A 288,358-nucleotide genomic window follows, 5' to 3' on the forward strand; every position below is an offset into this window, starting at 1 on the left:
AGTGTGGGCAGGATAGGAAGTAATAAGCTTATCAAGGAAGATTTAACTTTGGCACTGCCTCTAAATGTCTCAGCTAATGAGCACATTTTAAGCACTGAAATGATTGCTTGAGAGACTGTGGAATCTGGAGCCTAGCGCTGCTTTCAAAAACAGAAGAGAAGCAAACATCTGCTGGGACTAATTTGGGTCCAGTTGGGCCCATCAGGTTGGATGTTAGGAAAAAAATCTCTGCAAGAGTGGTGAGGCAGTGGCACAGGCTGCCGGTGGGGAAGGCAAGGTCACCGTCCCTGGAGGTGTTTAAGAAACGTGGAGATGTGGCACTGAGGAATGTGGTCTTGTGGGCAATACTGGTGGTAGGAGGATGGTTGAACCAGATGATCCCAGAGGTCTTTCCCAACCTCAGTGATTCTATGATCCAGTGGCAGGGCACGGGACAGATAACTTCTCACTACGTATTGACCTTTCCCATCCTGATTCCCAGGTGTGAGCTGGTTCAACTTTCCATTGCCACACATTGTCCCCTCCCTGCGTGTTCACAAGAAGTGGGCACACTTGTTGGACTTGGTGCTGAGCCAAGCTGGCTCGGCTTACAGAGCCATTTTTTCCTTCAACGTAAGATATGTTTTGAGATATACATAAATGTATAGAATACCAGAGAATATTTATTAGGGTTGAAATTAACATTGATTGGTTTGATTTTTGCTGATTAGGTAATTATGAGAACTAAAGGGGTAATTTTCAATGAGGAAATGAAACAATCATCCAAGCTAGACAAGTCCTGAGTTTCTAATTTGAGCAGGAGGAAAAAAAAAAAGCTATGAGTAAAGATCAAAGAGCCATTCCTATGCCACTTTGTCTCCCTCTAGGCAAGCAGCCACAGGGCTGAGAGTTTTTCTAGCATGCCATCTCAGCTTTCTGCATATGTACAGCACCTTCTAAGAGTGTGTGAGGAGAAAGAAAAGGGTTAGCCCATGCACTCAACACAAGGAGCAGTTCTTGGCTTACTTCATGCCCAGAGGAGGAAGAAGGCTTCCCTGCCTCTCTCCACCTCACCAGAAGCAGGGCCAGACCTGTCAGGTCACTGACAGCTGAACACAGCTCTCACAGGCGAGCCCTGCCCCGCTCCCTCCCAAGTTTCCTCTCCCTGGAGCTGTCTCAGAACACATCTGCAGCCCATCAGGGCCTCTCCCCCCCAAGGTGACCCCATGTGCCAGACCTGTTTGGGACAACTCCAGGGCTCACATCTCAGCACTCCAGGATTTCTTTCTCAACACGTGAACAGACTGCCAAATGCAAACCTCAGCTTGACACTTTGTGCTCTGCAACTGCAACTCCTTGCTGGGTTTTTATATGGCTTGGGCATCCCTACAAGTGCTCTGTTCCCCTGTTCCCACCTGTGTTATAAGCCTCATAATGGAAACCAGGATGAAGGGAGGCTCTGGAAAGTCAGCTACTATCAATCCCTTAAAAATAAAACAAACAAAGGTCTGTTTTCAGCTGCTGTGGCATGAAGGGAGCTTAGTCCCCCTGGCCCCTACAGGATGTGGCTGAGATATATCAGGGAAGAGCAGCTGTAAGCATGGACGTACCTAAAATTAGCTCAAAGAGAAGGTTTCCTCCGTTTATTTATTTATTTGTTCGTTAAAAGGGCCCTTCTTATTAGATGCAAATTCAGCACATAAGCTTCAAGCCAGTACAAAAGCGCTGCTAATGTTGTTCAATTACACCGAGGTGGAAATCACAGCGCTTTGTGTTTGAACTTCTGCTTATTTTCTAGGTGCACTTGGGATGGAGGCTGTAAAGATGTGGTGATTCTTTGAATGCCTGGTGCAGGAATGTCTTTGGAAGAGTCATAATAAATGCAGCAGCTTCAGCTGAAGACTGGTGCATCTTTTATTTAGTGTTATAGGCTATTCAGGAAGGAATAATGGAAAATGGGACTGTGACAAACTTATTTCCTTTCAGATATACACCACTCCCTCCAACATGTTTGGCATTATACATAATAGCATTACCTGCTTTCATCTGATTGCCAGTTCTTTCCTGCCATCCATCTTTCCAGCCCTCTGGAAGCTTTGGGACCCCCTTGCCAACTTCATCCAAACTGGAAGGCAAGGGAGAGGTATTAAAGATATGAGTTTCTTGCACATTTTGTCAGAGTAAAATAGTAGGGTCTTCTGCAGGCAAAGGACAGCAGAGTGAATTCATTCCTTCTTAGACAGCAAAGAATCCACATATGGCACAAATTCGGAGGAAAGCAGGCTTGATTGCTTCTGCTGCTCAGGGGACCAGTTGTTAATTATAGAGCTCTCAAAAAAACCCTTGGTTTCATCTCCTCTGTTTGGCTTATGCTACAGGGATTGAAATGGGAGTACCTATACAGACATTTGAAGTAATGAAAAAACCCACAACAACCCTTTGTGGAAAGACAAAGCAACACTTCTTGTAATGTACCTACTCTGTGCCACATATCCGTCTCAAAAAAAGTATCCTTGTATTTCTTTGTGTTTATTCCTGGAATAGCCCTAAAAGGACAACAGTATCTGCCTTCAAATCCTTCCTGACATCTCACTTTGTAGTGACCCCCAGCCACTTGAGAGCCAGTTTCCTGAGGCTGCTGCTTTGCGCTGACTTGTTGCTCTCACAGCTGCCTTCTCCTGCTGTCTTTTATTTCCTATTGTGCTTATCATTTTTCTTTGAGGTGTGGATTTGTCCTCACCATTGCCATAAAGTTCTGGGCAAGGCTGGGGCAGCTGGCTTCTACTGCGGCATGAAGAGACAATTGATGAAGCAGGCAGTTAAGCAGAAACAACAGTTAGTGTGGCTTCATAGCTGGAAATCAGCCCTACACCCAGCCATGCAGCTGTGTAATATAGCATGGTGTAGTCTAGCAGAATCATGCAGTAGTCTTTGTCTACTGAGACTAGAGTGATTCGGACCCAAATTTTGATTAGTACAAGCATGAGAGGCTATGGACTATGGCTGTGTGCTACCAAAGCATAAATAATGTGTGGGCTGAAGCACTGACTCTGGCTGCTCTCTTCTACCTAGAGCCAATCTTGATACTCAGGGTCCAGGAGCAAAGTTTCCAGGCTGCAGCTTCAATTACTTTCTGAGCTGCCAAGTCAATGGGATGTACATGAAAGTGGGACCCTAAGGACAGTCCTCTGTTGAGAGTGGGAACTGTTTATACTCCGCAGAAGTCCTTCCCTTGAGACAGCAACCCTGGCCAGGACTAAAGCCTGCTGGAGCTACCTGTCTGCTGTACCTTTATCCTCTTTGCCAGGAAAGTACATCAGAGAGCAGGAACTCAAGCAGCTCACAGTACCACTGGCTTCAAAAAAAAAAGCATCCCTCTGCCCCATATTGCTCATCCTTCTGCTCTGATGGCATCAGTGCTGCTTTGAACAGCGCTGCGAATAGTGCTGATTGCGGAGCAGCAGCAGGAAGATGGGAATCATTACCGAGACTCAGCCAAAGCCCTCTAATTAATTAGTTAGAAAAGCATCTCGGTGTTATTAGAGAGGCCTCAGCAGAGGAAGCGACACCTCCGTTCTTGCAGACTCACCTTCCGCCAGAGCTGCTGCTATGATGTTTGACATTGGGCTGGTGTAAACAGAAACTGGAAGTCGGTGCAGCAGGGAAAGGAGCAGCTTGCACACTCTGCCCTTGGCCAGTGCTGTACTGCATGCCGGGAGGGTTCCGTGCGGACATCAGATCCTGGAAATGACTCAGGTAGGGAGCATTGCTACTCGACCGTGAAGTCCCTGATTAAAAGCAAGCAGTTTTCCCAGAAATCCGGTTATCCAGGTGTTTGTGATTGTGAACAGCCAAGCATACACAAAAATGTCACCTAAGGCATTAGGAACTGGTGTCTCCTGGGATCCTGAAATATGCAGGATGCTGCCGTCCCTTGTAAACGTGTACAGGATGGCTGCACAGAGAACTGGGCCATGCTCAGAGCTGCATATTCATGGCATGCAAATGTTAAGCTACTTGCAAACTCCCACAGCTGTCATCAGCACACACTATCATGGCCACAAGCCCCAGAGATGGAATAATATCCTATGGGGAACAGGAGGATGCTGCGAAATGTACATGGTGCCGAAAATAAGAGCATCAAAAGGAAGATGGAAACACAAGACTAAAATAGCTAGGACTGCTTTAAGGCCTCTTAGTTTCCTTTGGGGAAGGAGGCCAGGCAATGTGGCTAGTACTTGGGGCAAGGAGGCAGGAGGCCTGGCTCTCCCACTGACCTGCTCTCATACCTTTGGCAACCCTCTTTCTTCCCATGTGCTAATTTTGCCCTTTTCCCACTTGGTACTGTCAGCCTCTAGGAATTCATAAGACTTGAGTTGGGCCTCCAAACATCATTATTTCGGCTTAAAAATCAAGAGTTATAAGGCTATACATACGAATTATGAGCCTTTTTGAATGACCTTGTGGTTTCCGTCTCTTTAAGGGATCATATTTCCGACTGAGTGGGTCAGATTTTTTTATGGTGATGATGATTATTTTACATGAAAGCCAAGATTTCCACATAAACACAGTGCTCTGGCAGCTTGCACTGGCAGCACTGCCCACTCTCCATGTGTCCTACCTACTTCAACGGGGGGTATGGGCTGCCACTGACCATATCTGCACAGCATCAAGCAAAACTGCCCCACTCTTAACTGGCTTCCACAACATCACTGGGACAACTGGGAACACGCTGCCATTCCCCCAGGAGCATCCAGTGGGGATCGTAGGTGGGATAGCTTAGGCTGCGTTAGATCACAGGTGGCTAAGAGGTTGGAAATGACCCAGGAATAAGTTCTTGGGGGAGGGAGGTTTATGGTACATCATATTTTGGCCCTGTTGTTGCAGTCTTGCTGATGTGATTCAAGTGCTCTTCAAGGTAGCAGAGAAAAAATAAATAAATAAGTGCACACAATTGCTGTTTTTTTTCTGCTGAGTTGCAGGCAAGTTCCCAGTCCTTCTCTGGGCAGAGGTTCGAGTGGGAGATGGTGCTTGGCTGAACCGCCTTGCTCATCCCACGGTACTGAATGGCTTAAATCCCCCATGTTTTACCTCGCACATATGTGGATGTATCACAGGAAGCTCCCTGTCTGAGCAGCTGTCACCAGCTTTGCAGTGACAAGAAGCATGTCTTCAGCTTTCGGCTCTGAAGCTTGTCTCTTTGCAGTGCCTGTCAATGAAGATGTTCTCTGAATAAATGAACAAAGTGAAATCTTTGAATGAACAGCACATTCTTCCTCAGGTCAACTTTGCAGAGAAAGCAAATATTTCAAGAGAATATGGTTACTGCTCATAGCTCTCTGGAGCCAGCCTGCTAACTCTTCTGCGGCGGCTGTAAATCTGATAGCGGTTCAGTTTAAGGACCTTACAGAGGCTATTTTAGACTGATATAATGTACCATAAATGGGATTGAAAACTGCCATCTATAGCAGACAAAGCCTTTCTGGTTCATTCAAATACTCAAGGAACAGACGATCATGTATATGAGCATTTGGGCTCCATCCAAAAGTGAATGATAGCCGAAAGAGTTTACATGTTCCTTGGCTGGGGAACATGTTGATTTCAGAAGGCAGCAAAGGTAACACAAGGATACTGAGGGACTGCCTGGCTTCGTGTTTATTATTTGAATCTTGCCCTCTGACTCACCTCAGGCTCTCTGCAAAAGGGAACAGTCCCAGAAGGACCGAGGAGCGCTCCCATATATGAAGGTTTAGAAGCAGCTCTAAACCTCCTGGTTTAGAGGCAACAAATCATTTGGTCTCCGAGGGATGGCAGCAAATAGAAGCTGCTCCCACAGCCTCCGGTTGAATTTTAGGGGGTGCCACCTGTCAAACTAAAGAGATACATCAACATATGTAATACACCGCTCAACTTGTTGATGCATTTATATAAAACCCCGTACTGAACCAGGTGGCTCCAGAAAGGCTTAGGCAGTGAGATTCATCAGTTCTCAATGCGGGAAATAGCCATCAGACCATCCTATAACAGTAAAGGTTAAAAGCAAACAAGTACACCCAAATGCACACAATGGCGAGGGGAGTTTGCCTTCAAAGCACGAGACCATCTCTAATTAACAGGGGTCAGGGGAACGTGCCCTGTGGCAGATCCTAACAACACAGGGTACAGCGGGGCTCCCTGGGAAGCCACAGTCTTGGCATCGGCCCCGTGTAGGCCATAGAATGAGAGGGATCCTTGGTCTGATCTGTCTGGCAGTTTCTGTGCAGAATGGGGCCAATTTGCTGGGAAGCTTCCCACCCCCAAGGAGGGAAGAGGTGGGCCGTGAGTTTAACAAACATTTTGGTATTTGGAAGCTATTCCCAGCTCTCGTTTAACACACAGACTGCATTTCCCATTGCTAACTGGCAGCAAAGAGCTCATCAACATTTAAATAAGAGGCTTGTTAGTGCCAGCGTGAGGCAGGTTTGCATGCCAAGGCTGGCTAAGGTTTCTTGCCAAGGATTTTCTAAGAGAATTTCTCTAGGAAACTCCTTCAAAAAGAAGAATTCATTTCTGGTTAAAGAGAGCAAGGCCTTAATTTGAAGAGGTGCTGAGCTGGTTAAGTCAAATGGATAGTGTGAGAGCTCAAAGCCTATGAAAATCAGACTCTAGATTTTAAATCAATTCAATGAAGAATGGCATGTGGTGTTTTGCAACTGACCATGATTTCTGCAATTCAAAAACTGAACAAAAAAAAAAAAGGCTGCGCATGACCTCTTCCACCAGTGCCCCTGGTTTGCTCATTGATGCTATATATGCTAAGGTGAGGCTTGAACTATACCTGCTACCTCAGTATGGGATTATTATTTCCTACACAATATGCACCTAAGTCAAATGCACCTAAGTACAGGGAGGAACCTCAGTATTTGGCTGTTTCTAGATCCCAAATGAGTCATACAAATTGTGAACAGTTTTCACTCTGTGACCGTCGTTTGAGCTTCCCCATGGAGCTCAAGACCCCATCCTAGAAAGAGGGGCGCAGGTCCCAGAGTCCTGTACTATATGTCACTACAGCATAGTTTATTGCCTTTGCTTGTTCTGTCATATAACAGGAATAATGTCCGCGGTGTTGGAATATGAGCATGGTAATTGGCTTTTGCAGTAATTAAATGCCTCGGTGCCAGCATTTAATCAGCCGCCAAAGCCGTCTATTGCCTCATATACTGCTGCACCAGGAGCATTACCCCTTAATTAGTTGCTGAAATAGTGATGATTTAGCAGCGTCTTTATGTTTATACTTTAAGACAGCAGATCCAGTCCAACATCAACAATATTGCAAGATAAAAAAGCAGCCCATTCTGCTATGCAGGGATATTTGGCCTTACGTATTTTTCCTTACCTTGTGGAAAATAGAGTCATGTGCATCTCCCGATGACACCGTGCTGGAGGTGCAGACAGCACACTGCAAGCAGTTGCTATGGCTCTGCTCCGCTCCAGCACTGACCTTGTGTATATTAACTAGCTTCAGTATCGATAAAACATTGCCTTTGTCCCAGAACTGTCAGCACCAAAGAGGTGTAGGCTTCCCCTGCTTTGACTCACCATTACCAGCAACATCTGGATTTGGTCCAGCAGACCAGGAGCAGAGAGCCCCTATGGTTTCCTCCCTATGCTCCTTGGGAAGGGAGACTCTCTGTGTCACTGGGGGAACAGCACTTTGTCTTGCACAGTCCTGGCAGGTTGTGATGGGTCACAGTGACAGCAGTAACTCTGCCTGATCCCAACTCCTCTTCCCCCCTTTCCCTGCCTGCTTTTTGCAGTGGAGGTGGTGCTGTGCTGTAACAGCAACTGGCTGTTTTCTGAGGAACTGATGGTGGTGAAAGAGCCTGCTCATTGCATCCACCCGTCCACTTCAATTGCAGCTGTCTGAAAGCAAGAAGTCTGGCTCATGTTGGTCTTTTGCCAGCAAGAAAGGCATCTCCAGTTTACCCCACTATAAGGAGATGTCTAAGAGACATCGGAGGAATGGCCCATTTGTCACAGAGGGAGTCCTACACTCGCACTGGACTCTTCCAGACTATTAGAGATAACAGACATGAACTCCAGCCAGAATGGCAATACCGCTTGCTAAGACACTCACGATAGACATATTCCCTTGGCTTTCCAAGTTTAATCCTGCTTTTGAAACCCTGAGACGTTTACAGAGCCCCTGCAGCCTCTTCAGAATTCACTACGAAGGAGAAGTCATCCTTGCTCAGTAATGAAACTCCATTTGTGACACAGAGGAAGTCATAGAGCACGTCAGCCTAGATATCCTTGAGATAAACATACAAGGCCCATCTTTGTTTAAATCCAGGTGGTTAAATCTGCAATAGTTGGAAGCAGGCATTGTGTTGAGAAAAAGCAGCTGTAGGATTGCTTCATCATTTGACCAGAATATCACGAACAAGAGCAATATGTGGGGCTGCCAAATAGTCCGCACCACCTTCATCCTGCCCTGGACCCCTCGTACAGCCGGCCTTGGCACCTGGGCTTTAGATATGCTTCACTCCCAAGGCTTTCTTTGTCTTCAAAGGATTCTCTTTGCCTTTGATTGCAAGAAAAGCAGTGCCAAACGATCAAATTAATAGCTCTCCACCCTTGGCCTTCGCCTCTGGCCCTTGGCCTACTAGTGCATTTTGATTTGTGTGTGGACAACGCATCCCTGGAACTTTTCCATCCTAACAAGTTTAGGAAAAAATACCTTGTGCTATAAAGGAAGTAATAATATTGAGTTTGAAAAAGCTATACAGTAGTTTGAACTGACTTGAAAGCCTACAACATCACGCTCCCTTTACTGCCAAGACAAAGCCTTCTGGACTCCTGTGTCCTGTAGGAACAGCCTGCAGACTTCGTCCCTTCCTGAGGGAGAACACAGGCCCTTCCTAAGGTCCCCTGGGAAGGGGGAGGAGGAGGAGCTGGGAGTGATGCTGCTGCTGCTTCCAGAGCTAACAAAGCATCCCCTGACAAAACATAACCTACTAAACAAGGCCTTCACGTGCACTGGAGGTAGGAAAGGAAGCACGGGATTTAATTTGCAACCAAGAATATTTAGCCTGGACGTGAAGAAAAGCTGTCCAGCAGTGAAGATAATGCAGCTATGGAACAGGCTGCTAAAGGAGGTTGTGGGATCTTCAGCTGCGGATGTCTTGAAGGAGACACTAATTAAATTTTGTCAGGAGCGACAAAGGGGAATGGATTTAGCTGCATTGTATGTCTTGGGATCTTTCTACAACTCCGTGAAAAACTGCCTTAAGAAAACTACTTTTTCTGATATGAATGGAGGACTCACCTCAGTTGACCCTTAAAGACAGAACAACACAGTCCCTTCCACAGAGAGACTGATCAAACCCCAGACTCTCACTCAAAGAAAGAATGGCAGAACTCCTCCACAAGCTACAGAAGGCTGCAGGGCCACCTCAGACATCAAATTCTTGGCTGTTGGAGTTCATAGAGACAAATCCCACCTGAAGATAGCCCTGTATAGGAAAAGAATTTCTGAGAGCAAAAGGGCTTTATAAAAAGGTGCAGGAATAGAGAGTGGAGAGACACAGCAGCTAAAAGCAGGTTGCAGATATTTAGTGGGTAAGAATCAGCTTACCTGGAGACACGCTGGATTCCCCATTGCCTGAAATGTTTTGGTCATGGAAAGCGTTCGGTGAGGGTTTGGTGCTGTGCCAGATGCTTTCATTGGAGATATGAAGGTCAGGCTCTGTGATGAGCAGCAGAATTTTTGAAGCAGATTGGGCAGGACCAGAAACAATTCAAGTTATTTATTGCAGCGACGGCCTAGAAACAACATCCTTTACAGAGATACACATTGCAAGCCATGCTTTTTTGCACCCAACAGTGAACGAGGCTCTCAGATTAAGTATGTTAAGGAGCTACACAGTGAGTTTTTGAATGCAAAAGGGAGAGAGATGGAAGATATGAAGCATAATTGCAGGTGGAGTTTGAGAGAAAGTAAATACCATTCGACTTGAAAAAATAATTTCACACGCTAGCAAACAAAAATGAAATTTATAAGGATTTTATTGGATTGGTAAAACGTAATAAAAAAGCATTTGTGATACTTTTTCTGCAAAGAAAAAAAGGCATCTGGCGATTTTGCATATTTATTTTCCCTTACAAAACATTAGAAAAGCATAACTGATAAAATAAGGATAACAACTGAAAGAGCAGAGCAAAGAGGAAAATACATCTCAATATAATTGGATAATGCATAATAAAAATACAGAAAACACATGCTTAAAACAGCTTTCATTCTCTTACAGTAAAAAGTCATTTTATGTGTTGAATAAAAAATATACGCTGGTTGCTCTGAAAATTGCAGTTTAGAAGAGGTAACTAGCTGAGAACAAAATATATATATCTATATATATTTATAAATATAGAAAATGTGTATATGCTGTATCTGTTCTCAGAACAAACTGGAATACATGGTTTTCAATTCATGCACACAAGTTACCAGAGGAAAAACTTCATATATTACCTAGCAGACCGATCCTGTAAGGTGCTGATTGCATTTCCTGAGTGCCCTCAAAGCCCTGCTGAAGTAGTCAGTGAAGGAGACGAGTGGCCTGAAGGGTTCAGTGAGAAGGGAGGGTGCTCAGCATCTTATAGGACATGCACTCAGCAACCTGCAGGATTTGTGAAAACTCCCACGACAGAAGGATTGGGCCCCTCATGGGCTGGGGGGGATGCTTGTGCTCAGCAAGGGGGAAAAAACTCTGTTTCCCCCGTGCTCTGACAGATAGGAGACCAGTCCTAAAAGCTCAAGTAATGTTACTTCATTAGGGTCTGAGGGCATGGAGTTTGCAGCAAGAAGGCACCCCTCACGTCTAGGGAATGTCCCTCTCTTGCCCAGATACCCAGGCTAGTGATTCACATTTCAAAGGAAGATGCTTCCCATACCTCTGAGAGCCTCTGCCAATGCAGAACAAGAAGTGTGACCAGCCACGCTCCCCTCCCAGCTGCAACAACGGAAATGACACAAAACCTGCTCTGCCTCCAGGGCTAGACCAACTGCTACCATAGAGCTGAAATATCACCTTGCACCTGGTCTAATCATCTCCTATGAATTAATACACAGCCAATAAACAACATCACTGGTGAACCCCAGGGCAGACAGGTCTGCAGTTAGCAGGGACAGCCAAAGCACAGAAGCAACACAGGGCAAAGACGTTCCTAGGGCATGCCTTCCTTGCAGTCTGGGAGAGCTAAACAGATCTGCATGGGCCATTTAGCCAAGGGAATCAGGACTCCCGGTCTCAGTTGACCGACTGGAAGATAGGCACCTGGAAGCTGCTCTCCAGACTTTCTGACAGTCCAAAATACAAGCTGTGGCTGGGGAAATCACAGGACCTTTAAGGAAGCTGAATTCTCATGGAGGCACATCATGTCTAGCAAGATCAAGAGAAAGTCCAAGCATAACTTTGCTCTGCCTGTATCTCTACCAAAACTTAGTTCAAATTCTCCAGAGGGAGAGCAGATAAGACAATCTGGTAAGATTGAGACCTATAAGGAGATACACCCATGTACCTCCGTACTGAGCAGCTATCTACCAGACAAGGTGGTGTGTTAACCAAGAGGATAAGCTTTACTTATCCCAATGGAGAACAGATGCTCAAAATTAACCACTTCTGTTCTATATTGTTCCCATAATTTCCATCTCTGCTTGGTAACAGGGTTATTTCTCTGCAGGCAATTAGAAAGGCACATAGTGAAGAAAGAGGAATATACTTTTTGTAAACGAAACTGTTAACAGCCTTCTCCTCATCTTTCTGGTTGTGCTACTTAGGTGCTTGTCAAGTGCTTTGCTACTTGGTCATTGGGCACATTAGCAATACTACATTTTAGATGGGTCGAACAAAGAACTAACTCAGGCTCAGAGGACAAGGCAGAAAATGTTCCTTTGCCAGTAGGAATAGGTTTCCTATCCATACAGAGCTGTCACTGACATATTGGCAGATGTAAAGAAGTGCCTCAGTTCCGTGTTTTCATTGGGTACCATCTCAACAAAGCTGAAATACAAACCACAACCTTTGGCTATGCTCTTATCTCATATAATCTTGAATGAAACATCAGCACAAAGACAGCCTACTCAGAGCAGGGCTTCATCTCCTTCCCTGCAGATCTTCATCACTGCACAGAAACCAATGGCTAGTGGCAGACAGAAACACCTGTTTCTGGTGAAATACTCGCACTGCAGAGACAGAATCAAGCCCTCAGCTGGATGCACACCACTGGGTATGGAGAGGAAAAGGTGGGCCTGGATTCAAGTTCACTGGGAGGATTTCCTCACCCTAGGGCTGCAGTAAAAAAAACACATGCTACAGCAGCATGGCAAGCAGAGCAAACGTTTGCAGAGGACATGCTGGGCTCTAGCTGAGGTGACTCTTTAAGATGGCTTTTCCTTATTGTTGATAAAGCAGCTGCCACCAAGGAAGAATAGAAAAGCAATAAGAAACAGTGACTGTCTGTCTCCCTTTTATTTTGAAAACGAAGCACTTTCCTAAATGCAGGTCTTCTTCCCACCTTGAATTCATACTTGGAAAACTTCCCAGTATCAGAACTGGAAGATACCATGATTGTATTTGCTAGTCCTAAAGCCTGTATGTGCCTTACAAGAGTCTCTTACTTTGTTTGAATTCAGTGCCTAAAACAAAACAACTCTGGATCATAGAAAGACATCATGGAAGAGCACATGGTTCTGGCCATCAGAAATGCTGAAAAAGCAAAGCTTCTGTACAACAAAATTAGCACAAAATGCAGAAATGTAGCCACTGGAAAAAAAAAAAAAAAAAAAAACTAAATTTGAGCAACTATGCCCTTAAGTTTCTACCATGTTCATTGTTTCCACCTCTCTTCTATCAGATGAAATAGGGCTGGCCAGTTCTTTTCCTATCCAAGCTGGCTTTGCTCACTGGGCTGTCACAGTTCTGGCACAGACCCATGGAGACAGGACTTCCCGCACCTCAGGGGAATACCCAAGTGGGGATACTTTTCAAATATCAAACTATTCCTGTCCACCATACGCTCTGCTTCCAAAAATACAACAAGCATCTGAGCCTTTAAACAAGTGGACTGAGCCTTTCAAGTTTCCTAACAATGTTTTAAACCCAGGGTAAGGAGGGATGGGAATACATTTTCCTGCTTAGAGGAGACAACGAGGAAGCCAACATTCCTGGATGTGGCATGCTGTGTAATCACAAAGCTGAGGTCTGTTGCTGAGCCCGTTCTGCCAGCCAGCCCCTGTGAGACAGAAATGGCAAGAAGGGTATTTCTGCACTGACGAACTTGGAATGGGACTAGGGGCAATGGATGGGAAGGAAAGACAGGTACACAGCATGGAAATGACTTGCCTGGAGCAAGCACACAAGTAGGTTATATTTGCCATTTTTCTACCTATCTCCTCATTCCTTCAGCCTTGTTCCCAAAAACTAGTTTGGGAACTGACTGAGGGAAGGGGAGGGGGAACAGCAATTTGAACAGGGCAGATGCTCCAGTTTAAACCACATCTTCCTAAAAGGAACTGAGGGTGGGGGCAGGGAAGATGGCTATTATTAATGTCCTTCCGTATATAGCAAAGCAGACATCCTGCATAATGGCAACACAATACATCAATAATAGCCCAAGAATAGCTTCCTACCGTTTTTTTCCCCTGACAGTTAGAAACATAAAGAGAAAAATCAAGCTGCTGAGATAAATAGCTGAGTCTCCACCCCCACCTCAAATTGCCTTGGCATATTTTAAGAGATAAATGGTTCTATGAGAAATTTAAATAGCTTTCTCTTTTCTTTTTTGGCAGCTGCAAGAACTGGGTCAGGTGTAGAAATTATTAATTTTGAAGCCTGAGAAACCCATGTTTGAAAGTAAGGGTTTTTTTTTTTTTTTTTTTTTTCCTTTAAAGCATCAACTTTCTTAGAAGCAGTTAGAAAAAAATAAAAAAAATTGAGTTTTTTTTTTTTTTTTTTTTTTTTTTTTTTAAATGAAGTCAAACCCAAGATAATTAAGTAACGGTGCTAGCTGCAGGAAAGGGACAATCTGCATTACAGCATAATGGACATTGAAAATAACCATAGTAGATTGTTAATTTTTTTTATGCACTGTGTACAGGGTTTGCACAATGGCTTTCATTCCTCATGATCAAACGCAGCACTGGGAATAGTGCCTGAAGAAGAAGGTTAGGGGGCACCATTCTGTAGTTTAACTCTAGAAGGCATCTGTTAAAGAAGAGGAGTACTGTGGGGTGACCAGCACTGAGGCCCCCCCGGTGCCAGTTCATTCAGCACCAGGTCTCAGGATCAGGAGCTGGGCTGCCCAGGGCTGTGTCACTGCCAGAGCTCAGTGCTGGGGAATCTGGTACTGAACAAATCACTGCTGCCCCATTCCCACTCCTGCTTTATGCTGATAGCAGCAGTTACAGTATCATACAGAGAAGCAGAGCTAAAAGCCATCTTTTTCCTCCTGCCATATCTGGAAGGTGCTTTGCAACCATAAAACCTCGAATCTTAGAGAAGAGAATGCTGAAATCCTGTAGAAACTGCTCAGAGCGAGGAAATACTGATATGTGAACTCCCTCACAGGATGGCACACTAGTTAAGACCTGTAAAAGGTTTGATTTTCCATTCCTACAAAGACTCTGAGATGCTGAAAGATACAAAGCTGGCATGCAGCCTGCTCCCTTTGCTGGTCAAAATCTCTTCTGTGTCCCAAATCAGGCAGATACATGAGAAGGTAGAGGACTCCCTTGGTCAGAGCTGCTGCACCTCTGCAGGGCTCACGGCTTGTGCTGTTCTTCCCTCAGTGACCAATCAAAAATGTAAAAGGTGACAAAGACACAGATGTAAATAGAACTGCGATGCCTAGAAAGCCAGAGCACAGATAGGATCAGAGACAGACTGTAATTACAGGCCCTGCTACTTATTACATAGGCCAGCAGTGTTACATGAGCCTTCTGTGGAAACTTCCTGTGTAATTAATAAAGGAGAAACAAAATACTTTCGCAATCACTTTTCTAGATTTCACTGCGGGGGTCCAATCCTGCCATCCTGGATTAGCTCTAATCATAGTCAATCTTTCACTGCATAAACTGAAAGCATCTGTTCTGTCAAAGGTAAAAAAAAAAGAAAAAAGAACAAACAAAACAAGCACCAAACCTCAATGCAAACCTACACCGTTGCAATCAAGGAGGAAAGGAAATCGATCCTGAAAACTCCCGCCCAGATCGTAATCTGACAGTGTTTTCAAGGCATCTGGCAAAAAAAGGAGAAGAAAGAAGAATGCTATGAAATATTTAAAACCCTGCTTCTGTCAGGAATACGTGAGATGGGAAAGGTGAATCTGAAAAAGCGACATTATTTGTAAGCTGAATCACCTTTTGCATAGAGATGCCCTTGGCCCAACCAGAGCTGTCCTGAGGAAAAGCACCTGGCACTGATTGAACTTGGAAAAGTCAAGGCTGCACACGAGCAGGGCCAAGGAGGTTGCCCTGCACCATGGTTTGCAGCATGGGATGTCAAGGAGAAGGCAAACGAGAATGTTGATAATATAGGAAAATAGCTGAGCGTATGCAGACCTAACTGATCCTAATCTAAAGCTTCAGTGAGATTTTCAGCAGAGATGGGAAACAGGGCATCCCCAAGGAAGGATTTCTCCAAACATCACTCCTCTTAATACTGAGCTTCTCACAAAAGAGGACAGCCAAGGATGCAAAGCTGCCCTGTGTGCTCCGAGATGCCGCATCCACACCTGCATGCAGCACAGCTCCTGTGGAAACCATAGGAGACTCCAGGACCAGTGCTGGGCATACAAATGGGAACGGAGCGGTCCTGATAAGCTGAAACAAAAGGCACTTTGGAACAAAAGTGGCACGGCCACAATCCCCACAGCGCTTGTGTAAGATAGCAAGGAAGAACCCATAGAACGTATTTATCAAAAGCCATTTTATGCAGATTTTTTTTCTTCTCTTGAATATTTAAAACGTGGCGAATATTAAACTTCAGAGATTCTTAATACGTTCCAAAGCCCCACGGACCTTTGAAATGCTAGCTCATCAATATGCAACATCTAATCTTGTCAAAAAAAAAAAAAAAAAAGGGAAAAAGAAAAGCTATTCATCCTTTGCTTATAGAGGTTACAGAAAGAATTGCAAAGAAAAAAAAGAAAAAGAAAAAAACCCAAACAATCAAACTTCCAGCTTCTTATGCAATAGGTTAAATTTGCACTGGTTGGGAAAGTTTCACTTTCTGCAAGGAAGAGGGAAAGTGCCTGTACGTGCACTCTGCTGGAAGCTGCTTCTCAAGTGTGAGGCTGAAACTGCGTAGCTGGATTACAGTAAGTAGTTTATTAAGAAACCAAGGCTTGTGGCTTTGCATCCTGTTTCAGGCAAATATACCCTCAGGATCCCCCCCCTCCAAAAGCCAGCAGACAGCACGCCACCTAAAAACCCATTCTTGTCCAAAACGCTGTGGTTAAAATGGCTTTGCTTGTTTATAAAGTTTAGTGTTTCGTATCGCTTGCATCTGACCTTCAGCAGAAAGAAAAGCTCAGTTAAATTGTGCAAATATGTACCAAATGGGAGCAAGGGAAAGCGGCCAAAAATGCTGCATGAGCTTTTGCAGGGCTGCAGCCTTTTAGGAGCACCAGCGAGATGAACTGGATGAGAGGCCAAATTGATTTAGGCTCCAGGCGGGGGCTTAAAACACCACGACATCCAAATTCACAAAGAAAATGTTCTGTTACTGCAACCCCAAATTTCCTGCGCACGAAAACACTGCTTTCTTTCATCTTTGCGAGATGCTCGTTCTGTAATCCGACATTTAAAAACGAACAAACAAACAGCAGTCAGCTGACAAAGGCTTCTTGCTGGTGAATGGAAGTAGGTCACTGAGTATTTTGCCTTTACAGTCTGGCTTAATATCGGTGTTGTACGCAAAACAGGAATAAAACTGCACTGGAGACGGAGAGAGACTCTAATTTTGCCTTTTCTATGAAAATGAGCATTAGCATTCTGCATTAATGTGCAATGCCTCCCCAGCACCCGATATCTGGATAATTAAAAAAGCAGAATAAAGCGCAGAGCAAAGCACACTCTAAATTAAACAACAAAAAGCCCTCACTGGTCAGCCTGAGTTTAAAGACATCTAAGTATGAGTAATCGGGCAAAGAGGAATTTTCCTGAAGGAACATAAAAGAAAATGAAAGCTCCGCATACAAGACCAAATAAAATCTTCTGTCTCTCGCAAATGCAAATGCTGGCTGCCCTTTTTACACAAACATATTAAAGGAATAAAATTGGAGGAAAATTAAAAAAAAAAAAAAAAAAAAGAAAAGAAACGTCAGTAAAAGAAGAAAAAAACTTAATAAATTCATTTTGAAGAAAAAAATCTTTAAAAACAAACAAACTATCCTTCAAACAAATTTCTTCATGATACGATCCCTGCAATCATGTGGTTCTAAATTAGACGGTTAAATACGACTGAAAAAGGAAGGCACAATTTCACAATCATTTTAAAACCAATAATTATAATCATTTTCTTTGATATCCATGTGGCAGGCCACTGATACTGTGGATGCATAAAACTACTTGACTAAAGATCTGGAAAAGTTTTTCCAACTCCCATCTAAGCCTTGCAATACCTCCGTGCAGTAAGTAACAAACCATGCCCACTGCAAGGAGTGCACATGGAGCAAATGGAAAAAGAGGGTAAGATTGCCACTTCTGGCAAAGAGAGGGCAGAGGCAAAAAAGGGACCCCACGTGTCATCTTCCCAGCAGAAGATGCTGACCCCTGGAAAGCAGTACCTAAAGGGGGGCTGTAAGAAAGAAGGGGACGGACTCATTGGCAGGGTCTGTTGTGACAGGACATGGGGAAATAGTTTCAAACTGTAAGAGGGGAGATTTAGACTGGATGTAAGGAAACAGTGTTCTACACTGAGGGGTGGTGAGGCACTGGCACAGGTTGCCCAGAGAAGTGTTGGTGTCTGCTCCTGGAGACACTCAAGGTCAGGCTGGACGGAGCTCTGAGCACCTGATGGAGCTGTGGGTGTCCCCGTTCAGTGCAGGGAGTTGGGCCAGGTGGCCTTTGAGGGTCCCTTCCAACTCAAACGGTTCTATGAGTCTATGAAATGTAAAGGTAACGCCACCCTGGGGCTTCTGTTTCCTTCCTCATTTTCTAAAAGATCATCTAGTCATGATGAGAAATGTGGACAAGCAGTAAACCAGAAAGAAAGTTTGAGCTGACCACTGTCAATACCAGTGATCAATTCATGGGTAGTTGCCTATACACGTAACATGAAGCCAAAAGAATCGTATCATGGAATCATGGAGTGTCTTGGATTGGAAGGGACCCCAAAGATCACCTCATTCCAACCCCTTGCCATGCACAAGGCTGCCAGCTGCTGGATCAAACAGACAGAATCACAGAACGGCTCGGAGACCAGGAACACACAGCCAGGAGAAAAGCCCAGTGGTATGAGCAGCAGTGCTTAATAATACAGTCTAAACAATTATGCTCAGTTGTCGCACCACAAACACGTTGCGTGTGCATGTGAGTGCACACACCAGAGTGGTCTGCAAGTGTTTGAGTGTAGTGTTTGCACATCCCAGCAGAGAACTTGCAGGATGAAAGGAGAGCCGTTCCCTACTGTCCACCGGGAAACCTACTGAGGTTATGGTTTTCTCTCGGCCTTCTAGATGCCAATCAAACATTATAATTTCACGAGCTTTAAGTCTTTTCTCTCTCGCAGTGCTCAGAAGCACCCAATGCCAGATAGGCAACCGACTGCTGCAAATTCAGACTTGAAGTGTTGAGGAAGACAGGTAATGTTTCTAGAAATGTCTAAGGAGAAATGCCATCCCCAAACCCAGAAGGGTGACAAAGTTCAGTAAGTATCTTTTGATCTTCATGGTGGTTGCCATAATGTGCTTTTTTCCCCCCAGTAATTATAAAGAAAAAAACTGCAGTTGCCACAGCAAAGTCCCAGGCAGCTCCCGCAGCCACACTACGGCTTTAAGAGGAGAAAGAAAAACGAACCCAACAGAACTAACACTGTTATTTTAAGAAGAGTCACATTATTTGGATTGTTCTGGCAAAGGAAACAGTGACTTCAAAGTTAGCAAAGCTAGTCAAAAACAGGGGAAAAATATCTTGTGAGAAGTTTAAAAGCTTTTTTTTTTTAAAAATTTCACCAGGACTAACATTGAACCATTTTCCAAGAACATGTGCTTTTTTTTTTTTTTTTTTTTAAATGAATTTTTATCCAAAAAAGTTTTCAAAATCATCACAGAAACTTTAATTGACCAGCAGAAGAAACCCAAGAAGGAAAAAAAGAATTGAGAAAGGAGACCAAGATTTTTGAGAAATGAAAATATTTGTCAACAATTCTGAAATCCATTTAGATAAAAACTGATGAAGGTTTTAATTACAACAGCAAGAAATACTGTTGTGGATAACACTGCAAAGAGAGAATTTCTCATTAAAAAGAAGGCCCTTCCAACATCACATGATTTAGTGTAAAAATTGGGACCAGGACAAACTGGAAATAGTGTTCTCCAGCTTCCTCAGCTGGTGCCTTACCAGCCTCCAGTTAGTACTGAGTAGTTCCTGCCATCCTTTGGCAACAAGCCCTCTATTACCATCACTAGTGTTTTCGATTGGGAATTCCACCACCATGAGATTCTTCCCCACATCTCTGCTAGCTCTAATTTACAGGACTGAAATGTATGTCAAGTGTAGGCAACACAGCTCTGTGAAGAGATATCAAATCAATGTGATGAACCAACTGCAGGAATCAGACATCAATAACAAAACAGTTCAAAATTCAATTCCTGTCTGAGCTGTTCATCCAAGGCACTAAGTGTCTACCATGATTACCAAAGAAAGGCAACCGTGGCCCTTCTCTGGACCTTCTCTGGACTCTGTTATCCCTTATCTGCTGGACTACTTCAAAATCAAAAGCAACGTTACCCTAAAACCAGCATTTATCGGACCTAGGCTAGGTTTTGCTGACCACAGTCTGGCAGGAGCTGGACCAGATTCAAAGAGATTTCAGCATGACTTGCTGCATATTCCCTTCAACCACCACTGATTCTTCAAAACACAACTTCTCCTCATTCTTCTCAGGCACACTTTGCTGACAGGCAGGAAATCAATGTAAAGCCCATATCCCAGGGAAGTTTTGCAAACCTGCCATCAGGCTGAACACCTTATGTAGCGTCCACTCTGATTAATACTTTGCTACTTTCACACCTCTATGATTAAGTCATTACCCAAGTGTTTTGCAGTTGTGATAAAAATCCAAGAATGAATACATTTAAAAAACCCAACAAAATCAAAGGTGCATTATCTGATAAGCTAAAGCAATGGTGTTGCTTTCTGTTTTTAAAAGGAACGCTCAGGCAACGATTAAAATAAGTGACAATAAAACCATCACATTCATAAAATTGTAGTGTTAGCCTTGGGGATGTGCATAAGGATTGGGCTGTAACCAAGGCAACCCAAGCTTTGGGAGAAACTTTAAGCAGACATTTAAAGCCATGGTTCAAAGACAGAGTAAATCTGGCTGTGGGGCTACTTGTGACATATGGAAAGTGCCACAGCCACCCCATGCCAAGCACTGATCTTGTAACAGCTCAACCTCCTGATGTCCAGACGTTACTTTCGACCTCCTGCTGTTTGCATTCCTGAATAAAGGTGACACAGGAGCTGTACCACACGTTCAAGTGAGTTTAGCATAAATTCGACTGTGGCCCCATCCTACCCAGTTCCAATTTGTCGGATGGGGTGATGCAGAGTCAGTCTGGCATTAACGACTGCAGACCCATAGCTTATAACACACCACGCAATGGCTTTAAGCCTATGCTTAAACAATCCCCACGGGCTTAAGTATTTTGCTAAATTAGAACCTGATTCCTGGACCCTTCTGTGCCCTGTCTGGCCACACAAATCACAGGATCAGGCCCTACTTGCCAACAAATGCTCAAAGAGGCCAAAGCAGCACAAGCAAAAACTCTGCAGACTCAAACAGAGGTGTCTGTGTGATCTTCCAATTCTTTCTGAAAAGAACAGTCTAGACTTTACCACAGGCAAAAATGAAGTGATATGTATATATATATATGTATGTACTTTTTTTTTTATGGCTAACATGTGCACCTTAAAAAGGTAAGGTCTCTTTGGCAAAAACCTCCTTCTTGGAACAGATAAATGAGCTTGTATTGCAAAATGTGATAAATATTATGATGTAGGAATATCCCAGTGGTTCTTAAGTGCAGTGCAACTAAGATAAATCCACCAGCATTATCTAGTCAAATCCTGAAGCATCAGAGGGGAGCTTTCCATGAACAGGTGGCTGATGAGAGCCTCTGTGTTACTTACATACATATATATGTACATATACATATATGCACTGTCTTCCAAATATATTTACAGCAATTTTAGAAGCCAAAACAACTTGCATAACAAAAAACAAAGAGAATTGTTTTGAATGCTTAATCTTTCCAACAGGCAGATGGCTTTGGTGTTCCAGGGGTGAAAACAAAAGCACGATAGTACCTTTGCCCAGATACATCAGGTCCAGAAATTAGCCACAGTACCTCAAACAATAACACGACTCAATCTTTGACAACCACTTTTCATCCATTGGGTATTTAATGTGTGAAAAGTTTGGCTCTCACCTCGCTGCCCACCAGCCCAGCTCACCACAGCACCCTAAATAACACAGATTGAGATCTACACCTCCTGGCTGGCCCTTAGCTTTGAAATGGGCTGGCATCCCAAACCTACATACCAGCAAACTTTTCTGGAAGGAGAAAACAAAACTCCAAAATCAGGAGTTTAGGCCAATCTTTGACTAGTTTAATTCTCACAGCATCTCTGGGAAGTTGTAAAGAAGCTTTCTCGTACAAAGGACAAGAAGCCATACGACTTTCCCAATTCCAGCCTACACCATGACCATGAAAAGCCCAAGGGATCTGGACTTCAGTCCTCCTGAGTCTAGGCCACATCTGCAGGCAGATACATAAGCTAGTTTCCATCACTTACCCCAGTGGTATTAATGAGAGTCTCATCAGCCACCTGATTTAACACTAACGAGAACAAAGTTCAGAGCTGCCTGATGAATGGCTTCTTGTATGCTGGGACGCATCAGGTCCTCCCCTGTGATTGCAGAGATGTAAAACCAGCAGTATTAGCAACCCTAGCTCTGAACTCCGGTGTTCCTGCAGGGTTAATTCAAACTGGATTCACTCACTAGTTGCAAGAGTTTTTGACTGCCGTGTGAAGGGGCTGCCTGTAAAAAGCGAGCTCAGAAGAATCTTACGTGCCACGGTTCAGGGAGCAGGAGCCCAGATGGAATCTGGCAGGAGTCGCCCTGCAAAAAAGTCTGTTTATGTCTGAGGCAGTAAAATTGTTGAAGGCCAGGGCAGAAATCTAGTATTAAAAGGCAAACGGCTTCAGTACAGCCGCTATGGTGGAGAACGATTTCTTTTGCTTAATGATGCCACCCTTCTACAAAGAAGGATTCATTTTGAGCTGTGAATTTTGGGAATCTTCCCTGACACCGAAGGAGTCTGCAAACATACAAACCATGTGAGGAACAGAGGTTTCAGATTGGTATTTCTGTGTTTGAATTTACTGTATACAGCTAAAGCTATTACAGTTCACAGGGCTCTTCCATAGAGGTTAGTGCTAAACTGGAAACAAATGCACCATTTGCAGGAGCTGCGGTGACTATTTCAGTTTTTCTTTGTTTCCTATCAGTCCAACTCATCTAACTTCTTTTTTCTTTTCCCCCAGCATTAGGATTATTGTATCAGGTTTCTGTTATAGAGACTGAAGATGAAAGCACTACATTTTCATTGTTTTTCAGTGGGCACATGAAAAAATTCTCCTAATACTGTTGAAAAGTCCCAGTTTGTCACTAATATGGTCAATCAGCCTGCAACTGTTTCAGTTCTGCTTCTTAATTTGTTAAGTGCAAAGAAAGGTATTCTCTTTGATTACATCTGCAAATAAGATATTAATGTCAATTCAGTGATACGAAAATTACTCCCTCACTATGTAATTTGCACCTTAGTTATTATGGGTTTCATGAACAAGAATATTATAGCTGCTCAGAGTGAGCCATGAATTTATAATTTATTTTTTTAATTAGCAAAGTGAAAAAAAAATAAATTAAAAAAAGCCCACGAACACCAACATGACAAAAAGAAAGGTTATCTCTGCCCAGCTTTTTATTTACCTTGGCACATGTATTACCTCTGGACAGAAGATGAAAGTACTGCTCCTGGCCCAGCACTCTTCTGCAATGACATTTCACCAGAGAGGAGTAATAAGTGGCTGGGATGAAAATGAAAGAAAAAGAAAATCATTTGCTTTTTGGGATGGCACAGAGAAGGGTTTAACACCTTCTTCAGCTTTAAGACAAAAACTGAACAACTGCACGGCTCTTTGGCCGTTGTTGGAATAAGATTCCTTTTCCAATGGGAGCTCCAGACCATGCGTGTTAACTTCACAGAGACGTCTATCCCTGCTTCAGTTCCTGTTACAGCTGAAGGAAAATCCTCCCATTTCAATAAACAACAGAACAAGACTCCAGTGCTTAAATATCTACCCAGAAGCCAGCACAGCCATTGGTCCCACTACAGTGAGTGGCACAAGATTTTTTTGAGCATCGCTTTGCACTGCAGTTCTGTGTAGTCTATCTTTGTTTAAATTTAACCACTGGGATTTTTAAAGAGTGTTTCAGACCCAGATCCTTGAAAGACCTTCTCAGCAGACATGATTGGCTTATACCTCTAGTAAATCAAAAGCACATTGTGTGTGTGTGTGTGTGTGTGTGTGCGTGTGTGCAAGCTCACATCTTTCTGTGGTTGCTCATATATTGTGAATTGGAAGCATCACTACTGAATAAGTTTATGTAATAGCAAAAATATAATTCCATAAGAAAAAGAAAAAAAAAAACAACTATAGAACTGGAAGGGAATGGAGACAAGTAAGGACCTAAGAAGAAACACACAGACAACAAATCTGTGTCCCAAAAAGCTCAAGGTCACATCTACACCCTTAGGTGCAGTACTGCCAAAGTTGTGTTGTTTGAGTTGCAATGAGGAGTGCTAGTTCTGCTCTCACACTGGCTTCACATCCTCTGTGACAGTAGAGCTACTTCTGCTGGTGATCCATTAAAATCAAAGAAGATCCCCATACCTGATCAGATTTCCAAAATAACTTGGAAAAAGGAACTAGCTCAGCCACATTTCACCAGTTCAGACCTTCTTCCACAGGCAGATAACTTAGCAGCTGGTGGTCAGACTTGCCACCCTTTGGAAGACTCACGCCTAAGTTAGGTGCCTGTTGCTGGCAGTCTGAACATGGCCACAGAACCGCCCTCTTGCTCCAAGGCCTTCCAGTTTTACTTTTTTTTAAAACAAACACACAAACAAACAAACAAAGATTCAGGCCCTAGGCTGGAAAGAAATCATGCAAAGCTTGTGCAATTCCCCCAGCAGGCATCCTGGGGAGGGTCACAGTTGGTACTCAGAGATCAGTGCTGGCCTTGGCGGTCAGAGCCTGGATCCGAGCTGAGTTGCAGGTCTTGCAGAGGATGTGCCCGTCCAGAGGGTAACAGCCCTGATTGTCCCCCTCAGACAGGAGGCCGCCACAGTCCTAGGAAACCAGAAAACAGCAAAATAAGAAATATGAACGTTACCTGAAGAATCTATGAGGCACAGAAGCTCTCTTTACTCTCCACCTTGTAACAGGATCCACCCTGAGTCAGCGCAAAGCACGAAGCTGAGGCATGTGATGACTTTCACGATTAAGACATTTCTTGATAAGAGACAATGCTGCAGAGAAGATGGGTTCCCAAGCTGTCTGCTGAATTTAATCCAATTGAAAATAAAAGGAGATTACTCCCTTCACATTTCTGAGGAAGGAAAGGTATTTAGCACTGCAGAAAGCATCAAGCTTAACCACATATTTATTATTGCAAAAAAAGATAAAAAAGAAGCATCCCTGGAAAGGAAGTTTGGTACTAATATCTGACTACAGGTAATCTCCTTTGGATGAGTTGATGCCACAAAGCTGCAATACCCTTTTCTCAGGGGTGACCGCTAAGCAAACTCCCTGCCTGTCACCCATAACCAGAATTGTATGTTTGTATTGCAGTTGGTGCAAAAGGCTGAGGCTGAAAGGAGGATATCACTGAGATAGGAAGAGTGGAAATCTCACTATAAGGCCCCAAATCTGCCCCTGACACTTCAGCCTCATATAGAGCCAAGTATAGCTGCTAGAACACTGGGAATTACTCCTCTCTATGTGATCAGACAATCATTTGGGAACAAACTGCTGATGGAACTGCAATGAGAAGATTACAGCTTGCTTAGTGGCCATGTCTCTTTATCATAAATCTCTCTTTGTAAATACACCTGGCAAGGAAATGGTAGGGAAAAAAAAGACTGCTATTGCTCCACTTGAGATAGGTGAGACACATGGTGGTGAGTGCCAAAACACAGAAGGATTTTCAGACATTGGAAAAAGAACTGCTGTACTTTACCAGCTCATCTGTTGTCTTACTAACATGCAGCGCCTTTCAGAGTCGCATTATGCAGAGATGATAGCTTAGCAATCTTTGGACCAGCAAATCCACATGAGCATTTAAGGTCAAATCTGCAGCTGTTCAGTTGCCCATGAGATGATGCTCTAAGCTAACAACGTACTGATGCAGGACCTATGTTGGACTTCAAGGAGCTACGTGCCTGTGTCCTCTGACATCCATGTGCATGAAGCCTAGGTATCTCAACAGCCAGCATGGGGACATCCTGTATGATGAATTAGGCTCTGCAAAATTTAGTGTACGAATACCTAAATGCCTTACAAAAACTAGGCCTAAGTAATGAGTTGAACCTTGGAAACCAATGACAGACTGAAGTGAACCAGATGCCTCAAGTCTCAGCCTAGACCTTTAAGCCTCAGTCCATCCTTCTTTCCAGTTGGTTATTAAAACCTGCAACTGCGACAAGAAATACGTTTGGTCTCATTTTCTTACTCTGCCATCTGCCTGATATATTATCCAGCAAGTAACACTTGCATTGAAGAATTCTTGAAGGTTCCCTAACACAGCTGTTCCCACATGTTAATTGCTTTAAGGTGATTTTTCTTCTGTCTTCAGATTCTTACCATCAAAATTATATGAAGTGTGTAATGAAACTGAAAAGGAAAGTACCACAAAAAGCACTGCACAAAACAAGAATGATCATGTTTATGCGTCCATTAAAATTCTTCAACCCAGAGCCATATGTTGAGTTTCCTGTACAATCTTGCTCAAATTCTAACATGCATAGCTTTCATTTTAAGAATATAAACATGAGCAACATTTGTATCCAAGCTATAATTTATGATGTTCTCAAATATTAAGCTCTAATTAACTGAGTCACATTCTCTTGCTCTCCTAATGAACCTGTTATAAACAAGGGACCTGATTTTCTTCTAATTTGCACTGATATAAATGAGGAAAAATTCCTTGCATGCTGAAGTCAGTGAAGTAATTTGACAGTAGAGACAGTGTTACAACAGAGTTCGCCTGTCGTGCACATAACATAAGGTGCTGATGAAATGATACCAACCTTTGATTTCTCTCCTTCGTGCAATCAGAATACTAACCTCACACCGGTAGCACTGGACATGGAAGTCACGATCCAGGGCGACAATGCGTACAGTCTCCTCTTGTCCTGGGGCTGGCATGATGGGCTCCTTACACACTGAACATCTTGGTGCAAATTTCCTGAAGAAGGAAGAGACACAGACTGTGGTGTCTTCACTATGCGATAGGACTGGCTTGACTCAGGGTCACTTTGGAGATCGAGAGGAGCACAGGCCTTTTCTTTCTATCTCATGTTGTCCACCATACAACCTTCTCCCTAATTTGCTATGTTCTGGTTTTGTACTCTGCAGCTGCCCATGAGAAGTGGTGATCTCTGCTCCCAGCTAAGTGGGCATCCATGGGAACATTTAGCCTGTGACGAGTCATTATTCGCTGTTTTGGTTCAAAACCTATGGGTACCAATTCCCTGGCAGCAGTTTCTCCTCACAAAAAAATAGAAACTTATACCTACAGAATCTGCTGCTGTTTAATGAGAGCTGGGGTCACGGGCTACGCAGTGACAGAGGGCAAATGCTCATGGCAAACATCAGAACACAAGGAGATCAAAGACCGTTCTCCTATGCAATGCCTAGGAAAGATTGACTCTGCCACCCAGTCTGTGACAGAAACCACCCCAGAATTAACTAGCTTAGAAAAAAAATTAAAATCTATCTGTATTAGGAATAAAGAAAAATATTAATTTCTCTGGCAGCAGATGAAAGATGCCTGTGCAGCTGCGATCTAACAAAAAAATGAATTAAACAGTGGCTATAGCGGGCGCTCTGAAAAATAACTTACATGGATCATGATATGACCGGAGCTGTAATGGCAGTTAATTATATGCTGCTTCATGCAGGCGCTTCCTTGTGCCATTTAGCTCAACTGTGGTGTTTAAAAATACTTCACCATTTCTCTGTCCAGGCTGCTGTGGGGAATTCATTATAAGCCAAATATTAAGTCCAGCGACCCAGAAATGACTCTTGCAGATTTCAAGGGATGTGGATGCGCTTCTGTGGGCCCCAAGCTAAAGAGGTAGCTAAGAGACAGTGTGGACCTCAGGTACAGTGCTGTTATCAAAACAATGCACAAGATGTCGAGCACTCAACTTCCAGACCAGGAGGAGGGCATCACTGACCACTTAAAACGGGACTGGCCAAAGTGCTGCTAAATACATGGAAGCCTTAAGACGTTTTGAACGTTCCATTAGCTCTTCTGCTGCTCCCATTATCTTCCCCCCTCAATCTTTCACTCAGCAATTTCACGTCCTTTGCCTGGACTGACAGCCTCCTACTTCCTGCTCTCAGGGCTGTAAGATCCAGATTTATTCACAGCCAAAGGACTTCAGGATGGGACAGCAGCTCTTGCTCCCACTCTTTCTCCTGAAGGCTCCAGGACTTGGGGAAGAAGCAGTCTCCAAATCATAAGTGGGTTGGAAGGAAATCTTTCAGGAGCATGACTGATGCTTTAGCCTCACACTGGGCCTCTGTTCAGGACCAAATTTTATGTTACACATGACTGCTGGCACAGAAAAGCAAGACAGCACACAGCCGCCTCAGCACCTGTCAATTAACCCAACTTATCTGAGCTACAGGGAATGTCCTTATATTGGATTTTAGCATGCAAGTTGACTGTGGCTGCTTTCCATTCTGTCAAGTCAGTCTGCTTCTCTGAGCTTTCAGGCCCACACACTGATGTCACGAGGCTCAAATTAAGTCTACCCTCTTAGAAATTAAGAGATAAATGGTTGAGATGTAAACTCACATTTGTCAGTATTGATTTCCTCTTTTAATTGAGGGGTGTAACGTGTCTGTCTTTTCCATACAGTGGAAACATTTGTGCTCTGATTATATCTACATGTCTTCCTTAGATGTGATGATGGGGGTGGTAGCATGGCAGCAACAGAACTGCCTTGCAACTATATCTTTCAACTTGCTTTAAATGGCAGTTTCACCATAAATTATTAGCAGGGCTGTATTTTTAGCAGCTTTTAAAAGCTAATTAGCAACCAGAAACAAGAGAAACGATGAGTGTCCTGTGGCCACCTAGATCCCTCTAAATGGTAAGCAAACACCTGCTGAGCGCAACAGCACAGGACCTCTCTTAATTGCTCAGGTGGAAGAAAGGGAGAGACACTGATGTGGAAGCACAGGTACAGCCAAGGAGAAACGTGCACATGCTGAGCTCGGGGAAGGCAGGGAGGATTGCAGAGCATTTTAAATAGATGAGCACAGAGGTTACCCATAAATTCGGATCTACACAAGACAAAGATCAAGCATTACCAGCCACTAACCAGTTAATCTTGTATGCCACACTATGCCTGATGGAAGTAAAGCTCTAACTACTTCGTAGAGTCTTCAGAGGAAGTGGCAGAGGGTTCATATCTTTCTGGACAGTCAGAGAGAATAAGGAATACTTTTAGGGACAAGAGAGACAGACAAGAAACAAAGCAAGTGAGAGCAGCTTGGGTCGTACTTATGGAAATCCTCGATGCAGTGGATGTTCCCACCAGCATCCACGGTGAAGGGAATCCCATCCAGGCTGCGATGGCACATGACACAGGTGAAGCAGTGGGGATGGTAGGCCTTCCCGGTAGCTCGGAGGATCCTTTCCATGATGGGCTTTGCGCATACACTGCATTGCTCCAGTGTTTTCTGCAAACAAAACAAACACACGCAGGCGTCAGCTCCATCTCAGCAGGATGTTTATAAAGGTCAGCCGGGCTGGAGGCTACTGCTACTCAGCAGCTTTAGGTGCTTTCATTTCTTCTAGATAACTGCAATACAATCAACAAAGAGCATGTTAACAGCATGGGGCCTGGATCAGGTCTTTAGTATTACGTGAAAATGCAAAGCTGTGTAATCCCTGAGAGAAAAATCACAGCCTTCACTCAACAGCTCTGAGAAATGATCAGGGATGACCTAACAGGTGGATGTATCTGAGATACTGAAGTTCTCTAGCCAAGAACACATGAGGAAGTTGTGCAGCTGGAGTTTCTGCATGTTTGCCTCCATATTGCCCAGTCTAAATTACTTTTAGCAGCTGAGTTATCAGACAAAACCTCCATGAAGCACAGTGCAAAGCTAGAGCTCACGCTCCTGGGGCTCTACAGAGACACCCTAACTACTCCACCCTAAGAAATCCTTATCTGTCTGGTAAGTAAGCCTTAATCTTCTTCTCCTACCAGGAAAACTTCTGTCAAATTCTAGGAGTAAACAAGACAGTGCCAGGAACAACAGCATTGCATGGGCACGAGTTCAGGATGACTTCATGTGATCATTTATCTCTATCTCCCAATGTCTGAGATGATGACTAAAATGCTATTTCCAAAGCCATCCTCCTGGCCTTACAGGTATGCCAACCTCGTAGCTGTGCCAGCCTGCTCCTAAAGCACTGGAGCCAGTAAAACACCCTTCAAGTGGGCTACACTGAGCAATTCGTCTCATTTCAACTCTCACTCATCCCTGTAGTCGGTTATAGAAGCACCAGAGTAGTTTTGCTCCAAACAGCTGCCCAAGAGACACTTCTGACCCCAGCTGTGCAAGTTGCTATTTCAAACCAAGCACCCAAAACACATGTGCCATGAATCAAAGGTGCAAAACAGATAAACACTATCAATAAATCTATGGCAATGATTTGGGTCATTTCAGTGGAGCTTAGAAGAATGAATTTCACTCACTATCCTTGCTTGATGCACCTGAAGATATCAAATGTTATCAGTTAATGTTTGAATCTTGGATAAGGCAGAATATCTATGGTTATAATACTGATTTTGGCTGAGATACACAGATATGAGGACAGGAAAAAAAGAACACATTTAATGGGACAGAAACAGAAAAAGCTGCTGAAAGGCAGATCATGTTGACAAACAAAGGAAGGCTGAAGTTATTCTTTTTCCTCATGCAACAAAACTCCAAGGGAAAATAGTACTTTGACTGACCACACTGCTATTGCTTCTTCGAGCCAATATTCTCAGGGGCAATATCCAGTTCTTACATGTACAGCCAAAATGTACTGTCAGGAGATGAATCACCCTCAGAAAGGTTACTTCTACACTCACACATATGTATTGGATGTTATCTCTGGGCTGCAAATCACTGGTAAGATACAAACGTATACACACAGCTTCATATCAGAAGATCAAAAAGGTTGGTTCTGGAAAGCTTGATATGAAAAGTCCTGAATTGAAACCCATATGAGAACCGCCTAACATTTACATTTGTAAAGAGAACGCAGCCAGACTAGCACTGGTTTCAGCCTGGATTTTGCTTCATGATTTGTAATAGTGGGCAGGAAAGAATAATTGCTGGCCTTTCTGTCTGGTTGCTGTCACCATCATCATCACTGTAACAGTAGCTGGTATGCCAGAAAAAGCAAGGTCAATAATTTTGCACTTGGAGGAATAACCTGGCAAATATACCATTTTGCTTTGCATAAGCAGATCACATCATCTCAGTCCATATCCCTGCTGCTTTCTCTGTACCACCATGGAAGGAGTGCTGAATACCTGCAGATGCAGACTGCATCACTCATAAAGCATCATCTATGACAACTTGCAGGTATGGAGCATTTGCCTCACCAAGTCATTGCTTGCTTTGTTTCCAAGAGCTGTCAACAACAGAGGCCAAGGGTAAATGAGAACGGGACAAACAGAGCAAAGCAATTCCTCAGGACATGCTCCCAGCCTCCAGCAATTTCTGGCTTAGGGCTTCCTGATCCGCAGCTCGACCTCTCTGCTTAATAGTCTTGAGTGGATGCTCCCCCCATGAACTTGCCTAATAGTCTTCTGAATTCCAATAAACACTAAGCACCCACAACACAACCAGGAATTTCACAGCTTACTTGCATATGGAGAGCTGCTCTGCTGACAGCAAAGCTGAGCACAACCACCCTGGTACCATGAGCAGAGCAGAAACCAGCAGCTGCGATCCATCCCCAAGCAGCACGGCCTGGAAATGCTCTCACTACAGATCCAGTGCAACTCCTACTCACATATCTCAGAGAGACAGAGTTCAGGCTGCAAGGGATCATCCCAGCCATCTTGTCTGACATCTCGTGTGATGCTGGCTTCGGTGGGAGTTTTGCAGTGACCATAACAGCAGGTAATCATGTTTCTGGGTTATGCCTTCAGAAAACACAAGTCTTTGCTCCCAAATCGCTGCTCAGTTGCACCATTTGACATTTTCACAGCATGTCAAGCGGTTTAAATTAACCAACTCTTGATTAAACCTTCTGTACAATCCAAAAATCAGACCTGAGAAATTAATTCTTTTCATCCTTCCAAGTCTGTACCAGTGAGGAAAAACAAAGTCATTAGATTCAGACTCTGGTTCACTCCCTGTCTGGGAGTGTATTTGCTTAAGCCTCATTCCCTGCTATATCCTTGGCTCAAACCCTTCTCTTCAAGGTGTTACCACACGATGCCAAAGGGAAAGCTTCCTCGACTCACACCCATTTGACATCAGGTTGCTGTAAGGCAGGATTTGGCCTGCGGAGCTAACAGGGTTTTCTCTGATTCTGTAATCAGGTTATCCCACATGCCTAAATGCAGCCCCAGCAGCTAACAATCTGCACAAAGGTATTTCTGCACATGATGAGAATGCCATCACTCTAGGATTTTGCTCTCGATTTTGCTCTCTTTCACAGTTTAGCTAACTCTCCTAGCACCTCCTGGAAGTTCCAGGCCTTCACAAAGCCAAAAAAGATGAAGAAAAATAAAACGACGGCACTGATTTTTACCTTTTCTCCTGAGCTGCCACTATCAGCCCCAGGGTGCATCTGATGAGCTTACACAGAACAGCATAGTAAGGCATAGAGAAGAAAGGTAAGAACCAGCTATGGAACACCAGACCTAGGCACTGTGGTCAATTCATGTCATAAGAGTACAGCCCACAAGTCCAGGATGGGCTGAGGCGGAAGTTTACCACATTTTCCCAATGTTTTGGCTAAGAGGCAGGCAGTAGCCTTCCTTATTGAGACACTCCAGTCTCCAAATCTAATTTCTGGAGGCTGGAAAAGAACAATTGAAATAATGCATTTCAAAGTGGAAAGCTGGTCCCACATTGAAGACTGAGTGTGGGTCTAGGCCTCTTGTGAGCACAACATCCACAGCAAAGATGTCACCTGGGGAGAATAATGAATCATGGAGTTATAATGGGTGAAGGAGACCTCTAAGATCAACGAGTCCAACCCCAATTCATCCCACCATGCCCACTCACCACATCCCTCAGTGCCTCCCTCCACGGCTCTTGAACACTTCCAGGGACAGTGACTCCCCCACCTCCCTAGGCAGCCTGTGCCAGTGCATCAACACTCTTTCTGCAAATAAACTTTTCCTAATATCCAATCTGAATGCACCCTAATGTATCTGTAAAGAGAAATGAATCCAAGCAAAGATACACTAAAACGCAGGCAAAGAACAACTGAGGAAGATGCCCATGAGCAGCTTGTGGGTAAAAACTTGCAGGCTTAAATGCAGCCCTATCAACAACAGAGTGAACACATATTTGACATTAAGTGGTGAGGAAACTGTTGAAGAGACTCCCTACAGCAATACTTGGCCTCTCTGAAATAGCAGACACCAAAGGGAGTTGCTCTGCAGATGGTGGGTTTAAACGTGGGAAACAAAGTGAGATTTCAGTCTGCTGGGAAACACTTCTGGGGTGCAAAAGCCATCAGAGACTGAAAGTGGGAAGTGGCTGAATCCCCTCTTGAAAACTTAACATCCCAGATGGAGAGCTGGCAAACAGCTTCAGGAACTGAGCTGTGGTGACAGGCAGGCAGCGTGCAGAGCATCCTGCTTTCCTAATGCTCTAGGTAATAACCCCCAGGACCAAATGTTGGGTGACAGCAGTAACTCACAATATGGTGCAGCAGAAGGACCCTCCCACAATGACCTAGCAATGGATACAGAAGAAAAAACACAGAGATTACTCATTGCTTCTGATGTACTGGCAATTCATCTGGAGCGCTAATGAACATAACCTCTCCTGCACCGCGAGCAGCAGACAGAGCAGAGCTCACACACAAAGACATGAGGATGGGCTAGCCTGTTTTGCTGGGAAAAGGGAGGTAAGTTGCTGGAATAAATTATATTGGCAACTCATGCACAGGGACATGAACTTGCTTTGTGAGCACTACAGAAGAAACGTTTTTGGAGGGACTGCACAGAGGAGATGGTATTGGCTGCGGGAACCAAAAGTGACTGTTGAGCTAAAAACAGGCACACGGTCAACTGCTGTAGTTGAACTGTAACTTAGTAAAGTGTGGTAAGAGAATTGCTTTAAATCTTGTGACTCCATCCTTCATTTCCTCCAACTGTGAGGAGAGAGGAGCGGGAGACATTTTCCCCATCGTGGGATGAATTTTGAGGCTTGAAAATATTTCCATACTTAAACGAAGACGGTTAAGTGAAGACAGAACACTTTAATCTCAAAACGTCTGCTGAACGTATAAACCCCAAATTAGATCAGGTCAGTTGAAACACTGCACTTCAAATGGTTTCATTTAGGTTTTGAGTCTGCAACTATAGAGCTGGATTATAAGTTAAATACAAAGCAGACATCGGTGGAGGGGTTAAGTGTCAAGATGCCATTTCAACACTTTCAAGACCTTTTTTTTTTTTTTTTTTTCTCCCCATTTTTTTTCTAGAAAACAAACATTCAAAACCAAGGCCCCCATTTCTCTTCCCAGAGGTCCCAGCCATCCCCAGTGATTATCTGCCCATCTTTTTCCACAAATGGGTAGATCTTTGGTATAAATAAACAAAATTAATTCCCTAACGGCTGGCATGAAGTTCCTTCCTCCACATTTGAGAACACCTGGGTGTGTGTGGGTTAACTTTTCCCCTTACCTTACCAGCTGGATACACGACGAGCAGTACCTGAGCTCTCCTGACCTTCCCCAGCTCTCAGAGCTGAAGGTGCTGCAAGCAGAAGCCCTGGAAGCATCTTGACTGAATCTGATATTTAGGCCATATTGCCCAGAACTGCATCAGTGGAGGGTGGGGGGGGAGGGGGGGGGGGCAAAGAGCCAGAAATACCCTGAAAAAAAGCCCCTAATTCAGCCAAAGTGGAGAGCAGTGAGGGTACTCTTTAGGTAGTATAGTTTGTTTTGCTGGGAGAGGGGAGGGAAGATGCTGGAATAAATTACATTGGCAATGCTGTAACACTACCAGTATGATGTGGGTCTGAGCCCAGCACACAGCTACCAACAACTACACAGTGTAGACTCAGGCCCTGCAGGCTGCTGTTTTCAGTGGCTTTCAAATAGTTCTTCCATTCGGCTCAGTTTTCAGTGGCTTTCCCAGCACAGTAGCAATACCACGGCTGGCACGCTTCCCCCTCTCCTGGAATCTGCTTTTCTTGTCAGGATCAACCCAATTCAGCTCTGTGTTTTTGGACACAGAGCAGTTGGAGGTGAATCTGGCACAGAGTTCTCTCAGCATACAGGGTGAAGGAGTCCCCTCTCCTTGCCCTGCAACTGTTAGAATAACACTGGATGTGTTTTTGTGGCTTGCATTATTAGTAAAAATGACAACAAGAAGCAATCAACTCCACAAACGTGTAATAATATCAAGGCCACGATGAAAATGGAACAGGGTTTAAGAAGAGCTCCGCAACAGATTAGCAGATGTCAAAATATGCTCTACAATTGGTGGAAGAAGGACCTTCATTTGCTCTTGAAGAACACTGTCTTACCAAACATAGGTTGGTGGATAGATTTGTCACCATCTGAGCAAACCCAAGGGTGGAGAGGAGACCTAGGAAAGGCAGCTGCTGGATGCAGCGGGCTCACAGGCTGGCCACACTAACTGGGGTGAGATAGATCTCGAACAGCTCAGCCACGGACAGGCTGATCTGTCTGTTGTTCAACACTGTTTTACAGAAGTCCCGCAGCCATTTCCAATACCAACAAATCGAGTCTGATGAAGGAACACCGGGGTTAACTGATCTGCTCTGCATTAGGCTCGATGTCCGACCACAGCCACACTGACTCCTTCCAGCTAAAAATCCACAAGAAGCCTCATGTTGGAAATTACTTAACAACTTTCTGGCGCGCAAAGCTACTCATCTTCTCTACATTCCTTGCCTTGACAACATTGAGATCTTTGTCACTTTAAAATGGCAGCATTTATAAACATAACAAATTAGGAACTCCTACTCTAAACTGGTGGGCTGGAAGATAAAATGCCTGATTTTTCTACTGCCTTTTCAACCAAGTAACTGTCAGAGGCAAGATGCTTCCAAGCACTTGAAAGCAACCTTAACAACAAGGATTTTGTTACATATCCCGGTTAATCAGCTCTTGTCCCTTCAGTAATTTTCCATCTGGTGAAGCCATGTTTCCAAACCTTCTCACATCAAAAACGAGGATACACACATTCTTCATAAAACCAGAGCAGTGGATCACGTTAAGTATGATCACATGTAGGTACTCAGGTTACACCAGGACTGCACCAGGTTCAGTGTACACCAACCAGTGTGCTGGAGTGGGCTTTTGGGGTCCTGGAGAGATGAGCAGTGAGGCAACTGAAGCTGAGTCTCCTTGGCAGGGCGGGATGATCTGATAAGGTTATTACTATCTCACATTTCTTCAGTCCAAGGAGATCCCGAGCTTACGACCAGACCTCTGGCCCTTGTTACAACCTGTTGCGTAACGCAATGCCTGGAGAAAGATGCTGATTTTCAAAGATTTCTAATTTGAAGGAAATCCCTCACAATCCCTCCCACAATGCCAGAGGTAAACAGTTTATTCAAAGATTCAGCAGCTCAGGAGAACTGGCACAGCGCTGCCACCGAAATCCCTGGACTTGGCGGCAGCAGCAGCAATGCCTTGGGGGATTAGGATGGCTTCAGACCACCAGGGTCACAACCTAGAGATGAATCATCTGCTGGCTTTGCCCATTTCAAAGCCTGTCTGCAGCTAGTTTGAGAATCCACTGGAATTCTTTTTGAAGCTACCCAAGGTTCACTCTACTGTAAAAAATGGTACCACTCTATTAGCTCTGTTCCTCAGGGACAGGAAAAACACATTGCACATTTTGACAGCGTGCACTTTTACCTATTATTAACAACATGTCAGGTGACAGCACCTACAAGCCATAATCGCAGTACAGGACTCCATTGTACAAAGTGCTCCAAGGGATAAAGCAAAGCTGTTCCCTACGCCCAAGCGCTTACAGACTTTGCACTACAGATGTTACGCTGCTTGCCTCCCATGTTCTCACCATCAAACCCATCTATTCCCTCACAACATGATGTGTGTGACCTTGCTTGCCACCCTGGGAGTTCTGCCTAAATAAGGACTGAAGGATCTGTCCCATTGTGATTGCTTTCTGTGCAGGCAACAGAATTGCATGCAGCTGGGAGATGTGGCAAACAGTGAGCAGATACACTCTGCTCCTTGTTTAGATACAATTGTGGACAACACAGAGATTTAAAGCTTAATTAGCAGCGCTGAGGAAGCTGTTAGAGAGGCATTTCAAACCACTTGCAGTTTAAACTGATTAGAACTTTGTGAAAACAAAACAAAACAAAAACAGTGTAGCAAATCGTTAGGCCAAAATCCAAGACAAACTGAACCGCATCAAAGGAAATACAAAGAGGTTGCTATCAGCAAGAAATGGGCTCTTTTCTTCTTCCTTTTTTTTTTTTTTGGTAGAGAATTTAATTTCATAGCCTTTAATAAACCTGACTCTCCAATCCAAGCTTGCCACTCTGGCAAAGAGCTTAACCAAAATAACACTGGAACTCATAGCTGGCAGACTGAAGAGACTATAAATTGGTCAAATCTGGGTGGAATACAAAAAAAATCCAAAATTCCACTCAATCTTCCTGTTTTAGAATTTTGATGTAACTGACCATTGACATGGAAATGTTATCTTGACCTTAACTGCTAAAGCTGACTTACAGAGGAAAAAATGACTGACTCTGTGACATTTTGGTGGTTATTTATAGTTCCCCTCACTCTCCTCGTTCTTGATATTTTTACATTAGAAATGAGTTCTTGCCTGCCATGCTTTTCCTGAAGGACTGAATTTGTGACATAAAAACCATCAAGAAAACAGAATCTTGTTAACATAGAAATCAAATTTTAGTTGAACCTGTTTCTCTCAGTAAGCCATCATCCAGCAAGGATTAGCTTTTTTTCGGTTATAGATTGAACACCATCAGCCTTTTAACTACAGCCTACTTAAAGCTGGCATTTTATGCCTCCCCTGCTCTCCAGAAGAGATTTCCTGGGAAAAAAAAAAACACAAAACAAAACAAAAAAAACACACCATATAACCAAAAGAAAAAGAGGAGTACTGCTGGACAGGCTAGATATTTCTAAAGTAGTTAAAAATCATAAATTAAGACAAGAAAAAAAAAAGGCAGAATCCTCTTCACTCCTCCTGCCCCATCCCTGGAGGTGCCCGAGGCCACGTTGGTTGGGCGCTGGGCATCTTGATCTGGTGGAAGGCAGCCAAGCCCATGCCAGGGGTTGGAGCTCAATGATCATTAAGGTCCTTTCCAACTCAAGCCATTCTATGATTCCTTTCTATGATTCTAAAAAAAGTCACCTTCTTCAGCTACAAAGAAAGGCAGACAAGCCATTTTCTCCTGCTTACTTCAAGTCATAAAGAAGAGCAAGTCTAAAAGGCTTGTAATAACTACCAAAAGGTCAATGTTTCAGCTGAATATCCATTTCAAGCTACTTCCACAAAGAGAATGCAAACCTTCTTGTGCTCCTCCTCTTCCCAGTCATGAAGTCATGTTTTCTAGCATCATGAAAAGAGCAGTGGGAAGTAAGGATGGCTGGCTTCTGTCCTTGGGTTCACCAGTGATTGCTTCATCTCATTATTTTCCATCTTTACACCTCACATAATCTGCAGAGCGGGCTTAGTCTGACACTGGAAAGCTTGTGATGCTCTGACAGAAGTACTGTCACTATTATGAATTTTAAAGCTGGCACTTAGAACTACCAAGAAGTAAACAAGTCTCTAAACCAAGCCAACCTAAAAATAAGCCAAAAGGTAATGAGATTTGCACAAAATTGCAGAGAACTTTCAATGAAACGCTTTCTGAGTGCAAGATATTTTTTTCAGCGCATACATGTGAGTTGTGAAATACAGGTCACGGCAACAGTTCAGCATAAAAATAGCTGCTTTTAATAGATAACATAATTCAATATAAAGCTTGGGAAAAGAACCAACAGAACTCTCTACGCACTTGGATGCTGCAGCTACCTGGTCCAACAGAGGGAATATGATTCTCCCAAATCCCTAATGGGTTTCTTAAAGAGCAGCCAAATGCATTTAAGTCCCTGATGTGAAGAGAGAACATGCTGGAGCCTGTAGGGCAACGGGAGACTTACTCGTGCCTGGAAGGCAAGGGCTGAAACTTTAGAAGGTCCTCTGAGGTCCGAGGAGAAGGAAAAGGTAGTTACTTAATTCCTAAAGAAACTGTCAGTGAAATGCATATTTTAAAGACTTTGGCAGAACACTGGGCAGGGATCACTGGCAACTAGCATTGAACACTGCCGAGGATGAGAACAAGAAGAAACTCTTCGGACTGTGAACTGAGTGTCTGCATTCTCTCCCCCATGTGCTAAAGGGACCAGGAACCTTTTTTTGGCCAGGATTTCTTCAGAGGCTTGAACTGTCCTATCCCCTGGAGCGACACCCATTCTTCTGTCTAGAGTCAGACTCTAATTAGAAATAAATACAGGTGCTGAGTAAGTCCAGGGTCAAATATATTCCCTAGCAGGTACTGGGATTATTTTTAGATGTAATGACATCCCTAATTCTCTTCATTCGGGTGACCTGGATGCTTGCTTCAGTTCCTGGTCTGGAGAAGCAAGTTTGAGCTGCCTGCTGAGATAAGAGAAATAGAGGAGGAAGGGATACAAAAAGGGAAATGGAGACAACTGTATAAGTAGAATCCAGACAAGGGATGAAACACAAAAGAGAACTTCCAACAGAAGTCTACAGTGAGATGTGAGAAAAGTGAAAGTCTGCCTGGCTTCTAGCTGGAGACTGATGTGTATTCATCCATTCCCTCCTTCCTCCCCATTACAAAATGTTCTCAATCAGAGAAAGATACAGAGATATAGACATCAGCTCCTCTGCAACTCCAGCCCATTTCTGCCATTACTTAACTGCTGTGGCCATCACTGACAAATAACTAGACACAGGATTGGGAGAAAAAGGATGATGAATAATTCCTTCCAACCTTCAAACTGATACCTTCACTACAGGGCAGATCCTCTGCGTCATCTCTGGAATGACACGTGAAAAGTAAGTTGGAGGCTTTGGGTACTCCTCTGTTGAAGATATGGGGGTGGCACTGCTGGGCAGAAACTTTCTTGTAGCACGATTGCTAACCTAGTTTATCTGTCCTCTTGGTACTGTTCTTTTACTCTCTAACTGGAAAAAATTAAGGTTTCTTGTGGAAAAAAAAAAAAAAAAAGCTGCTGCCTTTTTTTGGACAGACAACATGGAGACTTGGACACAAACCCTGGATGGCAAAACCGTCGGAATGCAAATAAAAACGGGCTCTGTGATTTGCCATCGAGAGCAGATGGACACGTCTGAGTAGGTGGTAATTCTCTGGTGTCAGCAGGGTTAGTCAAGGATGTTCACTCTAAAGTCATTTCTTTCCCTTTCATCACCACAAGAAATTCTGGATTAATTTGGAATATGAAGGACATTGGTCTGAGCTGTCGGTAAGGTTTATGTCAGAGCAAAGCAGACTGGAAATCAAGCTGACAGCTGGCATTTCTTTACCAGGTCTTTTACATCACTTGAGGAGGCTGCCCTGTGTATTATTTAAAGTTGAAAAGCACAGCCACTGAACACTGTGCCAGTCAGCTAACTGTCAGCTCCTAATAGATACTAACCAGATTACTCTTTAGTTTGTGAAAGCAACACCATGAAAGGCTTTCAGCCAAGTATTACATTAAGAAAAGAAACAACAGTTGAGAAAATGCAGTAAACCCCAAAGGTGAATGAAGCTTTTGAAAAGAAGAGATTCACTTGGGCACAGGCAGCAGTAACACAAACTCCAGTCTTGTGACAGTGCTCGAGCATCAACAAGCAAAACACAGCAACAGAAGAAACCAACTTGTTCTGCCTCACTATTTTCCTAGTGACACACTTACATAAGGAACGTACATTTATATAAACACACCGGATGTATAATAAATATTATATAATGTGCCCATTCTCCAGTCAATAGCATCTTCTCAGCGTAAGGACTTTTGTGCTACAATCACAGTGCCTATGGAACATAGGGGGAAAAATAATATTATTCTGGGATCATCCTGTTCTGTAACCATTCTGTTCTGTTATGGGGATATTCTTTCCACAACAGTGGAAAATAAAGTGCTCTGGTACTTCATACATTGTTTTAAAGGTCTGAGATCTTCCACAGTCACCTGCACCAGTAGTTGTTTCTTATTAACTGCTGAATTGCTCATTTCCATCCTAAATTATGTTACTTCCAACTTTCCTTTCAGAAGGCCAGATATTGCTTTTTTTCCCTGCAAGAACTTCTGAACACCCAAAACAATCTGCTCCTTGACTTCTGCCAAGCATCTGTATGGGCCGTATCTTTCCACTGCTGATGGTTTAATGAATCTGCTAGGAACAACAGAAGGGGCCATTCTTCACCATGTTCTGTGGATCAGGTCCATGTGCAAGACAGGATGGCAGTAACACGTAGCTCATGTATCTGAGCAACCCAGTTACCAGCTCACACAAGCAATACAAATGAGCACTGGTGATCTCTTAATGAAATAAACATTTTGTTGTTGGTACCACACTAACCTTACTGGGCAAAAAGATCCCTCCCTGCCTGCACTACCATGCATCTTCCAAAGAGATGAGTGAAAAGGACAGAAGGGCTAGGAGTGCTGATGAAGGGAGAGAGCTAGGAAGTGATCCAAGACTTTACGAGCCATCCACTTTTTCCGGGTTTGCTGTTAGGGCAGCTTAGCCCAATTCTGCCCTACCTGTAAGCTTTCCTATGGAAAACTTCACGTTGGCTTCCTCATATGCAACATCAGTCCAGCAAGCATCTTCCTGCCAGCTCTGCAAGGGCAGCTAAGGAGTCTTGCTGGAAATCTGGCCCCAGAGAGAAACAGCAATGGAAAGCAGCCATTTCAGAAGCACATTATTAAGCCATCAGACCAGTAGCTACAGGATCCCCACGGAAAAGTTGATCCAGGCACTTTGTATAATTACTTGAGCCCTCCCAGAGTCATTTATTCCCCTTTGTGGTTGGCAGGGAAAGTCAATATCTTCTCAAGCTGCAAAGTCATAGGGTTTTTTTTTTTAAGAAGCCCAGTTTGTAGGTGAAGACATTCCTCTTAGCAAAATCTTTGGTTGAGTACACTGCTTAGGACTGTTCCAGGCTTTTCACAGAGCTAATGCTGTGAGCTCAGATGAGCGTGGCATGCAGGCAGGTTTATGCTTTCCATTTCCTTTCCCGACTTATGTTTTAACACTCACATTTTAGATGAAGAAGAATAAAAATAGCTTAATTGTACATATTGCCTACAGTACTGCTGGACTCCACCTGTGGGAAGGAACTGGAGTTTAGATTTTATTAAAGTTGCACATGTTTCCAGGAGGTTGCTAATTATCCTGCGTGTTTTATACAGTATTTCTGGCTCCAGGGTCTCTCTGTACTCTTCTGAAAGAAACCCAACACAAAAATATTTGAGCTAAGATCTGGAATGTGTGACTGAAAACCAGGCACTCACTCCAGGGTTCATCTGACCCCACATATCCTTGTTCTTACCAAGCTTTGGAAATCGCTTTGAGATGTGCTGTTGAGAAAATACTGCCTGGATACCAAAGACCTGTCTTTCCAATTTAATTCTCCTGCTTCCATGCACTTTGAACTCCACTGTTTGTCTGGCATCCCTAGGATTACAGCTGAGTGTAGAGCTGATCTTTTCAAGGCCTTAATGTGTGAAGTAATTCACGTTGGATACAACTTCCATTTTAACTACCAATCGCTCACAGTCACACAAAGCAAAGTGTCCTCAGGGATGGGGTGTTCTACATTTCAGGATGGTTAATTTGAGCAGTCTTGTCTTAAAGACGTTTTATGCCTCTAGCTCCAGTTCGTGTATGTTCAGCATCTTAGAAAAAAATAAAAACAAAGCAGTCTCTCATGGACAAGACAAACCACAACATGGCCAGAAAGAAAGCCTATTTATGAAACCATCAGCCTTTACCTCTTCTGACCTAGATGGCTGACCACTCCAAGCACCTCCTCTATAAGCATCTCTCTTGGGCTTCTCAAACAAAGGCAGGCAAATCCCCAGTGGCCATAAATCACCATTATTCAGTGGTATCAGCTGGATTTACTAACATCTGGCCCTGCCGTGGCAAAGGTCTAACAGGAGGAACGTGTTAGTACCACACGCGGGACACAGGGACTCTGCCAGCATACAATATGCATGCTTCCCATCTTCCAACCATGCCTGGGTTTCTCTGCTCTCTTCCGAGAAGATGACTAAAAGAAATCAAAACAAGACATTGCCTCTTCTACCCCCAAACTAACAGTTTGTGAGGTCCTTGGCACCCTCACAGCATTGTTTCTGTGCAGAACCCCTGGCAACTGGTCCTCTTAGAACTTCTAGTGCTTTACAGGTTTAGCACCAGCAATCTGAGCTTCTTGACAGAAATCATCTCATGTGAGATCCTGTGACCAGAACCATCAGTCCAACTCCAGCAAAAATTCAGTTAGGGCTGTTGAACTACATCAGGACTTCCATGACAGCACCCAGACCTAATCTAAAGACATCAAGAGATGGAGACTTATCACTTACCACTCTATTGTACCACTAGTAATTAGTCAGACTGTTAAAACTATCGGTCTCATTTCTACTATGAGTTGGCTACTGTTTCCACCATTGTTCTGCCTTTCACCACTATAAAAAGTTTATTAGCCAGTACTTTATTCTCCTTATACATCACACCGCCTCTGGAAATTTAAATAGTCAGAATTCACTTTAAAATACTTTTTTCTCCCATCTTTGACTCCTTCTTTCACTTTCTCTAGTTTTCCGTATCCTTGGGAGGAATGGACAGCAGACTAGATAGGGAGTTCCACTTCTCTCTTTCCCCAATTCTGAACCTGGATGTAAAACCATTCATCCATTTACTCTTTCACAGCCTTTTCAAGCAGCCCTTTTACAAGGGTTGATATCAGGAATGCTTCCTTAGGTGGCTGTAGAGAGAGCTCTGCTCCTTCCTCAGGAAGGCAGGCACTTTGCAGGATGAATCTCACCTGTAGATAGAGCTGGTGTACTAGAAGATGATGGCTTAGCCCCTGGATGAATAGATGGCCTCACAGTTGGGTGCATTAAACCATTATCTGAGTCCACGATGTTCACCGATCCGTGCCTGTTTATTCCACTATTCTGACATCTTACAAACCCACTATTTTTTTCTTTTAAATTAGCAGGGTTTTTTTTCCCTCCTTCTTTGTTGTCACCAACAGATAAGTCTGATAGTACTCAATGCTTATCAGCTCTGCAGCACAGCACTAGAAAGCTGTTTGTCATGTTCTTTCACAGGGGCTCTTTAGTAGGAGCACTGCCTGGGGCCCCAAAAACATGGCTGGGGGACAGATGCCTGGCTACTGCCCAGGCTGCCTGCCTACTGTTGTGGGGAGTCACATGCAGAAGCCATTTAAAAGCTGCATGATTTAATGGCATTTCAAGGTTTGTATAAATTGAGGTAGTTACTTCTCACATGAAATAAAAACTTCAGTGCATAAAAAGTTTTGCAGAAAGATTTAAGAATTGCTTCAACAGGAAAGAAAAGAGTTCCCTCCTGAAAAAGCCCCTGAAAAACATCAAAAAAGTACATTTCTTACTATTATGCAGTAACTTTCATGAACTCGTAGGTCAGCTTGCCCGAGTGACAGCATTTTCAGAGCTACTGGTCAAACTTACTTCTGCAACAAAGAAAAGACTCAAAACCACCAGGCAGATGATGCTAGGGCTGGAAGATTGAGAGCACTTGGAGACTGATTATCCAATACAAAAGAAAAGTACATTCCCAAGGCTAGAACTTTCTCAAACAGAACTAGAATGAGAGAAAAAGATAGGAAGATCCCCAGGGAGAGAGATGGGAAGCATCTGTCACAGCTGATACAGAGGAATGGGAACCACTGAAATTAATCTAAGTCTAAGGGAGTTTCAAGCATATGCAACTCCATTTCTGTATGCTGCTGTGTTATAAGCCCTTTTAATTATTCAGTGTCTTTCAGACGTTAGACTTATAAGCTCTAACTGTAACTCAGTTTGAGTTAATGGTGATGATACCATACAAAAGTACTTAAAACTGGAGTACCAAGAGACCAGAGATGCCCTCTGTCAGTAATACTCCAGAGATGAGAATGTTTCCCCAAGCCACTCTGACTAGATTAGAGGAGAGCAAAGTGTAGAACATAAGTCCAGCTAGGAGAAGCTCCCAGCACCTCAGGATCATGGCCATCATCAGCTCTAAAGTAACTCCAAGCACACCTCAATGAATAAATCATTAACACCAAATCATTTCTCACAGAGGAGAAACTGAGGCACTGTGAAACAACTGAAACTAGGTAAAAATCAGACATAAGGAACAGGCTGCCCAGAGGGGCTGCAGATGCACCATCCCTGGAGGTGCTCAAGGCCAGGCTGGACGGTGCCCTGGGCAACCTGATCTGGTGGAAGGCAGCCAGCCCACGGCAGGGGGTTGGAGCTTGACAATCTTTGAAGTCTCTTCCAACTTAAGCCATCCTATGATGCTATAAGACAGTAGCAGAATTCAAAGTAGGAGAATGGGCTGTGAGATACGGACTCAGAATCACATTCAAATAGCTTAGCTTCAGCTACTTTAAGTCAACCAGCATTTCCAACTCCTTCTTCTTTGTCCAGGAAGCTCTCAAGCAGCACTGGCAGGCTTAAGGTTGGCCAAAGACTTACTCAATCACAGACCTGGGAGCTGAGGGAAGCACCAAGAGGGAGGACTGGTGGGCACATGAATGGATGTAATAATGCTCACGGCTAGGCGGAATACAGAGCAGAAGGAAAAAAAAGTCATTTCCCAGCTGCTCCCCAGAGTGCAGACATTACAGAGTACTTGAGACGACTTGAGCACCAGGAAGGCACATTCCATCAATATGGACAGAAAACCTCACTTGAATACAGCTCCAGCAGCCTGACCACACCTTCCAAAGAACTGGTGCTCACAGAGAGGCAGCTTGCCTCCTCCGCATCCACCCTGCACAAGATAAAAGCAGCAACACTTACCCGGGCTGGGACCTGTGCTCCAATTCTGCCCATGAGGCACAAGGAATTCCTTCTTCTGACAGCCTTATGAATGGCTGGTTACATTACATTTTCCTCCCCCTCCCCACCCCCCCTTCCCACAGGAGCTGCCATTTGGCACATACAGGTGGCACATACTGGCTGCATGTGCAACTGGGCTCTGTGAACCCCATGTAGGAACGTGTTAGTTTAGAATGACAGAGTTGGACCCCCTATTTTTCAAGTCTTTGACAAGGATTTCAGAGAGCAGGGCAGCCTCCACCCTTTGTTTTCATATGCCATATGAAAACATTCATATTTTCCAAAACAGCTTGTGCTTTAGATCCTGTAAAGCTTTTTTTTTTTTAAAAAAAAAAAGAAAAAAGAAAAAGACATTTTTCACCTAAAGCTGGCTGGAAAAGAAATCTATTTACAGAAAGGGCAGCTGCACCTTGCACATATGCACAGCTGAAGATCTTTTATGCAAGATCCCCCCGACCATGTGGAGAGCTGTTAAGATGTCAGATCATGGTTTGTTGCTCTCAGGGAAGCTGCTGCAGCACTCAGTCAGAACAAGTTTACGTCTTGGAGGAATTAATTTGTCTGAATAATGTCATCCTGGTTAAACAAAATGTTAGGGAAAATATTGCAGCGTTTTGGTGCATCTCCTTGAACTGATGCCTATATATGGGGATTAGCCAGCGTGAAAGGGATCCTGCTGAGTCAAAATGGATTATAGCAGCATTATTTTATAGAGGCAGACAAAAAGAGCAGGGAGGGAGGAGCTAGGGAAGCCTTGCAAAAATATCAGCTGTTTGACATGTTAAAGCAAACAGCACGGGTATGAAAATGCTACGCACTTACACAGGCACATTAGAGCCAGGGCAGCTGAAAGCAGCAACCAAAAATAGTTTTTTACCCCTTTTTAGCCCTGCAGGCAACACTTCTCAGAAAGCAAGGCAGACCCAGTACTATCCAGGGCATCAGGAGATGGGTTGGCCGAGTTGCCACTGGGTACCAGCACTGCAGATCCCAGTGGTGAAAATGCTCTTTCCATGGGGTGGACACCCCAGAGAGCCCCTCAAGGCCTGCCCAGCTGCAAAAGCAGCACAAAAGGACTGAGCAGCAGACTGAGCTCAGAGCCTTGGGGAGCTGGTACAGATGGCAGGGGGGAAAACATGCAGACTTTCAATGAAGTCCCTGAGGTGCCTCCATCTTTTATCACCATGCAACTCACATGACCATTTACACACTGATGGTTCAATGCTGGCTGGGTACGTGGGGTTGGTGGCGAGTCATAAATGGAGCACGCCCTTGTGTGCCTTATTTTCAGATCTGGAGCTGCTGCGTGCTCTTAGAGCGTGCCTCAAGGGTTGGCATCCTCTCTCAGGCACAGCTTAATCTTACAACCATAGCATCACTTCTGCCTGTCTCCCTTTGGCCAGCAAATATTTACCTACACAGTGTAGAAGTGCTTGCCCAGGAGACAAGAGATGCTTCCATCAGACATCTGTATTCCTTCCGGGGGAAGACTGGGAGATGTCTTCCAGATTTCATTCAAAGCTTGCCCTAAATATCCTCTGTTCAGGTCAGCACTCTAAACAAAATGACTGTGAGAAGAGTCTGTTGGTAGGTAAAGACCACCTCCCCACTCTCACTGCATCATTCAAAGGACAGACCCCACCTAACCACATAAGAAATGCTCCAGTGGGGAGAAGGCCAGAGGGAGGTGTCAGTGTAAGCCTTGTCTCTTGTACTTCTTGTAATTGTTCTATTCAGCAGTGCCAGCCTCAGTGACACAGTCCCTGTGTCTGGTCCTCCTGGGGAGTGACAGAACAACTAAGCACGCTGAGTGCCCCATCTTTGGAGATATCCAAGGTCAGGCTGGACGGGGCTCTGAGCACCTGATGGATCTGTAGGTGTCCCTGTTCATTGCAGGGGAGTTGGATGAGATGACTTTTAACGGTCCCTTCCAACTCAAACGATTCTGTGATTCTACAGTGGGTTATGCTAAGAGTTGGAGTTTGCAATGCTAAGTTGAAGAGCACTGTGGTAGCAGTGGAAAAACACTTCTCTATCCTCCACTGTCCAATGCCAGAATATCAAATGCAATGCTAGGCTAGCCAGGGCATACAAACACATGGTTCAAAGGGAAAAATTCAAATGGATTTGAGTCACAGGAGTACAACAACAACAGCAAAATGATTCTCAAAAATACAAGTAGAAGGTATCAGTCATGTTGTAACTTAGAAAGCCAAAACTTCCTCCCAAAGCCAGCAGTGAAACAGAAGGTTTCCATGATCCCAGGGTTCATCTCTGTCTGGAGCTAACACAGACATTTTTTCATTCCAAAATTTTTTAACCCAGTTAACTTCAAGTCTGACGGTAAGTCTCCCTTCTGACCAGCTCCCTAAAGCATACTCACCATTCCTTTCCAGCCCTGCTCTCCCCCACAGGTAGCACTGCAGCCTGTAGAGCTGTATCTCTCCAGCACTGCTGCACCCATCATGGTGTCGGACCCACGTCCACCTTTTTTGCAGCGTTAGCCCTGTGCTTCTGCAGGCAGAGAGCTGGAGCAGGCTGGGAGCCTGTGGTGGGGATGAGAGCCAGGCATGCCGCTGACCCACATCTTCCAGAGGAGCCTTCCCACCTTGGGGTATATTTTGTGCATGCTGGCTACAGCCAGAGCTGCACTAAGGCCTCTCCCCAGCAGCTGCAGCTCCCCTCCCCCCCACCTCAAAGAAAAGGCAATTTTGGGGTGGTTTTGCCCTCCAGTTGAAGAGGTTTCAAGGCCGGGTCAGCCACCTCTAGGGAGAATTTCCTAACCACACATATCTCATAAAACGTTCTGGGCGTACCACACCTCTACTTTCTTTTCCTGGCTGTGTCTTCAAAGAAAGTGGTCAGCGCTGCCTTTTGGTGGAGTCAGCCCTGAACGAGGGTGAATTAGAGCATGACTAAACAACTCTGCCACTCGGGAGCTATAGGTGGAAGAAAGCCTACTTTCTAGGTACTCAGATGGGGCTTGCCTTACATATACCAAGCAAAGGTGACCTCAACACTGAGGTGACTGCAAGAAGGTTGTAGGTGGGGCTGGTTAAAGTACCAGACCTGAAAGTCTCCACCCTTAATCCTAAGAGTTGAACACGTTAGACCAAGCGTGCGTCTTCCAGCCAGATGAAGTTATCTGGGAGGAATTCCATCACCAGCATCAGACCCATTTAATAGAAACCCACTCGTCTCTCCATAACAGACAAAAAATGTGCTCCCTTAAAGAAATAACAACAGTAAAAGACAAAACAGCCCTTCTCAACTCCCTGCATGTAAACAACAACAAAAAACAAGTCAGTTAATACACTTACAAAAGTAAAACCAGAATAAATGCTCTGCCTCCAACACATAAGGAACATATTATTACCACATTGTCTTCAGTGATTATTCAAGCAATGCACTTAAATGTTCAGGGAGAAGAATGTTTGCTCAAATATTGTTATGTAACATGGGGAAAATGACTAATTCAGCCCTTGATCTTTTTGTATTTTGCTCCAAGTAAGAGTCACTAGATCTTCTTCTCTGGTCAAAGTAGCAGCATAGCCGAAATCTGACTCAATTCCCCCAGTGGCTTTTACAGTGGGCTGATCCTATCCTCCCTCAGCAGTTACTCCATACTTACTGAGCAGAACTGATTTCTGAATCAGTCCTTTAGCTCTGCACATTTCCAAAGACAGGTGGAATAGACAGCGCACACTTCTCTCAGCTCCCTGGTGACAGAGGTCAGAGACCATTTACTTCCAGCTCCTCGTGACTTGCATGGAGTCAGGAGCCTTACATGAAAGTCAAGCACTGCCAACTCTGCAAAGCAGACGTAAGCATACTTCCCATCTGCTGATTCACAGAGTGGGTTTGCTCTCCTGATAGCAGGCAGAAGTTATTGACGAGCTGTCCTGTGGGTATCCTCATTTCCCGTTCATTTGCATCAATCGTATATACAAAAGACAAACAGACCTGCCTGATCCTACAGATACCTGCTAGAAATTTTCATATTTCTACACCATAGAAGGGAAAGGGAGTGGTTTGAAATGTATCTGGTAGTTTATAAGCCTTGAAATTAATACCTCTTTCAGGAAAAGCAAACAAACAAAAAAACCTAATACTTTTTTTTTTTTTTTTTTTTTTTTGTGGTCCAATACAACTTGCTTCAGAATGAAACCTGCTCCTCACTGCAGAACAAAGGTGATACTGACCCTGGGGGGGGGCTGCAGTTAGGGCTGGTGAAGGTATTTTGATTATAGCTTCAGAAACGTCCCAAACTTCCTAACCCAAACAGAGATTTCCATGGGAAATGTCTTGATTCTGACACAGTTCTGAGAAGCATCCTTTCAGTAGCAGGGAGAAAGAAAACAGCACCTGTTCTCAGGGATTTCTTTTCAAGCTTTTAAGACTCCATCCTTCAAAACGTGGTTTTTCTTCCTTTCCTTTCCTTTCTTCTTTTTTTGGGGGGGAGGGCGAAGGGGGGGGAGAAAAAACAGCCATTTCTGGGCAGCTTTAGTTGTAATCCATTTTTCTCTTGCAATTCTGAGCATATGTCCCTAAGTGACTGGAGAGATTTTAACCGCCGTGTTCATCAACACTGGCTCTGAAGCCCCATCAAGTGATGCAGACACAGCTCAGGTATCTGCAGTCCTCATCAGACTGGGATTGTGTTTATCCTTTCTACAACCTCGAAATAGGAGCATAATGCTACGCACAAAGAGATGGGCTAGATAAGACAAGATTTTGTATAACTTGGAGTGAAGAGGTTGGAAAAAGTTATTGAAATCAAATGTTTGGGATTCATCCAGCTATTCCCACAGCCAGAATCCTGGCCCTGAGGGCCAACCCTATAAAACATTTTCCCTCTTTTCCTACAGGCTTCCTCACATCAAGGTTCAACAGCACTCATAAGGCTCTGTCATTGTATTAACCTGTACCAATGTGATTCGCCCAATTTGCCAGAGGGGCCCTAATCATTACCCGCTGAACACCTGTTACAGCACTTTTGTTATTTTTAATTAATAACAATCAAAGTAAAATCATCTCAGTCCTCCGTGAATCTGACTTGAATCTGCGTCCCCTCCGTGACAGCTATGCCTCCTGTCAGCAAAGGAAACTGCAGGAATCTGCCAGCAGATAGCAAGGTAGAAAGCCCCCAACCGTATCAAAAAAGCTTCAGAAGACAAACCAGGTTCCTTCCCCAGCCACAGAACTAGGGCTCATTTTGCAATTAGGAAAGAGAAGATAAAGGGATGAGTGAATTTCCTGCTGTGATGGGGCATTGCAATAGAGCCCCTATAACTACATCTTGTTCCTAGCAGTACCAATCTACACAGCGCTGGGTTATTATGTAGTGTCTTGGACTGCTTGGAGGTAATAAGCATTCACCGAAAATGGACTGCTATTAGCCACCGGCAAAAGCTGATTATAATAGTGCCAGCACTGGAATATGTTTTCCACCCATTTACAAGAAGAGTAAAATAACAGGAGGAGAAAAAAAAATCGCATTTGCCAGTGTTTGGAGCGTAGTGTGCTCTACATACAATTATCGAGAGAATGACAGGAAATTGACCCATTTACTCAGAAAAGTTCCTATCATGTTCTGCACTATTTCATTTCATGCCCATTTGAGAACAAGTCATTTCTCTTCAGGGCAGAAGATAAATTGTCAGCTCGTACACACATCTCTTTTCATTGCCAAGCACAAAAATATCACAAAGAAACATTTCCCTGCCCTCTGCTTAATTTTCTTCTTCGTCTTCTTCATCTTCTCTAATAAATGATGCTAACTATAAAAGTCAACGGACTGTAAATAAACTCAGTCCTATTCCTACCTCACCTTATGATTGATTTTTGGACATAATGTATTCCACCCACAAGGTCTCTCGTCTGATTCAACCACTCTTCTCAGTACCAGAGAAAAAAATCAGATAACAGCCTTGCTGGAATAGCTTTATATAAAAACAGAAACATTTGGCAACTACGGTTTTCTTAACAGCACACTGCAATACATGCTACGTTACATTACAGCCCAGTGGACAGGCTTTGTGTTAGAATCCGGAACGTTTGTGCTGCTGCAGGAGGCCTCTGTACAATGCCTTTTGTGTGTGTTTTGGCAGAGGTGCTGTCAGCATCGTCACGACCAAAGAGACAGCATGAGGTAGTGCTCAGCGCCTCTGGGTATGTGCAACAGATCTAGCACACAGCCATCTTCCCAGCTCTGCCTTTGGACTTAAGCTGCTGTTTGTGCCAACCTCTTCTCTCGCTACGTGCTTGACAGGGAGCAAAAGCAGCAAAGGGGTCACCATAATAGGCAGAAAAACCATATCAAAAGCAGGAATTGGTGACCTGAAGCCAACAAGATCCAGAGGGAGAAAGCAGTCCATGTGGATGACAAGAAAGCAGGACAACATGGAAACATCTACATCCTGGACTCAGCTTTCTACAGAACTGAAAGCTTGCTCTCCCCCTGCCTTCAAGTGACAATGCTCAGTCCTGGATAAATCCAAGGACATAGATGAATGCAAAACAAAATGACACCTCGATGGAGGTGCCAGCAGCCCAGGTCTGCAAGCAGAACGCAGGTGTCTCCTGGAGAACTGCTAATGTAAGGATGAGACTCAGGCACAGAAAAGCCAGCATGGCAGTAATTTTGTACTCCCCAACTCCAGCCACATCCTTCAAACACCCTTCCATTCCTCAGCTGTTTTTCCAGTTTCCTGAGGTTTAAGTTAAAGCAGCCCAGCATGCCTTGTGCTCACACAACCCCTCCTGCAGCTGCTGTGCTAGCTAACACACCTCATCTTATTCCCCCCAGCCTCTCCTCTTTTTTTCATGTCCACAGCAAATCCAGTGTTGAACACACTGTTCATTCACTCTACAACTTCATATGCAGTGAAATCAATTTCATCACTTGCCACAATTCCTTCACCTGGATATTAGCCCCCCTGTGCTCTTCCATCCTGGTGCATGGTTGCCAGGAGTGAAAGTTACTGACCATTTGGAGCAGGAAGTGAGATGGGGAAGGGAGCCCAGACTCAGCGTTACCATCAATAGTTGCAGCACTTCAGTCCTAAACTGAAAGCAGCAAAATTTGTGTTCTGCATAGGTGACAGTCATGGGAAATGCTATTCTGATCACAGTTTTGAATATAACGAAGCTACACAGTATACGAGGTTGGGAAGGAAGGAAGGGTCGTTCTTCACAAACAAGCAAAATGTTCAAAGTACTAATAATTCACACCCAAACTGCTTTTCTTTCCAAAGACTGTTCCCTGGTTAGGACAAGGGATCAGCACTGTAACAAAAGGAGGAGTTCCCAGGTCAAGAATCATTTGGAAATCACGGCCAAAACTAAATAATTGGGGTCTGCTCTTTGTCCCAGGGAGAAGCTGATTGCTGCAGCTTAGCACAGAATACAGCCTCCTCCGAAACCCAAAGTCTGTGTATGCCTACAGGGAATGTGGAAAAGGAAGGCGGAAAAAGAAAACGTGGCTCTGCCTTTTAGCAAGAGGGCTTTGGCCCTCCCTGGCAGTCAGCACAGACCTTTGGACATGTGAGAGCGCAGCAGAGAGCATTACCTGCTTGGAAGCAGTATGCTGTTCCCTTTGGTGAGGGCAGCCAGATTTGCTCAACCCCCCCCCAGAAAAATATTGAAAGAATTAAGAGACATTTTTACCTTCCTGTCTTCATCAGCTGAAGAAAGAATTTCCTGTGGCTAATTACACATTTTAGCATTAAGTTAGGGATTGTCCTTTAACTGCAATCATCAGCCTCCAGCCCAGGGTAGAGCCCAGCTCTGACTGCAGGGCCTCAGGCACCAACACGGGATGGTGGTCCCTCACCCTCTGCTCTACAATGCAGACGCAGTTATGGGAACAGGAACCTTGCTGAAATGGGATACAGCACTGGAGGTGCCAGCTGCTGACTCTGCAGCCTCCTGCTATGTGCCAGCCTCATCCAATCCTCAACCCAGCCACACTCCCTGCCTGCTCAAAGCTCACGCGTGAGGCCTCCAGGGCTGCTAGCTACCAGGAAAAGTTGAGCAGTTTCCTTAGGGTCAGACCCAGAGCCCACCAAGCCACATACTGATGGCAGTTTTCCCACTGGTGGGATTTGGCTCACGCTTATCTTGGGTAATTGCTTCCTGCTTACCCACGAGCTGGGTTCATTGGGCTCACTCTTGGTCCTTTAGAAGATAACAAAACTCTTCCTAACATAGAGGGAAAGGCAACAGGGCCTTCCAAACGCATGCCCTACTTCCTCCCATTGCTTCCTATTGACATAAGGGTTGAAGTTCAAGCCAAACCTTGACAGCTGTCACAGCCCTGAAGTCACAGATTCTCATGCAAAGGTCTGAGCTGGGCTGGGTCCCACTCACCATCTGTGCAGGAGCAAAATCCCTTCAACACAAAGAAATTCGCTTCCCAGTTCCCTGTCACAATTTAGACATCAATACCTACCTCTCAACACACACAGGGGAAAAAAAGAAAAAAAAAAAAGAAAAAAAAAGGGGAAGAAAGGTAATGAACATCTTCCTCTGCCAACCACTGCATGCACACACACGCAGAAATATTTTGGAAAATTTGAAGAATCTGTAGATGGAGGGGTTAGTGCCAGATTTTAAAAATTATTAAACATTATGTACAAAGAAAACATAATTAGCTCCTACGGGATGTAAAAAAAAAAAACAAGCCCATGAATGAAGGGAAAATGGATAACCACTCCTGGGTTTGCCACTTGTGAATTATTTAATAATCACTCCCCAGCAGATGGAATACATTTATCCACCCCATTGGAGCACATTTTGCAATTTATTTACACTGCTTTAAAATATGATTATTTATTTAAAAAATAAACAAGGTATCCATGAGGGAAAAGGGAAGTAAATACAAGCTAAAAAATGCTTTATTTTTAAAGATTTTTTTCAGTTTGTTTTAGGAAATTTCCACAAAAATTCACCCGAATCCTCCTTACTCATCTTACTCTCTCAAAAATGAAAAATGTTAATGTAGCCAGTCTAGACTGCCTACAAGATGGCTATTTTATGCAATAGGGTCTGTGCCTCTTACCCTGCCATTAGCTGTGAAGTGTTGGGCACCAAAGTTTGATCCAGCTCCCACCAAGTAACCAAAGCACATTCAAATCAACAGCGGTGCAAGCAGGTCGATGTCTTAGACTACTCTGATTTACAGGATCAGGTCCTTTGTCTAACCTAGAGTGATTCTACACCTGTGACCCACCAAACAGCACTTTATCTTGCCATTTAATTAGCTACTGATTTGAAAAAGCAAAGGGTGCTATTTAGCAAAAATCGAAAATGCAAAAGCTATCATTTAGTGCTGTATAAGTGCATGAGCATACTGACTGCTTCTGAAATTAAAATAGCAATTGTGAGCAAAAGGCCTTAGACACCCAGCAGCAAAATGTGCCACTGATAACTGCTGAGTGATTTGGACAAACCTGAGAGCAAGTTCACAAGAGAAAGGCAGACCTGTTCCAGGCAGATAGCAAATCATTTCAGACTGAACTCAGACTTTGGATTCAATCTGTGCAAGTCTGTGCATACATACTGGTATATATTAGCTTTGGAACGGTGCACAGAAACTCTACTACCCAACTGGGCACAAATGGGTTAGGGGACAGAAGTCATCTGGGAGAAGAGAGGTCAAGAGACTGCAAAATCGATCCCCTGCCCCTAAATTGAAGGGAGGAAGGGGAAGGAAAGAAAGAAAGAAAAGAGGAGAACTGTTGCTGTTGGTGAAACGTTTTCAAAGTTATTTGTTCAAGAATCTTCAGTCTCTGTTGGAACACTTTGAAGGGAACACTTTCAGAAGTGACTGAAGAACAAGATGATTTAGCTGCCAGGAGTTCAAGTCTCATTGTCAAGAATGAGTTGGCAGACCAAGAAGAATCTAGTTCTTCAGTCACTTATGTGCTTTTGAAATATGTTTCTCTGGGTCCCAAAGATAACTGCTTTTCTCATATCTTGTTTCCCCTTCTCCAGACCAAGAAAATCTGCAACTAATTTGGATCAAAATACACACTTTTGAAAAGATAAAATCATAGAAAGATAGAGATCTGACAGACTAAAACCCGATGGCAGACAGGGATGTCAGTGCTTTGCCAGCTGACTAGTTCACAAGAACGGCTGTTCTCCTTACAGTAAGCTGGTTCAGTTAATGCTATTCATTTCTACGTTGAACTACCAGGATATCAGTCGAAGAGCTGTGATTGGGAAGAGCAAACTGATGTGCTCTCCATGCTAGGAAAGGGCTCAGACATGAACACATCCTCTCTTGAACTTGGGCCTCTACATTTTCCAACAAGAAAGCCACACTGACCTCTAAAACTTCAACATTCTGGAACAGCAGAAGCGAATTCGTGGCACGTTATTTCTGGCAAGACAGCAATAAAATTTTAAACATTACTTCCATCACAACAATCTAACACTGGATTACGGACACAAGTCGAGATGCGCGCTTCTCAGTCTCTGTCGGGATGCAGATGCTGCAGGCAAGGGAGTGCAATGCTTCTCTGCCCCCTCCTGAGAATGCCAAATGGAAGCGTCAGGCGCTTCATGTGGAGTTATGCACTCATTTATTTTAAAGACAGAAAGGATTAAATACATCTACATAAAGGAAAGAAAAAGTGTTTAAACAACAATAAAAGAAGATTTAGTGGTATTAATAAAGAACTCCCTTAAACCAGCATGTCACCATTAAAGTAATTAATAGGGCATGCAAGACACTTCAACAGAAAGTGAGCAGTGCTCAGATTAGAGCCTTTAAAGTTTTCACATGACCTCAAAACAGAGTATGGCATTTCTGTGCAAAAGTACCCTCTAAAACAGAGATGGGGGCATTCAAGTCCATAAAAAAAGAGATTTTAAAATTTAACCGATATGGTTCAAGTCTAAAATGCAAAGGTTAAGGGAATATTAGAAGGGCAATAATTCTATCTGATTAAACTTTTATCTGAAGTGACAATAAAATGTTCAGAATGAATTAAGGATTTTATTAACAGATGCAGTGGCTCTATAAAAGAGTTTGAAATCCAAGCGGCGGCGAAGAGAGGTTTTATGCCTCTTTTTTTTTTTTTGGGGTCTGGATGGAGGTAATATTACCATAAAACTTTAATCTTATTGCCATGCCACAGTGAAAGTAAACCTGTCAGAGGTAATAGAGCGAATCTGGACTGCTTTCTCTTCCTTCTCTATGCTGTATGGGCCTCTTCCCAGCACGTAAGTAAGAGTACATCCATTCTACGCATGGCTTTGCTACTACAGGCAATAGGCACGTAGATAGGTGATGCGCAGTGATTCATCCAGACTTCTCAGGCTGCAATAGTCCCAGGGTGGTAAGTACAGGTAAGTTATATGGACCATTCCAAAAGAGCACTGAGCAAAAATTGGTGCTAGGCCACCAGGGACTCCTTCAGCATGCTTCAGCCTTTCCAAAATGGAATTAACTCTTTCAGGACTACCTCAAGGACTGGCATTATTAGCACGTCTGTGTAATAAAATGATCACACCGATTTCTGAGCCCTTGAACAAATGCATTTCACTACATCAGAGTGATTAAGTTTAAGCCAGCCATAAATCTGTGGAGCAGGATAAAACACAAGCTTTCTGTGAAAATCATTACTGAAAGCAAGTCATGTATTACTTAGAGCAGACCTCAGCCCCATCAACGTGCTTTAGGCTCAGCACTATCTGCCAGCCATAATTTAGGCCATCACTAATTTTTCCCCTGCCTTCCTGCCGTTAAATTCTGGCAACTGGGTTGCCTTGGTGATGGCTGCAGTGTCTGTGGTAGGCGTGCTGCAAAACGCCGCACAACATTTCGCTTCTCTGGGAAACCCTGAGCTTTTTGCACATTGGCAGGAATGTGGGATGGCCACCTGGGCTGCGGTGGCTCTTCTGCCACCTCTGCACCCATCAGTGTGCACAACATGGTGCTCAACCTGCCCTCTCTCACACCACAGCCTGCTGGTGAAGACTGAAGGCTCAACCTCTGTTTTGTTTCCTGCAAAGCCCCATCACATGCTGCAGTGCTACAGACTGCTGAGGAGTGAGGCCAGAGGGCATCTTCAGGGCTGCCCACAGAACCATTAAGATGACAGAGGACCTCCAAGATCATCTAGTCCAACTGTCCACCTATCACCAACATCACCCACTAACCCATGTCCCTAAGTACAACATCTACCCTTTCCTTAGACACCCCGTGGGATGGTGACTCCACCACCTCCCTGGGCAGCCTGTGCCAATACCTCACCACTCTTTCTGAGAAGAATTTTTCTTCCTAATATCCAAGCTGAACTTCCCCTGTAGGTGTGCACCCTTCCTTTTACCTTACTCTACCCACGAGGAAACAAAAAAAGTAGCTCCTAAGAGGAGCAACTGACTGCAAACTGCCAGGGAGATTGGGATGTCAAACAAATATTTTTCTTTTCACAACAGAACATAAATATTTGGCAGCACATTTAATTTAAAAAGTCTAAAAGTTACTCAAATAGAGCGAGAAACATTGCTGTGATGTTCACTTGCTTCCTAAAATATGACCAGTCACAGATGGCTTGCTGTAGGAAATATTAAATAATTTTTTAAAAGTGTTGTCTGGCTTTAACACAGATTGCATTTACACAGATACCTCTGTTGGTGGAACGCCAAAATGGTTTATTGGTTCAAACATGTCCTTAAACAAAAAGCTACATTGTCAAGAGCTAATGGAATATCCATCCTTAAAATCTCAATTCCTGATAACATCTGAAAGTTAATTTACATTTCAACACTGTTTTTAAACTCGCTGTGTATTTCCCTTAACAAGCGAGGGAAAGTATCCAGGTTTGGTTGGCTTTGGGCACCACAACCATTATTTGTTTAGATTTTTGGAGTAGTTTGAAAATACCTATATAAAGAGCATTAGGTAACACTAGAATCGTGGAACAACACAAGGCCCAGCCAGCAGCCTTAGGGAGTCCAACAGCATGGATGTAAAGACGATGAGCCACAGCGCTGAACTATCAAATGTTAGCAGCCAGCTTCAGCCAAGACAATAAAACCAAAACAAAGCAACACAAAGATCTTTTCCAGTCCCCAGCGTCTGCAGCCGCTTGTTTCTGGGGTGCCTGAAGAAGCCTCTCGAATCTCTGTTTTATACTTGATTGCTGCTCTAAAATCACACACGTTACAAAAGTTTTTGTACAGAACATTTCACAAAACTCAATTTTTGATGACTGTGAAAGTCTTCAGAGAGACAGGCACGTTGCATGGCATTTGCCACTGGTTCCATGTCTGCACTTCTTGCACTGCCTCAGAGCTGTTGGTAAGCCTGCCCGGAGGGTCACAGATTGCTGTGAGAAACCCATGCAGTGCTCTTATGTCACGCGTTTGCCAGGAAAAAGCAGGGGCAATGCTGTGCACATCTCGGCACACACTACAAACCAGCCAGATGCCTGCCTGCTCCCTGCAGCACAACGCCATCGCTGCCTCGACACAGCAGATGGTCCCCAAGTGATGGTTGCAGGCACACGGACTGCAGGTCTCATGGCCTACGTTAACCAACGCCATGCAAGCTGCCAGTGCAAAACTGCCGCTTGTCCCCAGCAAATGCAACAGCTAAGCAGTACCAGAGTCAAGCTATAATCTGCTCCTCTTCTGCCCAAAATACCCCAGTGGATGATTTACCTTTTCTGTCAATATTGCTCTTGGCCCACAGCTTTATGATCAGCACAGCTGTGAGAGAAAACACTTGCAATTTGCTTTTACCCTCCACGAGCACCAAACGCTCACGATACTCTTAGAATCAATAAACTTTTTCTCTTGTCATCATTCATGCTTGTTGTGCTTTCCCTAAATTGGCACAATTTTGTTTTTCTAACCAGAAATCTACCAAGCCCATTGGGGTTTGTGTGTGTGCGATGGCAAGTAAAACAGTTTCCTCTCCTGCAAATAAACACTGCACGCAGGCAAACTGATGTCCTGGAGTGAAGAAACGGAGGCAGGACGCTAGAGGGAGGATCGCCTCACAGACTGAGCTTCTGCCAGAGCAAATTCCTCAGAGTGTGGCTTCACCAAGGAGACGGGGCTGAAGTGGCGAGCTGCAAACGCCCGCTCGCCTCCCTGGCAGCTGGGCTTGCAAATTGCTGTCTGGACCAAAGTAAGAGGGCAGGACAAGGCTTTCTGTTCTCTGAAAGGCTTCTATGGGTAAATCATACCTGCTAAATCCACACACACCCAGGGACAGATTCAGCTTTATTGCTGGCGGCTGTCACAGCCTGGCTGCAAGGCCAGGGCTTTACCAGCAGCTCTGCAAGCATAACACCAGTGGTGCAAAACAACCAAAAGATTTTGCTTAGTGTGTTAACTCGGTACTTTCTTAGATGAGTTCTGTCTTATGTCTGGACACTACAGCATTTTGTCACGACTACACTGACCAGGTCAGAGCAAGCTCAATAATACATGGATCTGATGGCAATGCACACTTATATTGCAGGACCTCTTCCAAACAAATCACCGTCTTTCCAAAACAACTGCCTTCAGCAGTTTAAAGCAATAACTAACTATGCAGGGCTGTAAGCAAGCGGTAAAACTCATGGAAGAGAGCTGTCATGGTACCTCCCACCCTCCTTGTTTCCCAAGAGACCCCACTCAGTTTCCAGCTGCTTGCTCCCATTCATTTAACAGCAACAGTCACATCCCCTGACTGCAGGATGATTTGAGAAGGGGAAGAAAAGAAAGGTAACATCTTCTCTGGAAGATCTCTGCAGGCTGAACTGCAACTAGGCTGGACATTAGGACATGGGAGGCCCATGCTGCACACTGCAGGCTGTGTCTGTGGTCCTGGACAAGTTGCTTGAGCTCAGAAGCAGAGGCCAGGAAAGACCACTGGATCTGTCCTTACCCAGAAAAAGCTCAATTAATTAGTTCTTAACCATTCTTTACAGATGTCTGCACCATCTGTCCTTGAAGGTGCCTCAGCAACAGAGATCCATGCCTTATCTTAAACAGCATTAATGTTCCTTGCACAGTTCTTTACTTGCAACAAGTGGGCAACACCGCCACTCTCTCCACCCACCCGCTGCTGTTTACCAGGAAGGTATTTTTGAAATGAGACTGTTTTGCCTGTTGTTCACTGGCTTATCGTAAGGATAGTTTATTAGAGTGGGATATCTAGATGCTATTCAGGTAGCAAAAAGGGTGAAAACAGCAATAGTGTTGAGAAGGCAACAAACTACAACCAAAAGAAAAGCAGAGATGAATGCTATAAGCACTAGACATAGCTTGCTTTATAATATCCATCTATGCTTAACTGCAAATGAGGAAGATTTTCCCATTACTACAAGGATGCTCATGCGTGAGTCTTTTTTATTGTCTTATAAGCTGCTTCTGTTAGCTCTAAAAGGCATACACAAGCATTAGATACTTCTAAAGGGAAATCTCAACACAACTCGAAGTCATTGCTAAATCACGTCACTGTTCCCTCCACTATAGTATAATCCATAAGCAGATGTATAGCCAGGAGCCATAAAACTCCTATGGTCCTACAGAGAGTCTATTTTTTTCCTAAGAATACGTAAGTAGTAGAATTCACCCTGTGAGGTGAGAAATTTACTGAGTGGCAGCAGCCAGTCCTTCACAGTGTCATCTCATTTCAGTCATACCAACAACTCTCTTCACTAAGTTTCCCACTGTACACTTTTTCTAGATTGCAGATGTCAAATAAATGTTTATATAATCGAATATGAAAAATGTCCGTAATTACAGAAACTTGAGGCAGAGACAGGAAGACAACTGAAGTTTCTGGAGCTGCCAGCATACACAGGAGAAAAGACCCGGATTCTACCAAACCACCAAAGAATACTTAAGCAAACCCAAGCGTAGAAGAGGAATCTTCACCTGATACAGACATATTCTTGCAGATATCACGCACGTCTCCATAGTCTATAGCCCATCCATCACCAGCACAACTGTGACCAGCCAAGAGATCTCTGACCTAGTGAATCAGCCCTCCCTCACGGTCGATCTTACAACACACCTCTACGTGCTGTCCAGCACTGTGGTAACTTTCAGAAACATCTCCCAGCTAATGCTGTTATCATCAAGTTGTTTTACCCTGCAACCCAAAGCCAGTCTTCCTCTTAAGCAACACTTCACTCAATTCTCTGGAAAGTCAATTACACCAAGGTGGGGCCTCATCCTCCCATTACCTGTTTCAATCAGTTGCCTTTATTAACTGAACAACATGATGGCAAACAGTGACCATAGGCTGAAAATAGGGTATACAGCACCCTTAAACCCATGAAGTGATTCAGACTGGTTAGCCAAGCAGATCCTGCTGCGCTAAGAATAATTTTATTGTCTTTATGTCATCCTCTGCAGACAGGTGTCTGATCCAGCTCAGAGAACCTGCTGCCAAGGTGAGACCGGTGCAATTCTTGATAGGGCTGATGCTTCGGTATCTTCTAAGAGACCCCTAGAGTTTCCCCTCAGTTCATAGACTTCTTGCCCTGCCCTTGTTAGACAGTGAGATGAATTGGCCCTACCTTCTTTGATATGACCCTCTGAGTCTCCAGAGAGCTGCTACACAGTATACCTCATCATCTCATGGTATGCTTTCTCCCCTTCATAATTTTGTTTTAGAAAGGAGATTACTGAAAAAGCCTGTCTATTCCCTCTGAAAGAAACCTTTTCCTTCTGTGCAGTGACAAAACAAGAGGCATGACCCAACCCCTGTAACAGCTTTCAGGCCACTGAGAAGAAAAAAAATAATGCATGCTTCACGGGTCAGCTAAGTTCAGCATCTACCTCAGTTTTGATAGAAGTTGCTTCACTGACATTCTCTCACACAGATTTTTGTATCTCCCAGACTTGGACTCTTAGAAGCTCCAAGGACAGTTTCTGTAATAGCACCCCGTTCTCCTCTATTTTACGCTCTAGTTGCAAAAGACCATTTACCACTCAAAGTAGCAGCACCAAGCTTATGCCTACCTAACCTCCCCCAGCTTCCATTTGTTTTTTGGTTTTTTTTTGTGTTTTTTTTTTTTTTTAAATACATCCATTTACTAATAGTAAGAGCTATTAAAGTCTTCTGGATTCGTTTTCAGTTTTATAACACTGACCAGTTACACAGGAGCTTTTCCAAAGAAAAAGGACAGACACTATAGCAGGACCTGCTCTGATAGGACAAGGAGAAATGGTTCCAAACTACAAGAAGGGACATTTAGACTGGACGTAAAGAAGCTTTGTTTCCTCAGTAAAGGTAGTGCAGCAATGGCACAGGTTGCCCAAGGAGCTGGAGACACCCAAGGTTAGATTGTATGCAGCTCTGAGCACCTGATGGAACCGTGGATGTTCACTGCAGGAGGTTGGATCAGATGGCCTTTAAGGGTCCTCTCCAACTCAACTGATTTTATGATTCTAAGAAATTACCAGTTGGGTCTATACTAACAAAATCATCATGTCTAATAACCAATAGGATCCAAATGTGCCTGTAAGCAAACCAACACTCTGGGCCAGCCTTGTGCCTGCAATGCCCACAGACCTCCTCCACTGAGGGTACAAAATCCAGGGCAGCAGCCCACTGCTGCCAAGCTGCATCCCAGTTCCAGCAGCCGAGACGAAATGCTTTTAGATCCACAGGTCACAGGTTCAGCTTCCCTGCTGCTGATGACTCACGCAGGAACGCAGCACTAAAACTAGCAACACCAGCTCTTTTCCAGGAGGAGACTGAAGAAGAGCATTGATCTCAATGAAATATTTCGAGGGCAGAAAAATTCCACCACGTAAAGAGTGCATGACTTCTTTTTAGTTTATTTTATATTTTTGTTCCAGTTGTCATTTTGAATTCAAACTCTTTGGAAAGCAGGCATAATAGTCTTAATGATCCCATTGAGCAGTTTAAATTCAAATTGTGGAGCACTCGCAATACCATGCTGGCAGCACTTTCCATAAATTACTCTCAAATTCAATACGTTGCTTGACAAAAACAAGAATAAAAGGCTTTTTACTTTAAAAAGAAGAAAACTTGTATCATGGAAAAAAATCTTTAAATTATAGTTTGTCTTTTCTGGTCCAATTTAAATTGTTACATGGTTGCTAAATTAGTGCTATAATCTCAGCTTACAAATTGCAGAATTATTTTTAAAAATAGATATGATTTTACTGCAGGGATCAACCTCTCTTTAAATCACACGCACAGAAGGTACCTGCTTTGGCACAGCCACACTCGTGTGCACACTGGGTGAGGTTTACAGCACCAGATGTGCACTAAAGCCAGTAGCAGTATTTACCAAAGATTTCCACGAGCACAAATTGATTTAACACTGAAATTGCCCAATGATCAGCAAATTTAAGCTTTTCCAGCATGCTCCGTGGTTCCACTGGCTCTAGCTGTCCTATTTCCTGAAATATCAGCATTTCATACAATCATGAAAGTTGGAAAAGACCACTAAGATCATCTAAGCCCAACCCCAAGCCACCCCCACTGACCACGTCCCTCAGTGCCGCACCTCCACGGCTCTTGAACACCTTCAGGAACAGCGACTCCACCTCTCTGGGCAGCCTGTGCCAGTGCCCAACTGCTCTTTTGGAGAAGTTCCCCCTAATATCCACTCTTCTACTGAACTACACCTCTGATAGGCCAGAAAGCTGAAGTTAATATTTTCAAAGTTTCTGCCTCTTATTACTTCTTTTGTGTGCAAAAATACACAACTAATGAAAGAAGTGGAGTGCTACAATCTTGTGTTTAAAGCTGGGGAACAGCAGTGGTCAGGGTGCTCGGTCATGCAAAATTCTGGCCCTTTCAAGCACTCCCACCATTTCACTGCCATGGAAAGATGAACCTCATACAGTGATCTCCGGGGCTGGTGTAAGGTTATACTCTCAGTATCTCTCACTGTGCCACAGAAACGGTGGATCTCCTTCCCTGGGTTTCCAAATGAAATTGCAGAGCACACCCTCTGTCTTCTCCTGCTTTAGGCAGACAGGCATGAGTCACGGTTTCTCCCTTCTTCAATCGCTCCTCATTTTCAGCCCACAACTTCTCTGAACTCCTTTTCATCTGACCACGGCTATTTCTGCTTCCTCATCTCCTTCACACTGTGACACTTCCCTCAGGTCCAGCAGTGGGTTGCATTGACTCAGACATGGCAGAAGAAATAAGTCACCAAGAACATCTGCCAGATCTTGCTGCTTTCTGTGCTAAGCGCAGGTGCTCAGCACCTCTCAGCCTTCAACCTCATAGAGAGTTTATCTCCCACTGTCAAACACCAAACCGCCAGGAAAGGGGAGAAAGAACAGAAGGAAATTTCCATGTCCTGGAGAAAGTCAGCAGGACATCAGAGAACACCCCATTCACAAAACAGCAGCATCACCCTTGCCAAACTGGTGTGTCTGGTTAACCTTGTGTTCAGTCCTTATGATAACACTGTATTTGGAAAGTGGACAGCTGGCATTGCTCTAACATTGTGCTCTTCAATCTTTCATAACAACAGTTCCACTGATGTTACTCTTAACCTTTTCTCTACACTGAAACCAGTGCTAAAATCTCTTCAGCTTTTTAGAGGAAGCAAACCAAATGTGTTTTCTTTTTTTGGTCAGTAATTTGTCCTGTAAGGGAGGGGAAAAGTATACTGATAACACATTACAGACACTGTATTCATCACATGTACAGCAGTGAGCTGGTTACAATGGAAACCCCATTGTGATATTTCAGATGTTGCTTGACTGTCGTAATGACTAGGAGACATCTGCTTCCTATTAACACTTTATTTTTTTTACAGTTGCTTTTAGTTGAGCAGGAGCAGAAGTGTTTTAATGGAGAAGACTGGTACTCTTTTAGAAATAACATTAATAATGAAAGAATCCTTGGATGTAGAGCAAAACCAGCAAACACACTGGCAGCAGATCTCACAGCATTCATAAGGAAATGATAGTGACCAGCCTTTGGGTAGGGGAAATTTTTTTATGAAAGAAATGAACTCTGGTATTGAAATTCCAGTCAGTAAACATCTTCAGACAGGTGACTGACTTCCTTTGATATTAATCCACAGACTTCTGCAGAATTTCTTCTTTAATGGATCACTAATGACATCAGAAACAAAAGCAAGAAACAACACTTCTGCAGGCTATTTAAGCCTGGTATTGACTAAATACTAATTAAACACAGCTCTTCACAGTAATCTTAATTATGTCTTCACTCCACCACATCTAAGGAGAGTCATGTAACAAACTAAGAAGATTAGCCAATTCTAATTGTTGAAAAAAAGTGTATTTTTATTTTTGCATTGTTTTTCAATGTGCGTATGGCCATGAGTCACACAAGGGAATTATTAAAAACAAGAATTCATGAATTTATACACCAAGACCAGGCAAATTAATTGGAGCTGACTTCTCTTAATATTAATGCAGCAGCTTGGCCTAGCGGTCTGCACAACAGGTCAAAAGTTTTGAACATGTGGAGGTAGAGATGAGAGGCAGAAATTGGTCTGAATTAGGCAGACCAGTAAATAAGCATCATCAATTAACTCACATGTATACCAGTACAGAATCCTGTTTCCAGAGCTGGCCACAGCCACTGGCTCACTGCACTGTCTCAAGGCAGTCATGCGTTTCCTATGTTCCATGGGGATTCAGGCCCACAGGAACCTGAGTCTGGGATCTTCAACCCCATTATTTTATTCAGAACTCTACATTTCCAGGTTATTTTCTGAGAGTGAGATTTGAGAAAACTCAAAAAACCGAATTAGAGGCAAAATCCTTAAACGCAAGTTACATTCTGGGCAGGTGATTAATTCTAATTGGCTTCAGTATGACAGCATCACACATCTGAAAACAACAGCATTCAGACCATGCCCCAGCAATTTAAGGGCCCCACGTCCATTTGCAAGTGCAACCTGCAAACTCAGTCTGGGCCCTCAGTGCACTCAGGCACTCGCCATCCCACTGAAGCCAACACAGACATCGTTTCATTGAAAAATCCATCAGACAGAGCTCCAACACAGATTTCTTTGAGCCTAAGTAGGCAGGGCCCAAACCCTTCACAAATCTGACCTTCAGCAGAGCAAAGCACCAAGCTGTCTGAGGGGTAACAAGACAGTCACCCAACACTTGCTTCTTCCAGGAGTAATAGTCTGGTGTTTGCTTGGGTTAGTTATTCTTGTTCCACCAGATTGCCAGATTCCTCCTTTCCTTTCCCCACTCACAGTACTAGCTGTCAAGCTACACATATGTAGCAACTTATCAGTAGGGCCACCCTTTCCCCTACATGTGCAGCAGCAGATGGATTCAGAAGTGTTTTGGGTGAAGTCCATAACCTTTTTTTTTTTCTTTGTGGATTGCATTGGTAAGCATTTAAAGGCCTCCTCTGATTATATAAGAGAAAGCTATTAAACGTTTACTCATTGCTCTGTACTCAGAGCTGCAAAGCCGTATCGCGGAACATACAAACACAGATGCAACCAGGCAATTATCATTCCTTTATCCCCTAAATAGATAGAAGATAAATTTGAAAGAAAATGAGGAACAGAATCCTTCTTCCTTTCCTTTTTTTTTATTTATCCTTTTATCTCCCAATGTAGGAAGTTTACTGAATCCTTGCCAACAATTCACTCAGGCTAATGAAGTGTATAAGTAATGGGATTAAATAATCTTAAACCATTACTACAGTGGCTAATGCAGATGTTTTCCCAAACTAACGCAGATGAGTAGTGAAGAATGCCTGCTTGATTTAAAAAAGAGGAAAAGCATCAATCAGCAAGCAGATGAAGTCAATTCCATCCTGAAGTGAGTGAGATGTTTAACTTGTTGTATGAAGATGCTCCCCTCGCATTATGAACACACCTTCCTGAAATCTGCAGTGCTTTGCACATGGGCACTAGCTTCCTAAGATATCAGAATTTTTATCATACAGTCATTATAGTGCTAACAAAAAAAAAAAAAAGAAAAAAAAAGAAAATAATGTTTAAGGGGTATATTTTTCAATCAAAAAATCATTTAGGTTTTAAAAGTCAATTACCATGACTCACTTATCACTGCTACAAAAAGACAAATTCTGCCCCTTTTTATATTCAGTATTTCAGCAATAATCCCACTGAAAAGCCTTCACCAAAATAGAATGAAACAGTTAGATAGCAGTAGCATTTTCAGAAATATCTATTCTTTCTTTAATTATCAGCATACCAGAAATTTCTGCTTTCAAAAATAAGGTCTAATTATGGAAGGGCCTCAAGTCCATTTCATCCCCCCAAAAACAAACAAATGAAACTCCACCATCTGGGTAAATAAAAGATGCTATGCAGCATACTGGTGGTACACTGGCTTTCACAAAATCTTGCAGGAAAATACATAGAGGAAGAACGTGCATGCTATAGTTACCAACTTTAAACTAGATTGCAGTTTCAAATAAGCTTCATTTAACAGTGGGCAAGAAAATCAATAGTTTATGAAAAGGACTCTAACTCCGAGGTTTAAAGGAAGATCCATCAATGTGTTAAGAATGTTCTGGAACTTTTCTTATTCTAGATTATTATGTTTTCCCAACATACTGTATGTTAAGGTCACAGCAAGGTAAGGCCTCAGGCACACTATGTGATGTTTCTTTAATTTACAACTGTACAACAGGTTTTAACTGTCTCTTATGGGAGCCTCTTAAAAGGTGCAGCCTCTTAAAAGGTGCAGTTAATTGTTTGATTTAGGAGCTCGTTGGAGGCATAAAGTGAAATTTTAGGATAAGGTAAGCTTCAAAAGATACTCAATCCAACTGCTGTTAAATCAGTAGAAAGACATCCATCAGCTTCATTAAGAAACACAGAAGTCGCTATTTCAGAAGTTTAAGTGCCACCTTGAATTTCATCTTCTACATTTTAGTGGGCACCAACATTTCTAAGGGTTTTGATAACAGATTTCTGAACACAAAAAACCTTATCAGAATAACACCTTCCCTTAAAAATCACTGCGTTGCCTGCTCCTTTCAGAGCTCACATCATCACCAAAAGCACCTATTTCTCTTGCTTTGGCCACTTCATTTAACAGCTTGGACAGAACAGAAAATGAAGTTAACAAAGGAAGCTGAAGTGATCTGAATGCCTCTGAAGACCACAGAAAACTAGTGCCCATCAGCTTACCATGAGATTGCCTGGTTTTGGCTATAAGGCAACAGTTCAACAGTGAAGAAAACAAATATTTGTGATGTCTGCATGTAAAAAAAGAGCGGACAAAAACCCCGCAAGTACTTACAATATAGCAGGGTTCACAGTAGGCTTTCTTCTCTACTGCGTAGAAAGGCTGCCCCCTCAGCTTGTTCTTGCACATCATACAGGTGAAGCACTCCACGTGGAAGACCTGGTCCATGGCTGTGCAGCCAGTGCCTTCCCCAACAACATTCTCCCCACAGCGAGCACAGCGGCCTGTCACCAGAAGGAAGGAACATGGGTCAGTGCAAGCTCCCATCTTTCGTGGAGAAAGTACTCCTGTATGCTTCCATCGCACAGTAGGCAGCAGGAACACGGCAGCTCAGCCAGCACAGGGGCAACTGATGCCATTGCTGGCAATGATCCAGCACATTGAAACACACTCCAGTGCTACCCCTCATGGAATGATCTAGAGAAGCTTGAAACTGGCCCCCAAAACTACACTGAAATCCTTACTGCTGGTGCCTCAGGCTGGCAACTATCATAAGGAGCCTAAGTCTCCCAGATGCAAAGCATTCACTTACCATCTAACATAACTATATAGTCATTCACAGCTACTCAGCTAGATGGCATGAACCTGTGCTGAAAGCCTTGCCTCCACATGAAAGGATTTTGTGGTAGGATGCCTCATCAAGCTGCCTGGTGGCAGTACAATTTTTACCATTTAAAGAGTTCTTTTTGCTTGTTCAGCTTAAACCAGTTGTCTCAATAGAGCCAATTATACTGGCAAAAGGATTTCACTTTTTATGCTTTTACCAGTATAGCAGTATCAATCCTTATGCTCTTGTTAATGTGCTGGTGCTGAGCTAGTTTGTATTTTAAACAAGTAGTAGCCAGTCTTAGTGATGACAAAAAGTGTAATACCATCTTTTATGTGGAAAGTGACTTTTTTGTGTTTGAAGATCAATATTGACTAACATGCTATCCATTCAAAGACTAAAGCAATTTCTCCAAAACTGATGTGCAAATACTTGATTCTTATCGTAATTCAAGAAAAGCATATCAGAAGCTACTAACAAGGGTAAAGGCAAGTCCTAAGAACTCCAGTTGTTTCTGAGGAAGGTCCCTAGTGCAACATGGAAACAAAAACATAACAGAAGAAACCTGCAGGAGCACACATAGGAGGCTTGCTGTCTTGTTTACCTTGTTGCTGAAAGCATTATGTAGCAGAGCCTCCAGCCATGGGACCCTGCATCCCTCCTCAGTGGGTGGGGTAGAGGGGATGATGAAAAGCAAGAAGGAGGGAAGGAAGACCAGAGCTCATCTGAGAGCAGGCAGACAGAATTACTCATAAAAACACACACGAGTAATATGTACCTAGTAATGATTAAGTAATCCAGCAATGATACAATGCTCTTTCACACTACAGCCTGTGCTTACTGACTATTCCAAACAAATACTGCAAAACTTCCTAAAAGGTCTTGCACCAGTCCTATTGTTCCAACCACAGGGCTTCTGAGCAGTGGGACATCTTCCAGCACACGTCCTCACACCTTCTTCCCTGCCTGCCCCAGCCTTCAGCAGGCTATACCCAGGGAACAACATATGAGCTTCTTTCCTACGTGGCAAGATCCTATACATACTTTGTCTGAGCAATGTGGAGAGAGCTACCAGGCAAATGAAGACAAGCCTGGAACCTCCTCCAAATAGGAATTAATAGATGTTGTTTTTAAGCTTTAATTTATTTAGCATTTGTTATTAGTGTTTTGACAGTGTTGTGCTTTAATCACTCCACTGTAATGCTTCTTGTGAGGGCTCCTCTTTTACAAGCGGAGAAGGAATGCAGGCTTCCCAGCATGGTGATGAGGCTACAGACCATGGGGGAAGAATGGAAAAAAACACGAGAACTAGGAAAAATAAAAATAAAAATAAAAATCCCACTGGAGAGAACCATCAGAGCAGTACTTCTGTGGGAAAGAGGCAGAAGAAACAGGAGTTGCATGTACAAGAGAGCACTGCTCGGTCCTCTGCGTGGACAAGACCAAGTCGCTCCAGGGCCTTCTCCAAACTGCTCGTGTAGCGGGGCTGTAATATGAACAGACGTCTGGGGAGCAGTTAATATCTCCATATATAAAACATGAAATTGAAAGCTATTAGTGTATTACTTTACACAGTGTTTTTCCAGCGGGAATATTCCGCTGAAGAATTTATTTTCCCTGGTGTGCCATTCTGTGATCATCCGGTATTATTTTTATGAGGCATTTGGACACAGAATAATGCAGTGTCTATGCAAACACTTCTCAGCTTTCTTTGTTAACATCTGAGCAGAACATGTGGGAATCTTTTCTTCCCTCCTCCTCACATTCATAATTTAGCCACTCTCACATACTTCAATGTTTACGTCCCCTTCGACCAAGGCGCTCGCTGCAGAAGCTGTCTATACGTAGATCATACTTCTGGCTGCACTTCTCACATCAGGCAATCATGGTCTGTTTCTTTCCTAGCTTAGGCATGTACTCCTGTAATCCCTGGCAAACCGCTCAGCACCTTTGCACCTCTGTCCTCCCTTTGAGTGAAGGGCATAAAGACATCTTCTCTGCCTCAGAAAGGTGCCCTGAGGCTACATTCCTGCACACCTCTCAGGCATTCCCCAGCTTCACTGCTGGTGGCCAGGTACAAACCAAAGAGCAGCACAACACACATCTCAGCCAACTTCTCCCCTTGAAGTTGGTATTTCCTTAGGCTTTCCTTCCTCTTTCTGGGTTTTTCCACAGAAGATTCCCATTCAGGCAGCGACAGACTTAACCCATCTACATTTATGAGAAGTCCAGCTTCTGCTGTTATGTACACGGACAGAAATGCTACTGTAAACCCTCACACAGGAAAGCTTAAAGAAAGCTTCCTTTTTCATAAGTTTATATGCAAATTGTAGTGCTGTGGCCTGGAGCAAACAATGTTTTTCATGAGACATGGCCACTCCAATGAGAATCAAAACACAAACTCTGTGCCTAGCAACACCACCAACTGACTCACTCGCCCGAAGGATGAGAGCAAGTAAACCAAAATATTCAAATCTGGGAGCTTACAGTTGGGCTTCTGGATCCATGCAAAGGCACACGCGTGAATACATAACTGATGGTTTGCAGCAGTGCAGCTGTTAAAGACAGCAACTTCTGCAGACTTTGGTGCAACCTGTGAACTCAAAAGTCTTCTATAAAGCCTGGTTGCTTCTCCCGACTCCCATGTCTTACTCAAGTTTGGCTGAAAATGGCTATTAGTTTCAAGAGTTGTTGGTGAGGGAGGAACTGACAAACAAGATAGGCACATGCACACAGGCAGTGTGATTGCACAAGCCTCATTTCCTTAGAAAACCAGAAAAACCCCACCAGAAACAATGCATCTATCATTACGTCTGATAAAAACAAAACAAAGGTCTGCTTTTCCTGTGTGCCAGTTACCAACGGCAAAGGTATTTGTGGTTGGATTCACCACAATTAAGTGCCCACATATGTTTCCCATTTTAATATTTTCACACTGGATGAAATAACCCAGCCCGTTGTGTGCAGAATACCCATGAGTGGATACAGAACAAGTTGCACTGCTTATTGAGAAAGAGGTAGCAAAGGCAAAGCTTGCAAGACTCAAGAACAAACAGATTGCATAAAAAAAGATTACACAAATAATCTAAAAGAAAAATAGCAGGCAGCGTATTACAGTAGAAACACAGAACAACGTGACCCATTTGCTTCCCACAGAGACAAATAGCACTTAAAAGGCACCTTAAAGACAAAGGACAAAAGTAGTACTAAACTGCATGAAGATGAGACTATGTCATTTCAGCATTCTTCTTTGGCCCCTTCAGGCCTTTTCAGGTCCTGGTTCAAGATAATTTCGGCAAAACTAAAGGTGATGCATTGGCAGCATGCCTGGGAGACTGGAGTCCTCCCATGTTGCATGAAAGAGCTTCATAACCTTGGCTGTGACCTTCCTTCATCACAGCCTTGTTGCCACATGTTGGTTTTACCTTGGGGGGACAGTTAGAGGTGCCCACAGAGGCTTCCCTGCTGAAACCACTGGAAATGCCATCATTACTCAGTGGGTCACAGGGAAAACTTCAGTAGCTAGCTGAAAGGGAACATCAGCTCCTACACTGCATTCAGAAACCTCATTTACTGTCCTCTGAAGCATAAGCAATACAGCAAATTCAAATTGAGGGGGGAAATTTACATGATGCCATGTTCTAACTTCTTGTTATTTTATTTCTATTATTATTATTATTATTATTGCTTATACTGTCACTCTGATGCTCTGATTGTGGAAAAGCCTGGTCAGCAAGGAAAATTGTGGTCTCAGCACTCTAAATGTTTTACTATTGACAAGTAAGCTGCAGACAGCCCAGCCAAGGAAAAGGTTAAGGAAGAATTTGAAAGAGGATCTGGAGGGAGTTTTGAGAGAAGTTTAATGGGATGCTTCTGAGGAAAGGACAAAGACAGCACAAAAAGGAAACATAAGTGCTTGAAGATTGAACATAGATACCTGCAGACGGAAAGGATGAGCTGATATGTCACTGGAGAATAAGAGAGGAAAAACAGAGGGAATAGGTCACTATAGGCCACGCAAGTAAAGACAAGAAGCTTCTGTTTGATCTGATGCAGAAATGAAACCAGAGGGATAATTAAAGAGGCAGGGACAATCTGGCCTAAGTGACAAGCCAGAGAGTGATCTCTGCAGCTGCATTCCAGTTGAGCATGACCAGAGAGAAATTGCATTTTTAGAAAAGAATACTGCAGAGATTCAAGGTCACTAGAGCCTGGATGCAGGTTTTATCTACAAAGACAAATACGAGAGGCCCTAATTTGAGCTCTTATTCAGCAAGATTCTTAAGATTTGGCCGGAGTCTGGGTGTGACCTGAAGATGAAGAATTAGGTACAGGGTGTCCCAACTTATCTTGGACATGAGTCACTTCTAAATGTCAGATTAAGAATGTGAGCCAATCAGACAAACAAACACCACTAAGGATGGATGATGGAGTAGGTACATGCCATACTAATGCTTATGGCATAATATTCTGATAGCAAGCACACTGGAGCCCAGTACAGAGGCAATGTAATGCATGCAGCTAGCTTGGAATGGTTCTGTTTGGACATCCAAGGACTGCATTAACCTTTTTTAGGCTACAGCATTACATGTCTGTCATACCCATTTAGACACTAAGCTGTTGGGAGTATAACCATCCCTTGCTATGTGATTTACACTGCCTAACACAGATAATTTATGCAGTAACAAGAGAGTGAAGAGAGCAGAGAGAAAATGTGCTAGCCTTCTCTCTACAAAGGTTTAAATTCATGAATTCAAAGCATGCATTCAATATAGACAGGAGATAGGAGATAATTTTCTGATAAAAGCATCGATGTAGGAAGGTTTTGCATTTACTGAGATGTGGGGGAAAATGTTGATATCTCAAAAACTTCTGCATGATGGAAAAAATCTCTTCCCACCTAACTTTACTGTGGGAATATAGCACAAGGTCATATCCTCACTGCCTATCAATTACACAATTTCCCTTGATCAGCTAAGTGTATTCCCTGGTTCTCACTTCAGTCCTGATACAATATGCAAGAAAGAACTGAAGAAATATTGCATTCTGCTTTTACAAAAGCGTACTAAGAACATTTTTAAAATATGTAAATACATTGGACAAAATATCTCACTAAAAGTTCCCCTGGCAGCCTCAAGACACCCAGTATTTCCGCTGTGTTATTTTTCTAATCATCTCTGTTTAGAGTTTGCCAGTGAATGCATTTTAGAGATTCATGACACATTCTGCTTTTGGACAGCTTTGAATCAGCTGGCAGTAAATGTGGAAAAATCATTACTCCTAATGAAGAAATATTGATGACAAAACAGCATTTCGAGGACAACGTTGACCATAAGTCAACAATGTAACACGATTTTCCCCTCTCTCCCTCCTCTTTCCTAGTGACTTTTATCCAAGGGTTTTCAAGAATTTCCCAAGCACATGGGATTCCTCAGGGTACCTAGGCCAGACAGCACAATTATTCCATTTTAAAGGGATACAGGAGCAGAGGTTAATCCATCAGGCTAACAGTGTAACAGCAGACTTTAGCTGCCAGTATACCTTAACTGGATTAAGTCTCAATGGCAGAGATCCTGCAACTCATAAGCACTCAACACGTTCCTTGATTTGTCCAAAGGGAACAAAATAGGAATCTCTGATCCACAAGAGAGTGTTTATTCCATTCCTGTGGAGCATGGAAAGTATGTGTCTAATCGTGATTGTATTTAGCAAAGATGCCTTGGTTGTATCTGTCCTACAGGTACTCCGATATTTTGGCACCCAGGACCTTGCAATATTAGGATGAAGGCAAGCTTCGATATTTTTTGTGCATTTTGTAGGAAATTTTGATAGTCTTCTCAGCTTATCTTTGCCTTCCTCACCTGTCCTTTTTTTTTGTTGTTGCTTTTGAACTCAGACTTCTTACTGATCAGGAAGCCCTTGGCAATGGTTTGTTGTGCCAGGATCCCAGTTCAAAGTTTCTCCATTTGTCAGTAGCAGGCTGTATGCATCAGTTGTCTTACACAGCCTTTGGACATGAGACAGATTAATCTTAATTCCCTCTTCTTCAGCAGACGTCAGAAACACAATCTTTCACAGTAAACAGAACTTTATGCTACAGCGTCTGCCTGTAACACTTCATAAATTAAATCCAAGGCCGTGATTTAATTACCGTGTCCCGGTTATTCTGCTTTAACTGTGTTGCACAGTTGTACAGGTCCCTGCAGTGACCTCCTTGTCATTTGTTCTCTGCTTGGCCAGTAGTAGCTGCACTCTCCTGTTGTTTGCATCCCTTTCCTTCAATGACAATACAACTTCGTATTCTCACTTCGCTTGGCTGCAAAGGTGACACATTCTCTGTATGGCCCAGAGGTCTCATTCTACTCCACACAGCAAAAGCACTGCAACTGCGTCAGCTCACACTACTAACACTTCACTGTGCCATTCTGAATGCTTCTTCATGCTGCTCACCACAAGGCTATTATCAGAGCCAGTCACTAGCCCTAATGATGAATCCCTTCCAATATCCCATGAAGGTAGAAGACTTTTAGGACATCCAATATGCAGATGGGAAAGTGAGGCCCACAGAAGTTATGTTACTTGTTGAGGGTCACAAAAAATTTGTTACAGAGCCAGGAACTGAAACCACATCTTCTCAATCCCAGTCTAGTTTCTTTAACCACAAGATGATCTCTAAAAGGCCTGGCAGCGAGACAGGCTTACAGCACAAAAACTCCTGCAATTCAGAGGGAGCTCCCAGCACCAGCCCTGCTGGACAATCCTGCCTGGGATGTGGTCAATGGGCAGGCTGTGCAATCACTGTCAGCAGAGTGACTGAGCAATAGTGACCAGCACAAGGAAGCTCGTGTCTCTCCCACTTCCTCCATGCAGCACCCACACGGTGATGGTCCCTATCCCTTATCCATCTGCATCACTCTCTCCTCATCTCCCTGAGACACCAGAGACAATTTCACCTGCTTCTGATATAAAACAGATTACAGCAAATGCTTGCCAATATGGTAGAAGTTCCTTCCTAAATTGTCACAGCTGCAGTGCATCACTGCCACAAAACAAAGGTTCAGATAGGAGTACTCCTGATTTTCCCACAAATCAACAAAGCCTCTAGTTGAACAGGATCTTGAAAGGTCATGGAAACTGTCTTATTGCCTCAAAGGCAGGATCAACCTTCTCTACAACATTCTTGACAAGTACTTGTTTAATGTGTTCCTAAGAACTTCCAGCAGTGGAGATTAAGCAAAGAACTTCTGTGAGCATCTGACCTTACTACTAGCAAGTCTGTCTTTCCACTGAACCAAAATGTCCTTCACAGTAACATAAGCCAATGCTTTCTTACTCTACTCGCAGTGGACATGCAGGACATGTGTTGGCTTGGTTTGGTCCAACCAGTTTTATAGGAAACTTTTGATGTATGGATCTGCACGAACCATTAAAAGATGCTGACTTCTTCTCCAACCCTGGGAGGGACCTTTTCCATGCTCTTTAGTGAAGGTAAACATGGACCTGACAGTGCGCCCAGCTCACTAGTGAGGGACCAGGGGCCCAACTCGAGCGATCTGCAGTGAGTGTCCCAGCCCAGTGGGGGTCAGTGATGCTCTACCATATTTAAGGTCCTAGATATCTTTTTTTTTTTTTTTTTTTTTTTTTAAAGCATGTTCTGCTTTAAAAAAAAATAAATAAGAAATTGTTATTTCTTACATTGTGACAACTTTTTGGCACATAGTTTAGCATTTGCAGAGGGGTTGAAATAGAGCTTCAGTAACATCTGGAGACAAAAGAAAGAGGAGGAAAAAAAGAGTGCAAGACAGGAAACATCCCTCCCTTTGCTGATCGATCAAGGAAATGCAAGGCAGCAAGTAAAATGTAGTGTATTTCCTTTATAAATGTTTCTTTTAATGTTGATGAAAGTTACCAGATGACAGAGACTACAGTTGTCTATCCACTCAACAGCCCCACAAGCAAGTTCTTTGCAGAGGTTTGCCAGGCACTGGATGTTGTCTCTGGAAGCCACAGCAGCACCAGCTGGCTCCAGGGCATCCAGGACTGCAAGAGGGTGACATGTCCCATGCTGCCTCCTGTGTACTCCTTGCTACCTGCTTGTCTTCTGGGTTTAGCAGTAGGCATAGGAATCACAAAGAAAAGGAGTTTTAAGTTGCAAACTGTATGGAAAGAAGAAGCACTCCACAAATACTTTTTAAAATGAAAAAGATATTTCTGTTCAGGGGTAAGTTTCAAAGCACTGATTTCCACCAAAAAAACCTGCCAATAAACACGTAACTAAATAAGGAGTGCAATCAGTTCATTTGGTAAAAAGATATTAAAAAAAAAAATTTGACTTTCAGAGAAATCCCCCACCTCTCTGTGCCCACCACTCTTCTCCTTCAGGGGAAACTAATTGCATATAGGAACTTAAAAAAGGAAGAGATGTAAAAAAAAATTGCTTCTCATTTCCCTCCTTACTTTATTTCCAAAATAAAAATGGGGCAAAATCTTTTAAAGCTGTGAAAAATCGGGGTTTTCCACACTTTCAAAAGCTGAGAAAGCTCTTCTGTATTTTACTTCTACAGGAAAATGAGAGATTTTAAAACAAAGATGACTCTTCTTCTGGAACACATTGCTAACATTGAAATATATATATATAATTTTTTTTAATGATACTTTACCCGACATGGTAGCCAGAGAACAGTCTCAATAGCCCTTCACTAAAGTCTAGGTGACCTGTAAGTGTGTCAGACAGTTCCTAGCAAGGCTGGCATGAAACCTCTATACAGCTTACCCCAAAGCTGATAGTGCAGGGTTTCATTCCTCCTGGGAAGGACCTTAGCAAGGGAAACTGTCACTGGTAGAGCTGTGGATTAGGCAGATTTTGGCAGTTTTGGTGATTCTAATAGCAGCCACTGGGCCAGTTCCCTTATTACACACACCTGCTAACCTGCAGGACCAAATATATGGCAGCATGCAAGCTGTGCAACCACACCTGTCTGCAGCTCCCATGGCAAAAAAATGGCGAGAGAGGTGACAGAAATCCCTCTTCCTCCACCCTCATCTTGTGATTATGGACAAAGGGACTTCCTGGACAACCCTCTGGCCCACTCTGTAATTCTGTACCAGATTTTGGGGTCCTCTTTTGGAAAAAACACCTTGCAATCATAGGGAGTGGCAGTGGCAGGAAACCCTAGGCTGTCTGGTCCCCTCACAGCTGTCTCTCTGAGCATGCCACCCCAGCCTGCTCGCCCTCTGACGTGCTGGTAGAGCAGCAGAGGGTATTTTCAGGGGCTGCTGCACTCAACCCTGTATGTAAGCAGTGACTGCAGAACTGAGCAGATCTGGAGGACAGATGAACTGATCCCCTTCTCAGATGCTTCATGTTCGTTTTCACGCTTTGTGCTCCTTCTGCAGCCCACTCTTCCAGGTGTGGAGGACCAATGACCAGCAGCCTGTGGGATCACGCCACTGCTCAGCACAAGCCTGTCTTGAATCCTCCTCAGCAATTGCCTTTGTAAGAGCTGAACTGAGGGTGCAGGTGACGCCCACACTGATACGGGTAGCAGCCTTTTTGTCTAGGTCAAAAATTAGAAGCAGTCTACAGCAGCCCAAGGACGGGTTGAGGACCTGTGGTGTTAGGTGCAGGACAAAGAGCAAACAATGTCTCATTTCCCAAGGACTTTCACCTCCAACTGTTTCCACGTTGCGCAAGGGCACTTCAAACCTCTTCTGTCCCCCGGCTCAGCCAGCCCATTTCATAAGCTCCAGACGGGCGCCATCAGTACATTCACTAGACTCCAGCGCAGCCAAAAATCACATCCGCTGCTGGGCCCGAATGACTCAACTCACTCTTCCATAGCCTGGCTCTGCTCCAGATGGTGTTCGGCAGCTTGTCTGCCTTGCTGCATTGCCGCGAGGGTGGTGGCACGAAGTGATTTTTACCAAAGACTCTGTTCAGCAGAGAAGGTGAAAACGCCTGAGTAATGGCAAAGTTTTGAGTCAGAGATGTTTCCTGTGCCAATGACTCTGGCCTACCAACCTGGCACACCTTATGCATGCCTGCCTGGGGAAAAACATCTGACAAAAAAAACAAGAAACAGGGAGGGAACTTGTCTTCCCTTTGCCAAAAGTGAAAAGAAGAAGAAAAAAAAAAAAAAGAGGAAAGGCTGGATCTCATAAATAGTGAGTCTTGACCAAATGGTAGCTCTCATATTCCCAACAGCTTTGAGGCTTGAGGTTTTCAAAGGTGTCTGACTACATTGGAAGAAGACGTCCCACCAAATTTCAGCTGGCACCTCATTTATTTAAAGTCTTTTGATTATCCTGCTTTCACAATCCGGCACCAGCCCAAAGCTTCCTTGTTGTTTTGAAACATGCACTGTCTGCATGTCGACAGCAGTCTCGCTGTAAATCATATCCATCAGGCACTGGAAACAGCCTCACCTGTACGTCAACCAGCTGCCCCCTGTGCTCAATTCCATCAGTCCAAATTTCTCAGCAGCTGGAACCAACAAACTCTGTTTTTTCTCATTAAACCAAGCTACTGGACAGAGGTTTCCTTCTTCGCCCAAAAATCTGGGACCTTTCCAACCAGGTGCAAGGTCCAATATTTGTTTACTCTCTTGGACGAGTAACAGGAGCTTTATAAGCTGGGATGCAGAGGCACTCCCATTCTGGTGGGAATGTGCAGCACTGGTTTCTACTCAGGATGATCAGACACGTCATATCCCTAAAATATAACATTGCTACTGAGAGCAAAAGTCCTTTGAAAATACTGTGTGATGTCAGTGATACCATATTATTTCTACTCACGTAATAATGCAATGCTTGCAATCCTGCTCATCCTCTGGTCACAGGATCTGTTTTTGCTGGCTGAGGCAAATGGGAAGTAACACTGATAACTTGTCCAACTCTTTCTGAAATGTCTGCTCTATATCACATGATGCATATCTGCAGTCCATGATAGAGCAGTTTGATTATTCACACCTGATTGTTGCATTCTCCAAGCCTGATCAAAAAGAAGACAGAACTTTTCTTTCCTGGCCTTCAGTCGCACCAAATTAGTGCAAAGTATGGGATACATATTTATAAAAACTATTATTTTATTTAAAGAAAGTATGTGCAAACCCCATCTGCATAATTGCATGTGTCACTCTCACACATCCCACAGATTTTGATTCATAATTAGAACGGCTTCAAAAATAATAAGACTTTAAAAAAAAAAAAAAAAAAAAACAAATCAAAACAAACCCATAATTCTGAGCTCTTTAGTGTCCCTAAGACTGCTCTGTTTGAGATAATGCTTTGGAGTCTAGCGCCCACTGACTACCAGTAGGATACATAAGAAAGGTGGGTTAGGATCTGAGTTTATTGTGATCCTGAGAAGGCTAAATAAAATCAATGCTCAGTGAGCTATACAGGTTGTCCTGACATTCAGCCTCCACAAGGACAACATCTGATGTTGATCAGTATCTATGAAGATGAGTTCAAAACATTACTCTTATCACATTTCTAAGATGGAAGGTTCTTCTAAATTGGCTACTGCATTAAAGGTGCCAATACTTGTCTCCTGAATTATTCACACAATTCTTGACCCGGGAATTCTGCACTGATGGAAATTGAAACCCCAAAAGCTTTTGCTCTTTGTGACAGGGCCGAACCAGTGCAAAAGGATTGATCTGATATCCAGAGGTCATGGTGAGTCCTGCCAGTCCAATGTCCTTGAGCGGGCATTAGAAAAGACTAACATCAGCAGGGGTTGCAAGCATTTGCCAAAAACTCTGCATTTACAACACTTATGAATATCCTGAACCAGTCACATCAACTGCTATGTGGAGAAAGCTTGCAAATCATTGTGCTCTGAAATTTCAGGGTGCTCCTAACTGGTTTCTTATCAAATGAGTTCACTCTGAAGATGGTAACTAACTTTAGCCCTCATTAAGCACATAGGTATGACAGCAGGGAAAACTTACAGATTTGTTTACTTGTGATAACAGAATCATTTGAAAACCACTAGACTTCCAAATTTAGATCTGAGGTATGTATAGAGACACCCATTTCTGTTTAGCCCAAGACGGATTTTAACTGATGTCAACTTAGACAACTTCAGGCCGTTCTGAATGTATCTGACCAATCCCAGAAAACCAATGCTGGTTTAAATGAGTTGGTTTCCATCTGCAGCAAAAATGATACGATTTTGTTATGTTGACAAAGTCAGATGTGATGGGTATACTGGGGAAGCGATTATTCATACCCTGACGCAGAAAACCGTGTGGGAGACTTTCACCCCAGTTAAAGGTTAGTTTGCAGAAGCCAGCAGCCAAAACAGAGAATTGCAGCAACATCAGGTGAGACCCAATGCAAATGCAAAATGTTTAAGTCTCCAAACATTTTGGAAATATCCCTCATTGTTTTGCACAGCTCTGAGTGTGCCCTTTGCAGCCCCTAAACACGACAATGTAAATTAACATGTATAATGCAGCTCCTGGGAAGTCTCCAACCCATACTCTAGATCAGATGGCAGTAGAAGTGTTTGAGTTAAGCTTCAGATACATATTTGAACATTACAACATCTGGAAAAAGTCTGAATTTAACAATCCCAGTGCTCATCACTTTCTTGCTGCTTCAGAAGAACTCCAAACCAATCCCAGTATAACTAGGAAGAGATAGGCTGGCATTTTGGAGGCCACGGCGTAAAGACCTAGCAAATACCTTTTCCTGCAATACAGTAAAAGCTTTTTCCAGGGAACAGCTGTGTCTGAGGTTCTAAGGGTCACTGTGGAACATTCCTAGCTAAGGGGGTGACAAAACCAGCAAAACACTTGCCCAGGGGAAAAAAAAGACTCTCTCACTTTATAGCATTATTTCTGCTGCATATTGTTTTGCTCTCTCCTGTCCCCAGAGCCACTGCACACACTAATCTCCTGAGAGCTCAGGCTATATTTAATCAACCAGAACTCTATCCAAGCTGATGCCAGTTTGAACATCTTCTAGTCAACACACATCTACTGAGATATGACCCACCGTGTGTCATGATTAGACCATGCTCCAAAATATGGTCCTGTAAAACCTCACTCATTCTTCTCAACAGCAGCAATTTCCTGGGCCAGAAGAGCTCTCACAATCAGACATTTGCTGGATGCTCACCATTCCTGATAGCTGCTAGGACTTTGGCCATTTACATGAGGTACAGATCACTCCTACTAAATGAAATTATTTGTTCTGCTAAGGGCAATAGGTGAGACTGTCTGAACACCCTGCAACTCTGCAAAACATAAGGAAGCCAAGGTTGGCACACCTAGGACAGTTTAGTTACAGATCCTCACCCAAACGCCTGCTACAGTCAGAACAGGCTTTCTAAGAAGTATTGTTTTGTTAGAAAGACCTAGCCACACTTAGAGCAATGGGCCTCATGAACATCACATTACCAGGGCTGGCTCAGGACACAAATCTGTGACCACAGGAGAGCAATGTCCCTCTGCTCCAGGCTTCATAGAAGCCTCTTTTCCGACCCTCTTGAAACCGGTATATGTGTTTCTCCCTTGCATGAGCAAAGCGCAGTTTTATTCTCCCATCAGCATAGAGACTGAAAGTTTATGTGACCAGCTTTCCCTAGGAGCTGGCTGTATGACTGACGCAGCCCTTCTGGCACTCTTCAGCTACCCTTCCAAAGGAGGGATGCCACAGAGGTAGCAATGCACCAGCTGTGCACATCTGCAGTGCACATGCTCCTCTTTCTTCATTTTCTCAATTATGCCTGTGAAAAAATGGAAAATAATTCTGACCATAAGCAACCTCCCTGTTTTGCTCACATCCTCTCCTGTCCTGCATGGAAATCAAGAACACATAGTCTAAGAGGTTTTGGCTGTTTCAGCATCAGTAGTGGCCATTTAGGAATTACAGAAGCAATGTGCACTGAAGTCTTTGTTTTGGCATTCTATCTTCAGTAGAAGCCACTGTTTTGACATATACATCCACATGATAGAATGTTTTAAAGTGAGTTTCACTCACTTCCATATCTACTCTTATTGCAGCCATACCCTCCCTACTCCCGGCCCTCTCTCCACACCTCCCTCTCTTCTTCATACACACAAGTCAGACTTGCCAGCGTTGGAAGTATTCACACTTCATGAGATTGTACAGGCACCAAAAGCAGGATCTGTTGATGTGAGATGTTGGGATGGTAAATGGGAAAGGAGGGAATGTCATTAGAATTCATGGTCCATGCAGCAACCTGCCCTATACATACATGCTTATGTATACATGTATTTTAGGATTCCCACATAATTTCAGCCATGGGACAGAAATGAAAACCAGCTGCCTGGCTTGTGGGGATGACCATGAGGATACACGACCAGAATTAGCTCCACACTGGCAGTGATGATCACTGGGACCTTCAGTCCAAGAGAGCTGACTGCACGTGACAGTGCTCTGCAGAGCACTAATGACCTACACTGGCATCCTTTCCAAATGTCTCCCTCTACGAAAGCTTAGCCAGACACAATTCCTTAGCTCACGTGATGACATACAATCCCTGAGTTAAAAAGAGGTGGAAATTCAGTATTGTCTTGCCCTAATCATTCATCAAAACAAGAGAAAACTCAAGGTAAATACCGTCTAGCTTCCTACAGATTTTTTGGATGCCCGTAGATGAATTCACCTGGCTTCCAGAGCAAGCAGAAAATGAGGAAATAATGGCATTTTAAAACCTGTTCATTTTTTTTTCAGAGTATAATTTTAAGTGACAAAAAAGACTCCAACTCCCAACAAAAACTTTCCCCATTCCCTCCCCACCCCCATAAAAAAAGGCTTTACATCATCTGTTCAGTCTGCTCCAACAGTGCAGACAGAAATCAGAACGTACGCTTAGAAGATAGTAAGTTATTAACCTCTCAAGATACTGTCTGGAACCAGAATTTGTTGAGTAAATTGCATATTAAAGCTGAATACTGCTGCTAACTGAATACAGCCTGATTCACAGCTCTGAACAAATAGCTACGCATGGCTGGGATGGTAACTTGAAAGGACTTGGAGAGAAAATCATTTACATCCCAAGTCCAGCTGCCTGTCTTCAGCTATGGAGAGTGTCTTACACTTTGGAAGATGGGTCTCTAAAATCTCTAAATCTCCACACCTCTAAAATTTCCACAAATGTGTGCTATTGCCAGTGTGTTTTACTGAACCACGGTGCTCAATGGGGAGATTAATTTTAAAACCCATACACTAAGTCACGCTGACTCCTCCTTATTCTGGTGCAGTGATGATACTTCTTAAGAAGTTAAGCTCCCATTTTTAGCTTATACTACCAGATGCAGCTCTTTCTGTATCTATGATAACAAGAAAACAAGAAAAATCAATGCAAGTGAGCAAGTTAATAAAACAAAGCTGGTGACGAGGTATCAGACATGGTCACCTGACTCCCATTTACACTGACAGCAATTGACTCCCATTGAAGTTTTCCATTTCCCTCAATAGCCCTGGCACAACTGGGCCATGGGACAGGCACGGTGCTTAGCTGCGCTGACAAAAACTGTGCTGGCACAGTCCAAGCAGGTGACATTTGACAGCAAGTTTCACAAGTCAAAATGGGTTTACTCTTGGCTGCTGGTAGCATCCCAAATGTCTGGCAGGGCTGGCTGCTCGTGATTTGCTGTCAGTTTGGGATGACAGTCTCCTGACTTTTGAGCAGACTGTGACCTTGGGCTGCAGCCAGAGACACAGAAACGGTGTTCATGTCCAAGACGACACGCTGAACATTGAGGTGCATTTGCAGACATGAAAACAGGGGAGCCCACTAAAAGCAGCAGGACAGTTTGACTACTTTTGATTCTTTTTGTTCTTTCAACACTCTCCTACCTCTTTGCACACTGAGAAACACTCTGTATTGATTATGCTGACATTGACAGCAGAGCTGGAATTTTTTTCTTTTTTTTTTTTTCTTTTCACATCTGAGATGAGAAAGTGGGTTATGATTCATCTCACACAATCTGAGTCAAAGCGATTCCTTAAAAAATAAAGAAAAAGAAAAAAACCAAACAGTTTTGATGCATTTCCATCAGAAGAGAACAGGCTGGAGAAGAACATTCGGCACATGAGAGAGCCCCGTTTAATTCCTTTTCACCACTTTTCACTCTCAGATAAAATCTGGCCTTCCCCCCACAACTACACTTCAAGTGAAACTCAAAATGCCCCCAAAAACTTACTGGCAGGAGACAAACCACCATATCAAAAATGACAGCATGAGACAAATGCCATCAGAAGGAGAAATAATAAATGGCACACCATGCTCTCACCCACCCCCATGGAACGCTGGTTGCTAGACTGGAAAGTAACAGATTACTATGGCGAGTTATCAATTTTCATAATAGCCATAAATAATCTAAATGCTGAAGTCCGATAGCATTAGTGGGTACACTATATTAACAACAGTTAAGATTACCAAGTGTGGTCCTGGAGTGCTTTCCTTCCCCCTTCTTATTTTCACAGCTATGTTATTAGCCCTGGAAAATAGGGCTTGTGATCTAAATGCTGGGAAGAGCCTTCAGAGCAGTTGTGATTTCTCATCAGACAAGGCTCACAATCCCATTTGGTTGATTTTCACATAAAATAAGAGTGAGGCCGTGGCTGTGGGTAAGGCACGGGACTTGAAGGAATTCTAGGCTCAATTCCCACTTTGCTACTGATTCTCTGCATGATGCTGGGTGAGTCATCTAAACTCTGCTAGTCAGCCCCTTATTTGTAAATTAAGGACAATAATAATTTCCCGGTCTTGCTGTATTTTCAGTTTGGAAGCTCAGAGGGATGCACACTGTTTCCTACTTGATGTTAAATTTGTACATAGTGCACTGTGACTGCAGCCTCGCTAGCAGGCCTTAGATGTTACTTCAGCACAAATAAGCCAGAAAGTAACATGGAAGCAATAGCGAATTTGCCACAATAGCTTCAAACAATAGGTGAGCTGTTTTCAGTTGTAAAAAAAGCAGAAAAAAAAGTTCATTTATGTTAGGTCATGTGCATAACTATTTTCATGTTGGTGGGACAAAGATTTGACCGGCGCTGTGTGGCTACAAGTGTGGTTTCTAATCCCAGCTCCAAAACTAGCTGCCTGACTAACTGAGAAATTCAGCCCTACACTGTGATCAAAAAAAAGGAAGAATGTTATGCCTTAAAACACTCTGAAGCATTATCTGAAGTGAAAATTATTTCTAGGAAACTAAGTCCAGGAAAACGTTCTCACGCTTTGTCAGACACACAAATACGCAACTCCTCTTAAAATACCTGGGAGTGAGCATTTAGTGCTTATGAAATCCAGGATGGAAAATACTGTCTTGTGTCCAAAATGTCACTTAAGATGAGAGGGAAGACAAACCTTCGCCATCCCACATGGCCCTAGACTAAGTCTTCCTCCAGCCCCGGCCTCCTTGAGGAGATTCCCAACCAGAGGTCCTCTGGGAGCCACTATTTATGGTTTTAACAAGATGATGATACATCCACAAAGAACCCCCCTGAGACGAGCCAAGTCTTTCATGTGGGGCAGGTCACACTTTCAATTCTAAACGACCTGAGTTAGCTATGGACTGATCATAGAATGACTTGTGTTGGAAGAGACCTCAGAGATCATCCAGTTCCACCCCCCTGCCACGGGAAGGGTTGTCAAAGTCCTGATGGCTCATTATCAATACTTCATCCATTCCAGTCCACAGAGAGTTTGGTTTGGGCACATAAATTTGCTATGAATGAGCTGGATTCTCTTTGAACTGCTTCTCAATTAAAAAGATTTACTTCACATGCAATCATGAGCTATTAACTTTTGTGGGCTTGACTATTAGTCTCACCATTGTCCAAAGTCTTTTCAGAAGGCGGCAGAGCTGCGCTATCCATTTGTACAACGTCTACCACAGGAAGGGCCCTGTTGCAACATAAGAAATGACTACCAACTTCACGGAATAATTTTTTCATGGATACATTCATTTTTAAACATGTAGAAGAAAGCTTGAAGAATACCACTGTACTTTAGAAAGACATTTCATTGTCACGTTTCACCCCTCTTCGAAGACACCGGGAAACTGTCAGCTTTCATTTTCTGACTGTTGCTTCAAAAATAATTCCATTCACGACCCAAAGCCCACGTTTGTTTCACAGCACATAGGCGATCACTGAAATACCTTTGCAAAAGTGCTAGCTTGCTACTCTGCACTTATTCTCCATTAAATGACTTCTGCATCAAATCAGTTCTATTTAAAAGTAAAAAAATATGTCCAGATTGACTGCCAGCAATTCAAGCTAAATGAGGGACTTAAAAACACCAAGGTAGTCATGCTGCTTTTTACCTGCATCAGTTTGCATTTTATCACCTACAGCAACAATGGGTAATTTTATTTTTAACGTAAGCTTCAGACCACATCTGTGAAGCAGCGCTGGTCTCTCTGTACTTCAGGAACACTCACAATGCAAAGTCTTGTCCACTTCTACGTGGATATGAAAAGTAAAGAAGGAAGACAAGCCTCCTGCCTCCTGGCACATGTGGGTAGCAGGTGCTCAAGGCATACAGGAGTGCAGCCTTCCCTCATTCCTGATGGCTACGCCTGCTTGATCTTCACTAAGAGATGAATGCTCTAGACTTTGTAAGACTAAGATCTCTGGCATAAAAAGATACGGGTGCTTGGCTTTCCAAAACATTTTCCTCACAATTACTGCAGGGTTGGACATGGATGACATCAACAGCAGGAAGAACCAAACTTTTGCACCCACTTTTCTCTTTTAAATGCTGAAAAGCAACTTAAATCAGCTCACAGCCACTGTACAACACTGTTTTCTTGTGCCTTTGCACGCAGACATGGTATGTTTCGCTCTCCTGCCATTCACAGGTTTCCTCTTTTGTACTCTCCACGTAGAAATATTGGGCAGCTTTAGGTTGCATTAAGACTGTCTGTGTACATTAACTGCCCAAACCCTACCTGCAGTTGCTGTGCAAGGATGCTGGCAACCACAGGACTCCCTGAAAGCAAATTAGATGGATGTGGCAAGCACTGACAGAAGTGAGACTGAAGAAACAGGCTCTGAAAGCCATTTACCAGGGTAATTAAAGCCCCTGGGGAGCAGAGGGAGGGAGTCTTCCCCTGCGGCATGCCACAAGAGGGCAGCTGGGTGCTGATGGTGCTGCAACACGACCTCCCAGCACAGGCTGCTCCCCGCTGCTGTACCCCGAGCACAAATGCTAGCATGTGGCTTGAGCACAAAAGATGGTAACCTGAACTACAGTGCAGAAAAAGGTCCGCATTGTATGTTTGTTCTTTCTGTTTTTGTGAGTGGTTACATAACAGAAAATGACTGCTGGATCATCCGTTGTTGAAAATCTAACCTGCTATTTTCTGATCCAGATGTTGTGCGGTCCAGATGAGAATGCCTGCTATCTTGCACCAGAAACCCTGTCTTTAAACAAAAGGCATGACGATGCATCACATTACATGGCAAAATCACAATGCAGTTATGCTCGTTTAATAATAAGTTGCATCTTTTAACAGTAACCTTTTCAAAGAACCAAGTTACACCGACTTTCATTTTCCTTTTCTAGTGGCAATTCAGAGAACTAAGAGGCTACCTGAGCAGAGAGGAAGGGGATGCCTCGTACAGAAATGCCAGGTGAAAACACAAACGCAATGCAGAACGCATTCATTTCATAGACAGTAGAACTGTTTAGCCCACAGAGCTATGCCAACAGACAGAGATGACACAAATGGAAGGCAGCCATTCCTGCACAACGTAGTGAACAGTCTCATCCCCACACAGAATCATACGATCATAGAATCACCTTAATTGTGACACTGCATCTTAAAAAATTGTAGGAGATGAAGGCTTCTCTGTAGGATGCACTCCTACAACCACTGCTCGTATCTGAAGGACCATGAACACTGAATGCACTGCAAAAAGAGTGAAAGGGGAAAAAAAGGAGTCTGCAGAGGTGAAATATCTACCAAAGGTCTCACTAAGATTCAGGATGAGAAGGAAAAAAAGACAAGCATCCTGTCTGTTGGCCTTGCTCTTCACACTACTGAGCACCATCATTTCCAGTGTCAAAGCTGGAACATATGACAAACACATAAAAGAAAAATACATCTCCTGAACTGTTAGCTCCGAGACAAATCAAGGCCCCTTTATTGTACAAGAGCATCATTCTTGTACCTCTCTTCTCCCTATGTGCATTCCTACATTACAAGAGGAAACTGCTATGCTATCATGGACGTAAAACTCCTTTGGTAGATCTAAGTGCCTTCAGTAAAATGCCAGAAAATGCTTCTTCCCTCCAGTTAGGAAAACTCCCAGCTGTAGGGAGTGACTCATAATCCAGAAAGCAAGAGGAGATGGGGGGCCCTGATGGCACTTTTCCAGTCTTAATCAGCACTGACTGCATGGCGATAGAGACTGATAAGCTGCCAGAAGTTCTTTCTTTCTAAGATACTTGAAATTGTGGTCCAGAACAGTAGTGACCTTTGTGTGGTCTGCGTTCCATTAAAAAAAATGCAAAATCAGAGGCCGTAGCTTCCCATGGTGGCCAACAAAATATTTTGATAGATTTATCCTAATCTCCTGCAAATCTCCGTTTCTCCTTCCCCATCCTTAATCAATTTCCACTCCAATAAATATTTTCTTCCAACTTGCCTATCTGTGATCACACATTTAGCAATACAGAGGGCTGTGACAGGGAGAAAGCATCCTTAACGGACACTGCATAACACATGTGGGAATCCTTTCTAATAAAAAGGGATTAGATTAAAGACAGCCAGCTACCACAGATCAGCAACTGAATCAGCAGTAAAGAGTAACCTAGACTTAGGAGACTTCAATTTGCTGATCTGTCAAGGACTTCCAGAGAGAAATCACTCTGTATGTCATTCCATAACCTACAGGAGGGTAGGAGGTGATACGCACAAAGACTGGGGTACTTAGATGCAGTATGATAGAGTGGGCTTTCAACAAAACTGAGAAAGTAGAATTACCAGAATTATATGTTTAACTCCTAAAAATGCACTCTTTTTGTTCATCTGTTTAAGTACGATGCTCTCTGATTATAATTCTGTGATTAATCACTGCCTTGCCACTGCCAGCTAGAGGATTTCCCAGTGACAGATCGTGCCGCTGTAGTGAGTCTAGGCAATAACTGATCTTGCTCCTTCAAAGTGTGCTTCCAGCATGCTGTTTCTTGGCTTACCATGTTCCCTGGTTCCTCAGGAATGCAGCATGAGACATAATATGCTACCAGCTGTGTGTGCCTTGGTGAGTAGTCATTGGCTACAGCAGTTTCTCCCCTCTCTGAAACCACCTCCAGTAACCTGAACTCAGGGAAGCTGCAGAGAAGTGTTGTGGTGAGCAGAGACCTGATGGAAGTGCTGCCTGGCTGGCTCCCAAACTCAGCTCACCCAGTCTCCCAGCAGCACCAGCTGGCATGGCCAGGGCAAAGAGGCTTCAGGCTCTTGCTCCTCCTCCCTCTCCAGGAACATCTGCCTATGCTGAAACAAGATGGCTCGTTGGTAAACCAGAGATGAGGAAAGTGGAACTGCAGCAGGAAGATGGTTATGGAAAAGATCTTAGTGTGCTGACAGGGCAAGTAAAATGACCTTTCTCCAGTCTGACAGTTCAAATGTAATTATTCCAACAAATTATTTCCATGACTTAATATAACGCCTTGCAGCTTTCTAGCAAGGTTAATTAGATTCCTCAATTCAAAACCTATCTGTTCTTAACCAACTTTTAATATGCTGAAATCCAGTTTTCTAAATTCAAACTAATAAAAGTGATTAGCTGACAGCTATCTGGTATGCTACAATTACCATGGCATTTAGACCCCAGGCAGAAGATATTTAATGCAAATCAGAGTCAATGTCTCTGCCCATTTGTCCTTTTTCTGATTATTGGATCAATGTGCCATATGAATCTTGTACAATCCATGTTACTATGCTAAACAAATAAAGAACGGAGAATAAAGGCAGAGATACTGGTTCAGACGGTTAACCAAAGTTGAAAGACTCCTTTTTTCCTCCTACACTTAATTTCTTCTTTCCACATGAGCATGAAGTTGTGGGGAGGCACCAGGCTGACAGCTCAGTAGATGGGTATTCAGCTCTGACAAAGCCAGAATTAGTATAAAACTCCCAAGCCTGCACTGCCATATCTGAAATCCTCAACCACTGTGATCCCAGAGACCATTTTCCTCTGAGAGTAGGTTGGGCTGGAATAAACCTAAAGGGATGAGGGCAGACCACCTCTTTGATTTTATCCCACCATAAAAAGCAGTTGTGTCCCAGGACTGCTAGTTTTGTTTTGTATTTTTCTTGGAAGGTATATAATTAGTTGTGGCTATGTTTCCCAAATTGCCGCATGGGGCACAGCATGCTTAAAGCTGAGGAGTTCAGCTCAACACACAGTTTATCTGCACATCAAGAATGCCAAGGCTGGAGACTCAGAGATGATCTTCAGTGGTATAGACTGAGTGCAATTAGAAGATCCATCAGGTGCAGCTTGTAATTAAGCATCATCTGTCCAAGGACGACCAGTGTTGTTGTTTGATTTTCACCAAGCAGTTTTCATCATGCACAATCACTCTATCTTTGATCATGCTGTTGCTTATAACAACATTGGCAACATTTCCAAACGATCTGGATGCTCCTTTCCATCTCCTGTTCTCCTGCTGAATTAAGAGCTACTGGCAAGGCATTGGTCTGACCTTCCATCCGATAGCCAAATTTGATGACCTAACATTGAGAGACCTTATGTTCCAATCCTCTGAGCCATGCATCCCTTTTAGATGAATAAGCTTTTGATGTACCACGCTCGCAAACAGAGCAGAACCATCTCAGTGATACATTATTAGCCTGCAAAACCCTAGCATTTCAGCTCCATAAATACAAGTGCTAAACAAAACTAAAGCTTCACTTCAGGAAGCAATTTCTGAGCTGTGAGGAAAATTAATCACTAGAACAGCTTACCAGGGTAGGTGGTTGACTCACCATTGCTTCAAGTCTTTAAGATAAAAAGATTAGATTTTTTTAAAATTTTTTTGTTTTTTAAAGTCCTGATTCAATCAAGCTTTTTGGGAGAAATTGACAGTAGGACCAGTAGGACAACGGGCTGTATAGTAGCAAGGTCTCTTCTGAACTTAGATCCTGTGAGTTTCCAAATATTCTGCTCACCCAACTAACTTACGGAGCTTATGGAAAGAATGGAGTGGGCTTCAGTCCCTGAACTGGCTCTTGCCACTTACAGTTCTGCATTAAGAAAATGACTGTAATCAAATCTCATGCTTCAGGGCTTCAGCCGTGTGCCTGAAGGGAGCAGGAAAAAGGCTTCTCCTTCTTGCCCGCCCACACTAATAGCTAAGTACATGTTATGTTTGTTTGGCTTGTTGTTGCTTCTCTTTTAAAACATTAGAGAGTGAACTCAAATGAGTATGGGGCAGAGACAAAGTCAAATGCAGCAACACAGAAAATGCTCTCTGGTTATCCCGTCTTCAGAAAGTCATTCTTGCTTACAGTTAAATCTGTGCCAGTCATCAGCTTTGATGACCGTCACCATTTACAAAGAAGACATTTTGGCTGTAAGGATGGACACCATGGAAGGCAGAGGATACTGATGGAGAATGGGGATTGATATCTACCCAATGTCACAGAATTAAGTTTATCTGATGAGAACATCTTGACCTTCTCATGTAATCAGATTCTTTTCACTGAAAAATCCTTGTTTATTAGGACCTTGGTTCCTCCTGCTTTCCAATTAAATAAAACGACTGAAGTTTCTTTAAGTCAGACATGCTTTTGTCCAACCAAAATCTATAACCAGCAGACCTACAGGGCAATCTAAATGACATTTTTAAGAAATGATGAAATAAAGGAAGGCGAAAAATGACAAAATGAATAGCTTAATCCAGCTGTTAACTATATCAATTAAAGCAGTTTGTTTCCTAACAACAGGACACTGACACTTAGTAAGAAACTAAACACACAGGTAGGATGTATCAAATATGCCCAAATCTCTTGACCTTAATGAAGGATTCACAGTCTGCAACACTTGTTTTACGTAGAGGTAAGACACATATTTTATATGTGTAGAAATCTAAGGTAATTCAGTTATATGCTCTTTCCAAAGAAATCAGCGATTATCTTTTTGCAGGTGAGGAAGACAACATAGATATAATGACTCAATCAGCTCAGATTTATCTTCCTCATATTTGTTGGACCCAGTTCTGGGCTAATGGGTGTCCATATAAAACCAACCCGATTGATTCAAAATGGGTTTCTTTTTAATCTATGCCAGCACACAGGAGCAGAATGCATTTACATTGTCAGGTTCCCTGCAGATGCAATGAGAAGACAGGGATGGGGCAGATGGGCAAGAAAGTGCATGAAACCTGAATTCACCCTGGTAAATCTACAGGCTGGGGACAGACGGTGTCAAAAAGAACCAAAAACTGAAAAATTCCACTTTGTAACCAGAAAGACTGTAAACATACAGCAAGTGAGTATGAGATTTATGCTGAAATTACAGAGGAATTCCTACGGATGATTACGCTTCCAGCCCAAGCATGGAAAGCAAATCTATCAGTACGAATGTCACTGTATTAACACTGCAGATGTCATGCCTCCCTCCCCATTACCAAACCTGGTATATACAGAAAGGGGCTATGGAAAGACTGATTCAACGTGACATGGCACTGCTCACCAAAGTAGTCATCAGAGGGAGGATTCTCCATGTCATACAGCATTTTCTTTGTCAGATGTTCCAGCTCATCTTCAGGCCTGAAGGCAGGAGTGCTTGATGTGGGTCCAGAGCTTGGATACCCACTCTAAAAAAAAAGAAAAAGAGAACAAACAGTTTGTGATGTGGTATAAAAGCATTCCCCTACAGTAAAAGAGTCTATTGACTGCTCAGTGCTGAACTTCATTGTCTTTTTGCTTTTTTTAAAACCCAAGAGATTCACACAAGTAAACATCCCATTTAATGTAATGAAAATGGACTCCTAAAAACGTCCAGCAAAGTGCTACATATCCTATTAGAATGAGAAGAACTCTGTGCCTCATAATTAGGTGTCCACTGGGTAGCACACAGTAATAAATAAAGGAGAAATATTATTCCAAGGATAACTTGATACAAACATTTTCCAACACCGAAAAAAGACTTTGGAAGCATTTCAGTTTGGATTTGGCAAAAGCTTCCATCATTTAACAATGCAATAAAAGAGAGGCTAGAACAATCATTCCTACAGTGGCGGAGTGTATAGACAAAGACAGATAATTCCAAGCTGCTACTTTTGTTCTCTTCTTGTTTGTTTTGACACAAATTCTGCTGTTAACACTTGCAAGAGCAGGAGCTAACCCACAGATTTTTAGTGCTAGGGATACAAAGGTTTTAGTATGCACTTAAGAACTGAGACCTCTTGGCCTTCATGTGCTAACAGCTAGCATAAAATATTTAAAGTCCATCTCAGTGAGCTTTCTCCCTGGAAAACAGCAGAACTACAGGCGTATTTTGAGAAGCACAGAAATAGTCACATGCCTAAGAGTTTCTTAGAAGAAGCTAAGTTTGGTGTCTGCAGTGAGAAACTCGGTCATTTCAGGATTAAAAACATGCTGACATCAGTTTTCCTTCTGTGCACTGCTTTCTTGAAAGACCCGCACGTGAAAACTAACTTATTTATGAAATGAAGTATTTGAATAAAGGAAGAATTGATTAATCTCTACCTTCATCAAAGATCGGACCTCACATAAGAAACTTCTGAGTGATAGTCTACAAGTAAGCACTTTTTCATGCTCTTTCCCTACTTAAAAGGGAAGAAAAAGTAAGATCATTGGAAAAACAATACACCTCTATCCAGCTTATATGGAATACACCTGACACAACGAATTCTTATAGAGCCAGTCACATTCAACAGAGAACAGCAGCTTTAAAACACTGCAAGAGAATTAACTAAATACTTTTATTCTTTTTTCCTTTCAGGCAAGAGAGAATTTCAAATGAGACATCAATCAATGTAGAGAAGGTCTCCAAACACTGCTTAGCAATAATACTTCAATCATCCACTCCGAGAAACCAAACACTTGCATGTTCCTGACCTCGTCATATTTATTTTTCTAGGGCCTGTGCTAAGCTGTGTTCCATCACCTCTCTTTCCTGTTGACCTGACCTCCCTCACACATGCAGCACCCATGAGTGCAGTAGCACGACGGCGCTTCTTGGAAGTGCTGGATTTGCTGTGCACTCACAATAGGACAGATAGGACACAGTTGTACAGGCTGCTGCCTATCTCTTGCTCTCTAATGGAGCAGCAGTGCACAAATGAATTGGGTGGCATGGTTCTCCTGGAACCTCCTAGTTTATGCACTTGTCCAGGATTTCTATATGCCCAGCAGTCGTTCTGAGTAAGCTGCTGAGCATCTGCTAATCTTGAATGTCTACACATAGCTCAACAAATGCTCTTGCACAAAAGCAACCACACTGTGTTTGGGTTACCACAACTTATTTTTTCAAATGGAGAGACAGACTTGTATGGTGCACAGGACTTACATTTGCTTTCAAAGACAAATAAGTGCCACCTCTGTGGGATATTTCGTTTTGGTATGGGTAAGGTCATTCACTTAACAAATCTCAGAGCCAGGTACTTAACCCAACAGCACCAGATGCCCTTGGTGTTTTGTGGCTGTTCTTAGAAGGCTAATTGACAATTGCTTCACTAGAAATAATAAATAACGTAGCCCTGAAAAAAAAAGTTTCATTAATAAAGCAATTAAGGCTGCCAAATACAAAGCATTTAATCTTGGAAGAACCACATATTTTCCTTTGCTCTCTTGTTCCTGTGAGCTGACCATGAATCTTGCCTGAACATACATTTTAACACAGCAAGAGCAGCCAAGGATTTATTAGCTAGAAAAATCAGTTTAGCATCTGGGCATCTTAAAATATCATTTCATCCTCTTTCAGTTTCCAGGCAGAATGGAATGAATGACCAGTGCTGTCCTGTGAAGGAATCACAAAGGATGGCATGGCTGTGGGGTCTGTGCCTCTCCTTCACGCCAGTCTCCACATCTCTGGAGCAGGAGGCTGCTCGTGTCTGTTTCAGGAAGGGCTCTGGCTGTGCCATTTAAAATGAAATATCAATATCTGCAGACTTTCTCTAGTTTGGGAAACCATGTATCCTCACACGCAATAAAAAGGCTGCTCTCATATTTTATCTACGTTGCACTTTTCCAGATTGGGCAGATTTCTTATCCAGTATTCAACATCAGCAAAAACAACACACACCAACCACAATGTTAGGAGACATTTTAACTTATTTTGACTAAAATGCTACGCTTTTTTGACCAGCATTTAAGCAATGCTAGGCACATATTTTTTCTCCTTGCATGGCACATGCTGACTGTGTGCCTCCAGGAAAATGCAGTTCATACATATGAACATGCTGTTGAGTTTGCCGGGGCACGCGCACACACAAACGTAGAGAAGTGTATCTTTAGTGGATCTAGAATGCTTGTTTCAGCAAAACAGTTTCCTTCCTCCTCCTTTGTTAGGCCAGGGTAAAAATACAATTCTGGCTTTCCTTACAGAACAGTTGTGTTGTTGTTTATTAAACTTCCTCTGTTTTCTCCCGATCTGTACCATGATCAAGGCTGTCTAGAAATACAATTTACTGCCTAATCTGCCACAATCATCTTCATGCATTCTCTTTTCTCTACAATGCTTCAGTGTACACTGTGCCTGGGACACAGAGAGCTCAAAGCTGTGCTCTGTGCTGAGCGGCCTCCCAGATCCTCCGAGCATCCCAGCAACATCAGAGATCATAAAGTGGCCCGTGAAAATGGAAAAGGGCTCTGCTCTGCAAAGAGGGACCACGCTTCAGAAGCACTTGAATACTATTTTTCACTATTCCCATCAAATATGGAGCAGCTTTGGGTAAAGCATGACGAACGCAGTTGTGTTTGCAGATGTGTATGCATTTACAAATAGGTGGACTAGGAACTGCCAGCATTCCTAGGGTTAAACTCCATGGCAGAAAATATCTTCATGTTACAAACAAAAGGAAGTGAGTTAATCGCTAGTGCCACTCCAAGCAGTGCAACAACATCTGATTCATCTTCCTCATTAAAGTTCAGTTCCTAAAAAGCCAGGTCAAAAGAAGCAGTCACGTGGAATTGCTGCACAATTATTTTGGTACATGGAGTTGAAACTTTCTTCAGCGCTCCTCTGGTATGTGCTCTGTACTCCAGACCTCATTGGTAAGCAGCTGCCTCTGGAGCTCTGGCTGCCCAGACAGAAGGAGCTCTGGAGGGAGTGGGCTGCATTCTCCAGCATGAACTTTCCCCGTCCACATACAAATTTTCACCCAAATGGGTAAAAATCCCAGTACAAAATCTGCAAAGACATCTGAAGATGATGCTACCATGAATGTACCATCATTCAGAGTACACTGTATGCGGTCATTTTTTCTTGTCCATTTGCAAATGCTGCACAAGTTTCTTCTCTCGGAGAGAAAATCACTTCAATTATGTGTTCCCAATTACAGAAACGTGGAAATTATCTTCTTTTCAGAAGGTAGAATTAGCCCAATTTGGAATTGAAAAGCAGCCAGAAACATCTCACACTGATACTTACTTTCCATTTCATTTTTTTCTACTTGTTCATCTGCATGAAGTTAGCACTTTCCTTTCACTTCGCTCACCAGAACTCGTCGTCAGTTAAATAAACAGTTAAAGAACATCTTTGCTCATTTCTTATTCAGTGGCCTGACAAAGACCATGCTTTTTCATTTAAGTTATTGACTGTCCAAAACAATCGCAAACTTTGAGACCAAAAAATTCAGCATGGTGCCGCATCTCTCCAACGAGTTGAGCTCCCAAAGAAATAACGATTGCCTGCAGCTGTAATTCAGTCTATAATTAAGGCCAACTGAACCCTCTTACAGAGGAGATGCGCTGGAAAAAAAATATTTTAATTCTTGATTTATTTTCCCAGTGAAAAGTCACAGCTGCCTGAGTACATACAGATTCCTGAAAAGACGATGCTGCCTAGATTCCTGCCACATGCACATTCCTGGGTTCACTCCTGCTAGGAGAATAATTCAAGTCCCTCCAAAGAAGCTGCCCTGAAAGAGGGGATGTCCACCATCCTCTGCAACCCACGAATGGCCTGAAATTACAAGTTTTTGGGCAGCTGGGAGAGTGGCCTCCCCTGGGATGGGCCAGAGTGGGGCAAACCATCAGCGCCCCCACAGCCACCACTTCCCAGAGCAAACCAGTAATCCAGAGCGGGCAGCTCTGGCAGCAGAGCCCTCATTTATTAAACAGTGGCATGCTTTGAAATAGGGTAGTTTTGTAACTACTCCAAAGCTCTAGAGGATATTTTTCTTTATTTTTAAACTTCATTATTGTAACTCTATCCTCACTTGGTTATCCACGCACATTCCCAGTCTTATTCAAATCCTGCTAAGCTCCGATTTTCAACAATCTCTTGTGACAGAGTTACACAAAATATGTGCAATAATAATAATAGTAAATTAAATATTTCTGTTTTAAACTCACAGCCTGCAATTTTGGTAAAAAGTCCCTTTTAGGGATGCAGACAGGTGGAAGGGGAGATATCTTGCCTGTAAAATCAAGAGAATAGAACCAGAATGAGTATCTGGAAGCCAGCTTTTAGCTTGTAGTCATGAAAACAAAGTGTTGGCTTCTGTATATTGACAATGAATTAAATAGAATCACCATATATACACACACACACTAAGCACTCAGAAAAACGGGCTTAATGATATTTCTCTGTCAATTATTCAGTGCTTACAAAGTTCTCCAAGCTTCTGTGATGTCTTTTAGTAATGTTCAAGCACACTAATAAACAAGCATGACTGTTTCGTCCTTGGATTGTTTGCATTCTCTTATATGCAAATATACTAAATAGCTTTTCTTGCTGTTCTTCACATTATCACTTATGATTTGAACCTGGAAGAGCTGGTTGTCTCTGCTAGGTGTTGCAGAAGTTGGATGAGCTGTAAACAACACGAGCTGGCGCGCTGAGCATGACTGTGTTAAATGACAGCTTCCACTTCTATTGCGGGCAGCCACTGTTTCTGCTGGACACTCTGGCTTGTTTACAATACTCAGGGTTAACAGGAGATGAGCTAGACTTTTATGGAGCAACACTGGCTATTTCTAATTAGAAAATGCAAAACAAACAGATCTCCAAGTAATACGTATTTGACATGTTATCTCAGGAAACAGCAGATTTAAACTACATTTCAAATAAGAACGCCTATAAAATGCTACATTTTAATGTCCCATTGCTGCTGAAATGTATATAAGGAAACAATTGCAGCAGTGCCTGATCTTGCTTGGGGCCTCTTGGCTCTATCATTACGTAAATACTCTTTACTTGTCAAGGCTTATCTCGTACAAAAAGAATAGTGGGTTGTTTTTGTTGTTGCTTTTTTGTTTTGTTTTGTTTCTCCTGTTAACCCCACTTACTTTGGTAGGGCACATTTCAGCCACGAATTCAAGGTGCAAGCTGGATGGTATTGTTGAGAAGGGGTATGAAGCATCACCACTATATGAATATGTGGATAAGGAGAATGCATTGTGTTAGCCCTAAGTTTTTGGTTGTAAGACCTTGTAAGACCACGTGCACTAAAGACATGGCACACTTATCAACTCCCCTTGTTTTTATGCCATTATAAGGTGGGCTTCCACTGGCTGCCTTCAAAATATTAATTAGTTAAACATTGTATTTACTGCTATCAGCAGGTCAAAATCTGCATTTTAGAGTAGGAACCGTAAGAATCCATAGAAGAAGAGAGTCTCAAAGCCTCAGCTATAAGCATGGGGAAGTGCTGGGGATGGGCTTGAATTCACTTCTTGGTGGCTATACACCTCAGGATATTTAGTGCCATGTAGGGCTTCTTGCCTGAGGACATGACGTACAGAACTCTCTTCTGTAAATCCAGGTGGCTACTACTGAAAGATGTGGGCAACTCTGGTCACAGTGAGCGGCTCCTCTAAGAGGGCTCATGAGCTTCCAAACCAACCAAGCCACATTCCTATCTCAATGGACAAGTACCAAAGCAGCCAGTGAAAGTGAGAACACTCCAAAATTCATAACAATAAAAAAGAGATGTTTGCTCACACAGTACTTAACTTGCTTGGACACTTAACTGCCACAATAAAAACACTGAGACTCACTACATGCCTTCAAACACGTCCCTTTCCAGAAGCAACCCTACAACACAAGGAGTTAAGTGAGATTGGCTCCGTCTTCACTTTTTCATTTGCAAAGCATTTCACAAAGGCCGAGCTCAACCATTCCTACAGACAATGAAGAACGACACCAGACCACAGGCGGGCACAACCCCATGGTGCGCTGCCTTCCTTCCCCGGTGCACCGCAGCGACGAGGGAGCTCACCGCCATTCCGCATGCGGTGACGGGGGTTTGACGGGCTGCCTGGGCCGTGAGCACCACCTGCTCTGCGGTTCAGGTTCGTCGCCTCCTGAAAAAAATTGGCCGTCCCAGCTGCAGTGCTTTATCAGGTAACAAAAACAGAAGTGCTGGGGCATCGCTTGTTTCAAAAGAAAAATAAATCTCACCATTTTAATGGGACTAATTTTGCATGTGAAACTTGCATTCATACTGTATTAACAGTTTAAATATAGCTTTCTTGCCAGATGCCTGAATATGCTAGAAAAGATACTTAAAATATGCAAATGGGTTTCTGTTTTAATACACAAAGAAAGTTAAAATCACATCACTTTCCATCATCAAGACAGGTTTCAATCTAAGTTTTTTTCATGTGAAAACTATAACAGCAAACAAATGGTTAACCAAATGCATTTAACCCACTATCTGTAGTCTCAGTTTTAGTCAATTGTGACATGGGCCATTACACTTCCCAGGGCAGCAGTGACTTAAATGAAGACTACATATTTTGCTTAACATTGAAAGATTATATATACGTATAAATTACAGTAAAAAAAAAAAAAAAAAAAAGATTCTTAGGCTGGAGCAGGCACTTGGTTCATCATCTACAGGATTGGAGGGCAGGATTCCTGAAATTTATCCTCAGCAATATTCTTAACCAGTCTGATCCTGCACCCTGCTGTTTTAAATGCTCTTCATAACGTTTGGCTGTCTCAAGAGAGCTTGAGAGTCTCAATGAACTCATGATTACAAAATGCTTTGAGATCCTTGAATGAAAGATGCTGAATGAGTACAAATTATGACTATTGTTAATTATCTTAGGTTGCCAAGTTGTGTCCTCTTCCACTCACATGTGCCTACGTTTTGTCTTGTAAGATTATGTCTTCAAAAGAAACACAGCTCTCCCAACATGCCCCATTGCCCAGGAGGTGTTTTGTTATATAAATAAAAGCTATAAGAATAATATTAGCTAAAACAATACTGTGGCAAAAGCAAATTATATTCCTGCTGGTCTCAGAAATGACTTTCTTTTGTCAGAACAAGAAAATTTTTCTATTTTACTCATGTTCTGATCCCAGATACTTGTCCTCTTTTCCTCCTGTGCAGCTGCTTTCTTTTTAAGAGAGTTTACTTTTTTTCTTTTAGGTCTGCAAGACTCTGTTTCTTGAAATAACTATTGTATGATACCAAGCCCTTCAGCAGTATGAGTAGAATGCATCTGCTTTGGAAAGCAGATGGGGAGCTCCAAAGAAATCATTCACTTGACTTTCAGCCTCTCATGTGACTGAATGAAGGGAGAGGAGGCTGAAACCTGACAGACAGTCCAAACATCTGGATGCTGCCCAGGCCACACAACTGTCTCACCCCTCAGCTGAACCGTGCTTCAAGTGTGATCAAACCTATCCAAAATGACACTGTTTCTAGCGATGGAGAAGAGAATTTGCAAGTAATAATGAGAAGACTGCTATTCTAAAATCAATAATAATAATGAGAAGACTTATTCTTCAAAATCAAAGGAGAACTCATTTGCTTGCACTTCAAGATGCTGTGGTGAAAGATTGTAGAGAAGAGTATTAAAAGGGTAGAGATAGGGCTCAAGACAATAAGTAACACAGAAAAGAACAGAATTCATTCTCTAATTTCTACCTCAATTACAGCATCTCTGCATTTCATACCATCCACGGGGATGGTTTTGTTGCTGAATGGCATTATACTACAGCTTTATGGCATTTAAATTTATTAATTCTCCACATGAAGAGCCCTCTCCAGGTACCTCGAGTTTGCCTGAATCCCAGTCATCGTGTCAAGCACCATTTGCAATGACCATTTCCAATTTAATTCATGAAGAACAATCTCAATGTACATGATCAGTAGCTCTCAGTGGTTCACTGACACCACCAGCCAGCAAGCCCCGGCCTCTCTGCGTCTCTGGACCAACGTATGACAAAATTACCTGACTGCAGTTGATAATAATGACTGGCAATTAAAAGCTTTTCAAAGATCCCCCTCACTTTTGGTGAAACAGAGATGTCTATCAGAAGTGGACAGGTTGCTGGCAGATATAATGCTTTTTGCTCATGTTAGGGACAGGGAAAGTGTATAGCAGCAAGGCATTAGATGTACTTGCATATGCCCTGTCAGGCAGAAGCTATGACACATTGGAAGCAAGGAAAAAGGTGAGACTGAACATCCTCACTGGGAGCAGAGGGAGTAATAGAGGAGAAAAGAAGCAGGAGAGAGCAAAAGACTGCAGCCCCTCGTGAATATCAATAGCCCGAGTGCTGCTCTAGAAGGGACCTGTGTATGCTTTAGTATCAATTAGCCCAGGATAATCAGAAATAACATTTTCAGAACAAAGCAGTGCCAAATTCCATACTGCTCTTGGGGAAAAAGGCCAGGGCAAATGCCTGTCATCTAGATTATCATTTATTTCGCCCAATGTACTTGTGAAAATGATCTTTCATTTGGCTCACAGCAGTAGAAATTTCTCAACAAAGTCATAATTCTCTGTAGTACAGTCCAGGGCAGTTAAGTATTACTCAGATAAAAGCCTCAAGTCACCCTTGAAACACTGTCCGTGCTCAGGAATTTCCCACAGTTGGTGGGAGGTGGGAACCAAGGATCAATTTGCCCTTGGACAGAACCACAGGCTGAGGACCCTGCATGTCCCATGTGGTGGTCAAATTATGCCAGGGAGGCAAAGAAGAAGGGCCTATGGGCTATTGGAAAATGCTGCAGGGTGTTTCACCGCGAGTATTAAATATTCAAAAGGTCTCAAGCTTGTCCTTGCAACCTGCAGGCACAGGAGTGAAGATGTGAGCTGGCGGTGCTGTTGTGATCCTGCTGGCAGAGGGAGAAGAGGGTCATTGGAGCAGAGCATCGGGAGCTGTGAGGTCAAGGTCAGAGCTAGAGTGAGGACTTTCACAATGTGAGGAAGGAGCCAGGGGAAAAAAATAACTTTTTCCAACACCAAAATAACAGTTTTAAAAGGCAGAACTTCAAAGGCAAGAGAGACGTGTTGACAAAAAGCAGAAAGATAATCAGAAAGCAGAGTGCAGTAGGGGACTTGACACAGACCCTAGTGTTGGAGGAGAGGAAGAAAGTGCAAGCTGGCTAGGAATTCCAGGGCTAGGAAAAGCCCACACAGAGCGAGTTGCAGGCAGTCAGTCCATGAAGGGAGAGTGTTTTATGGAGGACAAACGTGCAGTAGAGCAGGATGAAATGGAAGGATGGACTAACAGCATCCTCAGAACAGGGAACAAGCAGGAAAGCAAGAGCAAATGTGAGATATCAGCTTCAGCTTGATTTTACTGAACCAGTTTGCCCATACAAGAACTATCCAATGCTAACCAAAACCCCTTATAGTTTCAGCCTATGGGATGCTTCTGGACATACACACACATGGTTTTGCTGGAGTAGCAGGGAACACTCGGATCACAGCAGTGCACCTCAGCCTCACCTGGCTCCCACAAAGAAGGTCTATTTGGGGTTCAAATGGCACACATTCCCCTTGGCTTCCCCTGCTGCATCTACCACGTGATCCCATATCCACCATGTGTCCAGCAAAACTACTCTGTGATCAAAGTACTCCCAAAGGTAAGCTCATACATACTTTTATGTGGTGATTATGCTCTGCACTGCACAAGTACCTATGGCCTCCAAGCCAGATTCAGAATGAATGAAGAGCAAGGAGTTCAGAATGAAGAGCAAGGAGAAGAAATTCACAGCTCAGTGCTGGAGCCAGAAGGGGATACAGGGCTCCTTGGATTCAGACCATTTTGTCTGGTCCCCTGCTTTGCCATTGGCCTCTTAAATAACCCCAAGATCTTGGCAGCCAAACAGGCTGTGCACTAAGGGAAGGAATCTGAATTTTCCCAGCTGCAGCCTCTAAGACTGCTGTCAGCCTGAGGGCACAGCCGTTGCACTGAGTTACAGACCTAATGATCTGCGCTGTTCAAGGCATCAAATGCTTGAAGAAACTCGCCCTGCTCAGAAGGCCATGCTCTAGCTGTATTTCTGCACTGTCTTTCGTGCCAGGCTGGGGTTGACTTTGAGGAGGTCAGGAAGAGCCTGATGACTCAATAAATAAGAGACACTTGAGAGAGTTAGCAGAACTGACAGCTCAACAAGATCCATGTTTAGCTGTCAAAACATTCCTCCATGTACAGAGATGCAGCGAAGAAGGCTGTCCACATCCCTCCTGGGCTAGAGACGAACTTATCTCGCTAATTGGTCAAGCAGTACTTTGAGCAGACTGGAGTGAACTGAAAGAGGCGGTGGCGTGTGCAATTAGAGCTGAGGAGGCCGACGGCTGTGGCAGGACACAGCATCATGTCTGGACCACTTTGATGCATTAAAAAGATCGCTTTGTCCGTGAAACGTTTTCATGTCCTGTTCAACCACAACAACAGCAGCAGGCCCCTTCTGTTTGTTAATGATTAAGCAGCTCGCAGGTTGACTGAGCAAAGGCTGAAGGGGAAAAACAAAGAGATATATATAATTCTGCTTACAGAATTTACTTGTAAAGGATGGGCTAGACTTTCAGACAGTGCAAATCAGAGCCGCTCTAGGGAACTCGCTGATTTACACAGCAGCAGAGGGTCTGGCTCAGGGTGCCAAAGTGAGCAACGTACTCAGGTGTACATCGGCTGAGAGGCACTGTTTGAGTCAACAAGGGCAACACAGGGAGAAAACCTGTTCCCAGGCTCCCAGACCAAAAGCAAGCCCTACAGGCTGAGACCCCGCTCTCTCTGGGGATATGGGTGATTGAAACCTGCTTCCTTGCAGGTGACAGATACTCTAATGCTTACTTAGTTCATGTCTCTTTTGCTAACCATGGTGCCCCCCTCTCATGTGGGCTTTCATGAACTCCTGCTACTATTTCTCAGCTCAGACTAACCTGGGCTTCAGGGCTTCCTCCTGCTCCTTTTGAGGGGTTGGTTTCCCCTTGGAGCAAAAGTGAGGACAGCAAAGTGCTGGAAGAGACTGTAGAGAAGCTGTAATTTCCATCACAGAGGTTTTTCTGAGTAGGAGCAAATATTTCTGAAGAATGGCTCAGGCAGAGCTGATCCTGTCTCTGAACAGCAGACAAATCTTCATGTGAGCTCTAGCCTTATTGTTTATGCTTCTCTGACTGTGATAACAGTTGTGACAGGTTCTGCATGGAGTTGAGCAAAGCCAGCTGAAGGTCCTATGGATCATCTTCAGGGCTGAAGTTGCTTACCAGAAAGGAAGCTCATGTGTGAAGTTGTTTTATAGCTTTGTTCCAGACTCTAAATCAAAGAAGTTTTGCTCAGAACTTGCAAGACAAAGAAGCTGGGCCATAAACGGGCACAGTGCCTGTCCTTTTACCAGTTCCAAAATGTTCCATCTCCACCTTAAATTCCAAGTACACTAGGTAGCTCACATCCAGAGGACCCAACCTCGTGGGCTGTAAGCTTGTGTTACGCAAATGGAGGGTTTTGTCCAGGTTCCTAGGAATGCTCATCTGGCACTCAGTGATGAATCCCCATTGGAATGTCACAGGGCGCAGCAAGCCTGTCCAGGAGCAGAGAAACAGCAAGCAGAGAAGCATTTGGTAAATCAACAGAGGTGCCCCAGACAGCAAAAAAGTACCACGTGTCTGTTATGCAAAGACCCACATGTGTCTGCAGTGGCTGGCAAGGCATGAAGTTACTCCAGAAGCATCCATGTAAGCCCATCCCTGCAATGCTGCCTTACGGGGAAAACGCATGGTGAGGGAGCTCTCTGATCGACGTCTTTAAGCCACAAGGTGCTATTTACTAGCCAGTACCAGACAACATTCAAGCAAGAACAGAAAGTCACTTTCCCAGCCCTCCCTGTGAATTGCTCCCATCTGTGCAAGAGAGCAATCCAAAGTCCTTATGCCTATGACAGCACTGCAATCACACGCTTCGGTTTTTAAACCCAAAATAGCGCGAGGCAGACCGTGGCGAGGCTAGTACATGGCATGCAGCTGCGCTGATAAAGAGGAGACATCGCAAGAGACTCTCCAGGGCGCGAGTTGCTAGGGAACGTGGCGAAGCCGTGGCAGATTTCTTTGCCACTTGCTGGCTCCTTCCTCTCTTCCCACCTCGCTTGCGCTCTGCCAGTTTCTTCGCCCCACGAGTGCCGTTCTTCCTGTCTGAAGTGCGCAAAAACAAATCTGCCGGCAACAATGGAGCACGATTGCTTCGCACGTGTTGCTGAGGGAAGAAATCTCTCCAGCCTTTGATTTTCAAAGGCAGCCAGATGATGGGCTGGGGAAAAAACACTCCTGCCATTTTCTTGATGTCTGCGTGTCGTTTCATTCAACCTGTGGGTGGCAAGCCCAGGTGGTGCTAGTCTGACTTCATGGGAACTGTGCCCTCCGGACCCCTCCTCTTGCCCAGATGTGCTCTTCACTGAGAAGTAATTCTCTGCAGCTTTGTAGCAAAGGTGCACAAGCATGGGGTGGGCTGCTAGAGAACCCAGACAGAAAGAAAGGAAAACCTCTGCCTTCCCAAGAAAGTGCCAGGGGAAGAAGGCACTGGTGACCAAGGTGGAAACAAAAAGCTTTCCAGTATTAATCAATCTTTAGACAATTTGACTGAATGATTAGGAAATGCGATGCTCCCCACTGAGGCATTACAGATTTATATTTAGATGTTGCTTTTTTTTTTTTCTGACGCCGCATTATTTTTAGCTCCCAGTTGATGCTAGGCTGGCGGTGGCTGCTCGATCGAAGTGGCTCTCTGGCAGTGGCAGCTGGGTGAGGTGGTGATAGGAAGTGAGATCTCACTCTGCATCTGGGATGCTGCCCGTGCTGGAGCACCTCGATGCACAAGAAGGCAGACAAAAGCGAGGTGGAGGCTGGTCAAAGCCCTACCTGCACCCTGAGGCTGTGGGTCTTGTCAAATGCCCTTCAGCATCAACAGGGCCTTAATCAAACTCAAGAAGCAGCAGGGAGGAAATACTTAGCAAGCCTGTACAGCTCCAAGAGAGAACAAATCTGGAAGTGACTTTGAGAGAGCGCGGAACAGACATCTTTGTCCCAAGACAGAGGAAAACAGCATGCGTTTGAAGACCTATTAAAATGCAATTAATTCTGGAGAATGAGGAAGAAGCATTTCATTTTCCTGGCAACAACACTAATCCTGTGTGTCCAGAGTGCTTGTACTCACAATACCCTCTAGAGAACAGGAAACTCACGCCATTTCCAGGGCAAAGCAGCCCTGTGGTTCTCACCTGCTCCAGGGTCCCACCTTTAAGAGGGACCATGACTTCAATGATGCCACCTTCATAGTGCTAAAAACCACACGTAGCACAAAGCAATACCAAATAGTGCATCAAAAGCCTAATTCCTCCTCGACTCTGGGTAACAGCAACTAGGCTGCTTTGAGGTAGGAAGATTTCTAAAACCCAGAGAATCTTACAGAATGTGACAGCATGTGTTCTTCCATGACAAGGCAGGCAAGGATGGTCAAGGTCTCATCTTGATCTTTGCTCAGCAGCACAGCAGCAGCACGCCAATATGCAAATACGCCGCACAGATTCATGTTCTGTATCACGTGCTGAGCTCTATACATACAAGAACGATTATGATTCTGATTTTATGAGGGAATATAAAGAGTTGAATGCACGTGGACATCAGTACATCAACATTCCTATAGAAACTTACTGTACAGTACTGCATCATCCCCCAGCAACCCTGTGGCATGACCTTAAAAACGTAAGGCAGTGCCAGCATCTCCTCAAATATTTGTGTGAACAACACTAAGCCACCTTCATTTCCCCTTTAGTCTACACTTAAAAAATGATCTTCATTTATGGAGACATGGTAGGTTGATACATGCCAGGTGCAATTTATTCCTCAGTTTAAGCCATATGGTTCTCATAATAGTGGCTAATAAAGGAAGAGTATGTTTTCACCTGTAATTTTTCAAATCCCATCAAAAAGTGGTGCAACACAGAACACTGCAGACTGCAGCAGAGCACATGTGCTCAGTCACATTTTGCACCGCTCTGCACTTGCTCTTCCAATTGGCCCTTAATTAATATGCACAACCAACTCAGCATCAAGGGCAAAGAGAGAGCAATGCAGCTTTGTGTTTGCAGAAAATGTACCTTAAATTAAAACAAACAAACAAAGCAACTGCAAGTTTATTATAAGTGATTTTTGGGATCTGAGCCCTGCAGCAGACTTCGCAAATAACCAGCAACAAAAGACATCAAGTTATCTAATGGGTTTTTGGCAGTTGTTTTACTTGAGAAATAAATTTTCCAACAGTACAGAGACAGAAGCTTAAGGCCAACCTTGACATCTTGGTCCTGGCATGTCTCAATAACCTCTGTAGTTAAAATCACCCAGTGGGCACTTTCAAGAAAAACAGCCAGTACGTTTCTCCCAGAGAAAAGTCAGCAAGAAGCAACCTTAACTAACTCAATAAAGCTTAATGGAAAGGAAGTAAGAGATATGGTTGGCATTAACACCCCAATTTAGAGCTAGGGGATTTCCGCCTAATATATTGTGGAAAAAAGTATCATTCACAAAGTCATCCTCAGCGTACAGACTACAACGCAGCATTCAGTATAATAGCCTGGCATCATCTGACTCCAGATGAAAGGGTGAGAGGATATATTTATACTGCACATGACTCCAGCCTCCAAGAATGCACCTCAAGGCAGAGCAACGTGGTGTTTTTTACCCAGCGACGTCCTTACTCTGCCACAACTGATGGCTAATCTGCCAGGGAAGCATAGGTGTGTGAAGCCTGGATTGCAGGGTCTGGTCAGCAAGCCAGCAAGCTTTGTTCCATTGCTAGGGCACCTACTGTCCTTCAGCTGCTCGCAGAGCTCCCTGAATGAGCCCAAGGACCAAAGCCTTCTACAAGGCATTTAGTTGAAGGATTTTTCCTCTTGTTCTATGGCTCCAGATTACTACTGTACACACACATTCCTTCAAATCCAGAAAGCTTCCCTCTATAGCATGGAGATTTTCACAGACCCACTAAGGTGTAAAACCAGTAAGATCCACCAGTACAACCATCAACCTATGTCTGTGACTGCTCTAGACCACGTCACTCAATGCCACATCTCCACTGTTCTCGAATGCCTCCAGGGATGATGACTCCCCCACCTTCCTGGGCAGCCTGTGTCAATACCTCACTTTTGTACAGAAAGTGAATGTCAGAAGCTTATGTCCCTCTTAAGGGTCGTACCCCCTGATTCACGTGACCCCTGCTGAAGTGCATGCAGCTAGGACACTTTCTTGTTCATATCACATATAGAATTATCACTAAAAAGTCAAGCTCGGTGGACAAGAACAACAACAACACAAAGTCATATTCCCGATAATCAAAGCCACTCATTTCAAGTGCATATTTAGTCCAAGATCTATTTTTCTCCTATCAGCAACTTTTGGGTTCTGAGATCAGATTCCTGCAAACACCTGCTCTCCCTACTCTGCGAGTAGCAGTGCTTACACACCAGTACTAGCGCTAGTACAAGAACTAGCTGGCACACAGTCTGCTGCTGCCTCCACTTTGCATCCCATGCACTTTCCCAAAGCTAGCTGCTGTGTTTTCAGCGACCTGAGAAGAAATACTTGCTCCCTTAGTAATTAGATTCACAGTAAATGCGGGAAGCGAAGCAAAAAGAACACAATGTTCAGAGCTGCCACTCACGGTTAAATAATTAGTCAATATTACGCTCAAATGCTGCCTCCAGTGTTCATGCCAATCTGTACGAGGAGGCATTTGTCCTTACATTACTTTGGCGCCTCGTTTCAGTAATTTCTATAAGCTGGCAGTCTGGCCTCTGCAGAGAATGGGTCACACCACTGCTAATTCAGACAGATTACTAAATACAAGTAAGAACAGAGACGGATTAAAGGTGGTGAGATGTTAACAAAGCTTTGGTAAGTAATATATGCCAGAAATCCCTTCACCTGATTTTTATAAAGTAGGCCTTGTCTAAAAACAAGGGGGCTAATTGGTTTATAATTAATGCACAACCATAATCCTATTTGCTCTACATGCCTGTTATTGTTTTCTTCTACACACAGAGCCCTATCAGTTCCCAGTGGGAGGGACTCAGTTGCTTTAACACCCTGCATAGGAGCTCACTCATATGGTTTAATGGTCAATAATCCTGTGGTCCTGGTAGGATCCCGAAACTCCTCCCAGGCTGGAAGCAATAGTTCACTGAGGTACTGCTGCATTCAGGTATTTAAGTTGCTCCTCCCAGAGCAGCATTTATCACGGCTGTACTTCCCCTCACGTTTGTGTGCACTAGAAGGATTTCATGACTGAAGGAGTCAGGATGGCTTTTGGCTGATGCAGAAATGAACTTGATTCTCTTTGAGTGTCTGTTGATGCTTGAATTGATGTTGTTACTTGTCTAAATACATTAGCTTAGAAAGAAAGTACCGAACACTTGATGAGCAAGGGTTACAGACTAACTCCTGGAACTCTTCTTATCATCTGCACAGCATCTCTAAAACACTACTATGAAAGGAATGGAGACTATGTCAACACTCACCTCAATCACATAGCAGCTGCGTGGCTGCCTAGCTAATACGTGGTTAGGTGGAAGTTTCACTTCCACCTCGTGCCACCCAACAGCAGAACTACAGACATGAATGAACTTACCCTGTTGTAAAACAGAGGTAGGAAGAAAACCCAGTTTCAGCGCCCCGTGCATTTCTGCTGGATGAAGAAGTCCCTTTCCAGAAGCTGTTCACTAGGGACAATATGATGATCTTGGAAAAAATTTGCTTCCAATGCATTTCACCAACACTGAACTCAACAAGGGTCAACAAATCAGCCATGCACCACAGATGTGGCAACAAATGGTACTCTGCAGCACAAAGCAGCCAAGCCAAATACCAGCTCCTTTTCATAATGCTGCTTGCTCCTGGCAATGAGCCTGTTCCCTGATCTTCGCCTGATGCAGAGGCTACTGGGACTTGGGCAAGTCAGAATACCATCGCTAAAAACAAGAGCGTGTCTTGAAGCAGGTCCTGCGACCAAATGAGACCAGCTAAGTTCCATTCTAATTCACAGCATCTGCTGGATATAGAGACTAACGAGCACTGAGATGGTGTGCGTGTGTCCCTGAGCAACCTGCAAAACCTTTCAGCATAAGAAAGAAAAGGGAGAGGAGAAACACCAACAGGAGAACTCCGAGATGATTCATTTTGTCTGAGTTTTACTATGCATGCCCGAGAGTTACTTCATTAAGCAGACAGCTCGCATCTGAGTTGCCACCTCCCCTGGCTGCTTCATCCATCCACGCAGCTCGCTGGAGGAAGAGGGAGTAAGGCAGCATCCAAATTAGAAACTATTTATTATTGTTGAAGTAGAAAACTGATTGCTTTTCTTCCCCTTCTTCCTCCGTTCCGAAACACTCCTCCTAGGGAAACTTGTGCTGAGAAGTCCTTGCGAACAAACACATGGAGAGTAACAGAACATGGTCCATATGTACTAGCAACCAAAAATAAACTGAAGTCTGAAATGCGTACAGTCAAGTGGATTCATAATGTCTCTCTTTATGCCACAGTAACAGATGGTCAGTGAACTGTTACAAGACAGACCAAGACTAGTTAAACAGATGGGGAGTGTTATTTTTATACTGGTTTATAAGCGAATATTTAAATTTCCACTGGGTTATCTGAATTACCATCAAAGGAACGCACAACTGAAGCCCCCATCCAGCCAAAACTAAATTCTATGGAATCTTATACCCACAGAAGCTATTGCAATTCCTTCTTACAGCCTTTCACTGATGCTGCACATGACAAAACTCTCCCAGACCTTAGCAAGGCCTGGCCCAATGCTTCACACCTCTCCTCAGCAAGTGGCTGTGTGCAAGCCACGAGGCCCCCAGCCTCCTCTCCTCACCCCTCTGCAGTCAGCAGCTTGTGTCCTTACTGTTAATCCCCAAAGCAGGAAGGATCCAAACAGTTGGAGCACAGCTCAGGGGCAGAGTGGATGGTGGTGACTAGGAACCTGAGCCATGATAGAGGCAGAAAGGGAAAGGGTATTTCAGAAAAGACATTTATTTAAAGACTGGCCTGTGTTGAAGGAATGCATTAGAAAGACCAAAGACACAGCGGACTTTTCTCCATTTCTGCAGTCTGTGTTTCTTTTTTTGCCAGTCTCTCACCTACAGATGCACTGGTCGAGTTCACTTTCCCCTTCTCAGAGCTGAAGAACATCTGGGTTCACAAGAGGGCAGGACAGACTCAAGAATAAGTTAATTAACACCTCACAGTGCTTTAAATCACATTCAGAAACCTAAACCAACATTTGCTGAAGACAGTGATAAGTCTTGCTGCTTTATCTCTCAAAGGAAATTGGCTTTTCAAAAACCACTAAACACCTGTTGACAATCAGAGTGGTTCTCTGTTTTCAAAGTGGGCAGAAAAGGACTGGAGACATTCACTTAATTGTAAAAGGGAAAAAATAAAAGCGAACCAAAATCCCTGTGTTCTGCAGATACTCCAGAAGCTAAAAAAAAATCTGCTGATAACATGCCTGGTTCAGATCTGCCCAGCATCTTTTTAGCAAGTCCTCCTGGTAGCAGTTGGAGATTAATTATTCCCCTCTTTAAAAACCTTTTTTACAATCAGTGGGATGCACAAAGGCTTTAAATGTGACCATGACCCAGACCTCCCTTCTTCACAGTACTCCTGCAGCCAGAAACGGTTGCAATTGTTGGAACAGTATTTGGCTTTGAAATCCCACCATCCAAATCCAATTCTCACCTTTCAGAGTGACCGTTATCTTCTCATCATTTGAAATACTTCTGACTACTGATCTGAAGCTGTAGGGTTCTGCCTGCAAGCCTCAGAGGAGCTTCAACTTGCACTTCTGTATAAAGGAGCTTCATGTTGTGGCTGCGTTATCTGTCCAGCTGCCATCAGACAATAGCACTAAAGAAAAATGAAACTCTCTTTTCAAGTATTTATTCCTAATTTACTAAGGGCTAACAGTAACCAGTGACAAAACCCCAAAAGTTCTCATTGAAATATTTCATTTACCTAACAGCTTGAAATCTCCAGGCTGAAGATTATGTGCTCACACATGTCTGCGTGCTAAGTCTTCAATTAAAGAAAATAGAAAAGCCTTGCAGTTAAACCACTGGGAGACCTCTAAGCATTCACAGCCTCATCTCTTTGCACATGAAACGTTAATGGGGCAACCACGCACCGCTGGCTCCACAGATAATGGTTCAGATACCAGTGGATTTGTGATACCTATCACTGGGCTTCAGAGGTGAGAGGGCCTGTTTTGCTTCTTAGGTGATGACATCTTGTCAACATGCCACGTTCCTCATGTCAGTTCAGGAGTTCATTACATCTAGATAACACCCTTTTTGCTCTCCGGCTCATGTTTTTTAATGCCACGAACAACCTGGTGATTCATCAGAGGAAATGGATGGTGATCTGCGGCAGGCAGACAGCCTCCAGTTGATCTACTGCCCTGTTTGGAGCTCACCACAGGGCCTTTAATTTCATGTGGGGTGTTTACTGCAGTTCCTGAAAGTCCAGTGCTGTTATAGAACAAGCTCGTAACCGCACCTGACAAAGGTTCAGGGCTTGTCAAAATTGGTCTAATTTGTATGCTGTGTAAACAACATTAAGTCTTTGGAAGTTTACTATTAAGTCTTCAGTTACTAAAATTGCATTTCAAAATATGCATGACAAGGGAGATATTTGCAGAACATGTTATGGTTAGCATGGATGATAGCTAGCACACAGCAGTAGTCTGCATTGTGCTGCTCCATGTACAGGACCACAATCTACTATTGCTTAGGCCAAGAGTCATAGTTCAGTGCACTCTGATAAGGAAAAAAGTTTTCTGATATCCTCTAGAGCTTACACAGAAAAAACTTTTTGGGTTTGCTTGGCAGTTTAAAATAAATTCAACTGAGCACCTGGTTGTAGCGTAGGCCACCCCACAAGAAATGTCTTCTGTGGTAACTACAACAGATACAAAGAGCACAACAATATTACAGTAGAGTAAATTCTCAACATAGTCACTACCATAAGCTGTGCATTTTCACCAGTGATGAAGAAGAGCCTGCATGTTGTGCTAGTAAAAATCTTCACCAGTGGAGGTGACCCACTGTTTTACAGCTACTATGATAGCTTCAGTGCTGAGACAATGCTCCCCATGCAATCCATCTTCCACTGGCTGAAAAGACGGAAGTCAAAAGCTGCCAAATCTGGACTATACAGTGGGTGTGGAAGGACAGCCCAGTCAAGATCGACAGTGTGCTCTACAGTCTTCAAACTAGTATGAGACCTGGAGTTAATGTGTTGCAAGAGAAAGGTTGTCATCTTCTCTGGCCTGACTCTGGAAGTTCAAGTCTTCAGCATAGTCAGTTCTTTCTGATCCTGTATAAGCATTTGTGGGACCCACCTGGCACAAATGGCAATATTTCAAGGTTACCACTATTTGTTTCCAACACACTGAAGCTGGTATTCAGCTCCATACACAGTTCCATGGTCATAATTTGCTGCTTCATGATTGAGTCACTTGTCTTGGTGCCCAGCACAGGTGCAGGAAATTATATCTTGGGATCTTTGTATTTATCCTCATCTCAGAGGACAAGAGCACCCAGCTTCTAGAGCTGCGATCCATTGAAATGTTAAGGCAAAAAGGAAAAAAATGGCTCCACGCTCCATACCAAGACTTAAGACAATTCTTTGAGTTCATTTTTGGTTTAAGTTCATGCACGTTTTATAAGGGCTCTGAGTATGAGAACGTAATTTTCAGAAAGAATGAAAAAGACAAGGACACTTAAAAGGCCTTTGATTGAACTAAATTTCATTTAAGGGAAAAAAATGATGCTTACTCTACCATAGGTAAAATTTTGCCTCATGCAGAGTCAAGAGGAGTTTAGCCAAGGGCCAAGTTTTCAAACCGTAATTTATTTTCAGAGGCTAGCACAGTCTAGTACTGGGTTTATCCAATGGTCTGATTTTATTCCTGGAGACTGGGTGGGTCTTTTTGGAGAACAAGAGTTAATGTTACACTAAAGAAATACACAAGATACACAAGATAATTATTGTTCTAACTGAAGATACTAACACAATATTTTACTTTATTTTGACTGATGAATATACTGAACTACCAGATCACAGTTCTCAGAAACAGCAGCAAATCCCCACTTTTTCTTAAAAAGAGAATGACATGCAAAATAAATTCAGAAGCTAAAAGCAGCCAAATAAAAACACTCTTGTCTGTTAAATAGAGGTTAATTCCTGAAGCATACTTCTAAAACACTTTGTTTTCAATCCAATTTGGAGTTTTATGAACCAAAATGCCGTTATGGTGGTTGCTAAAACAGTTGTATTAGTTGTTACAATTATATCCGCATCTACCCAGGGCCATAAACCTTCCCACTTGTTACATAATGCTGCAATTACTCCATAAACTGTTAGTCAGTTAGTTGCCCGCAGAATAAATAAGTGTCAATGAGAGCCACTGGCCTGCACAAAGGATGAGAATGCAAACGGAAACCAGGGAATTCTCCAGATTTATGAAAGTGGTTTTATTGACTATTATCAAAATGTCCAAAAGAATCAAACTTTCCTCAGCATATAAAATTTGTAATTGTAAACCAACAATATTGCAATGGAACGTTCCACTGCAGGATGCGAAGAGGAGAAAGAACGGCTGCTGCACTCGTGTGGTTGAGCCCACTCCTGTCCTCCAAGGCCTGCATCTCTTCCTTCAGCCCCCAGAGATAAACATGCCCTTGTTTGAGGGGCTGGAAATTGCTCAGACTCTATTAGGAGACAAGGGGAAGCTCTTACTTTGAGTAGGATGGAAAAACATGGACAAAATGCCAGCAAGCTGCTTTTTATCTTCAATTTCTTGGACTGCTGCACACTACCAAAAGTCTTTTGCTTCCCCAAACCCTACGGTACCTCTTCAGCTGAGCTGTGAAGTTGTTTCATCAACAAACACAACATAAACTCTCAATGACAAGACTGGAAGATTTATGATTTTTGTCATCTTTAAACAGCTATCGTAAAAAAAGAAATATATATATATATATATATATATATAGTGGCAAGCTGCTGAATTCATTTGCTAGAAATTGACACTTATTGATGGCTGCTGCTCAGGGATAACATGGTGACCTGCTATAGTAATGACAAGATAAGAGCTTGCAATAAAACGATAGGGGAAAAGAACTTTAGGTCAAACATTTTCAAAGATCACATGCGTGAAGTCAAGCTTTGAATGCATCTGTAAACACCAAATCCCAGGTCATCTTTTCAGAACTGCTGTGTCCCTACAGTCCCTAGTGAAGTCAAATGCATTGTGCTATGGAAAAGCATACCTCGGGCTGCTTCTTCAGTAGCCTAAATATAGATGTATACATCTAATGCTGAGAAAAAAAAATTGGCCTCAAAGGAGAGAAAAAAAGAGAAATTACAAACATGCTACAGCTGTGTCACTGCTGCAGTATCAATCCCTAATGAGAAAGATCTGCTTGCAACTTGTGTTTTCAAAACCAGGGTTCAAGGCCAGGATTTTATATCATAGAAAGGAATTCACCATTTGGCAACCAAACTGCAGATTTCCTTCTTTATAAGAACAGAGGAAACAAAGCATCACTGGTCTCAAACCCTCCCAACTCTACTTTCTAGCTCCCTGCATCCCATACAGGTCTGCATATCTCGATATCAATCTTGGCATGGGTCAAACACCTTGCTAGTGCTGGCTGAACAGTGTGTGCCAGAAGAGCCTTGGCTTCCTCATAGCATGACACCAATAGGAACCCAGATGGGAGTCCAGCAAGTGTTCAGCAGCACCAGGCCTCCCCGAATACAAATGGCCTTTGCCAGTAGCAGAGCTGCTCCTGGAGAATACTTAGATCTGGTTCACCAACAAGAGTGGGGTGAGATAGTTAAAAGTTCCTTGAGGCCTTTACATTTCTAACATCCAATGAACTGAGTTCTCCTTAAGAATATATGTTTTTGGCAGACGAACACCCAAATTGATCCTCTATGCCAACAGGAAAGACTCTTGGCTTATCCTACTGCTCTCCACACTGGACATCAACACAAAGTGCAGCCAGAAAGGCAGACAGCTGTATGGACCCATTAGTTATATTCCACTGTCACCAGGGAGTTCCCTTATTCCCCCACCCCACTTCTTTGCACAGTCATTGGGTGCCCCCCCACTTTTCCTACAACTATTGGCCAACGTTGCCCCATTTTTTCCACTCTCCTCACTGCTGCAGGACAGGGCATGAAGGAAATGATGTCCCATCTCTGATGAAAGTCACAGATGAACAGAGCTGGGCTAACGTGGCTGTCCATTTCCAAAGCAGCCTCCTTGTAACACCACCACAAAGCATGCAGGACAGAGGCCGCTTGGCTTGAATGCTGTCCTTTGATAGAGAGGAGTTAAGGCTGCTAAAATTTTGTCTTTAGCAGCCTGGTGGCATTTTGGGTACTAAATGCTTCAGTCTGCCCCTAGAACATGACCCAAAGCCCAACAAAAGGCATTGAGTATAAGCCTTGCTGCTTCACTGGCTTGGTCTTTCACCAAACCCTAGAAGCATAACTACCAGTACGTAACAGCAGCAACATGGAAGGAGCATCTATGTCTGAGCCAGTTTGGAAAAGACAAAGACTGGTATGCCTGAGGTACTGGGAAACAGGTGTCAACAACAGTTAGTAGCTGAGGGAGAGCCCAGCCATGTCTATGCTTGGGGCAGATGGCAACGGGATGTTACCAGTACTCACAGATGGATCACAAGGCTCTGCAAGGCACAGCACTTGCGTGCTCCGCTATGAGGTCTCTGGCCAGCTGCAAATCCTACAGGACTTGAATAATAAATAAATAATTAAAAAATAATAATAATAAATAAAATAATAAATAATAATAAAACTTGGCTCTTAATCAACAGATTGAATGTTGAGAACCTGAGTGTGAGGCAGGTGCCAGAACCCACAGCCAGTGAAAGTTGTTATGCACCAGAACATATGGCCAGACCAGGCTTACAGCCTGAAATGACTGTGATGGGAGCAGCAAGTTTTCTCTTTTTATGCACTGCTGTTTCCTGCGCCATGTGGTTACAGCAGTGCAGGTGACTGTGCAGCCGAATGGTGACATCAGACGCCACAAAGTATAGCTTCTCATGGCTCTTCTCAGAGCCATATAGGTAGAATCTGACCATGGCTTTTGTCATTCTTAATTATCAGCCTCAATTTTAAAGAGGATTGCTAAATAAATAAGGTGCAAAAGTAGCAGTAGGACCACCTCTTGCTTCAAGATGTTTCAGACTCTCAAGTTAAGGTCTAGGCTCTAGAACCCAAACCCAAAGTGCAAGTCCTGTGCCTGCAAAAACCAGTCTGTAGGCAATAAGGAACAGTGCTTCATTAAATAGCAACTCTGCAGCTTGCACTTGTGCTGCGTTTTATAGTATATGGGATTTAGGAACAGTGATAGCTCAGGCTGACATAACCAGTTTTGAAAAGGCAAAAACTGGAAGGTTTTTCAGAGCTTTGACAAAAGAGTTTGCAGTCATTTCCCTGTGGTTTTTCATTTCTCAAACACTTAGCAGAGGAGTTGCATGCTAGAGCTCTGTCAAACCCCCTCAGAGTCACTCTACCCTAGTTCCTAACACTGAGCTACCTGAAGTGCTGTGCTATGTAACAATCATTTCCAAGCTTCTTTTGTTTGTGGTAGACACGAAGCCTCAGCATCCTGCTGTCTCTGTGTCTTTCATTCTCCAGCTTCTTTGCACAACAGGGCTTCTGTGCATTTTCAGCCACGCAGGCGCTTGATCTTCTACATTGGCCAGAGTTTCTGCTTTTTTTCCTGCTAACACCTTCTGCATTCTTTTCTTCAAATGGGAACTCGTGTCAGTGGTTCAGAGAGCAACACAGTCACCTCTAGAATGATTACTGAACCAAGACCTTGCTGTCCTACTAATATCGCTACGTTTTATTTCTGACTGTAGCCAAGGATGGCATAAAACTAGAAATGTACAGGCTCTTTTAAAATGCTAGATCTCTCTGCCTTTTACATGCATTTTAGGTGCTAGAAGGTAGAAAATAGGCAATATTGTTCTTGTTCTTCTAAATGTTGCAAGTTCTGTGGACTCTCTCCCATAGCCAGCCCCACAAACAGCAGAAAGGGCTGTTCATGTATGTAGTCAGCTCTGGATGAACTCTGTCTAGTCATGCATTTCTCAGGGTGAATTTTTCAAAGGAGATGCAGAACAAAGTACTTGACCCCCTTGTGAACACGTGCCAGTACTAATGCTGCCTTCCAGCCCAAATTGCAGTCATTACCATCCATTACAGGACACCATCTCCTAAGCCCTGAGCACCTCAAAACAGCCAAGAGTGGCTTTGGTGCGCTCTTATTGAAACATACGTGCATGGGTACATCTTCTGAACATTGCAAGTAGGCCAGAGAAAAATAACATTCCCTTTCTTGGAACTTGTTTTCAGCAGTTGAACATTTCACAAAGAGAAACTGTTAGAGCAAACACTCAAAAGGTCAAGCTCTAAATAAACAGAGAGACAGAGTGATGAAAAGGGTTAGTTGTTATTAATGAAGCTGAGATGATCACAAGTCAAAAAAAAAGCAAAGCAGTTATGAAGACAGAGTGCTAGGAGCATGCAAGATCACATGTGAAGATACAAAAAGCAGAAGTTACATTCCCCAGCCTGAGATGTAACACGACTCAAAGAATCCTCCTTCACTACTCCCTGGGATTCCCAGCTACTTTACAACTACAGTCACTGACTTGAGGAAGATCAACAAACTGGTTGTGTACCAGGAGTGTGCACACCAATCTCCACATGAGTATTATACTCACCTACGGTGAGAACAAATCCAATTTGCACCTACTACATAAACCTTATTTTATTTTCATGCATGAACAGGATTTCCCTCCAAATCAGGTGCATGTTTCTGACACGTTATGCCCATAAGATGTGGCATGCAGCTCACAGTGGAAGAAATCTCTACAGTCAACCACCACCGCCAAGAAGACGACGATGAAAACATTAGGAAAAAGAGATAAAAAATAATGGAAATGTTGATGAGCTAAATTCTGCTTAAAGCTTTCCTGTTTTATTGGTGTTTACTTTTGGGACTTGCTTGTTTACCAGTAACATGCCAGCGTTACACTGGATATAGTGTGTACTTTACAGAAAGTACAGAACCATAGAAGCCACAGATCTTGGCTCTGAAGTGAAATTCAGATCTGATTATGTATCCTGCTTTAGGACTGGCTCTCCTTATAATGAGCTGAGCCCCAAGCACAAGCATAGTCAAAGTTTGGCTCTATAGTTTGTATCTTGACCCTAGGTAAACCTCAAACAGGATCATTTGTGGTTCAGAACAAACAAACAAAAAAATCCCTTGATGTTTCTGAGTCATCACATTGCCTTAGTTCAATTTTCAAAGGTGGATTTGCCTCAGTCGATCAGAGAGCTTTAGGTGGGCTCCCTAAAGTGCTGCTTGGCTCAAAGGCAACTTGGCATCCTCAACACCATTCGTCCAGAGGGAAGACCTATCAGAGAAGAGCCGCATGTCTGTACCATGCAGGACCTCATATGCAAGGCTACGAGCAGCTATTTGCAACTGTTCACAACCAGGCCCCCGCTCACTAAGAGCAAGGAGAGCACTTTGGACATTCCTGTGAATGTTAAACATTTGCTTAAATGGTAGGACGAACTCCTCCCTCACACTGTGCCATCTCACATTGTGCAGTACAAGTTGTCCTCCTCCTGCTGGCTCCCATCCACAGCAGTGTAATTAGAGGAGAACTGGTGAGACAAGAGCAAACAATAAAGTAAACACACATAGATCAACTGTTCCAGCTTCACAAGTGCCAGTCCCAGAACTAGAGAACAAAAGTGCTCAGGAAAGCAGTTCCTTAGGCACTCAAAAGGAAGACTGGGACCTAAACAGCTCATGCACTGATGAGAAAATGAGCAGGTCACTAGAGGTGCCAACCTGCATACGTGGCTCCAGTAGATTTCCAAATAACCCAGATAAAGTGAGCCAAGCATCTGTGGATACCCGCGATGGCCTCCCATAGCACAGGGGACCGCAGGCGCTGCTGAGGAGAACAGGCTGTTGACTTGGGGAGAAAAACATAAAAATAAAAAAGCAAGGACTGTTGGTATTACAGAACAGTGTGCTGAGGAAACAGGAAAGGAAACAGTAATAAACTGCTGGGACCCACTGCTGCAAGAAATAAGTAGGACAAACTGCTGGGTCAACAGAGCATCAAACATGGCAAAGGCCTGGCCCCGTTACCTTGCTGAAACATGAATGGCTGAACGCCAATCCTGTGAGGAGCCCACTGCTTACAACAGAACAAATTATTAATTAGATGCTAACAGAGACGGAGATGTAGAGTGAGGAGGAGTGGACAGGTACATTTATGAACAACGTGCATGTGTGTGTGGTGCTGGCGGCAAGAGACGGAGAACAGGGAGCAACTGCACCACGGTTGACTGTGCCTTGAGCTACACGCAAAGCCTTTCTGTAGACTGGCTCTTACAGTGCTGTCCACAGTAGCAACATGGGGCATGCTCAGCTGCCAGGCATCCCTAGTCATTGGGTTACGACTGTACAGAAATTGCTGCATCCTAATAAACAGTATCTTTTGCTAGAGAATGCTGGTGACCTCCAATGTCCTTCTCCTTGTGTTCTGAAATGAATTGACAAGGCCAATATGCTCTGGCATGCAAACACATGCGCAGACACAGTGTTTGCTTTGCTTATTGCCCCATACCTGCACATCCCAGTCAGAGGCAACTGTCATTCTGTGGCATCACATGAAAGACATTGTGAGTGCAGCTTCTTGCCCAGCCTCAGCACCCTGAAGCTCCCAGGATAACACCCTGATATGCTCTTTCCCACAGAGCCTCTGACCATCTAGCACACCAGGGACACAAAGGAAAACCAAAAGACTCACTGAAACTTGGAGCTGTCAGTTCGGATGGCCCCACACAACCACACCCAGACCTGACAAGTGCCTTCAAGACTTCTCCTTTTAAGAGGAAGCACAGATGACTGCACGTCAAAACCCCGGGCTTCACTTCCCCGCTTCAACACAACTCAGTCTCTGGACCTGGGCATGTTAATTAACACAAGCATTGTTTGATTCCCCCATCTGTCAGCTATTCTATAGAAGCATTCTCACTCCCAGTCCTTCACTGCTTGCAGACAGAAGCCTTCTTCCCTGCAACCCCACCAGTCACAATGAAGAAAGAACGAGTGCAGATAGATGAAGACCAGAGTGGAACAGCTCATCTGTGGTAACTCCAAGGGAGAGGGAAGGGAATATAAGATTCAAGCAGTCTAACTTAACTGTACTGGTGAATTCTTTGTTCAGTGCACCAAAGACTGACATTAAGCCATTTGCACTAAATTACAGTTTGGATGAACATTTCTTTTCGCCCATGTTCAGCTGAAGGCTGAATACTGAAGTCCTCAACTTTACAGTACCGTGAACTCCCTGAAGAGCAGAAATCACAGGTGAACAGCCAACTTTGAGAACAGGGACAGAGCTCTACAAGTGCATTACCTAGCCAGTATGTGCCTAAATATGCAGGAATGCATGTGGGTGTTTGAAACCTCGCATGAAAACCCAGGCTCAAAGCATGTCAGGCAGTTAATGGAATCACAGAACCATTTGAGTTGGAAGAGACCCTTAAAGGCCATCTGGTTCAATTCCCTGCAACAAACATGGACACCTACAGCTCCATCAGGCGCTCAGGGCCCCATCCAGCCTGACCTTGGGTGTCTCCAAGGCTGGGGCATCCATCTGGACAACCTGTGCCAGCACATTATTGCCCTTACTGTGAAAGACTTCCTCCTTATATCCAATCTAAATCTCTTCTCTTTTAGTTTGAAACTATTTCTCCTTGTCCTATCACAACAGGCCCCACTAAAGAGTCAGTCTCCTTCTTTCTTATAGCCCCAATCTAGGTAATGAGAGGCCGCTATCAGGTCATCCCAGAGCCTTCTCTTCTTTGCTATACAGAAAGTAAAATTCAGTTTGCTCAGAATTTCTACTGTAGCCAACGTTTTGTCCATTCCCATAAAAGAACTTACCAAGAAGTGTTAAGCATACAAAAGTCCAAAAGCTCCCACGTACCAGTATGAATAAGGTATAGATTCCCCTGAAGGTAAGCATAAAGTCACTGTAACACCAGAAATAGATGCAATGTGTTACATCTTCTGGAAAGGCAGGGAGCCACCAAGTAAAAAGGCTACACTGTGATTTACTCAACCTCCTAGTTGTTGTCTGAGCACCTCAGATGATAGAACCTCTGGTCCGTACTCCCGGCTTCATTAAATCAACACAGTTGCTTCAAAGTTAATACAACTATGCTGACATTGCTCTGGCCCAATATATGCGTCACAAAACGGTAAACTACATTGCGTTTCCAAGTGCCTTCTTAGGATAGATCAAACTCACCCATGCATGCAATGTATATGGGTTTTGCATATATCACGTTGTATCTACTAAGGCATCTTTTTTTCATCTTTGTATGTTTCTCTTTCTGGCTTCTTGTCTCAAATTTCCAAAAGCTGGAAATAATCATAGGATCATGAAGGTTGGAAAAGACCTCTAAAATCATCTAGTTCGACCGTCCACCTAACACCACCATTACCCACTAACCATGCCCCTAAGTACTACATCTACCTTCTTCCTTAAACACCACCAGTGATGGCGATTCCACAGCCTCCCTGTGCAGCCTGCGCCAGCGTATTATCACTCCTTCTATGCACCCTGAACCTCCTCTGGCACAACTTGAGGCCATCACCTCTTGTCCTATCACTGTTGCCTGAGAGCAGAGGCTAACTCCCACTTCGCCACAACCTCTTTTTAAGAACAGAGTGACGAAGTCTCTCCTGAGCCACCTCTTCCCCAGACTAAACAATCGCAGCTCCCTCAGTTGTTCCCCATAAGATTTGTGGCTCCAGACTTCACACTCACATGAACAGAGATAGCTCGATTTCGGCTGCAAAACAGCTCTTTCTCATAAATGTGTTTATTTTACAGCCTTCTAAAACAGAGTGGGGCACAACACAGCCACCAAACGTCAGATGAGCCATATAAGAGTGGCTGAACAATCCTGAACACCAGGGCAACAACATTTATCTTCCTCCTCGCTTCCCACATTCCTTGTACCTAGTTTGCATTAAACACATGGATGTGTCAGTAACAGAGAAGCCCAGGAGGCCGGCAGCAGTGCCTGATTTCACTGGCCTTTCCTCCTGCCTGACAACAAAACAAAACTGGCACTTAGGCCATGATACTGTCTCTTCACCACAGTCTTCATTCTCAGACAAGGTCAGAATGCTGTTCCTCTAGGCTAGCATGTATATATCACACGGTCCAAGAGCTAATTCATCCTTAAAACTCTATGGCTTGGTTAATTAAATCATTCTCAATCTCTGAGATGACCGTTTTATCTTCCCAGCACAGGTACCTCGCTGTCCCTGTGACACTGCATTGGGACACAGACCAGTGGAGGAGAAAACCACGTGGCCACTGCCCATGTGAGCCTGGCACAGCTACTTTCCCTCTGTAAGTATGGGGAAGTGACTATAAAAATCGGGATACAGCCTTATGCCTTTCAGAGGCTTTGTGAAAAATTTAGTTAAGATTCATAAGAGGGCTCTGAAAGTATAAAAAAAACCTACATAAATGATAAATTTTAACTGTTTTTAATGATGAATAGCCACAGTTTTGAGAAATCTTTTCCTAGTTTCCATACAAAGGTGCAAAAATATCCTTCACTGCAAATAACCACTCCGCCTGCTGTGAGAGGCTATGCACATGATTCCAATTGCCTTTCACAAAGAAAACAAGAATAACATTTTGCATTTATAGACTTTAAAACTACTTTGCAGACAATTGAGTCTCAAAACCCCCACTGTGATACAGGAGGCAAACATTATACCTGTTTTACACAGGAAACTAAGAGGCAAAAATATTGAACTGCCTTGCCTAAAGCCAGAAATGAGACATTTGAGAATTCAGACACACTAGCGAGGTCTATCCAGACCCACAATTGCTCACTTGCTCTTCTTAACAAACTGTTTACTATTCCACTTCCATACAGCAAATGCACAAAACAAGTGGCACCATCACTTATCTGCATTCCCTACACATTTAACTTTCTGTAGGTACCTCTACTGACCACAGAATGTGCCTGGGATTGCGTTAGGCCACTTATTCAATTTCCTAGCATGTGTGACAGTAGAAAAGTTGTTGACAACTAAAAGTTAACCAAACATGTATTTTTAGAACCTAAGCCCGACGTTCTAGTGTCTGGACTCATAACTACCCATTTCTCTGACATTAAGCTGAGCCACCACATGAGAAAATTGCTAGAATGATAGTATTTCCAGGGCACACTGAGTCACTGTCCGACATCTAAAATGGGAAATAAAATAATTTCTCAGAAATTGTCAGCACAGTGGGAGGCAAAGTTTGCAGGAACTCAGCTTGTAGAGAAAAATTCAGGTTTCTACTCTAAAACAGGTCCCTCGGCACTAAGCACACTTTTTTTTTAATTACCAGATGATAGAAAAACAATTAGGTCCCATGGCGTTATTTCCTGACATTATCTCATATTTAGAACAATTATTAAGCAACACTAGCAAAATGATAATGGTGATAACCAGGGAGCAGCAGCAGAAGGACCATGCAGACTCAGAAACACACATCCTTTTTCGCTTTGATCTGATCCATCCCAGTGAGGAGCTGAGGTCCCCGCCTGGAGACACTTCTTGCCCTGTCCCATGAAGAAGGGTGCTCATGAACCTCATCCACCTCCACAGCAGGAATTCCCAACCCTGGCCAGACCACCTTGGCTTGCCTCCTCACTGGCACATGGGGAATGCTAATGTTACAGAGTAAGAAAGTCCCTAGAGCAATAGTTCTCTTCCTCTTCATTTGCATACCATTTTTTTCTTCCCTTTGCAAGTGCAGGCCTCCGCATAATGAATTTAAGCTTCTGACAACAGGCTCTCATAGACTGGGAACTACAGCTCTGAAGTAATTTGCTGGCACTGAGGGTTTTCAAGGTGAAAGCCACCGATCTCCTGTGCAGGTATGGGAGAGCCTGTCCTCAGGAGAAGCCTCTGCAGTCCCAATGTTAATGATTAGCTCCTAAATGGAAGCAGAAGGGTTGATGAGGGTTTATATGGCTGCATATCCTTCGTATCCCTTTTGAAAGGAGAAACAGATGTTTCCAAAGACCACAAACTTCCACTCTACAAATCTCAGCCTATTACCTTGAGGCAGACAGTTCCAAAAACTGAATTAAAAAACAAATTAATTGTTTTGCTGGAAGGTTAAGAAAAGAGCACCAAGTGGAGATTCAGAGGTTGGACGCATTCCCTTAGACAGCAGTACATCTGTCTGCTCGGAAGGCAGCAGAAGGCACGGGAAAACCCTGTCCTGTCACCAATTTCAGCTGGTAATCAGGGGCTTCAAGACTGCTAACACAACTGCAGAGGAGCACTGGAAAGCTTTCCCCTCTGTCACTCATGCTCTCAAGTTTAACCCTCCTCTCATCTGTCTGTACGTGCTCTGGACTTCTCCACTAGCATTCATTTACATTTATAAACAAACAACAGATACTACCTGCTTGTGTAATGCCAAAGAAGTTCATTTATCTGGGATGTCTGGTTCTCCCCCACCTTTTCTCACTCATTTTAAATTGATACCATCTTGATTTACAAAAAAGTGGCACTTTTGAGTGCTGCCTTCAGATAGTCATTTGTATGCATTTCTCATCTTTTAACTAACAAAAAACAGAGGAAAAAGTTAATTTTGCTGTAGCAGCCCGTTGTGATATAAATAAAAATAATAGGTGCGTTCACAGATTTTGAACTTTTTACAGCCACTGCTGCAAGAAGCAATTTTAATTTATAACCACGGAGACTTGCAAAACATATAACGAAGACATAATAAAATGGAATGTTTATCCTGTGGCTCCCATTAGACCTCTTCCGTTCGATGGTTGTAACTAATGACTTGTTTTTCCACTTTTGTATTGGAAGCCTTATTATTGGGCTGCACAGAGCATACCTTATTTGATTTCCCTAGCAATGCCTGCACCTCTCACTGAAGCCTGCAATTAGATGTTTATGAAATAATATTGAAAAGCTGCATAATCTTGTCTGTGGTCAAAAATTAAAACAAAACAAAAAAAAGCCAGCGACAAAACAGCCCTGTTGGTATAATATTATACTGAGTACAATAGACTAATGTTCACTCCAGTGCATGTGTCCTTTTGAGTAACCACTTCTATCTGACAACCTTTTTTTGGCAGCAGAACACACTGTACTTTTTGGATAATTGACTGTGGAATATAGTGCTGTTTACTCAAAAGCAGGTCACACAGAACTGAGCTTCCAGTTGTCTTTATCCCTTTACCTTTCTTATCTTCGTGCCTGAACACTGAACTTCTTTTAATTACATGTGGTTTTAATTGCTGTGCTGTACTTATTCATCAGAAGGTGGTCTGGTGGTGAAAGAGAAAAGAAAGGTGGGAAGCTGAATTCAGATTTGAAAACTCGATGTGGAGATATTATTGGTGAGCTATCTGACACAGATACAACCCCAAACATTCATTTCCAACACCCTCTGTTACCTGCAGGGTCACGTTTGCATGCAGCATAACTGCGCAGTTTCTCTACTCTTAAAATCGACAGGATGGTTTCACCCACCACTTGCTCACTCATCTGGAAATTCAATAGTGGCAAAGCCCCCATTTGAAGCCCCTCAAGCCTTGGGGGATGGACACTCTTAGGGAAACGATGTGGAAACGTAAAAGTTGTGAAAAATCTAGAGCAGGGTAAGTGCAGTTAAGGAAATGAGTTCAGGAGAAAGTTTCATCTGAAGTGTTCAAATGAGGCAGTGAAAGAACTGATGTGTTTCTAAAGATTTTCTTGGGATGCAGCCTAAGGGAAAAGAGGTCACAAGCGTTGCTTAACAGGAGAGAGAATGGGCTTTGATGGTGCAAAGGGAACAGAAGAGCCTTCTAACACAGGCTGAAGAAGGCAGTGCAAGCACCACTCTGATGCAGATCTTCAGACAGAGAACCACAGGAGTCACCCAAGACCTGGAGCTCGCAAAGTTCTCATGTAACTTGGCTTTGCAAGAGTACAGATGTCGCTGGGTACTAACTCATAAGAGGCTTCTTCTGTAGTCTAAGACTGGAAAATAACCCCTCAGGCTTCCCGGTGACAGCCTAGATGGAATCTGTCAGTGGCAAACACACAGCAGGAGCTTCCCTGGTCATTTATGCAGTTTTTCCTCTGAAAAAGTCGTGAGTTTTCACTTCAAGCTCTCAGAGCAACAACAGAAAAGGAGGTGATTCACTTAATGAGTGAGCAGTTCTCACAAAGCTGGAGGAAACCCCTGAAAGGAAACATCCTTCAGGTGTTCTAAAATACACTAACTAGGAATTAATGGGATGAATGCGATTTTATCTCATCTGCTCTATTAGAGCCCAGGTGTGGTTCCATTTTACTGATGACTCAAGTAATCCTAATACGTCAGTTTAAGTTACTGCCGATTCATTTGAGGAAATTTTATTTGTTTAGAAAAGAACTTTAACTGGCGGGGATGAATGATACTGATGATAATAATTCATCTGTCTGTGCTGGTGCTAAAACACACAGTGGAAAATCCTGCTAATGCTAGATTGATCAGCTAACACACAGCAGATCCGCTCTTCTAATTTGTTTCACATAGCTGACTTCAGACAGCACATTGCACTCTGCACTATTTTGAGGTTCCATGTAAAACAAAGTCTACTAGCACGGATAAAGAGCAATATGAGTACTATTCTACTACAAGAAAGAGTTTGCCTGATGGCTTTTTTTTTCCCCCAAGCAGAGAGAATACACTTTTTGGAACAAAGGAAAAAATGTGATTGGAAAGTTTAGAGCCCTTAAATTAATTCCCTAGACAAAAAGTTGAGGCATCATATTCATAACATCATGTTATGTAACTTGCACTGGAGCCAGGCAGCTACTAAGTGAAATAGTATGAGTTATAAAAGCAAAATATTATTGTGAAAACAATTTTACAACTTCATAATTCACTATTACTTTCATTTAAGAACAAAGCTGTCAGTACAACTGCAAATTCTGCTTTCCGTGCAGGAGTCCTTTCAGCTGGTGATAGGAAACTTTTTTTTCCCTCCAGAGGCTGCTATTCCACTTAATATACTGCATTTCGTTACAGTTATACAGAGGTAAATCTTAACAGGAAGTCTGTTATGTGGGTGCCTAAGCAAGTTTAATATCAGAACATTTATGATCAATAAATGTAAACATATATTATCAATGATTTCCTACTACTCCTGGAGGAAGAAATACCAAATCAGCACCCAAAATAGACTACTTTCTACTCTTTATAACCAAGAATTTATTTTAAGTGGGAACCCACACGGCTTGCACTTCCCACTAGGCACCATGATCAGCTCACAGAGGTATTTGGCTCAAGGTTGTGGTTGCCCACAACCACACCTACCAATGGAAAAGTGAATCACCTTTTCAACTGCGCACAGCTCCCTACACAAAGTTGATGCCTTGTAACAGACCATTGCTATGATATGTGTGCACATTCCATTAAGAACTGGATTAAGACCACAAATACGTTTTGCAGAGCTCAGTAGGAAAATGACATCGGCATGGACCAATCCGTTCCAAATGACATAACCAAAAATACTCCATTAGCCAAAGCAACACTATGAACAGAGTAGTTCCTTGTCAGGAACCAGCAACACTGTCAGGTCATTAGTCCTCAGTTTCACACCAATAAAGCAGGCAGGGCTCTTCTTGCCTCAAGCAGAGAAGCTTCCCAGAGACACCGAGATGCTCCCTGTCTACTTCTTCTCCCCAGCTCTCTTACTGATTTAGTGCCTAAACTTGGGCAAATTTTCTTGCTCATTCATGTCCTAGCAATCAACTTGGCAATAACAGAAATTATTTGATAGGAGAACGTCACCATGCATTTCAGCATTCTGGCTTTGGAAGAATTGCAATGCAGTTGGACACGAACACACTTTAAAACACCAAAAATCAGCTCCTCCAATAATCAGCAGCACCATCACACACAACAGCCAGAGTATGCCTGTGAATTAATTAAACTGCACTCACTTTCATGGGTTCTGCTTTTAGAATTGAAAGCTGTAAACTGAAAGCAAGCCCAACTGTCCTTGCCTCATCAGCTGCAGAGCATGCTGCCCACCAGAGACCAGAGCTCAGATGGCCCCAGGGCTCTAGCAATTACTGCTGCCCAGAAACCAGACAGCCTCCTCAACAGATGTTTCTTCTCACCCATAGGTAAGTATCTGCTGACTATATTTTATGGCCACAGATAAAATATCCTTACCCGTTAGACTGTGATACAACCTGACAGCATCTGTCAATGCAGACACTTGGCTATCAAGAGTTAAACAGCACAGGAACAGAGCCCGTAATTAACTTCAAGGCTGCCCCTGCTCCTTATCATATATGGAGGCATTGTCCTCAGCTTATTTTAAGAAGGAGCAAGAAAGAACATCCACGTATTATGTCAAAAGCCTCTTTCTCAATTATTCCTCCTTTATTACAAACCCAATGTGGCTGAACAAAGGCTAAAACTCAAAAACCTGCAAAAAAAAAAAAAAAAAAAAAAAAAAAAAAAAAAAAAGACAGCTGTAAATTTAAGTTGGTTTCTCAGTGTATGCTGACCTGACTTACTCCCATAACTACTGGATTCCTGTTATCTTTAACTTCAAGGTAACTGTTTGGCGATTCTGAGTTTCTCTGTAATTCCCAAGAGACAAATCGGATGAAGTCGTATCATCAGCTAGTTTTGCTAATAAAAGAAGTGTTTAAATAATACCAATATAAAGAACCAACTGTGAAGTTCTGAAACAAGAATGGTAAGCTTTTTTTTTTTTTTTTTAAGTGAGAATTGGGTTCTTTCAAAAGTTTAGGCTGTAAGAGAGACTGTGCTAGATTCCTGTAGTAAAGATGAGCAAGCCATTACAAAATCATCTCTTCGCAACTCTTCCCAACCCGAATATTCTGAAGAAACTCACAAAGATTCTGGTGCAGAGATTTGTATTATCTTTGAGTGAAAAACACTGTTCTCAATGCCACAGAGTGCCAACAAGTCCCAACTCTGATCTGCTTCTCTCAGTGTGAGACACCGTCTTCTTCCCCTCCTCCTCATTTGAACAGAAGCAACACAACATTTAATTTAAGCCACCCAGAAGCAATGACAGAGTCAGCAGCTGATATACAGCTAGTGCTGGTTAGAACTCAGAAATACTGTTTTATGAAGAATGTCAACATTTTGACATTTGTTGCTATTCTCAGGGTAGAACTGCATATTCATCTGGGAAATTTAAAATGTCACATTGAAATCGCAAATTCAATCCTGAATTTTGGAATTTCACCTTTTATTTCACTTTACATTATCATTCTGTCTTTTTTTAATGTATTCAGTACCAGACTGCAACATTTTAAATAACTTTTTAATTTGATATGGTTTTGTTTTAACATTGTAAAACTATGGGCAATTACTGGCTTGCATTGACAGAAAACCAGCTTGAACCATCATTTCACACTGTCCCCCTGAATCCTATCCAGTGGAAAGCCATTGCCTTGGGCGCAGAGATGAGATTTTGAGGGAGAAGATACTTGGGGGGAGGGAGATGGCAAACACTAAGCCGCCTGCCTTTGTGCACAAGCAAAAAGCTAAGCTAAGAAAGGCTATATCCTGTGACAGCAGGAGGATATCTGGCAGATAGCATTTACTCATCTGCAGAGAACAAAAAATTCCTAGCCACTAGATTAACAGCAAACAGCAAGAGCATTAGTCTCAGTTCAAACACAAGAGCTGGAGGTATTACTTTATGTGAGTGATGGCAGACGCAAAAATTATTAAACCAGTGCAAGAGGAGTGCATCAGTCATAGCAAAGGACACTGTTGAGCAGATGTTTCTGAGGCAAAGATGAAACTTCCAAGCAAATGTCTCCATCACAGGTATTAAATCAGTGGAAAAACTGACAAAAGCTGTGTAAAATGAGAAAACAGCGAGCCGTCACAGCCCTCTTTTGGGTATTGCAAGTTTCATGAGACCTGTTAATGCTGGTTGCAGTAGGCAGCAAAGAAACACCACCTCCAGCAGCACGGAAAGGATGAGGTGGTCAAGGTCTGCTAATCACAGGTGACCACCATCACCTAAGCCATGCCAAAACTGTAAGCTGCCTCATTAGCCTTACCTCCCCCCCCCCCCCCCCCCCCACCATAGTTTCTCCTTTTAATTTCCATAGTGCTCACTGAAAATCCTGCACAGGGCTGAAAGGCCATTTGAAGCAGCTGTCCTGCTCCTCATGCACTACTAGTGCATTAGTCCCTTTGGGAGGGAACATGGTTCCTCAGGACAATTAGTAGATTCAGAAATAGGAATGAGAATTCATGGGATCCAAGATCTAAGAAGGTCAGACCTCCTGGATGTCTGCAGTGGCCACTCCTCAAATACACCAGGAAATACACCAGGGAGGTCCACCAAACATTGAGAATTTTTCCATTTCCCATTAAAATCATAAATATCAAAGTCTGAATGCAGAAAAAAGCACTTTCAAGTACAAAAATACCCACCAAAGCCAATCACTCTGTCTGAGATGTTATTAGACAAAAATAGCAAAGGGTAGGGTTACAAGGGGCTGAGCCTTCATAGACTCGCATGAATGAGCTAGAATGCAAGCTGCAGTGGATGCTAATGAATTCAGCACCCATAGAGTGCTTTCTCCTGGTCCACAAAGATATGCAGTAGTATCTCAGAAACACTCCAGCATAACATTCAAGTTGGGTAATGGGAAAAGCTTCTTCCCAGAAGAGTGGATGGGCATTGGGCTCAGGCTGCCCAGGGAGGCAGTGGAGTCACCGTCCAAGAACTGTGGAGATGTGGCACTGAGGGATGCGGTTTAATGGGAAATAGTGATGGTATGTGGACAGTTGGACTAAATGATCTTAGAGGTCTTTTCCAATCTTAACAATTCTATGATAACCAAAACCAGTGAAAGGACCTAGAGTTATTGGAAGATATGAAGGGTATTTGGTGATTTGGCCAGATGCACTGGTTAATGGCAGGAGCTTCTTCAACTGTTTTGGCCACTAGGCAAACCTGCAAAAATCCTCTATCCATGGCTTTGCCATTTTTATCCCCAGCTGTGGACATCTTTGTGCCAAAAATCATTATACCTAATGAGTCACTCTGGTCTACTGCTTGCTGACTTCTGCCAGCTGAGAAGTTAAGAAAGAGCCTTCACACTTCAATCTGGAAGGACACAGTACCACTGCAAACAGCATGAAACCAGCCCACTGTATCACAAGTTTCTGTGATGGTTTTGTAACAACTCTCGTACCGTTCAGAGATCACTATCAGCAACCAAGAAATCTACTGAGATTTCTGGCCAGGAATGCCTTCAAAGTGTATGAAGGTTTGAATGAGGACATGCACTTCACTTGTTCATTTCCTAAATAGAACTTGGGCATTAATGCTAAGTGCAGTGCAACAAAGAACTAAATGCAGAGAGGTTTCACATGCACAACTCTCACTCCCAAAAGTGGCCCAAGGACAGAACCCACCAGAGACGTCTGTGACTAAAGCACATTATTCTCAGTGGGCCTTAAGAACCCACAGAGATTATTTGCTGTTCCCATACCAGTCCAGATTTATTTGGGACCAGCAGGGACATCAACATAATTAGTGCACAGTAGACAGCACAGAGCCACAGTATTGTTGATCTTTTTCTACACAGAATGCAAAATATAAATCAAGGTGTTTTTTGATCATTACAAATCCTAAATGAATTGAATGAAAAAAATCCTACTCAGTGACAGGTTCATGATTGATGTTAGAATTAAGGCTCATGAATTTCTAATCTGAGATGGATTTGTTAAGATTTCTTTAATATTTTCTGCACAAAATGTGTTCAAAATTAAGAATGCATTTTTCTGAATACATTTGGAAACAATTCAGTATTTTAAGATGACTCCATTGCAAGAGGAAAAATATCTAAAAGGTACTCTTGTATTTTAAACAATAACACCTGCTTTTTAAATCATTCTGGCTTCTCAGTTCATTCCCCTTAACTGAGAGACCTCAAACCAACCCTGAAAAGGCAGAACACAACATATTTTCATGTAGAAAACCGATTCCGATTTCTATTGTGCTGTAGCCAACAAGTAGATTTATAGCAATTATTCTCCCTATCAGAACTAACAAAGCCTTCCATTTTTTCTTCCTTTTAAGTAAGTCCAAAAGTTGATTTTATGAATGAGACTGCAAAGGAAGAGAAGAACACTCAGTAAAACTGGACAATACAGCTTCACTGGCAAAGTCCACACTGCTTTACTGCTGAGCATGTCCTACCAGACTGCAAGATCTTCAATTCTTTACCAATTAAACTGTGCATTTTACAAAGCAGCAATCAAGAAATTTGCACCACCATATTAGAGAACCATTGTAAGTTCAAAGGTGAAACAGGCAGTAATGCTGATTTCAGCAGGTTAGAAGAGAACTAAGTTCTGGAGAAATTTATCACCAAGCCGATCATAGTCTGTTTTGCAGAAATACTTCAGTTATTTTTATAGAGATACGCACTTACAATTTTATATGTGTATTTGCAAATGTCACGTGCACACAAACATGTATGTAAATATATATCTATCTATGTGTACATGAAACCCCAAACTTGAACTAAATTAAATTGTCCCTCCAGCTTTGTAATGCAAATGAGACTTGTGCTGTTTGTGGTTCAAGATGATTTGCGTTTCCATAGAGATGCCGACTGAACTAAAGTTTTTAATTTTTTATATGTATAAGCCTATTTGTATCTACACAAGTCTAAATACGTATCTGCTATAGCTCAGCATTTCTCCAGTGACTCCACTGGAAGCACACCAATTTACACCAGTTAAGGCTACGTACAAATTTCATACCTCTCACTAGTTTTCAATCTAAGCTCTGTACCAGGCACCTGCAGAGTTGACTTTATTGCTTTTCTCCTCGCTACTTGGTAAGGAAAGGGGAAAAACTCATAGACAGAATTTCAAGGAGTTTTCATTTATTATCCTGCCCTGGCCAGCACTGCGTTCACCACCTCCCCACATGGGCTTGGTGTCTTGGCCCTCAGGTGCAGCCAAACCCCGTCATACAGAAGGATCACACAAAGCTGAGGCCCTACAAGCCCCCAGAGCCACATTTGAGGTGGCCACCCAAAGTGACATGGGCCGGCCCATGCTGACATCTGGGCAGAGAAGCCAAGCAATTTAACTTTGGTTGGTATCTTCTTTGGTTTATAAGGCCCAAACACACATAGAAGTGATTGGATGCCACTTGCCTTGCTGCCACCTGAGAGGGAAATCAGAGCACCCACAGCACTGTGTAAGAACTCATTTCCATGTGGTTTTTCAGTGATAAGTGATTTTTAAACAGTGACGCACAAGAGGTCAACCTCCGGAATTGCTCTGAACCACAACCAAAAACAGTGCCTTGTGTATCTCCTATCTACATAAGATGAACAAATTCTCCAGTGAGCCAAAGATGCCCATGAGCACTCAGAGGAAACGTTGACTCCCATTTGATCCTGGGAGAGCCCTGAAGGAAAGACCCAAGCGCACACAGACATACTGCTGACGATTATATCGTGTGAGGGCATGTTGCAGGGATGGAGCTGCTCCCACCCCACAGGGTGAGCTCCTGCAATAACACCAACACTGCTGCCTTGCCCTCTGAGGCTGACGTAAGTTGTAAGCCCCCAAAAGCTTATTTCCAAGCCACAGGAGAGCTCCCCGTTTCTGAAAGCCACATGGAGGGAGGCTACTTTCTGTATTCTTCTCCATTTGCTTCCCTTTGTCAAACAAAGGTGTGGCTTACGCACCTATCATCCCACTGATTTCCCCAGCAAGCAGTGAAAGAGCCAACCAGCAAGGTCTGAAAACCTTGGCCAGCCTCCCGATGTAGGCATGGAGACATGGGGCAGAAGACATGAGTCGCAGTGACCCCGCTGCTCACGTGCCCTCAGCCCTGACCCTACTGGAAAAAAAGCTGTAGCTGCTTGGGATCCACGCAGTGCCATCTAATCCCACGTGTTGCCTTTGAAGAAGGCTCTTGCACTGCCCCCAGGAACCACAGAATGGCTAGGGTTGGAAGAAACCTCAAAGATCATCAAGTTTCAACTCCATGCTGTGGGCAGAGTCGCCAACTGCTAGATCAAGAACCAGCTCAGGCTGCCCATGGTCCCATCCAGCCTAGCCTTGAGCACCTCCAGGGATGGGGCATCCACAGCTTCCCCGGACAGCCTGTGCCAGCACCGCACCAATCTCTCTGTGTAAGGGTGACCAACGAGCGCTGACATCTCCTACCTTTTGCTGCAGCGGCTGCGGGGCCAGCACTGGGTCCGTGATGTAGGTCTTCTTTGTGCCAGGAGGCTGGTACAGCCCAGAAGGAGCCTGGCCCACGGTGTTACCGCTAGGATACGCTGGCTCAACCTTCCAGGTGCTCTGTGGCACGTAGGGTGCTTCAGAGCCATTCCTCCCTCCATATCCGCCGTAATACGGGTCCTGGTAGCGGCTTTGCTGAGGTGCATAGCCATAGCTGGGCTCTGAAGGACGGGCAGGCGGTGGGGCATAACCGTAGTCGGGCCCACGGTGCTGTGGTGAGCCATACTGCTGGGCACCGGGCGGGCGGGCCGGTGGGGCTGCATAGGGCTGGCCGGGCCCCAGGCTGCCATAGTGCGTGGGCTGCGGGCCGGGCGGCTGGTAGTGAGGGCTGGGCTGCGCCGTCCTCACCTGGACGTTGAAGGTCGGGCGGCTGGGTGTGGAGGCTGTGGTGTAAGAGGCCGGAACCGGTTGAGGCTTCAGGGTGCCAATGGGCGTGACTGGGATGGGTGCCGGCTGGCCAGGCCCTTTGGCAGTGGACTTCTTGGTGGCGGTGAGGGGAGGTTGGTTGGGAATGATCATCCGCTTGTGGCCGGTGACAGGGGTGGACACAGACGGAGTGGTGGCAGCAGAGCTGGAGGTCCCGGAGCCCTAAGAGTGAACAAAGAGCCGCAGCATCAGCAGGATGGTTCATTCAGCTTTAAGTCTAAAGAAGAAGGGTTAAGAGGGAACAGGGTCTTACAGTAACATCTGCACAGCAACTCAAACTGCTTAGGGAAGCAGGAACGCACCTTAAACTATGCATTATAAAATGGTAATAACAACCTTTTCCTGCTCTGACAGAACAGGGACAGCGCTGCTGCAGTCGAGCAGAACTGCCAGCCAGCGCGGCGTCTCTCCTTGGGGTTTCTTCCTGCACCTCAGAACAAACAAACTCAAAAGCAATAAATGTAGGAGGAAAAAGGAGATTTGCAGGAGAATATTTAGCATGGCTAAATACGCGTTTGTGTGGAAATGAGAGCACTCAAGAAGAAGAAAAATGCGATTTAAGTCTCTATGGAGACATGCAATTCTCCAGAGTGTACAGCCGCTGATACAGTGCTGCTTCTGACAGCATAGGACAGCAAAACAGGATGGCCTGAAACCTCTGCTTGGAGAGAAGTGTAACACAGAAGTGTCCCTGGCACTGCTCTCAAGCCCTGAAAGTCTCAAGTGACCCCAGCAAAATGTTACACGTGGCACATGGAAGGGCAGAAAGCAGGTTGAGATTCCCAAGGGCTTCAGAAATCTGATCCTGTGTAACCCTGCACCAGCATCCAGGCCTCACAGCAAGCGCTGCCACATCTTGGGACTTGGCAACTAAGTGAAGATGTAGCACAGCAACACCATCCTAATAAGTATCTTACGTCTTCCTGTCTAACGTACTTGTTTTTCTCACTCAACTTTATTGTTCAGCCCCATATCCAAAAATACTGGTATGAAAATACAGCTTTGTTTAAGAGTTAACAATATGAAATGGTTTCTGAAGATCATCATTAAATCTTTTCACTAAATCAAAGAAGAACAAAATTCTACTCCTAGACTTCGGGATTTGGTAAAATATCTGGCCTCTCTTTATTTTGTTGTGTCCTTAAAAGGGTCCTAGAGTTCCATCTCTTCCCATACACTTAAGAATTAAAAGCAACATGAACAGTCTGACGGAATTCCTTTGCTGTTGCACTTAGCATGATGGTTATATCTTATGTAAGCTTTCTGCAGTGGACTCAATCTCACCCAATCCTCTCAGTAACCTGCAAGTTCAAGGGAGCCCTAAATCAGACGAGCTCATCTCATGCTCATGGCAGTGCTCAAATTAAAGCACACATCTCTTTTCCTTAAATGATCAGTTCCTGTATCTGTCCCAAGGTATTCTTGCTCTATGCAGACACTCTGCAAGCTCTGTCTCATCTCCCTCTTGCTGGACCTGCTAGGCAGGGAACTGAGTGGTGGGGGCTCAGCAGGGGCATCAGAGAAATCCTCTGCCTGGTCAGCAGGTGGCGGCAAGAAATTGCTGCCAAACCAGCTCAGGCCAGTGGCTGGAGAGGACCTTCAAACACCCAACAGACTGAGCCTCCCAGGTTAGCAAATCACCACCCAGGTGGCAGCCACCACATGTGAAGGGAGATGAGAGCAAACCACTCAGCTTCTCCTCCACAGCCCACAAAAATGCCTATCAAGTAATAAGGAAGTTCTACTACACAACTGGTAGCTCTTCCCTGGTGACAGGTGCTAAGATGTTTTTGCTGATGCGCTGGTGAAGAACTTACTCCTGCAATCACACCTTCAGGGCAAACCTCCCACAAAGAATGAAGAAAACAACAGGCAAATAAGAGCATCAAGCTTGCTTTAGAGATGTAAAAGGTATGCATGCAGAGGTGGGGAAAAACAGGCAGCATAGTTCTGCTAGAGAAAAAAAATCTTAATGTAGTCAAACCCTGACTTCACAAACAGATCCATGACAAGGCAATAGAAGATAGAAGAGATTTTGAAACTGAGAAGAATGAAGAGCTGAAGTGTATCTAGGCTTAACTGCAAGGGCAAAGGCAAGTTAAGGGTCTGTAACCCTTCATTAGTATTGCCCAATTCTTCTGTTCCTGAAACACCTGGTGTGGAGCTGGCATCACTCTACCTCTTCAGAGCACAACTGCACCAGTGCTCAGTGCTAGCAAGAAAATTTACTTCTCGAAGCAATTATTCCCTCATGTCAGCTTGGCATTTAGTCCAGGAGTGCTAGAAACTTTCCCATTTCCTCACCTAGTTCATTCTTGTAAATGACAGTAGTTTGTCCACTTACTGTAATGGGATGAAAGGTCCACAAAGCAGCACAGTGTAATTACCACCAGAAAAGCTTTTTTTTTTTTTTTTCCTCCAGTGTGAACAGGGAGAAGGTAGATAATGTTTTAATGACAAGGGCACATCAGTGGGGAACAGGAAAGCCCAAAACAAAACATAATTCAGCTCTGTTTATCACATCTTATGTTTCTGAATGCAGACTCTGAAAGCAGATTATGACAGATTCCCAGTAAAACTCTCACTATAGAAGTCTGTTCCACCAAGAACTGGTGGATTTCATTCTTGCATTGTTAGCATCCAGATAAAATGTTGGTGTCATTCTCCTGACAGAACTGGAACACACCTTAGGAGTGATAACCCCTTCCTCCAAAATAACCTTTGATGCCTATAGAACAGTACTCTGAGGGGATCTGAGCAACTTTCACACCCCACACCAACAAGATGTGCTGAGTCTCCCATCTTGCACAGGAGCCCAAATGATAGAAGGCACCAAGGTGGTCCTTGGGCCAGAGACCCAGCACTGCCAACAACATCATGGCAAAGGTTGGAGCTCAAAAGCACCGGCTGCATTGTGGCATTCAAACCGCAGTCAGCCTTGAGGAGGAGGAAGTTTGCATCAGTAGGAGTCCCCAGAGGCACCATGACTGACTCATTCTGAATTCCTCTGAGGGTGCTGGGCAAGTTTGTAATGAAAGCCTGGCTTGAGGGGGAGGAGGAGGGTGCAATGCTAGTTAACGTGGTGTAGAATTCAACACCTCTGGAACACTAATGATCTAGGGGGACACAAAGAGTAACATTGGCTGTAAGTCTTGAATAAGGGCACAGGTGAGGTATCACCATAAACCTCTGCTCTTTTGCCTGGGAGACAAGGGTGGCCACAGTCCAGCCTTCTGTATGGACTCAAATATCATCCTATGCTTACACTTCTAGATTGTAAATTGATTAAGACACTACAAATGCACATGAGCTATGGACAAGGCACGTGCAGAAGAATGAGAAAATGGCACTCAGACCCCACAAGGAAGAGCGATTTCAACAGTTGTCTGTTAGGTGCCAGGATAGGAGAGACTGATGAGGCTATAAGGATACCTGGTAGATGGAGAGGGAGTAATGAACAGAAAGCTGGAAAGGACTACCTATGTCACTGGGTACAGTCCCAGCAATGACTGTCACAAACATTTCATCCAAACGAGTCCACAGAACAACTACTAGTGCAACAAAGTAGACTCATCCGAAAGCACATCGAAGTGACAGTTCAGAGGCATAAAAGCAAGGAGAAAAAGCATGAAGGAAAAGCAGGAAGAGAGGATTCACAGGAGTTCAGGCATCCCTTCCTTCAGCAGCTCCTGGACAGCTCATTTCAAAGCTGCGCTGCATTTGCAAATGACTAACACACAGCCAAACACGCTCCCTGACATCCTCTAAGGACTGTTCTCAAAGGAAGACAGGCTTTCCTCTGCTCGCCGTGCATTAGGTGAAACTGTCTGACACACTTCGCAAGTGCAAATTAGAACCACGCCACTTACCATCAGCCCATTCTTGCAAATTCATATTTGCAAAGAGAGCAAACTAGAAACCCCAGGTGCTGATCAGGCAGAGTTGCTAAGAGAAACCAGAGTAGGAAGGAGTTAAATTCAGAACCTCAACTACCACAAGTATTATACTACAAAATCTTTTTTTTTTTTTTTTTTTTTTTTTTTAAATGGGGAAAGCACAAGAGCCTTGTTTAAATACAGATGGAAGTACCTAAATGCACTGCCTCTTCTACAAATGAATTACCCAGCAGTTCAAATAAAGGTGAACTAACACTAACTGACAAAATCAAGTAGAACTCAATGAATGCGGGAGGAAAAACCCCCGATAACGCTTCTCCTAAATAAAGTTACCATGCGTAACTGTGAGGGGAATCACTTTGCTTGGTGACTCTTGCCCCATCTACGTGAATGCAGTGACAGTTTATAAACAACTTGCAGGACTTTCTCGTACCAACCACCGTATGAGAAAGTCTGCGCCACTATCACAAACTCAAGCTTTTCAAGGGACCTGGCTGTCAAAGTTGGAGATCTGAATTCAAAGCTGCCTTGGTGGAGAAACCTAAAGTTCAGATTATCTGTATGAATCTTCATTCCGTGGAAATTATTTAAATAGATCTTAAATCTCATTCAGGATATATATACAACAAAAAAGTTATTAAACAGGTACTAGAAATGAAACATTGTTCTACCACAATTAGTCTTTAATTCTATACCATTTGTCAGGGTTAAATCTTAAAGAGAACAAAGTAACTGCAGTCTACATTAGGAGCATGACTCTGTATGATCAGCTGGAAGCCTTATGAAAAGGACTCTCCCTTTATTTTGTGTATTAGTATTTTCTATAGTCCCTTCAGTTACTCAGTTTCACAGATCCGTTCCAAAATGCCTACACAAAGTTTATCACATTCTATTCAATTCTCCAGGCACTTTTCATAAAGGTACAGTTGAATAGCTCTAGCTCTTTAGCTGTCAAATTATCACTTATAAAGATACATTACTCCAGCTCAGTGGTTTTCAACCTTTATGCTCTGCAGCCCCCAAATGTCTTTCAGGAGGGACGAGCTCCTTCACACAGAGAGTTAATCTACTGACAATAAACACAGGTTTTTTTAAAGTTACCTTTCACAGAATTCTTCTTAGCTCCCTTAGGAGTGATCCACGGACCCCCAGGGTTTGCGAGCACAAGTTGAGAACCAGTGCTCTAAGCTAAGGCTGCCTTTTTCAAGCATTTCAGCCACAATTTACTCCATGAGAGACAACCCCCCTTCCTCAAAAGGCAGAAACCTGGCAGCTACAGGCGGGCTGAACGCAGGATACAGCGATCCCAGGAGGCTGCCAGCTAGCAGTGCCTGCGCAGCATCTCTCCAAATTAGCCATTCATCTGCATGGTCCATAGCACTGCGGGACCGCAAGCCCAGGACCAACTGAAATCTTCCAGGTGTGGCTTTGACCCATCTCCACAGGGTCATTTATCCCTTTCTAATACTGAAGCCCAAAACAGAACAGATGAATCATCCACTGGGGGAGAATCTACTTCACTGATTGTAAAAGAAGCATACAAACAGCCAAGACAAGTCACTGAATATTTAGACAGCACAAGTTAGTTGAGATGATTCTCAATAAGGAGGTAATTTTGACACGACTGTTACAAGCACAGACACCTTTTCCCTACATTAAGTGCACTGTCACTCAAGCTCAGTCTCGCACCAAAGGGATTTATCACAGAATCGTTTGAGTTGTACAGGATCCTGAAAGGCCATCTGGTCCAATTCCCTGCAGTGAACAGGGACTCCTACAGCTCCACCAGGTACTCAGAGCCCCATCCAGGCTGACCCTGGGTATCTGCAGGGACAGTTTGGAGAGGAAAGCGCCATGGAAACATCAAATACCCTGCTTTGAAACCTGGGCCTCTAGATACCTAAAAACACGACCAGGCATTTTATGGGGTTTCCTTATGTGCACAGACACATCTAACAGCTTCTGACTTCAAATTCTGCATTTCGACAAGCTGCTTTGCTAGCAAAAACGTACGGGCAGGTTCCCCCAACATACTATTTTTTTCAGTCTCAATATCAATATTAATAATATAATTAATAATATCAATAGGTGAAAAAGAGAAATCTAGCCTTTCATTTGGGACCTGCAGATGCTTGGCATTCTGATAGAGCTCCAGCTGGATTGATGAGCGTCCAGAGACTGTGGCAGATGCACTATGCATACCCTATATAGCATATCCAGTGCATTTTCGATGTAAGAGTTTTCCCGGCCTTCTTTATAACATCCGAATGGTAGACTGAGCACACAGAGGACATGCTGGTCCTCTTTGCACCGATGCCACATGATACACATGGCTCAGCTGCTAGTACAGATCTCCATAGGTGTCAAAATGCCCTTAGACTCTCATCCAAAATTTTGAAGTCTGGTCCAAAATCATAAAATCCTCAGCCAAAATATGCTTATAATCAAATGAAGCTTTTCTTTACAGTTTCATCACTCTCTCGTTTCCAGTTCACAGCTGCCATGTGAGCATCACGGAGGGCTGTGCATGATCAGCAGCCACATTTGTACTTCCTAGCAGTGTTTATATGGATTCATCTTGTTGGCTTGATCACCAGAAGCTATCAAGGTATTCAAACAGATTGCTCCTCGGCATTATACCAAAAGAAAAAGAGAAGAAATCTAATAAAGTGTTCATCTCTGGATCTCAAATGAAGAGAATACCTTACAGATGCCACAAAGTGTTGCAAGAACACAACTGCTTCTGAGCTTTGATCTGTTTTTCAGCTGCTACTAAGGGTGGAGAAGGAGTCATAGTTGTTAACGTATCCGTTCACAGCCCCTTTTGCACTCCTCGTGGCAGCCCAACTTGAAACACAAGGGAGAAGAGGGTGTACAAAAGGAAAGGTGATAATAAGTTGAGCTCCAACATTATATCATGGAAAAAAAATCTTTCACAACTAGTGTGTGCAGTTACAGACAAACACCTTGGTTCAGTTTTCAGTATGGGCGTCAAGTTTTCTAGGCAAGCTGGGTTTCCACTTCGCAGCACTCCATTAATTCCACAGAACCTGAGCACATCTGAAAAGTTCGGTCTCTGAAATACAAATGTTATGCCAGGGAGTAATTTTGCTTGTCCCTCTCAGTTTAATATTTACTTTTTTGTTTATCCCACTACTATCACTATGATAACTACTATGAACTCTTTATTTGTTTTTCCCTTTCTGACAAGTGATCATCTGGTATTTATGAGGAGTAGTACGTGAAAGACTAGCTTTAAAAAGATGTGCAAACAATTGACCTAAATACTTCTAGCTCTGGTAGACAGACAAGGGCCAAAATTTGAGTTTAATTCATTCAAAGGACAGATTCGGATTAAAAATCTCCTATTTTAGCAGTTTCTCTTGATCAACTGAAGTGCAGTAGCCACTTCACCTACAAGGACATCTGATATCCGCATAAGAAATATCCTTGTCAAGTTACAGATAAAGTCTGGTGTGAGAAGCTAGATGTTTTCTGAGCGAATTTCATGATGTTTCCGTGATTTCCCACTCTAGAGACTAGAATGACAAATCTGTGCTGATCAGGACCTCAGGAACACGGGATGTCAGCCCCCTGTGCTGGCTGAATCAGTGGCATGACGACTTCACCATAAATTACATAAAGATCCGCATGTCACAGAACTTTGGTTACAACAAAACTCAAAACTACTAAATGCAATCCCAAAACAGAAGGCCACAAAGAGGGTAACACGGCACCCTGGGAATACAACATAAGCGAACGGAGCAGAGAAGCCTGGCTTCTTAAGCAGCACCTTTTCTAGGGCTTAGCAACGTAGGAATGTCCAAAGGATCCCCACTAAGCTAGCTGGGTCCTTCTAATGGGTTGAATGAGTCTTTCTGCTTAAGTCAGGCAAAATGTGCTGCCTTACAATGGGGAAAGCCCCCACCCTCCCCATCTGAATAAGAATTTTGGGTAAGTAAAGTATTTTCTTGACTTTTGCTATTACTAAGCTAGTGAAAGTATCGTAATTACACCATCCACAGACTCAAAAACCATTTTTCTTTCTTTTATAACTCACTATTTGTAATGGAAAAGCAGCTCGTATGCCTGATAAATATGGGCAGGGTGCAGGGTTACACAGATTATGCAGCTATCCATGGATGTTTATCATCATTATAAATAACAAATTAAAAAGTTATAATGGAAGATGCAGCACTGAGTGACAGAATGAAATACACGTATTCACAAAACCTTCTGGAGAAGTCTACAACTAGATGGAAAAGTTAGCATTTTCTATTGTGTGCTGAACAACAGATTTAAAGAATAGTCCAAAACCCCTATAAAAGGTTCTCATTTCCTACTAAATTGCAAAGAATTTTTAGAGTGTTTATAGAGTGCATAAGCTTTCTTCCTTTATTAATTCTAGAGGATATTAAAGGAGTGCATATGTACACATAAAATGATATGAAGTACATATGCACTCAGACTCTACTTGGTTTACTTTGTGTTACTTGTTTGTTTACGATTTCATTTAAGAGTTGCATTGCTTGCATTTATGACCTATTTATCTTCTCAAATTCCGAAAGTCTATTAAACTAGATTTAAAAAATTATCCTACCACAGGGCATAAGCATTTTCAAATGTTAGTATTGTCTCTATTTCCTGTGAAAAACATGTGTTTTTATTCTTCCCCACATTTTAAAGCCTGCGTGAATAGTAGTACAGAAGAGCAGAAGCATCACTGAACAATTCTGTGTTCATACAACATCTGCTTTCTTATAGTTCATTTGAGGTCCAGAACCCACCATTATTTTTAGTAGGATACAAAACGATTCGAGCTAGTACCTTGAGTGGTTAGCAGCAGAGAAAAACCATACAGCCTCACCAGAAAAGTAACAGCTCAAGCAAAAAAAAAAAAAAACAAAAAACACCATAAAAGACAGGCAGATATGACAGCGAGGTTATTTTCCTATTAGGTCCAACATACACCTTTCCAAGAGGCTGACGGGCTTGAACAACAGGTCAAATTTAACTGTTTTCCCAGATGGCTTCTTCTGGGAAGTGGAGTGGAACGTTCCCTCATTTATCCGTCTGCCTGGGTTATCACCACTGCCCAAAATACCTACGCCTTTCCAGAGCATCTCAGCCTCCAAGTACCATGTTGGGAAATGCATGCGATTGATAAGGCTTTCCTTCACCTGCTGTGACTTTTTAAGTTGCTCTGCACACAGATGTATGCATGCACCACGCATACATGGAATTTACCCACTGCAGTGAGTCTAGTCAAAACACCAGGGCAATACTGCAACAAGCCAGAAAGTGAAAGAGAGTATTAATAAATAGCAAAAGAAGAGTTGTTATCTGAAACTCAGCAATACTCATGTAAAAAGCAATACAGAAAGTTGGAGACAGTATTTTTAAATTAAGGTGCAAACTCAGAACTGCCAGCTTCCCCACTATTTGCTTCTCTCCATAGAGGAAATAAAACTACATAAACCATATGGATAATATGGCATTTACTTAAAACACACGCTGACAAAAATTTGGAATAAAAATTAAAAATAACAATTTCGGACTGGTATTTTCCACGCTTAACATCACAACAATATCACTCTAAAAAGCCCGTGGAAGGCTGTGTCAAACCCACTGCCTCAGCAGGCTTGATTCTGTTGCAAATGGCATTATAAATCAATTCAGTTTTCCCAAATATGCCTTGAGGAAACAAAGCCACAAATAGCCATTGTAATTTTTTATATAAAAAAAAAAAAGACAAAAATAAAAACCAAAGAACAAAAACATCTCTTCATTCTTAACCAAAACATAAGAGCTGTGTTTTTTTTAACAACTCATACTGCTGAATAGAAAATATTATAGGATCATAGAATGGCTTGGGTTCGAAGGGACCCTAAAGATCAGCCCCAACCCCAGCCATGAGCTGGTTGCCCCCCACCAAAGCAGATTGCCCAGGGCCCATCCAACCTGGCCTTGGGCACCTCCTGGGATGGGGCATCAGCAGTTCTAGGGGAAAAAAAATAAAGTTGTTAAGCTTCATCAAGGGCGACCTATCGAGCTCTATTAAGTAATGATTAAGTTATATGAAGTTATAATTTTCCTCACTTACACTGTTCTTGGATCAAAATAACATCTTAGCCATTTGCTGTGAGGCTGCTGATTGAGTTAAGTTTATCACAGTCACAGCTAAGAACCAGAATATTCTCTCATACCTCGTTCTGCCCGAGTTATATTTTTAAAAAGTGCTTGATACGAAGCCAGACTCTGATCTCAGTGACACTAGTGCCAGCTCCAGCAGTCTGTTGACTCCAGTCGATTTGCTTCAGTCCTCTGGCTGAGGCAGATGAGGATCTGGCCTGCTGAATTCGCAGGGGTTTTTCTCAGTGCTGGGAACACACTGGAGGTTTCTACACAAACCGTAACAACTCTCACAGTTATAACCTCCTCTGGGTAAAAATTGTCCTGCTTTGCTTAAAAATGAACATGTCGGGAGGTCTTGGCAAGTCATACAGCTACATACAGCTGAATGAAAGCAAGCAAGATTTCTAATCCAGGCTAAACAGAGCCTGGGTCAAACCTGCTGAAGCCGCTTTGGTGACAACACTTGGGAGCAAGCTGGCAATTCCAAACTAACAGAACTCTCCTGCCCTCCTCACTTCTCCCCTTACGGTGGATGTATAAATGCATACTGATGGCTACTGGGATTTGTAGCCTAACTGATTTTGACATTTTTAACTTCAGAATTTGCAACATGACTTTCGAGCCCCGGGGCAGGAGCGCTAAATGCTAAAAACTTTGGGACTAGGGAGTATTAATTTAGTCCTTCTGAGCAGCTTGGCTTCAACAATGTTCTAACGAGATCTCAGCGCTATCCAAAACTCAGCAGTGGACGCTCAAAAACTACAAGGAATTTTGGATCCAAAGCAGAGTTTTGTGGCTTTGGTTCTTGTTTGTCACAGGACAAATGAAGCTCCAGACCTTAACTCAAGGGAACAGAGGAAACTCAGGTCTGGGTCTGAATTTACAGTTAGATTCACCTCATTTTAGCTGGCACTGCACTTATTTTGCAGTTCATGACATATTTGTATTTTAAGAAGAAAAAAATTATGCGTGGAGCAAGCATCCTGGCATCATAAGTCATCAATAAATCTCTTTTCCATAACAACCCACAAGAATTCACTGCAGGACCCAATTGTTAAAACACAAAGCAATGACACTCTGTAAGCTTTCAGAAACATCATTTGAGCCCTTGTGGACTCTCTGAATGAGTCACTGGTCCTTCAACAGAATCGTCAAAGCTTATGTTAAGCCAGGTTAATTCCCTCCCCCCTTTAATTTAGAAGTCCAGCTGCAGCTTGAGGCTTTCCAGTGAAGAAACCTAAATGCAGCACCCGTTCACCCTGAACATGAAACCTCCTGGGGCCTGAAGCTCATCTCTTCCTAAAAACCAGACATAAGCCACGCTAAAGGGAAAAATGAGATTTTCAAAGCCTCATGGGGCATGTGATGTACAAATCAATATTCCACTTACACAGCACAAGGCATTCGCTGCTGAAGGCCAAAGGATCACAGCTGAAGCTGTTATGGTTGGGAAGGGGTCATCTGTAAGAACTTACCAAAGCTACCTGTGACAAGGGCAGCTTGCAGCACAGCATCCCACTTCATCTACTTTACCCTAATTTTTCACACTGTATCAGCCATACTGGCCACCTCAGCCCAAGGTTTTTGCTGCGCCTGTCACCAGCCAAACCCCAGCCACCACTTGTCCCCAACTTGCCAGGGAAGCCTGGAGCCATCTGCAAGCAGCCCTCTGTCCATCAAGACCTTACCAATGGCTCCAGTAAATCCAGGGTTAAGACAAAGGCAAAGCAGAGTTCCAGCACCTGAAAATCTCCAGTAAAGACACCACGTACAATTCACCAGAAATTATGATCCTTTTTCTGCGTTGCCTTTTTTTTTTTTTTTTTTTTTTTTTTTTTTTTTTTTTTAAATTTTTGTCACAGTTCGCTAAGTTTTCTTTACAGACTCATCTCTGTCCTGTGGATTTAGAAACAGAAGACTGGAAAGGAATTCCTAAGGCCTTCCCTGCCACGCTGGGTCGTACTTTTCATATTCTTCCCAGAAAGAGTGGTGGTGCATTGGCACAGGCTGCCCAGGGAGCTGGTGGAGTCACTGTCCCTAGAAGTATTCAAGGCCCATGGGGACGTGGTCAGTGGGCATGGTGGGGATGGTTTGGGGTTGGACCAGGTGATCCTTGTGATCTTTCATAACATTAATGATTCTATGATTCTATAAAAGAATAAGCAATCCTGAAAGGTGCTCAAGTTTTTGTACACTCGCCCTTACTCTTGCTGGAAAATCATTTCAAAACATCGCAGTTAAGCTTACAAGGAAAAATGTAGGTTTCCAGGCCATATATTTCGTATTGTCAGGTTTGTCATGAGGATTGGTTACAATTACAACAAAACCAACACAAGGGATCATGTTATTGATTTCCATGGTTTATGCTAATCTGGTAGGAAGCAGGAAGAGCTCTTTAAACACCCAACAAACTTATAGTTTTTATCACTCGGGATGAGTTGCAGGGAGGAAATGTGTTCCCTGAGCTGCAACTAACCAATGCTTCTCTTAGTAATAAAAATAAAAGCCCACCAGCAATTCTCTAGAAAATGGAAAAGATGGAAAAGGAAAAAAATGAGTATGAAAAGCAGAGAAAAAAATAGAAGGAAAAATAGTTTCTACTACTAATACAGCAGAGCAATATCTAATTGTGGAATATTTGAGTTGTTTGGTAGTGGCGGTTGTTTTTCTCTTAAAAAAAAAAAAAAAAAGTTTTAAGCCGATCCCATGCTTTTTTTAAATAGCTGAAACTGATAACACTGAACTCAGCCGTGATTCTACTTTATTTACTTCTATGTCTATCGAAGCCCACATGACTCTTCCATGAGACAGACTTATGTGGGCTGACGGATAGATATACGTAAAAGAAAAAAGGAAAAATATCGGTAGGAAAAGGAACATTTTCTTGTCTGTTCTTTCAGTATGATTTCTTATGTCAACGTCTACCTTATTATTTCCTATAAGTAGAAACAGATTTCTCTCTCTTTCAAAAAATTCTTAAACAGAAAACCTCTTTTGACAGTTTCAGCAGCAGATTAATCACTTTTGCAACCCACAGAAAAAAAAGTTTTCTGGAAAGCATAACTGTCTGTAAATGTAAATGACAGAATTACTCTCTCTTATGCTAAGACGCCTACACATTCTCTCACTTCCATGACTCAGCACCAGATAAAAGCATGCAAGATAATAAGCAGCAAATTTTCCTTTAGAACAACAATAAAAAAAACAACTCTCGCTCCCCCCCCCCTCCCACCCCACAAATAAACAGCAATCCCCATGGTGGCAGACCAAATTCCACCAACAGATTCCCCTCCCACTGGAATTGCTGCAATCAAGTACAAATATCCCAAGGATTTCAGAGAGGAAAGGGACCAGGCTCGAACTGCGTCAAAATCAAAACACATGCAAACACAAGAGGCTTTTTCTCCAAATGAGCAATAAATGGGTCTGTTTCGACTAAAAGGAATTTTATTACTGTTCATCCCCTGCCTTGCTCTAATTTGGTAGACAAATGAGTTGAAACTTTGCTCACCTATAGTGAAAATTTCCAGGCACTCTATAGCAATGCACTCATGCCCCAAATCACAGAAACCCATGGGGAAGGGAGGGGAATTCCAGTGGGCCTTCCCCTGTGGTCCCTGGGCAAGCTGTGCAAGGAGCTCGACAGGAACACGACAACTTGTTCAGCAACTCTGGACAGCTGCAGTCCTTTCCCACCCAAAATAAGTCTTATTTTGGACCGGTCTTCAAAAAAACAAAAAGAAAAAGGAAAAAAGAAAAGCACTCATCCCTCTTGCTCAGTGTGGGACATTTCTCTTTTGAGCTTCCATCACTCCATGAGCGGATTATCGTGAGCCCACACCCCTTGGAGGCAGCTTCAAGGGCCTGAAAATGTTTTAATTAGTTCAATTATTGATTAAGGCAGCAGAAAGAACGCTCATGCCCATCACCTTCAGAGGAAGCCCCATCCAGCAGAGTCACGTCAAGGAGTACTGCCATCAAGCCATTGTGCTGCTGATGGCTTTTAAATATTTTATCCTGGAAATTGGAAATTAATGGTGTTAGCCATTAAAGTTTAAATTTACAGGAAAGCCCCAAGGCAAGGCTCCTGCAAAGCAGCAACCCCATTAGGTCCCTAATTTCTCTGCCGTGAGGATTAATGCACTGAACATGGTAAACACACACAGCAGCATCCCAGGGCGCTGGTGCAGGACTTGGCAAGTGGGATGCTTGGAGCTGAGCTGGAGGCAGAGTCAAACCCTGAGAATGGCCTTCATTAACAAAGCATCTCTTTTCTTTATGGAGGCATGTGTGGCAGTCTCGGGCAGGGTCACCCACACAGAGGGATCAGGGCTGGGACAGCCATTGGGAACAGGCTCCTGTGTACCCCAACACCAGCCCTACCCGACTCACCCTTTCCCTCAGCAACTGAGCTTCCACATTAACGTCCTGTAAGTTCTAGATGGGAATGTGCAGGCCCTAAGCCCCAGGACTGTTCTTTTCATATTTGCGTCTTGAAACCATGTGGCTTATTTCATGAATGACAGATTCCCGAGCCCACATCCAATCCAGAGCAGGTGTAGCTCCAGTGGTTTCTGTGCAGCCACATCTGCTCATACTCCAGGGCAAACGCCAAACTATTTACTGCTAGTTAAAATTTATTGCAGTTTCAGTCTCACATCCCAAAACTGCTCTTGTTCAAAAACTCTTTTTAAATCCTTCTTTGCTGACTGAGTAAAGGAAACCTGACAATTAAAATGGTAAATTGTTCAGAACCTGTTCAGCGCCCAACTGAAGATCTTCAAACACTTTGGGAATTTAAATGCATTCGATCACTCCCAAGCCTGGCACTGCTGCCCATAGAGCTGTGGGTGCCTCACCCCTGGAAGTGCTCAAGCCCAGGTTGGGGGGCCCTGGGCAGCCTGAGCTGGTGAGAGGCAGCCAGCCCATGGCAGGGGTTGGGGCTAGGGTCCCCTCCAAACCAACCAATCTGATTCTATGATTTTTATGAAGCCTCTTGCAAAGAATAAAAAAAAAAGAAAGTATCTTATAAAATCCCCTCCCAAACAAGAAGGTGAAGTACCAGAAGCCTTCAGCGCCCTGCCTGGGAGCAGTTTGCCCCTACAACTGCTTATCCAGCAAAGCAGAGGAAGGGTGGGAAGGGCAGCCAGGAGCTCCAGCAGCTCTCTGCCCTCCCATTCTCACCACTTCATCATGCAACAGACACAGCTGTGCCATCACACGGTTGTCTATGTTTGCCCTCAAGGGCCAGGACAGAAGATGCTGAAAGCATTTGATCCGCATGGTATGAAATGCCAGCGCTGAACATAATTGTTCAGCAATGAAAATTCAGACATAAATAACTGCCTTGTTTCAAACAAGCAAAAGGATGTCTCTGTCTGTAGGAATCTCACAAGAGGGAGCAAAGAAGCAGGGTGTTCCCTTCCTTTTATTATTACCCCCTTTTATTTCTTTTTTAGCGATGTCTGGAAAGAAGCTATCAGCCAGAGGAGCTGCTCCGACGCTGCTGTGGCAGACGGCAGGCAGGGCTCTGCCTCACCAGGGCTGCATGGGGAATTCTGCAGCAGGAGGAAACAACGCGCAGGCTGCCGTCCGCATCCATATAAATTGCTGTCTGCCGCTCACAGCACAAGTTGTTCTGAAAACAAGAGTCAATCATCTGGAGCCTTATTTCTGTACATTTCCTGCAGGGGTCTCATGAAATAAATGAGAATAAATGTAAGGGCGAGAGTTCCTATTAAGAGCAGCCTCATCAGCATCACCCAGCCAAGCATTTACGTCATCAGCATGCTAATTTAATCAGACCTGAGCAGTGATGCTATAAATGGATTACCATCCCAGCTAGCGTGGTTACCGAGGTAACCCAGCCCTTTGTGCCACAGATACAATCGGCTTAATGATAATAAAAACCTCAGCACAAATGAAACAGAAGGAAAAGCCTGACAGGGCTGACGCATACGTGACCCTTTCTCTCTTCTTCCCCCCTCCTCCTTTCCCCAGCCTCAGCCGCTTACTTGCTTACTGCAATAAAATTAAGTGCTGCTGTGATCTGTATGCACAGCATTCCCATAGGGAACACGCAAGTAAATAGAACCCGCGGAAATAATTAATACGGGCCAGCAACTAATGCCGTCAGCACTACTTAGTCATTCTGCAAACCCTGAACGGGAGAGGGAAACAGAGACAGAAATGCCACACGGATGGACTCCAAAGAGCCTGTGAAAGACTTCAGAGAAATAGCTGCTTGCCCCCAAGTAGCATTAATTAGATCAATTAAGGGCTTGGGACAAGAGCTGACTGCAGCAATGAGCATCCCTGCCCACTGCCCATCCCTGCTGGCAGGGGATGCTCCCACACCATCTCCTGCTCAGCTGACACTGGAGGTCAAACAAGCATGGGCAGCCCCAGGAGCAGCCAAGGACCAGCCAGTGTTTCACCTGCACAGCTGCCAGAAGAGCTGGTCCTCAGTTTTTCTGCAGAGACAGCACCTGCCAGCTTAGCATGGGATAAAGGACGTCTCTGTGAAACATCAGCCTCGATAGGCTAAAAGGCGGATTGCAGTCTTCAGCTCCATAAGCTCTTCATCCAGATGAACCCAAAGCTCCCTGCAGATGCTCAGACCTCTCACCTGCCTGTACTGCAGCTCACTGCCTCACCTGTCAGTGCTCCATCTAAAAGCACCAAACACACTGGCCACAGCAGGAACATGCATGACAGCCTCAGCTTTATCCAGCTCCCAGCAGGTCCTGCTCCAGCCTAGGCAGCACCCTAAGGCATTAGCATGAGGCCAGTAACGTTGATGGATTCACCAGGAGTGCAATGAGCTCTCAGCTGCCCATCACATAAACACACACACACATCAACCGTGTTGTTTTTTAAAGCCCAAAATGCAGCACATGCAGCCTATGGAAAAAAAAAGTTTCCCCAATATTTACTACTGGACATGTATAGAAATGCCTTTGTTTCTTGCTCTAGAAGAGTTAATCTCAAGTCCTTCTCATGACAAGAAGAAACGAGGAGTGCTGCATTTCAGCATCAACAAGTGGATAGGAGACAGCATCCCAAGACCCACTCCCATAACAGACATTAAGGCCACCAGTAAGATAAACTATTTTTCAGTTGTTAAAAAACCACCCCTCCCGTTTTTCTCAATTATGTGCCGTGTTACCTCTGTGTCAAATCTATGCGTGAAGCTGATGGGACTGTGTGAAAGAAGCCCACAGGAATGGGCTCACCAAGCCAACCCAGCACTTTTTTTTTTTTTTTTTTTTTTTTTTATACACAGAGCAGAGGTATCCAAGTGCTTGGAAATGATACAAGCATTAGTGAGATCAGTTCTTTCAGAAGATGAAACTTTTTATGAAGCGGCAGAACCAACAAACACAGAACAGCCTCCATGCACTGTCACATGTCCCTGTAGTGAGCAATGATAGCAGATTTGTCTACAGAATAGAAATATTCAGGCTCATCTCTTGGGAAATCTCGCTAAATACTTTCTCACTCCTCCATTAAGTGGAAGAGCTCCAACTCTCCCAAGAAATGTATTGCATGTTTCTAGAAAAATAGTTGAATATTTCCTTGAGGAGCCCTTTTAGATCAGATTAGAGGAGTATACTTCTCCTGAGAAAGAAGGAAATGCTATTCAAACGACACAAAATTAGTATGAAAAGTTAAACTCCAGGCTGGAAAAATCTGCCTAGAGGTATGTGACTACAGCACTGGGATTGATGATCTTTAATATCTCTATGAAAGATACTGACAGTGGGACAGGATACTAGTCAGAAAGACCTAGACAGGCTCAAGCAGTGGGCTCAGGTCATCATCATGAGGCTCACAAAACCCAAGTGCAAGGTCTAAAAGTACAAGCTAGGGAATGTAATAATAGAGCCCATCCCTACTGAGAAAGGCTTGGGAAATCTGGTGGACAGCAAGCTGGACATGAACCAGCAACATGCCCTCACAGCCCAGAAAGCCATCCAGATCCTAGGCTGTGTCAAAAGCAGCATGGCAAGCTGGGGGTTGATCCTGCCCCTCTACTCTGCACTGGTGAGGCCTCACTGGAATACTGCATCTAGATGTGGAGTCCTCAGTAGAGGAGAGATGTGGACCTGTTAGAGCCCATCCAGAGGAGGGCCACAAAAGTGATCCAAGGGATGGAACGCTTCCCTGCAAGGACAGACTTGAGAGAACTGGGGCAGTTCAGCCTGGAGATAAGACTCAAGAGCAGCCTCTCAGTTCCTGAAGGATAGCTGTAGAAGGAAGGGGACAGACTCTTTAGCAGGGTCTGCAGTGATAAGACAAGGGAAAACGTTCCAAACTTAAGGGACACAGTCTGGATATAAGGAAAAAAGTGTTTTTCTTTTTAATAAAGGTGATGAGGCACTGGTACAGGTTGCCCAGAAAGGTGGATGCCCTGTCCCTGGGGACATTCAAGATCAGGCTGGACAGGGCTCTGACCACCTAATGGAGCTGTAGGTGTCTGTTTATTCCAGAGAGTTGGACCAGATGGTCTTTAAAGGTCTCTTCCATCTCAAAAAATTCTATTGTTTTATGACTTTACCTGGTGTTCACAGGTGGGAGTAACCCCAGCAAAGGTAATCGAGGACAAAACTCCTTGAATTGAAAGGCAGATGGAAGAACCCAGAGCTCTGGAACTGGTGTGACTGTTGATATGAAAAAGCAGCCATCACCTTTACTAAAATTTAAAAGTCATCGTGACAGCTTGAGAGATTGTGACCTTTAAGTGACACACCAGCAAGCTCTACTCTTTACAGTGTCCCCGTGTGCAACCAGGGGGAGATCTGGAAATGCAGCATCCTGGGGTGCCTTTATTACTGCAGACATTTGGACGTGCTTGTGAGTTTAATCGATAGCAGAGATGAAATCAGAAAGAATGTGTGGTCATGTCTGCATATAACATTCCAAAGGCAGAAGGCAAAGAAAAGTGGAGCTGTTTTTTCCCAAAGCAGAGCAATCCCTCAAGCTGCAGGTACAAATTCATGCATTTGAAACTCTCTTCATGCAGTGCTTTACACCCCAGAGCTGCCCATAGTTATGCAGGATGTTGGTTGTCACATCCATTACAACTGTAGGAGTATCATCTCCTTTTATAAAGAGGTAAACGCTGATACAGAGAGGTCAGAGACTGATGGGTGGACTGCCATCAGCAGAGGCCGAAGACGCAGTCAAGCACAAATAAGGAGGAATAATCCCGATGGAGGCACTGTGCCAGGCCAGACTGCAAGAAGGATGGGCAGCAGCTCCATCTTAACATGTGTACATCCACTTAGCAGCATGTTTAAATCTCAAGTACAATTAATTTCCAGTAGAGTCAAAGGAATCTGTATTTGGAAAGGAGCTTTTTTAGATCACTGTTTTAAGGAAGCCTGAAAATTAAAGCACACAACACCACAGGTTTCTAAGAAAAAGGGAGGAATTGGCATTGATGTCGCTTGTTGCCATTAATTTCAATGGAAACTACAGGTGTGCAACACTTCAGAGAAAGCCCTTGAACATCTCCACTGCCACAATCAAGTGAAACCCCAACCAGCAGCCTCCCTCTTCCCCTACACCTTGCTCCTTTTGCCAGCCAGGTGAGCCCTGGGGTGGTAACAGCACAGCAGCCCCATCCAGCTGCACGTGTCCCAGCCACATTAAAAAAAAAAAAAGAATTAGGTGTTCATTAAAATTTACAGTATGCTTCTAACCTTTTTATAGTTAGATGCTTGTTCTCCTGGCCATAAGATTAGGTATGCTACGCTGGTTTTTTTTTTTTTTTTTTTTTTTTTTTTTTTTTATTATTATTATTGGCTTTTGTTGCCTGCCCCACATCTTATGTGATTTAGTGCTGTGGATCAATGCCAGGTAACAACTCAGGCTCCCTTGTCCTTCTTCCACAGCTGCAGAACAGCCAGCACTGGCGTTTCTCTCTTCTTATAGGACTCACAGCTTATCCAGGAGGGATTGCTTCAAGCTTCTCTGGAGATGACTTCCCAGCACAGCAGGATTCCTGGCCATCTGCAGCAGGCCCTAACTCTGGGCGTCAGTTAAATCAACGACCAAGAAGGAAATACCAGGGAAGCTGTCTGTGAAAGAGTCAGTAGGCCAAATACTTATTTCATTGCTTATGATGGTAAAGCTGAAGTTTTACAGCGCTGCTTCCTACAGCTCAAAGCCTTGTCATCCACAGGCAACATCACAAGAATCATTTTCTTACTTTCATTATTAGCATGGCTCTTCCAGTGACCCACAAAGGTAAGCAGCACAACACGCACTTGCCAGCTGTCTATGCTCCACATGCACTCTAAACCCTTTGAAAAACAAGTCTTCTCTCTGTAACTGAGCTCATTTCACTTGTTCAGGTTGGCTCAAAACAAACAAGCAGCAGAAATACTTTTGCTGTTTAGTTTCCTAAAGGGATATTATATCCTCAAGAAGCATTAAGACAGTGACCACGCTGAACAGAGGAACCAGAAGCTACAGAGATTGCTGTCTTCGAAACATCTGCTCTGCTTTTCCAAGTCCCTCAGATTGCAAAGGAAGCCAGAAAATGAAACCTTCAGTAATGGCTCATTTCCAAGGCTTTACAAACAGATCAGTGGCAGGCCACAGAATTATGCTTCAGGAGAGAGTAGAGCATCCACAGCCGTTTGCTGGGCACTGAGGCTGACAGTGGCTGCAAGGCAGCTGAGGACCCTTGGGGGAGAAGGAGACATGCTGCCCAGGGCTCTGGCTCTTCTGGGGAAGACTGTGGACTGGTCCACAGCCACCAAACCCACAGGTGATTTGGTGCAGCCTTACCTTTTGCCAGCAAGTCTTGCCACAAGCTTCCTTGCTAAACTGCAGAAAAGAGGTTGGAAGGGACCTCAGAGGGTGTGCAGCCCAGCCACTTCTTGTAGGGCCAACTCCATCCATGCTGCTCCTGAGATGCTGACACAACCTGACCTAAATGCCTTCTGAGGGCCCTCTGTTTCTCAGTGCTGTCTTTTTGTAGGGTTACCTATCCCTCCTACAGCAGTTTAGCTCAAGCAGCTAATCTAAACCTCCCTGATTAGATTTTCAGGCCAAGACTTTGCACTTTCCCAAGCAGGCATTCAGAACCTTTTCTTCTCCTCTCCCTCGCAGCTGAAAGTAGAACAGACCCTGAACAATTAGGAGATGAGAACACCCACAGGGATGAGGTTATTTACATAAACAGGATCACAATGTGTGTGTGTTTATCTATTTACTACTTGAAAGAAAATACCGCAATCTCTTCTCTAATTAAAACACCCAGTTTGCCCTGCTGCACAATTGCTAAGCAGATTTAAAATGGGGACTTCAGTAGCTATTTTATGGCTAATCAAATGAGTAAATATAATGATCTGCTCCAACTCCCATTCTGATTACAGTATAGCTATTTCACTCCCTAAATAAGATCCTTGCACCCAAAAAGAATAACTTAACGAGCTTAAGAGCAGAATGTTAGGCTCAATTTCTCTGGAGGGTAATAGAGTGGGAGTGTCTGTATAATTAGCTTTGTTGGGCTTCCTCCCTCACTATACAGAGCTTTCACCATCTCTACAGGTTCCCATGCACAATAATGCAGAGCACATTGGATTCGCACTGGCTTGTGCAGAGCAGTACTGGAAGACAGAAGGCTTGAGAAGCAGTAGTGCTTTCAGCCCAAAAGGGCTCAAGTTTTAATTTAGCTTTAGCTATAAAAGCACATGTGTTCGTGCACATATTTTATTCATCTCCAGTGTACTGAACTCTTAAATGTTTCTGAAAGTTAGATTCTCCAGACTACAAACACACTGATCAAATCAGAGCATAAATCACAAAAGTACATCCAACATTTTCTCCACAACGCAGAACTTGAAATTAAATTAACATCTCACAATCTGTAAGACAAAACATTAACTAACTCATTTTGAAGAGTCTGATGCTGAATTCCCTTATAGAAAATAAAAGTATCTGATATACAGATTTTCCACTGCAAGAGGTAGTTTTTATATAAGTTGGCAAAATTATATTTTGTTCCTGCAGAAGATCTGAAAATGCTTTCTGAAGTCAGACAGCCAGGTGGGATATGTGATTATTGCCATCTCTGTTTTACAGATGGAAAATAATGCTAGAACAGTTTGAAATATCACCGAAAATATAGGTGGCATGTCAGAGACCTGGAAGGAGAAGGAACACAATAGATTCCATTTGGTCCCAAAGCACTCTGCCTAAGACAGACCACTCCCAATGAGCCATGCAGTCACCAGGTATCTTCCCTATCACTTCTATTTGGGAATATCACAGTGACCACGGACACTACCTCCAGAAACCATCACATAGAAGTCTTGGCAATGAGAAACCAAACTCTAGTCAAATTACTTGATTTAACTGCAGTGGCTACAAACAAAACTGAAAGAACAAGATGTCAGGGAAGTTGCTCCAAAAGGCATGTAAAGCAGCAGACTCAGGCTTCAGTTGTTCAAAACAAAATCCACAGTTAATCCGCTGTTTCAGACTAAGTTAACTGCAAATAACAAAAGGAATAATACAGGTCCAGGAGCCACCTCCTTTGCTTCAGCATTTCCAGTCTCTAGTTTGTACTTAGCTACTCCTGAACAGAACATATGATACAGCACTTAACTCTCCCACTTACTCTGAAACAGCCAAGTATACCAGGACTTTTTAGCCTTGAAAAGCAACGACTAAAGCTATGTGTACAAAAGCAGGAAAGATTGCCCTGCCTCTTTCAATGAGAACAACAAGTAATGCAACACAGCCCCAGTGGGCAGCAAACAGCACACAGAAGGAAGGGAGTCTGCCCATCTCCATGGGACTCCTGTGCCTTGGGATGTGTTACATTCCCGCAGTTCACTTGAGTTCATAAAGCAGTTAGATGATCCGACAGAAGAAAAAACCCAACTGAGTATCGTAGGAAACCACTTCTGATTAAGTCAAACTCTGTGAAAAGCAGATTACCGGATAAAGGGGCAATATTGCTATAAATTTGCCTTATTCTTGTCTTCTTCAGTACTAGGAAAAACACCAAGCTGAACTGATCATTCAACCGAGCCAGAATGGAGAAACTCAGGTTGTTAATTTCAGACCTACATACACTGACAATTAACAGAAAGACACCAAAAACAAAAGGCTTAAATTCCACCTTTAAATTCAGGCAAGGTATGTTTCTAGAACCCAGACTTAGGCCACTTCTGTTCCTGAAAAAAAAAAAAAAAAAAAAAACAACAACTGCAAACAGCAGTAGACCAGTATTTTAATGATAGGAGCTGAAACAAAAGATACTTATGTGATTGCACTTAGGATGGGCCTTCCCCACTAAGTTCAGCTGCAGACTATAGGGTCCTACAACATTGCAAAAGCACTTATCCAAGTCCAGGAAGCAGATTAGTGATGCTTTTATCAGATGAGCCAAGCCAGTACCAAAGCTAGTTCTTCACAATAGCAGTCACTTCATACACTTAAAAAACAGTCTGACAGGAAAATGAAGTATCAGAAATTCTTCAAAGCATCAATTTCCCATAGAGTGTGTAACACAACAGAAAACAAAGCAAAGCAAGACAGCAGAGCAGAAAGACCACAGCAAGCAAGTGGCCAGACACAACAGCAACAGGCACAAAAATAAGGAGAAGAAAAAAAAACAACCAACTACTTACCTTAGGAAAGCCTCTAAGGTCCACAAATAGGCACAGATCTCCAGACAAAATATTCTTGCCTCTACTGCCAACCCTTCAATGAGGTCTGGGAAGGGTGCATCCTGGCTCCACCTCTTCCAATCACTCAGGTACATTGCATGCACCTGAGCTCCCCCTGGCTGGCCCTGCCTTGCCACCAGGTGCTCAATCACTGCTTCAAGCTGTGACTCAGAATTTCCCCTACAGAGCAAAAACCAGTCCCTTCTGTGTGTGAGAAGTCCAATTAATAGAGGTTGAGTCAACAGCATGTGATAGAGCTGACACTGGATGCAACTCCAAGGAAGATGGCAGTTCTAAGCACAAAGCTCCTTATACCATCCTGCACTTCTCTGAAGGAATAATTCCCTGTTGCTGGGCATCATGTCCTACCTGGAAGCAAGTTTGGGCATCTCCCACAAAAAGATGGCCTTTGCATTCCCTGGAGCCATAAGCATTCAGATCCACAAACATACATTAGCAGTAAGGGACTGGTTTGGGTGTACAGGTATTTGAATGTATGTTCTTAAGCTGTTCAAGCACACAGCAGATTGAAAATGGAGAACAGCAACCTTGGCATATTTCTAAGGCCAACAGATACCTGGTTTGCTATTGGCTGTGTCAGCTCAGCCACACACGAAAGTCTAACAGCACTAATTTTCAAAGTTGTGCTCAACATAAGCCTTTGAGAGAGAGAACTTATCCCAGTCCACCCGGTGACAGAAGAGTATAGAGAAGAAAACCTGAGCGGTCCAGATGCAAATACTACAGATCACAACAAGCATTACCTATGCATCCTCACTGCACCAGGTACAAGCACTCACCCACATACTCAGCAGATGGGCAAAGTCATGGGTTTATCTCTCTTTAACAGGAAGAGTGCAGCCCAGAGACACAAGATGGCTCAGCTGATGTTAAACAGAAGCGTGTGACGGATCTGGGAATATTGGGGACATGTCTACAATGCAGGTCAGAGGGAAACTCACCTCCTCCTCAAGGTCAGTGTGGGACTACACTAAAAGGAAATCCAGGTTAGGGACAGATGCTTCAGGCTATTTCTGTCCACCTCTTTTTCAGTATAGCCGTACTATCTTTAGTAAGCTTGGAGGCAACAATTAGAAAAGCTGATGCCAAACATCCCAGCCTGGCCTTTCTCAGGAACAAATCCCAAATTCCTACCCATCAGAGGTCTGGATGCCCATCAGAAAGTCCTGCAGAACACAGCAAGGAAACCCCCTTCAGGGTTCAATTTGCTGTTTTCCAACAGCAGACATTTTCAGTCTACAACATTATCTCTTCCATCTTTCCCCACTGCTTGAAATTAAAATAAACATGGACCAGGGCCTAGGATTTTATCTGTCACATATTGCTATCATTAAACACACTTGAAATGAGTGGGTTTAGTTCAAATAAAACTGTCTCTTCCCTCTCCCTTCCTCAGCTCAACAAACATAAAATAGGAAACTGCACTCCAATACATTCAGAAGCAGTACACGTTACATCACAAGTAGATGATCCATCTGGCAGGCTGACACAGTAATAAGTTTACTTAATTGTCAGGTCGGGCGTATTACAGATCCAGTCTGTCAGTCCTTTTATTACAGCTTTGTACTGGGGAATTTAAACCTCCTTCTACTCTGTGTATCTATCTGCAGCACGGGAAGTGAAGATGTGCACATAGCACACGCGTGCACACACATACAGGAAGTGGCATTCCCAACGAGGAGATTAAATTAAGTAAGGAAGTACTGAAGTGAAATGGCTCTTAGCAGCTATATATGTTTCAGGCTGGAATAATAACCCAAAGAAAGCCATGAGATATTTACATTTAATTTACTTGAAACTGGACTGGGGAAAGCACTGATTATACGGGATAATCCAGCACTGGCTCAGAAGCGAGAGAGCCAGGAATCCTCAGATGTTCCCTTCATTTATACTTTCTAAGCCATCAGCCTGTTATTCTGTTTTTGGCACCCTGCAGTTCCTCTCAAGCAGACAGTCTACTGAGATTGTCCATATGTCCTCAGGAGATATCGCTGAGTACACTCAGCATATGATCAAACTCATCAAATGCCTTTAAAAACATACACAAACCAAACCAAACCTTTTTCCTCCTTTGCCTTTGCATCTTTCTTCATCTCCCTCTCTTCATTAACAAGCTCAACTCCAAAGTGACTATTTACAGGAAGACTTTCAAGTGTTCTAAAATACAATTTGTAGGAAAGATGCCAAATATAAATTGTATTCTCTAGACCTGCATGCATTTGTGATTTTACACGAGCACGCACACATATGTTCAATATAGAAACAGCAGGTGTTCTCTAAAGTTTTATTGCTGTTAGTTAGAAATGACCACATTACTCAACAGTGTTGAAGCCAAGTCTTGTCAAAGGCAAGGCTTGCCAAAAAAGCTACGGTGCCTGTTGACTTCAAGCATTCTGCAGCACTGCTTTGGGGTGCTGGTTCTTCTAGGCACCTCCAAAACCTGACTGTGGTCCACTCTTACCCTAAGGAAGCACTGAATGTTGTATCCTCTGTGCAATAGCTCTGCAGCTATTCTATGCTATATTCTATGCTAATCAGAATGCTGTCTTGAGCACAGCAGCCATTCTGTCATTGTGGCCTCATAAAACACTGTGACCTTCATGGCCACCTTGTCCTGCAGCCAGACCCCCTGTCTTGGACATTAGCCTCCGCTATGGACTCCAGTCAAAATGTTTCCAGAAAAAAAGATTAAAGGAGTTCAAGATGACATTTGTACTATCTTCCAGCTCAAAGAATCCCAGCTGAACAACAGTGGCTTATCCATCACATTTGAAGGCTACGAACAGTCTTAACTGTACGACTATCTCATGTAATACACAGTTGGTCTCTCTGCAAGCCAGCACAGTAATTGACCCCTACATCTTCTTTTCACCTCTTGATAACCGTGACTTGAAAGGATGCACGTGCATCCTGGTTTTCTGCCAGATAGAAACTGAGCTGTTCTTCCCACCTTTCTTGAATCCTCCCCGGATCACTCATTACGGTTTTGGAACAGGGAATCAAAGCTGCCTGAGCCTTCAGGAAGATGGGAGTGATGGCTGGTAGGCAAGGTGGCAACTCTTCATGGCTTGGAGCTTCTTGGGACAGCAACAAGTTCTCACTGACCTCTTACACATCACTCTGAAGGGGACAACACATGCAGCCTGTCATCAATCCGAAGATAAACACCAGTGCTATTTTTGACAGAACAGCAGGATGCTGACCTGGGCTGTGATAACAGCCGTGAGACTACCACAACAATCCTATCTGCCTTTACATGCATAATGCCATAAAAACTGCACAGCTGCCCTTGCTCTTGCTCTCCTTACTCATATGCAACTACTGTTTTCTAAACAAGAATTCACTGTAAGACTTGAACTGTTTTCTTTGGGTAGAGAGCAATCAGTCTCAGACTGAAAACATCAGCAGAAATATTTATAATAACTGCCTCAAAATTTCATTTTTTCTGGATGGGTCAGTTTTTGGTAGTTGTTTTTGTTTGTTTGTTTGTTTGTTTGTTTGTTTCCCTTGGGGTTTTGTTGTTATTTCTTTGCTCTTAAGTCTCCAGAAGAAGACAGTAATAATCATTGGGCCAATGTGTTACTCATTTCCTATCAAAATGGCAGTGAGAGTGCTTGCTGTCAGCTGTGAAGCAGCATGTTAGGCTTATCTTGCTGCAATATATTTTTCCATTTCATCCTTTCATATTCTCACAGAAGTCTCCTATTCACTATTGAAACACCATATGGTGATAATATATGCTAACACAGGCAAAGTGACACAGTCCACAAGCCTGTTATTGAGCAAAAGTTGACAACATAAGGCTGAGAAAACTGTAAGTGCTTCCAAGCCACAGTATGTACGTCATCTAATTGCATTTTACTGTGATGCAAAGAAGTCTGACTCAAGGAAGGAACTTCCTTACAATGAAACTGTAACAGCCTGGAGTAATTTACAGTTATTTGAAGAGCTACAGGAAGAGTCTATCAATTCACAACTTTCAGATATGGGCTGGGTTTGGGTTGTTTGTATTTATTTTTTTTTTAGGCTAGGCAGCTTTAATATACAGGGAGAGAGAATGCATCTCAGCACCACAGTCATCTCTCAAAAGGTTCCCAACAGGAAGACACCAGGCAGTCAATAAGAGAAAATATAGACACAGTCCCTTAAACTGTCCACAGATACATCTGCCTCTTCCTCTCACGGTGAACGGTTTAGAACAAGAAATACCTTGCAACAATCCTGAGCGCTTTTCAGGCAACAAATGTACCATGTTTGTTTATGCACTAGCATAAGGTCTAATGTAGAATCTGCATGGCCAATTCTCTCTTTTCTGTAGGGTGCAACCCTACAAGCACTCACATCAGCGGGGTTTCTGCCAGCTCTTCTGTGGTCTCTGGCTAGAGATGGAAACCAAGGCAGTGCTCTGCCTACTTTGTGCAATGCCTACACTGCATCCCCCCAGAAACACTGTGATGGGCTGCAGCAGGCACCCAGCAAAGCCCTGGGGGGAGCAAAGTCCCAAGAGACGCATTGCTATGCAGGTGCTTCTTGGAGCTGCTGTGCTGTTCCCTTGGCTCTGAGCTATTTCCTTTCCCTAACGGGGAGGGAAACACAGCTGGTTCCTAGTGTGCACAGAAGAGAAATAGTCTACACAAAAGGAACAGAAACCATCAAGAGTGGAGCAAAGGAAGCCTCATTTCCTATGGACTTGTGCCTTGCATCTTGAGCAGGCTCTGATCCTTCCTGTACTCCCTCCTCACCTCTCCTGACTGCCCCTCCCGCTTCCCTTCTACTAGAATTAGCCTAGGCACTTATCTGTGTGCATCGGCCAAACAATCTGCCTTTGGAGATCCTGGTTACAGCACAGCCTGGAAGAGCAAAAGTTCAGATTGTGACAAGGGCCTGGAGCTCACTGTGCCCGCGTGGGACCAGCCCAGGGGCCATGGAGAGGACACCAAGTTCAATCCATATGCCAGGAGGAGTCAATGAGCAGATAGTGGTGGGTGTTGGGCGGGAAGAATTAACTGTGCTTCCATTTCCTAATCACAGAATCACAGAATTATTAAGGTTGGAAAAGACCACTAAGATCATCCAGTCCAACCAGCAGCCCATCCCCACCATCCCCGCTGACCACATCCTTCAGTGCCACATCCCCACAGTTCTGGAACACCTCCAGGGATGGTTATTCCACCACCTCCCTGGGCAGCCTGTGCCGCTGCACAACCACTCTTTCTGAAATGTACCAGCTATTCCCCTGCAATGCAGAAGAGTGGATGCCACGCACGTAGAGGAATCACTAAATAGTGCCACAGGACTAAGTTTGACTTAATTCAATTTCTTCCAGCCTTATACAGGTGGAGAAAACAGCTGATCAGTTCTCAAATGCTGATGGGATAAGTGAAGCTACAGGCCCAGAAAGAGTAGTGGTCACCATCCCTAGAGGTGTTCCAGAACTGTGGGGATGTGGCACTGAGGGACATAGCTAGTGGGCATGGTGGGGATGCATTTACTATTGGAGTGGATGTTCTGAATGGTCTTTTCTAACCTCAGTGACTCTGAGATTCTATTAATCCATCTGCATGTGCTACAAGAAGAGGGTGAGTGAAGGGTGCCTGGAGTCCACCCTCAGCTCCTCCAATGATCCATGTACGAAGCAAGACATTTCATCTACCTCAACCATGAAAGAGCAACACCACTTTTGTATTTCACTGGGCTGTTGTGGTGGTGAATCTGATACCACTGAAGAACTCAGATGCATCGACCCATGCAAGGATGCCAGCAGCCCACATTCCAGCACCACTCGGTGCCCCAGGGGCGGTAACTCTTTGTTGGGTGTGTGGACAGCTCGTGAAGTGTGCTGGATCCCTTTGAGATGAGAGCCAAATGAGCCAAGTGCCAAAAACTGAGGATGGGGAAATGATGACAGGCTTCCTGAGCTGACAGTGCACTGCAGCCTGATCCCATTGTGGGGAAAAATACAGAAAACAGAATCTAACAATAGGTAGAGGGCCTTGAACAGCTTTAGAAAGTAAGAGCCCAGCTCTCACCCACTCTCTGCAAAACAATCATGTATGCAGAAGGAAAAAAAGACCAAATTATGAGGTACTATTTGCTTTTTTATCACTGTTCCCAAAGTAAATGTTTGCCTTTATCCACACATAAATTTGAGATGCCTGCACAGATTTTGAAGTTCAATATATCCAGTACCAGTCATCAGCTAAGGCTGGAGCCAAGCACGTAGGCAGAAAACCCAAATGGATACCAAAAAAAAAAATGGAAAGGGGAAAGGGAAACGAAAGATTTTTGTGAACTTGGTTATGCACCAGAAAAAAAAAGGAGAGCAGTGGTGTTTTATTTTCACTGATGATAGTGCTACAGAAAGAAATAATACCCTGCGAAGGTCACTCTTATCCTGTTCATCTGTGACAAGCTGATAATCTGGGATCTCAGAAAATTTTCTTTAAAAGTCTTCCCGGACATGCTCTTAGCAGAAGGATTATGGTCTAATACATACCAGCAGATGCAACCGATTCCAGCATCTGCTAATCAGAGCAGCATCAGCCCACAGCACACGCCGGCTGAGCCGTGGAGCACAGGAAGGGTCCCCTCCTTGTGCCGATAGCCAAACCCAGCGCGCTGAGATCATCTGCTGGCTGTTCCTCTCTGCTCACACGCATGTGGACCAACGTCTGTGCCTCGTGTGTGCTCCTCTGACACACGTGTCCTGCCTGCATCAGGGCTCCTGGAAAGCTGTCACCTTGGGACTGTCGCAGGCTATGCTGCTGCTCCGCCCTTGGGAACGGGAGCTGCAGGAAGAAGGAGGTTTCCTGAATGTGGAGGCTTTCCTTCTTGACTGCTGGTGGAACCCATGGAGCTGGCTCCAGACGGGATGCTTCCTTTCCTGCTTCTGTAGTTCTGTATGGATTTTACGCACGGCACAAAATCACCGGTGAGAACACTCAGTTTCAGCCCACATAACACTGAAAAGGTCTTGGCAACTTTCTGAGTACCTGAAACAGCCAAATCCCACCAAGCCCCTTAACTCAGGAACCACCAACTCTTTCTGTCACCCAAATGCTACAGGAGGAGACAATTAACTCAGAACCTGCCAAATTAATCTCCATCTGTTTGAATCCCTACATTCTCATTCTTAAAAGAAAGAAAATCATAGAACCATTTGTGTTGGAAGAGACCCTTAAAGGCCATCTGGCCCAACTCCCTGCACTGAACAGGGACACCTACAGCTCCATCAGGTGTTCAGAGCCCTGTCCAGCCTGACCTTGGATGTCTGCAAGAATGGAGCACCATCACCTCCCTGGGCAACCTGTGCCAGTGCCTCACCACCATCAATGTAGAAAACATCTTCCTTATGTCCCATCTAAATCTCCTCTCTTTTAGTTAGAAACCATTTCCTCTTGTCCTATCAAATTGTCCCCAACATCCAAAACAGTAGTAAACATTGCATGGACCATGCCTGCAAAATCCTTTGGGTGCGTAACAAACCAGGCTCTGTCAGTTAACAAAACAAGGAAATCAGACTCTGAGCTTGGACTCATGAATTTGAATGGGCTGTTTTGAAGAGAGCTGTTGCACTCTGTCTTTTACAGAGCCCATATGCCAATCCCACAGCCCACACCAAGAGAAACCATAGGGCTTTCTCCCTCCAATGCTGAGGAATGCTCTGCTCCGTGCTGCTTGGGAAGCTTCATTCATGGCTGGAGTTTCAGCTCCACACAAGCAAAAATAAAAACCCCAAACCTTTAGCTGTGCATTCCTGGACCAGATAAAAATGAAGCATTAAGAATGCACATGAAAGAGTGCTCCTTAGGAGTGTTCAGTGCACAGCATTTTGCTTCGTTTTGTGGTTTCCAATCCTCTTCCATCACTCTGCAAGAAAATGAGCCCATTGCCTTTTCACTGTTTCTGCAATCCCCAACTGGTTGTCGAAAGGAGTGATGAATAACATCCAACGCTGTCAAACACTTAAATCCCTTTCAAACTCCAGTCATTAGATGACATTATTTCCCAGTATGTTTGGAACTTAATGAAAATGTATCACTGATTTTTAATTTTATTTTATTTACTTTTTTATTGTTCTGCAGCTCACACTGAGAATGAGTTTCTTTTCCTTCAAACTATTGCTTGCTTAGGCTGGCAGCGTGGGATAGTGGATGTATTTAGCCCAGGAGGCAACAGTACAGAGGCAGGGGTACAGGCACGAATCCTCAGACACCTCACCTAACTCTGCCATCATTTCCCCCATCTGTTAGGTGAGAAAAATATTTTATTTGTCTTCTTCATTATTTGTCCAAGAACATCACCTAAAGGACTTCAATCCAGACCAAGGTTTCATTTCGCTAGATGCAATACACGGGGGCAGGAGGCAAATCACATGCAAGTAGATGACAAGCTATGCAGATAGAGGAGGTTTCGAGAGGAAGCAAAACAGAAATGCCCCACCATGGTCATTTTGCACAGTGGTGATAACTGGGAGAGAAACGCATCTCCTGAGTCCCTCTGGATGCAGCTGCCCCTGAGAGCTGCACACACGTAGATTTGATTTTGATCATCAAAGCAATTTTTTTCTCTAGTCGAATACTCTGTAAATTCTGGTGACCTGCTATTTGCTTTTTTTAAAAACAGGCTCATTACTGTTGGACCAGGTACATCTTATTGCCTGGCACACCTCTCACAAAGTCCTATTTTGCCAAGCAATCTGCAGGAAATTCAGGGTAAAAACCAAGAGTTTCTGAAGGTAGGTGTCTGATTCCAAACAAAGCAATCAGCATTCAATACATAATTCACAGCAGGGACAAAAAATCCTGAGCTTTCATATGCTGCTATTTCCAGTATTTCATTTTCACAGCCTCTGCTGGAAGCTTTCTCTCCAGAGTCACAAAGTTTTCTTGTTAAAAAAGAAAAAAAAAAAAAGCAAACATTTATTTTATGGGCTGAAATTTGGCAGTTTTTTTTCTTTTTGCTTAAGGCCTTGCTGCACTCATCTCCTAAGCTAGAGTTTAAACAGAATAGTTTAAAAACATCCCTCTCAGTTGGGGAAAATACCTTTTAACAGAGGAGTTGGATGACCACAGCATCTACACAGCAGCCAGGCTGGGGTTCACCGGTTTAGGAACAGCCCCTACTCCCTTTCATGGAACTTATGCTCCTCCATGCCTTCCCTACACAACCTCCTTGTACTGTTACAAGTTGCAGTGGGTTCTCTGCCTCTAAACTTTCCAATGGGTTACTGCAATTTAAAGGTGTGATATGTAAACAGAAAATACATCACAGCTACACAAGAGGATCTCTGTACTTCATACATCACGCTAACAGTTCTGAATTTTACCAAACAGGAGGAAAATATTAATTAGATTTTGTCATAATGCAACTGCAGTTCTACCTACGTAAGGCTGATTCAGCTCCGTCCAAATCAACCACAACACCGGGAGACTGGTGATGAGCACGCAGCCACCTCCCAAGCTCAGGTGTTATTTGGTCCTTTCTAAAAATGAGTTCCAGCTGGACTTATGAAACACGGTGCCTCCCAGCAGCTCCCATGACAGGAAGCATCCCCAGGCACTGCTGTGCTGCAGTCAAAGATAACAACTCAGCGTTACAATTTTCTGTTGTTTTTTGATACGTGCAATTTGGAAAGAAAAACAAACAAACAAACAAACAACACAACGGCATTTTAATCCATTTTTGGCCACTCTGGCAACTCAGCCAGAGAAAGTCTCCACGGTGGGCTCAGCCCGGGGCAATGTCTTTGGGCCATGTCTGGGGTTGGCTGTAGCCCCCTGCGGTCTGAAACGTAATTCAGACTTTCCAAACCTGTGAGGAGGACACGAATCCCTCTGCTCCAGGGGCACCTCCTCGCATTGCACCGTGTCTCACTGCAATCTGGAACATGCAATGAGGATCAGAAGAGCTTCTCTCTTTGAATTTATGCCAATGAAGGTGGGCAGTGTTGGGCAAGCCACTCAAATCCTGCTATCACTCCTGCTCCAGCACGAGAGGACAATTTTATAGTTTAGTTTATGTTGCTTTAAAACTACTTCGAAGATCAAAGAAGAAGAAAAAAATAAACCCAATAATAAAATTCCTCTTGTTCCATAAGAGGAGCATCCCCAAGGGCAAGGTATACCTATACAATTATTATAATGCTTTAACTGCACAAGCACAACTGGAAACATCTCCAAAACAAGTTGTGACTCTTATCTTCCTCCACGCAGCCATTATCCTGATAAATTTGGGAAGGTCATTTGAGATGTAATCCAATAAATGCGCTGATGTTCTGAGTAAGTACCTCACAATTTGCAGCCTAATCTATTATCCCACTATAAGACCATCAAATGACTCACCAGTTTTAATACTTAGTACAGATCAAACAAAGAAAAATATCAAAGCTTTACCTTCTAATTCCACCCTTCAAGGACTCATCTGAGTAGTTTTTAATTACAGTAAATGACACATTCAACTCGGGCATTTTCTATTTGTAGCAGCCATAGTTGGGAGTTGCTGTAACTGTACTTTCCATGGGACGTTGCCACATTAACCAATAAATGCCAGAGAGTCTCGTAAGCCAAACACACTGGCTGGCATTTGGGATGGACAGCACCATCCTGCCGTTCCTGGGTGGAGGACAGATCTCCAAATCCTCAACCAGAACCTCAAGCAAAAAGCCACAGGAACAAACATGTGCAACTGGCAGCACGCGTTGGCGGGCCTGGAAAGTCAGATCCAGTCCCAAAGTTGGGCTGTGCCTTCCGAGGTGCAGTAACTCTAATTATGCTGCAGAAAGCTGCGTTTGAACTCTGCGAATTTTTTTAATAGGATGGGTACAAAATAAAAGCGGGGAAACAATCTGTTCACACAATGCCAGATCCCAAAGAGTATCAGGAAGCAGTCAGCAGTACTGGCAGATCACAAAACTGCAGACGCTCAGAGAATTGGTTACACGAGCTGCATGTCTCTACTAAGGCGCTGTGGTTGACTGCAGGCATTGCCAAGGAAAATGGGTGAGTGCCAATCTCTTCCAGTTAACTCTCTCACAGGGTTTTGATGCTGTAAAGTATTTCCCAATACCAGTGTGCATTTGTATCCGCTTGGTCCATACAAAGAAAGTGAGTGCAGATTATTCGACACAGTGCCTGAGCACAATCATTGTTAAGACTTGTCTCACTCACTGCAACAACAAAAAATACACTGGGAAGAGAACCAAGTGGTATCTGGGCTGCGCTGTTGCTCTCTTTGACTGACTGACCCAAATCAGACTGTTTATGTGGATATATCTGTTAGCTTATACAGCAATCATGTAGATGCAGCTGGAATGAAGGAAGAGTTTACTGGGCAGCCCCTGCAGAAGGCTGCAACAAGAGCCCCTGCCTGCAGACACCTGGGATGGGCTTGTGCCAACCTTATTCAACACCACTTTTGCTAAGTTCACATATTTAAACACGACCTTAAACCTAAACGAACTCTGGTCACTGTTTTAGTTCTGTTCAAAAGTATCATTTCTGCATTACTCAAAACAAATGCAACAGTGAAAAGAATTGAAAGAGCCACAAAATGAAGGGATAGCCTGTATGGACAGTGGGTGGGCGTTGTGTCACTTAACTCTCTCTTTGAATAGAATCAAAGGGTTTCAGTCAGAGCTGACAGTAAGGCACACATAGCTGCACAGATGCCTACAGACACGCGTACGTATAAGAAATGAGACAAGTTATGGGAACAGGACACAAAAGAGCTGCACAAATGGGCATAAACACTCCTGAGGTGATTATCAAGATCACATGCACTGCTCTTCTTTAAGTGCCACCGGGGTTTCACCACTTTCTCTGATAAAGACACATCTTACCATAGTTCCACACAGATGCTACCTGTATTAGTGGCAAAAATTAGTGACTCCTGCAGTCCTCACGTAGACACAGTGGATTAAATGGGAACAGCAACCCACTTTGCTGGGCTACAGCCACTCTGAACTGTGTCATTGCCACTGATCACACCACAAAAACAAACCAATTTGAGACGCAGGTACCTGGATTGTTTTGACAGTGTAACAGATAAAAGTTAACAGAATGGGGAAAGAAATGTGTAAAAGTATTGGTGAACTGAGCAGATTTTAGTTCACAAGCTATTGTTGACAGAAAGTTGGGGCAAAGGAAATGTCTTTTTCTTTGTAAACTTTTTGCTAACCATCTCCAAGGCCAATGAAACAATTGGGATCAGAGGCCCCTTGCTAGGAGGTACTGCAGCTTCTGAGCTGGTGCCCCTTCGGAGCGGCTGCACCCTTCATCCCATTGACAGCTACATCTGGATGCTATCAGGACACACTGGCATGCCTGCTCACACCAAATACCAGGCAGTTTGCAAACTGACTCAGCAGTTGCTTCTGGCCACTTTCCCACTCTGGGCTTAAGCAACATGCCACCAACCTGTTGGATCCGCGGTTTGTAGGGAGAGCTGCTCTCTAGATCGGCCAGGATGCTGGTGAGGGAGTCGATCTCTGCATCCAGGCTGGAGCGCCTCTCCTCAAGTGTCTTGCCACCAGGATTCACCTTAAAAAGAAGAAGAGTTCCAGTTACTCAGACTGTGGCCTGGAACATGGTTTCTTAGTGTCCTCAAAGGGAGCTGCCACCATGTCCCAGCAATAACTCTCAGGTTGCAGGGATTCTACAAACATGTTGAAATGCTACAGCTCTTTTCCAGAATCAGGGATGAGCAGAGAGGCTTCATCTCACAAAGATTTAGGCTGCTTTGAGGCTTTTCTTCATGCATTTCCCACAATGGTCCCATTGTGTTGACTTGGAAGATTATGAAACATGGTAAGCAGTGTGCTGCCAAGGTGTGCACAAAGGCAGTGGAGCTGCAAGCTGAGACCAGCACCCGGCCACCTGCACACCTATTATTACTTTGAATCACTCCATGGTAGCTCTACCTGTCTGATTCAACACTTCTTTACAATTTCCATCAGTCCCTTGAGGAGTAAAAAAGTTCAATTTATTTCTAGCAAACTCAAAGTGAAGGGCATGATTTGAAATAAGGAGTCACAAAGCAATATAATGAAGTCCTTGGGAAAAGGGTTATTGTTCAGGGAAATCCATGACCAGAGCAGACATCAACCTATATCCAGGACCCTTTTCAATCGAGTTCACCTTGCTCTCTCTCTGCATTTAAATTGGCCTCTTCCCATTTGCATCAGCATGGTCAGTACATTCGCATGGATGGGAAGAGACATGAATTTTCACCACCATCACCCACCTCTGGAAGCGAAGAACAAAAAGCTCATGGCTCAGTGATACAGGAGATAAAGTAGTCCCTATGGACCACAGTAGTGTTCAAGGACCAGTAATGTTTGAGGAAGCCAGCAAAGGATCCCCATCAAGTGTGCTGCCAGGAGCTTACCCACCTAGCTACACTTAGGGCAGGCACAGAAGCAGAAGTTCTAGAGTCAAGTGAAATAATACACATTTAAAGTCTTCTCTGAACCTGAGTCATAGTCAATATTTGTCTTCTGTCCTTTCCCGTCTGAGTTATCTGCGAACTCCCCAGGCAGAGGCTCTCCGTGTACATGCAGCTACAGAGCTCAGTGCAGCTTAACTATTACCATAATAAAAATACAAAAGAATTACATAACATCTCACCTAATTTCAGCTGTAATGCTGGTACAGACCATACCAACACTTCCCCACAGACAATCTAGCTCTGTTTGCCTTCATTCTCACCGAGTTACTTCAATTTTCCAAGCCAAAAATTTTCCTTTGCCTTTGGCTCACTGTCTGCTCCAGATAGGTTTTATTTGAATTTCATTTAAGGAGCACTAGATCATTACCTGTTTTACAGAACTCTCCAGTCATCAAATCCGACACGTAAGCAGCAACCTGGTCAGAGAGACAGCCTATGCAAAGCAGGGAGGCTCTGAGCTGCCAAGCTTATACGTGCTAAGGCATTCATTAGTTCCTAATGATTATTAAATCTTATTGGATTACAATAAATTTGGCTTGACTGACAGGAAAATGAAATCTCCAATGCGCTTTATGCAAGAACACATGATTTAAAAGGCTCAAAGTCAGGTTAGAAACTACTTACAAACTCAATTTTTCTTACTTCTTTTTATTATGGAACCAATCAAAGTTTTTCCATCCAAACTATTGTTCAAAAAATAATTACTTTAGGCAGGAATTGTCCCAGATCATTACTCAAGGCTAGCTGTAGGTATCTGCATTTTTAAACCTGAAAAAGTCTAATTTCCTTTCCATTACTAGCACACTTCATGGCTCTGGCTTGGTTTTCCTCCATCCTCCAATTGCTGGCCTACAACAACTGCAGGGCAGCCACAGGCTTCCCAGATTCAAAACACGAGATTGCTTCACTCCAGAGAATTTTTAAGCCAAAAGCCAGTCTGGAAGGAGGGGGAGATGTGAAGGGCACCCAAGGCCCCAGCATCTGCAGAGATAAATCATGGAGCAAGTCAATGACGGAACCGGGAGTACAAGTGGGGCCCAGGATGGGGCTGCTTGGTGCCTGGCTGTGGGACGGCATTGACCCAGGAGAGGAGAGATGGCAGCAGATTAGAAGATCAGCCGATTATATTTCTGCTTCTTAGCATTTCTGTGCCATATTATTCCCAGGTTCGCATCCCCCAGAGCGATTATGCAATAACCGACGAGCAAAGACCGCAGAGCAAGTTGTGAGGTTGTAAAAGTTAAATGTCCTTAGGAAACCTAGAAAAATAAAATAATAATAATAAAAAACCAAACACGAACATGGAAATATCTCCATTGATTTGGGGCTCTGCAAAAGATTTATTTATTCAATTAAAATATAATAAATAGAGATGAAGAGCTCAATTCTCCAAGTGCTGAAGCAGAATGCAGTGCAGAATGTGAGGGCCGATGGGGATGGGACCGGACCTCGAGTACCTCTGTGAAACAGCAGTGCTCGCACAGACAGGCTTCTCCTTGTTCTCCATTCCCCATCTCCACAAATCTTGCATTTTTCTCACCACCACGCTCCAGTTTCCATCAAGGGATTTATTGCACGTGGGAACAGGAGGAGAATTCGCAACAGCAAAACTTTAGTAAGAGAGGGTTAACTTCTTTCTGTTCTCATGCTCTTTGTCATGACGTCGCTATAAAAGTTTTATGATATTGCTCTGGAACAGATCCCCAGCGCCAGGTCCCACGGCACAACAGGTCGGCGCAGGCAGGGCTCAGCTCCGAGGAACTGCGCCGGCTGAGCGAACGACTTCGCAAATCCGAACGCTTGGAACCAGAAAGAACCGCTCCTGCTATTTCTGTCGGATTTACTGCATCGCTGCAGTCACTTGTGCACGCTCCCTTTCAGCCAGCAGTATATGGAAAAACGGCTTTAAAAAGGGAAAAGGATGCTATCTTTGGCCTGGCCAACGTGAGTTCGACAGAAAGCAAACATAAACCAACCCAATCCAACAAATTACTCACGCCACAGACTATCCACTCACGTGCATTTCTGCAGCGCCCACACTCCCACCCCCTGGCTCTGTCCCTGCTGCGAGGCAGAAGAGAGAAAAACAGCACTGCCTGCCTTGTTGGCCGCCCCTGAACTCCCGGTGTGCGGCTCCAAGCAGCTGTGAGGGTAATCCACTCCTGCGCCCTGTCAACCTACACTGTTCCAATGAAAACTGGCTTTCATTTCCCTAATCCTACCTCCCAGCACCAGGCAGAGCCACAGGTCCCCTTGCCTCCCCAAGGGAAGCTCTGTGCAGAGCACTCAGTGCAGAGGGCACACAGGGCCTCGAAGTTGAGCTCACTGTGCTAAAAAAGGCCATAGGACTACTTGTCGAGCTGGAAGATATGAAAAAACACAATGATTTCCCCTGGGGCCCTTTTTCCTACAACCTAGATCACCTGCTCTTATTACAGTTTGTAAGTTACAGAAGGGATGCAAGGACACTGCTGTTTGTCCACGTCAGCTCCTTGCAATAGGGATAGGGAGAAGAATCTGGCTCCCAGATGTCCCTCCAAGTTCCTGCCCCTAATTCCTCTCCCTACCCAGACCTAACCTCTCTGCTGTGCTCTGTTTCCCTGTTTCTCCTCACCTCATCTGCTGCCATGCAGTGCTGCAGCCTGGGACAGTCGCTATCTCTGTGACAAGAGATGTCTGTGGGTTAGGGTTAGGTCAGGGTTAGGGCACCAGGGCTCACTACAGTGCTGTTTTCCACCACTGAGATCCACCTCCCTCCCACCCACTGGCTCGGCTCAAGGCTTGTCCAAAGCAGGCTGAGTTAAGTCCATTTCATTGGTGTTGGAGAATGCAAGCTTCCCTTGCTGGGAAGTGAGATGCCCTACAGGTATAGATGTATGTTTGGGTGATGCGATGAAGCCAAACTGTCTGAGAGACACCGTGGAATCTGGCACTGGCAAAACTTCACTCTGATTTCCCCTCTTCCACCCCTGCAGCTGTCTGCCACACTCTGCAGGCTGTGGGAATCGTCACTGAAGAAAGAGCAAAAGAAAGGGCTCTCCATACAAGGAGCCAGCAGCTCTCCTGGCCCCAGGCAGTGGCCTTAGACAGAGCTGCAGATAGGCAAAGGAGGATGGGGCTCCTATTTTCTATTTTAGCTGAGGGCAAGTGGGAGAAAGGAGACGAAAGATGTTAGGTTTCGATGGCAAACCACCTACACGAAGAGGCTGTGAGAAATTTTAACCTGGAAGAAGAAAAGAAGTGATTCAGTCTTGACACACTTCAGACTGCTATTTGTGTGTCGTTTTCTTTTACCCGCTCTTTGCACTTTCTCCAACATTACCACTGCTAGGGGCAAGATCCTCTTCCAACACATGCCCTTGCTTCTCCATCCCATCCCAGTTTCCCAGCCTTCCTTCACAACAGTCATGTGAGGCACAAAAAGCCACTGCAGTGGCAAAAAGATGCATCTTTAAGGGTATCCATCATGAAAATGAGGCACCCAGACCATGAGCTGCTGTGTCTGTTCTCTTCTCAGCCTAAAGACAAATGCAAACATTTTGTTTCAAATTCCCTGATGTAAATGAAAGCAGTTGCAAGAGCCTGCCCTACCAAGCACGCACATGGTGACAAGAACTGACTGCAGCATTCCAGACCAGGAGGGTCTAAAATGTTTGACTGATACAAAATCACTGTTTCAGGCACCAAGGAGGGGCTGGAAAAGTAGTCGTGCCCTTTAAAAACAGACAGATTGAGTCTTTTGAAACAAATCCGAAATGATGGAAGATTTCAGCAGATGTGACCGCAGTGATTTCACCAGACGTGATTGTATCAAGGATCTAATAGAAAAGAACTTCCCTGCTGTTCCGTCAGGCTGAAGCCAGGCCTGAAATATCCTTTTTACTCTTTTGATGACATCAAGAATAAAAGCCAAAGGGAAGTTGGGTTTTGATTTATTTTTTTTCCCTGCTCTTTCTTTTTTAAGGCATGGAGTGGTTTTACCTGATTTGTGTTGCTGGATGCTAGCTGCACCAAAGGAAAACACTTCAAAAGTTTGAAGTGGGCTGTTCAAAGGCATCGCTCGGTGTCTCTCTGACACGAATGTCATCTAACTGAGCAATGTTCCTACAGTTCTGGCCACTTTTGAAGATCCGCCTATAAATCGAGCTGCCTGCAACGGGGCTTAAATGAGGGGGTGTGGGAGCCACGCGCTGTGCAGCAGGAACCCACCTTGCTGCTCCAGCAGATTTCAGCCAATGTGCCAAATGCTTTCCATCATTTGCTCCTGGAGGTGTCCAAGAAAAGGGCAGATGTGGCACTAAGAGATATGGTTAGAGAGCATGGTGGGGATGGGTTGACGGTTGGACCAGATCATTTTAGCCACCTTTTCCAACCTTAATGATTCTATGATTCTATCACCAGTAAACAGCTGTGGGTACCATCAGGATTAATTGATTTGTCTCTAAAGCAACAAGGTGTTGCAAAGAACAGCAAGGCTTCCAGCTGGGGCAGATGAACAAGGAGAGAGGTTATTTGCTATCACAGCCAGGAAACATCTTGAGAAATCTTCAAAACCAGTTTATAACCTCAGTGTTGTATAGGAGGCTTACAAGAAGGATAAATAATGATAATTAAAAAAAAAACAAAAAACCAAAAACCCCACCAGATAACAGAAGAAGAAAGCAAGAAACGAGAAGGTATCAGTTTCAAAACAACACAAATTAGGTGTTTCATCACAGACTGTGCTACTGAGCTGTGGAGCCACTTCTGCTGCATGACACTGTGGTTGCTGTGTGTTTACAAGGGTTTCAAAGGCAGCTGGAGAAACACGTGGAAGAAAACTATGAAGATGCTTCAAAGATGAATAAATAAATAAGTGAAACTCTGTGCTCCTCCTTTTACATCTTTGTCTGGCCTATTGACACTCGCTGATCTGATTTGGCTCTGCATATTTACACCTCCAGTAAGCCACCACCGTGCTTCATGTATGTCAGCTGCCACCCTGCAGTCACTCCTTCTGCTGGTGGGTACATGTCAGTCTCTGCAGATTATCAACTGATCATTGCCTTAGTGCAGGATCAACACCTGGAAACCCACATCTTCCCTCCTGGGAGCTGAGATGACAGAAAATGCAGTCAATTGCACTCAGCCTCCTGGGACCCAGATAAGAAGGAGAGCAAAGACTTCATTCCTATTATGAATCTGTATTGCAACAATGTTTTATATTTCCCTGGAGGTAGTCTGATAGGCACTGATCACATATCAGAGGAAACATCCCTGTCCTGAGGAGCTCGTTGTCAACTGGATCCCAGGGCAACCAGGTAAAGGGGCTGCAGAGCACCCGGCAGGGTGAGGAACTTAAACCAGCTCCCTCTGGCCACCAGATGAACACTAATCCACTGGGCCAAAGCAGCTCCTTAACGCCTGTTTCATTCTCTACATTTACTGTTCCAGCCCTGACAAAACAAGCCAGAAGATGACAAATCACCACTCAAGCCATCAAATCTCCATCTGCAATTTCACTGCAGGATCACCCTGACTACATCACATCCAAATGCCAGATCCAGTTGCCACCATGGGCATTCAAACCTGTAAAAGGCCTTTTTGGGCTTTCAACCTCTGGCTCATGGAAGAAAGTCCTGGACTTTTCAACATAGGCTTAATGCGGCTTTCAAGACAGCGGCACTAGTGAAAAACAGCAACGTGTTCTTTTGTCAACAGGAGCCAGCCAGAACACAAGCAAGAGGCACAAGAAAGCAAAGAAAGGACGGGTTTGATAAAGAAGTGTGGGGATGGATGGAGTAGTCCCACCATCTAACATCTGCCAGCAGCAGAGCCAACAGCCCCCATGGTTTACTGAACATGCCTGATCAAAAGTCTTGGGAGGCTTGTCTGTGCTAAGCGCTAGCAGATGCTAAATCAGCAGCAAGATGAGAAGTGTATTAATAAACTAAGGAGGCACATAAAGTTATTTGAAAGCTGAATGAGGAAGATGGGGAGAGAAGGGGGAGAATAAAACCAGTTTATTTTTCCATTAAGGCAATTTAATATTCTCCGAGTGGAGCTACAATCACTCGTCCTTGGGAATTAAATTGAATTAGTGAAACTCTTGTTCGTCTGCAGAATATACGATATCATGTGGAATATATCAACTTTTTCTTTATGCCTTCCTCAGGACAGCACTACTTCTCTGCTCACAGGGCAAGACGAGCTGGCCATAAAATCCTTTTGACTCAGCATGACTTTCAGTGACTGCAACCAACTTTACAGCAGCAGGGAATATATACTTTTCCCTTTAACTAATACAATTACATTAGGACTCGTTATTGATAATTATGGTGACTTAGAAGTTTCCCATTTCTTTGCCCACTCTCCCGCCAACTTAAAATCTGCTCCAATATCATCAGGAATTAATGTCTAATTAGCCATCAAGCAGAGCTGATGTTCCCCACAGAGTATCACTGCTTCCAGAAAAACTGAGAGCTGAGGAGGTATCGGATATTTCACCATCTGCCTGCAATGGGAACCATAACCAATTACCCAATACAAAGTTTAATCGATTACAGAAACCAAATAGCTCATTAAGTGTCCGCTGCAGTAAAGGAAGGCCTTTCTATTCACTCCTCCTCCATGGAAGTTACATTCATGAAAGATCCAATGGCAATGGCCATGAGTAGAGAATCCCTTTACCTCCACATCCTGGCCAAGCTATAATCTTCCTCTTTCCATTTCTGGCACAAGAGAAGAGAGAACAGAGAAGAGGAGGATGCCTCCAAGTGCACAGGACGTGTCTGACAAGCCATGAATTACGCACGCCTACATGCACACATCTGGTGTCCAAGGCACTGCCAGAGGAAGCCCAGCAGCCGCGAGAGGAGGTGAGGATGCTCTCTTGCCACGTTCCCCTGGAGCAGAGCACTTTTTACACTCCATTTTGTTTCCTTTTCATTGATACTGATTGTATCAGCCCCTAAGCTCTTCTCCAAAGCTTTTAACTGAACGGCATTGTCAAATAAGAACGGGTTGAAGACAGCGAGAGGCAAGAAAAGGGACACGTATTTTTGACAAGATTTATCTTGGATGCTTTTCAACTAAAGGCTTTCCGAATAGAAGCCACATGTGGAAGATCCACCTCCAAGAATCAGTTTTACAAGTCCCATGGCTGAAATAATGTGCCCAGAGATGTGCCAGGGAGCTTACCCTCCAGAGGGAGTTGTACCCGGTGGGGAGAAATGCCCAGCTCCAGCTCCCTCCTTCCCAGTGCTGTTGCACTATCGGAGCAAGAGATGTGCAGAGTTGACGACCGGCGATTTCTCTTCTTTCAACACTTTTGTTGAGTCTGACACTGAAATATTGTGTCCAGGTTGGGAGGAAGTGTTTTAAAAACTCGAGAGACTCCCCAGAAAAGCAGAAACAGCTGACAGTGAGACACGTACAGAGCTCACTTGGTTTCATTTATAAAGGAGACTGAGCAGTTCAATAGCTTTACCTAAACAGCTTCCCAGAATGAAAATGTCAGATACTGCAGGTCTGTCCAATCCAGCAAAATAGGAAAACATGCCACAACCAGCAAGCTGAAGCCAGAGAGATTGTTTACAAATAACAGAAATATTCACTTACGTCTAATAGCACAAGTAATTAAACTGATAGGACAAGGGGAAGTGGTTTCAAACTAGAAGAGGAGAGATTTAGTTTGGAGAGAAGAAGTTTTTTACAACAAAGGTGATGAGGTGCTAGCACAGGTTGCCCAGAGAGGTGATGGACGCCCCATCCCTGGAGACACCCAAGGTCAGGCTGGATGGGGCTCAAAGCATCTGATGGAGTGTCCCTGTTCAGTGCAGGGAGTTGGGCCAGATGGCCTTTAAAGCTCTCTTCCAACTCAAATAACTCTATGATGATTCTAAATACTAGAACCAACTTTTAAGATTTCTCCCTCTCCTGATGGTGGTGGGTGCCTTTGGTCTCTGTGGATGACGGGGTGAAGCAGCTTACAGCTCTGCCTGGCCCCAGATCTGTGGAGATGAAAGCAAAGGCACCATGGAGTTCCCAAATGTCTGCTGAAATCACTTTGTGTTTGTACCACTTTAACTGGAAATTAAATTTACATGAACAAACTCTATCCCACACAAATCTGTATATTGTGACAGTTAAATGAAGAGCTTTTAAAAAGGGACACGTCTCAGGCAATTTTAATCAAAAAAGATAGGTTTTGTTAAAGCTACCAATTTCAGAAAATTAAGGTTGACTAAAACTGTTTTTAAAAACTCCTTTTGGAATTTAATCACATGTTGAAAACCCATATGCAGCTGCTAGTGTCACCTGCAAGAAGTCTGTATAAAACATAAGCTTATGGTTAATTTTACACATGTGCTGAAGTTCTATCAACTTTAATGAAGTTTAAGCACACAGTCAAGCTTCTCTGAATTTGAGAATGCATTCCTGAATGCAGGCTGTGAAGCTATGAGAAATCACTGCTAAAAATAAAATAAAATAAAATAAAATTGGCCATTTAGTTTTCTCAGTCTGAATAAGCTCCAAGCACAGAAGTTAAAGATACAACATATTTTGGACTTTGTTTGCTTGTTTTGCTGTAACAGGAAGGGGTACACGCCAAAAAGTTTGCAAGGATTTGAGAATCTCCCATAGAGCCTGGCAAGGTGTCAGGAAAATGGATGTACAAAACTACACGAAAGTGGATGGCTCAGGTTTGGCTTGCTTAGAAGAGAGTCAAGTTAAAAATCTACTATATGTCCAAGCTGAGAAGAGGAAAGCCTGGACTCAGCCTTGATACACTCATTTGGGGCAGCCTCAGATAAGCATAAAAACCGCAGGTGAAGAAACAGTATCTGAGTGACACAAAATCTGCACAATCAAATCTGCACTGCTCTAAGACCACCATGAAACCTTGCAAGGAGAATTCCCAGCACGCAGATCCTTCCCAACGAGCTCCAAGGTTTGCCTCAATATTGCCCACATGCAGATAAGTGACTGAAAGTTGTTGGTTGACATTAAGAACTCATGCCTGAAAGCAGCTGTGCGTCAGGAACTGTGATGTCCCCACTACACATTAGGCCACAGGACAATATCTTTTTTGCTTGGTCTAGCAGTTGGCAACCCTGCCCACAGCAAGGGGGCTGGAACTAGACGATCTTTGAGGTCCCTTCCAATGCAAGCCATTCTACGATTCTATGAACTCTACTGCTCCTTGGAGCAAATACAGCCACAGAAGCCAAACGGGATTTGTTTCAGTGCAGAAAGCATATTCTGAGCCTAAATTTCCACAGGAGCCTCACCCAGCATCAGCACCTATGGTGGGCAGTCATGCCATCGGCCCTGGGAAGTGGCAACACCAAACATCTGCACGGCCCTCAGCAGTGACCTCTCCGGGGAAAACACCGAGGGCTGAACGGGGTGAATTTGCAGAGCCAGGTGTGGGGAGAGCAGGTCAGGAATAAGCAGAGTATCAGAGCTGAGGATGAAGGCCAGACCTGGGATGTGACGAGACAGGAGGCTGTTTCCATGGTAAAACAGAGATGCGGAAACAAGGAGATAGAGAGGGACGGAGCTGTGGATTGGCACTGCTGAACAGGAGATGCTTGTGCAGTACCTCTGACAGAGCTGTCGCTGGCTGGCTTGAGCAATGCTTGGAGCTGCGACAGCTTTCCCAAACATTCCTACTTTACTTCTCACACAACTGAAAACAAAGCCCTAAAAACATTATGTGATGCTTTCCAGATGCTCTTTCTTACCTGTTTTTTGCCCATTAAGGCTAATCGACATCCTGCATTTTCATCAGAATTTCATCAGCTAATCAGAACGGAAAATTACAACTGTGGGGAATGGTCCTGCAAAGGTGGAATGTAATAGCAACAAACATTCAAAGCCATGCCTGCCTTTCTATCCTGGAACAAATTCCTTCAGCTCTGGCTGCAAAAACACTTTCTGCTGCTATTTCTACCACCTCTCCACTTGCTCAGGCACTGTGCTGCACACTGCTTGCAGAGACAACCCTTTCTGACACTGAAACCACCTGTCATGGCAGCAAAAGCTTTGGTGTTTTTAAGTGATCGAAACAAAAAAATACAGACAAGAACCTGCATTTGAGCCACTTCCATTCTTGGAGGTTCGATACACTCACACCTTCCTCATACCCACAATGCTTAAAGACAGGCGGAGATCTAAAACAGTGAGGTTGGTGTTATTCTTTAAATTATCCAGAGCTGCAAAACCAAATTTAGACAGACAATGAGTACACGTACATATCTTTTCAGCTTGGCTGACAAAAGCTTATTTCATTGCCACACAGTACTGTAGTACTTAAGGCATCAAAATCAAGGTGGGAATCTGACTTCTGCCTGCTGTGTCACACCGCAGCCTACTGCTACAGTCATATTCCATGGAAAGGCTTCGTCTTCTCAAACCACATCTTCCAGCCCCAGCCAGCTTCACAGAAAAAGCAAAATAATTTGTCTCTGCTGCAGTTTTTAGAATTCCTTCTGCTACTGACAGTTTGTTTGTCTTAGTCTCGCCGCTGCATCACAGTTCCCTAATGCAACACAGCCTACCAGGATTTGACACAAGAGCAAGCGATCCTACGAAAGATCCTTCCTAGGACCTCTTAATCCAACAGAAGATTTGAATACAACTCAGAAATGAGAAGAATGTAAAAGTCTTCAATACTGATCATGTTAGCTCCCACTCTACTATCTCTTAGCTCATTTGCTATGATGGGAGACTTCTCACTTTTTCATTACCTGTTTTCCATCTGTTTATTCTCTTTCCATCTGTCCATTCTACCTTGGATGCAGTGATGGTTTTGCTCCCTATTGTTTGTTGCAGACTGAGAGGACAAAATTACTGCTTTGTTCTGCATCCTCCATCTCCCACTTTACTCACTCCATTCAAGCCTCTGTTGCCCACGAGAGGATGAACCAACTCACAGATTAACCTCTGTGCAACAATTCTGTGATTCCATGATCTCTGAACCCCAATCAGCAATCCCTCCGACCTGTTTCCTATTACAACCTTTTAGATGGGCCTGTGCTCTTATTTACATGTGCTCTGTATTAGCTGCTGCTTTCTTCTGCTCCCACACCTCATCACCCGCCGTATGGCGCATGACCAAAAGCCACTTCTGTTCCTTCTCTGGAAGCATCTCGCAGCCCAGCACAGCCCCTCTTCCGAGTGTGCAGCAGCACGGGTCCTGGCACACCCAGCCCACGGCTACTACATGAAACAATACCAGAACAAATACATCAAATAACGCAGTAATAACCATGATGAAAATAATGAGACCGATTAACTGTTTGGATTCTTGCTTCCTTTGTAGTCCTTGCTGAGAGTTTTAGCTATTAAAGGCTGTTTTGCACCGTAACACTGCCAAGATATTAATAGCCAAGCAGAAAGATGAATGGCAGGCTTACACTGCACAATTAAAACTTTTCCAGTTTACTCTTTCTGTAAAATTTGTGGTTTATAATAACCATCTTTGTCTATTCTGAAAAGAGTATGGATTGGAAAGTTACATAGATGGGAACAGAGGTTCATTACAGATTTAAAATAGAATGTGGTTTGGCATTGTAAAACAAACATGCGTATAAGATGGGCCGCATCAAGAGGAGACTGAAAGACATGCTCAGTGTTCCTCTGCGCTTGTGATCCTGCATTTACCGGTCACGCCACCCGCAGACAGGGATAAAAAAGCAGCGGGGATAAAACATGCGTGCTTGTTCCCCCGTAACATGTAGGCCTGCTCTACATCCCTGCTCATTCTGCATTTCTTATACTTACTGTGTATCTGTATATGCACGTATATGAGATACCCAGATATTCCTCAGCATATACAGATGCCGTATTGCTGATTTTCCTACCTTCGTGCCCAGAGAGCTCTATAAGTGAACAAACACATACCAGCCTGCAGGGAGCCTGTGAGCACTCAGCCATGCAGGGAATACGCATGTGATTTGCTTGAGCCCAGATCAGAACGCAGCCCATTGCTGTGCCTCAAACACACGAGGATGGCAGGAGGAGGGAGACAGATCAAAAGCATTCTTGAAAAGCCAAGGTTTGAATAAGAGGGCTAACATCACCAGGTAATTTACTTATACCGTTGGACACGGCTTCAATTTAGATAAAAGGCAGTTGCTTATCACATGGATTTTAATAAATCAGTTCAGGAGCCACAGAAACCTGCAGACACAAGCTCTGCAACTGAAAGCTGTGCACACAGAGTGAGGCTCAATCTGCAGGGCTCCAAGAGCGCTCGCTCCTTGCAGGAGCACAGCAGCTGTCAGCAGCGCGGATGCTCATTGCTAGCGAGCACCTAAGCCCAGGCCCATAAACCTGATGATTAACAAAATCTAGCACTAGAGGGAGGCTGAACACACTTTCTGCTCTCTTTGGTCTTTTTGGCTTCTCCAAGCATTCCGAGGAAGGCAATTTCAAGTGAGCCCTGCCGCAGGCAGAGTCCAGCAGAGCAGGAGATGGGAGATCCCAGGCAGCACCCCACGCTCTTCCCTTCCCCAGTGCCTTCTCAAAATAGATGCTCCAAACTGAAAACACCAAAATGTTTTCCTGGAAAAGGCAGCAACAGCGCTTGCTCAGGGAGGCAGGCAACAATTGCTCAGGACATGGGATTGAGGCACTATTCTCAGCCCGTGCTGGTCAGCCTGGTGACCCAGGCACATCACTTTCCCTGCTTCAGCTTCCTTATCAGGCACAAACCAGTGCTTCTTTTGTGAAGGGCTTTGTGGCCCATCAATAAAACACATGCTGATAACGGCCAGGGGCTGTCGGGGGAGATGCAATCTCTGAGCTGAGCACAATCTCTACTTGGGTTTCAACTAAGGTCCCAAATGAACATCAGATCTGTGCTGCAGACACGGCACCTGGGGGTAATTAGCTGCAAAAGCTGTGGCTGCTCCAGGAGTGGGACCTGAGGGTGAGGATGGCTAGGGGGTTCCAGCAGAGGTTCACAGGGAGCTGCAGCCCCCACTGCTGGGCTCAGCCTGAGGTCTTCAGGGGAAGGCAGGGTAGGAACCAGCTGCTCACATCACCATGTGCAGGTCCTATCCCAAAGAGCCACTGCTTTTAGCAAGGGTCCTGCTCTGAGCAGATCTGGGTGCTTGTGCGAGCTGCTCATGTCTGTGCTTTCCCCAGCCTGCTCAGAGTGCCTTTTTAGAGAGCAGAAGGCAAAAAGAAGAAAGAAATCTCCCTGCCTCCCACATCTATCTATTTCCCTTTGACAAACAGTGATTTCATTTTTCTTCCCGTCCAGAAATTTTTTTTTTTCTTTTAAACTGAGCACAAGCCAACGTGGCAAAAGCCTCTCTGCTATGTCCTTATTTGTCAAACACACCATCGCCGCGCCCTCGGAACAAGCCCCTGCCATCACCACTGCCTTTGGCCGAAGGGGAACTTCCCAGCACAGCTGACCCCAGCTACAGCATGCTGCTTTTTAAACTAAACTTTTTTTTTTCTTTTTCCTGAAGCATTACAGTTAATAGGAAAAGAGTTGAAATTTCCTTCCCCTTTTCTCCCTGGCCCTGCTGCCAGGCGGAACGTGATGCATCTGGATGAACAAACAGAAATTACAGGAAAAGGCCAGATCTATTGCAGAAGAATTTCGTGGCTCAGACCTCAGTGCAGGTACCTAGAGGGAAAGTCAGATACTAAAGTACCTTTTTGGATCCAATCCTAAGCAGCCAGCTCCGCCATCCAAACCCAGATCCAGAGATAAACAGCCCTACGAAAACTGGGCATTATTATTTTAACTGCTGCACCACAAGCTACAACTTAAACTGCAATAATCTGTGCAGCTTTCAGCTGTCAGACAGCAGTGCATGAAATGATAATAAACTGACCATACATCTGCTGTGCCCTCAACACATAGTGTAAGAAGTTTTACCTGGAGCCACAGTGTACATTTTTCATATACTCTCATCGGAATGAAACCTTCTGCCATCCAGAGGATGTCCTGTTGTAGGAAGGCTGACACATTTCCAGCTCTGTAGCATGTTTGGAGATCTCACATTGAGCCATGGAGGCAAACTCCTCAGACCTACTCCTAGCCATTGGATCAGGGGCTCTGGCACATGCATTCAACAGAGAGAAAATGCAGCCCAGAGATGATGGGGTTTGATGGCAGAGAGTAGAACTAGATTCAGTTTGTTGGAGCCCAGTCCAGCACACACGCATGAGAGCGCTGCCTTTGTGCTGAGCTGTCCTGAGGGAGCATCTGAAGGCTGGAAGCCCAACGAGAATGGCCACCATTCACCCTGCCCCTGCTGGACAACTTCTGCAGGCATGTTCAGTACTCACAGGCATCAGACATCTCCCTCAGTTTTCACAGGTTGGATATTAGGAAGACATTTTTCTCAGAAAGAGTGGTGATGCACTGGCACAGGCTGCCCAGGGAGGTGAGGGAGTCACCATCCCTGGAGGTGTTCAAAAACAGTGGAGATGTGGCACTGGGGGATGAGGTCAGTGGGCATGGTGGGGATGGGTTAGATTTGGTGATCTCAGAGTTTTTTCCAACCATAATGATTCTGTGCTTCTATTATTTGCCCTTTTACTCCCCAACTCCCTAGCATCCCTTCTTAGGATAAGGACCTGATCCTGCAGTAGGAAATCCTGATTTGCACTGACTTACGCTCCCAATCTCTTTCATTGAGGATTGAAAGAAAAGGAAAAGGAAAAAGAAGATGAGCGAGCACAGATGAAGGATGGGGCTCTGTGTTAGCTGTGCAGAGTACTCTGGAAAGTGGTGGCATGCGGGGATGCACCTCCAGGCCCTGCTTTCCCCTGACCAGGCCATCCTGCACAAGAATCCAGCTCTAACCAAATGCCTGCCAAACTCAATGCTGCTAACACTGCTCCAGCTCCAGCTTCCCAAAGTCACAGAGAAAGGGTGTGACAAATAGCAATTACATGAGCTCAGCAGGCAGAGCCAGCCCAGCTGCTGGTTCTACCAACATGCCAGTTCCAATGAGAGCCCCGTGCAGCTCAGGCACATCTTCGGCCCGATGAATGAGGCACAAGGATCAGCAGACATGTGCCTCTCTTGATGAACATGGCTAGGTTTCCTCTCTGAAAATCCCCCAGGCTGTGGCAAGCCCTGGGGAAGCAGGGAGGCAGCAGGGCCACTTCCCAGCACCTGGCTCCCCGAGGACTTCTTGGACAGATAGAGACATGGCAATACTTGCTGGGGAATTGCTTCATTCCCCCAAGGCTGGCAAAAACCATGCTTCTCACATGGCTCACATCCCGATGGTCACAGCCCTTCCTGGCAGTGGGGATCATAATTGCCTTTAACCCCTTCTTTCTCCAAGGATGCTTCCAATGCTGAACCCATTGCAGGAACACGCTTGGAAGCTGTGGTAGCATCTGAACTTTGCTACAGGCAAGAGATCAGAGGAAGCTCATGCTTTCTTTTTACAGAGGCATAGTATGGATGGATCAACTCTGCAGTGTCAGGAACAAAGTCTGGCCTCTTGGACCCTGTTCAGTGTCTGTTCACTTGCCTGCGCTCAGGCTCACTTCCATCAAGAGGTGAAATAGATCTCCTCCCTCCTCAGTGTTCGTTCCCCAGACATATTTTAGGTTGGCAGCCATAGCCTTCTTTTTGCTCAGCTAACAAACTAAACTCTTCTGGTCACCAGTGACAAGATCTCAACTCTTTGCTCCTGGATCACTCTGACCACCCGTCTCTGTGGTCTGAACACAGCTTTCCTGACCTAGCACAGCAGGACCAGCACGCCAGGCGAGCCTGTGATGTCTGCACAGAGGTGTCCAAGCCTTCCCATCCACACAGCACAGGCCATTGCATCTTAGAAGTTTTGCTTTCATCCACAAGGCCAATCTAGAAGATCCAACCCAGCAAAAGCAGGGTCCCAATGACATCACTGTACTCTGAGCCAGGGATTATTTGCTTCACTTAATTTTAGGCATCTAAACAAAGCACTTTTAGGATCAGATTACTGCCCTAAAGTCTCTCCACAGTCAGTGGAAGGAGATGGTCCTTCCAAAAAACAATTCATTCTGGGAAGGTTTCACTCCCATCTACTATCATAAGGGCAGAATGCAATTAGTTTTCTAATTCAAGCCGGATGGGAAAAATCCTTTAATAGCCCAGTAAGTTTTGAATGGAAATATTCCCTACTTGGGAAACAGAACTTGATAATGCTGACTTGGTTGTTCCTGACATGTCGTTTCAAACCACAGCACTTTGCCACCTTGTTTTATTACCACAGGCTTATTTCCACAACCCTTCTGAATCAGTTCTGCACTCCCAATAAAATACTTGTCTTCTTACCTGCACGTTGAAAGCAACGTCATCCAGAGGGGGCGGGGGGGGAAAGGCACCTTGTGATGTGATATTCCCGAGGTCATCAACAGGAGGCGGAGGTGGAGGAAGGAAGTCTCCTAGGAGAGAGAATCAAGAGAACTTAGGCTTATCACAGAGCACCAGCATTTTCCCACATCATTTCAGAGCATCTTTCTACTGCCCAGAGGGAAAGCTGGTACATAGAGAAGGGCAAGGGGGATGGACCAGGTCCTTGGTGCCTGGGTTCTGAAGGGGCGCGTGCAATACTCACAGCTCTGCCTCTATGGCAGTTAACACATCGCTTGACCACTACCTACAGCTGTACCCCTCACTGCTGCAGGAGACGGCTCTGACGGCTCAGTAATGTTTGCAGATTACTCAGTGGTTCTCAGAACCCAGCAGGACCACAGGTGACTTGCCATATCGCCTGAAGGCAGTAGCATGCAGCTCCACACACCAAAGCTCACATCTCATTTAAAGCTGCTGCAGGTGGCTGAAGAACTTGGACCGAAGAATATCCCACATCCAGTGGAGTCCTTCGGAGGATCCATCCTGCAATGGATCCCACCCAATTCACTCCTCTCCTCTGACAGCAGCACTTTTGGTCATTAAGACTACCAGATGCTGACTGCAAGCAAGGACTCCCTGCTGGAGAGGACACTCAGAGGGCTGGCCATGAAGAGCCGAGCACAGTTCCAACTAGTTTAACAGCAGCTGGAGCCATGAGAGCCAATGTCCTCTTTTCTGTCATGGAGCCTGAGAGACCTTTGTGTTTTGCCAGCTTAAAAATGAAGTTCTTCAGCTCGCCTCCTGCATCTCTGCTGCTGGCAGGCAGCCACGCTCTTTGCGTTTCCCATTCCTATAGGGACCTCATATCTTCACATAACAAACTGCTGGGAAATTCACAGGCTCTTCTCAGTGACAAGAGCCAAGTAAGTGGTGGGCCAGCTGCAAACTCAGAAGCACCCATCTCTTTCAACCCCGAGGAGGCCTTTCACATGGGACCGATGTATAAAATATTTCCACTATAAATTCGCTTTGTCTTAAACTTCTGAAAGTGCAGATGCAAATACAAAGCAGCACACTGTAAAGCCAGGAAAGACCTCTCCTTGAGAGCCTCAGAGCAGCATGGGGAGCAGGGCATCAGGCTCTGAAAGCACCTCCCAAAGATGGAGCTTGCCATTACCATTGGATTTGGCTCATGGCGAGGCAGCTACTCCTAATTTGGACCACTTTGGTATATTTTTATTCCTTCTCATAAAGCTTTATGTTTCAAGCAGAGATGTTTACAGCAGGTTCTCCTGTGCACATTTGCAATAGAAGTTTAAGGTAAGCGAATCAAAATGTGGTATTTCATGTGTCTCGGTGTTGTGGCTTTTGGAGGGTTTTAACCCTTTCTGTGAGGAAACACCGGCTTCCTCTTGACCCTCCACATCCTGATGCAGCATTTTCCTGCCTCCCGCTGGATCCCCAGAACCATCCCCAGTAACCAAGCAGCATTTCCAACCCCCTGCTCTGGATAGGGCTGACAAAAAGAGTTGTTGGATGTGTGGGGCTGAGCTTCACAGGGCATGGGCATCAGCAGCACCTTCCAGCTCTTTGCTATGGGAAGCAGGACGGGTTGCAGCCCTGGAAAGCTTTTCAGTTCTATTTCAAACTTCCCGAATGCATGAGCTCTCAAAAAGGCACCAACCCCCTCTAGAACTTTCAGGGATCTTATTTCCCAGGAAATCAATTTCTTCCCAGTTTTAAGTGAGCATGGCAAGAACAACAACCCACACCAAAAACGTTGGAATCCCTAAGAAAGTACTGTCCTAAATACAGATGCACCAAGACAGTTTGAAAACAACACATTGAAAACTAATTTAAGACAACCATGTTGCTCCAATACACAAAACCCTATGAAACCTACTGGCTTGTGAAATTATAGAGTTCAAGACCGATTTACAAAAAAAAAAAAAAAAAAAAAAAGCACAATGACATCTGCAGTATCTCTTTGCTCTAAAATTAATCCAGCCTTTTATTTCAAATCATATGAAATACAATACGGAGCAAAAACAAAGGAATAAATATTTTGAAATGATTATCTTCAGTGTTTCATGCTAAAAATGCTGTGATGCTGGAACGCTAAGTAAACTTTTTTCCTTTGCTTTGAAAATGAACCTTCAGCAAACTAATGTGATTTTGCAAACAAATTCAACTCCAGCGGATGTGCACTTCCCCTAGAAGACACTTTAGATGATGTTTCATCTGCTAGCCCCAGCTCCAAAGCCAAAGACTCATCTTCCTGCCAAGCCCTGCCAAGCTACGCTCCTTCATTACAACCCTTCAGAATCCTAAAGCAAAATAGGTAGATTCCCTCTAGGTAGAGAACGGGGCGAAGGGGATGAGACAGGGGAAAGGGCAGGGTTTGTGCGTAAACAGAAGGCTGAGAGGGAAAACAACAACTGCTGTAACAAATTCAAAACAAATATCATTTTGCCCCTTTGGACGGGCTGTTCCTCCCAAAGGAAAAAATATTGGCAAGATCTTTCAGAAAAAGAGCAAAAGGACAGAAACAAAGAGAAGAGCCCTTTTTCAGAGCTTGGAAGACAACTCTTTCCTTGGAGCAGGAGGCAGCTGGCTGTCCGCACCCCAGCCCTGTGGCTGGCTCTGCTCCCCTAAAAGGCGTCCGGGAAGGTTTCAGGCTTGGGAGTAGAAAGCAGATGTGTGATGAACTGGGGGGACCTTGCAGATGTTTGGCCTTTTCCTGGTCCTCTGTGAACAGACGGACTTTTCTCCCTCACAGCTTCAGTTATTTATCCTGCCACTGCACTCCCTTCTTTCCCACACGCAGCCATAGGACTCACTGAACTCAAAGAGAAACTTCTCTCCAACTGAAGAGGGAAAGCTGTTACTGTATTATTATTGGCATCACTGTGAATCTCCCTCAGGCAGAGAAAGAAGCATCCAAAGACCATAAAACTTGTGTCCTGAACAGCGCAGTGTTAGATGATGTGGAAGAAACAGGTCTTCATTTCAGGAAGGAAAGGAGGAAAAATTTTAAAGAAAGCTCATGCTCCATCTCAGTGGTGTTACAGAACTCTAGAATCATTATGGTTGGAAAAGACCTCACGGATCACCTAGGTCAACTATCTACCTACCACCAGTACTGCCCACGTCCCTCAGTGCCACATCTCCATGGTTCTTGTACACCTCCAGGGTGAGTGACCCCACCACGTCCCCGGGCAGCCTATGCCAGTTCACCGCCACTCTTTCGCAGAAGAAATTTTCCCTAATATCCAACCTGAACCTCCCCTGGCACAACTTGAGGCCAATCCCTTTCATTCTATCGCTGTTACCTGGGAGAAGAGCCTGACCCCCACCTCGCCACAACCTCCTGTCAGGGAGTTGGAGAGGGATAAGATCTCCCCTTGACAGCCTATGTCCCCACAGAGCATCACTGCTTTCTATCCTCAAGCCCTTCCAGCACCCACCATGTGGGTCCCTGGGCAAGGGGCTCTCTGCTGGTCTGTGTGGAAAATTTCACCATCACAATATAGAACAAAATATTTGTTCAAAGCTTTAATAGAGACTATGTGAGCACATGACTGAACGGAAACTCATAGACTTTTATTGCTGTCTCCCTGATGCCCTCTGGGTATCTGTGCCAGCTGAGAAAAACACCCTGTGCGATGCAGCAAACACCTTTCTCACTCAAAGGCAAACCTCTCAGTGCCTCAGCACACGGGGTTTTGTGAGTGTGTTTTTGTCAGACATCATTGCCTTAAGTCTTTGTTTTCAGGGAGACGCATCTGCCAGTCAGCAAATATATTGCAGCACAATAATTGCTTCCCCCCTTGACTGACACTGTTGTTTAGACATCAAGATTTGCAGCTCTGAAACTTCTAGACACGAAGATGATCTCACATGTTCAGTAAGAAGAGACTGATTGGGGGGAAAACCCTCGGAAACACAAAATAGCAAAACATCATATTTTTCACTGAAACAATAACTTAATGACATCTATCAACCAACAAAACAGAGCTCACACTGGTGCTCTCAGATCTCTGACATCTGAAGAAGATTGCCCAGATGGTTTTCATTTTTCTTCCTCCAAATGAAAACAACCCTTTATCATCACTACTGACTCTGAGGACAGTACAGAATTGGTTTGAATCACCTGAAAAACCAAGCTCTCTCCTGGAGTCAGAGAGCAGAGCACAAACAACGATGGAGCAGCCCCCACTGACGTGTTTCTCTTCTGATCCAAAGACTGCCTTCTGGAAAGCACTGAGCAGACACAGTCATTTTCCATTGCCTGGTCAAGTATTTAACTTCTACTGCAGAAAACCAACGGTAGCAATTTGTGGGTGATCCATGGTAAAATGATTAACATTTACACTTAGAACCTAATTCATCTAGCACTGGGCTGAAATCCCTTTGACTGAGCTCACCTGGAATTCCTCCCCACACCCACAACAACCACTGTAAAATCCTGCAGCGTACTGACATCCCAAAGTGCTCCTTAAAATTTCATCTTGCAAAAGTGACACTGCTCAAGAGTTAAATGCAGGCTGGTGACTCTCAGGTATGAACATGCAACCTACTCTGCATCCTCTCACTCGTTACATTGCCCATAATGACAGCTTTCCTGTAACACCTTTATCACAGTTAAAATGATGCTTTGTGCCAGCAGTTCCTTTGTGAGATCATGTCATGGGTGGTCAGTGATATCACGTCAGTGCAGACCAAGCCATGACACACCAGCTACACAACTGACCTGTACACACAGCACATTCATGGGCCATCCTTAAAATGAAGCCAGTCCAAAGCTCTGTTTCAAACTACCACTTTCTTACCCATCACTAATTCTATCACTTCAACTACTTTTGCTGTATTAATAAGCAGGGGGGGGAAAAAAGAAGAGAAAAACACCCCCCACCAGCTAATCTTGCTCTCAGCATTAAAAAACGAATACTGAATCTGTCACGTAGTTGCACTAAAAATTTACTTCACCACCTGCAAGCTGAAATATTGCTTTTATGGATTTATATTGTATTAAAAGGTCACTGGCTGTTTAAGTCTTAAACAGTTTTAATCATTCTAAAAGTCTCTTAACGGTAAGAAAAGGAAGCTCAGAACAAACAGCAGCAGGGATTCTAATTAAAAGGGCCAATTCATCTAATTTTATTTGGGGTTAATTATTCAGGATTCACTCTCTGATGTGTAAGGAATAGCAATTAGTAATTTTAGTGATTTGAGGAACATTGGAGGTGTAATCAGTTAAAATGAGTGAGTGTTTACAACACAAGATGTTGAATTAGTTTCTCCCAGCTGGAGAACAGGAACATTAGTCCCCTACAGTTCAGGGCTATGAATCGCAGTCCTGCTTAAAATATTCTCTTTAAATAAAAAAAAAACAAAAAACACACGCCAACAATCATCTGCTAATTTTGTTTACTACACGGTAAGTCAGTCAGCTATGTGTACCGCAGCGACTCACGTTCCTCACCTCAACCTCCATCCCATCACCAACTGCCCAACCCTCGTGATGAGCCAGAACCAAAAATCCCCGGCACTCCTCTCATCTGCACCACCTCAGTGCGGCTATCAGCCTCCTGTCACGCAGCCCTTTGCTACAGCTTGCTGAGATAATGAAAAGAAGCAGCCTGCGAAACTTTCGAATGTTAATTAACTTCTGTGTTTAAATATACAGAGGAAAAATGACCGTGCGATTAACTCAAAACCTCCAGGTACAATTCCTCCTACGAACTCAGACCCAAAATAGCTCTGCTGGAATCGCTCTGGATTTCTTCCAGCCGCACCGGAGCCAGAAAAAGTCACCAGAGCTTGCAGGTGGGGACAGAGGAGCGCATGGACAAGTGCCAGCATGGAGATCCAAACACGGCCATGCTGATGTTTGGATCTGAGTGGGGACAGCAGCTCCAAAGCTGTTTTTTCCACGTCTCAGAGGTAACTAGGGTTTATCAGCATCACATCCTCCAATGGGACCGGAGTTGGAGCCGGGGCACTGCCTGGAAGGTTTCAGCTTAACATGGCCAATACAAGGAATGGAGCTGGAATGCTACAGCAAACCTTCAAACCATTCACCTTTTATCAAGCAACTTCATTTAGCATGAACAGGTGCTCAAGTGCTGTTTTTAGAGTTCTGTATGTTGCCCTTTCATCCCTGCTCAGGTCACGGTGGGGAAAATCCCCCCCTTCTCTGGTTCACATTAGAACTCATTGACCTCCCTCACAAATACCCACAAAGGCGGTAATTAGTTCACAAATAGGAAACGAGGGCTCAGTTCCCCAAATTATGCAAAACCTCAGCCGCTTCGCCACGCTGGATGCCCATTGTGAAAACATCATTTATTTGATGTGGTTGTGCTTTTCCTTGGCTTGTCCGTGAACCCTGCCCAGCAAAAGGCGATTGATGGCCCACAGCCTCTATGCTCCCTGTGCCCACAGAGTTGGGAAAAAGCTAGTTAGCATTCCTCCATCCACATCCTACACACAGTGATCTTACAGCACGCAGCACTAAGTATCGGTAACATCTAACATCCATACAAGACTGCATTTTGGTTCTTCTACTCGTTTTTTCTGGATGATTGTGGTGATGAAGCATTTTAACTAATGTCTCATGCCAACCGTTCCGCAATAGAGAGATTTTGCTCACCTCAACCCCACGTCTTCCGAAGCCCATGCAAATGAACCATTCTGCTCCCACTCAGACATTGTTAAAACCCAGCAGATATCCCTGAACACTGCTATCTGTGTGGAGGTCTCCTAGCATCAGAGACCAGCTCCAAGGAAAACAGACCCATCCTTTGCTGAAGCTTACCAAGTCACTGCAAGAAACAGCCCATGGCACCTGGAGTACTGTGCTCAATTTTGGACTGATACCAGGCTGGATATTAGGAAAAAAATTCTTCAAAAGAGTGGTGAGGCACTGGCACAGACTGCCCAGGGAGGGCATCTCCACTGCCCCTGGAGATGAAGAACCTGGGAGATGTGGCACTGAGGGACACGGTTAGTGGGCATGATGGGGACAGACTGAGGTTGGACTTGATCTTTGTGGATTTTCCAACCTTAACAATTCTTTGATTCTATGAAAATGCTAATAGACGGAAAAAGTATAGCCATAGGATTAATTGAGAAGGATTAAGCACCAGACTTTGCTACAGATTCAGGATTTTAGACACATCAACCTTACCGTGCCATGAGCATGCATAGCCTTCCTCTGCCTTCCCTCCACCAAGTGCATTAGGAAACAGAGTTTGACTTGGTCTCTGCAGCAATTAGTATGATGAGACCCCACTTTGAGCTGCAGCTGCTCAGGTCAAATAAACAGGGGCAAAAATAGTTCCAAATGATTTTTAAAAATGACAGAAAACAGCCTGCTGAGATGGAAAGATTTCAACACAAACAACTGGAAATATGCTGGAAATCAGGACATCTAAGTCAGAAGAGCAAACCCCGTCCTCAGAAGAGAATCACACTGCATTCCTATACACATCCTCTGCTTCCAAAGAACAAAAACACCATGAAGCAGCTCAGCAAGAGAAGTGTGCTACTACTCAGAACAAAACCGAAAATGGTTATCTGTTTGTTTATTAGATTATGGTGTTAAACTCATTTGTTCATCGCTAAGAGCTCCTGACGAGAGTTGACACAGGCTTTTATTTACTAAAGGAGGCTGTTGTGAAGGAGTCCTACAAATGAGTTACATCACTGGATGTAGATCACTTTCTCTCTGCCTGTTGTGGCACAGTGCAACTAAAACAAATTTTGGTTTTTGTCACAAAGCACCATAGGTCATCATAGCTTTCTCCCAGAACAAGCAGCTAAGGAAGATGGGGACAGCACCCTTTCTTGTCACCAACCAAGCCCTCCCTGCGTCAAGTGATGACATACAAAACACTGCACAGATCAGGAAAACGACCTCCCAGAGCTCCTGCCTGCCAAAGGACTTCCTCCAGCTTCGGAAGTTACAGCTAACAGTTTTTAAGCAATCTCAGACTTATCTTTGCTTCTAATTGTTTTTGTTTTGTTGTTTGTTGTTTTCCCACTTTGAGGGTAAATTGAAATCTGAGCAGTCAGAGGAAACACGACGTGCTGCTGCCTTGGCTTGAATGTCAAAGCCAGCAGTGGCCCATGCTGCACAACATCTGGAAGACCTGGATCCATCCTGCCAGTCCAGCATGCAATGGAGACAGACAACAAAACCCTTGCTGCAGCTGGAGCATCTCGTTCCATGGTGGGGTCCACGTTCCTGCAAGGCATCCTCTTCTCGAGTCTGCTGGCTGCCTTGGTAGATTGGAACAGAACCACCCAATGGAAACATGAACATACAGCTCTCATAGATTAACTGGACAAGAAAATGTAAGCTGATTTCCAAACTGGCTCCTGCAGTTCCTCCCCTCCGTATGTAGCTCTTAGAAATCCACACTTCCAGGCTAAAGCAGAACACGTGTCTTTATCAGATATGTTGCTGTTTCCAGCAATATGAACAGCACGGGCTTGCTTTCTTTCTTCTGCTGCAATTAGTCAATGCTATTGGGAAGCAGAAAAGCTATCTAGATTTTCTTCATGCTGTAGTTTTCTTTCTCGTTCATGAAGCTTGAATATAAAATTACATCCTTAATCTTTGAAGATTACTCAAGATAAAATCAACTGCTGGACAAACAGAATTCTTCTCTGTTTTCTTCTTTCCAAGTAACTAACGCTCAAAATCTCCATATCTAAATATAGATTTGTATTTCTATATAAATACATACAGGTTCACATATATATTTACATATAGTGGCAGTGGTCTATGTGGATGAAGTTTGGTTCCTTTTGCTCCTATGTGCTGTAAACATGACACATCTAGCAAGATCATAGAAGAGAAATGGGATTACGACAAAACAAAAAATAATGGAGGTATCAGGAGATGCTCTACATCTTCTCTACAGCGCTTATGAGTAGCATGGAAAGCAGAAGGGAAAATATGATACAGGCTCTCTTCTTTGAGGTGAACTTCACTCTAAAAGACTGATCCACAAGCTTTCCTGACCAGTGAACATTAACCAGTACGTCATTATTAAACACATTTACCTGTGCAGTTATCATCATATTCTAAGCAGAAATGCTTTAAAATTTACTTTAAAACTTTTTACTTTAAAATTTGCATAATTCAGCAAAGTAACTGAGCTTCCCTTACATTGGTCTCCTGGCAGCACAGAGACACCTAGTTAGGAAACAACTTGCTGAGCTGACTTTTTAAGTAATGATGTTTATGTTTTCTATAGCCCACAAAATCCAAGTATCCCCTTAACCCGCTCTACTCTTTGTAAGTACCTGTACTGGTTTGGGGGAAAACACATCTCTCATCTTACGCTCCCTACAAAGATGATCATGATATTGTAGTTATTTGAACTTCTGACCATTCTGAGAAAGCAGTCAATTCCACAAGCAGTTTTGCTGTGACTGTGCTGAGCATAAGGTGCCTCCCTTCCAGACAACAAGTCCTAGGGTCTGGCAGCAGCCCAGGGAAACAGCAGAAACCAAAAAGTGGCCCGTGCAGTGCAACACAACACCAAAAGCAGGGTCCATTATCTGGTGGAGGGACACCTGGGCGAGATTAATTTCAGCTTGAGTTAAAACTTTTATCTATGACCAAGGCTACAGAAAATGAATTACTGAAATATTTGTGGATGTCGTTAAAGAGAAAAATGTGGAAGAAAATTAAAATCTTCTGCACAGATTGTGGTTTTCTTGGAAAGGCCAGAGATTGTATTCTTGTAGAAAACATTGTGGGGAAAAAAAAAGATAAACTGTAGTAACATACTGCTCGAGCTTCAAGGCTGGACTTCTGGAATCTCCACTCTGAGGTTCAGTTTTCCCTCAAAGCTGCAACTTGGACAATTCTGGACAAAGAATTAAATTGAGTTAGGTTAGGAATTTCTCATGATTTTCTTTCTATCCCAATCTTACTGCAGACAGGCACAAATCCATTCTTTTTCAGATTGGTGACTGATCTTCATTCCAAATGCCCAATCCAGAATTAATAACATCTAAGAAAACAATTAAAATGGATATACTGTTCGAATGTGTGCTCAGGGAGCAAGAGAAGAGTCATCCAAAGTGACTGCCTTACAGTTTCATGTAGTTCTTTCAAAAGCTCTGCCCTAGAGGAATTAGATACTCATAGTTGGGTTTCTTTGATGAAAGACACCCAAGTGAAGAATACCTTATTTAATGAGAAAATAGAACATTTAGGTACTGGGTCTGTAAAAAAAAAAAAGTGAAGTAATCAAAAACAACGTAAGAATGATCTGAAATCAGCCAATATTAATCTACAAACAGACCTATTTTGAATTTGAAAACACTGACATAACAAGGCTTTAAAATCCAATACCACATCTAGACAAAGTTTAGATGTGGTTGTTGAAGAGCATGTAAGAAACAGTGCTCCCTGTTTGCAAGAAACTAATGGATTTACTCTAAACCCTTATCAGGTCACATATATATCACGTCATGTCATGGTGATTAGCATCTCTGTTGATTAAAATCTTTAATTCCGGTGGATTTAGATGGCTGCTTTGAGAGCCATCAGATGAGAGGCTGAGGCTGGATGTGAGCACCAGCACAGAACAGCAAGCTGCGATCTCAGCATTGATATCTAGCCGAGCTTTTGGAAATGCTGCAGCTAAGATCACCTGGCCAAGATGGGAAAACTAAGGTGTGCGTGAGGCCAGCCAGCAAAATTTCCAAAGCAATAGTTCTGCACTTATCAGGAGAAGGAAGATAAAATCTACTTTGGCTCCCCTTTACTATATATTTAACAGTTGCAAGAGAAAAAAATCAGATGACTGCTTAAAGCTTGGGATGATGCATGCCATCTTCAAGCTATTCTTGAGTGAAATGTTTAATGTTTCATGTGGTTTGGAAATGGCTTAAATTCCCTGCTGAATTTTTCATGCCCGTATACAATTTAGTCTTTATCAAAAATTCTCCTTCAATTATGTACTCTGCAGAAAATGCAGAAATTCTTCTGAAGGATTCTGGGTGACGCAGTCAGTTGCATTTGTACAGCTTCATTTTTTCCCCTTTTTTTTGCTTGCTGCTTTTCCTCTGGGGTTTGCACAAAATCTCTCTCCTCAGATATGCCCACTGCAGCTATCTGCACTTCACCATTTGTGCTAGTCACAGGAAATCACCACCGCTTTTTCTCTCCATGCCTACATTTTAATTGAGGAGAATGGGAAGACAGAAGAGCACTGAAGAAGGGAGAAAAGGTTGCAAACTTCTGTACAGACCCTGCATTTCAGCATGACACAGAGGGTATTATAAGACAGTTTTGTGCAATAAGACATCCCCATGAACTCGTAGCTGCCCTCCAAGCAGTACGTGCTAACAGCACCAACTCGGGTTGTTTTGTCCTCTGAACACCTCCACTTTGCTGAGCCTACATCCCCCAGGCTTCCAGAAATATTAACAGAAGTCACATGCAAATATTATGTTAAAGAAACTATCCCCATAGTTCTATTTCTGGAGATTCTTAAACAAAAAGCTTCCCTAAAATACGGGAACAGGACCTATATTATCTCTTCATAAAAGAAATACACTTCTAGGCTTCAAAAATAATGAGTAAACAGTTCAGACTTCCTTTTATACTGTAAGATTTCCTTCCCATAAGATGCAAGATATATTGCCTCAAGGGGAAAGCAGCTTTAAGAAAAGGAAGCTACGTGTGCCAGAATTGTTCTCTTCCATTATTTGCAACATCCTTTCTCCCTCCAATTGTTTTAATAGTTCTGGTCACCAAAGTACCTGCAGCAAAACACCAAACCCCCTCAGCACAGCATCTTTCTGCCAAGATCCCCAAACAACCTCTGCTCCTCCTGAATCTCACAAAACATGCTTTCTGCACACATTCCCTATAAAGTTCTGGTAGGAAAATGGCTTTGCTAATAGGTTTCCTTTCTGCTGTTCCCACCGGAACAACACTTGAGGAATGGATGTCTCACCAGTAATCTCCCACTTACATGTATTTTTGAGGAACTTGGTTGAATAGAAGGGTGAAGGAGGGGAAAAAAAAGAAAAAGAAAAAAGAAAAAGAAAGAGAACACATTTAGTAATAACCAGTTACAGAGCATGAAAAGAACAAATGTGGTGTCTGAAGTTCCTACACGTGACTCAGAGAAATCTTCCACTTGCACATGCTAACATGCAGCACAGACTCAGTTACGCACATAGGTTCGATTGCAGGCTTAAATAGGACATCCCATGGGGCCTTACAAAGCATGTATCAAATTGGGCACTTGTTGAAATGCTTTGCTAGGCAAAACGATCAGTTTACGTACTTTCCCCACAGCCTCTGCTGAAATGAGGCTGAATGGCTGCACTGGTCCATCCCTGGAGATCCTCAGTTCTTCCTCAAAGCATTCATTTACTGGGATTTCACTCTTGTACATTCAGCTGTGGAGAATCAGTATGGGTGTCGTGGTTTGGACTGGAATAGAGTTAATTTTCTCCACGCCGGCTCATATGATCCCATGCTTTGGATTTTTGATGAGAATTCTACTGATAAGACAGCAACGTTTCAGCTGTTGCAGAGCAGCGCTTGCACAGAGCCAGAGGCCTTTCTGCTTCTTGAGGGACACGACTTAATGGGCATGGTGGTGACGGGCTGACGACTGAAACTGATTATCTTAGTTGTCTTTTCCAACCTTAATAATACTATGATTCTCACACTGCCCTGCCAGAGAGGAGCTGGGGATGCACGATGAGCTGGAAGAGACACAGCCAGGACACTGACCCAGACTGACCAAAGGGATGTCCCATATCTTAAAATGTCATGCTCAGCAGTAAAAGCTGGGAGAAAGAAGGAGGAAGGGAGAACATCCAGAGCAACAACAATTGTCTTAAACTCCAGGAAGGAGAAACTGGGACTGAGGAATCTGCCTGCTAGAAATGACAGCACTACCAGAGGTGATAACAGGACCACAAATCCCCGCCACTGACCTGCTCCATGCACCCCAGCAGGGCACCAACCATCTCTGCAATTTCTCTTAAATTCTCCTACAAGAGGAATAATCACTCCAAATCTAAGCAGAGGAGAATCCAGGCTTCCCCCAAAACAAAAATGACTTCATTTCAGACAATAGGGATCTGCTGCTAGAAGGCCTGAATGGAGTTGCTAAAAATAAGCAAATATTCCCAGTCTTTCTTCGTTCCCTCCCTGAAGTGAAATGATCAAGAGGATTAATTTTAGAGTATGCACAGTTTTAATGCTAAAAAACTCAAGCTGCATCTTAGCTTTTAAGCAAAGACCAGATGGAAAGTCTATCATTAGAAATGCCAAAGGGAGAACACACTCAAAGTTCGCTCCAGGATGGAAAGGTCATTTCTAGTCATCCTTGTTTTAAACGTTCTCAGAAGCACTCAAGCTTCTGTAATAACATGGTTTTCTTTCAGTTTATCAACTTGATTTCCTTCAAAACAAAAAACAAAAACCAACCAACCAAACAAAAAAACTCCAGAAGAAAACAAAAACCACCAAACAATACAAAAGACAGAATCTTTAAAAGAAGGTGCCAACTCTCTTTTTTTTTCATCTACACAGCAAAGAAAATTGTTAAATGTTTAATGAATTACTGTTTAGATGACGAGAAATGCCACAAAGATGATCTGTTGATCCCAGACAGGGTTGTTTACTTAGAGCTTCTTGGGGAGACTGACGACATGATCATCAGCAGGCAGCATGGTGGTGAAGCCTGAGAAGATGTGTATGGTTCATCAAGTCCCAGTGTTGATGCAGAACGTGTCAAACTGGTGGGATACAGACCAGGTTTCACCAAAGGGCTCAATGCAACAACCTAAAGCCCCAGCATCAAGTATATTCCATCTGGCCAATGTAAATACACTAGCAGATGTATCGTAACTACTACTGCTTGCAAGATCTGAGATGCTCAGTGAGGAGCAGGTTGATATTCGGAGAAATTTATTCTCATAAGGTGTGGTGAGGCATTGGCACAGGCTGCCCTGGGATGTGGTGTAGTCACCATCCCTGGAGGTGTTCAGGAACTGTGGAGATGTGGTACTAAGGAAGATGGGTTAGATGGCCATGTTGGTGTTAGGTGGACAGTAGGACTGGATGGTCTTAGAGGTCTTTTCCCACCTTAATGATTCTGTGAACACAATGGTGCTAAAGATGTCTCTGTAACTCTGTAACTTGAGTGGCTCTCAAGTAACGAGGAGGAGGAGACAAAACTGCGATCCCTGATTCTCATCTGAGTCATTAGGACAGCCTGACAATAAGTGCTCAGAGCTTTACTCCAGTTGCTCACTCACATAAAAGCTACAAACACACAGCTTTAACTGAGACATCACTAGCCACTGGTCTCCACTTGCCAGCTCTGAAACAATTTTTCCCCCACTGAGATAAACCCACAGCTGAAGTACATCCGTGTCCCAGCGCAGATTAACCCCAATAAGAACGGGAACTGGCTAAAGCTGAAAGTGCCCTTGCAGGCAGTACCTTTTTTCAGCTGTACTGGGACAACTTTGACAAGAAGGATCTGGCTACAGTTAATTTGCCTTTGTGCATAAATAACAAACAAGATCCAAGACAAGCTGCATTTATAGAAAACCACTCGGAGGAGCCATTGCTGACCAAACTTTGCAGTAGCTGGGCTGCACAAGTGCCTGAGTGAAATGTCATCTGCAGCATTGCTCAGCAAGAGACAATAAAACAAACACAAGACTGGGTTCTCAAATGCCATGCTAGAATTTTGGGGCTCACAAAGAAATGCTTTGTTATTTATCAGCCATTTGCGAACAGCAATTATCCTGCATAAAATAATTAACACAGGGGAAGCAACAGAATGCTCCAAGATCTCTTCAGAAACCTATTTAAAACACTCTCCCATTTTAATCATTTACGATTTGCATTAGAGAAGAAAACAAAAAGGTAGGAAATTTGAGGTGATCAAACCTTCCCTCATCCCCACAAATACACATTCTCTGCCTTCCAATAGACTTGACTAATCATTTTTCTAAGTAGCCAAAAGGTTTTGCAATTAAATGCTTATTTATATGAGAAGCATCTTTCTGCTGTCTCTGATGCCTCATGAGTTTTATGGCTCCTCTCAAAGAGCTTTCAATGCTCTGAGCATGACAAAGCCAAAACTGCTATAAGAGAAAGCTCCATCCCAGTGACAGACCGAGTTCCCGGAACCTTCATCACCAAGCAAAGCAAGAAAGTAGGAGAAAATAAATGAGAAAGGGGGACTTCGACAGCTAAGATCAGAGCCGCTTTGCTGGGCAAATTTGGTAGCAAAACATCTCTGGATGCAGTGTGAACTGAGCATGCTAGGGCAGGTACACAGGCATTAAATAAATGGAGCCTCACAATTCCCTTCCAGAAAACCCATGTTTGTGTTGACAACTGAGCTTTCGCCTGCCAAAATGTGACCTTTAGGCGCTGACCTTTAGGCCCTGGTTTTCTAACTTGTGTTCCCTCCGCCTCCAGTTTCACAGGTGGAATTCATAGCACTTTAGCTTCCAAACAGTTGGTGGTGTACACCAAACACCAGTCCGTGCCTTATAACACTGGTTCTTAAAACGGAATATTCTGGCTCTGGAGACTCATGTCGTGCCATGTCGGTCGGTCAACTTACAGGAGGTGCTGGACATGCCATATCTCTGGGGAAGATCAAAGCCAAAAGCTCATCTCTCAAAATAGTCACCGTGCTGCTACATTTTTCTCTTTTATTTATTTCCCCACCACAGTTACATAACACATTCCTGATGGGGCAAAAAGGATAATTAGCAAGAGCACTTTCAGACACATGCAAGCAGGCACAGCCAAGCTTGAGAGTAAGCACTATCATCACATGAGAAGCGAGAAGATGATAGTCTTCCCATCTGAGGAATAATAAGGAAAATGGACCCACCATTAGTTTGTCTCAGGAACACATCAGGAAAGCACCAAATACACAGAGGGGAAGTGCAATAATTCAGCAGTTATTTAAGAAGCCCTACAGTGATTGTAGGGAAGAAGAGCTCAGCTGTAATCATGCATCACAGCTCTCGCCTTGGGTCAGCTGCTAAGTTTGAAGTATTCTCTGTATGGCCAACAAGGGCAGTTCACAGGCCTGGAGAATTATTTTAAATATCAGAGTTTTCAGGCTCAGCCAAACCAATCATTTCCTCTAAAAGACTTTTGTCCCTAATGAGGGAAGTGAGCAACCCAACAAAACTTAGAGATATGATGGCTGGAGACCCACCACTCCAACCTCCTGCTGCTGGGGGGTCATTTCCCCCTACCAAGGGACACGTCTTGCTCCTACAAATGCAGGCTGAGTGCTGATGTGCTAGGAGAAGTCAGTCAAGCATTCCCACATTAGAAATCCAACAGCCTTTTCTGCTGTAGAGGAGGATTACAGGCTTACATTCTGCAGGACCACTGTTGGCAGGGAAAACGGGATCAAATGAATTTAATCCAAACTTAAAGCATAAGAATAAGGAGCCTCATTGAATGGATTAAGCAGGAGACAAACATCCTGTAATGCCTCATACATTACCTGTTACGACTGTGTGGTCTCACATCCATGTTGACAGTGGAGGAGATGCAGGCCAGCTGTGATTTTACCTGGGTCATGCTTTTTTCATGCCTTCCCTCATCTGTATAAATTCATTTTTACGTAAGACAGCTGTGTCAAACCTGAGCTCCCAATGCAATTTTCCTTCTACGCTTGCAGAATGAATTCAGGCCCTTCTTTCCCTTGGGCACCACACAAGGAATTACAAAGTGGCTTGGTTTGTGCCCAAATGGAGCACAAAAAATCAGTGCAAACAGTGGTGTCAAAAAGCACAAGGAGTCAATCACAAAATCAAGATCTATGAGAATCTCAGTCCCAGGACAGTGAAGGGTGGTTATCAGGAACATTTTATCTGTTTGTCACGTGAGGCCATTTGATGAGCCCATTGCTGAGATTAAGCACCATTTACCATGAGTTTCAAGGTCTACACTGCGCTTCATCCTGCACCAGGTCTCCACGCTTTCACCTCTGACAAGACATAAGGGTAAGCCTAAGCAATAGGGAGTCAGTTTTCAAGGAGTTTAATTGCACGGCAGTTCTAAAAGCCAATAGAGAATTAATCATTTTGCAGAAGTTGAGTTCTCCGCCTGCAGGGCTGCTTAGCTGTATGGAGGAAGTGCATGGTGTTGACTTCCCAAACCAGTCATCATCGTAAGCCCCTGGTCCTATTTATAGAGTTGGGGGAAAATTTCCAGGAAATAACGCTTACTGGCACTCCCAAAAATAGCAAAGAAAACTCTTCAATTACTAAACTTTTAAGGAAGAAAGTCTTTCTTCTTCGTGACAAGACAGCAAAGTAGCAACCTCTACGATCTGCTTGCGAGCAGTTACAATTAATATTGTTCCTTATCTCACTTTTCCCTTACAGCAGGAGATGCTACTCCTAAGCTATTAATTCTGTACAGCTGCAAGGTTGCTTTTTTCTCCTTTCTCTTCTACTGATTATTTCCAGGATAAGATGCTGAAGTCAGCCCCATCTCAGGAAACTTTAGCAATTCTGTCCTGGAACACGTTTGCAATACAACCCATAGGCCGAGCCAGAGCTCCCACACATGTGCTTGAGCAAAGTCAGTACCAACAGCAGCACAACCACAGCAGTCCCAAACCATCACCTGACTGCCCAGGATTCTGATCTGGGGGAATGTTTGCAGTCTTCATCAAACTGCATCAGTGTGCAGGTTAACCTGCTACCAGAAGCCAATCCCACACAGGGGCGAGCAGATCTCTGCACAACTAGACGTGCCTTGGGGTCAAAAAGCAGACAAAAGCATAGGAAAGGCACAGACTGGTGGCTGGATGAGTCACCATAGGTACCTGTTCTCTTCTACACATGCAACAGCTTCTGTATGCCTCCTCAAGAGCCAGGAATTAAGCCAGGATTTCTGAAACATTTTCTCCCGTCATTAGTTTTAATGATGCAACTGCAAAACTGGAAGAGATTTGACCATCTTAACCTTACCACTAAATACAGTGTTTAGTGTTGCTGTTGCTTGGCGGGGCCAAGAAGGCTATCCCAGACACAGACCTCTCTCCCAGTGCAGTGGCACTTCCCATATACCCCATCTGGGAGGATGCAAACTAGCTGACCGCAGAAGGGCAACTTTCGGGGGTAAAATAAATAAATAAATAAATAAATATCTTTTAAAAGCACAAGATACGAGTGCATGAGGTTCTCTCCATCTTGCAAGTGCACAATTTTATTACATCTGACCATGGGACCCTCAGTCCCAGCATGGCTGCTGGGAGGGCTCACAAGCCGTAACACCAACCCTACAAGTTTGTTTTGCACGTGCCACTGTGGAGTCAGGTGACAGAGCAGCACGCTTTGGCCAGCAGTGCCTTGGGAAGCACGCAGAGCGCTCCTGCAGATAAGATGCTCCCATCAACTCCTGCCCGAGACGCGCCGACCTCCCTCCTCTGCCCGCCGCCTCCTCCCTGCCATTGTTAAAGGTAATACAAAAATCTGCTACTCATTTTTCCAAATCTCTCTGTTTCAGAGGCTTTTTCCCTTTGTTTTTCTGAGACCAATTAAAAATAAAAGTTTACCAGGAAGATGAAAAAAAAAAAAAAAAAAAGTGCCTGATATCATTGGATTCAGCCTGTAAGGATCTCACACATAAAAGAATTATGTCCCTGAGCACTTTCCAGCAGACTTTCAGAAAATTTCATCTTTCTACTTCCCTGGCTGGATAGTCTGTTTGAGTAATTTTCTCTTTCTCCTGGGGTTGGTTGCTAAGAGACGCGCTATTACTTCTCTCTCTCTTATGACCCGATTACTATGATCAGCAAAGACAGCGTGCAGACAACAGCCTGACACGGCTCATACAAGAACATCGGGCTCGTTACAAAATGATGGACTGTATTAACACTCTGCAGCCCCTCCACTTGCCGTGGCCTTAGCAGAGTCTCCAGGCACAACTGGGGGCTTTTACTTCCCCGGCTTCTGAAGTACATGTTCAAACATTTTAAATCATTGCAGTGGGAAGGGAAAAGAATGGACTTTTACCTCCTGTGTTTTGCTGCCTGTCAGCCAGAGCAGTGTTAATGGATCTGTATTGAGAAACACTCCTTTCCTTCCCCTAGCAGAGAAGTGGCTCGGGAACCATTATTATCCCTATTCACCCTTCTGCAAAAACTTTGCAAACACACAACGTGCTTTGGGTTAGTGCATTCCCTTAGACAACGGCACGTTGTGAAGCTGACACTGACACTTATGGGGCTGAGATGTGACCCGGTCCTGTAAAGAGTGAAGCTGTATTGCTCTGGATGAGGAAAGCAGCAGGAAATGCTTCCACCAGAGGTGCACTGTGGTCTCAAGTAAGGCACCATGACTCCCAAAGTTCTCCCAGCACGTACTGAGATGGCTACAACCTGGCACTGTCCCTCTGCAGAGGGTTCCAACTGATGGGACTGCTGGGGAGTGAGCCAGGATGGGGACTTGGAGCTCAGACTGGAAAAGCATGTTGAGAGGCACGCAGGGCAAAAAGCTGGGGACAACTGCTGGTCCAAGGTTGGCTAGTATGGAACAGAATGTGGTCAGAGACCTCAAAGATCATCAGTCCTTTGCAAGGTTCATCAAATTGGTTTTATAGACAGTAAATTTAAACACTACTGAATCTAATTTACTTACCAGACCCCTTCCCTTCCCACCAGCCTGCCCCTATATCTAGAATAGCCATGAACAAATCCTTCACAGTTTCCTAACAGAAATGGCCCAGACATCCAGGTATCTCCTCTTACAATTCCTTACCTCCACGGTATTTCCCATAAATTCAGTGCTCAACAGAAAAAAAACAAGCTGAGGTCTTACGTCAGCAAGATTTCTACCATGCTACAAAGGAAACCTTTTGTGCCAGGCTTCCCATTATGGTTTGGTCATGTCTAGACTAAACCAAAACCTTTCCTGAGTCACTGTCATCACACGAACTGTGGGAGTGGAAGATGACCTATGAGTATTTTGCTTAGTCCCCACTCCCAAGCAGCATTCTCCTCCCTGAAGCTGGGTCTCTGCACCATCTGCTCAGCACCCAGAGGGAGATGGGTGCTTCCTGGCACAGAGCTGTGCCAAGGAATTGCTGGATGTGTAGCTCCAGCATCGCGCTCCACAGCTCCTGAAATAGTCTGGGTAAATCCCCAGTCCTTGTGCCAGCTTTTAGAGCACAACTGCTCTTCTGTGGCTAGGACCTTCCAACGTGCACACTAGTTAACAAGACAGAAAGGGAATTTTTAAGGTAGTGATGTCTATTAGGAACCAGACTGGACTGCTGCTCATCCGCTTCTGCATAGCAGCCTCCTGGGGAACTGGAGCTGCAGGGCTTGGGGTCCTGCTCACGGACCCTTGGCTCTCACACCAACCCACCTTAGTGTGCTTTGCCAAAGGGATGAGCATGTCAAGCCTTGTATATTTAGTCCAAATTGTAATTGTGCATTGTTTGCTGCCAGAAATGCCTGCTTGTTGGCCACAAGTACAGCTTCTGTGGCTTCAAGAGTTGCTCATTCATTCTTCTAACCTTTTATTAGACCAACCTGTAATATAATCCAATTGACATTTATTGGTTGCTCTGACTTAGCAGTACTCTGTCTGGCCGGGTAAAAAAAGCTTTAGTCAGGAAAAAGGAAAAAAATACGTATAGTCCTTTATTATAACAGTTAGCTTTCAGGGCATAAAAAAGCTGCATTGAGTGAGCAAAAAAATAAAAAAAGTTACTTGACTGTTAACTATCATGTAGCAATTGTTATTATTTAACAGACTGGCATCTGGAGGATGTTAAAATTTTAGATTAAAATAAAATGGACAAGTGCTGCTTGCTCAAATTCAAACTATTTCAGCATTAATGCTGCTCTCTCACTTTGGGCACCATAGCCCTTTAGAACTGTACAGAGATCGAATATTATCTTTTAAAAAGTAGGTTTGATATAGTCAATGACAGATGTTTGCAATCTGAGTTATAAAAAGATGGCTTCTTCCCAATCCAGTGTATGTCAGATCTGTCTTCTTTTTTTTTTTTCCCTTCCTTTTTTCGCCCTTTTGCTTTATTCTGCCCAAACTATTGTGGTTCACAGAACAGGCCACTGCAAAGATGAATCACTATTCAATGTTTGAAATAATGAAGTGGAAAAATTAAATATAGTATCTTGAAAGGACAGACAGGAGGAAAAGAAAGAGACAAAAAAATAGGCATGGCAGAAAAAAAGAAAAATCTACCTGCTGAGGAGTAGTGTTTGCTTTATGATACCAAATAACAAAGAAAATACAAGTTCACTCACCAGAATGAAAAACGAGGCTGTGTATTACTTCAAGCAGTTCCCAAATAAGTAGCAATATGTTCCAAAGCCTCTGAAAGTTTAATATTTGTAATTCTAACAAAACATTGTTAATAAAACCTGGTGGCTTGATTTGACATTTTGAGAACTACAGATAAGTACATTGGTTCAATAACAGTCTTTACGCATCTCTTCTCTGTTGCATTTTTCCCAGCACCATTATCAGAGGGGTATTTAAAAAAAAATAGTGTTCATCTTGAGAGCAAAGCCAGGAGCACAGACCTCCGTGTTTGTCTCCAACAAACAAAATAAACAACACAAAAGCAGACTCAGACACCACAGTCCAGCCCAAGCAGTTACTTCTGGTGAGATGAATGCAACCACAACAGCAGGGCCCACGCAGAGGTGCCTTATTGACACCTGCCATCATGATGAGCCCTGAAATTGGTCACAGTGCTGCGGACACCCATCAGAACACTGTGCCTCCATTTAGTTCTACACGTAAGTGGTAAGAGAAGAACCAAGGCAAAGAGGCAGAAGGACACCAGAAAGGGATGCCTACGTGGAGGACCCCATCTAAGCAGCACTGACATGTTGCAAGCTATGGAGCATAGTTTCAGCACAGCTCGGCTTGTTCAAGGCAATTTAAACAAATGAGAACCACCACTAGTTTCAAATTGGTTTCACTTGGCTCTTAACCATCAGGGAGGAGGATGTCATTAGAGAGAAATCAATGGAGACTTCCGAAAGGCAGCTCCAAACTGGTTCTCAACAGCCCTCTGGTGAGGAACCTCCCTTTAGTGAGGGAGCCCCCACTTCCCACGTGTTCTGCACGCTTTGGGGCTCGGTTTGTCCTTTAAATGCTCTTGTAGAATGGGTAGCAAACCAAGAAGAGGCCTGGAACTTCAAGTTCATTTTCCCTGGCTGTATTCTGTAAGTGCCTGTGGATGATGCAGTTCTGACACTAATGAATAAAGCATTGCTTCATCTGGTTCACTTCGTTCAGCGCAAGAAACACACAGAAGGAGAGCAAGGATTTAGAAGGGCTTTAAAACTTTATAATGCTCATTTCAAAAAAGCTTTCTTTAAAAAACAAGCACCAACGTGGGGGCTGTGCTTAGGCAGTCAGGATGATTTGCCACAGCAGCGGTATACCTCTTTATTCCCACAACGTTTTTCAACTCTGCAAGCTCAATCCATGATGGGAGCAGAAGAGAGCCTGAGCATTTCTCAGCCTATTTTCTTGTCCTGTCACTGAGATGCTGCCTTATCCCCAGAGCATCAATGATTTTATCAGCTGGTGGCAAAGCTGGATGCAGAGACCAGCAGGTCCCGCTGGAAACTCTCTGGGATATGCAGGACCCAGTTCAGCCTCAAAACAACCAAATAACAACATATTCCCATGCTTTAATGCAGGATGCAGCAGCAGTCTGCACACACAGCTCACACCACGTGCAAGACAACCAGCTTTGTTTCTACTGCTGCTAAATCACATCATCTCCTGTTAGCTTGGCACTGAGCACACACAACACACCACCAAAGCACGGCTGACCCCCATCTCACACTCGTGAGCCTCCTGCTAAAGATGACCAAAAGGCAATAAAACGCCCCCAAAGCTCACGGGTGGCTCGAAGGAGAGCAGGTATGCCTCTGCCTTCCAGCAGCAGGGATTACTCTTGCTGTGTTATGCAGCAGGCCCAGCAAAGACAACCAGAAAAAAGCAAAAAACCTGCAGAATCTCCCAAGTCAGTCTGAATTTATCCTTTCAGGGCTCTCATCCAAGTAATGAATAGACTCTGGAGCTGTTTAGCTTCTATGAACTGTCAAAGATTGCAGAACAGGGAACAGCACAGCTAAAACACTGTGTGTCTATTCCAATAAATCCATACCCTGGCTTCAAAAATTAGACAGAGCTACCGATAGCAGCTGCTGTAAACAAAACCCACCAGGTATGCCTGCCTACAAGATAAAACAAACAGCACGATAGCTCATGCTCCCAGTCCCTTACAGACACAGCAGAATAAAATTAGCTATTGCTCAGGAGCCTCCACACAAATGAAGAAAGAAAGGGCAGAGAGCATCAGGACCTGGGAAACCTGCATCAGCCGGGTTCAAGTGAACACAGCATGGTGTCAACTATGTAATCTTGCCCTGGAGCTAGCCCTGATGCTGTGCCTGGCCCCACGAGTTGCAGCCCTCTCCTCCAACTAATGGAGATGGAAAGAAGACATGATTTAAACAAACAAACAACAACAACAACAAAAATACCTCCACCACAAAACAAACAAACCCATGAAGATCTCAAAGACCTCTGTATGAGTCTCCTGTCATTCATCATGCCTGAAAGTGCTTCAAGGAAAGAAAGCAGAAGGAAAGAGCTTGCTTTAATTCTCGACTCTTCAATTAGTTTCCATTATGGAAACTGAAGGAGGCTCAGGGAAGACCTTATAGCTCCCTCCAGATCCCTGACAGGAGGTTGTGACAGAATGGGAGTCGGCCTCTGTTCCCAGGTAACAGCGACAGGATGAGAGGTGATGGCTGTAAGTTGCACCAGGGGAGGTTCAGGTTGGATATCAGGAAAAACTTCTCCAAAAGAGTGGCTGGATACTGGCATAGGCTGCCCAGGGTGGTAGGGGCATCACAGACCCTGGAGGTGTTCAAGAACTGTGGAGATGTGGTACTAACAAGCACAGGTTAGTGGGCAGTTCCGGTGGCAAGTAGACAGCGGGACTAAGTGATCTAAAAGGTCTTTTCCAACCTTAACGATTTTATGATTGAATCCATTTTAACTGTTTCTGCAGGTATTACGTTCACCACGGTTGGCAATCACAAGGAAAAGGCATCATCAGCACTAACTAATATTGAATTTAGGAGGAGTCAACAGAATAAACTCAAATGGCTAATTTTGCAAAGCCTGTCCTCAAAGCCTCTAAAAGGCTGACAAAGACAAATGCCCAAATGTTGTGCAATCCCATAAACTACACAGTTGTCATAGGAGGGATGTTGTCTGCACATCCTTTTGTGGCCAGGGTTTGGCACTGTGGCATATATGTCTCAGGAATATGCCTCAACAGATGCCTATGAATGAAATATCATAGAAGATCCTGAGTTAGAAGGGACTCACAGGCATAGAATCATAATGTCATTAGATTGAAAAAAACCTCTAAGATTATCTAGTCCCATCCCCACAATGCCCTCTAACCCATGTCCTTCATTGCCACATCTCCACAGTTCTTGTGTTCAAGAGCCAGGGACAACTGAGTCAAACTACTGGCTCCACAGAGGACCCACCAAAATTCAAACCATATATTGCAAGAAAACAAGAAGCTTCATTGTCTTTGACAGCAAAGGGCAACAGATGGAAGCCTTCACCCGTGTTTCTCAGCCAGGTGGCATTTTTCACACCAAGGTATAGATGCTCTATTAGCTGCTATGGCCTTGGTGATGTTCCTTCCTCAGTGCATTGTCCTCTCCACAAATCCACAGGCTTTACTGTCACTTACTGCACCTCCCCAGCAATGTGCCCACTGTGTTCCCCTTCTGGCTTTCTCTAGGTGTTCCCAGCAGCCACAGCCCATAGGCTTGATTTGCATCAGCACCACGCTACTCCTTGCACTGCTTCGTGTCCACCGGATTGTACCGGGAGAGGAGGGCAAAGGGGAAAAGAGCTCCTGAGGTTATGAAAACCAGCTTGAAACTCAAAGGATGCAAACCAAAGACAAATCACACCACAAAGCCTGACACTCTCACTGCACTCGAGCCATCCAATGACCCGAGGAGATCCAAGTCAGGATTTTCTGAGAATCCAAGGCTGACAATAGACTTCAGTATGGTTTTGAAAACCCCTAGTTCTGGCCTCACAAGCCCTGGCCCTGGCAGCATCCCAGCAGCACTCGTTTCAGAGCGCCTGCCAGCCCTCCTCCCCATGCCATGGAGCATGTGAGCTCCTGCCAGCACTGAAATACCAATTTTAGTACAAAAACTGGAAAGCAGGAGAAAAATAATTGGGAGGGAAAAGAGGAAGGGCAATGCTTTTAAAGAAACTGGAAAAGAGCCTTCTACTCTCTCTTTGCACTCTTAGCTCAACGCTCAGTGAAGGAGAGCCCACCTGAACTGACAGCACAGCTCTGCAGTCACCACCTGCTGTGCATACTGCTGGATGGGGTCTGCTGAGGAATGGGGGGAGGAAGCACGCAGTACTAAGCACACATGAGCACTGAGAGGGGAGCGAGAGGTGCAGACTGCCAGGACCCATGGCAGGATGATGTCTCACTCATCTCAGGACTCATCTTGACTCAGCACAGACAGATGTTTTCCTGTTTGCAAACACATCCAAGGATGCTCCATCAAAAAATTATCCTTCACCCCAATGTTCCCACCCAGTGGCTTTTTTAAAGCCACTGCTTGAATGTCTGGATACCGAATTTTCATTTCCAGCCTAGCTCATTTGCTGTTTCCTTCCCACAGACACTTTTTTTTCTTGTACAAAACCACATTCTGCTAGCTCAAACAGCTCTCCTCCATCTGTGGGGTAAATATGGAGCTGTGCAGGCCAGAAGGGATCACAGTACTAAGACTTCCCAGGATTGAGTCCATGTTGAACAGCAGAGTTTGTACCCTTGGGTTGGACTTACCAAAAACAGACACCAGCAGCGACTCCTCTCACAGAAAAAGAGCACACAGTGATTTGAGCATTGTGATGTGCAGAGGGCTGAGAGGTGGGGAAGCAAAGCATCTCCCTCCCCAAAGTGCCAGGGAGGAATCAGAAGTACAGCTCCGCAGCAAGGGACCATATGGACAGAGCAGGGAGCAGATGAGCCCCAGCACACTGCCATGCCAGCAGAGCTCCTGCTTGGCTCTGAGACCCCGGCACAGAAACTCATCCCTGTCTCCAAAGAGAAAGGCTACACCAGGGCAGGAGGTACAGACCCCAGCACAGCAGCACACCAGGGAAGGAGCATTTGAGGTGAGCAAGGTTAATCCTCCATGAGGTGCTGCGACAGGGAAGGCTAGTGCTAAATCCTCCAGAAATCAAGACCAGACTGCAGCACGTGGAAGTCTGGTCCATAAAAACACAGCTGCACCAGCTTCTCCAGCTAGCTGGGCGGCAGAAACCCGTGCAGCACATTAATCAGGGCTGTGTTCTTATTTGTTATTATTACTACTGCAGTCATACCCCAAGGCCTCCGAACAGATCCCTGCGACAGCAAGACATGGTCTCTGCCCTGATGAGTTGACAAATCCAGCTCAAAACAAGTCTCAGCAAGGCAGCGTGGCAAACAGCAAGGAGGGGGACCAGCACCACCGAGAAAATTGCTCACTTAGCTGGTCTAAACCACGCACGCCTTGACTGCTTCCAGCACATTAAAACGCTCCTGCTTTACAAACTGCCGCCTGTCGCAGCTTTTGTTTTTAACTTCTTTTAACCATTTCTAAGTCATTTCAAAGTTCTGTTCTGTCAAACAACGGAGGTCACTGAAGAAACAAGCAGGGAGCCTGGAGGAGAGAACAGAGCCATAAAGTGAATGAGGCATGGTGGGCTAAATATTTTCTTGCCTCACCTGCCAGATCCCAGAAGCCTCATGTTATCAGGGTTATATATGGTCGAGCTAATGGCTTTGCACCAGCTGCTGACACTGACCAGCAGTGTGTCACCTTCTGAAAATGGATTAGCCTAAGCTGCTGGTACACTGTCACATCACTAAGCCAATCCCTGATCAAGTCTCCACTATCCCTTATTTCTTGCAAGCCCATCAGATGATGATGGCATCTCTAAAAGTCCAGAATCTGCAGAGGCCCCCCATAAATTCCCCAAATCTCTCCGTTTCCATCAGACCCAGCAATGTTCACATGCTTGCAGGACTGCAGTCTGTGCATTGCACAAGAAATGCTGGTGAGGCTCATCTACCTTCCTCAGTCTGCAGTACTGGGTGCTGCTTAGAGGACGTCTCCTTCTCCCAGCGCCAAGGAGCAAAGAATTTTTTAGAAGGTTGTTGGGATGTTCCTGAGTCATTTATAATCAGATCTATAGCAATTAAAGCATCAACAATTAAAGCATAGTGACATTTCTGGCTGATCAACAACAGTTTTCCTGAGGAACCAAAGTGTCACTTTTCATTATTATCTCAAATTGTAGAAGAATTTAAAAAATAAGAATTTCCCACTTCACTTGAAAGTGACATTTCCATCGCAATTCAGAAATGGATTATTTTTACTTTTTTTAATTCCAAATGTCTTTCCCTCCATGTTCCTTGCTAATGTTTTGTTACTGAAGGCAACAGAACAGGTGCATATGACTGAGTTTTCCCCTCCAACACATTTTCTTTTTTCGTTACGAATTCTCTGAAGTTAAAGAGTGGCAGAGGAAAAAAAAAAATGAAACACTAGTGAGTCTTCTCCAACTTCCTACTAGATGTCCTTAACTTTAGAAAATTGCTTAAATGAGAGATTTAATATATTGCTGTCTTTCTTTCTCCTTTCCATTATCACGTAGCCTTCCTGCACACATTCTGGAAAAAGGGGAAAAAAATGACAGACAACTTTTGCCTTATTACACTCAATACAAAAGAGGGAAAAGCGAAGATGGTACAAAGCAGAACAGCCACAACTGAAAATCAAAAGCTGATTTGGCAATTTTCTTGAGTACAATGGAGCCAAGTCTTGAGTACAATACCCAAGTTTATCCCTTTTTCCATGTATCCACAGAACAGGAACCCAACTCCTACACTTGCTGCTCAACTGCATGAAGAGAGCTGGACTTTAAAAGCAGGAGACAAAGTGAGGCCAGTGCACGGTGACTGGAAAGCTTTTGTTTCACTGACAGAACATCTTCAGAGGCTACTGCAATGGTCTCATAAATATCCACATAGTTATGCCACTAATTCATCTCATATTCAAGAGCCTGCCACAACAGAGGAGAAACAGTAAAACTGAATCAAACCAACAGGCAAGAGACAAAACATGTTGAGACACATTCTGCCAAATCCATCCATCTCTACCCACATCCCCACAGCTCAGTCCCATGTTTGTAAAGAAGTCCCACTGTGCTGGTGCAAAAGAAAAACAACACTGAAAAGGGTGTTCAAGCTCCAGCTTCTTGGATTGACGCGTACAGGCAGACATGAAACAAGCAAAACTCCTGGAAAAATATCAGTTTTACGGAAAGGAGACTTGCTTACAATAAAAACAAAGGAACTGCTGTCCCCCTGCTCTCCCCTAGCCCTGCACCATTCAAGAGGACAGCTTGCCAGAGGGTACAAGGTTCTTTCACATTCTTATTGATTGATTTGATCCCACAAACTCATGAACCAAGAGTTTGTCAAACACAGTTTGTGTTAGAGGTCAATATCCCCGAATACGACTTCTGTGGATCCTTCCTAAAAAAAACCCCACGCACCAATGAAACAAGCAAACAAAAAAAAAACCACAAACATACTCACCATCACCTCCTGGTTGCTTGTATGGGTTGTACTTTGGTTTGGGGGCAACAACGGGTGCAAACTTCTTTGGCGTCTGTTGGGTGGACACTGAGATGCTGGGAGTCCCAAAGGCATGAGTGGTCTCCATCCTTGCTGTAACGTGACCAACAGGCTCGTTGGTACTCTTGGGCGGCAGCCAGGACGGGTGGGACATGGTTCAAATCTGAGAGGAAAACAAGAACCGCACGTACATTAGGAATTCAGGCTGAGGGACCAGCAGCTGTAAACCCCCTAGATGACTTACTAAATTACAACCACAAAACCATTTCATGAGAATTCAGATACAAACTTGTCTTTCTTTGCCCGGCTGGTTGAAATCACTGATCAGTTTGTTTTGGTGTCTGCTAAAGTGTTGTTATTTTCCTCTTCAAACTGAAGTTGAGGCAGACCAATGCACCAGAGAAGCCCATCACTCCTGTTGCCTATTCAGCAATACAGTCATAGATTTGACTTCCTCCTGCTAGGATTTGGTGAGTACATTAAAGTACAGCGGCGCGGTTGCTCTGGGAACAAGTGCCATTACAGGTGGGCAGACACATGCTTCCAAAATGTAACCTTTAGCATTTCTCAACATGACATTTATGGCCCCAAATTCCACTGTCTTTCACTTAAACTTTAAAGAAAAAGGATTTCAAAAGCAGCTAATCTTCCTTGATGCCTCCATTTCTGAATGCCCAGATTAAGGTATTTTAAAAGCACGTCAATTTTGAAAAAATGCCAGAATTCCACAACCACTGACAACCAGGCTCCTTTTAGACATCTCCACTTGTGTAACAGAAAAGAAAGGCAGCCCAAACCATTACTTATTTATGAAGATCTTGGCTTTGGTCTCTTAACAGCCTACATCACTTTTGAGAACTGGACTCAGACGCTGCTGAAAATGTTTCCCATAAAGAAAACCTGTTCATAATGGGCTGAACCGCAACAAACAAGCGCTCTCCACCACATACCAGCCATAGCTGTTGGGTAGCAGCAATGGTCCTACAGCAGCACCACGTTACCTCCTATGCTGGTTTTGAGCTGCAGTAAGGAAGTGAAGACCCTGCATGGACAAAAGCTACTGCTAATTTTGGAGCCCTCAAGTGTCTGTCCATGCTCTGCTTTGGTGTCAGCACACCTCAGGGTTCTGGAAACCAGAAGCAGCTGGGACTCGACCTGGAAAGATTTCTTTACATCAGAAAGCTTGGAAAAAGATTGGTGCAAGAGAGAGCACTGGGCCTAGGCAGACATTAGCTGACTGCTGTTGCATAGAGGCAGTTCCAGCTGGGCAGATCCAGTCGGGCAAAGCAAAGGCACCACCGGACTTAAAAGAGAAACTCTTACTGATGCCTGAGCAGAGCAGCACCGGGATTTACCAGTGGGTGCACACAGCTCTCTGAGGTCAGGTTGGGAAAACAAATGAGGGCAGATGAAGGGCGGCCTCTGGCTGGTGGACACCCCCTCAGAGTGAAATCATTACCAAGCCTCACAGCTCTATAGCTCTCAAACTATTCTGAGACAGCTCTGCAGCCAGGCACACAGCCATCTATTTGAATGTCTCAAGAGAAGGCATTTCCAAAGCTGAAAAGTACAGCCACGTGTAGACAGCTATAAAGGTCAGTGCTTAAAACCTGCAAGCAGGTGCATGACTGATATCATCACCTTTGCCACCTACCGTCAAACACGGAGACCAAATATCTTCTCGCTGATAATAAGCAGCAATGCATCTACAAGAGCATGTCCCACCAACCTGGGCATACTCATGGTGCCACAAAGCTAACATTTCCACGCACACATGTTCTCAGAAAAAAAGCAACTGTCCCCTATATTACACGGAATATTAAGGCAGGAGAAAAGCACATTTGACAACGTAAGTCTGTCTAGAGAAAAACAAAAAAGTAGAGATCCCCTTTCTTTCCCCTTTCTCGTAGTCTGAGACCAGATGTTAGTGGAAATGTCAGGATCAAGTAATTGGGACTTGGGTGAAGATCTGGTTTGCCAGCTCATCCTGCCTTGCAAAGCATCTCAGTCCTACAAGCTTTATGGTGGAGAAAAATCAGGTGAGTCTTGTATTGAACAAGCAGATAAGGCTTTTGGATATAGAACAGAGAAAGTAGTCTGATGGACTCTGATACGGACAGCGTTGTCCTAGCAATCTGCTATTAGACAGTAGTGCTGAGTCACTGGGGACAGAGGTGGGGAAGGAGCAAGGTCTCCATGTGGCAATGTGGAAATGGTACCTCCAGCTATCAGCAGTGCTTGTTAAAACTGGCGTATACAGTGTGTGTCTCTTCCAGCCCAGTAAGTTACCTCCAGGTAACAACCTTCTTACTGGAGGATTCAATTGTACTTAAAGACTGCAAAGAAAAGCCAGTCCTCATGTCTGTCCCAAAACTAGGAGACAGGCAGTTTGTGGTCCTCTTCTACCTCCACTGCTCTTTGTGTGCCAGAGGAACTGCCACATGCCTCAGCACTTCCCCACCAGGCAGCGTGGCTGCTCAAGGTCACAGACTTTGCAATCCCTTCCGCTGAAGGATGAGCCCATTGCACTGGACATGTGATACCAGTGAAAGGAACCACTGGGACCAGCATGGAGGGGCTGGCTACAAATGAAGACTGTGGCAGGAGCACCCTGCAGGCAGACGAGCATCCAAGGCCAAGGTGCAAGGACAGATCTTACCACCCTCCCAAACACGGCTGCCAGCTGACCTCACACTGACAGAGCATCATTCTGAAAGGGAGAAGTGAAAGGCAGGTCTGCCCCGCAGGGCTGTAGAGAAAACCAGCCATGACGGGCAGGATGGACTGCGCTCCCACTGCCTGGTACTTCTCGTTACCAACACCAGCCTCACCGGACACAGAAAACGCCACCAAAACACTAAAATTCACCTACCTGGCCACCTCTTCCTCTCACATCATTCAAAAATGTAACACATGACTCTCAGGCAACTATCTAGGCTTAAGAGCAGAAGGCAGTGTGGGCACTCAGCCTTAAGAGTTAAACAGGACACTTTGCTCTCTTATTATATTTAAAGATCGCTGTATCTTGCCCATTGCTACAAGCATCTTGGAGTTTTATTCTGACAAGTTTTCAGCCCCTGGTTTGCTATTTCATGCGAAAGACCACCCCACTCCACAAAGCTCCTTCAGAGCACAGGCGTTACCTCCACACTGATTCAAAACAAAAAGAAAAAGCACTAGCAAGATTATCATCACCCCTTCTGGCAGCTCCTTATTTGTCCTTAGCCACCTCACAGGCAACACGCCTTGGTCCCCTTACGGTCTGCCACGAGGCAGGGATGGGCTGAGCGATGCATAAACCAGGGCTATCTGCTCCAGCAGCCAGGCCACACAATGCTGGGAGAGTTGATGACACTGTGGCATCTCATGAACGAGCTTAAAGAGCAGTTCTCTTATGGGCAGTTTGGGAATATAAGACCACACTGCAGTAACTCAGTTGCTAACTGTAGGCTGGCATGCAGCTTCATCTTGGCTACCCTCTAACACATTTGTGTCAGTGGCGGTGGGGTTTTCTAATTGTTTCCCGTTAGCCTTTTCTCTTCCTCTTTCTCCTCCTCTCATTTTCTGTCATGCATTTGCTGTCACTCGTTTTTGCTATATGTGCCTTGACAGTGTTTTCAACAAGTTCCCTTTTCCTGATCTCTTCCAGCCCCAGCTCCCCAGCCTCAATTAAATTTAGCCTAACTACACAAGATCATAAAAAACGAAAATGAATAGATCTCTTTTTAACAGCCGAAGCTGAACTTCTGGGTTTGTTCCGATCTCTCCCCAACACTTTTCTTCTTTTAAGGGCATGTGACTTTGTGCCTAGGGTAAAAGGCCCCAAGCAATGCAATGCAGAGGATTGAATCCTTCTGAAAAAAAGCATGTAATAGAGAATCCACTGCTGCACTCAGTAAACTATATGGGCAAGCAATCAAGCGCCAATATTATGGATTCTCCTTCACGTCTGGCTTAAATTTAGCTAGCTCCACCTCCAAGCGCTGGATTTTGCTACATTCCTACCTCCCTTCCACACGCAGGTCCTCACAGAACGCATCCAGGTCTTTGATGAAATCAAATCACAACATTTAAATTAAGTATCAATTAAACTCACTGGTTAGAACAGACTTCTCTTGATTCACTCCTATATATTTACTCTGAACTCTCTTCAATTTTTCAGCAACCTTTAGGGAGGTGATGGATGCTACCATTTGACCATTTTCTCAAGAATGGAAACTTATCATGGGAAGAGTAATAGGATGAATAACATCAAAGACAAGAACTATACCAACTTCAGCTGTGGCTGCCTGAGGTTCTGTTATCCTTCCTTCCTTGGAAGCATTAGTCATTGCCTACTTTTGGAGGTAGAGTATCAGACCAAACTAACCATGATAAATAACATTAAGAGCAAAGAGTAGAATCACACTGCGTAAATAAAGAAAACCCATGTGCTCTGATTCTATCATTAGGATAATCTTAATGCCTTCAGTCCAGAAAAATCCCAACCATAAAGGAACACATGACAGCAGAGGAACTGGAGTCCCATGACGAAACTGCACCATCTAAAAATCATCAGACTAGGAATTTCAATAGAAGATATCACCAGAAAGTAATAAAAGCCTGACAAGTCTGTTGGATTTTTTTGTTTGTTTTTAAAGACGTGCAAAAGTACTTGGGTTATTTTGCTTTTAATCATAGGATGTCACTCACCTTTGAGAAGCAAAGGTAACACAAAGAGGCTCTCGAGTCAATTTAGCCTCATATCAGAAACAATGAAAGGGTAGAGTACCCATTTGTCTATCTAAAGTTGTTAGTACATTCATCTCTGAGACAGGCTTTTCCATGATTAGATTGTACCCAAATAAATCTTCATTTCATTTTCATATTTATAACACGGACAAAATACTCCTTGGATGTTGATGGACTTTGCCAAGACAGAAGAATTTGTCCCCGAGTTAATTAAGCTAATGCTTCATAGTGGGTAGCAACAGTGCTTAACATAAAATGAGCAACAACAGTCTGTTCTTCCAGACAGTCTGCTCTGTCTTCAATCCTACTTTTTCCTAGCTAGCTTGGTTCAGATTCTCTGTACCCCCCATGCAGTTACCATCAGCCTGAAGGCCACAGGGTTGACAAGATACAGAGATTTTTTTTGCAGACACAGAGTGCAGCTGGAAGCCCTCCAGTGTCTTCTCTCTGGTACTATTAGGGACAGAACCAAGACACCTTCCCGGGATAGAGAGAGCTCATCTCATGGATTAAAAGAGCCATGTGTAGAAAGGCAGGCTGTCATCTCCCCACTCTCCTTTCTCTTCTATCAACACAACAGGACTTGAAGAGACTTTACTTCATTTTCCAGCTGAGTTCTCATACTAAACCGAGGGGACACACTTCCTGAGGCAAAACCGTGCCCCATTTTGCCCCTTTTGGTGAGAGGTGCAATCCAAAAAAAGTGGATGTTTCTAACTTACACTTGCCTTTTTTTCTTTTCTTCCTGAAATTCCCACAAGCAGGGCCCAAATGCTGTGCTAAATTACAGTTCTTTGCTTTGTCCTTATCACCTCCACTTCACTAATTAGCCCAAAGCAGTAATTGAGGCTGACCAGAGAGATTTGCTCTTTATAAATTCCTAAAGCTGCTTGTTTCCCTTGGCATCATTCCACTTTGAACGTTAAGTGAATTTATTTCTCCACTTAGGACCAGTGATCTCTAGCCATGAAGCTTTCCGGCTTCTTGTGGCCTCCAAAAGAGGATATAATGTCAAAATTCTGGTCTCATTAGAGGTCTTTAACCAAACAAAGGAAGCACCATAGCTACTTACAAACTCAGCCCAAGGTCTCTTGGGATGTCTTTCCCATATGGAACTATTTATCTTCATCAATTTTACATCATAGGGGAAATTATGTGATTTGGGGAAACCATGATCCCTTTTAAACTCCCCTAATTCTTGCTGATCTGCACAACATCTCTCAAAATTTAAGACCTGCAATATTAACCAGCCCCAAGAAGCTCCACTCCTCCCTCAGAACCTCCCAGCAGCAAACTGACTCGGGTCCTCAGACATCACATCAGCAACCAGGAGAACCTCAAAGCCACAAGAAAACTCCCAGCACTGGGATTGTTGTACGGGGTTGAACTGACCTGGAGCAGCTAAGAGATGTCTGAGCCCAGTGATTGCCTTCTTGATTATACGTAAAGATTTAATGCACACAGACTCCAACCCCTCATGGCAGACACTCCCTGAGACTAAGCTTCTTTGCTCACATACATTTTGCACCACTTCTGGATGTTTGTTGATGTTTTGCACTGCCATTTACAGCAGGTATCAGCTGAAGTAAATTTAAACCTTTCTCTCCCCCCAGCACTGGAGTTTCTTCCAATTGCTTGGATCAGACTGAGTTTTGTATCTTCAGCTCAAATTCCTCAAAATAAAATGAAATCAAAATAAATTGAAGTCTCTACTTCAGTTAAATAGGGCTGAAAGCATTCACCAGCTTCCTGCTGTGGGACATCACTAATGTAATCAGAGGAATTAAAGGTGAAAGAAACCCAGTTACAGCACTGTCTGCACTGAATTATTCCTCGAATCATATAATCTAGTATCATCTCACTCTGGTTTAACAGCTTCAATCAATTTTCATGGGATCTTTCAGAATACCAGATTGAAATTCAGAGTCCTCCCTGCTTTGAGCAAAGGTTTGGCCCAGATGACCTCTGGTGATCCCTTCCAAAATCAATTATCAACACTCTTAAGACCCAAGACTTGCAGCAACGGCTTTATCTGAACTCAAAAGGGTTTGCAGCAATACAGTTCTTAAATATGGTGTGAGCCCTTTCTTCTAAGTAACAAAAACTTGGAAAACAACTTTTTTTAGCACAGCCGCACTCAAGCTTCATTTTCTGCTAGCAGATCCACAGTAGCTGGGGATTCGATTTTTGCTTTACATACTAAGTCACTACAACTTTTACAGTATGAAGCAGACATAACAGGAAGACAGCAAGTCCATGGTGGGGATGGCAAGAGATCTGCTAGAAGGATAATTTCTACTGTGCTGCTTGCTGCAGGTTGAAATCAGCAGAGACCAACCCCACACCGCTTTCCATCTTACCCCAAAATCCTGTTGCTGGGGCAACGTTGGCATCAACTGAAAACTTCCCCCTTTTTTAAGTTTCTTTCGGTTTGTTTCTGTCACATCAGTGGGAAAGGTAGAAGGGCAAACTAAACATAAAACTTCTTTTCTTTCCCAATATAATTGCATTAGTAGTTTTGGGATTAGATGCAGTCTATTTGAATTTGACTGCCGCTGCAAAACACGCACATAAAAGCTGATGAGCAAGATCTTCCTTTTACAGCCATGTCACATCCTGGTGTTGGATGATAAACTAGGCTCTAAAAACCTAATAAATTGAACTTGACTGGCCCATGTGCATTGAAACAAAGAGATGGTACTGACTCCCTGGAGATACATAGATCTATCTAATCTAGTACAACTCTAATGACCACATTACAATTTCACGAGAGAGCAGCTGATTCCTGACTCCTGTGGAATGAGGCAGTCCTCAGCAACTCCAAACACAATTATATTGGACAAAATATTAATCCAAGGCCTCAGCTACCTGTGGTCACAACAAACCCCAAGGCAACAGCAGTGGAGGAGGCAGACCTGGCGACCAGTCCAAAATGCTTACTCAAATACACAAAGTTTGTGGTTGAACCTTCAGAGCCGAGCCCAGAGGCAGCCCCGAGCTAGCAAAAGTTCTTCCAGCTCTTGAGCTTTTCTTCCTGATAACATGACCTACATGTTTGTGAGGGTGTTGCTGCACCACAAAGGAAAGTTTGAGATGGATGCTTGAGGATTTCATGCACAAGAGAGGAAATATATTAATAGGGACAGCAAAAGAACAGGCAGAATGATGCAGAGAGATTATTTTTGGGAGTCTCAGACCATGAGCTCCCTTACAGAAATACTGTTTTCCTGCACATCGTTTATTCTCAAGATCCTTCTGCCAAAAAAAAGTCAGCAAGGCACTGCCAGACAATATGGAGTGCACCCAGCCAGTGGGCACACAATGGAATCAGGCCTATCAAAAAGATTCCACATATGAAAAAAGATACCAGGATAACATGAAGACGGCAAGGTTAAAGCTTTCAGAGCAAATCCAGGCTGTTTGGATGCTGATGCTGCCTGTAAACAAGGAACAGTGCAGAACTGACATTCAGCTCAGCAGTGAGATATCAACAGGACCCCAGTGGGACCAAATGGGACCGTGGCAGCGTATTGACACACAGATAATTGTATTAGCTTTACAGAGAGCTGTGTGTTTATGTCTCCGCCTGGGGATAAACAGCAGGGATCTGAGCCCAGTAGAGAGGGGAAACTGATATAAAATGAACATGGCAACAGAACAGGGCTTGAGGCGCAACCCAGCAAGGCTATGTGGGTGCAGGTAAGCTGTGATTTATGGCAGGCTCCCTGCACTGCATTTCTCTTATAAAATGGATGCGACTGCAGGAAAAGTCAGCTGCTACCAACCCTGGAAGAGCACAAATCTGCAGCTTGCAATCTACAACCCAAGCTGTCAGGAGGATTTCTGTGAATGGGAGAGGAGCTGCAGCCCAGAATATGGGCACAGCAGAGGTCACGTTCAAGAGGGACACGAGTGCAGAGCCAACGCCACAGCCAACCTTCTTCTGGGCCAACCTCAAGGGGCCAGTAGTAGAAGCCAGACTTCAAAACTGTTAACCCTAAAAATCAGTTAATGAGCAGGAACTGTGTCCAGGAGCAAAATCTTTAATCCCGGGCTTCTTTCCCTCCTGCCTGATCCACTTAACCTTTCCTGACCAGACTCCAAGCTGTCCTGAAGTCACAGATTCCATTATAACAAATCCTCGGATGTTTTCTCCTCACCCCTGAGCACTGCATCAACCTGTGCTTCATTTTTGGCAGCTTGGCCTGTGGCACCTTGCAAATAATAAGGGGAAATAGCCTTTTTCCTACGAAAAATCCTAGATCCTAATATACGGAAGAGTGATTGCTGCCAGATGGCTGGGAACTGATGCTGCAGAGAGACTGCTAATGGAAGCAAGACAGTTGAGTGCCTGAAAATGGTAGAAAAAGAAGTACACACGCTCCTTTGCACAAAAGGTCAGGAAAAGAGTATGTTTTTCTAAGTTTCACAACAACAGGTGATTTGACATTCTCAAGACACCAGCACCCTAATGTATTCCTGTCTCCCTTTTGCAACACAAAGGGAAGCTAAAGAATCAAAGTGCATTCTTCTTTAAGAAACCGACAGCCCACAGTACTCTCAAGAAAGAGCAAGCATCTCTGCTGGCTGTTGAGTCCTGCTTTTAGATAAAGCTTTGACTTACCAGTAGATTCATGTCATAGCTCTGTCCTTGAAAATTTCCAAAATGAAGAATCAACTCTAGCAACTTGTTCACACACGCTGCGCTACTTTCCAAGTGAACACACTTTTTCCAGCTCTCCAGCTGAATCTCCTGATCCACTGTGTACATCTCTGGCACTTTATTTTGTCATTTGGACAGAAGTGTCTGGCTCTGACAGGGTTCTCCTAAAGTAATGCAACATGCATTCTGCTTATTTGTAACGATGGTGCACACTAGACTTGAATTTGACACGGCATTCACAGTATAGTGCAAAGTGCACTGTCCTTTCAAAGAAAGATATCACATAGTAGAATAAAAGGTATTTTTTGAGATGATGCACAAACCTGTGAAGCTCCTGACTGTCCATGGACACATGGATAGGAGAAGAAGTGAAGTGATGTGAGCTACCTTGTGCTATCTGCAGTAAGCTATTTGAGAAGATGGCTCTTCAAAGAGGGATGTTCTGGAACCACGGGGAAATGAGTCAAGAAGAATATTAAGAACACAGGCAAGTGTGCCGACACTTTGGAGCACACCAAGATAAGATGCTCTTTTACTAACTGGAAGGCATTAGTTCTGCTCTGAATAGAAAGTGGTGACTGAAGACAAGTGCTTGGTATTTGACTTTCGATTCTTCTTTCAAACTCTTCAAACTACTGAGCACCAACTAAGTAAACCTGCTCTTCCACATTAACTCAGTGCTTGCTCACTCAAGCACTGCCATGCAAAAAGCTCTAGGAGAGAATTCCCCAGCTGGCCCAATCCACACAGCTAGCAGTGAAGCTGACTAACTCGGCCAGGCAGCCACTCTGGCCTTGCAGTGTTGCTGAGCGAGTGCATCATCTCAAGAAGGTACCTCCAGTAGCTCCACCACCATGCCATCGGTGCTGTCTGGTTTTAGACAACCACATCAATCCTTTGTTCCTTTTCCCAGAAATCAGCATGAAGCCTTGTTGTGACAAAAGTATTGAAACTGGTCTGGCCATATTGGTTCCCTAGGATGAAATGGCTCAAACTTGAGTTCTAAGAAAACATTCCAGTGCTTCTCTAAGTTCACTGTGCCTTCTCAGTGGGCATGGAAATAAGGAAGCAGACTGTGACCACGGGGTATTTTTGGAAGAAAGGAAGAAGCAAACACCTTAACCATTCCACAAGGACCTTCAACCCCACCAGCCCCTCAGAGTGCCTCATTACCTCCTGCAGAGCTCACAAACATGATGAGCTGCATAAGCATGGCTCTGTCAGCTGGAAAAAGCACACTGAGCTGCACAGGACCAGAATCTGTGCAAAGCATGTCTTGTAGTGTATCTATCGCCACTCTTTGCTCCCGCAAGTCCATCCTCATATACTGAAAAATATCTTAAGACAAAAGAGAGGATAGCCACAAGAAACCACTTTTGATATTAAAATTATTGCATGTTTCTTTTCTTGGCATCTTGTGGGAGAGAAGATCCAAGCCTCTCTTGATGGACTCTCTGAGGGGCTACGGAGACCGAACAATGCAGCTGAGGCACCTGGGCTATGTGCACATCCCCAAAGCTTTCTTGTTTTTGAGTTAGAAACTGCTGCCTCAGGTCATAAAAACACTGTGTTTTGCAATTGTATTGATATGTTCCTGGCACAGAAAAAGAAAATAAACTGTAAATGCAACCAATAAGGAAACTTGAGCTGCTCTTTGTTTCTGTACGACTTAAAATGCTAAGGGGAAAACCTAAGCAGCAAAGAAAATTGATCCATGGAAAGATGCAGTATGGTAGAACCAGTAAACAGATAATATTTTGAAATCAGCTTGAGCTTACGCAGGCATAACCTATGGCTTTGGGGTTTCTACGTTGCTGTCATCAGGTCTCCTGCAATGACAGTGCTGGAGACATCCCCCTGAAGAAGCACTAGTAAGCAAGTCCCTTTTTAAAGCAAGTGACCTCAGAGCCATTCTGGAGAAGCAACCATCAGGGACCAGCTTCACCTGCTCTCTCTGCCAAAGCTGTGCCCTCTCTTCTCTGCAGCCCCCTCTAAAATTCATCACTTTCCTGACTTCCAAGTGAAGTTATGATTTAATGGCTCAACACAATATATTTAATGGTGCAAGGAATATAAATGCACACACAAAGATGTGCGTACACATGTGCACAAGGATGGCTGTTTGTGTGGGGTTTTTTGATGCTATATCACTTACTCAGGAAACTGTGAAAGGGAAGGAGAATAAGGAGAGAAACCAACAGTTGCTCACATGGATCAACACTTCCAGGCTCTCTCTTTTGCAGCTCATCTCACTCATACTTGTGGTTTCAACATGTGATTCACATTAGGCCCCTCTGCTCGCCATTTGATGGTTCTGCTCAACAGATGTGAATTTATTTAGTCACAGAGCCTGCTCTTTACACTGCCTCTTTGTAGAACAGATGGGCTTTTTTCTCTTTTCCACTCCTGTTCAGCAATATTCAGATAATGCTCGTACTCCATGCACTGGTTTTCTTGATGGTTTTGTATATGTAAAGGTACAACATGCAAACACAGACATGATCTCACACAGGCAGTAAGGATACGTGGCAAGAGGCAAAAAAAGTGATGGGCAATACCAAACTGCAGCTCTAGCATCACCCAGGGAAGCCCAAGACCACAGGGATCTGAGTTCAATCCCATACCTTCAGGAAAATCAGTGATGCACAGTTTACCTAGAAGGGTCCAGAAGACACAGCTCCTCCAATGGTCCATCCCAAAGCACAGCTCCCCAGCGAAAGCGCTGGCGGAAGGGAGAGCTGAAGGGGAAGCTCCTGAAACATTCATGGGGACATAAAACCATGTGTATCTCCTGGGACTGTGCAGCATGGTGAAATAGCCTGGAAAAGCCATTCGCTCCCTGTGTGGGCATTCTTCTTGCTGCACTGAGAGTGCCTTTGGCACTGGATGAAGCAGAACTGCACAAAGGCCCTTTCGGAGCAGAATAAGACTGCCCACATGAGAAGTACGCTCGGAATAGCTATTGCACTTCAAATTCACACCCTGGCTTTGTTTTGCAACGCTTCCCCTGTGCAGAAAGGCCCTAGGCATCAGATTCAATTTCTCCCTGTATCATCAAGAGTTGAGGACTGCTTCCATCTGCGAGCAGGACATGGCCCATGAGAGGCCAAAGTACAATCCACCATTCCTTCATGCTCACCTGCATGTGGATGTGCCTCAATAGTGCTTTAATAACTGAACCCTGATGATTTCATCCCAGCAAGCTGCCTTGCTTGAGGGTAAATGATCTCTGCCTTACCACAGAAATCAAGCACAGGATGTGTATGCAGGGCACACACAAATGGCGTGCCCACACCTGTGCATGGATTTAATTCCTTTCCAAAGACTGCAGTCCCATCCCTTGGCCACAGCTTCGCCCTTCATGCATTGCCCACCTGTTTCAAAGATGACCTCAGTTTCCCAGAGAAGTTACTTGGGACATGTATAAACATGTGCAGGGAAAAAAAAAAAAAAAGAAAAAAAAAAAGAGTTTAAGCTGTGTTGTTTAGTTTTTTTTTTCTGGAGAATGAGACTGCAGGTTTCAGAAGGGAAGCAAAAGTGGAATTCTGCACTTGAAAGGCACCCAGGGCACAGCCATTAACACCCCTCCCTGTGGGCCCTAAAGCTAAGCATTTACAAGTGCAAGAAGTATGAATAGCTTTCATTTTAGGGGCAGTGGACTTACAACCAGGCACCTTTAAAGACCAGAAGGTATTAGGCAGTTAAATATTTCCAACAGGAGAAGACCAATACAGAGAAGAACAGCCGAGCCCTTGCAGGACGACAGGCACTCCAGCTACAAAGCAAGTCGTGAGGTACAATTTTCATTCCTTTTAATGACTGTGCTATCCAAATACTGTGGATGGATCACACAGCAGCATTTCACTTCTGTGCATCTTAAGAAAAAAAAGCAACAAAGCAAAAACACAGTGAAAGAGGGACCTTCATGAGCATAAAACAGATTTGTGCATCCAATTCTCAGAGGCTGCTTTCCTAGCCTTCATTATGAGCCTCCAATAACTTTCTCTGATAAGCAAAACCATGCACTTGCTTTATTCCAGTCAAACAAAACCAAACCAGACCCACTTTGCCCCACCTACAGAGCTGGGGCAAGACCAAGTGGTGTGACATGCGAGTAAGCATGGTGAGAATGGGTTGATGAATGAACTAGCTGATCTTAGCGGCCTTTTCTAACTTAAATGATTCTATGATCTTCCTATGTGCCACTCTCCTCCAGCATCTTCTCTTCCCTGCCACCTCCACTTCCTTAAGCCCCTTCTTTACAACCTGAAGCAAAGAGATGAGAGATGGAGATGTGTGTTTGCAGGGCAGGGTAAGAACTAATGGGGAACGGAGCTAACTCAGCTGGCAAGGACTCATGATGGAAAGCAGTGAGCTGTTCTGAAGTAAATTAAGAAAACATTTTGAATGCTCTCCTAAAATGGAACAAATAGGTCCAACACTCCAACAAAAGGGGATTTTTTGTATCTCTGAATGATAGTGCTCCATTTCTATGCCCTGCGGCTGCTTTGAAAATTCAACGCTATTTCTCTGAAGAATTTTCTTGGACAAGCTTTATGGGTTTGATCAGTTAACTATTTTTTAATGCTAATCCACCCCAGTGATATTTATCCTCCTTTTCCCTACATGCACAGAAGCGCAGACGCAGACAAATACTACACAAAAGCAAACACTGCTCAGACAGACAGGAACAGTCACATCCAGAGCCAGCAACCAAACACCAACTTTGTTCTACAGCACTCTTCTAGCAATCCAAGATCCTTTGGCCTACTATGGATATTTAGGCATCAAACATCGGTGGCCACCAGGTACTATGTCTGTGATGTGATCTGGTCACAACCATTCTCACTCAAATGAAAAATAAAAATTATATCATTCCAGCTTTTGGAGGATAAGCGTGGCTGGAAGGCCTCAACTTCATTACTACCAAGCCCCAAAAGCCGCCCAAGTGCTTCTCCATCCTCCAGCTGAATAAACGAAGGCATAGATATAATGATCTTCTTCAGTGCATGCAGCAAAGAGATAAACTGAACCAGGAACAGGATCAGAATCTCCTGCCTGCCATCATCTTACCGGAATTGCTCTCACCTTCCCCACAGACTCAGCTTTACAACCTGAGTGTGATGCTGAGCAAAACTCCATTTACAGTCTGAGCATCCAAATGTTCCCGCTAATTTAGAGCGGATCAATCCAACTGTGTACTAGGAACCTAAACCTGTATGCCATTGCTGTACTAGTTGCATCACTGTGAAATCCTACTACATGCATAGCAGCTATTGCATCAAAGAGAAAGCAGAGTAAAGGACAGTCCCTGCTCTGCAGTGCCTTTGGTCCTCGAGTTGCTATCTCTGTCTTTGGGTAGCAGATTCAGGCAGTATTTCCTGTGGCAGAGAATTACACAGGCTGATTACTCTCTGTGGAAAAGCAAAGAAATCCTGGAAGCAATTTTCTGTCTCAATTGTTCCCAGAGCAAGGGAACAATTTTTCAGCCCTCTTCCTATTTTCTGCTCAATGCCATGCAGACTCAGAGTGCAGAACTCATCTTGCTGCTGTCCTGCAAACGCTTAGTCAGGTGAAGCTTCACACACAAGCAGGCCTGAAGGCTTCCACCTGCATCAGCCTTGAACTTGGCCACAAAGTCTTTACAAGTCAGAAAGAATGAAAGGAGGTAGGTGTGATAGCCAACATCTCCAGGAAATGGTCAGCCCTAGGTAGGAGCAGGCTTACTCCACAGCACCATACCTTGTGGCTCCAATACCATTCCCAAACCCAGCTCTTTCAAAATTCATGACTAATTTTTCAAAGAAGGTCATGAAAGAGCAGCTCGAAATGAGAATCATGAATTACAGGCAGGATCCACATGAAGGAAGATCCTCTTCTGAAACTAGAAATTTCATTAGCATGAAAAAACACTTTTGGTGGGAAAAACACAACACTTTAAAATAAAAAAGTCTAAATGTCCATGGTTTGTTTGTTTGTTTTTAACCAAGATCTGAAAGCAGCCATGCAAAACAGCCATCCTGGGGCTGACAGTATTTCCAGTTTCCAAAACACCCACATAGGCTACAAACTCAAGAGACCAGCGTGATGCTGTGCTCGAGCACCAGGCGTATCGAGAGTCCCAAGCTACTGCATTTTGCTGCAATTTGGCAAAAGGCTGTGGGACAGGGCTGGGAGAAACCACTGCTCTGCACCAATCCCACCAAGCTGCAGCAAGGACTCCAAACGTCGATTATTCGGCACTTTGACAACAAATGCCTTCACACATGTACCCACCCACACTCGGAATGATTCAATCAAAACCCTATTTTCCTTACAAAGGAGTTTTGATAGAAAACTTTCTATTTGCCCTGGTCAATTTGGCTAAAGCATCAGTCAAAATGTTTTCTGGAATTGACACCGTTGGTGGCAGAGCAGGCAAACAAGCTCTGAGATAATCTGCCTCCAAAGGCAGGAACTGACCTTTCAGTTGCATTATTTTTCTCGTTTAAAATAAAGGTAACTTTTAAAACAGTGTTACTTTTCTGCTGATGCTGCTGGAAGACGTGGAGCAAACGGGGCTGTGTCCCTGATACAGAATCTCATGGCCAATCTTAATATCGCTTAATTTTCAAATGAGGAATTTGGTAGTAAACAACCTTTCCGTTGTACACAAACATTTTTAATTTCATGCCCTGCTAATCATACATCTGTTAGAGTTCCTCTTCCATCCATTGCTGTAGCGATAATAAAAGAAAAAACTCGTGCTACGAATGTGTTTTGCCTAAAATGAAAACTGCATAATAATCGATTTCCTTCAGCGGGCTGAGGGAGAGCAGCAAGAAGCAGAACTCAGCCAACGAAGGTGACAGAGATATGGTTTCATGCCAACTGGTGGCCCCATTCCCCAACTGAGGGGTGGGTTACCACATTTCATAGGAGTGGTGGCTGTGGCGGCAGTGCCCGTTTGATTTTGAGCCTTTTCTGAACTGCTGATACACGACTTTCACTTTTCCTAGATTCCTCCTATGCCCATAGCCATGTTGAGCCAACTCCAGGTCAGAAATGCTGCCCCTATGGGAGTTACACAATGAAAGAGCACTTGGTGTCCCAGGCAACACAACACAAAGATATAGGGGCAGAAGCACAGGGCTCTGCTGTGTCTGGACAGCCTCCAGCTCTCCTACCAGCATCCCCTCCCAAGGGTGATTTCTAAAGCACAGTTATCTACATAAACTCCCCCTTGTTGTCATCAATAAACCCAGTTGTTTGAGTAATCTCCACTACTGCACCCCACATGCATGTTACAGACATATATCACAATCAAAGCATCCCAACCTCCTGGGCACAGCAGGTTTGGGGCAGCCATTGGGAAACATGGTGAGGGGATCCAAATCTGCCTATATCACCTGCAGGACTAGATGACCACAGTCAGCATCAGAACACATACTGATACATCTTACCACCAATATGCAAAAGCTCTGGGTTTCTCAGACCTCTAATCAAAGTGCATTCAATCAAATAACCCTACCAGAATTACCAGGGGAAAGGAATGGGAAAGAATAAAAAAGACTTTGTTGAGCAAAAGTACTCCGAGACACATTTGATGTAATAGTCATATGATTAACAAACTGTCATATCAAAGTTTTCTGCAAAGTAGGAACACTCTGACAGTTCATATTTTAAAAACTGACATTTTGATTCATTACTGTAAATAGCACTCTGTACTAAATATTGTGACAAGGCATACAGTGTATTTTTTGAGCTCTGTAACATTTAGGAAGTACTGGGTTTTTGGGAAAAAAAAAAAAAAAGAAAAAAGGAAAAAAACCACGTGGAATATCAAATGCAGTTAAAGAAGAACTCCAAGAACGCTTCTAGAGGAGAGGATCATTTCTTTTGAGATAACCTATGTCCCTGCCACCATCTCAAGCACTACTGGGAACTTGGCCCGCAAGGATCTTAATGTACTGTTTGCATAATAAAATAGGGAATTGTCTCACGGAACAAAAGAGCTATAAGAAAAGTGGCTACATTAAATAATGTAAAATTACTCAATAGCAAATCATCCCGAAGCTGGCATAAGGAAAAGAACGCCAAAAGGAGCTGCATTGCCACTCAGACTATCTGTGAGCGCAGGATGACAAGCAAAACAAAGCTATGTTCAAATGACTGCCCAAATGCACATCTTACTCATCCCATCAGTCTCTACAGGTTTTGCCCCTTCCTTCGTCCACATCTCTCGTGCCAGGTGAGAATATGGGCAAAAACGAGGTAAGGGGACACAGCTCATGGGTCCCTTCCCTGACTGTCCAGCACGACCAGCAACAGCATGCTGGGTGCATGAGCAATGCAAACACTTTGCATTTCATCAAAAGTAAGACAGGTGATGGAGAAATGAAAAGCAAGCCTCAGCTAATGACAAATGGCCTGCCAGAGCAGCAGGAGAAAACCTGAAGCTGCCTAGCCCGTTTGCAAGATGCTCAGGTGTTATTAGGACTGCAGTCCAGGGCTTTAGAAAGAAAAATGGTTACTGTTACCATTACTTACAGCTGGCTGCAAGTGGAGCTCTGGGCTCAGTCTACTGTGAAAGAATGGATATGCTGTCATAAACAGCAGAGAGCCCGGACTGGGCCATGGCAGAGAAGTCATGTGCACTGAAGATGGATCACGATGCTGCTTTAACATGGAGCTACTCCAGCACAGCCTGCCCTTCCCCAGGAGCAGCCACATACCACTCATATGCTGGAAATCTTGTGGATGGGTATGCATGCCAGCAAGTGTGGTAGTAGTAGTGGTCTAGCCAGACATCCAAAGCATATTGGCACTGCTATAATTTGTCCATTCACCAATATGTTTTTAGGAAAACACCCATATGCTTTTCCTGTAGTTCCCATATGCTTTTGCAAAGAGAAACAAAAACATTTTGTTAGTTGCGAGCGATTGATCGCCGCATATTTTGCAGAAGTCAAATAGAAAAACAACAACAAAAGTGCAGTCAGCTGCTTCCCCCTCCCTTTCCTCTCTGTTCATGGAGGGAACTGTGAAGAGCAGGAAAAATTCAGCCCACAGCAAAACACACAGCTCATTTTTTTGCACTGCAAGATATTCTAGGAATTACAGGAGGAATCTTCATTAAAAACAAGCTATCAAAGATCTGGCAGCTGGTGGCATTCCAGACAGTAATTCAGTGTTGGGTGTTTGTCTGCTAGCTCAGGTCCTTGTGGAGGGAGCCCGGCACATTAGGTAACAGCCCACAGGAATCCAGGCTCCTGGAGCAGCACGTTAACCCAGCCTGGGGAATGCTGCCGTAAGGAGGTTACAGCCTTTCTCATCCTAATTCGATGCCAAATCTATCGCTGAGCCCCCCCCCACCACGTGCTTCCATGCTGCCAATATAAACCCCAAGGCAGCGAGCGGGCAGGAGGCTGGGTTCAGCCCGGAGCAGGAGTGTGGGTGTACAAGTATGTGTGTGTGTCAGGGCTGGAGCGTGTGGGAACCTGGCCTCTGTGCTCAGACTCATTAGGAAACGCGGTGGACCCGAGGCCAGCGTTCAAAGAGAGAAACATTTCTCTGGAGATAGATTAGCGTATGTTCTTCTTTACATAAATAAAATTAAAGAGAGAATCGTAACGCGGACAAATCAATTAACTTCTGAAACACCGAGGGCACCGAATGTAACAGCAGAGGAGATGGGAAGAGCTTCATTACGGAGACACTGAAACACTGCACAGCCTTTCTTCCTTGGAAAAGAAATTCAGTTGTTGCTGCATGAAGTTCTGATTTTAGCCTTGTTTTCCTCCATTGCTACCTGAACATCACTGCTTCCTTACCGAAATGGCCACAGACATACCTACATATTGATACAACCCCAGGCAAGGAGAGAAGAGCTTAGGAACATCTTTGAAGACTGTGAAGATACCTGGGGACAGATGCCCAAAGACTACTGCAGTGCTCAGCATAAGCCCTTTATAGGGTGGAGTTTGAGGCTGACCTTTTTTTACAGGACACCCTTCTACCAGCATAAAGACATTCAGCGATGCAATCCGATGCTCTCAATTTGCTCAAGCAAATTTAACCAGAAACGTTCTTCCCAAAGTTAGGGTTTCCTACAGTGATCTAATCTCTCACAAAGCCTAATGAGAGGCTGGATGTAATAGGCCAAGAGCCCAATTTTCCACTGGAACAAAGCTGAAAAAACAGTCAAGAGAAGAGAAATCAATCTCTTCAACAGGGTACACAGTAAAAAAAAAAAACAACACAATTTGTCAGAGACAGCCTGCTTGGCAAGATACATTTTATGATATGTTTTTATTCCGAGAGGAGTTGTGAGCACCTGAATGTCTGACTTCACAATTCACAAATATATTAATGCCGTTCCTTAAGCTTTCAGTAGAGAGCAAACCTAATACCATCTCATTTAGTCAACAGTTTATAAGGGTGGGTCTCTCCCTAGATTTCTTATTTACAGCAACACATTGGGACAGTCTATTAAACTTAGTGGGGAAAGCTGCCGCAGAGAGAGTGAGAAAAGCAGAAGTGCTGCCATTAATCTTCAATAACCCAGCAATTGGGAAGACCAGGCCTTGAACCAAATTCTGTTCTCTTGCTATTAATCTCCTGTCCTCTGCTTATTAATCCTTTGTCTGTCTTCTTCCTTCAACATTTATTAATGCCCCCAACTGTTCACAGTAAACAGGATGCTGAGATCTCATCTCTAGCTGGCCATAATTTACAAGAGAGAAAAAAAGTAACAACAACAAAAAAAAAAGCAAGAAGAGGGTGAAAAGAAGAAGGAAGGATGTGGATTGCTTATTGAAAGGGCAGAATGAAAGGACACTACCATTTAATGACACAGCAGGGTAAAGAAGAAGCACCACTGATCCGACCTGAAGGTTCACCCTCACTATGATTTAATCATCACATCACAGGTCCAGACCTGGACCTAGAAATAGTACAACCACCTCGAGTCTCTTGGTACCACGGCCCCCACCACCACAGGCTCTGGAGAATTGCCTGTCATTTGCTGAATGACCAGATCACACCTGGCAAATGCAGGGTCTTCACGCCCTGCCCAAACTCAGCAGCTTGCAAAGGCCCTGAGATGCGACCCAATCCTCACCTGGAAGCACAGCAGCCCCGTCAGGCACCGAGACAGACGTACGGACAGCTTCTTCCAAGGGACCTCTGCAGATGGAAACAGAAAGGTCAGAATTAAACTTTGCAGAAAGCAAAGCAAGCTGGCAGTGACACCTCACAAAGAAAACAACCCTAGAAGGGCCCGTAAGCCAGCCACCCTCCCTTGCATTGCGGGACTGCACATCACAACTATTTTTCCTCTGATACAACTCTGTGTCAGTCTGTCCCTGGTTTGATCCATATAAGGGCTTTTCACACATTAAAACAAATCAAATCTGAGTGAACACCAGAGTAACAGAGGTTTATTTGTTTTAAATCAAGACAGAGCTGGTGAGAGGCACTGAGGTAAGGGCTCCAGGTAACACCATCTCTTTCAAAGCCTGGCCAGATGTGCTTCTTTCTGCTGTGCTTCAAGGGCCTCTTCTTCCTGCTACAGTCAATGTGACTCACCCACCGTGCTGCCTGTGCCATGTGGGCACCCCTACAAGAGCTAAAGGGGAGGTGCAACGCACTAAACACACATCAGTTGTGGCCAAATCCTGGTTTCCTCTGGGTGCCTCCAAAGCAAAAGGGAAAAGTCAGGTTTTCCAGGTAACAACTCGCTGTGCTTAACCAGCAGCCTTTCATACTTCAAGTATCTTGATAGCTACTCTTGTGTTTGCCATTTCCTTTCATCTTCCATCCCAGATGGAAATATTGGCAACGGTCAGCGATGACCCAGTGGACCTCTGCCCCTCTCCCCATTGCCACAGGGAACCAGAGCAGCTCCTGTCTGCCCCCATGCTCCCAAACCTGCCCTCTCCTTGCAGCAGAGCCAGGTCTAGCTGGGAGCAGTTTCACCCTCCTGGGCAGCTGGAGAAAGGGGAGCAAGGGATGAAGAACAGCAGCGGCTGCTTCAGACCCTCCTGAAGCCAATGGAAATCCACTGAGGAGCTGCTTCCTCTGACACTGCCTATTCCTTTCATATTTGCCATGACAAATAATTCATGTTAACATTTTTTCAAGCGCTGTAACCCCATATCAAGTAACAGCAAAGAGACAGACAGGTGTCCTGACCACAGAGGCAGCATATGTGAACAGTTTGGAATTTACCATTATTATTTCATAAAGGGGGAAACAAATCCCACAGACTTTTCTGTGCATGATACATTTTCTGCTCTGTTTGATGTTGCTTTCAGGCTGAAGACTTCAAATAGCTAACCCTAACCTATGCCTCAAGCCTGCTTTAAACTAATGCCCCTTATGTGACCAGAAATGAATGCATGGTGAATCACTAACCCCACACACAGTGGGCTGATGAGCGGCGGCCCATGCCTCCCAAGCACTGCATGGCCATGAACACATTGAGATAATTCAGCCTGGTAATTCAGCACGACCAGTTCTGTGTTTCTGGAGCTCGAAAGCACAAGCTCCAAGCCAACTGCCCAGCCACACAAATTCAGAGCAGAGAAAAACTTAACTACTGGGGTTTTGTGCAAAGCACACACACATAACCTGCAGAGGCTGCACTTCCACTCTCTGCCTACCTTTGGGAGATGCTTAAAAGAAGCTGCATTTTAATTACTAGTCCAATCAAGGGAATCTAAACTTGACAGCAAGGGAAAGGGCTAACCCAAAGTTACAGATGTGGGTGTATATGGGGCCCGGCTCTTTGCTTCTCTGCTGACATTCCGGCTTTCAGAAATTAAATTAAAACCACACTTAACTTCAGAGAGATTGCAACTTGCATCTACAGTGCTGCAGAAACCTCAGTTGAGAGAACTCCACTGAAATCGATGGAGTCATTCAGATTTGCTCTGGTTGCAGACCTATAGGCCAATAAACATTAGCGTTCATCCAACCTCCAGCTAAATATTGCCTACTAGAAGACCATTATCTTTGTCATTGATTTGGATAACTTATTTAAAGCATGCTTGAAGACGCATTAGCATCTTTGGGTTTTGGTGGTTGTATTTGAAGGGTTAAGCCCCGGCAGGTATTAAACACTTGAAAACAGCACGTTAACAGTTTACAAACAGAGCTGGAGATGTAAGTTTGTTTTCTGTTTTTCATTGGAAAATTGGTAAAATGAAAGAAGCAAAGAAAATATATTTTAAAAAAAAAAAAAAAAAAAGAGCTGTGTGCACCCACTGAAAAAAAAATCATCCAAGTTATTTGACAGATACTAAGTTAAGATGAAATACAGGGATGAGAAGAAGAAAATCATAGCAGGGAAACCCAACCCTCTCCTCCTTTTGAGCCTTACCACATTATGTCATGCCTGGTGCACCCCAGGGAAGGGCAATTTCACTGGCAGCAGCAGCTGGGCTTAAGTTGGGCTCCCCTCCCTTAAGCCTTCCTGAACACCTGCAGTACAGCCTCCCAGCAGCAGATAGATGCTGCCAGCACATCTTACAGCTCTCTCCAAACGTGGATGCTACCAACCATCACTACGTCCCTACCTTGTGCATAAGATCTTTTTGTTTAAACCCGCTCACCAAAGTGAATTTTTTACCCTTGGGCACAAGGCCACCCTTGTGACCGAGCTCCTGGTCAGAGTGTTGTGTTGCTATAGCTTTGCTGAAGAAGGAGAATCCTGTTGGTTTGTTTGGCTTTCAGTCGCCCTGCCCATGTTCCACTGCTAAGCATAAGATACAAGCCAAGCTTCAGACAGGGATAGGTGGAAGAGACATTGAAACATGCTGCCCAGGGAGGTGGTGGAGTCACCATCCCTGGAGGTGTTCAAGAAAAGGGCAGATGTCACAATGAGTGACATAGTCTAGAGTGGTCACTCACATGGGGAGATGGTTGGACTAGATGATCTTAGTGATCTTCCCAACATTAACGACTCTACAATTCTAGGAGTCTTGCCCAACAATCTAATGAAAAATTGTCAGGTTAAACTACAACTATGGGAAGGACAAAAATAAAAAGTATAAAATACAGTAGTAGTAATATTTTGTTAAAATCAAACAGCAAATCAAAGACAGAACAAGGGATGTGGAGAAGCCGTCTCGGTCTCTGCTACTGCTTCTATGGCACAGAGCAGCTCCCAGCCACAACCAAAGATCCGGTGCTATAAGCAAACCAGAGAAGTCTACCAACAACACACAGCACAGCACAGCATAGTCCTTCTGGTACTGCTGGCTCCTGAACCCTGAGAGCAACTCGTGCAGCATGGCACACAGGGAGAGGAGCCCAGCAGAGCTGCTCCCACAGCAGCAGTGGGCACATCCTTCCCTGTCTGTTGAGGACCCATCACAGCAGCTCCTGTTTGACAACGCCTTATTTCCACCTTTCCCCACTGCTATGCAGCAGCTTCTCAGACAGACCAAAGAGAAAGTCAGGCACTGCTCAAGTAAGCACCTGGATCTACAAACAACAGATTAAATTCTCAAGCTACAAAACTATGTTTTAGCAAAAGTGCAATTGGACTCCGTGTACTTGTTACATTTCTAAATATACTCCGGTTGTCAAGACAACAAAGAGACTGATGGATCTCCAAAGCGTACTGTATCTATTTAATTGTCAGCATTTCAAACTGACTCGAGGAGGGGAAAAAAATGCTGCGTGATAAGTCTAATTGTCATGGTTACCACTGGCTAACCCCATAATAAAAATATATATATTCTAGCTGAATGTGCCAAGCCATGTGAGGAGCAGATGGGAGACATTCTCATTACTGCAACAGCCTCCACTGGAAAACTAAACTTGAGGAAGGATGCGAGAGACTTTACAGAGCTCTCAGACACAACAGACACCGTGGGCTGCAGCTTCCCACCCGCCTGGCAGCAGCCGCTTGGGCTTTTCCTGAGCCCATGGGCTGAACCCACAGGGCTGGGGCTCCCTAACTCACCAGCATTCCTCTTTGGGGAGTCCCATCCCTCCCAGTAAGGTGCTTCAGATGCTTCTTTAAAGCTGATGACAAAACGTAACATGCAACTGCCTTGGATTCGCACTCCCACTCTCACCAGCTCACGCTGATCCCTTCAGGCAGCCTGCAAGCATTGCTCCAAACTGTTAACAAGCAGAAGAACAGCCATGGCCAGCCTTGGAGAAGAGGACCAAGCAGAAAGCAGCAGTCAGAGGTCAGGCTGGTTGATTTCAGCCCCACAAGCTTTGCACCCCATTGGACAAGCATAATCCAGCACCACTACTCCTGTGCAGTCCCTCCTGAAAGAGATGCTTCATGAAAAACCCTCAGAAGTTGTTTTTTACAGGGAAGACTTCCACAACATCTAAGGTATCTACCTGGATGTAAAATTCTTGTACAATGCAAACTTTACTTGCCTGATCAAACTCATCCAACCACACATTTTTCAATTGCATTTCTTCAAACTCAAGTCTAACTTGCAAGGGAAAGGCACAACTTTCAAAGTCAGGCTCAAAGACAGGGCTCTGAGCACCTGATGGAGCTGTAGGTGCCCCTGTTCACTGCAGAGTTGGACCAGATGGCCTTAAAAGATTCCCTTCCAACTCAAACAATTCCATGAGTCTAAGTTTCTGCCAGGCATAAAGCAATGGAAACCAACTCACATTCACCTGACCAGCGCTGATGTCAATGAAAGACCGGTTTCCAACTTGTCTGAAGCTTCCCCAACCTTTGTGTTTTTTTGACAGGAACTACACTGAAGTTGAATTATCCTGAAGAATTTGCTCCAAAATGCTTACTTCTCTAGAAGCTCTGCATCTCCACTGACAGTTTCATGGAAACTAGATGGCACTGCCTACGTCCCATTTCTAGGAGTGATCTGATTTCAAAATACTACTCAAGAAAAACACCATCTTCCAAGCCTCTCAAGCAACGGGTCTGAGTTTGTGATATTCTCCTTGGAGCCTGCCCCTGCTCACTCTCAAGATGAACAATTTCTGAATTCCAAATATGAGCATCTTTGTGACAGATACCGAGCTTTCGTGCCTACCAATACCGTCACCATGCGGTTCACCATCACGTCCTGCTCCACAGAGCCGGAGATGGGTAGTGAAAATCAAAACAAAAGTAGCACAGAAGTGCTATTTCCGGGGTTTGTGCAAGAATTATTTCAAATATTACTGAAGTTTAGAGCTAAAAGGACTCCTGCACACAAAGAATCTTCGTGCACAAAGGACTCAGAGGCAGCTGGTTATTACAGGGACTCGGGTACACCTAAATGGATGCAGAATCAGTATTTTGTCCCTTGGTACCTTAGTACTTTTGAAAGTAAGCACTTCCATTAGGAACCTCAGAGAAATGATAGCCCTTCTGAAAGCTGTATCCAGAACTTAACTGAGCTGAAATCCCAAATAACCAACAGCTTAAAATCATGCTCCACTATAATGTTGCTTGCTTCAACATTATACAGGTGCAGGAATCCAGCTTTGGCTCTCCTGTTACCGAAAGTGCTCGCCTAGGGCACAAGGCTCCTATAGTTATGGCTCTGGGACAACTATTACATTCTGTTCTAATAAAGAACACGCTCTCAGGAGCAAACTCCCCAGGATGACTCCTTTGCTTTGGCACAAATGGACTCATTTGGTTGAGATAAAAGGATGTTCCCTTGCATCATTTTCATTTGATTTTTTTTTTAATTTTTTTATTTTATTTTAAGATAGAGAAACAGTTAATTTTGCTAAATGAGTGCTCTGTTGCCATGACTTCACTGCAGACAAATACAAAGCCATCAAGATCCTTTTCTCTGGTTGTTGCTTTTTAAACAAGTATTTGATCATCTTCGTTTTCTTTCTTCTTTGCCCAGCACCCCCCAGTCAAGCAGCTACAAAGAGGTTATAGCTACTCCCTAAGTCAGAGAGACACCACTGCACATCTTCATGCCCTCACAGCGCACCTCTGCCAGATGTGCCACCGTGCCTCCTGTCAGCCTGCAGGACAGTGCTGCCCTCAACAAGAGGCAGCAAATCTCTCCAAAGGAAAGCTGAAGTCTATGGGATTAGTCCCTGAAAGGCAGAATTCCCACACTCCCACCAAGGACCGAAGGCTCTATTCTGCTCACAGGCAAGCCAGACTTGCAGCCTCAATTAAAGGCCCTTCCTGCTGCCTCAGTTTCCCAGACAGATGAAGCAGGCTGGACATACATATCGTCTGCCTCTGTGGGGTGTTGCAACATGCGCAGAGTTAATATTCATGAAGTACAACTGGGGATTAACAGTATTATAGACTTCACTGAGATGAAGGTTTTTCTTTTTTTTTTTTTTTTTTTTAATGTTTGCATTGAATAGACAGACTAAGTAGAAAAAGCATTTGTAGCCTGCAGCCATTATCCTAGTAAATGGCTTATTACAGCACGCAGCCTACCAGCTCACCTCCATCCTGTCTCACTGAAACGCATGTAGGTGGAAGCTGCTCATTCCACTGAATTTTCCTTTTTACTGCCTCTGTCTGATGGAGACTCTTGATAGCTGGGCTCACAAGACAGGGATTAGGATATAAATACTTCAATACAAGCTTGTTCTTTGGTACCTATTTATGACGATCACAGAACAATTAATTACTTCCCATCTAAGACTAATTCCCATGTCTTCCAAAAAGGCTGGGGGGGCAAGGGGAGATTGGCTCAACATTTTCCATTTCCTGATGAGTCACAGCAGATCCACTACAATAAACTCAATACTTCAATCAGACTGTTTCTTATCAAGGTGTATTCAATACATTACTAAGATGTGGAGTGTGCTATTTTAGGGGCTAATCTCAGGCACTGTATGCATAACGCATTATCCAAACTGACCGACCCCCCCCGCACCACCGCCCCTTCCCACACATCCCAAAATCGTACAAACACTGCAGGAGACAGTGAAGAGCTGTGCATTCGGAGTGCTGACTTTCACAACACGTAGCCCTTCAATATGCAGCCCTCTCTCCCACCTCATTAGTTCATTCCCTTCCCCTTGGCAATGAAATTACTTATGTGACAGCAGCATCTGACAAGAAAACATTCGCAGACTGCACGGGTTGCAACAAGTCTGCAGCGTCTTGCTTTCTTCGTTCTAGGGCCAAGAACCATACCTTTATTTTTCTGCCCCAGGGAGCCACTCTGCATCCCTGTAACAAACACTAAATTGTCCCCAGTTCCCACGCCACCCACTCACAAGCTCCCAGGCTCCATACAGCAAGCAGGATCCACCTTGCTCAGCCTCCGAGCAGCCCCACGGCTTTTGGGGACAGCAGCAGGTGCCCTCTGGTCCTCATTAATTCCTCTACTTAACAAACGGTTAGATGTAATTTATTGTGTTGATTGGGCAATTGATCCCGGTCAGATCATTTCCCTCTACAACAGGTTGTGTTCTGCACCAGCCTGATGGCAGTCAGCTGCAATAGGAACTCCTTCACCCAAGCAGAAAAGACTATGGAGAGCAGAACAACAGTCACATCTCCCAGGACTATGCACTGACCTCAATTCTCACAAGCAACACAGCTAAAAACTCCAAAACACCAACAGCTGCCTGAAAAAAAAAAAAAAAAAAAAAAAAAAGAAGGCTACAAAAAACCAAGGATGACAGTTGGATGAGATGATCTGTGAGGTCTTTTCCACCGTTAATGATTCTATACTAAGTGTGTTAAAGACCATAACATTCAGGTGAGCAGGACTGGGTACAGCAGACAGACAGCTGTGCTCTTCCTTGTTGAGGCACTGGTGTGCCATCATGGACATCAGCAGCTGTGAGTGCAGTCACTGCACAGACACCACCTCAAGATGATGCTGGAGCTACTTATTACCATCAGTTTTCCCCATGGCACAACAGGGCTGTGCAAACAGTTTCTATGCAAACAGTTGCAGTGCCAGTTTCTGCCAAGCCCATGCTAATTGCAAGTGATTCCAGTTCAAATGCTCTTAAGTCAGAAAACATTTAGGTGACATGTAACCAAGGCCTCACATCTGTTACCAGCTCTCCAGCAGTGAACAAACCTGCAATCAGCTATGAAGACCTGTCAATAGCTCTTCTGTCTTCCTCCTTGGGAGTGCATTTAAATTCCAATTTGCCACCATCACAAAGGCAGAACGTTTTTGATCCTTGCAATGCTTACAGCCTGTTAGAGCAACTGAAGTGCCAAATCAACACAAGGACACAGCCACGGATGTCCCATTAAAGTCCATTGATTCTCCCCAAGATTTAGCAGCTCATCAGGTGTCACTTTTAAAAGCATCATGGTGCAAGAAGAGACAATAATTACTTAAAAACTTCAAGGCACCCTTAAACATATTCAACCAGTTTCACACAGACGGTGAATGGAAGCAATATGTGGGAAGGGATCATTCCACATGGCCAGATCTGTAGGTGTAAACCACGGCAGATCTCTAGAGTAGGCTCCACTGTTCAAGGTCATCATAATCAAAGGGAGAATTTTCACTCTGGTTTAAAGATTTCCATAAAACTGACTATCACCTCAGTTTGGATGCTCCCAGACCAAGCCGTAGTCTCCGCAAGATCTGCAGTGCCATTCACTTTGAGTTGCAGGTGACAAAGCAACACACAGCTGGAATTCCTGCTCACCCTATTAAGAGTACCTATGATGAAGTCCTCCAGCAAGTTAGGGCTGTACTAGCCAGCATTCATTCTTAACAAGATCAGAAACGTGTGCTGGACTGTACAGATCTCCAGGTGGCAACCAGCTCCTTGGAAGAACACTTGAAACAGCAGTGCAGATCATGAGCTAATGCCATAGAAAATGCCTCAAGACAAACCAAAAACAACTTAAAAACCAACATCACGAGCAAAGACAAAATACAGGACCACATTAAGAAATATGAGCCAAAAAAATCCACCAAGTTCAAAGGAAATGTAAGTTCCCTTTTTTTTTTGGACAATGCCGCTGGTAGCATATGGCTCTGACATTTTACAGGCATGGTCAGATTTGGGCTTATCTTGTATTGTCTTAAAACATACAAAACCAGGATTCTCCCATGTCAGGCAATTAAGTTCCCATCCTTTCCCAAAAAAACACTTGGAAAGTTTCTAAATGCAGCAGGAGAAAAATAATTCTGTTCAGTCCACGCCTGTGTCTCCCTCTCCTCCCATTAGCACATGGGGAAAAGGTTGGCTTAGAGCAATACAGCACTTCAATTTGAATATGAATCACTCTTCTGGTGAGAAAACAAAACAGAAGCCGACTTCACACAACCCTAATCTGAAGATATAATGAAAACCAACGCATCTACCAGGAGCAATAGATGTAAAACATGGTGAAAATCCTGGCTCAGACAAACAGCCAACAATAAGACCTGTCCCAGAGGATGCCAAAGTGGCTTACAAGCTGAGAGGCAGGAACCATTCCAGCTGTCATTGAAACGTCATCATCTCTGGATGGGTAGTTGGGGCAGCACCATTTGTGGTTTGTGAAGGAGGGAAGAACACCATTGAGCTGAGATTGCTGGGAGCTCGGGAAGGCAGGATCGCTCTGCGGGAACGGGACTTTGCTCCTGGAAAGCAGAAGTTGGTTTGGTTTTGATTCATATGATTCAAAATGGCACAACGTGGGCTGAGCACCTAAAAACCAGGCGCACACGATGCTGGATTTGACAGTGCCTGGCCACAAAAAGAATGGAAAGAAAACGTGTGTGTTCTGATGCTCTCCAGCTTCTCAACCAGAGAACTGAGGGATCAGAGCTCTCCATAGAGGTTAAGGCAAATCACTTCTCCCCAGCTCGGTCTCCCCCTCTCCTGGATGCACAGCAATATCCCTACTCGACTAGAAGCAGTCTGGGGGAAGGCAATGTGCTGCTATTACTGCTTAACATTGCTATCTTCAGAAGGCCAGTGTTGCCTATCACCAGCTCTGCAGAAATCCTGATCAAAGCACTGCTTTCACCCTCTCTCCTTTGCCCCTTCACCCTTTCCAGCCCAACTCCTGCTGTCACTTCACTGCAGGTAGAAGAGCCCTTTTGCTACAGCACTCTTTAACAGAGACTCAGCCCAAACTGAGGCCTTTGGCATGAAATATCAACAAACAAGAAGTTCAGAAATCCTTCAGGAAAGGGGCCTGAACAAGCAATCTGCACATTTCCAGCATTAAACGTTTGTTTCTCCTCCTGGCAGCATCTGGAGGCTTGCAGAGTGTTTACTTGCATCTTGGCAACACCCATTTAAGCCTACAAGCTCATCAACAATTCACCTTGACTCAAAAGCAGTGGTTGTTCTGAGTGCTGAGGAAACAATGAGCAAAATCATCATCTTTTTCTTTTTCTTTTTCTTTTTTTTTTTTTTGGCAAGTCTCTGATAAAGCCTTTCTGAAAGGAACTTAACTTGATCTTTTCCCACACCGCGTTCTATATTCAGTTGCCATTCTAGAAACAAAACAAAAAAACTGCGCACAAATGCAAACAAATCAGAGCAGGGCTTGGTCTGATCTGCCTAAAACAAATGTCTACCTCCTCTTCTACTGGCTCAGCAACAGAGACCCAAAGCCAACGCGTTCTTTGCATTTCTGACAGGCTGACGGTTGGATGGGTTTGTGCAAGTTTGTCTGTAGTGCCTTGGGACTGCATGACAATTCGAGGGAAAATTCCCTTAAAAGGAACACGCACGGTGAGGCATCGATCTGGACAAGTACTGCCGAGCCGCTGCCCTGTACAAGTGACCTCCCTCCAACCACGCAGCCGTGTTCTTGCAAGTCAGAGTCTCACCCTCATCTTGGTTTAAATAGAACAAATTCATTTCTTTTTATCGAGGAGGGGAAAAAAAATAAATCAATAAGCAAGAAAGGAAAGTTACAATGAGCTGAACATGATTTACAGGTAAAGTGAATTGCCAGGGGATCCAGGCAAAGATTCATCGCTGATTCATCAAACAAGTCATTGAGATGTCTAAAGAACGAGCTATCGAGAGAAGTCCCTCATCCTCTCCACCTCTTATTATTAGTTATTGTTGGAAGTGACCTTTTCTGCAAGTCTCTAGACCATTCTGAAGTGCTGAAGACTTTAGGAAGTGAAAATTAGTTCTTAAAGGAACTAAAGTGCTTCAAAAACATTTTATTAAAGGTTGCATCTTGCTTCTCTCATCCCTTCCCTTGGGTGCTTAGGATGAGCTATGCATTACAAGAGCAGGCACTGTGCAGTTCTAGCCAAGATTCCCAAGCTACCTTCACAAACACACTTCCAGCATTGCAGCCCAGGGCAGCATTGATAGAGATCTTAGGGAACCGCAGAAACCAAGGGACAGAGGGGCTGCCTGTTGCCAACAGAGCACAAAGCCTCAAGGAGAGCCCCAGAGTCCCAGCCCCGTGGCAGCTGACACTGAGATCTCACCCAGTTCCACAGCAAAGAGTTGGAGGTGCAAGAGCAGGCAGAGAAAGCAGCAAAGCTGGTAGGGGCATAAATGAAACAGTGCTGTGAAATACAGAGGTGAGCACAGCCTGACGCTCACCTTCACAGCTCCCCCCCAGACACGCACGCCTCGCCAGACTGAAATCTCTGAAACTCATCCAGGCCTTGCTGGGCTGATCCAGGAACCTCATTCGTATGCATGTTTGTTCTTACACACAAACACAAGTTTTTAAAATCACACAGATTTCACACAAGTCCCCCAGGCCCACATTTACATGGTACTTAGGAAACCTGGTCTTCAATGGAATTGTAAAAATTCCAAGCCAAAGGAAAGAATTTGCAAAGGCAAAGACCACAAAGAACCATGGATCTGGGTTGAACGGGAGAGACTTCCATTTGGGATGCAAGGAAGCTTTAGGGATGCCCAACACAGAGGTTCCCCAAAGTGCTCAGTTTTTCAGAGGATGGTTTTCTTAAAATAAGACATACTTAAAGACTGCACCAGCTGAGCATCCAAAACTGATTAGTCACAGTAAAACACGGGCTAAACTCTCTTCATTTATTATCATTCCACAGTGGAAAGTTCTCACCAAAGCTCTAATATATTCCATTCCAGACGAACAATTAGGTGGCATTAGGCAGCCAGTCGTAACTCTCCGCACTAAATGGCCTTGCTATTTGACAGTATGTGCTGCGCCTTTAAAAGTTTCCAAAAATGACAGTCTTTTTTTTGTATATGCTGGAATATTCAAGAGCATTTCATATCTATTCTCATATCAAGAAAAGAGCAATTAGATCAATAATGAAACAGGAGTGCTCCCTTTTACTTTCTGCGGTTTGCAAAGAGGTTCGTGTTTCTATGCGAGCACAGCTCTTGTTTTAGTGATGTGAAAGTGTGTGGTTTGTGCGATACCCAGTTTCTTCTAATATCTGAGTTTCTGTTGTTATCTGCCTACAATTTACAGTAAAGCATCTTTTGTTCTCACGCCCCTCAATCTCCAAATTAGCCCAATTTTCCCAACAACAAGATTTTATCACCCTGTGTAGACCTTTTACGAATACTGGAAAGCTTGCCAACAACGCTCTCCACCGTAATGCAGCACGAATTCACAGAAGAAGGCATCACCAAGTCTATCTGTGCTTGCTTCTGTGTACACAGACTCATTAATAAGCTTTTCTTTGGAGAAAAGGACTGATTATGCGTTTGAAAAAGCAACTAGAATTGGGCTGGGATCCATGAAAGGGGTCCCAAGGCGCTACACGCAGTGGGTAAAATCACTGAGCAACATTTGAACCTCTGTTTACACATCAATGTTGTGCTATTTACTATGATTAGATTATTACAATTTTCAAAAGTAATCAAAATATTTAGAACTAGGTTGTTGTTGTTGTTGCTTTTCTGGGTCTCTGCTGCAGAGCATGAATGCAATTCTTCTAATCTAAGCAAAAATTACTTAAAAACCCTTCTAAACTGGAAGGACGCTGCCAGTAGTGCAGATGGGCAACCGGCTGGCTCCAGCGTCAGACTGAATCGTGCCATTTATAGCAGTTTGACCCTCTATACAACAGATGAGAGCACTGATATTTTAGCCAGAGAAGTTCCTTTTCCAGACTGCTGTTTACAGCCACGTGCTCTACTCCAGGATCCTTGACTGTGCTGCTTCTATGACTCTCAGAGAAGTGCGTCTTTGTCAACCATACTGAAGGTCCCAGAGAGGGACTTCACCTTCTGCTACAACATGAACATCAATCCAACAATAAAAATAGCACAACAACCAGAAAATTAAGCATTTCTGACGAGGAAGAGAGAATTGCCCACAGCAAGCATTTCAACCCTATGGCAAGTCGTCTGATCGGTTCTCGAGCCCAGGCCTGACACAGGACACCAGGGACTCTCCATGCCTCAGTCCTGTACCTCTCCTGAAGCTGCCTAGCACTCTGCACACAGATATTTTTAATGGTCTGTCATGTTCTTTCTGGCACTGATTAAGCACTGGTGGCATAACAGTGTGTTACCCAGTCCTTCAGCTGCTTCAACTGAGATTAGCTGAGGCAAGCCAGGACACAATCGTTTGAACGCCTTGATGCTTCTTGCACCTACCCGGGAGGACCTGGCTTTCAGCCTGCCTGCATAAACCCTAGGATTAGCCACTGCTGGAGAGGCTCCTTTATGGGATAAGTAAGAGGTCAAGCACTGCAATCTAAAAAAGGCTGTGACGGGTGTACATAATCTCCCACAAGTTGCATTCCTCCACCTCTCCTTGCCAGTAAGAGCACACAGCAAAAGCCATTACAACCGCAGTCATGGAAATCAAAGTGCCAACTGTATCACTCAAGCCTTCAGTGACTTTACCTGATGTTGTTGTCAAACATGCCAAAAAGGATGCATTTGAAAGAGAAGCACAGAGAGGAACCGTACAAATATTGCTTACTTGGTTTTAAGCTGAAGCAGGACTGCTGAAACCTTCCAGTACTCCCTATGAACAGCCCCAGTAGTTGGGAGATGGCAGAAGGTAAATCTGGATTAACGCAAGGCAATTCAAAATGTGCTTTTCAACTATCTGATCAAATGTTTAAATTGAGGGTAGGCACTAAACTCAAAGCATTCTTATAAATCATAATAGATTAGAGTGACTATGGAACTCCAGCATCCCCAGTTTCAAGGGCACTCAGTTTCCCACCGCTTTCACCATGCAAGATCCTCTCCAGACCCAGGGATCTCTCCAAGTTTGATGATCCCGCATGCATTCCGAAGAAAGATCCCACAAAGACAGACCTGATGCAACAAACAGACCATGGGAACATCTTTGTTTATTCTAATGTGACCTCCCCCCCTCCCCAACACCTTAGCAGAGCCATCAGCTGGCCTGCCTCTCCCCAAAGCACCAGCACCAAGCTCGCTCACACTGCTGCTGCAGCTTAACCCAGTGCCAGGAATGGCTCCAAACATCTCTATGGAAACGAATGTGATAATAGAACTTGTGCTGAAGTCTCTCTGCTCTCATACAGCTCTCAGGAAGCAGAACCGAGCTCCAACTGACCACCGCCTCCTTAGCAAAAGAGATTCTCACCTGCAACACAGCACCAGCTCTGGCAGCCAGCCATTAGAGATGCCAGGAAAACCTATTCTGCCTCTCTGTTCCTTCAGGAAAATTCACTGACCAGCACTGCCGGACGCAAATGCCTTCCCTCTCCAATAACCTGAGCAGGATTTGGAGCACTGCAGGCAGGGTGAAGGTTCTCTTCACATCCTGCAGTGCCCCCAGAGATGCCCAAACTCCCCCAGCCATCCAGCACTAACAGTGCCTGGCATTAGCTCAGTGTGCACAGTGGTTCTGGCCTCTCTGGGCAAGGATCTGGAAGAGCAGCTTTTATTAGACAGATTATGTCTGAAGTGACCCTGTCAGTCCGGGCTCTTTAGAGGTCAGCTCCAAAAGCCGAGGTGCCAAATCCAGCAGCATGCTCCTTTAGCAGGGGTCCTGCAGAGGTGACCGAGCTCTTCTCTGGCTAAAGGGCAAGGACCAAAGCAAAAGGGAGCACAGATTCCAGCGGTGCAGCCCTCAGAGAGGCTGCAGAGCGCCTTCCTCCAGGCACTGCCTCAAGGTAAGGGCTGCAACTACTGCCTGCAGTATTGTAAAATAAAAAATTAAATATATATATAGAATAAAATATGAGTATACTATAGCCTGAAAGCAGCCTGCTTCCTTTGAAAGCTCTGCCGCAAGAAAACATTTTTGCTGCAAGGTTCTACCATTTTGTACAGCATGTAGTAAGTGGATGCCTCTATTTTATGCTTTGCAGCTGAGTTCAATACAAGGAGAGCATCCTTACACACAGGGACAACGATGCTAGGGAAATACAATGTCCTGCAAGATGAAATAGCAGGGTAGTCATCTCCAGAACATCTCAACATTCAGAAGAGAGGAGGAATTCTTCTACCTAGGATTGAAATGGTCAACTAAAATCTATATCCTAATATATCACTTTCTTTTTTTCTATTTCTATTTCCTTTTAATTCAGTGGCATTTAGCTAGCAGAATAGCTGTTAACAAAGGTCTAAGAGGTGGAATGCCATTTTCTATATATAGAAAAATGCTTTGGAGGAAACTGTAATTTGACAGAAATACACATTTAGCAAAACACATTTTAAGAAGTGGAAAATATGTTTGTCTTTTAAGGCAGCAAGAGATCCACCACAGCTCATCAAAAGGAAAATAAGAAGGAAGAGATTGTTCAGAAGCATGATGGGAAGGGATCCTGTTCCAGCCCCACGCTCAGGGATGGATGAGCAGAACCCCTTCCCTTCCTCTGCTTCACACCCAGCACTGGAGAAGGATATGAATTTACAAACTGCAGCTGTTCCAGCAGCCCAGGGTTTGGTCTTCTTACACCACTGGGGGCAGATGGTGCATGCTGTTATTAAATCCGTACTTCAGCCCATAATAGTAATTGCAGGAAAACTTCTGCTCTTGGATAACAAATCACTATCCTTATTTTGGAGGAAAAAAAAAAAACAGAAGTCGTCTTGGAGTCAAATAACTTTACTACTTTAACAATGAAAAAAATTGTCTATTTCTTCTGACTGGGAACACAAAGAGAACAGGATATGGACATATTAGATAAAGGTCAATGCACATTTACCCACCTCTTTGGAAATCGACAATGTTCTCGTGACAGCCATAAAGCTGCTTTGAATTTTAGTTCCCTCGAAAGTAAATATAAGGAATCCCAAACTGTAACCACAAGTGCCACAATTCTTAACACTGATGTCACATCCAGCTTAATGTGTACTGCAGCAGTCTGTATGCTAAAGCTTCAAAATCACCTCCTCTAAGGCCATAGGAAGAAAACAGCAATTATCCCTCACCAAGCACGCATCGCAATGCTTTCATTTGGTGCAGGGCAAGGACGTGTTTCATTCCCCAGCATTTGGGATGAGGCATGGCAGGGCTGGTAGGACTATTTACTGGATGTCTTAGAGTCAAATATCTTACGCTACTGTATGTTTTATTTCCTTTCATCACTGTTCCTTCCCATTCCAACTACAAAATTTCATTTTCTCTTGGAACTGGCTGACTTTCATTTGTGCCCATGTGTTTTTCTATCAATTAGCCAGGGCAAAGGGGTTGCCTTTCAGAGCCCTTTCTGGTACACTCGACATAAGGGGACACTGTAATTAATAGATGTCAGGCACAGTCCCTCCCGACACATTGATTCCTTACTAGTTAAGAAACACTTGGAGAGAGCACAATCAGCCCTGACTGCCAGGGGTCCTCATAAAATCCATACGCCTGGATTTACAGAAACAGCTAATCACTTTGGATGCTGAAAAGGGGTATGGAGGAACCTGATTTTGTAAAGCAAAGGAAGCCCCTAAGTAACTAACACCTTCACATGCTTCAAAGGGAGAGCCACCCAGAAGACTTCCAGAGTAGGAGGCCAGTAGGAAAAACCCTTCTGATCCCCAGTCCAGACCTTCACTGGAGGGGAGGGGGGGATATGAACACTGTCACCAGCTCCAGGGTATTCCATCCCCACAGCACCCAGGCACAGCCACCAGGACCACCACACCACTGTCTCCATTCTCCCTACTGCCATCACAACATTGCAGAAAACTGTGTTTTTCTGTGCACTACCAGTTCTCACTAGGCAGAAACAAGCAAATCCAAACCTGTTTGCTCCTACTGCTCGGTAGACCAACCCCAGCTTTAAAGGAAAATTTTCCTCTTTGATTTGCTGGCTAATCCGAGTCTCTTAGGAGAGAGAATGGCACTTCTGGGCAGTGCGTTTCCATATGAGAGGGAAGAAAATTTCTCCATGAAAGGATGCATCAGTGCCACGCTGCAAATCTCCTATTTCAAACCAATACAAATGGTTACAGCTCTCCTTTAAGAAGTAGTCAGAAAACAACCCTCTTCAGCGTCTGCCTTAATAACACTGCCTTATGCTGGCATCGAGACAGTCCAGTGAGTTAGGCTACGACACAGAGACGTTCAAAAGAAAAGAGAAAGAAATGAAGTCTGCTCTGAAGCCATCCCACGTGCTCATGGTCCCAACACCACCACTCAAAGCACACTTCTCCCAGCAGTTCTGCTCCCGCGCACGCAACTGTTGAGCGCCTTCCCACTGGAAGCCTTTTCAGATTTCTGCAATGATAACTACAAAAGGAAAATCACTAGAGGAGGACACCCAGTGGCTTCCAGCCAGAACACAACCCGCCTTCAGCAAGAGCTTTGATTTGCACAGGCACACACTGAAGTTGTTCTTCACAACAAAGAACAGCCCGTCTGTTGCATAACTAACCTTAGGCCATGTTAGATAAGTCGTGCCTTCTCGCAGATCAACTGACCTTAAATAATGTCCCCAGTATACTCAGAGCCAATAGGTTTCTCATTCAGAGCTCAACCGACAGGTCTTCTCCTTCCAGCTATTTCTTCAGAAAGGCACACAAATAAGGTTTCAAGAGAAATCTCATGCTTACTGTTCCAAGGGCAGCTTTCAAGGCCAAAAAAGAAGCACAAGATCTCAGCTCCAGATTCACATCTTCCCTCGAAGGCTTCTTCAATGCTTTCTTACAGCAAAACGAGCGAGGGATTTAGCAGGACTGAATGGGGACTGCAGAGGACACTAACTGGAAAGCCAGTACACGTCGTGAAATACCACTGCAGCTCTGCCACTGAATCAAGCCCGGCTCAGAACAATCAGCCATGGCAATGAAGTGCTGCTTTGTGTTCTGCCTATAGGCAAAACAAAGGTCTGGGGATGAGGAGGTCTCGCTTGTCATGCAAGGGTCAGCACCAAAGGCAAATTCTACCATGGTATTTCCGTTCTGCTGCCCAGCCCGTTACTAAGGGTGGAGATAACAGCAGGATCTTTCATTGCACATCCAAAAATGCCCTTTAAAGGAGCTGCATCGCATCACCCCATGGACAGAATCCACTCAGGAGGGATGTCAATGCCTGTGGAAGCTGAGCATTCCCACTGTAGTGATGCAGAAGTGCAGATGAGATCCTTCTGCACCATTCCTTCAATGTCCCTGCAAGATAATGCAGGAGCTCTGCAGCAGAGTGGGAGGCAGAAGCACAGGGAAGACAGACTGTGGAAGTAAGCATGGCTCTGCACCACTCCTGGAAAGTAATTTTGTTGCCCAAGCGGACATCTGTGCATTCCCCACTGGTGGGAGCAAGGTTTTTAGAAGTGAAACGTTGTGCAAAGCAGGGTGATAATCCTTTGGGAATGCAAGCACCGAAACAACTGGCCAGTGAACCTGCAGCAAAGTCAGAGGCACTAAAAGCCCAGCTATTTTCTGATGCTGGTTAAGTTGTCATACAGCCTCCACTTGAGCAGCAGTTTCTCAACCTATAAATCAGGGCCGACAGGGCTTCCCTTGCTGCTACACGACACTCCACTCATTCAATTGCCGTCTGACGGGAGCTCTGACACGAGGGCAGATGTAACTAATGCATGCATCCAGCAACTCCCAGAGCCCTTCCTATGGAGCACACTAGGACAGAAGCCCTGCCTCACCCTTGCAATCGGCCAAGCCAGGCTTCACCCTAAAGCTCTGCCATACAAAATAGCCAAGCTACTTCCTATACGAGCCATCACCGCCTCTCTCTGTTACTGCAGGAACGCAGATCTGGAGGGCTGCTTGTGCCAGACAAGCTCAATGGCCACAGAGGAGCTTTCTAGTAAACCGAGCCCTGAATGCTAAGCAAAGGCTTGCTGAGCTGAGTTACTGGAATCTATTCCTCCCGCATAGTCAGCATATATGAATACATCCTCTTGCTTCATTAAATTTTAATTGGAGTACATGTGAATAGGTTTTACTGGTGACTTAATCAAAGGGAGTCTGAGTACAAGGTGTTCACAAGAGAAGCTAGAAAGCAACATCCTTTCCAGCTTTTCTTTCTGATTTTTTTTAAGCATTCATTGTTGATTTCTTCAGGTCAGTTAACATTTTTGAGCTGCTGCAAAGAACCATGAAAAATAGCCACAAAGTGCAAATAAAGCACTTTGGAGGGAAACCGGACACAGATCATTAACCCTGTGTTCCTCATCATTATCCAGACAAAAATTAAATGCAAAGTCCCAGAGCAGCTGTTGCATTAGCCAGTTGATTGGCAGTGCTAAGCACAATGATTGCTTTGCTGCTCTGTGTCACGCGTGTTTGGGCTGGACTGTCTGGAGTTTCATTATTTTAAGTGTCCTTAGGTACTCTGAAACCACAGCGGATTTGAACCTATAAAAAATCCTACTTGTAAACTCTGAGATTTCCTCAGTAATCGCCTTCTCTTGTACTCGAACACAGATGTTTATTTGTTCTCACATGCTTTTCTTTAGCTTAGAGAGACTTGGCATGTATTTTCTTGCCTACCTAGAACAGGACAACCATCTCCAGAGCTGCCTCCATACTGAAACACAGGCTGCATGACCGGATTCTCAACCTCCATAAAATCCACATGATCACTATGGCCTGAATTGACTTACAGCTGTCTACACCAGCTGAAAAACTACCAGCAAAGCAACTCTGCTGCCTCCCCTTCTGCACTCCGGTCCGCAAGAGGCACAGCTGGGGATGGGGCTTCAGCGTCCGACCGCACGAGGAACAAAAGGCAGCTCTGTGCTCTGCTAAGTGAATCAAAAAATGAAATTGCAGCAATTTAAAACCACAACAAAGAACTCAGTGGACTGCTCCTGCACACTGCTTAGAAATGTATATTCTGCACAGCGATACATTCTGGCAGCCTGGGACTCTGACACACTTTCTATGGCAATGTTCTAATATTAGAAAAATCCGGTCATAAGCTAAAAATGTTACAAAAATAGCAGAGGATCATAAGTTACCAGCTGAGTCAGAGCGCGATCTGCTACTTGACTTTCATGCTATTTTATTCTTAAAAATTAAAAAAAAAAAAGGGGGGGGGGGGAAGACATCACACAGTGTTTCTTTTTAAAAACATTTCCTTCTACTATTGCTAATGAAGGAGAATGAGCCCTTGTAGAGGGGAATTTCTTGTGTGCCACCCAGGAACGTCACTCAAAATGGCAGAAATCAATCTGCAAAGGAGCAAAGGACACAGATCTACTTGTGTACTGTTGTCAAGTCATTCACCAGCCCTGCTGTGCGTGAGCTCTGCAGGGCAGGAGGCTGCCTCTTGCCCCCAGTAAGGGGCTCAGGGATCTCAATGGGATTGTATCTGGCATAAATAACAAGAATCTTACATGTTCAGTGCAGCCTCCATCATAAAAGCATTTTGTTTGCATGCCGTACTTAAATCATCAGTAAATAATTAACAGACAGTACGAGCATGTAACAGAACTGAGTCACAGGTGTTAGCTAGGAAAAAATGCTATAAATTGATATGTCATAGTAATAAGCAGCCTGCTCACCTGTTAGGTGCTGCAGAAATTAATTAAACAATTTAGTGTTCATAAATTAACCCCTGACACACACAGCCTTACTAGAAAGCTGTACTCTGTTATTTATGACTGTAATTTTTCCTCCTTTCACAGATTTGGCAGACTTTATATGAGGAAACTGTGACCTGTTTCCTGTGGAGAACTGATGGATACAGTGGAGAGAAGGGGCAGTGGGAGCAAGGAAGGGATGTGAAGGAGATGACCCGTGTGAACACAGCAGAAAAGCAGACTCCTGTCTTTCCACATCTCAGTTTCTTGCTCCTTTCTGATGTGTGTAAATCAGCAGAGCTCAGCACAAAGCTGCTCCAGGCAAAGATACGGGGCTGAGCATGGCATCCCCCAGCTCAGCCCCTCTCCTGAGGTTGCTCTGGCTTCTGTGGGATCTCTGCCAACCTCACCTCACTGCAGGCATGGATGCAATCAGGCAACGATGAAACTTTCCCGCTTCCAGCTCTGAAACTATCAAGTTCTATGCAATCTCGGGCATCCTCTGCAGTGTACTTGCCTGGAAACGTGGCCTGAGCTTCCTCAAATGCAGATGGAGATCTCCGTTCCCCAGTGACGGATGGCCATCAGCTCTCTCCAGCAGCCAAGCTTAGGGCGTTGCTTTTGTATGCACACACTTCCCAGAACACCCATTTCCAGGCCTGCTTTCTGCAAACCTGGCCCAGGAGATTTCCTTACATGAAGGCAGAGCAGCAGAAAGCAGACGATGCATCAGGAAATCCTCCTGTCAGATGTCGTGCTGCGAGGAGCAGCAGAACGCAGCTCTGCTATCAGAGCTCTCCATGCTCCATAAAACACTGAAGATGTTCAACATCACAACATTTCAGCCCGAGACATACAGCTGCCTGAAAGGCAATGTGCAGAAGCCTGCTAAAATGGCAAGGGAAAGATGACTCTTCAGAGAAAAGCAGATGACTAAAAAGTTATTCCATCCAAAAACAGTGCACTCAGGAAAGTAAATTGTCAGTGTCCTATAATTGTTAGCAGCGTTATCCTTCCACAAACGTGCTGACCCTGGCTCCTCTGCAGCTCTGCCTGCAAACAAAACCTAAAAAAGGCCCTTCCTAACAACTGCAGAATGTTTAAGCTTGTTTCAATGAGTTTGTTTTGGTGTTGAATACAGTAAAATACAAGCAATGAATTCTGGATTTCCCCCCCCCCCAAAGTGCAGCTCCCATACGCTTAAAAGTAAATGGGAGTGCTTTGCTTCCCGGGGTATGTAACTGGAACATTTTCCTAGCACCTAATAAAACATTGTTTGGTTGATACTAACCATTAAAATATGTGTTTCAAGTCATGTAATGTTCCCCGTGAAATTTGCCTTTTTGCTCCATGAAAAAAAAAAAAAAAAAAAAAGGGCACTGAAAGGAATCCTGCAGCCATAAGGATCTCGCTTATTTCATGGAAGTATCATTTTAAAAGCCCCACAGCATGATCAAAGCACTGTTGAGAACAGATGTTCCAGGCTTTACAAATTCCAGCATAAGTATTTTTAAGACATTTATCACTGCAAAGTTCTTTCAGCCAATTTTTCTCCTGCAAGAAGCATGCCTGCACTTTGCTCCTTGAAGAAGATGCATCCATCCCCAGTCTTCTGGCTGCTGACCCTACCAGAACATCTCAAGGGGAATTTGATGAGTTCCATGTATGGGAATGTACAGACCCCAGACTGACTGTCCACAGGGACCCTCTCCCAAAAACCTCAACGCTCCATTCCCTTGACACCACACAACAAGTGCCTATGCCCAAAGTAAGTCGCTTCGTGTTTGCCATCATCCCTTGCAATCGCCCCACTGCTGCCATGACCAGCCCTGAGCAATCTCATCTAACTTTAAAGCTTAACTCTGCTTTGAGCCAGAGGCTGTGCAAGAAGCCTGAGAGGTGCTTCCTATATAAGCTACTGGAGGATTACACATCTCCAGTGGGAGCTACAAGGAGATGCCTTCAATCGTGCCAGCACCCTAAGGAAGCACCCCAACTCTTCCCATAAGCGTGGGACCCTCTGCATGTAGGGGGTGTAGGGGGCACACACAGGGGTGCTGCCCTGGTCCCAGCAGCAGGCACACACCACTGCTGAGCTAGAAGGCTGGGTGCAAGGAGATGCTCAGCAGCTAACACGTTGGACACCATAAAGCCAGAGGGCAGAGCCAGAAGGGGCAATAGCAGGGACCACGCAGGAATCTCCTTGTTCTCTGGACAGAATCAGTGAGTCCTCATGGAGGCAGAGAACACATTTCATCTGTAACCCGAATCACAGCCAAGTTTCCATTCCAAGTGAAGTTCTCTGGAAGTTCAGCTCTCCATAGTCAGTTTCTGTGTATTCGATCTTCTTCCCAGGAACACCAAGATGTCTGGTTGCAGAAAAAGCCTAAACACCATGCAGAACCTGGCACTTTTGTGAGAGTGAGCAAAGTACCAATGCACTCATGTCTACCCAAGAGTCCAAAACATACAGTTTCTCTGTATGTCCAAAGAATAATGTGGGTTTTTGTACCCAAAGAAAAAAGGGGATCTGAAACAACCAGCTCCTTTGAAATGTCACACATTCACAGAAGGAGGTGTTTGTGAAGAGAACATCACTTCTCTAATACATGCCCAGTTTAGTTTCACCTGTTTCCATGTGCTCCCTTCCCAATTCCTACAACCTGCTTGCACATCCTGTTTCACTATGAGCACGAGCTTCTCCCCCAGAGCAGCGCTGCCTTCACTTCTCCTCACAGAGCAAGCTGAAGTAACAGTCAAACTGGGAGCGAAAAAACAGACAAGTTTCCCCTTGTTTGTCCAAGCTGCAAACATGACTGAGGTGCTGGGACAGCTCTTTCAACATAGGGTACCACCTACCAACAGTCCTCTGATGAGAAGATGGAAGAGTGGCCTCTGAAAGAGCAGTGACTGGAAAAGCATGACAAGGCAGAGCAGGTCTTCCAGCAGGAGGGAGAACAAGGAAAAGGATGCCCAGAACATATTAGAGGAAACCCCAGGTTTCAGAGATGGGGGGGCAGGAGGACAGAGATACTGGCAGCACGCAGAGGTCTGAGGAGAGATGAGGACAACTACGAGTGCCTATCAGAGGAAGTCAAGCAGAAACTGGAAAGTGTGGAGGAGCCAACTCCAGTGAGGAGTGGTCTGAAACCACTCTCCAACAGCAAAGGAAACTGAGACAGAAGGAAGACACATTTCACACAAATAAAGACGACAGCTTAAACACTGCCTGCTGTCACCTCCAAGGTCTGCAGAAGACTCATGACTACATTTACCCACCCAACACGGAGCACCTCAACCTGACACGAGGTGAGCTGGACCCCCACTGCAGGAGGCTCCGTCAGCTCTCTTTCACAGAAAGCCGAGCTCTGACTCTGGCACTGTGTCAAGTCTCAGGGAATAACAGCTTCCAGCAAGCTTTGTAACATCTGTCTCCAGACTCCCCCAGCAGCCATGAAGGGAGCAGAAGTGCAGGCCATGAAGCAGCTCCCCAGCATCCCCATGGCACCCCGGAACTGCTCCTCTCACCCAATACATCTTCTCCTTTACAGACCTCTTCTTTTAGCACTTCTCAAGTTGTTAAAACCTTACTTCTTTATTTATGAGCTACAGCTTCTTATTTTAAACATCCACGTTAAGCTTGCCCCTCCCAAAATACCATTTGTTATAAATTATAATACACCCATGAAATCTTGCCACGCTGGCAGCCAATGATGCTGTGTACACATCACAGCTACAGATCTGGAAAAACAAAACATTCTCTAATGGAACCTCAAAGGGAGAACAGAAACAGAGGGATCACCCAAAGCCACCATCTATCCATGCACCCTTGGAAAGAGCAGCATCACTGCCCAAGGACACCATAGGGGCTGTACCATAAGTAGGGGTCCCTGAATCCCCATCGGTATTCTGACCCCGGCACATGGGGAGAGTGCTTTACAGGGGCACTCAGGATGCTGTGAGGAGCCATCAGTATTGTTCGACTGAGTTCCAAATATCACAACCTGCTCCACACCTGGGGTTTTGCTGTGCTGTTTTCCCACCCCAAGTGCATTCACTGAGAGTTTTTAAGAAAGAAGAAAAAAAAACAAAGGCCTTGGACAATTAGCAGGCCTTCTGATTTAGCTATTAAAAAAAACCCAACATCGTTTCTCTCTCGTTTTTCTAAATAAAAATAATGTATAGCCCTAACTTGATAATAAATGTGCTCAGAAGCTGTCTTTAAGTAAAAGCTTTTGATAACAAATTGCCTATGCTAACTGCTATTTTACTGTTGAATTTTTTATTGTTGCTTAAGCACTGCAATTATGCTAATAAGCCTGCGAGGATGGTACACTAAAGCATTGAATGTGACAGATATAATACTCAATAAAATGTTAATCTTACCTGAAAATTGGAATCAAACAGCCTTATTAGTATTTATGGATATGGCATCTTTAACATGTTTCTTAAGAGGAATATATATATATGCAATGGATATTTTCAAATATACCTTGCTATTTCTCGTGCCTCCATGTGATTTAATTCAGGGTGCCTATTACCCCTGCTGCTAACTTCCAGTCCCTTTTGGATCAGGGAAAAAGCATTCTTGTGTTTGAGCCGCACTGAACTTCTGCACTGCTGAATAGTTTTGCCCTCCAAACCTGCAGGTGAGATGGTCTCTGACCCAACCGTGGGCTTTGTGCTGTGCCTTCACTTGCTCGCCCATGAAAGAAGTCAAAAACAACCTCAATATATTTACGTGCTTCTGACATAAGCTGTATTTACATCCATGATCGGGCTGCATCAACAGACCATTCTTACACAGTACACTGGTGTGGCTCTCAGACACTGCAGGCTAATGCTTAAATAACAGCCTGCTGTTTTGCAGCCTCCCTGCCTCTACTGCTCTCACCCAAAGAAGTTAATTCTGCTGACAGGACTGCAGAAACGTCAATAAGACACCATTACTTCTCCTGACAGACAATAGAGGTTCTTGCTGCTGGATGCTGCGAGTCTCCTCTGTGGAAAACACGAGGCAGGAGCCATCCAGGAACTGCTTCGATGAATATCGACAGTGGGGAAAACCCAAGCAGCTGCCCACCGAAACAAGACATTTCCAAAGCACACAAAAAAATCACATGAGCTGCCCACACTCCCGGCACAAAACGCACAGGGACTTTCTTGAGCATCGCCTGCAATGCACAGCAGCTTGCTCTCAGGTCAGGATGTCCCTTCTTATGTTTATGGAAGGAAAGAGGACTGCTTTGGAGGATAGGTCAGGGCAGTTCCACAAGACCTCACTTGCAGATGCAGACACGGAGCAAGGCATTAGAAAAAAACTATTTTCAGTTGCAAAATCATTCGAATAAAACTACAGAATTGACTGAGCTTGCACCTCGGAGAGCTGTGAGGCACCTCGGGGCTCCTCTGCCCCAGGTTTGCCCCAGCACGAAGTGCCAGGCTCCAGATCTTCAGGTCGAGCCGGCAAGTCAAGCACTGCACCGCTGCTGTGTGCTGCAAGGCAACCCACAGAGACAGCAGGGCTCAGCTCTGAGTGTGGTCATTATTTTCAACCCTCGGGGGAAATGCAAATTCAACTTGGGCATATTGTTTTCTTTTGCTAAGCAGCAATGCTTGAATGTTAACTCCAATCCTGACAGGCATATGTATATTCTTTGCAAATAATCTCACCCTGACCAGTCCAAAAGGTCAAAATCAAAAAATAATACGAAAAAAAGACAAGCGTGGAAAACTGTCAGCACCATTGGCACAACCCCTCAACCAACTAACCATCCTCACCACAAGGTGAACTGCAAGCTCTTGGATTTATTTGATTGATTGAGATCAAAAGATCGGAGGGCACAGAGGAAATTGCATCCTTCTATGCATGCACGCTGCTTTCAAGATTTGAGCAGATAGTTGCAGGAATTTTAAAACTCAAAGAGAGAAAAAAACAACATTTAAAGGTGATTTCAGACAGGCACCCCCTTATTTCTCTCTTGACACCCTATGCACTTTTTAGAGCTATCTGAATGATTCCTCCAAGTTCCTGCAGCCTTGGGACCCAACAGCTTATCTCTGCTAAACAGAAGATGCTAACAAACAATAAGAACTCACATAACTCCAGAGGAGACATCACTATTTGCTGACATTAAGGATGAAAGCAAATTTAGAGAAACCAAACAAATCCCAAATGAAGTCCAACAGGAGGCTTAAGAATTCCCTACTGCTATTCGGGTGTCCTCAGACACAGGACACACATCTCACTACACTTCTTGGCTGCACAAGGAAGATGAAGCGCCCTCAATTTGCTTCTCTGGCAATGATCACACAGAGGCACCAGGGCTGCCTGGGCCCACATGAGGTTTGTCACTTGCAGCTCCTGGGGAAGCAAGGGAGAAGCAAGGGGACTGAGTGAGCAGCCATCCTTAGGACACAATTTCAACACAGAACACAGAAAAAGCCCGCACTGCATTCACTGTCAAGACAGGACAAAGGAAAACAAGGAAGAACAGGAACAGAAGAAATATTAAATTCTGCCATCCCATCAGCCCTTGAACCAAAGGGAAAAAAAAACATTTGGTTCTCCTGCTTGTGTTTCACATATTGTTTATATTTTGCTCAATTTACCTGAATCTGTACCATTATCCTCTCACATCTTAATTATACAGGTGTGATTACCTGCCTGAGAATAAGAGGAAAACCCCTAATATGGATTACAGAAGAGACCCGAACTTTCAAGAGCTTGCTACAAAGGAACAAGAATTGGTACAACCTCCTGGTTCTGTCACGGGTTTAGGTTACATGCCAAAACCAAGGGCTGAACTCCTTTTCCACATGATTGCACTTCACTCCAGAAGGAGGACATCACCTTTCAGGTAACAAAGATTATCACCATAGATTTGAAGCTCATCACCAGACCAGGCAGTTCCTTCTGCACAGGTACACCAAGTTTTTCTTTTTACCTTATCAGTTTTGAATAGCATCGTTAAGATAAGAATTTCACCTTCTCTGATTTCTAACCTTCAGCAGGCTGCAAGGACTTTCCAGAAGTCATCCCGTCTGTTGCCCCACTACTTGAAAGGATCAGTTCTCCTAGAGCACATCCAATGAGGCTTTTTTAACTGATTCTAAAACCTTTGCAACAAACAAATGAAACTCCACAAGCTCCTCAGGCAGTCCATCCAGTGCTCAGCTCTTCTCAATGCAAGAGATCATTTACTATCATCTCATCTAAATTTCTCTTGCTGCAACTTAAGCCTGCAATTTGTCTTATTTACAGTGAGCAGATTTACAGTTTGTTCCTTCTCTTCACAAGTTCACTGTTGCCAAAATTCACGAACTGAGGCACCAGTGTGGCTTGCCCTTTCTTTGCCATTTTGCTTTTGCCCAAAGTGCGTTCTTACTCTTGTGTCTCTGCATTGTGTTTCATTTCTTACCCCAAGAAAACAGGCAGCTAGAATATCACAAGGCTGTTTCAAGAGAAGACGCTCACATCCAAAGGCTGATGCAGTCAGGCACACCCAATCATAAGGCACTCTGAAAGAAGAAAAAAAAAAGATTTCTTTTTACGATGGTATGCAAAGGGTCCAGAAATAAACCAGCAACCATCAACCGTCCACTCTTTTATTGAACATTCAAATAGATCTTCAGGTCTATAAATCTTAGATCTTCCAGGTCTATAAATATCTAAGGTGTGGGGGGCAGAATGGCGAGGCCAGACTGTTTTCAGTGGTGAGTGGAGACAGGACAAGAGGAAACGGCTGGAAACTGCAGCATAGGAAGTTCCGCACAAACATGCGCAAGAACTTCTTTACAGTGAGGTGACGGAGCACTGGAACAGGCTGCCCAGGGAGGTGGTGGAGTCTCCTTCTCTGGAGATGTTCAAGACCTGCCTGGATGCCTACCTGTGCGACCTGCTGTAGGGAACCTGCTTTGGCAGGGGGGTTGGACTCGATGATCTCTGGAGGTCCCTTCCAACCCCTACAATTCTGTGATTCTGTGATCTTCAAAAGCAACATCAATGACTGCAGATACATCATATTCCACCACTCAAACTTAGCCACGTTTTATCTAGCATCCACCACAAGGATTTGATAGGTCTTCGTTCTACCAAATGGGACAACACTGACTTTGCATGAAGTTCTGCCAAGCTACAGGCAGTCGCCAACACACATCAAAATCAGACGGCTCCAACTCCAGCACTTTATTCACTGTGACAGAGGACAAATCTTAATGTTGCCACCGGTGACTTTATTTTCAGTGTCACTGAAACCAACAGAGACAAAGCTACTTTGAGATTTAGTGTGTGTAATTATGGGATAGATCCAGAGGAAAGTAGTCAGATTCAATGAAAGGCTGAATAACTTCTGTGTGCACAACATATGCCCTACCTCCCAGTCTGCAGGATGCTCTGCATAGCAAAAAGAAATTTCTCTCCTGAACGAAAGGGTTTGGTGATAAAGGAGGAAGAAGAAAGAAAGGATTTATACGAGCAGCGTTGGGAAACACAGGGGGAGAGTTGTGAATAGCACAAGCATCCCAAATTTCATGAGATAACAAGCAACAAGGGAGAGCAGTGATAATACATCTGCTTTCCTATTTTTGTAAGCAATCAATTTGCCACAACAGCACCTTCGAATGGATTATTTCTTGTACTCCACCCAGTCACAATCCCTTTCTCCCATTAGAAGGGGATGCTGTTAGCATCCACTTGGCATGTTTTTCTTTTTTTTTTTTTTTTTTTTTTTTCCTCTTCAGTCCTTCCCAGCTGCCCTGGACTTTTGCTTTCCTTGATCATTTCCCTCTTCCCAATACAGCCCAACTGCTGTCAACACAGCAAAGTGACATGCTCCTATTTAGCATAGACTTGATAACAGAAGTGGTGTTTCCAAGGCTAAAGACAAATACCTGCACCAATAACGTCCCTACATCACACAGTAGCTGAGGAGACCAAGCAATAAATGCCTTGTACTGAAGATGTAGAACTCAAAGAATCTCAGCAATGTAGATGGCCAACTAATGAAGGAGTTCAAACAGAGGCCTATCTTTAACGATGCAAACAGCTTTGATGATTTCCACAAGACCACCTGTGCTATCAGAGACATTACCTCCCAAAATGCCAGTGAGAGATAGATGTTCAGCAAGGGATATAGATGTGAGGAGTGCTTCCACCAGGAATATGCACCCATTTCTATAGCAGAATTAGAACAGCTGTTGAAAACCATGAAGTAGTATTGAATGGCAGCTCAGGACAGGGAGCCAAGAAGACTACCGCATGCAATTGAAACTGCCAAGGGATTAAGCCAGGTCAAATGTAATTACACAAAACTGGAACTTGGCCAGGGTGCTGGTTTACGAAAATTAAAAGAGGTGTTCAAAAGTTTCAGAGATAGAGTCCTTCTGTTAATTATTTGGTGAGTCAGTTGCTGAAGTCTCAGTACTCTGGGAGGCTCTCTGAAAAAAGGGGAAAAATGAGGCATAAACTTAAAAGGCATTAGGAGTGATTAGCAAGAGCCTTTGTTCTCCATGGCAATGCTTGCTGCACTACTGCGTGAATGCCTTTCATGTTCATGCTGGAAAGTGGCCTTAGCTCCTTTGATACTTCTGGGAGGAAACATTTAAGCGTACAAATATCCCACTGTCAGAAGTTCCAGACAACAGTCGAGGAACATCAACATATCCCAGCCAGGTCAGATCCAGCTCTCAGGCAGTGCTTCTGCTCAAGGGAGGAATGCAAATAGAGACATTTAGAAGCTTATTTAGACCCTAAGCAATGTTTACCCTACTTGCTGGCCATGTATGAAGGCCAGGTCATGTGGAAAACAAGGTTGCAACCACGTGGGACAGCTTTCTTCTTACTTTCTTATGGTTTTGGGAAGATGGAGAGAACTTAAGGCGATAAGGAGATAAGAAAAGGTGCTTCATGGCCAATGTGGTCCTCCACAGTGACAAAGAGGAGCTAAAAGAAGGAAGTGGATACATTTTTTAGCAGGGCCTCATGATAGGACAAGGGGAAATGGCAAACTAAAAGAGGGGACATTTAGACTGGATATGAGGAAGAAGTTTTTTTACTCTAAGGATGATGAGGCACTGACACAGGTTGCCCAGAGGCAGTGGGTGCCCCTTCCCTGAAGGTACCCAAGGTCAGGCTGGATGGGGCTCTGAGCACCTGATGGAGCTGTGGGTATCCCTGTTCAGTGCAGGGAGTTGGACCAGATGGCCTGTAACTCAAACAATTGTATGCTTCTATGAACAACAGATAAGAAGAAAGGCACACTATTTTTTTTTTTTTTAAGTCAAGATATTTAATGCCTAAATTAAAGTACAAAGAGAACAAATCTGGAAAAGATGAGTATTAACAGTCTCTGATGAAAAGTCACAAACTCTGTTCAATTTCTGAGACTTGTACTACAGCCATAAACAAAATATGGTGTTTTCTGGAGAATAAGAATAATAAGAAAGCCTTTTAAGTCTCAGTTTTGGCACCTGATAGTTGTAGCTGCCTCTGCTACCTCTGCATCTGAAATTTATCATTAGAGATACACTCATTACTGTCTCCGAAACAGTTGCATCTGACAGTAAAAGCAATAGGAGATTAACCTTTTTGGGTAGTTTATTTGGTGAACTGTTCAGCTGATGCACATTAAACAAACCAATTTTTAGACTGATGTGAAAATAACGGAAAGATTAAACAGCAATCTTCCCAACAAGTGCACAGTGAGTGACACGGCTTCCTCTGGAAGCGACGGCAGGTGAACACACAGCCGCAGGCTCTGCCATATCAATTTCATGCACTATTTTTTTTTTTTCCTTTTCAGAAAACAAGCCAAGAATAGACAGGCGTTTCACAGCACAGACTGGTGCAACTTGCAACTATGCTTGTTGCCATTAGTGCAAGAAGTGCTCCATCAGTGGGGAGAAGTCATGGAGAGGACAAGGAAAAACAGTTTCTTGCTCACAGCCAAAGGGACAGGAAGACCAGTGTGACAGGGCATGCAGGTACAGGTTCTCTGCAGCCAAAGCAGTTAGGAACCAACGCCAATGACAGCCTCCAGTGCCTGACACGAAGCATAGGGAGGTGGAATGGGAAGCACCGATGCCAAGCAGTAATAAGGATGGAATCACAGCTGCTTCTCAAATCAGATTTTTTTTTGCCTAGGTTACTTGTTATTAAAAGAAATTATAAGTTTCAGCACACAGGGACATCCTGTTCGCTGTATTAAATGAAAGGGATGATTCAAGAGCAACAGCTTTCAGGAGGCAGGGAGGGAGGAATCAATTTTAGGTTGCTACAGACAACTGGGCCTTTTCCTGTCAGAAAAAATCCAATTCAGCTCTACGAACCCACGATGGAACATTCCCTGAAATACAACACTCACACGCTCACTAAATAAATAAATACACTAAAATACACACTCATGTCATCTCCCAGATTTTACCAGCTGAACTAAGGGCACGCTCCAACCTGCTGACTGCAACTCAACAAGAGTGGAGCTTCGGCTCAGCACTGTCTTCTTGACTGCAAGTTCAACGCCTATCACTGCCTTACAGGGAGAAAGGTATTTAATGGCAAAGTGGCATCCTGCACAACGAAGCAGAGCAGAGCACGGTGATTTGGGATGCTCTTCCACAGGCTCTAGGCTTACAGTGAGGCCTAAAGGCTGTTAAGTGACCAAATAAATCCATCTCAATCAATCCCTCTGTGAAGAACACAGGAAACAGTTCCATCCTACAGTATTATGAGTCTTAATTTTATGGAGCAGTTGATGTTTTTCCAATGAAAGGTACTATTAAAATATAAGATTTTATTAGCAAAATCAATGATGTGTGCAGAGACAGTCCCTCACGGCTTTAAAAAATGTCTATGAATAATTATAAAACTGATAGCAGTAGAGAACACCGTACAATTATTACTGCTGTTTTACAGGATTCTCTAACAGCGACAGCCCACTTCTGGTAAGACACCTTCAGGCAGGACCACAAAAAAGCATAAATAAGGACAAGGCAACAAAAGCTCAGTGTTCTCTCACACTTAGAGGGTGCAAATATGTTGCTTACTTTATGTTTATTGTTGCTGGGTTTTTTATTTATTTTTTTTTTTCCCAGCAAGTAATAAACATTCTGGAAACAAATCTCAGCACTTACAGGAATATTTACCAGTTGCCCATGCATTTCACTTTCTCTACCAACTCCAACATTTTGTTGCATTAGAAAAGCAAGTGGGGGAGATTCATTCCCCTTTAAACCCATCAGAAGTGGAACAAAGAGCCACCAATTTCATGGTGATCTTTAAACACAGGTCCAGCACCTGAAAGCCCTACAAGCAAGGCATGTGCTGGGGACAAAAAGCCCGGACACCTCTATCTGCTGCAGGGTTCCCACTCAGATCCAGCATGCCACGCTGCCACTGCTCTCCCGCAGTGAGGACTGGGCACATCAGCAGCGCCCCAGTCCTCCAAAGCCTCCTCTCACCCAGCAGCCACTGCCCATATCAGCACCATCATAAAGAGCTCACACAGTCAAGGCACTGAGGCACTCCAAACTCAACACTCACCGAGCCTTCCTACTTTCCAGCAAGCTCTGGCTAATGCACACAGAGCACCGTTAAGTCAAGAATGTACTTATGTGACTGGAGCCAAAAAATGACACCAGTCGGTTCAACCCCAAATGTTTTGGCTTTGCACACACAGCTACAGGTTTGCAAGAGCCGAGGGTATAGGCAGAGAAAAAAAACCTCAAGTCTCCTTACTCCACCTGGCTTTAAACCTCCGGATGTGTGTGAGGATGGATGAAGAACGAGTGGCAAGAATACTCAACAGATGTTTTCATTAGCATAAATTTGCCATTCATTCCTCTTTCTTCTACCATCACAAACTCCTCTATTATCCTCGCTGGATAATTTACAGAGCTTATTGCAAAGTACAGTCTCGGAGAACAGAGACAGCATACACTCAGTAATGTACAAGTTCAAAGAGCTGAGCCATGCATGACCTGCCAGCAGACTGTTGCTATTTTCTTGCATATATAAAAGAGCATTGCCTTCGTGCAGTGCTGGAACTTGTCATCATGAAATACCCTCCTATTACAACATGGACCAAAGGAGCTACTATTTTGAGTCCTAATAACGTGCGTGGTTTTACAGGAAAGCACGAAGGCAAGTAACATGGAATAACCCAGATGTCAACTACAGAAACAGATGGGAATCTCACAAAGCTACACATATTGCCTTGTTCGAGTGCTGTCATAGCCCATCCTCTAGATGGGAAAGCACAGTGCAGCAGCTAGATGAAAGGAGCACATGGAATTAAGGTGCATCATCACCTCTACAAGACCTATGAAGAGACAGCAGAGGACTGCTTTCCAGGCATGTGAAGCCCAAGGCAATAAAGCATGACTCAAAGCTGTGAGGCTGTTTTCTGCCCCACCTGTTGGCCAAGTGACAGTCACTCTATTCTCCCAGCTTTCTGACCCCACAAAATGCAAACAGTGCTGAAGGAAGGGTGCACCGGGAAGCAGGTCACACCCCTGGTCCTGGAAAAGGTTTTTCTTGGCAAGTGAATGCAGATGGAACTGGCTGGAGGTGCTCCTGTGAGCGTGGCCCCAGGTGCTGCACGCAGACCGCCTGCAGACTGCGCTGTGATTTGCCCTGCTGTGGCTTCCCGGCCACAATTTGCCTTCCAAACAGTCTAGGAAACCACTACACCTGCAGTGGTGGTTCTGCTCCTGTGACCTATAGGAGGTGTCTGCAGACGATGAGTCAGTGGCAAACCAGGAGAGGAGATGGACTGACCTGACCTTCCTCATTTGAACTCACAAGAGGATCCAAAAAACTGAAGGCTAACAAACCAGAACTTCCAAAATTCATGCAAACTAGGAGAAATCAAGACTCCTGTTTAATAAACATAGGGCTGGTGCTTCGAACCTGAGGTCTGAGCTCGCCCAACAGCCCCGGAGCAGCCGGCCATTCACGCATGCAGCTGTCGCAGGGGAAGGCTGAAGCCAGAGCATGAATGAAGCACCAGGATCGATTCCCTTTTCTACCCTGTGCCTACCTCTAACTGGATGATGCTATTCAGGGAATATATAATTTAAAGACAGAGGCTAATGATGAATCAAGATTGATTTTTTTGGACAATCAAGACAAGAAAATAAATGTAATTGCAGTCTACCTGCTTGTAGCTTGCCAGGAGTTACAGCAAGTTTCAGAACACTCTGGCTCCTTTTCCCTTCCTCATCCCAGCCCCCTTCCCTCCTGTGTTCCACCAAAGAAGGAAAGACCCTTACAGAAGAGGAATTCACTTAGACAAGACAGTAAGTGCTGCTGGAGCCAGCTCAATGCTGGCTTCTCTGTCCCTGCTAAGCAATACAGAGCAATTAATGGACACGCAGAGGGTTCACTTTCTGGGGAAAAGCAAATTCCGCGTGTGCAGTTGTGAGGAATGCATTGTATGTCTGGTATTCACGCTGCACTCCCTTTTCCTGTTCCTTTTTTTTGCCGTATATGGAGCTGAGCACAGCCGGCGGGGCCGGGGAGGGCAGCGTTGCATGCTCAACGCCTTTCTACTTCCGACTCTGTTTGTCTTTACTGGAAATCCAATCGATCCGTCTAGGAAAAAGGCGAGCGCATGCACTGCAGCCTGACAGGCTCAGACACCCCGCTGCTTCCACACAGGGCAAAAGGAGCAAGCTGAACCAGCTCACCCCAGCTACAATCCTGAAGGGCTGTTTCCCTGGCTTAGCAGCACTCAAGTTGTAAAGGCAACCTGGCCTTTGGTGCACGCAGCTGGAGCTGGGAGGATTACGTGACCTCAGCACAGCAATACTCGCCCTCTGTAACACAGCTGGGCCAGGAACAGAAGTGTGGGACCGTGCAGATGCAAATCGCTGGGAGTCCTCTGCTAGCCCTGACAACCTAAAGTCCATCACAGCAATTTCAAAAGCAGTCTGGGACTTCCATATCCAGGATGCAATTACAATATTATGTGCTAAAAAATAAAAGCTTTTTGCCACTGCTGCTTCCTCAGAAATCAACAGACTCCTCCTGTGAGCACCCAGGAACCCAAGCAAGACCTTGCTAGAACAGGCAAGGAATTAGGCAAGAACACTTAAATGAATGAGCGCCCTGGCCCATTTCCTCCAGTGTCTCATCCTTGACCTTGGCTGGTTCTTGACCCCTTGAAGGATAATGCAAAACCTCTATGGCAGGCACGCAGCAATGTGACCCACATGCCATCCCATTTCAGTGTCCCAGAGATAAAGACTAACTAGAACCTGAGTCAAGAGGTTTAATAGAGCTTCCAATTTTATTTTGTTCCCTTGCCAATAGTCATTAGCACTGAAGTAATTCTTTACATGCACAGAAGCATCCAATCTACCTTTCAATCTTACATCATTGGCCTCAACAACCTCCACGCTCGCAATTACAGGACAGTGATAGAGTTTTGCCTTTACCAGTCTCAAAATTGTCATCTTTCAGCTTCCACCATTACTCAGCAGCAATGAGCCCATCCAGCTACTCATCCTGTCCTTGCCGTCTGCCAAACATGCTACGTCCCGTCCCTTCCCTTGCACCAGCACCTTAGGCTCATGCAAAAAAGCAGAGTCAGGTGGCAGGATCACATGGCCAGAAGCAGTCCAATGTACTGCAGGACCAGCTGTCACCCAGCCAAAGCAGTCACAATTCCCTGGGAGGACTGATCACATCTCTACCTGTGCCGAGTTCCCTGCACTCAGCCAGGAACCTCATCAACCAGTTCTGCCACTCACACACTCCCTGTGTCAAAATACTGTCTTCTCTACCTTTTGCCCAACGGATTCAAATGGAGCCAGGGACATTGGGAAGCAGCTGTGGAGTTGCTTGGATGAAGACACTCAGCTGAAACTTGGCCAGGGGAGGGGAAGGTTTCTAGCCTCATTAATAACAGCCTGAAATTAAAAGCAGAGCTTGTAGTACAGCTGTGATTCCAGCTACCCTGCTGCTTGTGTTAACAGTGTGGCTTTATTATGGTCAGGGATTAAAAACAGCTCCAACAATTAAAAGAAAGAAAAAAAATAAAAATACGGAAAGAAAAAGAACAACCACCACCAACAAAAAAAAATCAGTAAAATACAACATTCCTGTGGCCTGGAATGACTAGCAAAAATAAGCTACGGGCCATCAGGAGAAAGAGTGAATGCTTCCTTCCTGCTGCCAGCCAGCCTGCTTTCCACACATGCCCCACTGAGTAGCCACATCCCGTGCCCACAGGACCGCCCAGTGTCCTGCAGGCCAGCACCAGCCACAGCCACTGGTCCCCATGGGGTGTCACCTCGCGCCCCAGCATGGGTGCCCTGCTAGCATCCCACTCCCAGCCAGCAGCTTGGACGTGCTCCTCATTCCCACTGTCTAAATGCTATGGCAATAAAAACAAAAGGTCTTGTAATCAGTGACTAATGTGCCTGGAACTTGTTGGGAGCCACCAGCCCTCTCAGAGCAACCAGAGGAGGAGGAGTACTGGGAGGATTAGGGCCAACCCGGCTGCTCTTAAGGGCCGGGATGAGGAGCGCTTGTTCCTTGGAGGTGAGCTGGTTGCCCAACCATTCCTCAAGAGATGAATACCTGCTGTGCTGTGTAGGATATGTTCCTGGAAAGCAGTGGACAGTGATGGGACGGCACACATAAGCAGCCCAACTGAGCACTTGGTCACGGTATCAAAGAGATTGGAAAAGACCGCCAAGATCACCTAGTCCAACCATCAACCCATCTCTGCTGCACTGTTAAGAAAGCCTACTTCTTCCTTACATAAATTAAAAGCAATAAATTCATGAGAAAGAAAAGCCTCCCACCACACCAGCAGGACCTGCTGCTCCCCTCTGGTTACAGCACACAGTGGCAAGAGGTCCAACATCACCAAGGAAGAGATGATCTTTCAGTGTTTGTTTCTGTTTTATATCATTACCACCCAAATTGCCATTTCTTATCCCTCTCAGAACAAAAGCGGTTTACATCACTGCAGCACCCCAGCAGTAAAAGTTTACCGTGAAAGCACCAAACAGATCTCAGAGCCCTGCCCCTGCTCTGAGATGGACACAAAATCACGTTCAATTCACAGCTTCCTTACCAGTGATGTGATTGTGCCATTTAATAGTAAATGGCACAAAAGCCCTTTGCTATTTTTGGAGGCAGAATGGTGGATTCAGGTGAGTTTTTGCTGCTCTAATGAAAAGATGATGATGCCTGAAGCAAATGAACAGTGCTAGTTATATGACAACGCGTGTGTCTAGGCAGCTGTTCTCAAAAGCATGCCAAGAACGTTTTATGGAGTTTAAACTCAGAAACTCTAAGCCAGTCTGTACAAACCCTTTAACATCCCCCTCACTGTAGGGCTACAAAGTACTTCAATAGAATTACACTTTGAGCCAAGTCTGCAAAAATATCACAGCTAAGGTGGCAAGTCCCCAGTAACCACACAGCTGTCTGCACCATGTCCAGGGCTGGTGTGACAGCATGAAGAAAACCTAAACCTCCTTTTTCCCAGCAGAAGCCTCCAGTATTTTGAAAACATTTACATTAAAATTTATCAACCCCACAACACATTTGCCTTCTCAGACACCAGAGCACTTTCTAAATACCAAGGTGACTGCAATCAAGAGTCGCTGTGGCTTAGCAGATTTCGGTGAATTGACTTCCCAGCGGTTTCAGCTGAAGCATTTTGCCTCCCCCATTTGCACTGGGCTGGGTGCATGCAGCTGCTGCACCTCAGCTATCGTTCAGCTGCAGTGGTGCAGCAGCTCCCTGCAGCCCTGCGATGGAAAGCATTATCCCCTCCTTCCAGGAAGGTAAAATGCAATCTCAAAAATGACACTTCACCAAAAAATAATAATAACTTAAAGACAAAAAAAAAAAGCAATCACCACCACCCACCTCCCAGAGTCCAAGAGATGAAGTTGTAAGCTCTGCTGCCCCATCACAATCATTTTCAGCCCCCCGCAATCGATCATGCTTTTAAACCAGCCCATTCATAACTTGTACCAGGGACAGAAATAATAGGGTGTCACTCAGTTACCCATGAACAGGAGGTGGAGCCCATGGTGTATCTCGCCTAGAATCTGCCAAGATGTGCTGCATGGGCATTTGCACTTGGATGATTCAGATCCTGCCTTTATAAACTCCATCCTACATAGGAAAACCGCCTGGAGAAAGATTTCCCCTTTTTTCCCCAGATTTGTTGATTCCTCACATCACAGATTTTTGGGTGCAAGCCATGCCCAACCCAACACAGGCAGGTGGGGTTCACTGCACAGGTTGGTGTCAGGGCTGCTCCTAAGGACCTGTGCAGTCAGCACAAGGGAAAAACTGCCACGTGCTCAGACACCACAAATGCCAAACTCAGGCAAGTTCTGAGCACTGCCTTCCCTTAGAGGCTTCACTAACAAATACCCAACCAAAACCAGGATGGACCGTATATACATACGTTCCTCATTCCCACCAAGATTTCTTCAGTTCAAACCCACTCCCACTTCCAAAAGCCTGCGTTCCATGGGGTCCATATTTTCCCTGCTGACAGCTGAAGTTGACATGCCAAGGAGAAGGGTGATCCCCTCCCTGAGCTTCCAAGTCTTAATGAAATAACCACTTAGAGGTCAGGGTGGAAATCAACACTGGAACCAGCAGCCCTCATGAACGTAAACAGCTCCAGAATTAGAGTGTTATTGCAATTTATCAGACTCAACAAGATAACATATTGATCCCATCAAGGACTCACAACTTTGCACCTATACAACAGAAGAACACGTTCACTACAAATGTCATAGCACACCTACACTACTGTTTTCCCAGGGAAATCAATTCAGGCACCTGCATCAGCAGTGGGTTTGTCACAGAGACCAAGTCAAGAAAGTCAAGGTTTGCCCCATTTCCCAGCCTATCACACAGATGCATGCCACCCAGCTACCCAAGACTTTCTTCATTAAATGGCAAATCAACAACTCTTCTGAGGTGAAATGTCAAGCTTTGTTTTCCTTTCCCATTTTAGGATGTGCAAGCCAAGGAGATCTGTGAGTTGCTGCTTCTCAGAGAGACCAGACACTAATAGACAGCACCTCCCAGCAGCTCAATGCTGCTATCTTCAGCCAATCTCCTTGGGCCCCAAAAGATTAGCCATAGCCCGCCTTCTGATTGACAGGTCTGCTTTAATGGACACCTGAACCAAAGAAACTTGCACTGATATAGCAAGTAGGTGTCTGCATTGCTTCAACAAGCTTTCAGCTCTACATCACAAGAGGTGAGGAAGGCAGAGCTACATCCTTCCTCCTGTGAAAGTGGCACTTAAAATGGACTGTAATCATTAGTTGAGGATGCTCCTCAGTAACCGGAGTCACGCAGGCACCTTTACATGAACAAATACATTCCTTAGAGCAACCTGGAGCTGGAAGTTTTTGTCTGGGCCAACACAAGAGAAGGGATATGATTAGAAAAGCACATAATGTTACCACAGGTCTTGTCAAGGAAGGACTTACTACATCAAGAACTAGAAAGAAGATCTGCCTGGTCTGGAGGCCAGAGGTCCAAAAGGCAAGCCAAAAAGTAACTAATTCCCTTTCCTAAGAAACTGTGTTTTCAGCTGGAAGTTGCATGGCAGCCTTCCTACCAGAGGATGCAGCAGGTCAAGACAAGGGTTCATTCCTGGCCAGGCCGAGTGGGGACACGGTACACAAGAACAGACGGCGCTTTGCAAACAAGGGCTGAAATGCTGCAAGGACTGCATCTGTGGGGCTTTCCATGGACAGCAAGGGACGCTGCTGGCCAGGCTGCTGGCCATTGGGAAGCGTTGACTTGCAGGAGCACAAGGACAAGGGTTACATACTGAGATATGTGGAAAAATAGCCCAGTGAAGACTTACAGCACCCAGCTGCACTGCAAATGCCTTGCAAACACCTTTGGTTTCTCTTTTCTGTGAAAATTAAACACAGTGGCATTCTATAAGAAAATTGTCACTTAAACTCCTTATTAAATGTAATTTCCTCTCCCACCCTTTTTCATTAGCAACACTCAAGCATTCATCAAATCACACTTATTTCCAGGCAAAACGTTAGTCTTCTTACAGAGAGCTTACATATAAGCATTGTCTATTGTTGTAAGTTAAAGTTCCACCAAAAAATCAATTCAGAAGCAAAGTATCCATTCACCTGAATGGGAATTTAAGCAAACAAACCTCACATACAGGGAAACCCGTAAATGCTTGGAGAACAATACTTTTATGAGGAAAAATGCAGCAGCATCCACATTACTTTCCCCTTCTGGGCAATAGTTTTCCACTTTAATATTATACAGTGCACCTCATTACTATTCTCGTTAAATAATATCACATTCAAATCCATGCTGCAAGCATCCCACTCACTGCAAGAAGACTTCATGAAGGCAGAAAAAAAGTGACATTAAAGGAAAGCAATCTATAGTAGCACATAACACCACACCAATTTCAAGCAGGCTGTCATACTGATCACACCAGACGGCATTTTAGCTCCAACAGTATCCTTCAGCAAAACATCCTCGTTACTGCATTTCACCAAGCCCTTTTGAAATGAATGGTACAAATTCTCTCAGTCATTTCTAAAGGAGCGCACTGCTCAGAGCGCTCCGACTTCACATCATTTTTTGCAATAACCTGCAGAGCTGTAAGGCCAAAATAGGCCATCTTTAAAGAAGGAATTAAAAATAAATAAGCCAGCACCTGTCTTGGGACGGAGCTACAAAAGAGGGCTGTGAATCCCAACTCAAAGGAGTGCTTATGTGCAATCTCAGATCCAGGCCAACTCAGAAAATCACTTAATTACATGATTAACTTCAACATGTGCTTAAGTTGCTTTGACTTCCTGGGGACTTAAGCATATACTTAACGTGCTTTCCTGTACAGAAATACTCTCTTAAATCAGATCCTGTTTTGAAAGGATGCTGCATACGTAGGCACACGTAGACACACACACACACGCAACTCCTGCCCTCGGAAAGCTCTGGCTCTTCAGCCAAGCTGCAAATCAGACTGCCTTAACTTTGTGCCTATCTATGGATCAAAATGTTCCACCAGAGCTTCAGAAAGGCATCTGAACTGGTTTCATCATGAAGGAACCCTGTTTTTTCAAAATACAGCTTGAGCCCCTCAAAATTTCTTTGCTTAAATCCCTCCCTGCACTTACGCTACTCTCTTGTGGTTACAGTTAATTGCAAGAACATTGCTCCTACAGCTTGCCTGATAGAAAAGAACTCCTACTATGTAGGGGCTTGGTTTTCCCATTTTGCCTATTCTCAATAAAATGCAATAAATTATTATTATATATGTCGACATTGCAAACAACTACAGCATCCATGCTGAGCGCCTGCGCAGGGGCATGCTGTTTCTCAGTGTGATCCGAAATAGCCAAGATATTAAAATCCCACAAAGAACTGTGTTTCTAATGGAAGAATTGATGGGCCAGATGTTGACACTAATGATTATTTTGCCAGCCCGGGGCAGAGCTCAAACCTCTCTAGGTTAGAGAGCCTTGCCCTTCCGCATTCCTCTGTGCCCACATTACCACCCTCCCGAGATGCTTGCCCACCAGATCAATGCACAACATCCCTCCCAAGCACCAGCCCTTCCCCCCCTGCTAATCATCACTCCCAAAGCACCCAGAAAAGGATCAACAAGCTCATCAGTGCTGCAGTTAGCACGGGAAAAGAAACATCTTGCATTAAGATATCAAGTGTTGCATCTAGGTTTTGGATTCCACCAGCTCAATAGCTCCATGTAGCCTTCCCTCATTCAAGGTAGCCCTGGCTGAACAACACCCAACTCTGCCTTAATGCTCTCTTCAGCAGTGCAAGATAGCTTTATGTTTACATCCTGAAATCCCTGCCACTCAGTCAAAATATGATGGGAAATCCCAGCAGCTACCCCCTAAGCACTTCTGTCAGCCGACAGAAGGAATTTGGAAGGTCCCTCTGTGCAACTCTTGCCCTAAATATGGGATGCTCCAATTAAAGGCTAAACACCTGTCCTCTCAAAGCACACAGATGCAGCTATACTTGATGAGCAGTGGAGTTACAGGAACAATTAGAAACCAGGAAGAGCACTGATCCCCTCTGCCTGAACAGACTGCCTGTCCTTACAAACGCACCCAGTAAGATTTGCTGTAACCAGGTCAGCGCACTGCACTGATGTCACACACCTCTCTCACAGGGTTGCAATGCCCCAGACAATAGAGAACACCAGAGACAGCTTTGGCACAAGGTGCACCTTTTTCAAAAACAATCTTTAATGAACCATTAGACAGCAAAGCCCAGAGCTTTTACTCACTTATTTGCAATAACCTCCAAAAAACGCAGGTCATGGTGCCAGCACATGCCAGGTAGCAAATGCAGGTAACTACTGCTGTTACAGAGGCAGTCATTGCTGCAGACGTGCCCTGGGGAAGTACTACTTGTAGAAACTGATAAAAAAAATGAAGTTATCTCATTCTGTGCGCATCCCCTGTACATACTCTGACCCCCAGGATTTGTACGCACCCCTTTCATGGCTCTCTGTGACTTTCCATTTCAATGCTTGTCAAGGAAAACTCTACTGTCAAGTTCAATTTGGCATCAGCAAAGGAAAGAGTTCAGAAATTTATAGGTAGTTTCAGGCCGTCTGTTTGTGCCAAGTCCCTTGCCTGCGTTTTCAGTATATTAAAAGAAAACAAAAACCACAGAAACACAGTGGTTTTCAGTAATTCGTCTCTCCCCTGACTGCCGAGGGAATGACCTGCTCAAACCATTGGAGAAACTACATACTTCGAAACACAAAACTGATGGCTTGCATCTAGTCAACAAGAAACAAAACCAAAACACACAGTTTCCCCAAACTACAGAGGAAAAAATGTAGATAGAAGGGAATGTATTTCTTTGGAGCCGGCACTGCCCTTCTGCTCGAATTATAGCCCAGGCCCACCAACATAATGCAATTTCTATCTTTGCTCTTGCAGGATTTACTCAGTTAAGCTGCAAGGGAAGGAAGCAAGTTATACACTGCTGCCAGTGTGCAACTGCACATGTGAACACAGATGAGGATGAGGTGAGATCAGGACAAGCTTGCAGGGATTTAGCCCAGTAGGTGATTTATTCCATGACAGTCCAGATTAAGAGGGCTGATTGCCCCTTTGGCCTTACAAGCACTCACGTGAGTGAACAAGCACGTTTTGTATCAGAAGGAAGGGAAGGAGGCGTTACCATTCAGGTAAATATACCATGAAAATAAACAGAGGAATGGCACTTTGCATGTGATTTGCATGGCATCTCCCGGGGAGCTCAGTACAATTTACAAAGAAATGCAGCAGGAAACAGGCAGCCTCATTCCTTCTGCCCTGTTCACACTGCAGCGTATTTCTTTCATTTCTGAGTGGCTGGCTGTTCTCTCTCAGTTCTGGTTAATATTATTTGTATCTTAATGCTTTCTAGGAACCATTCCAGCTTTACAATACAACAAATACCACTCAGTAGAGGAAACACTTAATCTGCTTGGCCATGCTTCACATACATCACTTTAGGAACTGGTGCCTGCACCATGGCCACAGCTCTCCCCACACACTGAGCCTGATGGGGATGTGCCCTGCAAGCTCTCAAGGTGGCTCTCACCAAGAGTGGTGCTGGGTTGAATTCTGGAGCTCCTCCTGAAATCCTCCAAAGAGCGTGAGCAAGCAAAATAAAGAGAAAACCACAGAAGCTTGAGATCAAAGGACTTTTTGGTTCTGTTTCTTAATTGCACTTACATTAGGTACTTCCCATTTTCTTCCTCTTGTTCTCACCAACATTCAGGTCTTTCTGCAGCTATCACTGTCACAGTACACATCTGACTGAGGGTAAATTTTGCACAACACCTGGGAGGAGGTTTCCAGAGCACCACTTACGAGAAGGAAAGCTGAGGCACAGAGAAAGCATGGGAGGTGTTTGCTTTTTTTTTTTTTTCCCCCCCTAATCTTCAAGAATCTGTTCACTTGAGACTATTCATTGCAATTCTACATTTCCACTTAAACCCTATCAAAACATAGGCCTAGGTGATTGGCCTTTTAGGAAGCACTGAAAGTGTCCAAAGTTACACAGGGAATCCATGACAGAGCTGAAAACAGTTCTGGGATAATCGCAAAGTTACCAGCACAGCAAGCAACTATGTTTGCAGCCTAACACACGCCTCCTGCTCCAACCACTGGAGAAGCCTCATCGCCTCTGACAGCCTCAGCAACTTCCCAACTTGCTCATCCCGAGCTTCTCTGCTGTTCTAAGCATCACTTTCATTCATAGCAAAACCCAGGGGTCTCCCCAGTGAAGAACAGAGGACACAGACCGGTTGCACTTCACACTGTAACTGACTGCAAGTCCTCTTCCTGGAGAGGAGCTGACACACTCCTTCAAGGCAGTGTAAAAAGTAGGAAGGGTGCAAACTGGCATCCACAGCCATTTTGCATCTCTTCCGTCCCCACTGTACCACTTGCTGAGAGCAGAAGGTCAGCAAAGACCCATTGCTTGCTACCCATGGAGTGAAAAAACTCACAAGGAACTCACACAATCACAGACTGGAAGGGACCTCTGGAAATCACCCAGTCTCTTCCTTTCCATCATCACTTCCAACTCACTTAAACCTTGCTGTAAAGCAGCCTGAAGGATTTGCTGCAAACTCAAACCAGACCCCAACCAAGGGCCGATTTTTGCTGCTGGTTTTATCCTGGCACCAACTTGAGCCCAAAGGACTCACTTTACCTTCTGTCAATTCAGAAGCCTTTTTCTCCTCCGTGCAGGGATATAACCAGATGAAAGGCATATAGGTCAGCTCCTCCCCTGCAGTTCCACCTCTCATTTGTAATTGAGCATTATCTACTCTCAGAAAGAGAAGGTAAAAGAAAACTGAGAGGAAAGATCCCAATCAAGGAGATCTGCTCCTTACGATGGGCATGACAAGCTAAAAAGGGAAATATTTACTGTCGCCAGTCAGTTCCAGGGAGGGGAGAAGGCAGCTCAGTGTTTCAGCGGTGTTAATTATTTACCCACAGATTTTCTCAGGAGCTTGTAACTCACATCCAGCACCTCAGGAGCCCATCTGCAGGGTGCAAGCAATGAGGAAACGAAGGAGGTAGAGGCTGAGGAGATACCCTAACTCAGCAGGAAAGTGTTACACTTCAAGGCCACAGACTGACAACTTGCCAGAACCACTCAGTTAGACAGCTGAGAGGATGGTAACAACCCAGAGGAAGGCAGAGGGCTGTTAGGTTCCCAAAATAGAGAAAGCATAGATGGTGGTACAACTCAACAAGCGTGTCATCTTAAAGTACTGCACATCAGACAGTACCTGCCAGCATTAAGAAAATCCTCAAGGAACTCACTCTGCCTCCTTCCAGCAAACCCACTTGGTGCTATGGAACAGCAGGCAGGTTCTCCTGGCCATACCTGGAAGCCTCCTGGAAACTTATTCCCCAGGAAAACTCATTGACCTCCCACCAAAACTGGGAGACCACATTCTGGTGTTTTGAAGGTGCTAGGAACTTTGTGCTGTACTGTTTTTCTTAAACTGAAGAGGAACTAGAAAGTTCAGATTCTGAAAAGGTCTGTGGGTTTCATTAGGGGCAAGGGGGAAGGTGCTTAGGAGTTATTTTTCCTCAAAAACAGGACGTGCTTTTTCCTGTTTCTTTCTAATTTCCCCCCCACACACACAAAATACTTCCCATTCGCCAGCCACGCTCTGGTTTGAGCTTTGTGCAGAAGCAGTCTCCACCAGTGACAGAAGGGAGCTGGTTGGGTGTTTCAACCAGCTTGCACAATCCCAGTATTTGCAATGCCCTCCTTTCAAGCTTCAAATTAATCCCCTGCTCATATTAATGTTTGTTTTCTTCTATTAAATTAACCTTTAGCTCGCCTCTTACGTATTACTAATCAGCAGATTGAATCAACGCATCTCAGTTTGAGGCAGGGGATCTACTTGAACTACTTTGTTCTCATACAGAATCATTGCTATGCTGCGTCCAACCCAGACACATCGCTCCTTCCTGCAGTCAATCCAACAGCCCACTCCAAAGCATTGTTTTTGGGTAGCTCCTATAATTCTACTCACCACACATCACAGTAAGTGCTTGCTTGTTTCTTGTTTCTTGGTTGTGTTGTTGTTTTTTTCTTAAACCAAGTAATATTTTCAAACCACATGACTTTTTCCAGTTCAAATGTTAACAAGATAGTGGGGAAAAAATTAGTGGGAAAATTAGTCAATTCTCCATAAGCTTAATGCAACACCGCCCTCGCTCTCTCATGCACCAACAGCAGTTTTCGAATGTATTTCCCTCACCATGATGTTTTACCATCACCAAGATTATTCTAAATTTTAGTGGTTTTTACCTGCTAAGATATTTAGTATATCACTTTTCAGTCACCATTTCTGAATGCATTAGAAATAGCTATTCTCTCCTCATTGACCAAATTTCTACACATTTTATACAATATTCTACCTTCAAGTGCCACAAGGTCCAGAGGGGATCAGATAGGAACACAGAGCAGATGAATCTCATGAAGTCCCTCCAGGCTAACTCACAGGGATCAGCTATGCGAGATTTAGGACAGAAGTTGTAACTTACAAAGTAGGCCATCATGTTTCTCAACAGTTGGCCACAAAGCAAACTAAGAAGGAAGCACAGGGAGATCATCATGCCACATCATTTCCTCAGTCCATAGGAGCATCAGCAAACATTTGACATGAGATGAAGGCAATCTCTGTCCTACACAACATGCTAATGGCTAAGTTATCACTTCCAACCCAGTTCACCTTCCTGTTTGAGCTGGAACCCTGTACTGATCAGTCAGTCCTATCAGAT

The 288,358-nt window shown here is 44.1% G+C and overlaps 1 protein-coding gene across 4 annotated transcripts; it reads right to left on the reverse strand.

Moving 5' to 3' along the window:
• Positions 1 to 24,532: 24,532 nt before the first annotated feature.
• Positions 24,533 to 220,529, reverse strand: LPP (LIM domain containing preferred translocation partner in lipoma; the record flags this gene model as incomplete). 4 transcript variants are annotated; one of them, XM_079539517.1, is made up of 9 exons in its annotated part: positions 24,533 to 24,661; positions 26,657 to 26,777; positions 29,109 to 29,287; positions 69,195 to 69,364; positions 94,381 to 94,504; positions 137,558 to 138,223; positions 174,224 to 174,346; positions 191,545 to 191,654; positions 220,337 to 220,529. In XM_079539517.1, 9 exons carry the CDS (start codon positions 220,527 to 220,529, stop codon positions 24,533 to 24,535), a joined length of 1,815 nt encoding a protein of 604 aa, XP_079395643.1. The 4 variants fall into 4 exon arrangements, with proteins under 4 accessions (XP_079395643.1, XP_079395644.1, XP_079395641.1 ...); XM_079539518.1 differs by having other exon boundaries at positions 137,984 to 138,223; positions 174,197 to 174,346; XM_079539515.1 differs by having other exon boundaries at positions 174,197 to 174,346.
• Positions 220,530 to 288,358: the final 67,829 nt, after the last annotated feature.

The sequence above is a fragment of the Tetrao urogallus genome (assembly GCF_951394365.1).
Source record: "Tetrao urogallus genome assembly, chromosome: 9".
In the NCBI taxonomy this organism is placed as follows: Eukaryota; Metazoa; Chordata; class Aves; order Galliformes; family Phasianidae; genus Tetrao; species Tetrao urogallus.